General features: G+C 41.1%; 4 protein-coding genes and 1 long non-coding RNA gene across 10 annotated transcripts; 1 reads left to right on the top strand and 4 right to left on the bottom strand.

Annotated features, from left to right (window-relative positions):
• Positions 1-8,205: 8,205 nt before the first annotated feature.
• CDX2 (caudal type homeobox 2) lies at positions 8,206-11,401 on the bottom strand (the record flags this gene model as incomplete). Its single annotated transcript, XM_079315872.1, has 3 exons — positions 8,206-8,373; positions 8,584-8,729; positions 10,903-11,401. 3 exons carry the CDS (start codon positions 11,399-11,401, stop codon positions 8,206-8,208), a joined length of 813 nt encoding a protein of 270 aa, XP_079171998.1.
• Positions 11,402-20,001: 8,600 nt separating this feature from the next.
• FLT3 (fms related receptor tyrosine kinase 3) lies at positions 20,002-48,472 on the bottom strand (the record flags this gene model as incomplete). Its single annotated transcript, XM_079297993.1, has 23 exons — positions 20,002-21,031; positions 21,709-21,814; positions 23,195-23,294; positions 23,378-23,489; positions 24,142-24,264; positions 24,621-24,745; positions 25,122-25,246; positions 25,582-25,735; positions 27,627-27,737; positions 28,719-28,823; positions 28,913-29,045; positions 29,144-29,256; positions 30,508-30,686; positions 32,230-32,341; positions 33,527-33,633; positions 37,479-37,644; positions 41,038-41,191; positions 41,273-41,412; positions 41,998-42,134; positions 44,029-44,146; positions 46,348-46,463; positions 47,249-47,451; positions 48,317-48,472. 23 exons carry the CDS (start codon positions 48,470-48,472, stop codon positions 20,903-20,905), a joined length of 3,024 nt encoding a protein of 1,007 aa, XP_079154119.1. The 3' UTR covers positions 20,002-20,902.
• Positions 48,473-63,966: 15,494 nt separating this feature from the next.
• Positions 63,967-67,913, bottom strand: LOC306798521. Its single transcript, XR_013773377.1, has 2 exons — positions 67,353-67,913; positions 63,967-64,255 (listed from the first exon to the last, which is right to left on the bottom strand). It is a non-coding gene; the product is annotated as an uncharacterized lncRNA (long non-coding RNA).
• A 92-nt stretch (positions 67,914-68,005) lies between these two features.
• On the top strand, positions 68,006-147,020 carry PAN3 (poly(A) specific ribonuclease subunit PAN3). Of its 6 annotated transcripts, XR_013773324.1 has the most exons (21): positions 68,007-68,679; positions 81,134-81,255; positions 90,235-90,301; positions 92,304-92,374; positions 94,464-94,526; positions 102,801-102,962; positions 110,936-111,086; positions 118,839-119,086; positions 119,635-119,739; positions 120,403-120,460; positions 121,553-121,714; positions 121,875-121,991; positions 122,098-122,199; positions 129,887-130,052; positions 130,456-130,543; positions 136,308-136,447; positions 137,202-137,331; positions 140,257-140,321; positions 140,933-141,071; positions 142,195-142,332; positions 144,068-144,199. XR_013773324.1 is itself a non-coding variant. In XM_079298356.1 (20 exons), exons 1-20 carry the CDS (start codon positions 68,256-68,258, stop codon positions 144,206-144,208), a joined length of 2,718 nt encoding a protein of 905 aa, XP_079154482.1. In that variant the 5' UTR covers positions 68,007-68,255; the 3' UTR covers positions 144,209-147,020. The 6 variants fall into 6 exon arrangements, 5 of the variants coding, with proteins under 5 accessions (XP_079154485.1, XP_079154482.1, XP_079154484.1 ...); XM_079298356.1 differs by lacking the exon at positions 142,195-142,332 and having other exon boundaries at positions 121,556-121,714; positions 144,068-147,020; XM_079298355.1 differs by lacking the exon at positions 142,195-142,332 and having other exon boundaries at positions 68,008-68,679; positions 144,068-147,020.
• Positions 147,021-148,392: 1,372 nt separating this feature from the next.
• On the bottom strand, positions 148,393-252,697 carry FLT1 (fms related receptor tyrosine kinase 1). Its single transcript, XM_079298341.1, has 30 exons — positions 252,381-252,697; positions 238,669-238,765; positions 238,150-238,370; positions 229,086-229,210; positions 223,715-223,877; positions 223,492-223,628; positions 221,770-221,944; positions 219,746-219,863; positions 217,698-217,867; positions 217,135-217,294; positions 203,053-203,167; positions 194,371-194,479; positions 187,003-187,293; positions 182,059-182,205; positions 180,037-180,168; positions 175,059-175,165; positions 171,704-171,842; positions 166,753-166,857; positions 164,237-164,350; positions 163,369-163,457; positions 161,455-161,614; positions 160,939-161,036; positions 160,241-160,363; positions 159,600-159,711; positions 157,873-157,972; positions 156,479-156,584; positions 156,255-156,385; positions 155,765-155,849; positions 154,835-154,926; positions 148,393-150,342 (listed from the first exon to the last, which is right to left on the bottom strand). Exons 1-30 carry the CDS (start codon positions 252,436-252,438, stop codon positions 150,141-150,143), a joined length of 3,981 nt encoding a protein of 1,326 aa, XP_079154467.1. The 5' UTR covers positions 252,439-252,697; the 3' UTR covers positions 148,393-150,140.
• Positions 252,698-253,092: the final 395 nt, after the last annotated feature.

Here is a 253,092-nt window from a genome sequence, read left to right as displayed (position 1 = left end):
CCCCTTTCCTTCCTTCCTTCCTTCCTCTTCCTTTCCTTCCTTCCTTCCTTCCTTCCTTCCTTCCCCTCCTTCCTTCCCTTCCTCCTTCTTCCTCCCTTCCTCCCTCCCTCCCTCCCTCCTTTCCCTAACTCCAGATCTCCACCCAGAGGTTTCCTGAGCAAGCAGAAGCTGGCTCAAGCCAGCTCTGGACCCATCCAGACGTTTACTAACCCAGCTGATGGAGCTGCAGTGCCCAGGAATATTTCCTGGCAGTTTTCAATTTGTTAGGACAGATGTAGGAATTCAGCCCTACCTTCACTTATCAGATGGGCAGCTTGACAGCAGCAAAGAATATTTCTGCCACCCAAGCTGGTTCTGGATGACTTCAGAGATTTCCAGGAGAGTGAAGAAATGTGACCACACTGACCTTGAGTTTGTGAGACAAGTACTCCTCTCGAGGGTTTGGTACTGCAGGATGCCAGAGCAGTGAGGTCTGGGAGCCAGGCTGAGAACCTCTGAACCAGCACTGAGTGGCTGAATTTGAAGAGCACTGCTGAAGGGGTCTGAGCAGGGGCTGATATTTGGGAGAAAGCAGTCTTGTGTCCCTCATAAAACAGCATATATAGAGCATGCTGTTCACAAAGGAGAAGCAGATCGTGAGTGAGGTTAAACATTTAAGGTCAGATAAAAGCACTCTGCTGATTCCTTCAGCATGAATCATCATTTTGTGCTGACTGTGCTCCTAACACTTCACACTGGCCCTCACCTTTTCCTGGACTGTCAGGAAGAAACCAGTGAGGTGGGCAGGTTGGGCAGACAGGGAAGGGAGTGGTGAGACATGGTGAGGAACCTGCCTGGAACAGAGCAGTGGTGCTGGGCTCTCACTCTTTCTTTCCATGTTTTTTGTGGGCTCTGCAAGCTGCTCTCCCTTTGCTCTGGAACTCAAAGCACATCCCAGACCGCTGGAACCCCACGGGCACAGGCAGACTCCAGGTTGGGATGAAGGGCACTGCAGCCTGCAGTAGCTGTGCCCAGGCTCTCTCTGCAAGGAGGCAGCAGGTACCACTGAGGGCATCCCCTGCCTTCAGGAGCACTTGGCACTGCAGCCCCAACTCTTTCCCATACCATGGCAGAAGTAATCTTACTCTGAGACAGGAAAATTCCTGATTTTCTTTCTCGTGCTGCACTTCAGTTTGGCAGTCTCTTGCATAAGGTGTCAGCAGCAGGGTATTTGTGTGACAGTAGCTCCCAGCCCTAGGACCATACAGGAGCACTTTCCTACACCAAGAGGGAAGGGGGCAGGTTTTGGGTGTCCATAGCAGTATGCTCGAGTGGGGATGTCATAGGAGGAGGCTGAATCCCCCCAGACTCTGCACACCACGGACTCTGGTGGAGTGCTGGCCCCTCACCATGCTGGCCCCATCTGCCCCCTGGAGCAGCTGCTTTCCTCGGGCTGGTGTCGATGTTTTCCTGCTCCGATTCAGGAACGTGTGCCCACAGGCAAAGAGATAACAAAGGGCACGTTTTACCGGCAGACCGAGCCTCTGAGGATGGAAAACACCTTTGGAGCCACGATTGGCGAGGGAGTGACTGAGAATGAAAGAGTAGGTCCAAAGTGTTGCTCTGGCCTTGGAAGAGCAGGATGTCGTTACTGGGAACAGAAGAAGGATCATGTTTCTGGATTGAAGTCCTCGAGGAAGAAACACGCTCCTGATAAGAGAAAGTCGCTTTTTCTTCTGAGTCACTGCATTCCTGGGAATAGTTGCGCAAGATGTTTTCGGAGACCCCACTTCAGGTCTCCGTGGTTAGCTCTATCTCCAGCTCTGTAGATGCATATAAGCTTCTTGATGGGGAGGAAGGAAGATCTAAAATAATGAGAATAATTGCCAGAAAAGCAACATGCACTCATACACTTAATACGTATGAAAAATGAGTGGTGGGATTATTCGTAACATAGCACATTTTTATTTTAAACTGGAAAAGAATTATTTGGCATTATGGACAGGAAGCAATTCTCACCAATGTAAATTCCATCTCACCTGAAGTTTTACAAATAACGAAAAAACTGTAGGTCAAGTGAGGACTGAAATTTCCCTAAAATGTAATAAAAAGCTTGAGTTATCTTTAAAGAGATCTCAGTAATTAACTGTTGTACAGCTCTTTGCACAGCTCTTCCAACAATCTCCATGGGAGGAATTGGCTCATTTTCAAACAGTGGAAAAGGAACAAATGTCTTGATTACTTATGCCTCTTGTCTCTTGTTTGATTCAGGAGTTTAAATGCCTTTGGAGGCATTTGGTGTCCATGTCTTGTCCACACTTCAGTCGAGGTGCCTAAAAGCAGAATTGTGACCTTAACAATCCTGAGACCCACCTGACTGTGGAGTGCCCTGAATCATGCACTGGGTTTCTGTTTGAGTTCTGCATCAAGATGTTCTCCTTTGTTGGAGGCCCTGTTGACACCCAGGGAGGGAAGAGACCAAGCAAGTCTTGTAGCCCTAAGTGATCTTTCTGTTTGCATGGTCACACCATGGCATGGAAAAATTAGACCACAAGCAATTTCAGTTTCCAGTGCTGAAAGTTTGTCTTGAATGCCAGCAGTGTAAGGGACAGAGCAGTGAGGAGCATCCCTTTCCAAAGAATGCAGGAGATAAGGCAGCTTTTCCCTCACAAAGGTCTTTGGGTCTACACAAATTATCTGCAGGACAGGCTGTAACTCTGTGGAAGGCAGCAAGATATATCAGGGGAACAGGATCTGAGTCAAAAGCAAAACTGCACGAGCTTGCAACAGCTGCCCAAAAATACCTGGGTGACTAAGGGAAGAAGAATGCTGAAAGCAGGGAAGTTCCATGTGTTCTGTTTGGCTTGTTCTCTTCTTTTGGAATAGCACTAAAACCCGTGTTGTTCCCCCAGTTCTGCCTGTTGCAGCTGGGTGCAGGAGTGCTGAGTAGCAGATGTTATATTTGGCATCTTTCTAATTTTCTTCAGTCCAGCTCAAGTGCTAGAGATCAGCAGGTTGGAAATGAGCTGTCACAAATTTAAACTAAAGGAGGCTGGATTTAGACTAGGTATAAGGAATACATTTTTACAATAAGAGCAGTGAAACTCTGTAACATGTTTCTCAGGGAGAGCATGAAGGGCATGGATTGGCCAGAGAGGGGTGGATGCCCCTTCCCTGGAAATATTCAAGGCCAGGTTGGACTGGGCTCTGAGCAACCTGATCCATTTGAAGATGTCCCTGCTCACTGTAGGGCAGAATGACCTAGGTGAGTTTCAAGAATCCCTTCCAACCCCCACTATTACATGATTCTATGAAGCACACCTAAGAAAGGTAATGATGAACTTGCCTTAGTTTGAAAAATTGAATCAAAACACCTACCTGGACCAATAAGTTAGATATTACATTAAATAGATTATCTATTATACAGATTGCATTAGATATTACCCTAGTTAGTATTTTAATTAGAGGAAATTAGGAGCAATGAGAAAATAATTCATTTTATTTACCAGTGGTTAACTGGTCTGGAGTCTAATGGATGCCACAGATTGATATCTAGACATCTGTGTGAAGATGTAGAGAATCATCCATGGGTTTTCATCCTCTATTTTCCATTCTTTCCCCTACTTTGAAGCAGGGGAATCCAGTGGGTGTCATCCCAAAACAGATGATATCTTAATTTAGAAATACAGGGCTTGAAAGGGATTCCCAAGTCTCTAATTCCAGTCTCCTGGCAACAAACTGTTTGTTTTTGTGAATAGCTCAAATTTTTCCTGTTTCTTTGCAAGCAACTCTCTGTTGCTCTCTTTGCAGGAGGGTAAGTTTCACTTCCTGAAGTGTCAAAAACTGAGAATGGAGCTGGGGCCACTGCAGAAGCTGAGACATTAAATAGAAGAAGCTCTGTCCACCTGAGTCACAGCATGGCAGAACATGCAGGTGAGAAGGAAGCAGCCCTTCCTCATCAGCGAGGAGAGTGGGAACATCCTGCTCCATCCAAGAGCTACTCTGGAGCAAAGCCAGAAGGCTGCTAAGGCTTCTGGGAGAGTTTGTTCCCATCTGTCCCCAGAGGTTTCTGGCACTTCCCTGCCATGGCTTTCTGACAGTAACCAGAGCTGTTTTGCTAGGGAGGCTCCTAGCCTGCAGCTCCTTAGCACCTGTACTCTGCTGCATCAGGCCATGCATCCCATGGCCTCCCACTCCAAGGTGGCCTTGTTCCCTTGCTGAGCTGCTGGGGCAGCTGGACTGCCCTCGACAGACTCGTGTCCTGCTCACTTTTGTTACCATTCACAAGCTGCTTGCATCCTGGAAGGCCTCCAGTGCTGCTTCTCTGGCATCAGCTCAAGGTTTGCTTTCAGCTCTCTAGCTGCTCTAAGCTTCAGCCCACATTACTTGTGTGGGACTGAGGGAAAGTATTTGGCCATGAATTTTGGCTATGACACAGCAGAGCTGTGTCAACAGAACTGTAAGCTCTGTGACTGCCTTTTCCACCAGCTGCTGATGGAGTAGCAAGGAGGAACCCATGGCCTCACACAGCTCTAGAGCCACGATTTCAGTCAGCCACAGCAAACCCCCTCAGCTTCAGAAGGATGGGCTCTGTCCTCTGCATGATGGTTGGGGTATGTGCTTCTAGCCACTGCTTCCTCCACAGATGGAAACAGCCTGGACAGAGGCCACTCATGTGGGGAAAATACTGGATGGAGAATATGCCTTAAGTTGTTGCTTACTCCTAATGTAAGATTTTAATATTTTTTTTCTTTTTATAAAAGATTCCTGTCTTCATTCTGCAGAACCAGAGTGCTCAACCTTTAGACTGAGGACACATAAAGTACCCCTAAAAGACACTGCAGATCAGAGAAAGCAGACATTTGCTCTAGATGCCATCCAAGTCCTCTAAGGACCTCACTGCTCTTCCAATAATGTGCTATGACCTGTGCTGTCATCCCTTGCCCCAAACTCTAAGGGCTTTCTTGAGAAACAGGAATTTGCCTAAGAGTTAATCCAAGAAAAGGAATACCAATTGGTTTGTTATTGTACAGCAATAGAAGCAGGGAAATCTGACAAGGGAGGGAGAGCAGGGGACTTCCATCTTGCAACTTTGGGGCCAGTCCTTCTGATTTCCTGGATTTTTCTTTTCATGGACTCCTGCTCCAGCCCCTGTCAGGCAAGCAAGGTGCAGCAGCACTGACCTGTTGAGCCCCACCAGTCTGGGTTGGCTTGCTGCTGCAGGACTGCATGGAGTTCTGTGTGAACTGAAAACACCCATGGGGGGTCATCACAACCAGCTCACCTCTGACAAACAGAACTCCTGGTTCAATGTCATAGTTCAGCTATGGACTGGTCCAGGTGCCTGTAAATATCCACTCAAATAAACAGGATGCCCAGCTTGTTCCTTTTTACACTCCTTAATGGTGCCTGAGGAATATAAAGGAAGACTGCTTGCTTGCTTGGGGATGGGAGAGGGACATATTTAAAATTGGAGTGGGTGTGATTTGCTTGGTTACTTGCTTCTTACACTCAGAAATCTGAGTTCTGAGTTGCCTGAGTCAAGAATTTGAGGAGAGCTCAGAAAATGAATGCTTGCTAACAGAGACCAAGATGTCTGGAACGGGAATGTTTAAAATGTGTCAGGTTTGCTTATGTCTAATGAACTTTATGTAGAAAAAAACTTCCGTGGACATCAAACAGTTCACCACAATGAGGGCAACTGTCTTTCTCAAAAGTCTTACAGGCAAGAAAAATTTTTTCCACACTTTCAGCCTTAGAAAACTCAGCCCAACAAGCACACTACTGAAAGATTACAGGGACTGTCCCAAATGTTGCCATGGCTGGGTTGATGCCAGGGGCACCACTGCAGTAAGGAGTCCTGGATTCTGCCAGTCCCGTGTCACCCCAGCCCCACGGGCATGGCTAAATGCCGACAAAACTACAGCAAGCAGCACCTCTTAAACCCTCAGATCCTTTGTGACTAATTTACTTATTGATGGTTTTTCATAACTCCGTGGTCATCTTTTTTTCTCACTGCCATTAATTATTCCTGGAAGCAAATAAAAGGGCCCACCGATATCTCTCCCTCCCACTCAGCACAGCCAGCTTTTCCTTAGGGAGAAAAAACTTGTGCTCATTTGCAGTGGGACAATGCCGACTTTTGAACCTCTAACCACTAAACAAACAAACCTTGCGCTCTGCTCCACAATCCAAACAGGGTTTATTGACAGGCGTATCGCAGCAACGCGCAGCAGCTCCGGCAGCAGCCGGGCTGGGATCAATGCTGCGGGGGTGGCCCCGGGCGCCAGAGGACATCCTCGAAGGGACGGCCCCGCCCGGGGCTGCTGCCGCCCCAGAGCCCTGTGCCCGGGGACAGCGCACAGGAGGAGCGGGCCGTGGTGCCTGCAAAGCCCTGCTAGCTCTGAGAGCTCTGGTGCAGCTGCTCTGAGCTGGTTTAGGGCTGCTGCTGCAGAGCCAACACCCTCGCTTTGGGCGCTGCTCAGCTCTGGTTGTCCGCAGCGGCTCCTCCAGAATGATCCAAGGACCCTTTAGAGTCACAGAAGGATGAGTCTGGCTCCTGCCTCCCTCTGATCAGGAACAAACCATGGACGTTGGACCCAGCAGGACGTGCTCTGTGTCAACCCCATGTGCGAGGAGCATTACTGCTTTGGGGCTGCACCCGAGTTTCCTGGCCAGCCCCACTTCAGAGACCACGTATGCAGCAGAAAATCGAGCAAGTTCCTTGCACTGGAGCTGCTGCCTCCCACCACGCTCTTCTCCCAGGCATAGGAGCCCTGGATCAGGTTTGCACAGTTAAATATCTGTTCTCAGACTGCCAGCCTCATGCTGCATGCAACCAAACACGGTGCAGAGGCTTTGAGGCTGCTGCTTTCCATTTCCCCAAGTTCCCTTTGGCAAAGAGAGCTGCTTTGTCAGTAGGGTCAGTCCCTGACCAGACCATTCTCCCCAGGCAGTTCTGTAGATGCTGCGAGCATTTGCTTTGGCTTTTAGCAAAAATATAAGAAAAGCTTCAACAAGGAAAAAACCAAAGTGCCCCAAACAAGGCAAATGGAATAACTTAAATAAATTTGATGACCAAAACTGAACAGTATGGGGCTAAATCCTGGGGAAGTCAATAATCCACATAACGTGTTTGGGGCTGGACAGTGCTCCCATCATCCCTGCTGGGTCCAGGGCCACCTGAGCTGGCTCCACACCCAGCCAAGGGCACTGGCTGCAGCGTGGCTGCACCAGCCTGGCCTCGCTTCGCAGCTGGAATTCTCCATCCCCAAGTAAAAAGCATGTACGGCAAACAGCCAGGGTGATTTGGCCAAATCAGCTGGACTTTTCTTGTTTTCATCTCTGTCTAAGTCAGTCCTTTGGCCTCTCTACCCTGGTCCCCTCCATCTAGCCAGCATGTTCAAAGTAGGCTCTAATATAGTACAGGGCTGTTTCGAGGTTTGCTGCTTCTGGTAGAGCTGTGATGAAGCCTACATGAAGCTGATAAAATCAAGGGAACTTTGGAAAATCAACTGAAACAGCTCCTCCCCCTCAATAAGATAGAAATTTTAAGGATGTGAGAAACAGCACACAGTTCAACCAAAGGGGCATTGCACATGCAAGCAAGGCTCGTCACTTCAGCATGACAGGACACCTTTTTCAGAGAGACTAAATTCCTTCAATTTCTCTGCACTGCAGCTAATAAATCTGGATGGATGACTATCTGCACTGGATTTATGGGCTCTTTTACAAGTGTCTAACATTAAGCAATTCACTTCTGAACGTTTAAACAGTGCCTTATCTTGTCTGCTCTGACCCTCGGGGCAGAATGAACATTTTGCGTATTTGTAGTTGCAAGAAGAAAATAAAATAAAATATAAAATAAAAAAAAAATGTGCTTTAATTTTTTTTTTTCCTGTTAAAATTCATCATTAGCCCAACAACATTGCAAAGGTCTTTTGGACCGATCCCTGAGATATACCGGGGGTTGACTGGCAGGCAGCGCCCCCACTTTATCTAACAAATTCCAGGGTAAAAAAACCACCCGAACATAATAATAATAATATTAATAAAGCGATGGACACGCTTCCCCGGACGACGAGACACATACACTGTACACCTGTACACACGGCCGGCCCCGCGGGGCGGTGCAGTGCATCGGGGGGCCGCTCCCTCCGCGCCCCCCGGCCCGGCCCGACCCTCCGCGTCCTCCTGCAGTCCCTGTGCCGCTGTCCCCGGTCGCTGTCACTGCGGGGCGGCGGGGCCCAGCCCGCCGGCGGCCGCCCCCGCCGCGGGGCCCTGCAAGGAGGCGCTGGGGCTGAGGGGCTCCGCGCCGCCGGGCTGCGCCTGCTGCAGCTTCTTCTTGTTGATCTTCCTCTCCTTCGCCCGCCTGTTCTGGAACCAGATTTTCACCTGCCGGGAGGTGGACGGGGGAGTGAGTAGGACACTTCGCCGGGGATGTATCCCCCTCTCAGGGGCTTTCACCGAGAGCGCATCCCTACCCCGCGAGTTCCGCCCCCGCGCATCCCTGCCCCACGCATCCCTGCCCCGCGCATCCCTGCCCCACGCATCCCTGCCCCCGCGCAGCCCGGCTGCACGTGAAGCGCCACTTTTGGGACAGACCTGCCTCTCCGACAGCCCCAGGTTGGAGGCCAGCTCCGCTTTTCTCCTGATGGTGATGTAGCGGCTGTAGTGAAACTCCTTCTCCAGCTCCAGTCGCTGGTGGTCGGTGTACACGACGCGGTACTTGTCTTTCGTCCTGGTTTTAACTGCGGAGCACAAAGCCAGGGTTGAGAAAGGCAAAGGCAAAGGGCAGAGCTGAGCGCTGCCATCCTCTCTGCGGTGCGGAGAGATCAGGAGCAGTCCTATCCCCCCCCTTCCAGGGCTGGCTGCTCGCCTCCCCCTGCCCTGAGTTCTGCCGAGCGCAGCAGAGGAGAGGGGACGTTCCTCAGTTCCCTGGGGACATGGGACATCAATGCCAGGCATGCCGGCAGGCGCAGACTCTCAGCCCTGGCCCCACCGCACACCCCTGCCTCGCACGGGGACACGGACACCTTTATTGTGCACTTGTTGGCTTCTGGTATTGTTTTGCCTTCACAGCAAACTTTTTATAGAGAAAAAGGAAAAGGGAAAGAAACAAAGAAAAGGTCCATTCAGGGCACGATGATTTCGTTTCTAAACGAGAAACAGCCGTCTAAGGGCGGAGAATCGGGAGCGGCGGCGGGGAACCACTCGTGAAGCGACCCAGTTCCCACTTCTGTTACGGCATGGGGGCTAAAGAGATTTCTTGGAAAGCTTGGAAGTGTGACGTGCAACTTCAGAGCTCAAAAGAACTCACCCCAAGTCAACAAAGGAACAAACAAAAAACTCAAAACCAAGCACCGAAAACCCAACGCAATCCGAAGGCGAATGCCAGCGAGCAGCCGGCGAGAGTGCATCGCCGCAGCCGGTGACCTGCTTTTTCCCGAGGGTTTCTTGTTCAACTGGTTATGTCCCCGGCCCTCCCGTTCCCCAGGGAGCCGAGGCGGGGAGTCTCTGCCCCCAAGGTGCTTAATGGCTGGCAGGCTGACTTTGTTCAGGTAAACTCTCTGCAAACCACAACAAAAGCACCCTGTAAAGATACAAGCCTGATCAGAGAAAACTCCCTAGAGCCAGTGAATAGAGAACACAATCCCAAACAATGCAGGACAAGGAGATCTTATCAAAGAAAAACCCTTCTCAAAGCTTTAATGACAGCCACATTCTGTTTGAATTACCACTACTGAACAAATGGCGGCAGGCGCTTTCATCCCCCCAGCTCTGCACATTAACATAAACACTGGCTCCAAAGGCAGAATTTGAATGGAGACAAGGGACCGGCCACCACCGCACAAGCCCAAACTGTGGGAACACCACGGGCTGCTGTGGGAAGCGCGGTGGGCCTGTAAGAGTTCCGCCGCCACCGGCAGCCGGGACGTGGCTGTGCCAGCGGCGGGCACCGGGGCACCGGGGCTTTTCCCCGGGGTGAGGCTGCCGCAGGCGAGCCGGGATTCCCGCTCCGCTCCGACCGGGGTATCCCCGTCGGTCACGCAAGGCAGGGGATGAGAGGGGAATGCCATAAGTAATTATTTACTGCCAAAGTCGTCATCCTTGCTTTTTGTGTTTTTTTTTTTTTTTTTTTTTTTTTTTTTTTTTTTTTTTTTTTTTTTTTTTTTTTTTTTTTTTTCCCGGCCACTATATACAATCATTTTAAAAATTAAATTTTAAAAAATTGGAAAAAAAAAAAAAAAAAAGGGAAAGAGGCGTTAGTAGCCGTGGAAGGTGTATATCAAAGCGCGGGACACGCATGTCCCCTGGCAGATGCATGGTGGGAATAAAAGAGAGGGTCCGCGGGGGGATTAACATCACAAGGGAGAGCGGCGCCGGCTACGGCCTGGCCAGGGAGGGCACGCCCTCGCACGGCCCGGCACGGCACGGCCCGCAGGGATCGGGATCGGGATCGGGCTGGCAAGTGGCCGCCGCTGTCGCTCGGAAGGCCTGGCCGCACGGAGACCTTAATAAAGGGCAGGCGCCCAGTGACTCAGAAACAAATGCGGAGCGACACCGGCCGATGATTTATATGACTATAATTGGTTATAAAAATCTTCTAAGTGGCTATAAGCAGGAGAGCGGAGCGGTGGGAGGAAGAGCGAGCGTTTCCTCGGGATGCAGGCCATTCTAGCCTGCTCTGCCGGAGCGCACCCCCGGGCACCGAGCCCCGGGGCCGGCAGCGGCTGCTCCCCGGCGGACGGAGCGCGGACAGGGTGTCGGTAGAGCTCGGCAGCCCTGTTCTCCCGAGGACTGACCTTCGGAGGGTTTTTTTCGGGGAGCTCCCCCCGATAAAAAGCTTTGCCGGGCTGCCCGGCGCACCGGGGAGCCGTCGGCGGGACAGCCCCCGCCCGCCGGGCCCCGGCCCGCACTTACCCTGGCTGCTGAGCGGGGGCTGCGCCGGCTTCCTCATCCACTCGCAGAGGCCGCGGCGCTGCCCACCGGGGGAGAGCGGCTCGGGGGCGGCGCTGGCGGCGGCGCCGGCGGCGCCGAGGGGCTGCATGACCCCGGCGGAGCAGTGGGGCGCGGGGCCGGCGTGGTGGTGGGCGTGCGGGTGGTGGTGGTGGTGGTAGTCGGCGGGGCTGTAGGCCATGGGGGCGGCGGGGGAGCCCCCGTTGAGGCCGTGCACGGCGCCGGCGGCCGGCGGCGCCCCTTGGCCATAAGTGCCCCAGTCGTCGCGGAGCGGGGCGGCGTAGGGCGCGGGCCAGGCCGGCCCGGGGGACTGGGCGCCGTCGAGGTTCACATGGTAGCCGCCGTAGTCCGCGTACTGCGGGGCACCCACGAAGTTCTGCGCCGCCAGGTTGAGCCCCCCCGAGTGCCGCACCGGGCCGGGGTACATGGGCCCGTCCTTCTCCAGGAGGTAGCTCACGTACATGCTGGCGGGGCCCCGGCGGCGGCTCTCCGCATGCTGCTCGGGGCTCTCTCCGCGGCGCGCCTGCTGCTGCCTGGGGCCGGGCTGCCCGGGGCGGGGAGGGGGCAGGCGGAGGGGCCGCGGCCCCGCGCTGCGCTCCGCGCTCCTCCGCGCTCCCGGTCCGAATCCAATGGCCGGCAGTCCTTACATGATTAACGATTGTTTACAAGGCTCTATTAGTAATGGCCCAGACACACCAAAGGCAGGTGACGTGGAGAGGCGCTGGGTATATAGCTACTACCCCTAAAAGACGATTTGCATTTAAAAAGATAAGGAGAGGGCAGCGACCTGATCACAGCTAAATATTCAAGCCTTTATTGTTTAAGAGCTTCCTCCTTCCATTGCAACCTGGTGCACTTTAACCTCCAATCACAGGTTCAAAGGATGAAATCAAGAGACTTGCAAAAGACAGGGAGGGAGATCTAAGGGCGAGGGTGGGAATATGGGAGCCGTGTATCACGGCCGATCTGTAGGCAGCCCTTTAGCCAGCTCTTCTCTGCGCTTTGGGATTGGGGGGTGGGGGGGAAGGGGCGGAAGAGGAGGGAGTTTTGATTAAAAATCCACAAAGCCGTTTTGTCGTGGTTGTTTTGAGCAACAAACCCCATCGCGACGGCCTACTGCTTTTTGTAAAACGCTTCCCACCCGCTCCCGCTCGGTCATGGGCGATGAAGGCGAGGTAAGAGAAGAAATCTCCCCCCCTCCAAGGGCGCTGTCTCCTTCCTCCGCGTGTGCCTGCAGAGCTTCGATCGAGGTCGGGCGCGCCCAGCAGGTCCGGGAAAGGTCGGGGACTGCGGGTGCCTTCGTCTAAAATACCCTCTGCCCTCAGACCCACCGATGGAGTGAGGCCGAATAATCCCACCGCCTTGGGAGGCCTTGGGACGGAGGCAGGAGATGGTTCTCCTCAAGGAGAGAACCATCAACCTCCTCCCGGAGCCTGTCACCTCGTTGGGCCATTCCCTCGCCGTAGCGTGGCCGAGCCCGCGGGGAACCGACGGCTTGTCCCTCCAGGCACACTCACTTCTTCCCTCCCCAGCTCCCTGGAAACCCTCTGGAAATGCTGGCTCTGGAAGGGCGGTTCCCAGGCAAGCGGCAGCCGGCTCCCCCAGCCCAGCCAGTCCCCTTTGAAGAGGCGACCCCCGCTCAGCTTCCCCCCGCCGCTTTCATGCTTTAACTTTTCACCCTGAGCGGGGACAATGCAAGACGACGTTTGCATATTCGCATCTTTTCCCATGACACAGCGAGGAAACCTTTCACCCGCCGAGAAAAAAATGGATGGGGACGGGATCGTCCCCGCGTTTTCCCAGCACTTTTGGCCGGTGCAGCGCAGCACCGTCTCAGCCGTTCTCACCGGCTTTCCCGGTCTCTTGGGGCGGCTGCGGCTCGGTCCTACCGGGGCTCCCCAGACGGGCCCCGAGCTGTCCCGGACCCTCGTGTCCCGGGTATTACACACGGAGATCCACGTGGTCGTGTCCCAAGGGTACTTTTCCTTCCACGTGGGTGGCTGTTCTGCACACCGAGGGTGTCGCTGGGACGGGGAGTCTTGCAGCTGAGGGCGGATTTCAGCTCTGCAAAAGCAGATATCCCGAACCCAGTCACTGAAAATCTCCCTCTCCTTCCCCCCATTCTGTCGTTCCTTTGGCGCAGAGCGTGGGGCTGATGCGGAGTAATGCTTTAAAATCGGTGTGGGTAATTCAGTGACATCTTTAAAAATGTCCCAAGGGATCGGTGTCAGCGTCCCTGGGAGACCAGGACGCTCAGGTAGGAAAGGATGGAGCATGTCTCCTCGGGAAGAGGCCACAGACCTCGGAGGTCGATGTGGATGCGAGTAAGGGGGTATTCCCACCCTGCACACTGCCAGGAATGCTTGAGCCCACACCGTCACTTGTTGGCAGGCTGTCGCAGGCGGCCACGCTTGCGACCCTACGGTAACAGCAGCATAACAGCAGGGATGCAAAGATGCCTGCCAGACACTTTCTCTGGAGGGAATTTCTCTCTCTGTTGCCTATTCCCACCGCGACACCTTCCCCCCGTCCCGACGGTGGGGTAACGAGGAGAGAGGAGCGGGGCTTGGAGCGCTGTCTGAGCAGGAGGCTGAAATGTCACTCTGGAAAGGAAATGCTGTGTCCCTTCAATGTAATCGCCTCTCCCGATAAGCACCGACAGAGCCGATCTATGCTGATGTGAATTTGATGATGCCATAAACGGAGAAAGGGGACCATTAAAACGACAAAACCCTGAACATATTGCAATAAAACGCACTACAACCCCGATCAACCCCGAAAAAGCCCGATTCAGTGTCTATGGCTCCATCACTGATTCTCTGGAAGCCAGGTGGCAGCTTTTTGAAGTGAGACCCCATGCCAGCCCTAGCCGGCAGGGCTGGGGGCCGTTGGCCGCGGGATCGGATGAGAGTCTCGGGTCTCCGGTGAGGAACAGGATAAGGCTTCGAGGCAACTCCGCGACTACCTGGAATGACAGCCAGAGCTCTGCTCCCTACTTTGCCATTCTGACAGTGATCCCCCAAGTAAGGGGAGGACTTGGGAAGGCCGGGTCCCATCAGTCCTAGCCTAACGGGGGTCGGAGGCGAGACGGGCTTCCCCCGCGGATAAATGCTTCGGAGCATCCCCCGCCGCTGCGCAGCTGCTCCTCGGACGCGACCCATGGCAGCTGCTGGGGATGGGGACACGCTGCCCCGGGACACATCCCGATCCACTCGTAGATGCCTTTGCGCCCTTCGGGCTTCTTTTCATTATGACTGGCACAGGATTTGGCCCCCCTCGGGCCCTATCCAGCTATCGGGACTTCTCAAAGAGGCTGGGGAGAGAGGATGTATCTCTCGGCCGGGTTTCACCCCTTTTCTCTCCTCCGTTCTGCCCGCTCCCTCTCCATTTTAGTCTCAAGTTTTCCAGCCGGCTCCGGCCCAGTGCGGCAGGTCCAGGAGGGGAGCAGGGAACCTGGGACCAGACCCCCACACCGGAGCATGGGCGAAGGCCTGATCTCTCCCTCTTTGCTTCCACCTTTTTCTTCCTATCTCATTAGATCCTGAGTGGGGAACTGCGACCCAAAGCATCTCAAGCTGACTAGTGCCTGATGGGGGACACCGTTCGCAGAGAAATATCTTCCCCCGCCCCTCCACGTTGAACTCGGTATTTTCCCCGTAGGGCTGTTTCAACCGGGGCTGCCTCCTGGGCAGACGCTGGGCTCTCCGCCTTCCTCCTTCAGCCTCAGCCTTACTACTTGATCTGGAAAAATAATTTCCGACATTATTCCGGCACGGCTGCGGGGAGGTGCCGGGGGCAGGGCGCTGCTGCTCTCGGAGCCCGGGCAGGCGGCGCTCGGATCCCGAGCGGACCCTTGGCCCACGGGGTTGGGGCGAACTGAGGGATAATGGGTCGAGCAGCACAGCCCGAGGACGCCCGTCCCGGGTCAGAGATGTCCCGAGAAGGGCCGAGTGCAGCACCCGCGGTCCCTCCACCATAGACTGCTGCCACTCGTCGGGACGCCTATGGGGATACGGATTCACCGTCTTTATTCCTACTCGTTTTGTGGTTTAAAATAATTCCTTTTTTTTCCCCGTGATCTGGGGAAATCTCGGGGTGTGCTAGGAGGGGGGGAATCTTCCCGTGTCCCTACACCTTAACTACACGGAACCGGGAACGCTGTTTGCAAGGTAAAAAAAAAAAAAAAAAAAAAAGAAAGAAAAAAAAAAAAGGCAGCCCGCTTGAAAGCCCTTTGGCGGCCATGGAAAAAGAAGGGAAGGAGGAATCGTGTGTTAGTTAGTCCGACCTGTGGAATTTATGACTCCCCCTAAGCACAGACATGATAAGGACTTAGAAAACATCTTGGATCTTTTCAAGCCGGCAGCCCCCGAGGCTTTGATGTAGATTACCTTGCAGAATAACCCAATACTTTTATCGTGGGGTTGATACTCGTCTTGTTTAAGCACATGCCTCTAGGAGGGGGTTAGATGCTGAGCGCTCGCTCCCGAGCAGATCCGCGTTGCTGGGAAGAAAGCATTCGGGGAAGGAAGGAGGCACTTGGTGCCTGGCCGGGGCACAGCCGCCCTGCACCGGCACAGCCACGGGCCGGCCCTGCGGCCCGGCCAGCCCTGCCTCTTTGCACAGGTGCTGCCAGGCCTGAGTTCACATGGCCCTGCTCCACTTCAGGAAATGTAAACAGAGAAGAAGGAAAAAATGTCTCGTGATACCCCAGAGGCTTCTGCAGCCAAAGGCCGGCGAGGATGTCCCCAGTCTTCCAGAGCCAGTGGCTAGCACACCTGTGCTGACCAAGGAAAGAGCCTTGGCTGGATTTTATTTTATTACTTTGCTTTACTTGACTTTACCTTACTTCATTATCTTTTTAAAATGTCACAGAGGAAGAAGGCCGCAGCAGGGCGCCCCGGCTGCCTGCAGAGCGCTTGTGCCCGGTCCATGCTGCCATGCCCCGGCCCTGGTGCTGTCCCGGGAGCCGTGAGACACCCGGCGGCGCGGGCCGGGACGGAGCGGGGGCGGTCCCTCTCACGGGGGCTGTTGTGGCCCCTGCCCCGAAGGACACCCCCCGCCCACCCACGGACACTCCTGGCAGCACGCAGGGCCGCTGTTATCCTCCCCGGGCCCGGCAGCGCCCGGCACGGGATGCGGGGCGCTCCCCAGCCTCACGTCTCGCCTTTGCGGCGAGCCACGGCCGGCACGGGGACCGAGGCACAGGTTGCCTCCCGGTCCTCGCCCACAGCCACGTCGCCCTCCAGGAAACCGCAAGCCCCGGCCCAGCTGCTGGGATGGAGCCGCTAGCACGAGTTTCTTCTCCCGTGCCAAGCAAAACACCGAATGTGAGCTGTAAAATGGTTTGCACACATTTGCCACCAGTGTGCATGCCCTTGTGCTATCTCCCCCTCCCAAGGGCAATCTGAAGGCTGATGCCCTCACTGCTTTCCTCACGGGTTAGTTTTCTACATTTCCCAGCTCTGAAACCTTAGTAGAGAGGTGATGCAACCCTTTGGGTGTGTTGCCCCCATCTCCACAGCACATGCTAGTCTTGCCGATCTTTCCTAGACATTCCCTCTGCTCCAGGCCCTTCCATGGCAAGATGCTATGGGGTGGTTGCCTCATACCAGTGTCTCCCTCAGCCATATGTTCTGTGGTAAGCCCAGTCCTACAAACACCTTCAGTAAACAGAGGCATGTGTAGATGGTTTGTTGTTTTCAAGACCATAATTGTACACATCCCTGAAGGGCCATGGTGCTTTGTGGATAATATTTTGTACTAGGAAATGTAGGAGACCAAAGCAGAGAAGTGCCAAGCACTTCTTTGGCCTGACAGGGAGCAGGACAAGGCTCCCACATGGGACCTTTCCTAATGATGAGGCTGTAGGAAGGCAGAAGACTCATTTTTCTCCCCAGACAAATCTTTACCCCCAATCCAAAATCTTAGTCTTTCTGGCTCCAAGGAGAAATTGGTATCTGACTGCTCTCCACCATCTCACATTAGCTCCCAGATATTTTATTCTAGTTCCTGAGGGGAAAAAGGAGTCTCACTACATTTTACTTCTCGTCTGAAAAGAAGCCCCAAAAGGAGCTGAAGGTAGGGCCAGGTAGACCCAGAGCCAGTTCCCAGCTGTCGCCCACATTCCCCTCCCCCAAGCTCTCCTCCATGACTCAGCTCCCAGGGATCAGTCCAGCCCTGCCTCAGTTTAACTTCACAGCCCCTCCTCACCCAGGACAGCTCTACATCACAGGAGGCTTCTCCAAAGGAGAACCCAGTTACACATAGTTACTTCTCCAAGATGAATTTGTTGGAAACTAGAGCTAGGCACCTCTTTCCTTTGATGATATGAAGCTTCCAAGCCTTCTTTGAAGATGGGGCAGTCATGGCATTGGTGGGACTTGAGTGCTGTCATTGGGAGTAACTTCTGGGTTTTCTTTAGCAGGAACATGCACAGAGCATGAAGGGAGAGGAATCCTAGTGCACCTGGAAAGAGGTGCAGCCAAAACTAAGTGTCAAAGCTTAGTTGTGATACAAATGATCCTGAGTAGGTGTGGGCAAAGCCTGGCAGCAGGAGTGGGTCACTGTCAGCATCTCCTGTCTGTTTTCACCCCAGCTAAGGAACCCCAGTTTAAAGGAACTGGATCCCATGCCAGTCTTTATGCGCCTCCGTGGAAGTGACCACAGAAGCATCACCACTTGTCCACCTCTCTCCACAAGCAGGTCTTCAGAATTCCTTCTCAGCTGACATCTGAACCAGATTGTGCCCCTGGGCACCCACACTTCTTCTGGGAGTGTTACTCTATCAGTTTTCTGGCAAAGCCTTAAACACATAAATTTTAATCAGCCAGTAACCTCTAAGGCAGGATCCTTGCCCTAAGCAGCTGCAGTATTTATCTCATAACACAGCATTTCAGGAAGCATGAATCGAGCCCAGGTCTCAGACTACCTGTTTGGAAGGTCTCCTGCTGGATCATTCTATAGTGCTGGGATGCTCATCAAGGGTGAGAAGGAGCTGGGCTCAGGTTCCAGCTCTTTCTGAAGCCTTTTGAGGTTTTCTCAACTACAGATCTGGGTGGGTGGTTTTGTGACCTTTTTTTAAAGCTATTTTTCTTTGCATGGTGAAATTCATTACCCATTGATGCAGGAGGGAAGGTGGCAGAATGGGAAGCCTGAGCCCTGAGCCACTGAGCACTTGATCTAATTCTGTGTCTGGGAGAAGGGGGCTGAGATTTGGTGTATCTAGCTTCATGGATCCACTCATTTTCGGTATACTTTGATTTTTTTTTCGCCCCTGAAATAATTTCCAGCAGAAATTTGGACTCTTAAAATATAACCTGTCTGCAAATAGCTCTGGAGCAACTATGACCTTGGATTCCTTCGCTACATTTCATAGTGCCCTCCATGAACATGTGGACTGAAGGCCACTGCTAGCATGCATGACAGGGTCACTTCTGCTCTTCTCTTCTGGTTTAACATATGGTTAGTCCTGGCTTCTCTCAGAAGGACAGAGCCCATCCCAGGTACTCCAAACCCACAAGCATGAGGAGGAGAAGCAGAGGAGGGCAGAGGAGGGTCTCATCTTTTTGTTCCTTACTGCTGCGACTCAGGGCTGGTTGGGAAACGCTCGGGGTTGCGGCGGGGTGGAGTGGTTCGTGCTGGTACTGGGTTTGTCGCATGGGTGCTACGAGGTTTTGGCCGGGGAGTCCTTCTGACACCCTCATGCCCAGCCCTGCTCCGTGTGTCCTGTACTCTGTTCCACCTCCCGGCCGGCCCAAGGCGCTGTGCCAGCGCCAGCCCCGCTCCTTGTCCCCGTCCCTTGCCGCGGTCGCGGAGCTCCATCTAGCGCCGGATTAATGATTACTCGATCTTTGTCAGTCTGTGCCTAACTTAAGGCATCCACCTCAGACTAAAGGCTTCTCTGCTGGAGGTCTTCAAACAAGCTTAACTCTCTCCATTCACTACAGGGGGATTTTGTCACTTTCTCCTGACAACGTGCTTCTGGCGGCACAGATTAGGGGTCTGGATCCTAATGAGAGAAATATGGGCATTTCCTTCAAGAATCACGACACTGATCCCTAAACAGCACCGTCTGTGCTCTGCACAAGCCTCAGGAATGGACCACCACTTTGCTACGTTGTGTTGGAAGCATCCTGGAAAGAAAATATCCTAAAATAATTAATTTCTCACTCAATACCTCCTGTGGCTGTGTTCCATCCTTCTCTTCCGTGTGGACAAGCAGATGCACAACTTCCCACACGTTCAGCCCTTACAGGAGGGGTTTTCCCCTGATTGCTCTTCCTCACATAGTGCTGTGTTGCCCGAGCTGCTTTTCATGTGTGAATCGTGAGACGCTGTACTTGCTCCAAGGATCTCTATTATTTGCCTTTATATTCCCAAATCTCAACTCAGTGGTGATGATCTATGTCCAGTTCTTTTCCAGTCTTATGGATAAATGTATGATACAATTCCCTGGCATATTTTTAAGTACATGGGATTCCCACCTGCTCCACTTAGAGCCAAGTTCACATCTGTCTAGTTTTTAGGGCCAGCCAGGCTTGGAAGTGAGCAGTTCAGCATTAGGTCACTCTAAATTTGTAGGCTGCAAATTGCTGTCTGCACAAGACATTCAAGTCCCACTGTGCAGCCACTGCAGGCTGTGTGCTAACAGTGCTGAACAGTGACATCTTGCACATGAATGCTTTCAAACTTTTATGGGTATGTTAAAAATAATATACGTTTTCCAGAGAATGCAATATTGAAATTTATTTCTGTCTAAATATCTCCAAATTGTTCTTCAGCAGTCTGTATCTGATTTAAAAAATGATGATTCACCAGGAATTATGATTAACATTAACAAAAATATACAAATCATAATCATTGTGTTACAACATTGTTTTCAGACAGTGTTAGTAAAGAGCAGCTCAACTTATGTGATAGCATATTCTATTCAAATAGTTATTCTTTTATAAGACATGCCACTGAAAAATCCTAACTGTACTTAGCACCTTGTAAAAGAAAAAAAAACCCCTATTAACCCATATATTCTCATCTTGATCCAATGTGATGAAGACAAATGTACACTCCTAAATTACAGAACATAATTTCTTCAAAATTAAACATCGTTTACTTGCTATTAAAATACACAAAGCCCCATGAATGGAATTAGCTGTAACTCATCTGAAGTGAAATTTCCAACTGGAAATTGCCATCTGGATTTTCCAAACGAGGGAGGTAGAAGGTTGTCTCCAAATATTGCTCCTCCTGGTTATTTTAGATGCTTATTTTAGGTAGAAAGGGATCCTTCCTGTCAGTGCCTATCTCTCATCAGCAGTTGCAGAATGCAGCCTGGCTGAGCAGAGGCCACATGAGTAAGTAAATCTTGATGAAATGAACTCACCTGAGCTGAACACCCATCAGCTACTTCCCAGCCATCAAGATGTCCAGAATAAGACAGTTACACTCCATCAAATTAAGAGTTCCCTATGAAACAAGACTGATGGAACTGTAAATTATGGACATCTAAAACTGGTGACTCCAGTGGGTTTTTTTCCCAAGACTCACTGACATCTGCAGATGAAGGTGTGAATAGCACTTCTGGAAATCACACCATTTCTCTTCAGCTGCATAGTTGATTCTTGTAAACATTGACTAAAAAAATGTGGATTCTCTCATGTTTGCCAGCAATGTGGCAAGAACAGCATGAATTCAATATGTTGATTAGGCAACTATTTACATAACACCAGGAAAAGAGATATTCAGTTGGAGAGAGGCAGGAAAAAACCCTGTCTTGCTATAGATGTGTTTGCTGAATTCAAACAAATGAATTACACCTTCTTCTCAAAAACTCACATAAATACAGACTGGCCCACAAGAAATACAAACAGTGCAGCAGTTGGTAACAGTTTCTTTTCTTTGAGCTGACATAAAACTCTTTCCCTACACAGAGTTTATGACAATACTGAGACCAAAGTCACAACCCAGATTATTTTCCAACTTGAGGGTCTTCATGCACAACTGGGGACAACAAAGATTCCTCATCCCTGCTTATACAAGGCTTAGTTTTAATACTGGAATGGTGTGTGGCAACGTTTTTCTTCATATTATGGTAAACCTAGAATTGGGAAGAGGAAATAAAAGATATCTTCTCTTATTATTTATTGTACTTGCAAAACTGCTCTTCTCCCCATGAGGCAGGCACTGAGAAATAGTGTGTCTAGTTCAGAGTGGATACCCAAGTAGGAATTGGTAGTTTGGAAAGGAATTGTTTGTCCTCCATGAAGAGGAGATAAACATCTGGTATGAATAGAACAGGACTTCCTCAGATCATATTTATTATTTGACCTCTGAGAATGACATACAACATTGTGTCAGTGAGGACATGGCATGGTGATCCCTCATGAGACCCCCTGGCCCCTGGCCCATGCTCAGCTCCCCTCCCATGGCAGCTGTCAGCATCACCAAAGCTGACTGCACTGGCTGCTGCACGAGGGAAGCCCATTCCCTCAGCACAGCCTGAGAGACCTCAGCTTTCCAGAGTCACAGTGCAGGCAGTGGGAGGAAGAAAATCCTTATCAGGAAGGTCAGGACTCTTTCTGATGGCAGAAAAATGTGCCCCAAGCTCTTATATGGATCCATAGGCAATGTATCCATAATAGACATGTGTACTTCAATAGAAAGCAGGAGATTATTCCTCAGCTCATTGTGATCTGTGGAGCTACATAAATCCCACAAAAACCCAAACCCAAACCTAGACATGGTTCACATGTTCATCTTACTGTGTTTACTTACTGCTCCTTCTGCCTCAGCCAGCTGAGAGGCCAGAGAGGAAACCAGGTAAGAAAAAGAGGGTCTTTTCCTGGAGTCAAGAGCCCAACAGGACTGCATCATGCAATAACTGCAGAAGGAAAGACATGGCACAGACATGTTAGCTCTTGGAGCCTCTGTAGGTGACTGCATGGAGTTGAGGGACTTGAATGGGGAATCATGGGGATCAGAATGATTTTATATAAAGAATTACAGTGTTGCATCAGAGGAAAAGAAGCAAAAAGATAAGGATAGAGGGTGAAATGATCTTACAGTGACTTAATCAGAAATTAAATTTTCATTGTCGTAAAGCACATAATGCCATGATGTTTGTTTTTTAGCTTCCATAGAGAAAATATTAGGAAGACAATGGCTGACATTGGGGCTGGACCTGCTCCTTGTGGACTATGCAGTCTTAAGTACACTTTTAATAGCAAGTCTTTTAATGTAATTTGACATCACAAAAATCTTTCTGAAATTTAAACACCACCTTAGAAATACTGCAGCTTCATCAGGTATCAGTGCAGCACCTGACTGCTCAAGTCCCTTTCAAGTTACTGGGGCAATAGGATCCCTGGTATTTAAACCCCACCCCCAGCAATCTTTCATGGGTCAATCTGCCAGATTCACCCATACTTTTAATGTCATTGCATTTATATGGTGCATTTACTTATAGAGCCTTTATATGGCCAGGATAAGAACAGCTCAGTGTCATAGCAAGGCACTGTGTCCTTAGAGCTCTATGAAATGCTTGCCAGAAGAGCTCAGCCAACCCAAAGTCCTTTCCTTCCCTCCATGTTCCACAGTTCTGTGTCACCTTCTCTTCTCCTGTCCCCTGAGGCCCACCTCCAGGCAGAGTCCAAACAGGCACAGAGGCACAGGCTGAAAATAATGTGCTGAGAGTACAGAACTAGCTTCCCCCCAACTCTTCCTCAGCAGGGTTTTTATTTAAGAGGGTCCCTAGCCATGCAGAACTGAAACAAAACCGGTAAAGCTCGATTTAAAAATAAAATTTAGGAAAGAACCCACCAAAAATTTAGTCAATATGGAAAAACATAGCTTATGGGAACAAAAAAACCAAAAAAACCCCAAACAAAACAAACAAACAAACAAACAAACAAAAAAAAAAAAAAAAAAAGAAGAAAAGAAAATAAGAGAAAAAGCAAAAGAAGAAAAAAAGGGGGAAAAACATCTGTGGTCTGGGAATAAGAAGTTCCCTGAGGAAAGAAGGCACAACTAAATAAATATAATAAAATAGTCCTGTCAAATACAAATAACTTCAAGTGTTGATCACTTCTGCTTTAGAACAAAACCTGCAGGATCAGGCAGCCTTTGTCAGATTTAGAGGAAGATCTTACATTTTGCATCTAATTTTGGGTAAGATACAGTGTACAACAAATAAAAGGTCATTCAAACAGTGACCTCATAAGTATAGATTGTCATGCTGAGCATCACTTGGGAATACACTTACACGTCTTTTGTAGCATAATATGGCTGGTCCATTTTGAATCCACTTTGTATTAATTTGTAGAAATTTGTGTCAACCTGAATACCAGGGTAAGGATTTACACCTGTGGAAATTATCAGAGAATATGTGTTAATTCAGAAGCTGCCAAAACCAAGCAGGGCTCTTTAGTCCCATTGCAGAACATACCCAAAGAGAATATTTCCCACAGCAGTATTCCATACGACCAGACATCACTCTTCATGGTGTATGTCCTCTCGAACAGGCTCTCAGGAGCCATCCATTTCACTGGCAGTCGAGCCTGTGCAGACAGGGAATGAGGCCAGGTCATGCTGTGACACAGGCTGTGACACTGGCTGTGACACTGGCTTTCTGGGTGACTCACTGTGCAGCTCACTGCCAGCGTGATCGATTCATGCTTGCTGTGGGCAAAGCCCTGTCTCTGTCAGCAGACCCTGGACATTCCCATTGCAGAGAGAAACAGACACTTCTACAGAGTCAATACATCTCATCCATTTTAGATTACTATTTAAGGAAGAAATGAGCTCTGTCCTGGAAAAGCCACCTTCCTTCCTCTGACTTCAAGCGTAGAGTGTCCCAGATGGAGATGTCCACACTGTACTTCTTCATAAAGCCAGAGGATCTGGCACACCACCACACATATGCTGTTGTCCTACACTGTTATTGCCCACAACAGTAAACAGCTCCCTGTGCTTCCATCAGTGAGTGCTTTAGAAAGAGCATGGCTACCATCTCATTTACAGAATCGGCTTGATTAGTTAATTATAATCAAAGAATTTGCTTTTGCCAAGGGAAGGAAAAATGGTGATTTCTGCACTGCCTATACTGATATGCAGAAAGCCAACAAGGAATTACAAATTTAACACTTTTCTTTCTTCATTCCTTATAATTCTTACAACGGTATGAAAACCACAGAGCCCTTGTGGACTTACATTGCCCCTGATGATGTAGTTGGAGTCGTTCATGACATCTCTGGCAAGGCCAAAGTCACATATTTTCACCACCTTCCCACGGGTCACCAGTATGTTCCGGGCAGCGAGGTCTCTGTGAATGCACTTAGAAGGAGAGCAAGGATTGATGCTCTGCAGCATTTGCTGTCAGAGCTGGGCAATTCCCTGCTCTCTGAGCTGGCACCTCCTTCCACTTAAGCAGTTGGGTGAATGGCCAAGCTGGACACTCCCTGGTTGCTGGTGGCAAGGGGACAGGGCCAGAGCAGGCACAAATGTGCTGTGCAGCTGCTTCTTACCCAGGGTGCTGCCAAAAACTGCAATCCAGCCTTCACTGTTAAGCCAGGGAAGGAGGTATAATTCAAGCTTGCCACTGAGTGGCTCTGTTCTTCAACCTGTTTTTTATAAACTGACCTACTTTTAGCATCTTTTCTATCTGAAAAATTTGCTACCCTTCACCATACCGATTTGGACTCAAGAAATTCCATTCCTTTGGCAACTTGATAAGAGAAGCAAAGAAGGTCTTCAAAAGTGAGCACATTAAAATCCTCTTCTTCATCCGCCTGTGTGCTTGCAACCTTAATTTTATCTGTAAAAAGCAATCAAAAGTATGAGTTTTCCATGGGCTTCCTCACTCTCTGGTTAAATCCACTGTTGTAAGGATTTTCACATGCTCCTACTAAGAGCAACATCACAAAGAGTGTCCATCCTTTTTATCCTTCACTTAGATACAAAATGAAGGTGAGTATTTTCATATTCAAATGCTATGTGTAGCATGAGCAGAAATGTAAGCCTCTGATCTTGGGTGTTGTTGAATTCTCCTCCAGCAAAATTCCTGCCAGGACTATAGTGAAACATGATAGAAAGGGGCCTCTTTTGTCATGGAATCTAGTCTAATCATACCAATAATACAATAAATACAGTAATAACAGCATTACTGAAGATATAATCAATTGATCTCTTACCTTCCTCAGAAAACAGCTCAATCCCATTTAATCCCACATTCATGTTCTGACTTCTTTGCATGGTTTCAAATTCATCCTCTCTGCATAGAGTTGTGCTCCCACTGTACTTCAGGTGAGTCGCTGTCCTGGAGTGGGCAACACATTTTCAAAGGTTTATCACATAATCTTCTACACATAAACTATTTGCAGTGAAAAGCATCGACAGTTACTACTGCTAAAAATATGGACACAGACATGACTCTTCTCAAAACTGGAATGAGAAACAAAAGATTGTTTGTCTTCTGCAGTCTACATAAGGAAAATCCAGATCTTAGCTCTTCCCAAGGCATTGTTTATTAAAGTATATGAAGGCACATTCTCAAGAATTCAATAATTTTACCAGTGTACAGCACAGGTGAGAATGCAGCTTAAAAAGCAATAGCAGTTTTAAAAAGCATCAAACTGTTACTAAATTCTTTACCTAGAGTTTTGGTCCTGATGGATATTATGGTAAAAGCTGAAGTTTTGCTGTTTAAAAATATCTGTCAGTGTCCAGTGAAACTTTTCTCTCTTGTTCCTTAAGTAGTTCAGAAGGTCACCATAGCAACAGTATTCAAATATCAAGTAGATAGGTCCTGAAATAGTTGGAAATGTAAATCCTGCTGCTATTTATAGTACCCTCCCATTAAAACACTAATGCTGCTTCATTTTCTCACAGGATTAATCTATATTAAAACATCCCAAGCATCTTCCATCCCCAGGTAGATAAGATACACCAATGGGCACGTAATGAGAATAATGTCCCTTGGAGTCTGTGTGACTTTGTCCTTTTGGAGCATCTCTCAAACTGTATTGAAAATCCCTACACAAACACAAAAGTCCTTGTCCATCCCAATGGCAATGGGGAAGACAGTACAGGCTACAAAGATGCAACATATTTTCTAAACCATGCAGGGTTCAAGCAAAAGATTGAACCTGCTAATTTTCAGGATGGTGTGAATTTGTATCCTTTGACCTAGATCCTTCTATCTATCTGTGTAACCTTTATGCTCTGAAAATATTATTTTGGTTTTTGTTTCCCCCCAAGAAGACCACTTGAAACCCAAGAGTATTTGCTGAGGGGACCTAAACAAGGGATACCCCTTGCAAGGGGAGGTGTCTGAGTAAAGCACTGGTCAGGTTAGTTTCTCAAGAAAGATCCAATTCCTGTTCCAGAATTGAATAAAAACCATGACCAGCCAGCAGGAGCTCAGAGTGGTCGCACATCACCCTGCAGAGCATCACACTGCCATCACCACTTCTGGCCCAGAAGGACTGACCATGAATGTGTGGACATTTCTGGCAGAAGGCCACTGTCAAACAAGGTAGGGCAGGCTGGAAAAATCTGTAAAGTCTCTCAGAGGATGGATGGGAAAGTCTTGAGAACAATATGAATACTTCTGAAAATGGCACTTGGATAAGGCTGGAAGTGTTCCTGCCCTACCTTACTAAACTAAGGTCTTCCCTGAAGTTCTCCTGCCTGCACCATCAGCCTGCCCACTGTTCCTGAAGGCAGTGGCAGTCTGTATAGTTTTAAATCAGCTAAAGACGCTAAGAACAATCCATTCCTCTGCTTTCCTCTTACCCCTCACATGTCTGTGCCTGACAGAATTGCCACTGATGTAAACGGAGGAAACAAAAGTTAACTGTTCTGCTTGGTCTTTCTGACTAAATAATTCCAACTAAGTAAATCCTGAGTAGTAAATTCTGACTAAGTACATAATCACGATGGAAAATCTGTCAAGTTTTTCAGTGTCAGGTGTTACAGTTCATTGTATGGACCTACACTGGGTGAAACCCTGGCACTTTGCCAAACACTTGTTCATCATTGGACTGGCCAGAGAAGCAGTTCTTGGGACAAGAATAGCTGTGTAAATTACCTCGATGATAACATGAGTCACACAATAATTAATCAGTGATAATATCTCACTACTTTTGTCTTAGCCCATCTTTGCTTATTTTCATTCTTCAGTTTTGTTTTTACATATGGTCCTTTAAAAGGTTGTCCCTCCTTCCATTAATTACTTCTCTCATTTCTTGGTTTTGTGTCCCTCCTGCCCTGTTATTTTTCAATTTCTTTTGTTTCTTATCTTTTAGCTTATTTTAATCCATTCATTGGTGATACACATGAATAAAAATATAAAATTATAATTTCCTATGTGAACATAATCATGTTCATAATCATGTGTATACAAAATAACCATGTGTATACAAAAGTCCCTGACACCAGGTAAATTTTCCTTTTCACTTAATAAACTGACTCGTACCAGTGCCATCACCACCATAACAGGAAATCCTATTCTACAGGAGAACTGTTGTATCACTTCCTGCCAGCATAACAAGAAATGACCCTTTTCTGTACACATGCATGGCCTTAAATTTGTTTTCAGTTCATCTGCATCTTATTTTGGACCAATACAGAACAGCAAAATTAGTTCTTATTATTCTGGCAGTTTTAATTTGTACTTTTCCACAATTTCAATTTACCTGACAGAGTACAAGCTCCTAGTAGGTTCACAATATTTTCATGGCTTCCAATATGAGTCATCATTTTCAGCTCAGACATTAGAGCATCTTTTTCTGAAGCATCAGGTTTTTCTGTAAAAGTAGTAACACAGATTTGGAAATCTTCAGCAAAGAAATGAAAATTTAAATGGTTGTGATGCTTTGTCACATACAAATCTTCATTTCAAATTCATTGGACTGACAGTGCATTTGGGAACATCCTAAAAAAATCCTATGAATCCGGCTATTCAGAAAAACTTCTTCACCTTAAGGGCTGTCAAATACCAGAACAGGCTGCCCAGGGGAGTGGTTGAGTCACCACCCCTGAATGTATTTAAAAGACATGCAGATGTGTCACTGAGGGACATGGTGGACATGACAGTGATGTTTAACAGCTGGACTCAATGATCCTAGAGATCTTTTCCAGTGTAAACTACTCCAACATTCTGTGAACAGGGATGTGATTAATTGGGACACAGTGAGGCAGCTCTCCTGTGCTTGCTGCTGGGGAGGCTTGCTCCTGGACACTGCTTTTATGAGGAGTCAAGACAGCTTGGAGAGATGCCAGACCATAGCAGAAAGGAGTATTTGAGGTTTAGTAGCCCAATTCATAAGGAGGGATGAAAAGAAACTGTTCTGTGTCAACATCAAGAAAAAGGACTACAGGAAATTGTGCTGGAAGCTTTGGAGACAAGCTAGCTCAGACACAGCAGGCAAACAGCTTTGCACAGCTAGACAGCACTACAAGAAAAAGGGGCCTTACATCAAAGGTCATAGTCACCAATACTGGGATTGCATTTCTCCTCATTAGAGAATCTGTACTTCCCCACACAGACCTTCTGTAATGTGCAGGGCAAAATGCAACGTGCTGTGGGATGAAGGCACTTTAGCAAGACCTTTCATTTCCAAAATGAAACAGGGTTTTGAAAGCACTTTGAAAGGATTTTGAAGCCAAGCATTTGTGAGGTGTAACTGCTGAAAGTTTTCTATACAATAGGGATTTATAATGCCTCTTCTGCTTTGGAGATATTAGAATGCATCACTACTTGTGGATGGCACCAGAGTTTATCCTACCTTTTAGCATTTTGACTGCGACCTGGACTGAATCTCCTGCATTGTTGATTCCATAAGCAGTTGCATTCACTACTTTCCCAAAGGCCCCACAACCAAGGACCTGTCCTGCAAGACACAAAATGCCAGTATTATTCTCTGCTGGTACAGCACAGACTACTGCTCCAGTATTGAGATTTACCTTATGGATTGCTCACCAAATTCCAGATTTTCCCTGGGAAATTCCCATTTTATATCATATTCAAATTCTCTGAAGTCGATGTAGATGTATTCATTATCTGATGGCCCTATCATCTGTATCATTCGCCACTGGCTTTCATATTTGAATTGCTTTGGAAGAAAAAAACACACAATGAAATAAGTCTTAGAGAAGAAACAGCCTGGTAGGAACAAAAGAAGGATGGTCAGGTATTTATGTTTGCTTTTACCTTTTTGTATTTAAGAAAAATGAATGCAAACACAAAAGTGACCAAGAGGAGAAAAAATCCAATGGAGGCATAGAGTGCAGCATTGTCCAGGGGGGAAGAAACAGCTCCTGCAACTTTAAAAGACACATATTACTACCCACTGAAACAGAGTTTGTGTGCACAGCCAAAAATGCAAGGAGAACCCACGGTCAGAGCTGGCAGCCTGCAGCCCTCTCACACCTGAGCCTCCTCTGCATGGGGAGTGAGATGCAGCCATATGCAAAGCAAGATGGGCACTAGGCATTAAGGTCTGGGTAATTCTGACACCTGTTTTCATTTAAAAAATAAATTAAAAAAAGAGCTACGTCTGTTAATAAACCTAAGTGCACTGAGGTGTTGCTGTGATCCTTGGATGGAGCTTTGTGAGCATAAACACCAACGAAGTGTTGACTGGTAGATGAGCATGTATATGAGACCTACCCTCATATTTTGGTTGTTTCTAAAACCATAAGTGTTATGATTACTTTCTATTCTAATTTCAGCATGAATGCTCAAACTTTGACAGTGATCACAGCTTCTGTCTACTGTAGTCAAAAGCACGAAACTGCTAGTTCATCCTGACAAAGGAAATCCCAGTACTGCAAATACCTGGGTGTTTCAAAATAATTCCTGGTGCTACAGCATGTTCCCTCTGACTGTAATATTTTTCTTTATGGGATACATTACAAGCACAAAGTGCAAATAATCATACTGATTTTCTAGTTCAACAAGGAAATAATCTGTCATTCCCCTGACAAGAGGAGAGACTACTTAACCAGGACATAACCTTCCATCACCTGCCTACAGCAGGTTAAGTCTCTTCCCCAGTACTCCTGCTTTCCAGACAGGGATTGACCCTTCAGTGGGTTTGTTGGCTCAGCCATGATCTTGTTTGGATGTGCAATGACCTCCATGAGGTGAGGAGATGCCCCATGGGCATTTCTGGCAGCACCTATGGGAAAGTAGCAAGAGATGCTAGCACATGCCACCAGCTACCAAAGTGCCTTTGTTAAAGATGATTCCTTCAGATTTCATGCAAGGATGACTAAGGTAAAATAAGAAATCAGCCTCAAACATTGCCATGGCTCCATCCTGCACTTCCTATTTGTTTCTGTTTTTTTTTTTTTTTTATTTATTAATGAGGGAGGCCTCTTCTTTGGGGCTAGAGAAAAGAGAATTTTCTCCCATTCACCCGCCATTTCTGATACTGCGTACACACAGAGCTTGTGTTTTACCTGCAATGCCATTGCATGGTCAGCCATTTAGCTAGATAAAAAAAGTATTGTAGGTTCTGCCATGCCAACTTTAGCTGAGAAAACCTGTGCTAAACCACTGGCTTGTGGTACCTGACAGGTTAATGAAACTCTTTTCACAGGCTGAACCAGCGGAATTGTTTGCACAGCACTCCACTGAGAAGGTTGTTGCTGTCTCCTTTACATATAAAGTACTGCTTGAAATCCACGACCCCAGGGATCTCCTCTCTGGCAAGAAGTTCTGAATCCCCTCTGTGATTTCCTCTGTGCAGCTGGAAAAGGAAGCAGACCAGTTTTGATTTTTAGCTCACAGTGACATTTGCCAGGGGAGAAGGTGGGAAATTTCAAAACATGTCTTATGTCTGTGTTGGAAGAGAAGAAGGGAAGGAGCTTGGGTTTTGTCAGAGATAGAGTGAGACCTCTGGTCACTTACTGATGGACATGGCAGGGTTAGCAGGGACTGAGCTACCTCCCACACTGGGCTCACTCCCACTCTCACCACTGCCTTGGCAGGGAACTTGCATCCCCTGAACTCTGGAACCTCCACTGATTTCACAACTGACACAATCACCCTGTACCTCTTCTATTCCCGCTGGTTTAATATTTGTCTCAAAAATTCAAAGCACTGAGCAGCTGCAAATGAGCCACTGCTAAAACTATAAATGCAACATGAAACCTGAGTATGAGTTCCAACTCCTTTCCATGACGTTCCTCACTCATGATGGAGAGCCTCCATCCATCCAGATGGAGAGTATTAATGACTTATTTAAGGCCTGACATGTAGAAAGAGGGAACTTTACACTTGAGGGAAAGGAGGTCCACATAGATAATTTTGACTTCTAGCTTTTCTATCATTCATCAACTTACTGTCTAATTTACTCTCCACATAAATAAATGAGGAGATAAGAAATAAATTAAATTTATTCAGCTCTACTCATAGCACTAGATTCTACATTTGGAAGTTCCTCAGAAAAAGATATGTCATGTAATTTTCTTTCAAGAAAGATGATTTAAGGAGCATTTTAAACCCACTAGCTGCATCTGCTTTTTTCCTCTTCCATTTCTGCACAAACAGATGGATAAAAAGAAGCCTTTTAAGAGGTATGGATAAGAAAATTGTCTAGATTTTTTTTAATGTCTAGCTAAAACAAATACTTAAAATTTATCCATAATCTTACAAAGGAAAATTTGACTTGGTATTCTTCTGCACCATGGGATTATTAGTTTCTTGGCATATCTAAAATAAAAACTGCAGAGTTCAAAAATCAGGTCAAAGCTGTTTCAGCATTTTTTGAAATTTTAGAGCCTGACTCATTGCCCTAAATAAATAGAGGAAATGGAGGCACTCTTACTAACTTTACTGGAAATACTCTCACTAACTTTACTGGAACCACTCTCACTGACTTCAGTGGCTTTGGTAACAGGTCACCATAGCAGGTCTTTTAACCAAAGCTTAACCAATTAATCAAGCCTGTATTAAACAATGCATTCCCTTAATCCCTATAACTTTGGTAGGACAAGAGAAAAACTTATTTTGGACTTTGTTACCACCTAATTGTTGATAAAAACCCAATGGGGTCTATTTTGGTGCAGAGAGCTCTAGATACACATCTTTATAGACTTCATGTGATGGCAATAGATAAAAGGAAAACTTCCCCTAATTTTGATGATCTGGTTCCCTGGAGTGGGGCAACCAGTTGAATTCACACAGTTAAGTATGCAATTTAGATTCAGTTTGTTACAGACTGGTCCTCATTTAATCAAGGATAGCTCAGATAGTCTTAGCAATGAATAAAAGGAAAGAAAGTAATTTACTTGGATGAGTTCAGTTCAAGACAGTTCCTCCAAACCCAGGATGAGGCAGGATAACCTTCAGCAACACAGGAGATCTGCTTGAACAACAGCTGCATCCTTATCTCAGGCTTTCCTGCAATAGGACAACAGAAGGCTTAAGGACTTAGTGGTACATTTGGGAGTGCTGGGGTTAATGGTTGGATTCTATGATCTCAAAGACCTTTTTCAGCCTAATCTATTCCATGATTCTGTAAGGCAATTTCTGTCTGCACTTCAAGGGACAGAACCCTGTACACTTGCTGTATCTGCTGAGACCAAGGTCTGCTTCTGTTTTCAAAGTTAAAAACTGCATGTCACAGTGAGAGCTGGGTGTAGCTCACAGTCCTCCTCCTTCCTTGGTTTGTGGATGGCAGTGTGGCAAGGCAAGGGGAGCAGCCACTTCTCTGTATGTGCACAGCCAGACCAAAACAATGGCAGAGCCAAAATTAGAAGTCTTGAGTTCTGCTTTTCTGTCTCAGACTAAGCAGCTGGCCCTAGGACTGCCCTGGCACTGAGGTTCTGGTTGTCCAACTCCTACAAAATGTGCACAGAAAATCCATGTGTAAATTATATATCACAGATAAAGCCCCCAGACCTGGGGCAAGGGTGAGATGCTGCAGTTGTGGCAGAACTGAAATAAATGAGAACATTAGTCAAGATTGCATGTGTGTGAGCTGTGGGCAGAGGTGTACGAGGCACTGCAGCCCAAACATTCAAGTTACTCACCTGAGGATCTCCATACTAACTACATTTACTCATAAATGCCATTAGGGCATTTAGTTATACATAATTCCTAATGGGGACAAGCATTTCCTCCCATCTCTATATCTCATGTGGTTTCTGCAGCAGTCACATATGTTCCAGCTTTGTAGAGACAGAATGTAAGACTGTATTTTACTGAGTTCCTAGGCTTGTGATTTTCTTAAGAAGCTTTGATTTTCTCAGCATGCAACTGATTCCTTATATTCTGTTTATGGTAGACTAAGGGGAAGAAAAAAATTAGTAACTTTCTCCTCCTTTCTCTGTTCTCCATTCCCAGCTGATGTAAGAAATACAACCCACAAGTAGCCAGTGTCTTTCTTTGGCCCAATGCCTAGATTTCAGCAGTGTGATGCAGTGTGAAGAGAATCATGCTTTTGCCTTTTGATTCTCCATTTTTAACAATAAATCTATGTAAAGGAAATAGGGAATACCAATGAAAAAAACCATAGCAGCTCCATTTATATCAGAGACAAAATCCCAGATTTTGCCAAATCTTCAGCAATGTTTTGCTACTTACGTCTCACATACAGAGTGAATTTTTTTGTTGCAACTGTATCATCATTTTCAGCATAAAAAATATATATCCCAGACTGGTGCTGATGGTTGCAGAACTTTGATGAAATGCTGTGGAACAAAGTCAAAAAAGGGAAAATAACAAAATATTGACCTGAAAAATATTTCAAATGCAGTCAAGATTAATATATGCTTGAAATAATTCTGCATCTTCTCATGAGGTATACAAAGGAAATTGTTTTTGCTTAGAGAATATAAATCCCAGAATCTAACTGTGTTGGTGAGAAGAAATTTTTTCCCCTCCAGTATTGATTTAATTCTGCCTTTTTTCTCTCACTGTTCTTGGAGTGCATGCAGGCTGTCAAGCTGTGATTTTGTTACTAATTCATTCAGGTACATCTGCTAAGACCAGCAAAAGATCAAACTTTCTTCTCTCTGAGGAACTTTGATGGGAGTTTCTAGCTGATATGATAAGATTGTGTTAGGAAACAACAATGGCCATAAGAAACATCTCCAGATGGAAAGATCTCACATAGACTCAGGAATGAGATCACCATCATTAGCTGCAGGAGGAAGACCAGCCTTCTACTAATCCCTATGGCCTTTGAGCCAATGGATGGCAGAAAACCAAGACCCAAACCACAATGGAGATGGCCAGAGGGGCTCTAACAAGGCTCTGGGCAGAAAATAACAACAGAGATTTAAACTAACAGCAGAGATTCAAAGATTCTTGCCTGATTGTCCTGTTGAGTCACTGGTTTGTGGGACACGGGATGAGGCAGGGAAAAGGAAATATGCTGTTTTATAGTGATGGTATCATTTTTGTGTTTTCAACTAGGTTATTACTGTCAGGACAATTGCCAGCTTTGAACAGCAGATAATGCAGTTCATCAGCACTAGAAGAGCAACCCAAGAAAATCTCTCTTAGGTGTAGCTGCTGACAATTTGGGGAGAGATGTCTTTGCTAACAACTCAATGGTAATCATGTTGTAGGTCTCCAGCTCTTGTTTTAGTGATGAAGGCAGGCAGGAACATCAGCGAATTTGAAGAGAGAAGAAAAAAAACAACCCTATCAGCAATATGCAAAGTAAGAGACAGCAGTAATGAGATCAATCTAGAGAACTAAAATCGGGATATTTCTCCTTAAGCAGGATACATACAAACACACCAAGTATCACTTTGGAATTCTAAACCAGGAAAACTCCCCTTGAAGCCACTGGCAATTTTGTCTTTTTTTTTGTCAGGCCACATTTTCATGCAGTTATTGACTTTTGAATGTCTTCATCTTAACTATGTCTCCTAGCTCATGGATTTTATAAAGTCAGAACCCTTTAAAGGTGCCCCAAAAAAGATACTTAAGACAGAAAACAACAACAACAAAAAAAGATGAAACAAAAAATAATAAGTTGCTTTTGTAATTTCTGGTTGGAAGGATTATATTCTGGGGGGGGAAAAAAAAAAAAACCAGTATCTGTGATACCTGAAAATATAAGGGGATGTGAGCTAAGTATTATAAATTTAACAGAGGACATTGTGTGTATGAACAGTCACTAGCTCTTTGGGAGGAAGTGAAAATCAACAGTGTGCTGAAACAGAAAGCCCACAAAAACAAATAGAAAATAGAAATTCTGAAGGAATGTCTGAAAATACACTGTAAGTGTAGTGACATGAGAGAAGGATTGCTGGGTTTTGAAATGAAAAGCTAAAGAAAAGTACACAGTTCATGATTAAAATGTAATATTATTTTTATCTGAAGGAATAATTTTACAAGAAAATGGCAGAAATTTAAAAAAATTAAAAACAGGAAATGAAAAAGGATATGAAAGGAACAAGTAGAAGTCCTGGGAGACAGATTACACAGAAATCAACTAAAATACACAAAGTGAGACTCACGATGTATTTAGATATGTGATGACCTTTTCTGTGCTGCTTTGAGAAACTTTCTGCTTTAAAATCCCATTGAAATCTGCAAGGCTACAGCCTGCAGGTAGAACCTCCTGACCTCCCTACCCCTTGCTGCTTCTGTGTGCTTCAAACTGAATGAGATATGTACCCCTACTCTTTGTCCTCAGGTGAGATATGTCTATCCAGTGCTTGTATTCAGCCAAAACTGGATCATTGTGAGGGTTGTCTGTACAAAAGAATGTACTTGTGAGATGAAATAATCAGCACATGCAAGTGTTTTTCCCTCAATTTCATTTTTCCATAAAATAAATAGGATGCAATTAAATGCAGAGAACAACTACCCAAAATAAAGGTGCAGAATCCTGTTTGCCCACCATCATTGTCACACAGACAGCAGAGTTATCTGTTTGAAGCAGCCCCAGCAGTGCTTGGTGGCTGTGGCTGGGCCAGCCTGGACACTCAGCTCCAGGGACACGAGCTGGCCTTTCTCCCATCCTGCAGGTGGTGATCAGCACTCAGCAACTGCTGCCTCTCCTGTGGTGGCTCTGAAGTGACTCATAAATCCCAGGCCAGCAGTTGCACCCTACTGACTAATGACAGCTGCCCAAACTATTTCAAAAGTTCTCAATATTATTATTGTTGGCACAGTCTGTGGCACCTCATTCTTATCTGGCTTGAATTTACACCCACTGTCAATCATCCAAGCCAAACTGAGTCCTGTTGGTGCAGGCAGTGAGGAGAGGTGAGGAGCTGCAAAGCAAATCAACTCTGTGTTATCAGCTGGAGGGAGGTACCTATTGGACAAGGATGAGCAAATGCTCGTGGCTGTCCCCTGAGACCTCATTTCCAAAGTCAGTTTTGTCACAAAGTGCAGTTCTGCCAGGCCTGTGTCAGGCACTGCAGATTAGTCACCAACACCCACCCAGTGCTATCAAAGTTTGCTGACAGCCCTCACTTTATCAGCAGGGACAGAGTTCCTGTGGCCAGTGCCAGGAGATGACAATTTGCTAACCTGAACTGAGCTGTCTCTGAACCTCACTGAGGTCTGACTCCAATACACCCTCTGATGTTGATGAAAAGGCCAGTCTATTGCAAAGATAACTTCACAAGCTTGTGGATAAAATCAAAGGTACCAAAACACTATGGAAAGAAATCATTAAAAGTGTAATCAAGTCTTTGGCACAGCTCTATGCAGATAATGACAAAGATTTTAAGACTATGAGAAGAAATCAGATCAGTGCATTAACTCCTGCCTATGGCCTACTCACTTTTAATGTGAAAACTTGAAAGGAGCAGCATGGCTTTACTTTCATTGAGGTGAGTAAAAGCTGTTACCTGCAAAGCCATGGGACTGCTCTGAAAGAAACCCTGAAGGAAATTAGATAAAGTTATCAAGAAATTATATAGCCTAGGGAATGGAGAAAACATTAGCCTTAAACAGGATTCATGCCAGAAGTCCATTGTAGGAAATAACAGAAAAGGTAGATAACTAACAGGTTTATTCAAAACGTGTTTTGCTGCAGCAGCGGAAGAATCCATGACCTGGGTAATGAGCAGAACAGCATGTTTCTGTGTTTCTGTGACACAGGCACAGGCCAGCAGACCCAGCAGAGGCCTGGGAACCACAGCACCCTGGACTTGGTCTGAGCTGTTAGAAAGACACTGGGAACATCATCAACAACAGGATGACAAAATGAGAACATGCAGAACTTGTGATCCAGAATGAAAACTGCAACAGATCTGTGCCTCAGAAATCATGTTTGAGAGCAGAGGAATGGCAAAATGCACATAAACTAAAGGGTTGCTGGATGCATAACTTAGCAAAGGGTTTATTAAAAACAAAGAATAAAGTGATTCTGCGAATTATCTGTGTGAACTGTTGTTGAAAGCTGAAATTATATTTGAGTGCCTTTTGTTAACACAGTCTCACCATGTGGCCCATTCATGTTTTAAAAACACCAAGAGAGTACAAAACATGGACAATAAGCTGCTCAAATGAGATACAAAGATGAAACACCATAATATTAAATTAATACAAAATACTCGAGTACCTGTGTCCATCCATACTGTAACTTTGTATACATGGAAATGTTTTTCTGGAAAATAGCCACATGCATCTGACTGGAGGATATGCTGTGAAGTTAACTTCAAAGCAAAACTCTTCCTCACCAATTTCAAAATCTTCTTTAGAGTTAGTTATATTTATAAATCCTTTTTCTGGAGAAAAAAAAATGAAAGAAGAGATGTATTAGAACTTCAATGAAAACATTTTAACGTCTGCATGTTTTTCTTTTTGGTTATCACAAGCAAAAAACATATGACATCACAAAAAGTATCCTGTTGATAAAATAAGATAATGCTTCAAAATAGTATTGAAATGTTATCAGTGTGCTCAGTTGCAGAAAAATGATTTGAGCCTGATGAAGTTGCATATTTGATCAGACCAGAGCACTTCCAAAATAGTCTGATATTTCTCTTCAGTCTAACCTACAGAGTCACAGGGCCAATAATGTCATTATTTGGTTTGGGTGTGTATTCCAGGTGTTAACAGCTGCAATTCCTGGTTTTCCTTCTACAGGAACAAAACCAGGTGGCATCACCATTATAATCAGCATTCTTTCTCCCTCCCTGAAATAAGCTGAAGATTTTGCAAATGAGTCTGGTAGCTGCTCCTGTATTTCCCCATTTAAATTAATGCAAGATGACAGCAACATGGAAAAATGTTTTGAAGAGTTCCATAAGCCATGAATTGCTGGTATTTATCCTGCTGGGGTGGGATTCATTTCACCTAGTGGAGATGTCAAAAGTTCTATGATCCACCTAAGCTACTTGTTTGGACCCCTGATAAACTCAGTGGAACAAACAAGAAAAATTCAGATGTATCTAATCCTAAAGCAGAAGATATCAAAGATGTACTGGACTGCTTCTGGAAATACTGTTTCTTGGCACTGACTGATGAAGGAACCAAAGTCATTACTGGGGCTAGATGTCTCAAGGCTTGGAATGAATCCTACCCAAAGAGGCTGAACAGCAGGCATGTGTGGGGGAAGGCACTCCTAAAGACACCAGTGGTGCAAGGATCAATTCTGTAAAGAGCACAGAACCACATACATTGGAAGAGATATGTGGTCAAACTCCTGCCCAGAGCTGGTCCAGCTAGAAGAGGTTGCTCAGAGCCATGTCTGGTTAGGTTTGGGTATCCCTAAGGACTGTACAGCCTCTGGAAAACTTGTGGTGGTGTTTAATCAGCTACATGGTGAAAAACTACACCATAAATATATTGCTGGGCCTGTTTTTCCCTTTTGAATGTTTTCCTTCTGATTGTAACCCTATATTCTGCTTGGTATGTTTTTTCTGTCTTAGCCCACTTACTATCTGGAAACTCCCATAAAAACCACAAACATTTCAAAACAAGAAACTATTGCTTTCATGAGTACTCTCCTATTTTTTGATATTAAAGGCTTATTGATTTTATACATGGAGCCTTCATCTTTTGGTTCCATCCTTTCAGGCAGAACATAATCTCTGAATTTACTGTTAACAGCACAACCAGCCAAGAGTAAAGGCTATTTCCAGAGCATATATAGGGACCTTAGAGTAGTGTATGCCACTTCTTTGCAAAATACCTCAGGAAAAAAAGTAGTTTCTTTATTGGAGGAGAGAGAACATGGCACATTATTGCTTGGTCTGTAGTTAGCAATGACACAGAGGTGAGATGAAACTCTCAAGACCAAACAAGTCTTCACATTTCTCATATTTGTCCATTTGTTGCTTTTAACAAAATGTGCTGCAAATCAACTTACATATTCCTAAAGTAAGATTGTGTAGTGCAAAGAAGTCTTTATTTAACACTGCTGGAAACTGAATGTAAGACCTGCAAAAACAAAGAGCCTTGCAGCTGCAGTTGTTGGCATGATCTCTGCTGTGCTTTGAAGTGTCCTAACCACCCTGCCTGACCTGACAGTCACACAAAATGGGATAAATTGGTGAGGTATCAATTACCAAAGAGCAAATCAAAGCTGTCTGGCTGCAAGGCATTATTAGAGATTCAAAGAACACCCACCCATGTAGCTATGGTAGCCAGACTCCCCAGGCAATGGAGTGTGTGCCAACCAAATCACTTTTTTCTTGGATAAGTTACACCATGATGATTCCCAGTGAAGCTACAGATATTGCACAGTAATGGTTTAAATATGGGACTCTGATTGTCTCAGAAACTGCTACCCTTAGACCTGGGCACCTGAGTGAAATCTGTGCCTGTACCACTGCTGAAATTGAATCTGTGTTGTTAGCATAACATCACACCCACAGTGATTGTCATTAACACATTAGGCTAAATGCTGGGATGGATCAGAAGCACAGGATATTCCTGTAGAACCTTGTAGAGAGAAGCAGAGCTGTTAGCTTGGTATGACAACACCACCCACTTTAATCCACCATGTAAGTAGGCAGATAGGGTTTTTCGTCACCAAAGACAACGAACCCTTAGAAGTTTTGTTGGCTCAAGGGGTATTAAGGAGGGCACAGACAATCAATATAAGTTGGTGCATTGCAGTGAAAAAAGTGCCCTGCTCAGAAATACAGCCTTCCAGGGACAGCCACTCAAACATTCTCTCTGACTGTCACCAATGCTCACACCTGCTATGTCCAACAAGCCACTATTTCTGATCTGTGCACTGTTGCTGATAAAAAAGGGGATCTTGACCTATCTCTGCAGTACACCCTCACCTCTATGTTCCTGTTTACTAAGGAGATGTGTGTAGGAAAAACACACAGGTATCGTACTCAGTTATTGTAAATGACAAGAGCACTTCCCACTCAGTGGTAGGCAGAAGCTGAAAAGAGGATATTGCACTGCAAAGTCATTTCTGAGGAGACTGGGTTAAGTATTCTCACTTCCTACCATTCCTAGCCTAGGTATGGTAAACTCTGAGAGTAACTACATCTAAGGTCAAGCATGGTGGGTGCTTCAGAGAGCCTTGTTTTCAGGACTAGAGTCCTCAGCTCCAGGCACACCAGTCAGTAAATTACACCTTGTACCTCCTCCAGAAGTGTGGTCCTACCTACAGCTTTTGTTTCTATGCTTTATTTCCAGACCTAGGCCTATTTGTATATTATTCCCATCTGAGAAACAAAGTTTGCAGTTGAGTCTGCTCTCAACTAAATTCAATACCGCAGACTTTTAAATCAGTGTGTTGCTTAAGTGGAATGGGATTTCCTTTTTAAAATTATGGCTCTGTGGCACACTGGCTGAGAGTCACCAACATGTGAGATGAATCCCAGCCTGTGTATCTAGGAGATCCCGTTGAAACAATCACACAGGCTGCATCTCTAAACAGCACTATTTCATTTAACTTCTAAAAGCACTGTCTTTTAAAGGCAATTATTTAAAAAGCAGTATAAAGAAAAGGTTAATTGTATTCAGGTACCAGAATGACTCAGTTCAGATTAATCTGCTGGCTCTCCTGGCCTGCTTGTAAGAGCAAACAGACTTTTTCCTTTGCAAGGGAACTATAAATATACACTGCATATCTACAAGTGAAGAACAGACACATGGAAAACAAAGCAAAACAATGGAGAGACAAAATTAACACCAGGGATTGGAATTACCTAGAACTGTGACCAAAGCAGTTTGGTTTGGATGAGCAGTAGAAGAACAGGTGTAATATCCACTGTCACTTCTTGCTGCTGCTGAAGCAAACACATGCTGGATCCGAATTGCTGAGAAGTTTTCTTGATATTCTAATCCTTCAAAGTAATGATCCTGGTTTTCAACAGAGATTCACGTTTAATCAGTTGATAGTGCCCAGTACAACCTATTTTTAAATATGCCCTATCTTTTTACCTGCTCAACTTCTCTGTTTTCAAAAGATAGTTGTATTCTGAATTTATAGTTATGGTGAACAGCTCTGCATCTGATCAGCAATGGCTCTCCGACCTTAAGTAGTAGTTCTGGTAAAGGTGCTGCTTGCCTTTCATTTAAATCTAAAAAACCAAAACAGAGACACTGAAACAATCATCACTTTGCCTGGAAAATATGCAGTTAGATCAACATTTTTTCTGCTGTATAGATATGAATTCTTATATGGTAATGATAATTACTGTAATAATGAAATTAATTGCCTTCATGGATTTAGATGTCTCAAAACAATTTTTGTCGTGATTCACAAGACACCTCTAGGGCAAAATGCAGCATAGAGCTTAGCTCAGGTTAGGTTTATTAAAAAAAACCACAACAGGCAAGCAAACCTGAGTGCATATATTAATTAATAATTATATATAAATATATGTGTTTGAAAACACTTCGAAGAGCTTTTCCATGCACACAGTCCTAAAAGCATGAACAAAAAGTTCAGGTACAAATATAGCAAATGTAGAAAGGCAAGAAGCTTTTTACAGAGACCACAAAGAACTATTGGAATTAAGTTTTAAACACTTGACAGAGCAATCATATTCACTATTGGCTTTATTCCAGTGATTACAAACAAGTAGCTTAGACCAGAAATCATGCTCAGATGCTTCAGCAGCAGGATTGAGCTCACATGCAAGCAAACCTTAGAGGGAAGTTACCTATTGTATAGAGGCTGGTGCACTCTCTGCCCAGGACATTAACTGCACAGCACCATATGTAAGTTTGAAATAATTCATGTTGCACCATCTGTATGCCATCTATTTCTCCAGTTTCTTCATGACTTTTATAAGGGCAACTGCAATTACAAGCATAATTATTCATTGACTCATTTGGTTAACCTCAAGCAAATAAATCTGATAAATTTCCAAACCATGAGAATATGCAAACAATAGTGGGAAAACTGGATCTCACATATTGAATAAAAAGGAACTAGGAAAGGTGAAGATAAGAAAATAAAAATGTCACAGTCTAGGCAGAAATGTGGCTGAAATGACCTGAATATGTTCAGACTGGTTCTTAAACAGGTAATGACGTGATTAAAATCCAGAAAAGAGCAAAATCATATGGGCTGAGCTTTCACCCATATCTCTGATTTCCTGGTGGTGGGAGGTGCTGCAAATCCAGCAGCATTTAGGAGACCCAGACCCCAAGCTGCCATGCTGCAGAGAAAGGCATTATTGCCTCTGTTAATAGAATAAAAGTTATATATTAATATAAATATAATGGGGATGAGATGGCATCCAGGGGGACCTGGAAAAGCTCAGGAGGTGTGCCTATGGGAAACTCCTGAGGTCCAATAAAGCCAAGCACAAGGTGCTGCACCTGTGTCAGGGCAATCCCTGGTATCAATCCAGGCTGGGGGATAAACAGACCTTGGGCAACCCTGCTGAGAAGCACTTGGGAGAACTGGCAGATGAAAAAGTTGGAACATGGCCCAGCTATGTGCACTTGTAGCCCAAAAAACGATCATATTCTGAGCTGCATCAACAGAAGTGTGGCCAGCTGGTGAAGGGAAAGGGTTCTGCCCCCCTACTCCACTCTCATGAGATCCATCCAGAGGATTGCAGCCAGTTCTGGGGCCTTCAACATAAGAAAGCTGTGGCCATGTTACAGAGTCCAGAGGAGGCCACAAAGAGGTTCAGAGGGCTGGAGCAGCTCTCCTATGGAGACAGCTGGAATTGGTCAGGCTGGAGAAGGGAAGGCTCTGGGAAGACCTTATCTCTGCCTCCCAGCAGTTAAAGAGGGTTTATCAGTGAAATCAGGATAAGCTCTTTATCAGGGTCTGTCATAATAGGACAAGGGGTAATGGTTCTAAACCAAAAGAAGATAAATACAGATTAGACATTAGGAATACGTTGTCTTTTTTCTTAGTATTATGAGGATGGAGAAACACTGACACAGGTTGTCAGAGAGGTGGCAAATGCCCCATGCTTGGAAAAACTCCAGTCAAGGCTCTGAGGAGCCTGATCTCATTGAAGATGTGCCTGCATATTGCAGGGCACTTAAAGATGAGCTTTAAAGGTCCTTTAAAGTCCAAAGTGTTCTAGGATTTTAAGATTCAAATTTTAAAAACAATGTGAGAAACTAGAGGGAAACAAGATTCCTTTGATTTGCTCTTGTGGCATCAAAATGTGAATCTGGAATAACATTTCTAAAGGTAAGAGCTGACAACTTCCAAAAGAGCACAACAGTCAAAATTTCTAAGAAAAATGTATTGCAGCACTCCAAAAGTGCATCACATGGACATAAGTTTTCAACCTATGGCACATGGATGCTCCAACCAGCAGAGCCCACTCCCAAAACTTCTGAATCAAAAGCTCTTCCCCAGCTCACTAGACACACCAAGCAGTGTAGGATCATAAAATCATTAAGGGTTGGAGAACACCTTTAAGATTATTGAGTCCAACCATCAACCTAACTCTGTGAACGCTGTTCACCACTAAACCAGGTCTCCAAGTGCCACCTTGCAAATTTTTTGAGCACTTCCAGGGATGGGGGTTCAATTGCTTCCTTTTGGCAGCCTGTTCCAGTGCTTGCCAACCCTTTAAGTGAAGAAATGCTTCCTAATATACAATCTAAATCTCCCCTGGCACAGCTTGAGGTCATTTCTTCTCACCTTGTTCCTTTTTCTTCAGAAGATTACAAGCTTTTAGTCTAGACATTCAATATGTATTTAAACACACACATACCTCTTTTCAGGTGTTTTGCAGAATATCCATTCCAGAGAGGCCTGGGGGTAGCTCTCAGATATGCACTTGATAGAATCTGACTTTTCCCTTTTCCTGAAATGGGGTTTGGCTGGTTTTTCTGATAAAAATCATGCAAATGTTTAAGAAAGCTGAAATAATTTTGAAACGGTGTTTTTCTCATTTTGTAGGACATAAAGTTACTGAGATGTGATTTGTTTCAGGAGTTTCAACACTGATGGAACAGAAAATTATTTAGCACTAGGCATATTGTGGGCTGGTCTCACGAGCTTTTCAGCCTTGATTGCAAAATGCACAGCTTCCCTGTACCAAAGGCCTGCCTCTATATGCCAGGAGATAATCCTGAGACTGATACTGAAAGGTGTTAATTTGCTGTGGTTGCTATTCACTTCACTGGGCAGGAGCACCTGTGATTTTGAAATCACATCCTAAGCCCTTCCTTGGGTGGAGTATCTGTTGAGACTACAAATTCTGTACACAAAATGGAGTTTGCTCAGTCAGATCAGACACATGATGAAGACAGAAGGGGTGATAATGACATATGGTAACCAGCAAACTTCTCTACCCTGCATCTGTAACCCAGAGGGAAATGATTCCTAGACAATTCTCAGCACCCTGAACCTCTCAGACACAGACCTGGACTAGGAACAAAAAATTTAATGTATTAAAACTGCTAAAGGTTTGACTCAAAATTTAAAGCACCGAGTCCAGTTTTAAGTCATCTTTCAATGAAATTGCAGCTGCCACATGTAAAAGTGATATTTTCCTCAGACATACTTCCATTGTGGGCAAGGTGAAAGTAATTCTCATGGCTTTATAATTTCTTTCCTCATTTATGTCTTATAGGATAAACCTAAAAGATATTTTTTAGCTACAGAGATTCACATCCAAGTTGAAGGATTCACATCTACCCTGAGGCTTTTGTAAGAGATGTAATTATGACATTAAATTCTCAGGAGCAAAGAGAAAGCAATCCAAGCAATGGATATGGAAAAGACCTTTATCGACATTGCTTCAAACTATTCTTGCTTGCACATGTCATAACACTTTTTACCTCTGAAACCTAATTGATAAAGAGATGGCAATTCTTAATGAAACCTTGTCCCCTCAATGAAGCTTTTAAAATTATAATTGAGGCATGCAGTAAGCTTTCAAATTAAACAAGGAGAGATTAGAGGTGACTTTTCTGACACTGGAGAGGGAGAAAAAAGTTGAACGGAAGAAATACTTAAAAAAACAAATAAAGAGGGAAAAACCAATGTTGATTAGTCACAGTTTATTAAAATCAAAGCAACTAATAGCACTTGTTAAACCTGGAAGGTTTCCTAGTCTTTTAGCTGTTTGGATTGAGGTTTTGCCTTTGAAATTTCTTCTTGTAATTTTAAATTTTGTCTTTAAATTTTCCCTTTCCAGACAAAATAACATAATCTTTCTATTCTGTTAAAAAATGTCACCATGTGTGTTTATGGAGTTTTTTTTTTTTGAGATTTTGGATGTCCCTAGTTAGAAACAGAAGCTTGCACTTGGTTGCAGCTATTGCCTTTGCATCAGAGATGTCTCTTGTGTGAGCCTTGAGAAAACTCAATCAAATCCCCTCCCACTGGGAGCCTTTCAGAAAGTTGCACCTCACAGGTGCTCTCTCATGAGCATTTAACAGCAGCTAAAACCTCAGATTCTCAGGCACACTTGTGTTGAGCAGCTGCAGAACTGGTTTTGCTTTAAAAGACAATGAACAAGCCAAAGCTGGCACTGAGAAGAGGGACCTTTTATCTCCCCTTTCCTCAGTGTACCTCTTGCTACCCACAGAATGGTAAAAGGAAAAGCAGTGGGAGTAGTGAGAGACCCAGCAGCAGGCATAAGAGGAAAAGTGGCAGCAGGTCAAAATGTGACCAGAATATGAAAGGGACATCCTGAGCTGGTCCAGATTACAACCCAGCCAGCAACACCAAGAATAAACAGTTTAAAATGAAAGCAAACAAATCTAGGACATGAGCCTTGAAAGCACAAAAAAGCCACCATCAGTTTCTCTTTTTTACACAGAGGGGAATTTCTCACAGAGGAGAAGAATGCTTCTGCACATTTACACCTTTATTTGTTCATTTGCATGGTTTATTGACTAGGGAAAGCTGACTCTCACAAAGTTTGTGGGTCTGACTTCAGCCTCCAAAGAGCTCCAAGTGCTGTGCTAATCTGGGAAGAAGCTTGGAGTGCAGCACATGAAAGTTTCATTGCCTTGACTGAACTTGAGCCTCTGTCCTTGAACACGTGGATGGAATGACCCTTTCATGTAGACATACTTACTTTGGATGAGAACAGGCACAACTACTGTGTAATTGCCAGCTTCACTCATGACCAAGAGGGTGTATTTTCCAGCTTGTCTATCTTTTATTTGGGAAAGAGCCAAAGATGTAATATATCTATAAAACAGAAAGTAAAGTGGTATTTGTCACACTAGCATGAAGAAGGCAATGTGCAGCACACACAATTACATGTTAGCTCTTTAGTCCTTGCAGAAACCCTTCAAAGACATTGTTATTCATTATTTATATAGTGCCCTTCAACCTGAAATACCTCCTTCATGTGTTTTCCTACACAGGCAGCACATAGGAGCTTACAGCCACAGTACCACATGCTTAATGCTGAGCATTGGGAAGGATGGCCTTCCTGAGCTTGAGGCAGTTCAGGAGTTCCACAGCCAAATGCTTTTGCCTACAGTCTCAGTCTACAAGTTTTGCATGAGGAGGCAATTGTGCAGTCTCAGGTTTCAGACCAGGATTGGCTGTGAGAGTTAGGATGCTGTTGATGTTGTTCTTGATCTGCACTGTGATCCTAAAAGTCACATAACTCTTCATGCCTCTATTTCTTTGACTACAAAATCATAATTTTTCCTCACATGAGTATGGCAAAGCTTGAATTCATCAATGCCAGAGAGTGTCTGGAGACTCCCATGCATGATGCTATACAAACTAAAAGAACAAGCTTATTTTAAAATGTTCCTGGTTTTAAGATTCATATATGTACATTGATCTAAATGACAATTGGTAATGTGCTGCTGGGTGACAACAGTTAAGGATTAAAGCAATTGAAAAAGACAATGTATAACATGAAATCAAACACAGACAGTCACAGAAAACATTCCATTTGCATTATAAAAGAAAAGATCTCCTAAAAGATCTTTGATCTAGTACATTCCTTGACTTACCTATTCTCTGAGTCAAAAGAAAGCTTACAGGCTTTGCTCTTTTTAAAGAACCAAAAGCATGAAATGATATTAGAAATGTTCATTGTTATTCGTAATTCAATATCTTCAAATAATTTGACTTCCACATTTTTAATTGTTTGATAGATGTTCTCTTTTCCTTGAGAATTCAAGTAACACCCAAGATCTTCCAAAATATCAGAAACCTGCAATGCAGGAGGACAGACTGTTAGGTATTTATTAGCAGTTAGTTTTATTTGCTTTTTTTTTTCTTCTTTTTTTTTTTTCCCATTTAAATATTTTTAAAGGATGTTCTGTTTGCAACTTGAATGTAAAAGCAGGGTCAGAATGTTTGGTTTATTTTATCATCTCACTGCTTATCACTGCATCATCTGGTTAGATTACTCTTCAACTCCTGGGGGCTTTACTGGGTAAGGAACATTTGGGCTGGATTCTGTCACGTTTCGTTTCCTCACCCCTGTATACAGCTAAAGGAGAATTGCAAATGGAAACAGAATCTTCCACAGTCATTCTGAAAGCCACCAACGGATTAAAGAGCCTCTAAGATTAGCTGCAGCAAAAGGTGACAACTAAATCTGAAGAGGAGCCCTAAATGACTCCATTGCTTTGTTGGGTGAATTTTATCCAGTGCAAGTTTATGAAAGGACAGAGTTCATTGCATCCCCATTTTGCTTGTTTGGTTGGTTCTTCTCATGCCTCTCTCTTTTTTCCTTTCTCTTGACACCAGAAGTACCTAGAAATAGCAAACCATATTCTGCCTCATCAGAATATCCAGCAATATTCAGTTATGCTGATATAAGGCAACATCAAGATGTTAATTTAAAAGCCAGTTTTAGAGAAAACTGGTACTTAATTATACACAGTTTCAAAGTATGAATTTTCAGATATTTATATCCCTCTAACCTTCTGTAGCCATATTTAGCATAACCCTGGTGATTTTGACTGTGATGTCCTCACATTCTAAAGGATTAGGGCATTGTAAGTTCCTGGGAAAGCATTTCTGGAAAGGACAGGAACATTTTATAAGCAACTTATTTTCTATTGTACCACCTTAGGTGATGCTGATGTCTCTGCTGCTCCTGAACCTCCATCCTTCTGGCTGATAAATCCACATGTGATCTCAGATGTATTTTGAGTCATTGTTGAAGTGAAAGCAACTGCTGTCATAACAAAAACTGCAAGACAGAAATAGGAAACATGTGCCATAAAGTCTAGATCTGCTATGGGACAGTAATTTTAGTTAAAATACAACAAAATAGTAGAAAGATTACATCTTTAAAAAAAAAAAGAGGCCAAACTAAATGTGCAGATATACCATATGAATTTGCTAACTCTGAATTTGTGTATTGAGCTGAGTAGAACTCTACATGGAGAACCTTTCAGAAGCACAGACACATCACACTTCACAAGTATGACCCATAATACTGCAGAGAAAGTCTAAAGACAAAAGCCCCTATGTTATAGAGCTCTTTTAGAAACAACATTACCAAACACAGATGCTCTCTTGTACTTCACTTTTGCATCCTTGTATTGGAAAGCACCAAACCCTGCAGGGCAGGTCAGTGTTTGCCCACTGTGAGATGGAGGATGATCATGCACCCTCCTTCCCACAGAAGGTAAAGGCAAGGACTGGGAAAATGAAGAACTGCCTGCTGTAGGAGACTAGGTTTGAAAATATCTAAGGAACCTGAAGGTGAACAAGTCCATGGGACCTGGAGAGGAGGAGAAAGTGAGCAATCCCCTATCCATCATATTTGAGAAGCTCTGTCTGTCCTGTGAAATTCCCACTGATAGGAAATGAGAAAATATGAGTCCCCTTTCTAAAGGGGAAGAAAAAAGACCTGGGGAACTACACCACAGGCAGTCTTGGTGACTGTCAAGACAATGGAGCAGAGTCTCCTAGAAACAATAAGACAGCATGTGAAAAATAAGGAGGTGGCTGGTGACAGCCAATATGACTTCACTAAGGGCAAATGCACCTAGAAAATCTGGTGGCCTTCTATGATGGGGTTACAGCTTTGGTGTGTGAGGGAACAGCAACTGACATAATTCACCTGAACTTGTGCAAAGAATTGGACACTGTCCTGCATGAAACTTAGTGTTTGAACTGGAGAGACATGGATTTAACAGAGGGATCAGTCAGTGGATAAGGAGTCGGCTGGAAGGTCAATGGCTTAATGTCCAAGCAGAGAGTAGTGATGAGTGGTATTCCTGAGGGTCAGAATAGGGATCAATATGGTTTAACATCTTTATCAATGACATGGACAGTGACATCAAGTGCACCCTCAGCAAGTTTGCTGAAAACACCAAGCTGTGTGCTGCAGTCAACACACTGGAGAGAAGAGGTTCCATTTAGAGAGACCTGGGTTGGCTCGAGGGGTGAGCCTGTGGGAAACTCGTGATGTTGGACAAGGTCAAATGCAGGGTGCTGCACCTGGGTCAGAGCAATCCCAAGCACAAACACAGGCTAGTGGAACATGGATTGAGAGCAGCCCTGGGCAGAGGGACTAGGAGTGCTGGTGGATGAGAAGCTCAGTATGAACTGGCAATGTACACATCCAGCATGGAGTGCAGCTTCATCCTGGGCTGCAGCCAAAGCAGTGTGGGCAGAGTCAGGGGAGGGGATTCTGCCCCTCTGCTCTGCTCTGCTCTGCTGAGACCCCACCTGCAGTGCTGTGTTCAGCTCTGCCATACAGAAGGAGATGGAGTCACTGGAACATGTCCAGAGGAAGGCAGCAAAGATTATCAAAGGTCAGGATGACCTCTCCTATGGAGACAGGCTGGCAGATTTGGGGATGTTTGGCCTGGAGAAGAGAAGGCTCTGGGAAGGCCTTTCAGTACCTTGCAGGCACCTTAAGGGGCTGGAAGAGAGCTGGAGGGAAATGTTTCACACGGGCAAGTAGTGATAGCACAAGGGGGAATGTTTAAACTGAAAGAGGGCAGGTTTCAATCAAATATTGGGAAGAAATTCCTCACTGGGAGGGTGTAGAGGCAATGGAGGAGACTGCCCAGAGAAGTTGCAGATTCCCCATGCAGCAGAAGTCCTTTATCCTTATGCCTAAAGAGCAGAGTGGGAAAGCGTCTGACTCCCCAAAGGCATCATCCCTCCAGAATGATTCCTATAAATCCTTCTGCTGGGACTGCAGTTCAAAAAGTCAGCTTTTATCCTTAAAGGAGCTACAGTAACCATGTACCCACCACCTCACCAAACACAAGTAAGGCTGTACAACTGGCTGGGTGAAACGTGTCAGATTTCCCTTAATTCCCTAAAGCCAGTCTGCAGCACAAATAAGCAGTGAATCATAAAATAACATCTTTCTTCTGGCAACCTGAAATATTTCTGCCCTCAGGCCTTGGCTCTTTGCTTTGTTTTCTTTTCTTTCTCCCCTTCTGCTCCTGAGATGGTTGCATATAAAGCTTTATGGTGCAGAGTTAAAAGAAGGAAAAAAGGTAAATACATCACAAAGTACTTCAAGGATGAACGTGATGTGTCTCTTTCTGCAGGCAATGAAGGAGCAAAAACTGGAAGAAGGAAGAAATGAGTAAGGGTTGCTGCCATCTCCTCCTTGCCATTTGTATCTTCTAGAACTGTCTGAGTCTGAGCTGGCAACATTTTGACAAACTCTTCTCCTTGCCAAAGTGTATCAAGGCTGTCTTTCTTATTCAGGCACCCAACACACACTTCATTTTGGTACCACCTTTCCACAGCATGCACAGGCAATGGTCTGCTTCTGCAGACGTCTGAGTAAAACCCTGCGTGTCATCCCTATGAAAGATGAATCTGATTTCTTTGTGGAGACATGTATCTCCAACCATTGACTACAAAAATAATAATGGCACTTCTCAACACAGGGAGTGCCAGAGGGTAGCTGAAAGGCAGGTATGCATTAGGTATCTACCCCAGGCATGCTGAATTCCTTCCCTCAGTGCAACTCAGGTTTCTAGCTCCCTCCCTAGCCTTTCACCAAGTCCTTCTCTGCTCAGCTTTCTCCGCTTCTGTTGGTTTGTTGGCTGATTCTGCTTTTGACCTTTTAAAAGCAGAGACCATTGACCTGGCTCATGGCCAGGGATTTAGCTGATGGAAATCTACCTGTCCTCTGATTTATAAAACACACCAGCAGAAACCACCTGAAAATGTGACCTCACAAGCTCAACTCATTTGGCTTCCTGAGCATTCCTTTGCTTTAGCTTTCTGATTTGTGAATAATTTTAAGTTCTGATTGTACAAGCGAAGTCAGTGTACTCCAACATGGCATTACTCCACTTTGCTCATGCTGCCTTGTTAGAGGGAGACTTAAGGCCTCAGCAGAAAAGGGAAGGGTGTATTTAATCACCAACAGGGAGCAGATTTGCAGCAAAAGTTAGACAGCTGTAGCAACCAGACTGTGAGTGAGACATGCAAACAAAGTGTCTGATGAGCTGGAACTGCATCTGTACAGGACGTTACGTGGGACTATGCTGGAAGCACTGAGCACCCTGATACCCTCATGTGTAAGTGAAAATAGGACTCCTTTTCATGTAAACTGCAGAAACTTGCCACTGCTGTGGTGTACCTTTACCCCTGTGAAAGCTTTTAGGGTAAGGAAGGATGGCTTGAACCTGGCATGATTGATTCCAGATGCTTTACAGTGAGAAACAAATGAGTAATATGATAATAAGAAGTATTTACATGGTACTTAGTAGCCTAAATTTGTGCAGGCCTTGAGGACAAAATAGAAAACCAGGGCATGAATGAGCCTTTCAGAAAAAGTAAAATCAATAAAAGAAATATTGGGAAAATGGTAATGCTCTGATTCGTCCTCTTGATCTTCCGCTTCTACCTGGCCTGCTCAAGGACTGCTATTATAGTCTGCACATCAGTTATCCTCCAAATTAAGAACTGCAGAGACTGAAACACTGGGTAAAGAATATCAAATATGTAGCATGCATAATCATATTGTCTATTGCTGAACTAGAGTGAAGCTGAAATGAAAATAAATTGCTGCCTCTGAACAATGTTTGTTTATGCCTGCTTTCCATCTTCATTATCTTTCTATAGATTATACAAAAATAAAGGCAGTAGGAGAAATTCTGTTCTCACTGCTGTCAGACAAACATCTAGTTGCCATAGACAGAGCCAAGGTTGCATCAAGATGTGTTGGCACATACTTGGGGAAATGCCTGTAAAAGGCAAAAAGGGAGCTCATGTGTTATGGTGCTGACAAGAAAGTGCTGAATCTTCTGGAGAGATAATAAACCAAGAAGTTCTGTTTAAGCTAGTTCAGCTATCGGATGAATGCAGCTGCTTCCAAAATTTTCTTTTCAAATGGGTGGTGACAAAACTTGTGGAAAACTGGGAAAATCACTCCAAATTATGCTGAAAGTCTGAGTTAACCAGCAAGACAATAGCTTGGGAACTGGAGAACCATGAAAGATTAAAACCTTTCTCTTCATACCAAGGGATGCATCTTGTATTTGTGCTCAGCTCAGGGTGCTTAATATTTTACATGGCAGTCAGGTCTTTTCTAGACATAGAACAATTTTCCACTCTGCTTTACAGTTCAGAAGATTTACATAAAACAAACTATGATTTGGCACTTATTTGGCCTCTGACTGTGTCCTCTGGGTGTGACTCTCTGGATCAACTTTCCAAAATTTTCTTCATGATGATGGGAGGAAGACAGATCCTTTCTTCCAGGAAGACTATTGTTATGTCTGTCATGACTTGCCAGAAAAAAACTTCAAAATAGTGGCATGGATGAGCTCAATATTCATTCACTAACTCTTTAAAACCCCCACTTTTGCATGTGGTAGTTTTTTTCTTAAATCACCACCTGAGTTGTGGATCCTGAAGTGAGAATTGTACTCAATACAAATGTGCTAAAAATCAGAGGGAGGCAGGATGGGTAAAAAGAACTGATCTTGAATTAATTCCTACCATTTAACCACATCTCATTTCTCTCTCACTAAACTTAACTTTTATCCTTTCTCATCTCCTTGCACAGCTTTCTTCCTCAGCATCTTCACCCTTTCAGCTTAAATAACTTCCAGCTCAGAAAAATACGCACTTTGTGAGCTTATTCTCATATGATGATAGGGCCAAAGGTGTTGCTCCATGTTTTGGAGTAATAACCGTGTTAGAACAAAGTTTAACAAGCAAGATGGGTGACAAGATGGCTCTGCTGCAGCTCATGCTAATTATGACCAGCTGCTGTAATCCTGGCTGGGGTATGTCTGGGTCAGGAGCAGTCATTTATCTGGTCTTACCAGTTAATGACAATAAATGCCACGTGAATTTATTTAATTATTCACAGTCGTGTTCCAGGAAGATTGAGATTTGAGGTGGGAAGAAGCCTGTAGAGTGGGATGGCTCTTTGGGGAGGGATTAGAGGGAAGGGACAAGACTTCAATGACTGAGCAAGACAGTAGAGAGAAGAGTGGAGCAGAGGAGGTAGTGTGGTTTCAGAAATAGCTCAATTCGGGTCTGTGAACCGAGTCATAAACTAATAATGGGGTCCAACACCAATACTACACTACTGGAATGTTACCCTCACCTGCCAGTCTTGTTTGCCATGGCCTCCTGCCCTTCGCGAGGATTATTTTTCCACCTGCATCTGCCATCACTCCCACGCCCGCTCCCCCAGCTCCTCTCCAATTTCGGCCTCCCCGCGCAGTTTGTCCCGGGACAGTGTCCCTGCGGGCACCGCACGGGCCGCGGGCGCGCAGCAGCGGCGGGGCGGGCGGGCGGCAGGGGGCGCTGCGGCCCCGCGCATCCCGCGCATCCCGCGCATCCCGCGCATCCCGAGCATCCTGAGCATCCCGAGCATCCCGCACACCCAGAGCATCCCGCGCATCCCGCGCATCCTGAGCATCCCGCGCATCCCGAGCATCCGGCGAATCCCGCACACCCAGAGCATCCCGAGCATCCCGCGCATCCCGCACACCTAGAGCATCCCGCGCATCCCGCGCATCCCGCGCATCCCGCACACCCAGAACATCCCGAGCATCCCGAGCATCCCGAGCATCCTGCGCATCCCGCGCACCCAGAGCATCCCGCGCATCCCGCGCATCCCGAGCATCCCGCACACCCAGAGCATCCCACGCATCCCGAGCATCCCGCGCATCCAGAGCATCCTGCGCGTCCAGAGCATCCCGCGCATCTCGAGCATTCCGTGCATCCCGCACATCCCGTACATCCCTACTGCGAGATTGCGTCGGGATACAGGCACGGCACCGACCCCTAACTCGCCCAATCCTGGCTCCTGTATGATTGTACAGGAGGTGCCCTGCTTTTTTATATTCTTACAGAACGAAACGTGACACAGAATTTCCTCGTAAATTCTTTCATGCATTAGTTAAATCGCTGCTGACTGATTTTATTTGCTTTTTTTTTTTTTTTTTTTTTTTTTTTTTTCATGTAGTCTACACCAAACAATTTCTGTGGGTGGTTTTTTTTTTTGGGTTTTTTTTTTTTTGTTTTGTTTTAGTTTTTGTTTTAATTGAAAGGCAGAAAGATTAAAAATACTTCAAAAAGTTAGGGAAATGTCTGGATTGTAGGTGTGATGAGGAATGGCTGAGGGAATTTAGGCGGGAGGAAAGAAGGCTCATGGGGGACATTATCACTCTCTACAACTGCCTTAAAGAAAGTGTGGTGAGCTGGGGATTCTCCACTTCTAGGTAACAAATCAGAGGATGAGAGGAAATGGACTCAAATTACGTCAAGGGAAGTTTAGATTGGATATCAGGAAAAATTTTCTTCAAGAAAGGAGTAGTCATGCATTGGAACAGGCTGTCCAGGGAAGTGGTTGAGTCACTATCCTTGGAGTTATTTAAAAGATGTGCAGATGTGGCACTTTGGTACATGATTTAGTGGTGGACTTGGCAGTGCTGGATTAATGCTTGAACTTGATGATCTTACAGGTCCTTTCCAACTTAAGTGATTCTATGATTCTCTGATTTTGGAAAAAAAAAAAAAAAAGTAGAAACAAGTTTGGGTTTTCTTTTCCTAAGAACAACTCATACAGTAAAAACTTCTTTTTTAGAAGAACACCTTCATGTAGGTTGTGCCCCTGTTAATTACAGTGGTCTCAAAAGTATTTCTCAAGAAGAGATATTTAACTAGAACTTGTCACAGTGAGTAAACCATTCCTAGTGATGCCTAGTGATAAGCATTGTGATTTCAGCATTCATTAAGTCAGGAAGAATAAGAACCTGGTTTGACTGCTCAGGCTGGTGCTCACAGGGAGCTCCCCAGAACCATTGCTGCTTTAGTCATGTTTTTTGGGCCATTCCAGCCACTTTTGGTCCACTTTGCAAAGAATATATGGGAGTGCTGCGAACACCCATTTTGGGAAGTGGCTGAAAAGTGGCTGAAAATACAGTGAACCTCAGCTACCATGGCAACCTCTCGGAGGAAGAGCCTGTGCTGTGGCTGGTCTTCTTCTGCTTCTTGTCCACATCTCCCATCCTCTCAAGGGAGCTTCTTCTCAGCTCCCACATTACCTTTCCACCCCACTAAGTATGGTGACAGCGAGAGACATTAGGAGGTGTTTTGTCAGCAGACAGAGGTCCTTTGCCTCTACTCAGCACTGTCAAGGACATACCTGGAGTCCTGTACCAAGGTATGAATGAGTTCCTCAGTGTAAGAGAGACATGGGCATACCGGAGAAAGTGCAGTGGAGTGCCACAAAGATGATAATGGGAACATCTCTCCTATGAGGAAAGGCTGAGAGAACTGGGGCTGCTCAGCACAGGGAAGAGAAGGCTCAGAGGTACAAACACCTGAAGGGAGGGTGCAAAGAGGATGGAGACAGGCTCTCCTTGGTTGTGCCCAGTGACACAGAGGCAATGAGCACAGATGTTTTCACCATGTGGGTGACCAAACATGGACACACATTGCCCAGAGAAGTGGTGATCTCTACCCTCAGAGGTAGAAATGCTACCAGGAAAGACTCCTAAGCAGCTGGTTTAAGGTGGCTCTGCTTGAGCAGTGGGGTTGGACCAAATGACCTCCAGGGATCCCTTCCTCAACCCTGCTGTGATTGTGTGAACAACTGCACAAATTTGTGGGCAAAGAAGCACTGGTGTGATGCCACCACAGAGGCCTCCCACAAATCAGAAAGTGGCATTAGGCTGTTCTTATCCTTGACTGTTCTCTAGAGGGTGTTTGCTCATGGGAATGGTATGTTTGTGCTATTAAGAAGCTGGATAGACAACCCTGAAGAAGGTAAACAGATCCATCTCATCTAATGACATAAGTAAGTTTGCTTTAACTCTTTCCTTTTTTTTTTTTTTTTAACTGCTCTGTGTTTAAGTACTCCAGTCTCATTACCTGACACACTCTAGCACTTCTACTGACATTAGTGGAATTATTAACTTCTTGCAAGCAAAAGTTAATTTAACTTAAATATCTAAAGGTAAAGGTATGAGTCCTCACACATATTCAAGAAGGAGAAAAATATCTGCCTGAAACAGAAATGAAAACAGGAGATGGCAGATAAAGAACTGATACTCCTTGCCATCCCAGTATGGTAAAACTTCCCTTTTAAATAAAACCAGGTTTCTATAACTGAACAGATTATATTGTCCTTACTTTTCTGGAAGATGGAATGAGAAGGGAACACAGAAGGCCTGAGATGTGTATGGAGGAAGAATGGACAGACGGGGGAGAGTGTCAGAGAATAATTTTGCTGCAAGATAAGAAAAGACAAAAATAAATCTAAGGTATAAAAAAAATCATAGTTGCTATTTGGAACTAAATATGGTAAAAAAATCAAAAATTGTTCTTACTTGTCTCATTAGGAGGTTAGGGTTAAAAATAATTGCAATTCCAAAGCAGTTACACAAATGTAAAATCCAACATATTCCTTATAGAACATGTTGTAACAATAAATCACTTTTCAAACTAGCCCTTGTATCTCACACACTAGAAATCTTATCTATGGCCAAAGGAGTAAATTCTGCCTTACTTTTACAACAATAACAGAGCTAAATATACAGGCTAAATATACAGCTATCTTTTCTGTCTGTTTGCCCTGCTCATTTCTTTCAGCTGTTTTAAAGAAAGAGTTTCAGAAAATCTAAATCAACACAATGATCTAAACCAGCTTCTCAGCTGAAATGTGAGTTTCATGAAGTTTCAGGTATTTTGAGAGGTAGGCTTTCAGAAGCCTGTGAACAAGAGGTGCTCCATGCCATATAATTTTGGGGGTCATTATAGGAGGGGCTCCTGAAGTGGATACTGCAGCAGGACAGGATGTCCACAGCTCTGCTCTGCTGAGAAATCTTCCTCTGCTGAGCTGCCACAGCAGCAGCACCCACCCAGCTCTGGGCAGAGATGTGGGGCAGCCCTGGAAGTCAGGCTGCACTCTGGGCATATTCCTGCTTCTCAGTAGTTTGGAATATATGTAACCAGAGGAATTTTCTGGAGAAAAAAAGGGGAAAAGCAAATAGCTCCAAACCTCAAAAGAAACAAAACACCCTTAGTTTTAAGTTGCATTTACTTCCATTGGAAAATAACCATTTTCCTGCACAGTGCTTTCACCATCAGGAACCTTCAGAAGTGATACCTTATCTTCTGTCCATGAGATATATGGTGATGAATGACCATGAACATGTGGTCTGGTGGGCCCTCAGTTTCCCTGAGTGAGCAGACCATGGACTGGCCCTATCCAACATTCACATTCAGCTTGCACCCAAGTTTTAGCATGTTTTGGGAAAGAGACAAGATGAAACTTGATTCCCCCTGGGGTGCTCATTGATTTCACCTTACTGCCAGCAGCAGGGCTCAGTGCCTGAACTTGCTCTGGAATGTTTGTCAGCTGTTTTGTTGGAGAGAAATCAGTGTATTGCTGGGAGTTGAACAGATCCTGCAGGTGTCTGGGTCACACACTTTTCTGGGTTCTCCTCCAAAAGAAGTGTGTTGGCCCATCTCATATTTTCCAGGATCTCTGCCATAGGAATGTAATGGAAACTTGTATGTTCTGTGAGGGAATTTTCAACAGTATTGCCCTAAAATTTTTGTGCAGTTGGAAGCACCATAAGCTAACCTGGATCTTGTTGGGATCTGAGTTTGCAGCCCTTGCTCATACACAATTTCCTCTCATATGCCAGCCACAGGGAGATCCTAGGCCGCTTCTCACATCTTCATTTCTCTCAAGTGCCATGAAACTGGGTTTCATGAACATCTCTCAGTAAGAAAGGGGTGCAATTTAAAAAAAGAGAGCAGGAGTGGTTGTCAGTGGAAAACTTCCTCTGATGAGAAAGGTCACTGAAAGTTTCTTTTCACAAAATTCTCCAATTTGTAAAACACGAAATTACTACTGCCTCTGCTCCCAGGCCCCATCCATGCTCCTACCTCATCCACTAATACAAGGCTAATTTTATGCTAGATAACATTCCCTTTAGCCAGAAACTCTTGTTTGGGATGACCAGAAGATTGTAAGAAGAGAAACTGGAATAGGGCTTCTAATGTATATAGCTGTATTTACATATATATTGTATTGTATATATTGTTTTCTGAAGTTCTTGGGATTAAATTTCTTGCTGCTGGGGAGCATTTATTTCCAGCAAATAACACAGGCAAGATGCTTTTTCTTACTTGAAACCTTTGTAGTTCTGAGCCTGTAATTTTAAGACTGACCTGCTGCCTTAAATCTAAAGATATTGTGGAGATTTTCCTCCAGGTGTTATTACACTTGAGCTTTCCTTTGCTGGTTAAGTGTTGCCATTTATGACACTGGTTCATCATACCAATAGCATCTGTTGACTGTACAATTTATTACTCAGTCTTATCTCTAGACAACTGATTCTTAAAGGGAACACAGACATCTTTAAGAAAGTATAGAATTCATTAAAAGCTTAACATTATTTACATTAAAAAATTGTATTTAAGAGTGATCTGTTACAGACACATATGGAATGAGCAGTTCTCAGGATTTTTGCTGTCAGCTCTGTGTCTGGTGCTTCAGATCCTAGCTGTTTTGTATGTCCAAAAAGAAGCACTGCCTCCCTGTACACCTTGCCTTGACTGAATAATATCCTAACAGAAAGAACACCAGTCCTCCTAGAGGATAATCACATCTTGGGCTTCTCACACCTTTTGCTCTCTCTGAAGAACTGTCTCTTAGCCATGCTGACAGGGATCTTTGGGCACCATCACATCAGAGATACTAATAATTTGTATTCATTTTGTACTGCAGCCTGCAAAAGTAGCAAGGCTCAGTCAAAAAGAAAACATAGAAATCTCTCTTTGACAGGGTTTGTATCAGCAGTCATGCAAAGCATGAGATCATAAAATATTCATTTTCATTTTTACTCCACCTTCTATTCAAATAGCTCACGTAGACTTTCAGCCATGAATGAATAATATCTAACAATTGCTCTTTGAAGTATATATTATTATCTCTGTATATGGAGCTGAAAATGGACCACAGGTTGTTAAAAAACTTTCACAGGTATGCACCAGAGAGGAGGATCAATCAGGAGAAAAACATGCACTCAGTCCTGGATTTTGAATCAGCAAGATCATTTTTGATAGGAACAAGCCATTAATTTTAGAGAAAAACAGTTTCAGGCATTTGAGATGGAAGCAAATGCTATTTCCTTTTTTCTTAACAGTTAATTGCTAGGCTGATTTTCAGTAGAGGAAATCAAGCTTTAAATTCCAAAACTCTTCACTCTAACAGTAAACAAAGGTACTTTCTCTATATTAATATCATGCCTTCTTTTATTTAGATCATTCAACAACTACAACAACAAAACCTGATAAGACAGTGATGCATCATTATATTTCACTCTACTAAGGTATCTGATTAACAGATTATTTATGTGGGAACTTGCAGGTATATTATTTAAAGTGTTCAGGTCAAGCTAGCATTAACAGCAGGAAATACATTTCCACCAGAAGAAAGAGAACAAAAAGAATCAGTAATTTAAATACTTCTCGCCTTGAGCATAAAATGTGTCAGATGCAGTAAGAGCAAAAGCCAGGTTGGGCTGGGAGAGATTAGGGTGATGGGAGGAAGAAGAGCATCTCCAAAAGAGAGAAAAAAGGTGAGACAAAATAAAAGATTCAAGAGAAAAAGAAATCAAAGGAGAAAGAAAGATGTGAAGGAATGCAGAGAGAGTGGGAAATGGAGACGAAAGGGGGCGAGGAGTGTGATGAGAAAACCTCACCTGTGAGCTGAACTCCAGTGGAACAGCCATGGGGCCAGCTCGCTGTCATGGCTGGTGGTGCCCTGCAGTCCCCTGGTCCCACAAGTGAAACTGAGCCTGCAGGTGGTTGTCTTAAGGGTGCATGTCACTGCCCACAGTGAAACCACTTCTTCAAAAGAGAGGCAGGAGACCTGAGCCGCAAGGAAACGGCTGTGGGACGTGGAGAAGAGGGGCCTCTCTGGGGGTCAGGGAGCATCTTCCATCAGAGGATGCCTCCACCAAGCTAAGCAGCTGCCTCCACTTCAGCTGCTCAGTCTCGAGTCCTTTGCTTACACAAATACGTTTTCTCATGTAAATTTGGTGCAGAAGACTTTTTGCTGTCTCACTTCGACTTATTTTTGAAGCTGTTACAATTTCTGCTTTTATGTGCTGGCAGAAAGCATAATTTCTACAAGTCCTGATGAGGGGAAGAGCAGGTGTTTTGCCAAGCTAAAGAGCTCAAAAAAAATCCAAATGAAGTTTGTGTGTCACCATGGGAATACCCAGCCACATCTGTTGTGGTGGGCCAAGGGAGGTTTTCTGAGCTTGGTGAGCACTCGCTCTGCTGGTGACAGAGGACCTGCTGTGGTCACCTCTGAGATCCTGGGGGCTGCCACCTGGACAGGGAGTGGGCTTGGTGGTATGTGGCTGTGCTTATAGCAGGGAGAACAGGGAACTAGCACTGCTTGCAGGAAGGTTCAAAGCGAGCTACAGCTGCTCTGAAGTTGTTGCACAGATTACTTGTCTGGAGGATAAAAACAAAGGCTCAGATGCGAGCCTGTAGAGGCAGAGCCCCTGTGCCCCCAGCCTGCCGCTGCTTGCCACCTTCCTTAGAGCACAGTGCTTCAGGAGCTGCCTCCTCATCAGCTCCAGGCTGCTGGTGTGTAAGAGGTGGAAGTGGCCCATGTGTAGCTCTACTTGCCAGCAAGCCCGACTGATGTGAACCAGAACAGGACATTGCAGAGGGGCAGACAGATCTCCCTACCTTGCACAGCTACGCATCACAGCCACCGGGCAGAAAGAGGATCCAGTTCCAAGGACTAAGCTGGAGCATCTCCCCTATGATCCCCCAGGATAGACCAGGGGATTTGTATTATTTGCTTGGCTGTTGCATTTTATATATAAAGTTTTATTTTATTATTCATTCAGTTATTTTTACTTGCAAAAGTCTAGTTCATTCTGCAATTCATTCTGCAATTGTTCAGAACCTGGATAAAAAGAATCCCAAAGCAAATAAACTCAATGTTGGTACAGTATTCTTAGAAACATCTCAGAGATATCTAGATTATTTTATTACCCGGTATCAATAATAAAATACCTTCTGCATTAGGAAAGTCAAAATAAAAATACAAATAAATCAAAACTAGATAGACATACCATAGCTAAAAGAAGATACAGAAAACATCCTGAAGGTAACTGCAGGGACAATGGGGCACAGAGGCCAGCATTGTTCATGGATATGACTGCATGATCTCTCACAAGACTGCTTTAGACACACTGACTGACTCAATAGCATTGTACTGTGGTGCTGAACACAAGTTTATGTGTTTTGCAGTGCAAAGGAAGGAGCTGAAATTATATGAAAATTAGGGAGGTACATATTTGCAAGGATGCAAAAATGAGAAAATGAAGCATAGGATTCCATGGGCATTAAAGAAATCAATGCAAACAGGAAAATACCATGCTGGCAACAAGCTTTCTTGGCTGACAGGTTGCCCCTCTTTTTTTCAACAGCCTGCACTAGTACACAGTCCCTTGAAGATCACCTAGTCCAGTGCTATACTCAAATTATGATCAGCTAGCACAGGCTGCCCCAGAGCACATCCAGTACAGTTTTAAATACCATCAGGGATGGAGAGTCCACAGCTTTTCCCAACAATGTATTCAGCACTTAAACCACTTCACAGTATAAAGATATTTTCTGATATTCAGAGTGAACTCCCCCTGTTTCAGTTTGTGCACATTGCATCTGGTCCTGCCACTGGATGCCACAGATATGAGTTTGGCTCCCCCATAAGAAATTTATACACGTTGGTAAGGTTCTCCCCAAGCCTTCTCTTTTACAAGCTAAACATACCCAGCCATTTCACCCCCAGTGCCTTAGAAGATACCCCAATGCTTTATCATCTTTAAAAGAAAAGGAAGACCTAAGGAACTACAGACCAGTGTAGTCAGTGTAGTCAATCTTGGTGTCTGTTGAGATTATGGACCAGATCCCCCTAGAAACTATGAGAAGGCACATAGAAAATAAGGAGGTGACTGGTGGCAGCCAATATGACTTCACTAAGGGCAAATGGCACCTGGAAATCTGGTGGCCTTCTGTAATGGAGTTACAGCTTTGGTGTGTGAGGGAACAGCGACTGACATAATTTACCTGGATTCATGCAAGGAATTGTCTACTGCCCTGCACAAAACTTTGTGCCTAAACTAGAGAGATATGAACCTGACAGAGGCACGAATCAGTGAACAAGGAATTGGCTGGATGATCACACTCAAAGAATTGCCGTCAGTGGCTTGACGTCTAAGTGGAGAGCAAAGCGGCATTCCTGAGGGATTGGTTTTGGGACCAAATCAGTTCAATACCTTTACTGATTTTATGTTTTGTACTTTTCTGTACCCCTTTCAACCCTACATATACATCCAAGTTTTGACTCAGAAACCAGGGGTAGACGGTCTGTACTTCTGAAAATAAGAGACGTCTATCTCAGCCACTGAGTGCTCACTGTCAGTAGGGTGCCCTGACAAAGACCTGACTAAACACACTTACCAGGCAAGTGGATACTTGTCCTTTGATTTAAAATTGGCAAGTGACTCAAGTGCTTTGTTTTCTCTTCCACCTGATGCATTCAGCACTGCTAGCTGCTAGGATTCCATTGAAGATATTTTGCTTTTTTGTGGTTCAGACAAGGAGAAATTACTGTTTAATAATGAAAATCTGTTACTGGTGATTCAGCTGATCTGGTATCAGAAGTCTTCATGTATATGTCAGGTTTTCAGTATAAAAGTTTCTGTGAAAGATGCCATCAGCTAGGACAGTTCACATCTACTGGACTAAGGTAAAATATATTTATAAATTCTGCCATATTAATTTATTCCTAAAGATGCTGGATTGGGGTTGGAAAGGGTTCAAGGAATATATCGTATACATGTATATGACTATAAAGCATTCTTTGAGTGAGCAGGGCTTTTCTCCACCATGAGAAAGTGGTTTCTGTTATCAGGTATTTTATCCAGCTTATGTCACATCCTAGTTGGTCTTCACTGTGATGGTTAGATAAAGCCTATGCCAGAGGGAGCAGCCACATGGTAAGAAATTTTCTAGCTAAACCATATGATCAGATTACCAGCACAGTGAAACTAGACTTACATTTTAGTGCTCATTCTAATACTAATTCTAGCTTAGGGCTAGACCTTCCCCCCATACATTATTAATGGAAGTGTTAGCATACATTATTCATGTAGGTGTTAGGAAGAACACTTCAGGGTCAACTCCTGATTTGCGACTTGATTTGAATTCAAAACTTCACTAAGTTAAAATGAATTTTGTTTTCGCACATGAATGGGAGTCTGGTTGGGAGCAACACCTGGTTTCTTCCAGATACTGCTGGCAAAGACAACTGCCCAGTTAGGGATCCATGAGAATTGCCACAGAAGGTCAGTGCATGCAGTCCAATATCCTGATTACCATATTAGTGATTCTCAAATATTTCAAAGGCAGATGAAAAACTCCCTAATTTTGTGGAATAATCTCCTCAAGAGTGGCAATCTCCCTCTGACTTCTGACAACAGTTGGTGTATATCAACTGAAGTATCAGGCTTTGTTTGAAAAAAATACAAATTGTTAGCAATTATGAAAAATGCATAAATGCTAAATTCTTGTCTAATATTATAATGATAGACTTTAAAGGTAAAATCCAGATTACGTGAAAAATTTTTTTAGGAGTATTTCCTTTGATCTGTTTCAATAATACTAAGGCCAGTTTTGTAAGTAAAGATAGCATCCTCCAATAGACCCAACTGGTACTGCTGGAAAAATCTCAGTGTTCACACATTACTTTTTTCAACTACTTGGTTGGTTAAACAAGATTCCTACCTACAAAACTAGTTTTGCCTACACCTTAAAAAAAAGTCAGCTGCAGTAACTCTTTCCCTTAAGAAAGCGTTGTTATTAATTTGCATTATCTGATGCCAGCCTGCACTTAAGGATCTGTTTCCACATGATTTAATAAACATGTTAATTCTGGGTTGACACAAAGAGAAGCTGTCACTCTCAATAGCAAACATGGCTTTCTCAAGAGTGGTTCAAATGTAAGGGGGGGTGGGGGGGAAGTTGCTTGGCACTTCCAAGCTGATTTGGCTGGAAAAAAAGCTCTTGGCAGATATTTCCTTTCCAAGGATTCCCTTCCCGTCCCCCCGCTCTCCCCCCTTAATTTTTCATCTCGTAACGTTTGGTTCTGCATTTCTGGCACAGCTCATACAAACTCTGTCACTGTGTGACGGCTGTGTGCGTGCATACAGCGCTATTTCCCCCTTTCTGGGTCGAAAAGCGTACCACAGCTACCACTTAACTACAAAGTGGGACAAGACCCAGGGGTATATATCTGGTTCTCCTTCCTCTCGCTTCCTGAATTTCATGCAAAGTACAGTAACACTCTCCACAAAGGTGCCAGCTGCAATGATCAGGGGACCTAGCTTTGTGAAAAAAATAACGTCATCAATCACTCCTTTGCAGGAATGCATAGTACATCTCCACGCACTACACGGAGCAGGGGAGCAAGCTGAAGCAGAGAATGGTCTGCAGCCCTCCCCAGCACTCTGGCTCACCAGCAAGAACAGGCAATAAAAATCAGAATCTGGCGAACACGTGATTAGTGAGAAGATGTCAGGTTCCCATATGGACACTCACTTCCGCAGGTCAGTCTTCAGGCTACGTCCCTATATAAAGTGAACAAAAATGAAGAGACAGGAAAGGTGAAAGCTTGCCAGTCACAAAAAGAGGCTCATACCACCTTGAGCCTCTTGCCATTATTGGTTCTGGTCTGCTGACTAACACAATGTAGAAAAGATGAGAGCCATTTCCAAGTTGGTTTGCTGTTTAGTGGCTCAGGTACAGCACTTAGGCTGCCTTTGGTGGGGGAGAACACCAACATTCTTGGCACCATACTGCACACCTCACTGCTAGCTGGGCACTCAGGCTGGCAGGATCATGCACTACTACCCAGTCCACTACCTCAGCTCTTCCCACATCCAGTGGGAATGTTCTGAACCTGAGCTACAGCATGCAGAGAGAATAAATGTGGGTCGTGCATACACAAGCCCGTTTGTGTCCTTGCTCCTAACCTGACCGTGTACATGTAATATTAGACATATGCAGAGATCAGCAAAAGAGCTGTGGGAAATTCAGCAATGGGAGTGGCTATGCATCTCAATTCTTTGCTTGGAAGAATAAACTTCATGTTCAACCAGTTTACCCAGAAAAGGTATTACCCTGTGTGTATCATCAAATCTCATGTAAGATAATTTGATACCATTAAATCCACAATACTAAAGCACCAGACAAAAGACCCACAGATCTTGGGAAAACTCTGGGTGAAAGCTGAGATTTTTCTTCTCCCTTACTAACATTTTTGTGCCTCCCTTTCAAACCACTTCAAATGTACATACAACTTTTCTACTCAATCTGACCTCCGGGGAGGGAAGGGATGTTTTCCAAGGGACATAATTCCTGGAATATGAGGTGATAAATAGACTATTGACAATACACTTTATGCAGAGGATGATAATGGACTCCTGTCTCCCCCTCACACCTGGCATTACCTCAACACACCTTCTATGACCCATTCCCCCCTATGAACCCGTGCAACCTAAAGTCCCCATCTGCCTGAGTCCTCCACCTTCTGCTGGCATTTTTCCAGGGCACCAATCAGCAGGACAAAGGGAGAGAAAACAATGCACTCCCAGACTCTCTCTTCACTGCAGCAGCTGAGGGAAGTGTCACCTGCAGGCACCCGTGTGTAGCTGCAATGGTGCAGGAAAGCCCTTGTTTTCAGTCCTCAGAGGAATAAAACTAATGCCATGGGGCTGAGTGATACACAACCTAGCAGCACTGTGTGCACCTCACCTAAAGCAGCTGGGACCCATCTGTGCACTAAAGCAAACCCATCTTGGTTATCTCAGAAGGCACAAGTTGGACTGAAATGTCTCCCATGGCTCAGGCATTTATGAGGTCTTTCTCCCTTGTGGAATTTGCTGTGGTTGGTCTGAGCTCTGATACTGAGATTTTAATGGAGAAAGCAACAGGGCCTTTCCACTCTTTGGCCTACTTTTCAAGCTTGGAGGAAGACAGAAGCTGTGAGCTCTTTGCCATACTGTTGAAAGAGAGTAAGTTTTTCCCTGTGTTAAAGAAAATGGTTAGGGGATTCAGACTTGGGGAGAGGATGCATAATTTAGTTCGCAGCTAAAAGCTAATATTTGACGGATGCTCTTCTAAGAAACAGTTAAAAAAATTGCCCAAGTCCCAAATCTAAAGCAGAAACCTACATCTAAGGGGAAAAATTGTTGGGAAATAACAGAGAAATGAAATCCTCACGCTGTCTTTTTGGTACACAGTCTAAAACTGAAGCCTGGACTGTTGTAGTCTTGTCCTTCTCTAGTTTTCTGTCCAAAATTTTTGATCCTGAGATTTCAGCTTAAGGCATGCTTATTTCTCAAGGTCTTTGAACACCCTCTCTGAGGAAGAAAGACTTTGATTTGTTCCAATGAGACAAGCACACTCATTATTTTTAAATGTCTTTTCATACAAACTGTCAAAGCATCTTCTAGGCAGGCCCTGATTTTCTTTTCATTTTTAATAAGAGAGAAGGCTATGATAGACAACAAGTAATCTTAATTCTACAGTAAATGTTTTTCTTACCAAAACAATGTCAAGTGCACTTTAACTTATATTTTCTCAACTACATATACACATATTATTTCGGTGATTGCACCACAAGCAAACAACTTGACTGAGTAAAAGTAGAAAAAAATTAAAATCTTGAGTAGCATTGCAAGAGAGTCGGTCAAAATTCACATAACAAAGTTCTCAAGCTCCGGGGAAAAGACTTGAAGCGTTTTCTTAAGGACTGCGTCTCGTCACCTGGAGAGGGAGAAGCCTCGGGCCGCGTTCCCGTTATGCCAGCAGGCACGGCACGGCTAGCAGGCGGTTTTCCGGCAGGAAAGAGGTTCGAGACATTTGCGGGCAGAAACCGGCTGAGATCCTGGAGGGACAGCGGGTGCTTTGGCCTGGAGCCCGCGGAGCGGGAGAAGGCTCAGCCTGGCAGAGCGCTCGAGAGCGGAGCGGCGCCGGGCAGGGGCCGGGCCGTGTGCCGGGGGTCACCGGCCGCCTGCCGCCCCCCGCCGCGGCCGGTTAACGCCTCTGGCCGCTGCGCCCCGCCGGACACAGCGCCCGGCCGGCCGGTCGCGGCTCCGCGCTCCATCCCGCGCTCCATCCCGCCTTCCCTCCCCCGCCCGCAGCCCCGGCTCCCCCTCCGCCTGCCCGGCCCGGCCGCCGGCGCTACCCAGGATGCTCCGCGCCGGCGCAGGCGCGGCCGCTCAGGAAGAGGAAAATGGCATAAACAACCCCGAGCGCCGGGACCGCTGAGGAGGAGGAGGCGCCGCCGCCCCGGGCCGCGCGGCCCCTTTAAGAGGCGCGGAGTCGCCCCCTCCTCCTCCTCCTGCCCCTTCCGGAGCCGGACCCGGGGTGACGGCGGTCCCCGCGCCCCTTCCCCCTGCCCGCCCCCTTCCCCATGGTGCCGACCCCGGCGGCGGGGCGGTTGCCATGAACAGCAGCGGCCTGCCCTGCTCGTCGCCGTCGCCGGTGGTGGGGCCGCCGCCGGGGGCGGGGGTCGGCGTGGCGGGTCCGGCGGCCGGCGGGGCGGGAGCCGGCGGCGGCGGCGGGGCCGTGAAGCTGAAGTTCTGCCGCTACTACGCCAAGGACAAGACCTGCTTCTACGGCGAGGAGTGCCAGTTCCTGCATGAGGAGCCGGGCGCCGCCCCCGCCGGCCCGGGGCCCGCCGCACCCCCCCTCGGCGGGCTCCCGCTCGGCATCCCCCCAGCCGCCGCCGCCGCCGGGCCGGGCTACTCGGCGCACGGGGCCAGCGCGGGCCCGGCGGCGGCGGTGGTGGGGCCTAAGAAAGCCGAGCTGGGGGCGGGAGGCGGCGGAGGCGGCGGCGGCGGGGGGCTGGATGGCCCGCGGCTGGCGAGTGAGTGCGGCGGGGCGGCCCGGGGGTGGGCTGGGCTGGGCTGGGCTGGGGGCGCTGCCGGGAGGGGGCGGCGGGCGGCGCGTTGTTCCTCATCCCCGACACGCCGCGGTGCTGCCGGAAACAAATAGCAACAGCCGCGGTGCTGGCGGGGACCCCCGGGCCGCCCCGCCCGGCTGCGGCCGTCCCGGAGGAGACCCGGCCCGTAGCCATGGGAAAGAGCGGACAGGTGTTTGTGGAAGGGGCTCCTCCTGTGTGGCTTCAAAGGGGCTCCCGGGCAGCTGTCCATCCGTCCCTCTAGCGCCAGGCTTGGTGCAGGTTCACAGGTACTCCCTGCTCCAAGTCAGGCCGGGAGCGGGGAAGCAGCGCTTGCCGGAGCGGTACCCTCGGCCGGGCTCTCGCGAACAGCGTCTATTGAGCTCTTGGAAGTTTTAAATGCTCCAGCTAAAATACAACGTTAAAATTACCAAAAAAAAAAAAAAAAAAAAAAAGTTAAATTGCGGCTCATCTCATCGTGAGAAAGAATTTCTTTATGTTGACGGTGGCAGAGCATTGGAACAGGCTGCCCAGGGGGATTATGGAGTCTTCCTGTCTGCAGATATTCAAACCCCACCTGGACGGGTTTCTGTGTAACCTGCTGTAGGTGATCGTGCCTTGGCAGGGTGGTTAAACTAGATAGTCCCCAGATCCCTTCCAACCTTAATGTTACTATGATTCTATGATAGATGTCTGCGTTATTTACTACTGTGGACAGAAATTGTTTCAAATTTTTTTCTGAGGTTTTCCAGCCCTTATGCGCAGCCCGTTTTCAAATGGTGAGAGTTCAGGTAGCCTGTATGTCAAGCAGAGCTGCACTGCTGTTGCTGGTCAGTGCATCCTCCTGATGTGCAGGTTGATAGTTAGATGAAACTTGCAGCAAACAGATTTTAATAACAGTTTGTTTTGTTGGTGAAGCACCATTTGGGAGGCTAGGAAAACACTCTTCTTCAGAAAAGCCGTGACTCTTTACTAGAGGAGATTAAGCTTGGCTGCATTATTGATTTTTGATACAAACCTGGCATTTATTTACATTAAATGCTTTAGCTACTAAATTGTCACCACCGTATTTTTCTGAAATTAAGATGCGACCATGCTGAACATCCTGTATGTAGGTTTTCAGTGCTTGATAAATCTTTCAGAGTCCTGCAATTGTTGTTTTGCCAGGTGTGGTGAGGTTGTGCCGATGAATAATAGTTCTGTAGTTGGTAGCTTCTCAGTGTCTTACATTAACACAATGCTGTCATGTCTCCTTTCAGGAGGGGACTTTAATAAACGGCATAAGGCTTTCTATTAAAAGTCTTTCAGATTTTTGTTAAACTTAAGTTATTCAAGCTAAAGGCTCTCTTGCCTTCTTTTTTTTTTTTTTTAATTTATTTTTAATTCAGTAGAAATACATTGGAGGGATTCAGCAGCAGTAAGTCAATCGTTGTTAATTTTTCTTTTGGACAGAGTTTGGTGTGAAACACACTTTTTCCCTGCATGAAAGAAAATACTTAGGGGATTCAGACTTGGAGAGAGGATGCATAATTTAGTTCGCAGCTAAAGCTCCTATATAAAGGATGCTCTTCTAAGAAACAGTTAAAAAAATTTCCCCCAGCCCTGAATCTAAGGCAAGAATCTTCAGAATCTGTGTGTGCTTGGGGGTAGGTGCTGCTGAGCAGTTAAATTTTTTGAAATGCTTCTGTTGAGTGTGCCTGCTGCAGTAGTACCAGCAGAGGAGTGAGGGCACCACGAGTGGAAAAGCCCACTATGATGCTGTCAGTGGCTGCCTGCTGGGGAGGCCACGCTGCTTGTTGTAGGGGGCAGAAGCTTTGACTGGTAGAAGATCTTGAAGGACACTAGCTAGGAAAAAGAGCACAGAAATGAAGGAGAGGGAGATTTCATTTGAAAAGCCAGGAAATGGGCCTAGTCTCACTTCTAAACTTCCTTGCTTTGGGATGCATTTGTGAAAAAAATAATTACTCAAAATCTGAAGTTGATATGTAAAGGTACTGACGAGTTAATATGTAAATTCCTTACGTTGCTGATGACTTGTGGTGTTAACTGTGTGATTTCCAAGTGGATGGAATGAAAGTTTTATTTTTGTGGATGTAGGAAGGAAGACACATAGTCATATAGTAAGTCATATTAAACAAGTTCTGAGGTTAAGAATATGAAATTGGGAATTGCAGAAAGTCACTGGCTGTACAGTCACTGACAGTCTAATTCAGTATTTAGTAGTCTTAATGTGACTGTGGATGCCACCTTCTCTTTCTCCTTCCTCACTGGACTCCAGCCTCATTCAGTGCACAGAGCAGATAATGCTCATTGACTAATTAACTGGGTAGTCCTATTTATTGTTAAAAGTGGGTCAGTGCCTCATTCTAACATGCGTGTTACTCTAATCCTGCTTTGAGTAGAGGATTATTAATTTACTTATAGGTTTTTCTGTGGTAATCACAAGGGCTTCCCAAATACCAACTTATTTTCATCACATGGGTTGTAGGAATGTTGAGTGATGAGGAGATGGTGAACTGCAAGAAGTATTCCAGTGTGGAGGTATTTCAGTATTAGAGTATGAAGAGGAATGAGTAGCTGACATCCTCAGAGCTAACCAGGAGGAGTTTCTCAGGTGATATGTAGTTAAACTATTCTGTGCCCGTGGATGTTTTGAGTGCTAGCATCTGACAGAATTTCAGAAGTCATAAGGTAGTCTTGGAAGAAAACTCTGCTTTAGATGAAGTACAAAAAATTCCCCATCTCTGGATCAGACTCATCTCCCCCTGCATATATATGGCTGAAAGCCTGCTGGGAAATCCTCCTTTATCCTTGCCTTGTTCTTATGCTTTTTTCCATGCAGCTACTGCTGTCCACTATCAGACATGAGGTAGTGGGCTTAATGTGGCTTTGGCTTGATGGTGTGGATTTCATGTTCCTGGGGAGCAGGACTGACCATGCCCATGAGCCTCCCCACTTTCAGAAGGTAGCACTGCTGCCCACTGTCCCCAGACTATTTGGAATGGTGCACATGTTCAAAGCACCATTCCTGCTTCTTCCATCAGAGTTGAGTGCTCTGCATGGTTCACCTTCTGAGAGTAAGGTGACCAGCTGACTGCGTACATATAGGGAGTGTAGTTGATACTACCTATCTAAAACTTTTTTTTTTTTTTTTTTAATAATCATTTTTACATAGAAATTCTGTGACAAAATAAGGTGGAAAGGAAAAGAATGCATTTTCTCCAACTTTGGTAGCTGCTTAAATTAGCACATGGTGCTTTTCTAATAGATGTGTGTCCCACATGTCAGAAGGCTATAGGAGCAGAGATAGGGAAATAGCTGGTACTTGCTGTTTAGGGGAAAGTATATGATTAATTAACAGGATGTGTTCTCTGTTCTCTGTGGCACTTTGCAGCTTCAGTAAGCAGCAGACCACCAGCCTGCTTTGCTGCATGCTCCTTCTAGCTTATGCCATCATCCTTTCTCAGTGCTGAGGGAAGGTCTAAAAGGAAGTGTTGTAGTATTAAAATGTAGCATGCTTATACTTAGGTATAAGCATACTAAGTCAGACAGTTAAAGTTGCACAGACAACTGCCATTGCATTTGTTAGCTTTCAGGTAGTTGAACAGGTGTAATATTCTTTTGTGTGTAGACCTCATACTATATATTGATAGATACAAGCTAGTATGAAGTAGAAGTATGGCTCCAAATGTTTGTTCCGAATTTCTGCCCCATTTTTGCTGTGAAGTTCATAATTAATACATGGTACTCACCCTTCCTTCTGGCTTCTGATTGCTGTAAAACACTGGGGTGCTGAGCTGAGAAGTGCCAGGTCTGCCCTGGGCCCAGTGGCAGCTGCAGAGCTGCCTGTGAGGAGCTGGCCACAGCAGAGGTGCTGCTGCTGGATGAGTTTCCAGTGCCAGAGCCTAGCCCAGCCTCTCACTGTGGCATGTTTGCATCTGGTTCTCTGCTAGAATGCCTTTTGCAAAGCCCCCCTAGAAAATCTGTGGTTAGAAAACAGGCATGTGTTTCTGCAAGATGGCATTTTTCTGTGGCTGTTGAGAATGGCCCATCTGTGAATAGACTTTATAGCCAGCCTGTGAGAAGGTGGAAAGGGACATTAAGACTTGGCCTGTGTTGGGTTGGCCTAATAAAAGCATTATGTTTGTTTTGACAGCCCTAATTAAAGCATTATTTCTGTTTTCACAACCAACCACCTGCATGTTGTATCTAGTCAGGGCAGTAGTGGCCACTGCTGTAGCAGTTCCATGTGTAATTGCTCCATGGTTAGTTTAGTGAGCATTAGAGCTTAGGTTTTGTGAAATCCCTAAATATGCTAGGCTTGGAGTGGATAGATATAGACATTTATGAATTTTCTGCTTTTTAGAGGGTATTAGGTTCTTTACCAGTACATTCCTCTTTAAACAAGATAAAGCAGCTGATATAAAAAAAATGGAAAGATAGCTGTTCATCAAAACTGATACTAAAGGTAATCTGTTGTATTGCACTTCTTAATGCAGTAAAACTGGTCAGGGTTGTTCTAAGTGTGAATTTTCTAATCATCGGTAGCATTTCAATATTTAGAGTTTAAGTGTTTAGAAACAGTAATATCCAACTTTTAAGTAAAAGTATAATTGTAGTATGTCACATATTCTTCACTTGTCCTGGGGTTTGTTTCTTCCCCACTTCTCTGGAGAAAATGCGTGTTATAGTAAAGGTTGAGAATTCTTTTTCCAAACATGTTTGTACTTTCTGTGAGTGATGCTGTATTAACTGTGTACCTCAGCTGTCTTTCTTTTCTTTTAGAGGTACCTCCCTCTTTAATTTCCATTATGCTTTTTCCAGGAGTTGATGGATCAATTTTCAGTTTGTTTTGCTCGGAATCTTTTTAAGAAATGCAAAAACAATTTTTGGCATTTGGCAACTGATACAATTGAGAATTGAAAAGTAAAACCAATAACCAGTTATGGATGCATTAGAGGAGGTTAAAATTACTGAGTTCACTTAATCACTTTGTCTCATATGTCAGCTCCAGAAATCAGGCAATTAGACAGGGGTTTTCTTTTTTCTTTTATGTATTTCATGTGGAAATAACAGAATCACATAATATTGTGAGTTGGAAGGGACCCACAAGGATCATTGAGTCCAACTGCTAAGTGAATGGCCTGTAGGAGGAAAATTACTTGGGGGATCTAGGGAGAATGAGAATTTTTTCCTTTTTTTCTATCTGCAAAGTCATTTGGGACTTTAAGGGCAGTACAACTTGAAAAAATTACACTATTAATATGCTTTGATTTTATCTGCTTATATACCTCGTGGGTTTTTCTTATTGTATAGGAAATCATTCAGAGTCCAAATATTTCAAAAGAATTGTAGGTATCTGAGGAGTATTGGTTATTACTTGTTTCTGGTAGAACCCACCTTGTATTGAGTACTGAAGAATACTGTAGCACTATTACTGTTGTCATTGTTTTCCTGCTTCAAAGGCAAACATGAAAAGGACTGTGAGTGTGGGGATAGTTATGTCTAGCTCTCTGCTATATCTTAATAATTGGAAGCTTGTTTTCCAGAATTGAGGACATCCCTGTTTAATTTCTATCTAGCAGGTATTAGAAAGGGCTTTTTTTTAGGTAGAAGTGGGCCTTGAGGAATGATTTGAATGTCCAGAGAATAATAACTCTGAGGATTAGCTCAGAAAAGTTTACATATGTAAGGAACCAGCTAGAAGCAAATTTAGACTGCTGTGGGAAAAGTGGACAACTGGTAAGTGAGGCCAGGGGGGTAGACACAAGCATTTCTGTAGAACCTTCAAAGCAGAAAAAATAATCTTGCTTGTGAGGCAGCTGATGAAAAGGGGTCAGTGCAGGGATTTAGATGGTAAGCTGATGTGGCTGATGTTTTCCTGATTTGTTGCTTTCTAGTAAAGATGTAATGCTTTGTGCCACCAGAAGAATGGTGTGGTGAATCACTGTGTGTGGACATGAGTATTTGACATGAGTTGAAATTGATTATGTTCTTTTATGTGTGTGTAGGCTTCATGAGTCTTTCTGTGGTTACAAAAATTCCAATTATGTAGTTGTCTTGTTTGATCCTCAGATATTTTGTGCTTAGAACTTACTTGCATTTCTTAATTTGCTTTTTAAACAGACTTTTACTCCTGGCCTTTTTAAAATTAGAGAATAGAGATTTAGAAGCAAAGCACAGATATATAAAAGTGAGAGCAGAGGCCTGCATTATACAGGTTGTTGTCAAGTTGGTCAAACAATGTGTGATTCCAGTAGTTTATGGTAGGGTCTCTCAACTTCAGTTGGTCTACTGCTGAGGCAAATAGCAGGAATTTTCTTTTATTCCTTTATTTTATGCATTATCCCCAGCTGCTGTGGAAAAATATCCTTACGTTCTGTTTAGGTTATCTGCACATGCCTCATGGAATTATTTTTATAAAAAGTTGAGTTTTAGTTGGAAGCTATTAAAACAAAAACTTGTTTGAAAAAATTGATGCAGTTTATTATTGAATAGTTCAGTGTGATATTTTAGGAATTGTAGAAGATTTTGGAGAGTGTTAGCTCTGAAAGCTATGGTATTAAGTAATTATATCTCTTTAAGTTGCTGTTTCTGATAACAGAATAGTTCTGATTACTCTTTGGAAAAAGTATCAACTTTAATTTGTATTATCACTGTGCTTTTGGACTTGGTCCATGACAGGGAGTCCAGCTGCTCTAGACTCTGTAGCAAGACTTTTACATAGCAGAAGGATGGCACCTATGCTGCTTTTCTGTCTTCATCAGATGCTTCTATGATATGTGAGGTATATTAAAAAAAAAAAAAAAGACAGGCCAGCTCTTTAGTATAATGGTAAGGATAGCTGTTTTCCTTTGCTTGCCTAAGAATATCTCCTTGTGTAGTGGGAGTGTTTGTAAATAAGGCAGCATTTCCCAAACTGTTTTGCTTCTTGTCTGCCTTTCAGCCAACTTGGTGCATTTGTGCTGTCTGCCCTCCAACTGCACTCTGTCACAGTGTCCTAACCAGGCGTGTGCTTTTATTTTTGCCTCTCATGCCTGGAAGCATCATTCATTTTCTTTGTCTGATGCCTCTATTTCAGAGATTCCTAGTCTGTATTTCAAAAGCATTGCATTAAATGAGAGGCATAAGAACGGCAGAGAATGCTCTGTCCCTAACAAGTTCCAAGTAGAGCACTGTAGTGAAAATAACACTGAGGCGTACAAGTGAGGTTAGCACCACCAGCACAGGATTTCCTGGTGTACAGAAATGCATGTTGGTATGAAAATGAAAGCAAGTGTAAGCTCCTATGACACCTTGGTGCTTCTGGGTGACTAAAAATACACAAATCTTAAATGACTTTTTTAGATAAGCTTTGTGTAAAAGTTTTATTGTTTTTGTCTCAGTATTAGGATAGCTATCTCTATAAATTTCTCTGGAGATACAGCACTGTAGTTTTACTGCTTTATATCTGAGATAACACCTTGTCCTTAGGATGCACATGTATGCAATGAACCTATGATTCAGTTTACCAGCATGTTAAAAAGTTCACTGTTGCTGTGCTGAGAGTTTAAATCAAGATTAGAGAGAAACATTTTACCCAGCCTAAAAATAATTGTACATTTAAGAAAAAAGTACTAATAGCAAAATGAATTATTTCAATCCATGTTTTATTACTTTACCAGAAGTCTTTAAAATATTGTCTTGAAAATTGTCAGCTGAATCTGTTGTGATCTTGCTTTAGCCTATTCACTTTGGGAGTAACAGATCTCATTACTGGAAAGGATCCTTTTTTATATTAAGAACAGTGTCCGAGATCATTAGTGCTGATAGTGAGTTCATAAATGAAGTGGTCTAGGATAATACAGTGTTTGTTTGCTGGTTAGTGAAATTGTAGAATGAAAATACCAAAAAATATTTTCAGATGGTATTGGTGTTCTGATAGTGTTGGTGTTAGACAAGACAAGCATTAAACTAAAATTGACTGAAACCGAGACATTTGCTTGAAGCATTTGTGCTGAGTTCATGGCATACTACTCAGGCACTTAAGGTGTGATGAGATACTTTGTTTCTGAAAAATGTCATTGTAATGACTAAGGCAAGAGTAACTTTTTTTTTTTTAAATTCCTCTTCGCTGTCTGCATCTGGCGGGAAGCCTACTTTCTGCTAAGATCCTGTGGGAGAGGAATTATATAAGAAGATATTTATTTTTAATTGCAGTTGTCACATTAAGCTGCAGTGTTATTCACCAAGCAAGAAGTGTATTAGATAATATGTGTTATAAAAAGTAGAAAACTTTGTCTTAATTTCTCAAGATGTTCTATTTAATTTCTTTCCAGAATTGCCGGGATGTACCTTCTGTCTTGAATATTGATGGAGTTTAGGAATTTGTTCTGTTTTTGCACAGGTGCTTACATAATGTGTTAGCATTTTCCCCTCTGGATTCTGTGTTGTTTGCTCACACATCTGTCTTTACTCAGACCTGCTTGGTCAGCCTTTCTGCTTCAACAAGGAAGTTGTTGCTTCTCTCCAAGAAGAACCTGTTGAAAATATGTACAGGTTCAATGCATGTTGTGCTGTTGCACAACACAAAGGCTTATTCCTTTAACAAAAGTAGCTAATTCAAGGTTTTCCTAAAATTCCCTAAACTTACCTAAAATTGTAATGAATATCCTAAAAAAGAAAATATGAACATGAGAAGCTCATTGGTATATGGAAGTGTTTGCTTGTAATTATTCTGTAGGAAAGATTTGGATGTACAAATCAAATGCAGGGACTGATGTGAAGTAGTGAACATATAAGAATAAAATCTTTGAGCACAAAGTTGTTTTTTTTTCCCAGTTTAGGCTTCCACTTTTTTAATACCACGTTGCTCGTGTGGTAAAGTGTGCCCACTTCTGCAGACCTTTCATGCATTGCTTAGAATAAATAATTTTTCTAAACTACTGTGGTCTTCAAGAAGCAAGTGACAATTTCTGATTTGCTAAATGTTTAGCAGAAGGAGAAGGTTGTCTGCTTCTCATAGAGAAGGCCAGGTGGCAAATACAGTAAAAATGCATTGGCTGTTCAAGTATTTCCTAGGCTATCAGCATTGTAAAAGCTGGAGTACACAAATGAAGTATGAATTGAACACTTATTTTTTTCACTCTATAAGTAATGCAAGAATTACTTTTTTCATCTTTTCTACAGTCTTAATTTTCTTTCTAATTGCTACAGGGAAGTCAGGTTAAGGAAGCTAGTATTCAATTTTCTTTTGAAGGCAGTAGTTATACTTGCCACTTCTGGAGCATTCTCTTCTAAATCTAAACTACTGCCAAGAAAGCTGTCCTCTGCTCCAATAAGTATACTTTTGGTGGTTTTCTTTTGATTGTACCTGTGGAGTATGCTTTCTTGTGCTCTGGGTCCCTCTGCTAGCAGTATGTTTTGAGACCGTTTGGAAGAGGAGAGTAAAAATCCTTGCTGTTGAATGCCATTGTGAAATTGCTGTGGTACCAGTGGAACTGAGCGCTGTGGAGGTGGGTCAGCACTGGAATACAGCAATTTGTTGGAGTGGCACAAGGAGGCTAATTGGTATGGCCAAACCATAGCACTTGAGTACAGAGATGGTCTTCCTGCAGCTAGATAAAAAAAAATGTTCTCGAGCAGGTTCTGCTGTTTGAAGTGCCCAGTTAGTTATCATGCTGATAGCCTAAATTGTAGCTTTGAGCAGCTTTAAGTGTCTTGGATAGGCTTGCATAGCAAATATCAGCAGTAGAAAGGGTGCAGTGTCTAAGATCCCAGCAGCATACTCAGCCTTGCTTGGCTCTGGGGTTGCTGCCCAAAGCCTGCTGCTGCCTGCAGGTTGACCTGCCTGGCATTGAGGGTGTTTCAGCCAGAGCAGGAGCAGAGCACCTGGTGCTGTATCTGTGCCCTGGCAAGGTTACTGTGACAGGTTCAAGTGCTTTGTTTGGATATTAGGTGACTGAACTGTACCACCTGTCTGGAGTTACTCCAGGCCGGCTCTGGGCTTTCTCAGTGTGGGAAAACTTGCAAGTTTTCATTTGCTTCTTCACAGTTTGAAGGATTTTGTGCATTAACTGTATTTGTTCAAGGAAGAAGTGGAGGTACCTGGATTCTCATGGTGACTCTAGCATAGTGAGGAGCAGTGGGAGAAGCATGAAGAATAGTCTTTTTCTTAATTCTTCAACAGAACCTGAAGGATTTGGAAAGCTGATGGTGTCATCTGAAGGAGTATTCTGCTAGTTTGCTAAAAATTGGATAGACTGTAATTTCTGGCAAAAGCATAAGATGAAGTAGCAGATATGCTGCTGAAATTTTATACTATACCTTGAAATGACAGTTGTTCCTCATCTGTCAAGGTGTAGCTTAAAAACTGCTTAAAAGCAGGAGTTTTTGGTAATGGCTAGAGTATAGGCAGAGAAAGCTGTATAGGAAATATATTTTTAGAATAAATAAAAACCACAGTTAAAACATTGAATAATTTACAGGCAAACTGGACTGAAACTGCTTACAATTAGATATGGATTTGGTATCTTTTTTTGTTTTCTTGTATTAATAAGTCCTGGTATTTCTCATGGTGCCAGAAAACTGTGTAAGATGCTGACCTTTGCAGTATAGGTTAGGGACTGACTGTAGCAGGAAGGCTGAGACAATAATTGGCATTATTGCAGATGTTACTATTTTCCATAGTACAGTCGTTGAACTATAAAATACTTTTCCTAGGCTGCTGAATGTGACTTTGTCAAATGAAGGCAAAAGAGGGACAGCCATTTAAAATATGGATCCAAAAAGTTGTCTTTTTTAGCACTGTAGTAAGAGGACTTCTGAAGTTTCTATGTGGGTACTTAAAATTATGAAGGAGGAGCTAGATCATGAACAGTTAAGAGTTTTATTTTCCTATTCTCTTAGCTATCTTTTAAAATTTTTGTAAAAAGAAGTAGCAATTCATTAATAATTAGCATCTTTAGAGTTTCTTAGGTGTTTCCTTCGAACCTACAGAATATACAAATAATATTCTAGATTTGGCAGCAAAACTTCAAGAATCTTTTTCTCTTGCAAAACTGATGTTTATTGCTAATAAGATATTCCATTTATTTAATCTCTCAGATAGAGTTCTCCATTTGAACCGGTGTTGGTGTTACCCCCAGTGGGCTGATTCATGCAGCTCCAGTCTCGGGGGAGTGCAGCTGGGCAGTGTTTCCTTCTGTCTGTGGTGTGCGTGCTGCTCGTCATCCTCCTCTTCCAGCCCTTCCTGTGGTTATGTATGACTCTGCTTCTTTTGCTGTTTCCTATGCCTAACACATGGAAATGGCTCACCAGGTTATGCAGTCTGTTTTGGAGGGAAAATTCCTGTTCTGATGAAAATTGAGGGTTTATAATATGTATTCCTTTAGCTGTGCCATTAAGTTACATTTTATTTCCTTTGAGAATTAGGATCAGGAAGTTGTTTCCGGGTGTCACCACCTGGCTGCGAGTCCTCCAGAAGTTCAAGTTGGATAGTTTGGTACAGGATGTTCCTCTGAGTTGGATGTGTGCCTTCCTACCTTGAAGCTACCCATTACTCATGCCTGTTGGCTTGCAGTGGCCTGGCCATACTGATTAGTGTCTTTATAATTTACTGTGGGTGCTTTTACAGAAGGTTCATTTGGACTGCAGCTTGCATACCATTGTAAATGCTTTTTTTTCCTGTCAAAGTAATACTTGCTTGAGAATTTTGTGTTAATTATGACAGCTTCTTGTTGTTCTTTGTAGTTTTAAGTATTGAATTAATTTATTTGTGGTTAAAGTCTTGTATGTCAAGGCTCTTGTTTCGGGGCAAGATCAATTTCTTCTTGCATCCTTCGCACTTGCTTTCAATCAAAAGGATTTTTTTGGCTACATTTCAGGAAATTGTTGCCACTTCACAAAGAATGTGATGATGAAAATTGTCTTAAGCTATCAAGGAAGCATTAAAAGTGTTTGTGCTTTCTGTGAAAGGGTTTGAGATTTTAAAGTGTGCATTTTCTATGTTACTCTTTAAAAGAACCAGTGCATCCAGTTCAAAACTCTGCTTAACACATGTATTTCCAAGAAGGGTATGCAAGAATACAGGTCTTCATAAAATGAGCTTGCCTTCTAGGTTTTTTAATAGATTTATTTTCTTTTTGATGTCATTATCGTCCTCATTATTCTTGTTTCTAAAGTTCAGGCTCCTTATTGCTTCTTTCAGCATTTGTGCTGTAACTTCATGCTACAAATGCTCTCATTTAGTAACTCCATTAACTTCCATTTTCATGGTATGCACTATTATGTTTTTGGTTGTTTTGCTGAGGAGACAGTAGTACCATATTCTATTTCCCTGAAAAAAAAAAATATATATATCTATATATAATAGATACTAGTGAATAAACCTATGGTTAAAGAAACTTTTTCTGATTTTTCTTTTTTTTTCTTTTCCTCTTAGTTCCTGGAATGGATGGTGGTGGGTTAGCTGATGCTAATCTAACAGATTCATACTTTAGCACCAGCTTCATTGGCGTTAATGGATTTGGAAGCCCTGCTGAAACGAAGTATCCCATGATGCAGGTAATAGCAGTGATTTGTATAATGTTTCATTAGTTCCAGATGGTGTTACACCAAAAAGGGAAAACTGCTCTGGAGGCAGGACAAATGGAGCCTTCTGGAATGTGTTATCTTGTATGATATACCGAGTATATACTCACTTTAATCTTGCAAATGGAAATGAAACAGTATCATTCCTTTAAAATTAATCTGGTTTTATTTGCATTTACCTGAGCTGTTGTGCTGAGCTTTGCTGCATCCATTAACTCTGCATTAGGTTTCTTTTCTGAATGTGACTTTCTAGATTTCTTTTTAGGCTCATAGCTTTTGATACCCTTTAGCAAATACATAAAAATCAAGTTTTGAAACTTTTCAAAGATCAAAAGTTGCTGAAGGAAAATGTGAACTGTCCAACCTGAAATAACTAGGCAAAAATTTCAGGATTTGTCAACTCAGACTCTGGTGGTGGTATGTTGAATTAATACTTAAATCTTCTAAAATGTTTCCTTGTATTTATAGTGTTGTGTAAAGGTTGGCATAGGAACTCCCATGAGGTGGAACATATTGTGTAGGTAGTATTCTGCAAAATTTGCAACAGAAGTCTGTCGTATTTAAAACCTAAATGAGTTTCTACTGAATTAACACATGGAGGACTATAATAACTGTCTCCAAAGTGTTATGCATTTCAAAGGAAGCAGAGTCTGTCCCTGAAAGAAGATGGTCTGTCCTCTACTAAACAAAGCAACTTTGGGTAAATGAGAGAGAGCCCAAGTCAAACAGTTCACACTGAGTCCTGACAACAACTCTCTTCTTTTATATCGAGGAAACTCTCCTTATGAGGTTACTTTGATCTCAATTGTGGCTGTATTATGGATTGAAAAATAACTCAGCAAAAGGTGGGAAATAATTAGATGTGGTTTTTTCTTTTGTTTGATTGTTTGTTTGTTTTTTTTTACTGCATGTTTTCAAGAAGACTTTTCTTATTTGACAGAATTGCAGAAGTATGGAAATGTTTTCTTGACAGTTATGCATGATTTAAAAACAAAAATTTTAACCTCTGATCCTAAAGTGTACTATTGAAGCTGGCAATTACAGTTTTTGTATAACTGAGGTCCTATAATTTAACACAAAGTCATTATACTTTGTGTCCTTAAACTGTGTTCTACAGAAACACTGGTGTCTTTCTAAACACCAGTTTTTAATTATAACTCTTTCTTCTGAAAGACAGACAATAAGGCATGCATCTAACATGAATGCTGATAGCTTTTTTAAATACTAATGCCCGAGATTACAGTCAAGGCATTATTGTTTCTCTTTGAGAAGAAATCAATGTGCCTGTTGCCTATTGGAGGATAAGGAAAATTGCTTCAGAAGAAGGGTTTTATTAGTATTGAGAATGTACTTAAAGGCATCAAACTGCAGTTTGAAAAGCATTCCTGTATTGATTTCTTTCCTTTAATTATTCCTGTAATTTAAATTCTTGTTTACATAGGTACAGTTGGTAATGCTATCTGTTTTGATTGTCAGCTGCTAGATTAAGTCCATACTGACAGAGTTTAGCCACTTGGAGTGGGATTTTCTGTGTCATTCAGCCCTTTGGAGAACAAGACAAGGGAGAAGTTTTAGTGGGTTTGACTGTAAATAATACTAGTCCTTTATGGTTTGGCCTAGAGACTTTGAATCTGATAGGTTGGTTATTCTATCAGGGATGTACCTCTTGCTTGCTTTCTCTGAAAATGTGCACAGATTTTGTCATTTTATTAAACTTTCCAGTGGGTCCATATAATCCAGGTCTGCAGACTTCCTATATGTTAAGTAATTTTGCAAGAATGTAATTTGCACTGGCATGCTCTGTCTTGAGTACAGTTTTGCAGTTATAGCTCTGGCATAATCTAGGCCTTGCCTGGGCTCAGAGCAGGAGTGCTGATCAGCTTCATCTCCCTCTTTCCCTTTCTTCCACTTCAGACCAAAGCAGCATGGAAGTGGATCTATATTTAATGAAAGAGAGCCATGTCTGTGTTAATTGAAGCAGAGGGGTTGGCAAGGGAAAAGAAATTTACACTGGGGGCTTAGAGAAGCTGGGCTGAAGATAAGTAAAGAAGAAACCAGGAAAGATTGAGCAAAGAGACTGAAGCAGAGAGGAGACCATGGTGGGACACTCACAGAATGGGGACTGGAATGGTATGAACCCAATACACAAACTGAAAACAAGTTTTCATAATGTAAATGTGGAGAGAACCATTAGGGGTTCTAGGTGGAGAACAGGATGGAGAGAACAAATCCATGTTCCTATTTCTCACCAGGTTCTCAATTCAATCTAAAGATTGAAAAAATTTAGTGTACTGCCATCAATGAAACATCAGATATCTTCTCTAAAATATTTCATTAACTCTCAGTTTTGCTTTTGCAGATGGAAACATCAGTTCCATCTGAGTTATTTTGTCATCTCTGGTGAATCTGTGTAGTTCAAAAATAGATGCATCAGTGATGCAATATGAAGCAAGTTCTTCAGCTTGTTTTTTAAAACTGGGAAATTGCACAAACATGCAAATAAACACACTGATAGAAAAACAGGGGTAAGATGCAGCAAAATGTTAGGAAATGGTAAGTTTAGGTTGCCCAGTGCAGCCTTGAGGTTGCATCTAGAGTTGTATTTCTCATAATGTGGTGTAATTTTTTCAGTGGGACTTAATCAGAATACAAGATGTGTGGCACATCCATGTGTATGGAGCATCTCTTTGATAGTTGATTAAACGTTCATTATATGGTTCTGTGCTTTATTCCTGCATGCTGTTTGCATCCTTGTGAAAACTCTTAGCTGGCAGTGCTCTTTTGAGTGCTGTTACAATTATTCCATCAAAATTTGTGCAGTGTTTTCTGTATGAAACAAGAAAGTAGCCTACATTTTATAGATGCATGGGATGAAAAAGGATGGCAGTTAAACAAACAATGGTGCAACAGTGCTGGCAAACAAGAGGCCTGAGTTTTTGAAGCTAATCTTTAGAGTTGGAAGGTAGAGAATGGAATTAATAACAACCAGTAAAATACTTGGTTCAAGTTGCTTAACTGGCCTCACTCTAGCAAAGATAGTTAAAGTCGGTCTCTTCAGGGTATTGCTCACTTTTGTTACGTGAAATAATCCTTCTGCTGTCCTAGTTTTATTCACTACATACCTCTCAACATAATCATCAGGTATTCAGTTGAAGAGTCTTGACTATTCCAATCTAATCTCCAGAATGTGCTTGTCACATGCAGTACATAAAACAGAGGTTTGTTGAAAAGAGTATATGGTTGTATATGTCTGGGTTATCCTAATGGATATATAATGGACCCAGACTGCATCAAGCAAAGCTATATCAAAGTTTGCAATTACCAGATTTTTGTGTGCAGTGCCTGATCTCTAACACTCCATGTGAAGTAAGCAGCAAAATGGAGAAAAGTTGATTATGTCATTATGAATTGGGAGTGGATGTGCTGCTTTGACCATAAATAATGTAGATGAATAGTCATCAACATTTCTGTAGAATTTCTATTTCTGACTTTTGGATTTCATTTATATCTGTAGAAGAATATTTTATGAGATCTTCAACATATCTTTGGGCTTAGATTAGCAGTGAAGATGCAGTGAATGGCAATGCTCACTTTGCAATAGGGAAAACAGAGTAACAGTACTTGGTACAGTTCAGAAGAGTCAGGGTTTTTGAAGTGGCCATGGCTGTAATTCCTCCTTTTTCTTCCTCTCTTTGCCTCATCATTCCATTCCTCGTCCTTAAAAGCCATTTGCGATTGGCCAACCTTCCATTGTTGTTCCCCCCCCCAATCATCATCTTCTGTTGTTACTAACTTAGTTTCCTATTGACAATAGTCTTCTGTCCTCATTGGTTTGTGTTTTTCTGTAAGATTGTTTGTTTTCAAGTGTCTCTTCTTCCCTCAATCTGCATATGCTTTCACTATATACTATATTAATATAGTATATACTATACGGTATATGTACTATGTTAAGAGTTTTGTTTTCTGTCTTATCAAAACACTGTTTTTCTGTTTTCCCCTTCTCTGATTAATACTAACTGACTGCATAGCAGGCCAGTGTAGCACATAGCCCACAGGCTGCATGCTGTCCTTGAAGCTGTTTTTTTTCTTTTTGGTGTAGCAGCAGCTGCCAAGAGACAGTCAGAGGTGTGGTTTGAAAAGCAGCTCACTGCTTTTGGCTTTCCCATTGGAGAGACAGGAGCTGGCTGGCTGGGATGCCTCTAATGCTTGGCTGTTTGCTCAGTTGCTCTGTGTGTGCCTCTTGGTTGGCTGGTGTCACTGTTCCTCTGGCATTAGTGGTGCCCTTTGACAAACTTGTGGCTTAACCAAGATGCAGATGGTGTGGAAAGAGGCTTTAATGATATTATGTTGGGCTGTTCAAAAGGTATTGTAGCAGGATGAGGCAGAGAAGTATCTTTATATTGAAACATTTAATGTTGTATTAGAATTGAGCAGCTTGGTTGTAAGAACATAAAACAGTAGAAGGTGCCTTCATCCATGTTGTGTGACAGATCTGGATTTCCTTATTTTGATGGGATGAGATTTATAACTACATGGATTCCATTGGATTGCAAGTTGTGTAGAAAGGAAGAATCTTATTTTCTCAGTACATCACCCTGATTGAAATAATAAGGCAGTAACTGTCTTCAGCATTAAAATTGGCAAGGCCAAGCAATGGGAAGAAACAGTTTTGCTTACTTTCACCATGCAAATGTTGGTGTACTAAGCATTCTTGAATAGCCTGAGAAGTAGCAACCATGCTCACTTCAAAGCCTTGCAGCTGAATAAACACAAAGACTTTTGTTGCCATTGCTGCATCTGCCAACAGTTGAGTAATAAAACTCTCCCTATAGCACAGAAGCTTGTCTTCACTTTTTAACTGTTGGGAACCGAGTGGGGCTACAGATGTGCTGTTTTAAATATAAAATTATGTAGTTGTTTTCATAATACTTTCTGAAGAAATCCAATTGCTTTAGTTTCAGCAGTTGAGTGGGTCATTCTATAGATGGTGCCACATGTGCTGTCAAAGACAGCTTTTGGATTGTTTAAAAAGAAAAGCAAAAGGTACCACCCTGTGTAGGTCACAGAATCTGACAACTGAATGTCACAGCCAAACAAATCAATCTTAATCTCTTGCAGAATGACTGTTTGTACTCCAGTCAACATTATTCTAAAAATTATGAAGAAATATTCTGAAATATAGTCCCAGTAAAACAGTAGTAAAATGAAGAGACTAAATTGTGACATACTGCAGAATATTTTGAGGTGGTATGCTTAGCACCATGAATTGGCCATGAGGAAAATCCTTACTCTCTCAGGTTTAGGGCAGGGAATATAGAGAAAAAAGGAATAAATATAATCTCTTACATATTCTGGAGAAAGAAAATGGTGGAGAAAAAAAAGAAAAACAGTCACTTCAAGATAAATCTTATAAGCTATGTAAAACTAGATCTAATTGTCTGCATCAAAGTTTTATTTGTGCTTTTTCTTGATGAGGACTTTGTAATATACACTTGAGGAAGATGAAGGTAAAGCAAACTTGCCTTAAGTGCAGCTATAATTTTGGGGTTTGTGACTGAATACTGAAGGGTGGAGGCAAGGTGGTGTGTTCATTTTAGAAGGTGGGAATGTTTGTTATAACATTTCTCTTCTTAGTGCACTGCAGAGGATGTGGACTGCCTGAGGTAAAACATTGCTGAAAGGTCAGGGGTAGTAATCCTTCCCTTCTGTCCAGCAGTGGTGAAGTCACACCTGAGGTGCTGGGCTTCTCACTGCATTAGAGACAGGGATGTACTGAAGAGACCCCTCCAGTGAAGGGTCACAAAGAGGATGTGGGTACTGGAGCATCCCTCCTGTGAGGAGAAGATAAACAGAAACAACTTTTAGATTCCTTTAAAGGGAGAGGGGCAGATGTATGCCAGCCATCCTAATTGAATTTTGAGTACTGTGTAAAGAACCTTGGCAAATCATAGCAACCAATAAATAAGCTGGCTGAGAAAAGAAGTTTGTAGAACTGGGTGTTTTACTTTGTTATCACAAAGTTGTCTTTTTATATTAATTCCCATATGATTAATGCCCTGATGTAGTAAAACAGTCTGAAGCTCTCGTGTGTGTGCTTACCTTCCCTGTCAGGCTTAGTATTTAATTTTCTTCCCTGCTAATGGTTGCTTTTGCCTTTCTGGTGCTTTTATCCCTTGGGCTTGAGGTGCTTACAATCTTCCTGAAATTGCATTTGTATGAAAAACAGTTTGACATCATTAGAAGATGTTGAGAAGTGTTATTTAAAGTCAAAGCTGCCTTCTGGAAAACACAAATAACAATCAGCACTTGTATGTTCTTTTAATTTTTTTTAAATTTTGGGTTTTTTTACTTTAAGACCTTTTAGGTGAAAAATCAAATATAGGAGTAGCCTTCATTAAGACTAAATGCATTTGGGTGTGGTAGAAATCTTTAATATTGAAACAGTTCAAAAAGCCTTTACTGATTACATGCAGGTCTTCTGTAAATAATCTTAAGGTAAGAATCTTGTGTTTGTGTAATAAAAGTGAGCAAAGTGAAAAATTCATGGATGTGGTGGATGTTTCTAACTATTCAAGGTGCAAGTTACAAGTAGTTGATATGGCAAGAGCTGCCCAGGCTTTGTTTTTTTGGAATTCTGGTGTGTGTGAGATGTTTGCACCTTGAATGGAACATGACTTTGTAAAAGCTCAATTGATGCTCACAGATGTGGGTTGCACTGTGCTTTCAGAATCCAGAACAATATGCTCTGTCACAGTCTGCCTTGTGTGCACTGTATGTTCTCAGTGATCATGTCAGCACTGGTTTTCATCATCTCAGGCTCCTCTTGACATTGAAAGTTCTGTTGGTTGAATGTTTAACTCATGTACTTGAGGATGGTGACTCTTGATGGAATGAAAGTGCTTTGTTCCATGTTTAACCTATATGCTTAACCAGCTTTGATACCAACATAGTTCTCAATATTGTGTTTATTCCTGTTTCAACAAATCATTGTCCATGCATTACAATTATTATTAAATATGGTATTGTAAGTGGATATTAATATTATTTTTATCTACACCTGCACAAATCTTGTGCAAATCTGAAAGGTTACCTTTTAGAAATTTGTTCTTTAAACCTCTTTGTTTTATGAAGATTGGTGTGGATGTCTCAAATGCCAAAAAAAAAAAAGCATAACAGGGATGCTTCTTAGATATCTGTAACAAACTACTCAACTTCTTCCCATTGCTTAGGAAGGGAATATGGCATATGATTACTTGAGCTACTGTAATTTAGAAATTATCTTGATGTATTTTTTTCTTATTTTTGATGATTGTGAGCAATAGGATGAATGTCCTTGAATTTGGGCAAAGCTTATCAATTTAGTATGGGTCTCTCAAAGTGGTGCCTTGTTTTGTAAAAATAAGTCAGCTTTGTTTCACTAGACCCAAGCCTTTTGTGTATAGAATTGTTTATCACTTAAGCAGCTAGTGATTATTTATATTGTGTCAGGTCAGTATATTTAGGAGCAGGAGACGGGTGACATCAAAATAAGGAAAGAGCCTGTAGCAAGCAGCTTGCTTGAAGTCTTGGAAAAGCTGAAGGTTTATGCTATTTACATGCTGTAAGCATTCCACTTAAAAGCTGCTTTACATCATCTGTTCTCTTAGATAGAAATTTTAAAAGCAGCAGCTCCTGGTGAAGTTTGTGATGCTTTTAAAACAGCAAGTATTGAGAGACTTGAATTGCAGTAGATTTGCAGTTCTACCATATTGGATAGCACTCCTGATTCTACTGGTTGTCCTCTGTTCTTACCAAAATTACTCCAGAATATTGATCTTTGTGGTCACCAATTAGATGAAATGGCATTGAAGTATAACATAGTAAGACTATGTAATAATATTGAGACTGGCTGTGGAGAAAAATAATCATAAAGAGCAACTCCAGTGACCAGTTCTGAGTCAGTCTGTGTCTAGACTACTAAATGAAACATGCCTGGAAACCTTCCTTGATGCTTAGGGCCAGCTGGCACAAAATGGCCTATTTATGCTGGTGTGTGCTCACCCACTAAAGCAGAGTCTGCATGCAAACTGTTGATTTGAAGGGTTCTCAAACCTTTTCACTGCTGCATACTGCCTGGAAATTGGCTGGGAGACTGGGTTGATGTGGGCCAAAAGCATGCCAGGGAGTATTTTAACAAATTAGTGGTTGTCTCTCAGTGAGGAAGAACACTTTCTGACCTTGCCTTCCTTTTCTTCTCACACTTTTTCTTCCTGTTGGGAAACTGGTGAAGGAAAATAATAAGCAGGAGTAAGAAGAGACACTTTAAAACTTGTCTATCAAAGAAGTGTTGCTCTTAGAGCAGCACCATTTCACTTTAGTCCAGTTTATTGCTAGCTGATATTTGTAGAGGAGTGCAGGAGAAAAAGGTGGAGCCTAGGAGGAGTGTTAAAAGGGTTTCAGATGTTCTGCTGACTTGGAAGAATTGGATGTTTTGCTGCAAGGTCTCAAAAGGTTCTTTTATTTTTGAAAATTATCTATTAAATTCTTAATTTATGCGTTTTTCATTGGAGAAGTTTCATGTTGTGGTGATAATATATTAAAGGGAGGAGTTGTTTCAGGACTGCAGTGTAAAAGACTGTTTTAAGGAGATAAGTAATTGTTTTATCTACTGTTTTCACAATACAGGAAGAGAACCATGTTTTGTATACTCTCCTAATTTAGAAGAAGTTAATGAAGATAGTGTTTAATTTTAATGTACAGTAGTTTTTTGTTTGCATTTCTGTTGTGCAAAATGCTTTATTTTACTAAACATTTTGGTCAATTAAGTCTGTTTGCTTAGTGTATTTACTAAATGAGGAATGAACAAAAGTTTCATGGTTGTCCTCAGAAGTTCCTAAAGATCGTCCTCAGTGGCCTAACTTAATCTGTAAAGGCTTTATTTTACATGTACACTTTCATCTCTTATTTTTACAGAGGATGACAAATAGCAGCAGCTCCCCTAGCCTTCTAAATGACAGTGCCAAGCAGTATGCAGGCCATGGTAAGTGTGTTTAAAGTAATACATATGAAACTGTGTGTGCAAATTTGAGAGATTCGCTTTCACAAAACTGAGCCTTAAGGGAATGTTAGCTAGCTCCCTGATTTTTCAATACAGCAGAACTTTGTTTTTTGATATTAGTCTAATAAACTCATAAATTTTTAGCCTTTTCTTTGCTGTGGTGGAAAAATTTTAAAAAGTCATTATCAGTCTTGTCACTTCAAGTCAAATGTTAGTTTGGATGTCCACTGTAAAGCACTGATAGCTTAAGCATTTTGCTGCTTCACTGATAGCATTTGTGTTGCTTCACTTGTAGTATCCCTTTTTATTATGCTTCTTGGGTAAGTTATTTTGTGGGATGAGTGTACAGGTGTTTTCTGTTAAATTTAGGCTGTGTGGATTTTGTGAGATGTCACATGACTAGTGATTTTTAATAGCTATTCAGTTTTGTCGTGCAAGCAGTACTTGGCCTCTTTTATAATTTTTTCCTTGCTATTGGAAGATGTTTTATATACATGGTTTTCAGCTGAAGAAAATGACATGATAGTGAAAGCCTACTTACTCACTAAATTATTGTAGAGTGTGTTGAGCTTTGTGATGTGCTCTTCAGAATCACTGTGGATTATTTCAGCTGTAGCTGTTAAATTAAGTTCTTTAAAGAAGAGGGTACTGCTCCCTTATGGCAAGGACATACATTTAAAATTTCTGCATTGAAAATTGCTGTGTAAATTATGCTCTAGAACTCTATTTGCATGTCTGACCCTGAAGCTAGTCTACTTACCAGGATTATAATTTTTTAAGAATGGTAGTAACTACTATAAAATGAACTTGCTTGAAAGTCAAAATTTACATGTGCTTTCTTGTTTTTTCTTCCTGGTTTATTTCCAGTAGGCTTTGAGATCAGCTCTGCTTCTTTTGTCCCACTGAACAATTAGCTATTCAAGGTAGTGCAGGTCTCCAGTTTTAAATGCAGTCAGAGTTTGACTGTGACAGGCCAAATAGTAATGGTGATGCATGTCAAGGAGAGAAACCATTTTAAATGTTGTGTCTCAGATCCTTCCCCCTCTCTCTCCTTCGCCCTGCCAAGCAGTGCTTCACTTGTAGAATAGCCCTTTTAGGGAATATTTATTGTTGAACAAATATAAGATAAATTGTTATGAATTTAATGTTGAAGGAAGTGTTTCATCAAAACACCAATGTTTACAACTAGCAGTCATCTGCTAATTTGACAGTTTTAGCAGTGTAGTTCAGAGTTTTATATTGCATCTGTGAATGTTACACAGGTTTTGATACATCAGCTGTGGAAAATATGAATAGGAACCAAAAAAAAAGCAATAAAAAGTTATTAATGCAATGTGGACTTGTGCTATCCTTGGTTCTAATTTAAACTTGATATGCAGAGCAGTGACAGGAGAAGCAAAATCTACATCATTATTTGTAAGACCTGTTACACAGAAGATTGCTAGTTTCAGTAAGCTGGAGATCATAAAATCATAGAACCTTTTATAGAAGAAAAAACTTTTTAAGATAGTCCAACTGTTATCAAATGCACTGCTAAAGCTTTCCCTCAGTACTACATTTACACATTGCCCCTAGGGATGGTGACTCCTGCACTTCCCATGGGCAAGCTGTTCCAATGCTGGTCAAGCCTTTCAGAGGATCTTCTGGTGAATTGGAAACACTGTAATGTATCATCTACAGGGTTAAAAATGACATGCAAATATAAGGAGCACTTACAGCAGCTTTTCTGATCAGATAAGGCTGTGAAATGTTAGGTAGCCTTTAAATAGTGTCAACAGCAATTAAACTTGAATTCTGTTAATGAACACCATTTCAATTAAGCAGTTGCATAGTATAAGGGCTGGTGATTTTAGCAGTGTGATTGCGAAGCCTAGCTTTGTCAAAAGGATTTTTTTCTGTACAGAAATAAGTTAAAAAAAATAAAACTTCTTTTAGTAGTGTGTGTGTATATATATAACACATTGGTTTTACATTGGTTTTATAGATCCACTAACTTCACCAAATTCATCCTTGTTTAATGACTTTGCTGCCCTCAGCGTGTCTCAAAGGAGGAAGGTAGGCAACAGCTAAATCATAAGTAGCATATTTGAGTTGACAGTGAAGAAGATCTGGAATAACTTGAAATGCTACATGAAATAAGGATAATTCTAATGTTACTAGATTTATTTGAATGTGCTGCTGCTGATATAAATAAGATCATACTGCTTCAGTTTTGCTGCATCAGATCAGACTGCTGCTGCTATTAAGAAATACTCCAGACACTTGTAAACTGAAGTTTATAGAATATGAAACTTAGTACGTAGCCCACTGAATTTGAAAACAAATTTTTTTTTTCTACTAAAGGGCATGTGACCTGCAAGCCTTTAAGGCAGCAAGCTCAGAGTACATTAAGAATCATTCTCCCATTTTTTTATGTTGTGTGATGATAATTATAACAGTTCGAAATGCATTTAGGTTAAAAGCCGCTGTTATCGTTGGGAAGCAAGGGTTTGGGTATTTTCCATCCCTCTAATTTGTATTGAGAAATCTTTCTTTTGCTGAGGGCTAGACAGCATCTTCAAACACCTTTGACCTGCAGCTGTGCAAGTTATGGTGTTTTCCAGTTATACACTCAGTGGCTGGAATAAGAGACAAAAGTTTGATTATGCAAGAGTTCCTTCTCATTTTTGTGAACTGTCACTTACCAAACCAGACATTACCTTATCCCAACCAGTTATTAAGTTTTACTTTCACTGGTGACTTTCATGTTCTACTGCTTATTAGCCACATTATCCTGAGCTTTCCTGTAGTAAATGATGGAAGCAAGCTACATCAGCATGTTTGGTATTATTCCTGCAGGTGAAGATTGAGCTTAAAGATAATTGCAATAGTTGGTCCATCACACTGTTTTTTTAAATATAAATGCTGCTGTAGAACACTAATTTTCTAATGTTATGATGTATCCAAACTCCATGGAATAGCTGCATTGCTCTTTTCCTTAATGCCAGTACAATGCACTGAAAGTTGGATGTAAGGAACTATGAATGTGTTGCTTATCCACTTACCAAGGCTGGTGAAAATGAAAACTAATTGTCTTAACACAGGCTTTGAGAGCCAATATATGCACATATGTATGTATGTACCTGGCTGCAAGATTGTGCTTGTATATGAACCACATGCACCAAAGAGAATGAGCTATCAAACAGAAGTATTGCAAAAACGACCACTGCCTCTTAAAATTTCTTTGAAGTTAAGCAGGATAAGTGAAAACAAACCAATTAATGTTTGCTTGTAAAGCACAAATACCTCAAAGCTCAAATAGTAATTCAGAGTGTTTTCTGACCTGGTCCATATTTTCCTCAAGAAAAAGAAGCAAATTAAGGCGCTGGCTGCTAGAATAGTGTTAGGAGTAAGTTTTATCTGTGGAATTGATTAATTTGGATTTTTTTCTAGTCAGCATTTCAGCTATAACTGGCATTAACTGAAAGAGGTTTGTATATTTCTTTGCATATTAATAATTTATTTTTTATTTTTATATTTTACCTTTTATTTATTATGACTGCTATTTTGTAATGCATGCTTGTATTAAAGGTTGTTAAATACTAGTAATGGGGAAGTTTTCATAAAATACTGTTTCATAAAATACTGTTTGATCTGTGTAAATCTAGGCATCCAGGCTCCCTCTATAGTCAGCACAGGGAGATGAGTTATATAAAGAAACATTTAGCTCTGTCTGAGAAAAATACTTTGGAAATGACCAGATATTGGTGATTGCTTTAAGTGGACAAAAATTGATGGTTATAGGTATGAGAAATTAATAAGTTGTCTGACTTTTGCTGCCAGTCAATATATTGCAAGTAGTTATGATGTAGTTTTTAAATACTTATAGTATTTTTATTACATATCCAAATTGTCTGAAGTTATTTCCTTAAAAGCACTAAATGCTTGAGAGCTAGGTATTTAAGAACTTATGTGATTCCCTTCTAAACTGGGGTTTATTTAGAGCTTGAACAATGGGGTTTATTAGGCCAGTGCTTGGTGACTTGCTGTATGAAGGGAGCCTTGGTGACTAGTTCAATGTAGGTGTTTACAATATCTACTTTAAAAAAACTCTCCATTATCTTGCTAAGAACCCATGTCTAAAGTTTTGTTTGTTCTGAACTAGCTGGCAAAACCAGCATTTCCTTCGTTTATCACTGACTTGGAGGACAGATACAATACAGTCTTGGTAAGTGAACAAATAACAATTGCTTTCCTTTAAAAATATCACAATTCTAGTTACTTATATTTTGAAGTATTAAGTTATTTGGAGCTAAGTAAAAACTGCATGTTTGTGTTGTGTAAAACTGAATAGCTTCTGTAGAAGCATGTACTATGTAGTTCTGTTAAGCAAGTTTATTATTATCTGAATATTGCTGATCATGTTATGCTGGCAGCCCTTTAACAATGGGCAAGCCATATGGAGAAATATTTGAGCTGAATAAAATAGTAAGCAGAAGATGATGATTGTAATTCTGAATAGCTTTGCTTTTTAATTAGACTGTATTTTTGAAACTAGTTAGTATGACTGAGCTGTTTAATTTGCTTTTGATTATTTGATGTTTAGAGCCATTCTACTTTCTGTTTAAAAAGTAAACATAGTCCTTGAATTTTTATGAACATTCTCAAGGTAATTATCTCTGTTTAGAAATTATTAAACTGCATTTCAATTTTAGATTTCAGGAAAGCTAAGATTACTGTTTAAAGACATTTTTATAGGATACTTAAAATGAAATCAAAGGAGCTAAGTATTTCTGTAGATGGAGCCTTGGTGGAGGTTCTGTCAACTGTAAAACCTTCTGGATTTACTGTCTGGTTGTTGTAACTCCACATGCAGTAAGACAAGCAACCTTAAAGTGAATTTCCTATAAGAGATTTTTAGGTAAGTATTAATCTACAATGCAAATAGGATTTGTGAAGCATGGAACAAAAACTAGAGTTAGTAATAGACTAACACCTTTTCCCAAGAATAATGATGTCATGCTTATTTCATTTTTTTCTTCAAATACATGTTATGCTTGTTAAAAGTAGGGTGGCATTCTGAACTTGAACTTACTGGGTGTTTTTCCTTAATTGACTTTAGCCAATATCTAGAAAAGTGCTCTTTTCTAAATCTGAAATGATCTGTCTGGAAAAGTTCTTGCTTTCATTTTGGTGCTTCTAGTAAACAGTTAATAAAAATTTGTGTGACATAACTGATCAGAATCTGCTGTCAAGGACATGACAGTTTAATGTACTAAGATGAAAATACAGTATGAACTTCTGTTTAAATTTGTTCTGAGACTGTTGCTACCAATCCAGGCTAAAAGGTTCCTGTACTTGTCACTGGTCAGCCTTACAGGATAGTGAAAAACATTTATTTTTACATTTTAATTTGTTTTTTCATACCTTCAATCCTCATGAAAACTGAACTCTTACAAAAGGTTTCTAACACTGACTTATTTCCATTTCATTTTTTAAATTGTTCAGTCACACCTAGAGGAGGTCCATTAAGGTGAGAATAACTTCATAGGCTGCAAGGGGTGAACTAATTGCTGTATTGAGCAACTTTAAACACAATTTTAATGCTGCTTTTTATTTATTTGGAAGACATGTTTTTCTAGAATACCTTCCACTAATTTTAAGTGAGTAAAGGCAAGGACAAAAACTCTAGATTAGAAAGGAAAGTATAAGAGAGATTATCTGAATTGAAGTTCACCCAGAACAGGGTGCAGCTGTTCAGTGCCATCTGTGGAGATTTACAGCAAGTAAGACTGGACAGCAGACTTAATTAATTTACTCTGATCAGCAGAAATAAATGTGCGTAGAAAATTATTTGAAGCAAATACTACCTTTAAAACTAGTCTGCATAAATGCAAACTTTTAATGAGTATGATAAGAGTTTGACCTCTCAAGTTAAAAGAAAGCAATAAAGATAACTTCAGGTCCTGTATATATTAAATTCTTAAGACTTAAATGGTTGCTATTTTATTTTTGAGTGTCCTGCCTCCAGTCTAGTTTTGTTACCTGTTGGGAAGCTGTATTTCTCTCCAGCTTCCTGTTTCCAGCTGTGTCCTGACACCTCTGATGCCTGATTATCATCTAGTCAGTGGTGTTTCTTGAAAAGCCTTATGTGCCATGCTTGGTCTTGCTGAATTTAGTTTTAATGAAAATATGTCGAGACAGTTTTCACCTTTCAGAGCCTCCTGCATACAATCTCAGAAGCAACAATCATGTTCTGATAAGTTGAGGGGTAGTGATCAAGCATCATGCCACTGTGTTCTAAGAGACAGAATTATGGCTGTATAGACACTATAATGTACTTAGGCTAAATTTGTATTTAAAACCTTAATTTTTCCTTCTGAGATTTATACATCCGTACTACAATAACAAAACATTGTAGTTGATGATAAAAAAAGTTGTTGCAGCAATACAGAAACACTATGCTTTATGAGAAAACTAATAAATGTTTATAAGTAGTACCATGGTCTAAAATGTGTTACAAGGATATCATATAAGGTAATCTTTGTTTTTCCTTGGAATAGTTAATTATTGGAATTGTTCCTTGGTTGTGTGGTCTTGCTGTAAACAGTAATAACTATTTTTTACTTCTAAGTGTCATGAGAGAATATATTACTCACTTTTATTTTTGTGTGTGGAATAGTGATCACTATGATACATAAGTCAAATTATAAAAGCATTTCCCTTTAAAGATATGTAACACTTTTACATTTTGTTGCCTCATCCTTTTGTGTATTTGAAGTCAAATAACTTCAAATGTAACTGACATGCTAGATGCTTTTGTTTATATTTACAAAATTTGTTTGATTCTTTCTTTGCCAAGGTGTATGCAGTCTTCAAGAGTGATTTACAGTAAAATAATTAAATTTTTTTCTAAACTTATGCACACATAATTGAAGGCACTAAACAAGTATTTAAAGCAGCTAGAAAATATACCTCTTTTGAGAAATTCAATTTGCCTGTTGAAGACCAGAGTCTGCATCAGTCTTAAAGCCTCTTACCTATATATTTGGTAACTGCACATGATTTTCTCACTTTTGCTGTAAGTAATAAAAAGTTTCTGTTCTATTAAAAGAAACCTTTAAACATGAAGAAAATCTGTGGTTTGCTAATAGTGTTCATTTAGCAATGGAGTTTCTTGAAATACATCTTGGGTGATACTCTGGCAAGTGTTCACTATTAGTTAGATCTATCTGCTTTAATGGTGTTAGCAAAAAGTCTGTTTTCCCACCAGTTTACATGAATTCAACAGGTCATATGAAATTCTTAATAAAGTAGTTTGTCAGTATAAGTAAATCCATGTCAGGGTTTAAAGCTGTGGCAATTCATACCTCATCCCAATGTAGCTAGGTTGCAAAATTGATGAGAAAACGTTTGACTTAGTTATGTCAGTTTTCCTACTTCTGAACTCTTTTGTGCCTTCAGCATGTATGCTCATGAAATAAACTTTTTTGATATGTTTACCTGAAAAGTTTCACTTAGCTATGGTTTAAAATTCCTGATACAGTGCCTGATCTATTGCAGCTCTAAAATTTGTTTAAACTGAGATTTTTTTTTTTTTTTTTTTTTTTTTTTTTTTTTTTTTTTTTTTTTTTTTTTTTTTTGCAAGATCAGATGTGTTGCTCTGGAATAAGACATTTCCATGCCAAATGTCACACTGTCACACCTAAGTTTTCTTGGGGTAGAAGAATACATCTTGTGTCATTCTGTATGATACTAGTGAAATTCTGTCCCCAGCCAAACCCAGATTTTCATGAGCAATCTGGATGGAAGGGTATCTAGTCTGTTAAATGCATGTATGTGTATAGTCTAGTGAATGCATCAATATAGTATTGGAAACTTCAAAGTTATAAACATTATAAATGTTAGCATAGTCTTCTTTTTTTTCATAAGGGAAAAACCCCTCACCCAACAAGAAATACCAGCCAACCACACAATGATTTTTAATCTGATGATCAAGCTCCTGTTTAATTTTTTTTTGAGGATATCAAAAATTTAAAAATTTATTCCAGCCTTCAGAAGCTGAAAGACAAAAAAACCAGAGCTGTGAACTGCCTGTCTGTCAATGGGAGATTATAGAAAAGGAAGAGTAGAGGGCATTTTAGTTAGCCATTAACCCAATCCATGTAAAGTGGTTTTGCAGCTTTATTGGCTGCAAAGCTTGAACTGTTTAACTTCACTTAAAAGACAGCTTTTCTTTTTCATATTTCCATCTTACAAATCTGTTTAGATATTCCTGTTGACCATAACTCATGTTCAGATGTAGGACTTAGCTGTGTTCAGTAACACATAGTAACAAAGGTGCATTCACAGTTAAGCTAAGGCTTAGCTGATTGTGCCTGTGTAGGGGCTCAACATATTGAAGTTTGTTCCTATGGCTTAGTGTTTCAAATGCTGTTGTATTTCAGCTAATCAGTTATGTTTCTTGGGTGAAAATGGCAATAACAACACCAAGAACTACCATTTTGGTTTTAGTTTTAAAAGCATAATAAAACAAAAATTGCTCCTTTTTCAGTAAACCAGCAGCCTAGCTGAGTGTTTAACCTCTTTTTCTAATGGTCTACCATTAAATTTAAAAAAAAGTGAAGTCTTTCAAAAGTCAGCATTGAAAATTAAAATTGTATGTCTGCCACAATTTTGGTAGTACAGTAAGTAAATAGTACAAGGAAAGTGTGGCTTTGTATAGCTTTTCTTTTCTGTCTGATAATGTAATATTTTATTGTTTGCATGTGCAGATAGTCAGCTTGCTGCACAACAGATGAGTCCTAGCTAATGCTGCTGTGATACTTTTTAGCTGTAGTAATTTAAGGTAGTGCTGCTTCATTTAGCCTGTGATGCAGGAGGCTTAAGATGTCTTTTATTTGGTTTGATAGTAGAAGAATATAAACAGCATTACCCTAGCTAAGACTCTTCACAGTGCTTTGAAACACAGTAACCTGCTCATGTGTTTGTGTGCTAGACTTAATTGGGTATGGTGTTGGTACTAAAAAGGACTTATAAATCTAAATTCAAAACCTGCTAGAGGTAAATGCATTTTAAGGAACAAAACTGTAATTTGGGGCCTGAGTGATCCCAAAAAAAAATGGAGTTGCAGCTCTTCAGTAGAAGAAAATTCTGCAATTGTGAAGTTTGATTTGTCAGATTATCTAGACTGAAATACTACGTGAAAGTCTTTGCAGTTTGAATGTTTGTAGATAATTTTTTGCTTAAATTTATTCCTCTAGGATAGCCATGGTACATCTTGCACTTGAGGTCAGTTTAATCCTGGATTAGAAAAAGAAAGTGTGCTATTGCCCACTGTCCTTGGAACAGGAGGAACTAGGGGCAAAGACACCATTACAGCAAATAATAGAAAGAAGAAAATAGAGTTGCTATACACATTCCCAAGGTTCTTGTTGTATGAATGGGAACCAAATAATTAGACTGACTTGAGGAGTACTTTCTAGTGTGGACTAGTGAAGCCAATCACCATTAGTAGTCTTATCATGTGAAGATGCTACTTAAGGACTTGTTTTTTGGAGCGGCTTTCTTTTGTTTTCAAGTGTAATGTTTTTCAGACTTTAGGAGTTTATCTTTCCTAGTAATTGTGCCAACCAGTAGGCTCCTATCATTACTTGCTGGCAGCAGCTTGGTTCTGCAGGGCATCAAGGGTTATAATTATTAGCTATGGTTGAAAATGCTTACCCTTCTCACCCTAGGGGAAGCTAAGCTGTTGCTAGCAATTAAAGGTAGTTAGGTATTCCCTGCCTCGTGTAAACATTTGCAGCCAGTAATTACTACATCTGAACATTTTTTTACCTCACAGACTGTAGGGAAAACAAAAAACTGATTGTTTTTGTAAATGTCCAAGAGGAATTGTCCCCAAGCATTGAAATTTGGTTTATTAGTCCAGATTGTCATGCCCTATGTGTTTTAGGTAGATATATTTACATATATATATGTTCAGAAATGATCAGTGGTTGATGAGCTGATGCTCATTTTAAGATGAACTGTTTGTGTTGCTTTATTTCCAGCTCCATGTAGAGGTCAGGGATGTAACAAAGTTGGTACAATTACTTAAATTTAGCAATCTATTTGCTTTTCCTTCTGTTGAATCTCTCCTCTTGGAAGATACTGTTTTTCTGATATCCTTTAAATTCAGATTGCATTTCTAAATCAGATCCTAGTTGGCTTATTGAGAACAAGTGTTATTTAGAATGACTTTGCACATAGACTAAAATTTATTCCCAAATGTTGATATTGTGTATCCCATCTTCTAATATCTGTCTAAATAATGGAATTTTGACCTAGTAATGCCCTAATGTTTTATGATAAATAATGAAAGGGAAAAGGTTGGGTTTTTTTACTCATCTAGTGCTTAATTTCATTTTTTAATGCAAGTAAGTAAAGAACTACTGGAACATGAATTCATATTGTCACTGTATGGTCTTTCATAAAACCCAGAATACCTAGAATACAGTTTCATCCTGTTATCTGGAATCTGAATCCTGTTGTCACCAAAATAGCCTTCTTCCAGATTGGCTCATTTTCTCTTTTGTTTTGGTTCTCCTTTTTAAAATATCTGTAGACAACCAGTTATTATGGAAGATTGGAAGAACCCTTTGTGAGTAGAAGTATGTTTGGGCACCAGCTTCTAGTCTGAGGCAGGCTGTGCCCCTGCACTTGGTAGGGCATGGAGAGGAGGGAGAGAAGGAGAGATGGGAAAGCTTCCAGGGAAACTGTTACTCTTCATTATGTTATCTCCAATAGTCAGCCTAAGAAAAATTCATTCTGTATTCAAACTCTGCCCTGAAATCCAGTCTTACTTGAATGTCCAGCTTCTCAACTCTAATGGCTTTGCAGGTTAGGATTTTAGCTCTCTTTCTGATTTACTGAGTTAAACTACCCAGTAGTTGAGTTTTTCTCTGAATAAACCATGAATATTTAGATTTACCATGGTCAGGTGCTACCCATCACATATTTCTAATTGGTATGCTAAAATTAGTCTTGCTTATTGTTATTAAGTTTGATTCACTCCTCCATGGAATTTATTGCCTTTGGTAGTTCATAATCCATGTTGGTATCCTTGGAGGCTTTTTGTTGTTTCTGGGTTTTGCAGGTTTTTTGGAGGGGTTGATTTGTTTGGGTTATTTGGGTAAATGAGGTACTGTTGACTCCACTGAGTTTTAATTCTTTCCAAACCCTTCAGCCTGAAAGGTTCCAGGGAAGTAGAGGAGAGAATCTATTTAGGTTTTGTTTTTGCAGCCATTTAATGGTAGTTTTGTCCTGTGTTTTGCAAATTGTTTCTGTGTGAGGGGGACATCTTCTCCAGTTAGATTCTTGCCTTGTTTACTGAGGAATAACTTCTAAAGTGTCTATGAAGGTACATGTTGCTAAGATTTCTAAGGGGCTAGGTGAAGTAGATAGCTGAATAAAGGTAAGTTAAGCTTTGATTACTTAGAGTGATCTATATCCAGATGATAGTTGCACTGTCACATGAAAATGCCCAAACAAAAGCCCCAGAGCAAAAGAAAACCAGCCAACCCCTGCAGTTTGAAACAATTCTTGATATGATTGGCACAAAAGATCCTGGTCTAAATACACATAGATGCAAAAATATTTATTTTGATGATATTTACTATATAGGTAAATACTCATAGGTTTGAAAACACAGAAATCTGGAAAATTTCTGTACTTTACCTGTTTGAAAGTATTTAATGGATTTTCTTTTTTACAGTGTGCCTTTTGAATTGAATGTTCATATCATTCTTTGTAAAAAGTTCCATTTTTAGCGATAATTGCCAATGTAATGGAAATATTACTGTTAATGAGGTGCAAGTAATTCCTGCATGTTAACTTCCTATAATGTGTTCTATTTTCTCAATTTTATGACAGTTCTCAATGCATTTGTCATAGTAATTCTTGTATGTTTTCACTTAAGACAGTAGCTGAAGTTATTTAAGTTATTTTTTAAAATATTAACCTGAGCAGAAATGTTTTTCTTGGAGTTGTGCTGCAGTTGGCTACTCAGTTCTACCTGATTTTTAAAAGCAATTTTTCAGGAGATGAGTCATGGTAAATTTGAATTTAAAATTTGTTTGGTAGAGATTTCAAGGGAGGTGTTCATTATTATGATGTGATTGAAGGTACTTATTTTGAAAATACGGAATTTTTGAAAAACAATTTCTCATTTGGACAATTTCCAAATTTATGTGCATATTTCAGTGGCTGACTTGTGATGGATGGCTTTGCTTACAAATAATTAGTAGTCCCTGAAGTTTATTTTCCTTTAAAAATTTTTAAAGCAGTGTTTATTATAACCAAATAGTCAGGATTGAATGGAAACAGTCTCAGTTAAATTTTACTTGCAAATTGTTTCCTATTCCACCAATCCAGTATCATGTCACAGTGTAATACCTATTCTAGTGTAGCTTTAGATGAGGGTTGTTAGGAGTGGCCTGGTTTCTCTCCTTCTTTTCCATAGCCCAGGAAGTATCGACTGGGGATGCTGGATGAGAGGATAGTTCCGGTGGGATCAAAAGCAAGAAAATCAAAGAACCCTATCGGCTGTCTGGCTGACAGGTGTAAAACAGGAGTACCCATCAATATGGTTTGGTGGAACAGAGTCACAGAAAACAATTTACAGGTAAAATTATTTTTTACTAGCAATTTTTCAGTATTTTGGATGTTTTATTTTGAGTTCTGGAAAATGTTAGAGTTACTCCAAGTGTGAGTTAAGATCAAATCAAATACTTATTTCACATAATAGGCATAGTGGTCCTCTAAGAGAGTGATTGGAGATAATTAAATATCTTCACCAATTGCTGAGCTATATACTTTACTTGATTTTGGTATAATCTGAGGAGAAGGAGCAAAAGTAATAATTTAATGTATTCTAAAATCAAACAACCACAACCTTTAATTTTCATCTGAGGACGACTTCTACTGGTAAAATTAGCAATTGTTGTTAAAATGATTGACACAATGCAAATAGATGCCCTCGGTATAGAATTGGAAGACATTGCCATCATGATCAGGAAATAGAAATTCTTTATGTTGGAATAGTTTGTTTCTCAACTTGTTTGAGAAACATATGCAGTTCTTGCCATTTTATTTTATTCCTGAATCTTCTTCAGTTCTGTAAGAGGGTGGTACAGCTGGATTTGGATATGTCTTTACCAAAGTTGCAGATTGTCCTTGGGATGAAGATGAAAAATAATTTTATCCTGGGATGAATCTGCTTCTTGCCCCTTAACATGGAGTTTAGATGGAAATTATTACAGTGGTGGGAACTGCACCACTGCTGCTAATACTGTTTTCACTTGTGTAGTGCTTTTGATTCCTCAGAGATTGTTATTTTAGTCTTCCTATGAGGGTTATGTTATTTTTGGTTTTTTCTAAGTAAATGAAGTGGATAAATTGGTAACAGACTTCTAATTAGAACTTACGGCACTTCAGAATTTTCTTTCAGTTCACTGAATTTCTGCCATGTAAGGGCCAACATGCTCATACAAACCTCTTTCCACACTGATACTAGTCTTGCATTATTTGCTGTTTACTGAATTTACTGAAATAAACAGCCATGGGCATCATGATGTAGGCAGCATGGTAATGTGCTATTTAGGGGCATTTGGACCTTCAGTCTGTCTTGGCCCTTTTGCTGCTGGGGAAGGAGCATAGCCACTGATGGAGAAAAGATGAAGCTTAAAGGAAACATATGTGGGAGCACCAGGATAGCTTGAAGGACGGTGGTGAGAACCTATGAAGCAGTGCTGTTTTGAAAGGAGAGAAGACTGACATGCTGAATTTCTTGTGTGTCTAACAGTGAATATAAGCCGTAGTTAAAGACAGTTAAAGACAGTTCTTCTGGGAAGAGAGAATCAGAGAATTGGTCTTTAGTTTTCAGGTGGACATTAAAGGGTTAAAAAAGTCCTGTTTGCACTCCTGTGCTCTGTTTTCTCTTGCTGTACAGTGATGCAACCAGCTTTGTTGTTAATCTACTCCATTTAGGATAGAAGCAAAAGAACTTAATGCTTTTGGAGGATGGAGAGGCAGTAGCCTGAAACTTGAAGCTTCTCACCAGGAGCAGTTGTCTTCTCAGTACCTGTGCACTCTGAAGTAGTGTTCAAAGTGTGGGAAAGGGAAGGAAGCTCAAGGTCTCCATGCTTTCTGAGGTTGGCAGTGTTTGGGACTGACTGCAGAGCACGGAGCTTTTGAAGGGTGCAATTCCAGGCTCTTTTGTTGCACCAGAATCCTGGCTACATAATTGATTTAATGTATATGTGGCTTAAAATTTTGTATTTCATGATACAGTTGCAAAGCTTCCCATGGAGATGTGGGCTTTAACAAACCATGTGTATGCACATGTGGTGGAAATATGAACAGAAGGATGTGCCATCCATAATAAATATTTGGAGGAAAAACAGGTGGGATTGAAGAGAAACTGTGGAGTCTGACAAGACTGACGAAGAAAAGATGTTAAAACTTGCATTGTAAAATAATTTAACTGTTACTCCTGCATGGTGTTGAATTTATAATCCAGATCTATTTTATTTAAATATAGTGCTACATTTACATGATTGAAAGTGAAGTCTGCAGAGTGAATTGTACTCTGGATTGTGCATTAAAAAAGAAAAAAAAAAAAAAAAAAAACAACTCAAAGCAAAATTTGCTTTATAGGGGTATATCCTACCTTATATTAGGAAATGTCCTGAGCTACTATACTACCACATGATATATATTATAATAGCAAATGGTAATCTTCCTTAAAATAGTAGGAATAGATATATTTTAGTTATGGAGATTAGTTTTTATTCATAATCAGTAACCGATTCTTTGTTTCTTGGGCAAAAATTAATCATAGAAATAAATTTTTTCAGGTATGTTGCATTAAGAGCATAGACCTCTAAAATTTTAGATGTTTTTACAGTACTTTGAGGGATTTTTGTTAAAGAAATGTGAAACTATTCCAAATCTAATTTTCTAGTTTACTTTTCAGTGAGATCTACTTGCCAGTTGTAACAAGATTTCGCTAATAGTTTTGTCTGAGCCTGTGTTCTGATTTATATGCTCTGGTTTATAACCTTTAGCTAACAAATTTTACTCTGTTTTAATGACATTGACTCATAATTCTTCTGCAAGAGCAGTAGAGTAACATAACTAATAATGCTGGTGAATTTAAATTTACTAGAGCCTATTGTTGGAGTGATGTGATGACTTGTCACAGTAATTATAATAATATATGCACAGATTCAGTGGTGGGGTAGAAAGATTTGCTTTGAAGTCCTTGGTGATCTCCCATGTCTTCTGGGTTGCTCTGACATCACAAAATGCATCCTTTCCTGATGTGATGGCTCGGAAGGAATCCTTAGAGGAATTGCAGCAAAGCTCTGTAAAGTGAATCTCCTCATATAGAACCTCTGCCCATTAAAGAAACAACAAGGAGACCCCAAAACCCAACGATAACAAAATAACAACATGTTAAGACCAAGAAAGACTTCTGCATATTTCTGTATTCCTAAGAGACATTATAAAAGCTATACCAAAAATAGACTGGTAAAGGAGTGCTCTTAATAGCATGGGTGTGGGTTAGTGGTGGTGTTCTGTAACCATTACACGATTATGTAATTTGGGATGTCAGAACAGATCAGTGTGAATTTGGAAGTGAAGGAGAACATAAAAAGAGAACTTGTAGTGCCTTGTATCCAGTTTCTAGCATGGTAAGTACATTAGCTCATCCTTCTGAAATCAAATGAGATTGGCCTACTTTTTGAGTTAGGTAGCTGGCTTTGGTTGAATGTGGAACCAGAACCAAGCTAATGGAGTGCTATTGCAGCCTCTGAAGCTGATGTGGTCTCTCTGCTGCTGCTGTCCACCTGTGTTGAGAGATGATGAATGAGAAATGAGAGAGGGAGAGGGGTGATTTCCAGTATTCCTATGGGATACCTGTGTGACTTTCCAAAGGCTTTGTAACTTGTATGTCCCTGTATTCCAGCTCACTTCTCTACTTAAAGGCACTTGGAGGATTCATTTATTAATTAGTGCAGCAGTGGGGCCTTACAGGTTTATCACTGAGGAGCATAAAGACAAATCATGTGTTTCAAAGTTTATAGTTGATGAAACAAGCATTTTGATTTTATTTCCGGATTACAGAAGTCTGTTATGTGAAACTCCTTAAAATACAGTAATGTCACATGCTGCCATGTAGTTCCTTCCAGTGATGGTCTTCAGCTTAGATCCTTGGCTTGCTCTTTGCTTTCACCTATGCCTGCTTTTAAGGAGCCTTGAATTGTTTTGGGGTGATTTTTTGTGATACTCACAGAATATTTTGTTTCTTCCCCTCCTGCTATATTTTAATTTTTTTCCTTTTAATCCCTTTAAAAGCATAAAAGCCATACTGAGCCTGAGCTGAATGTTGACACAAATGAGTTGTTTAATGGTCCTGGCCTCTTTTTATACTTTTTTGTTTTCATCCTTAGTAATTGTATCATGGCTAAAATCAGCCTTTATTTGGACTGTATTTATATATGTTTTATAAAGTTTTTTTCATTTTCATGTACAGAAGTGTAGGAATTTTTTTTTTTTAATGGAGCTGGATGGACTCAATTTTATGGTCTGTCTTTAGAATTTTGTTTGCAAAGCTGATTGAAAAGAGACATAATCTGAAAACAGGGTATTTAGATGAAATTTCTTCATGGAATCATTGTGAGAATGCATGATAGAGGTATTTGGGTAACAGTTGGGGAAGTTGCTTCACTGCTTTAGTTTGACAGCACCTTTATTAATATACTGGAAGAAGGGGGATGAGATTTCAGTTGGCAAGGTTGAGAGGAAAAGAATAATGGCAATTTTAGCAGAGGTATCAGAAGTCACCTTAGAAATACATAACATAGCTGACAGCAGTATCTCTGTAATGCTATTTGTTGAAAACATGTTGATTAGCATTTTGAAATTTTGCATGTGCCTTTTTGTGGGACATTTGCATTTGAAACTGAAAATAAACTTATTTAACACAGTGTAGACAGTGCTAGTAGGCTTTTTAAAATTGTTTTGAGCTTAGAAGTACATTCTCTGCTTTTTAACATCACAGTATTGTATAATCATTACATGATTCTTGCATGTCCATTCTTCTGGTTACTCTTAAAAGTTAATAAGTTTTCAATACCCATTTTCTCTACATATTTTAACAATCCTGATTTATTCTGATTTAAAATTTTAACCATCATCTAGCATAAGTTACTTTATTCTGAGATGAATAATTAATTACTAATTAAGTGAAATTTGTTTAAAAGCTGTACTTGTGCAAAACTTAAACATAATGTAGAATGAAGGAAATGTTTTCACTGAGAAGATTTCAATTCTTTTCATTCTTATAAAAACTTTTTTGTTGTCTTGTGAAGTCTGGTAGCACTGTAATGGAAAAACTGTAAGAATACTCTGTCGAGTTCTAAAGCATGGTTATCATTTAAACAGGTTTTCCAGCTTACTATTGATCCAAATGTAAACCTAAAACTGGAATTTATAGTTTGCATTATGAGTTGACAGAGTGAAAGTAGGATTTTTTTTTTTTTTTTGCCAATAATATAGTATTTTGAATCATTGGCCATTAAGAATGTGGCTTTCTAATTCTGGCATATTTGCATGGCCATTGTTTCAAAATGGTTATCTACAAAGATTCAGGAGTAATTAAAATATCAAATGTTAAAGAGCTAATAGGAATATTACATTCCCTTACTTAGTTTAGTCATTTAATCTGGCCTCATTTTAATTCTTTTCATAGAAGAAAACTGTTTTCAGAAAAATTAATATTTTGCTTCACATAAAATGTTTCCAAAAGAATAAAAGTTTTTAAGAACTGCAACTTCACATAGATGTAAACTGGGGCTAAAGCTTCAAATTGTCTGACAGTATTTACTAGTTTTGACCACCAATCACTAGAATTTGCTGCATTACTTAGTTTGTTTAATCTGACTAGTGACTGTGAAACTTGAGTATTTTTCTGTATTTAGAAAACAACTTGAAGATAGAAGGGTCCTTGAAAATTTTACCAGTGGGGAAAGACTTGGATTGCAGCTTCATGTTTGTAGCATCACAGAGAAGTAAAACAGGCTTTTATAGAATAGGGTCTATCTTCATAAATCAAAGCTGTTTACTCATATGAAACAATTTTATCCAAGTTATGTTAAAAATAACTTAATCTTACCAGGCTTTGATGCTCATCCTGTATTGTGATATCAAAAAATGGAATGAAACTGAATTTCCATCAGACTTGACCCACTGCTGTTTAGAATTCCCCAGCAAAAACCAGATTAGTCCTAGCAGATAGATTCCTGGGTTTGACTCTTTCACTTGGATAAATTAAAACACCTATCAGTTAAAGTGGAGCTCTTTCTTAAAGTGAAGCTGCATTTAAAATTTTTGATGGTTATAGGTGACTTTTAATAAGGAGCATTTTAGTAAGTAAGTAACTTTTAGGCAAAAAAACTGGTCTATGAAAATTTGCAGAATGCATTTGAAAATAAGAAGCATCTCTGTGCTGTAGGAGTTGTTTGAATCAGTAGGTGAAAATAAGAGTTTAGCCAGAATGCCATAGGTGGGATTTTGGGAATTCTCTGTTGCTGCAGGAAAGTCTGAGTTACTTTCCAGAAGGTGTCCTTTTCTCTGCTTCAAACCTGATGTCCTTGTCGCCTGGTTGACACAGCATTTAGACATGATAGAGCTGTGGATGTGTCATTGCCTTTAGCAGTGGAGAGATGTGGATCTTGTAATTCTTTGGAATTATGTTCTTTTAGCAAGATGATACAAATTCTGTCCCTTGCTCTCCCAGTTGTTTTGTTTGGTGACTGTTTTGCTCTATCACTGTTGGGAAAAGTTCTATTCTACCACCTCTGTAATTGTCTCCAGTTTCAGTGCAGATTTCACTGAATAGTTGCATGCCAGTTTTTATCTAGAGGAACACCATTCTCTTAGTTATTCCTGTACCTAAATTCAGATAAGTCCAGAATAATACCTTTTGAGTATAAATGTGTCAGTTACGTGTTTTCAGTCTGTATAATTCCACTTATTGTTTGTTTTTCTGTATTAGTGTATATCTTAACATGTTTTAATTAACTGATTAAAGAGTTGTAAAACTCATGTGAACTCTTTACCCATTTAAATGTTTTACTTGACAATTTACATATTTACTTATAGCTGTTCCTTGAATATTCAGAAACATGTACATGTAAATGAGAAGGTAAAGTTGATATCAAGTGGATGGTGGTAAAAATTGACTGTGTGCTTAAAGGTGGAATATTTTTGCTATTTGCTTTTAAACCCAAGCATCTTCTTTTAATTTTACAACTTTGAGAATCTTCTTTTTCAGTGCACTGAAATACATTAATACTATGATATTTGGCAGAAATATTCAAATAAAGGTATTAAAACCCAATTAACATAAACTCTTCTCAAGTACTTTCTTCATTGTCTAAATTTGTTTGCACTTCGCTTCTAATTTGACACTAACTTTCTCTGATGCCACTTTATATTGGTAAAATCAATATTGGTAATTTAACTAACAGTTGATATATTTGGTTATTTTAAAACTGCCAGAAACCAAAGCAATACAATATATTTTTGTAAAAAACCTTTATGGATTATGGTAATAGTCTCCCTTGTCTATTGGGAGACATTGCTGTCTTCTTATTTTACCTAACTTGTTTATACAATTTGGAGGGGTAGTCTGCAGATTACTTAATGAACGAAATCCTATAATATAATAATCTTCAAGCTTTTCAGAGTGTTCATGTAATAATTGATTTTATTTCTTGGCTTAATGTAGTTTTTGTTCCACTCCTGTCATTTGTTATTGGCTGTCCAATGATAAGCTTTTTGCCTTTTGAGCTCTAACTGGGATTTTCTTTTTCTAACCCTCCCTACCCCAAATCAAAGAAAAACCTCACCTCAAAACAAACACCATGATCGCAAGCTACGAAACTGTCTGCACTGATTTTAATAGGAATTAAAAATTGCTTGTGTGTTTGTTTTATGTACTAACAAATACTGGATGTTTGACCATCATTCTGCTTCTATTTTTTTCCATGGCACCAAATTAGACTCTTTTATTAAGAGTGCTAGATAAATGAAACAGGTAATTAAAGCAGAAGTTAAGTTCACAAAGAAAGTGAACATACAGATCTATTTGAAATAGAGGCAGGGATGACTTTTCTTGTAGGAATCATTTTTACTCCTTTAATTTAAAATTGCTAGTCAGTTTGAGATTAAATTGCTGAAGTTATGGGGGAGCAGTCTGTGCAGCTGTCACAAAGCTTTCTCAGTGTCAAGTCTGTTCTCCAACTGTAATGTTTATGGAAAGCCTTTTGCAAAATTTTGTATGAATTTGTAGACCAGCTGCTCATATGGAAAGTTTGCTTATACCACTTCAGACATAAGCTAAAAGCATGTCTAAATTTGTTCATGCAGACCAGCTTTGAGTATTCTTTGTTCTCATCAGCAAGTTGTAGGTACCTTAAAATACCCCCTGTACTAGTAGGCCTTTCTATAAAGTATTTCCTACCAAATAGGCGCTCTCCATTGCTTCTCATTTAAAATAAGCATTTAATTTATTATTTTTTTAAACAGACACCAAATCCTTCTGCAAGTGAGTTTATTCCTAAAGGAGGATCAACCTCCAGGCTGAGTAATGTATCCCAGTCAAGTATGTCTGCCTTCTCTCAAGCCTTGTTCTCTCACCCCTCCATGGGAAGTCCTGCTACTGCTGGGTTAGCACCAGGTAAGTTGAGATTTCTAGTGCAGTGATTTGTTTTGTCAAATGTAACTCTGTATATATAGTTATCAGATTTATTGTGTATAAGTGTAGCTACCTCCTACTCTAGCTCTTAATTTTATGGCAATCAGTAAAAAGCAGAGGAATTTTGGATTTATATTCCAGTAGTATGGAAATCAACTGCAGTCTGTGCAATATGCTCAGCCACAGCAGCATTGAAATTAGAAACTTACTCTGCTCTTTCTGGGGTAAAGGGCTGCTGAGTTATCACACACTGTGTCCTAAGTGGTTCTTGCCAGAGCAGTACCTGAAGATGATTTAAACTACCCATAGTCTAGAAGTGCATTGTAGTCTACAATGATCTTGGTTTACTGCATACCAATGTGCGCTTTTATTTATAAAACACAAAGTAGAAGACAAGCTAATTCTATAATTCTGTACCTTGCAAAATAGTGTTAATTTTTATTGTATCTGTCATGTGTAATTTCAATTTTAAGACCAATTTATAGCAATTTCCCAGATTTAAAACTCTTACTGAAATGTGGTCCATGTAGTCATGTAATTGAGTGACAGAATTTTTTGCACATTTTAAAAGTTCAAGCCCTTCATGCATCTTTCAGTCTTCTGATCTTAAGATATTAACTCAATTCTAATAATTTTGTTTAAATAAAATTAAAATATTTTTAATATATAGCCATCAGCAAATCTGGATATTCACACTGCAGGCTCTTTAGAGTTTCTGTATTTACTTAAACCTTGAGCAGTCTCTTGTGGCTATCAAGAAGCATTAGGTAATTGCCAAAAGGCAGATGGACAAATGTTATAAATGATTTTTTTAAAACATCTATTGACAATTACCTCTTATTAAAAGGAATTTCAGTCTTTCTTGATGCCAATGTCAATGTGAAAGAAGCCAGCATTTAGCTTCCTGGTAAAAATTTACCAGGGCAGGCTAGGAAAATGATTGATACCTCTGACCAAATGAACATGTTGTGGTACTGTCTGCTTGATCCTATATTGTGCTGTACGGTCTTATTGGAAAACTGTTGTGTTTATATGCCTCTCAGCCTTGTCACCTGGATTGAAAAGTGTATAAAGGATTAAATAGAATACAGTAAAATGATCTACTTTTGGAAAGTGTCCAGTGGGGTCTCAGAGGGATCCTTCACAGTCCAATTTCTTTACTATCTGTAAGTAATACTCGAAAGGATAAGTAAAACTGATGAAAGAAGTTCACACAACAATTTCAGCTCCTAGAAATCAATATAGATATCAATGCTGCAAACTTTCTAGCCTCAAATACTATTGCTTGTTTATGAACAAGAGGGGTGGGGGAGTATTCATAAGTGCTACCTTCAGGCAGGGTTGGCTTGGTTCACTGCTCTACTTGTATAACTAAAATGAAAATATAGTTCAAAGTAGGGATGTTGGCTGGATTCTGTCAATTTTTCTAGAAGCTTTTCTTCTCTCACTTAGTGTAGAGTTCTCTGAACCTAGTGTCCTATGTAAATACTGCTCACAGATATTTATTTTTATTTAAATGTCAACATTAAAGCTGTCAACAGGATCCATCCACAGGAGTTCCTGTTACCTCAAGGTCAGCTAGGAGGTGCTCTTCCTAAAAAATTAGGCTCTTAAATGAGAAAGCATTATCTTTGTGTGGGGAAACTTCACCACTTAGATCATACTGGATAACAGAATAAAAAAATACTGAAATACATTCTGAAGTTGTCATGAAAAAATGGTTGAGATCTGTTAGCTTTCAATAAGTGAAAACAAATTCAAACGAAACCCATATAAAGAGTTTCTAAGAACTTTCCTTTGAATAAAGATATGTCTCCTTCTAGTTAAAGGGTTTATACTCTCCAGTAGAATGACTTTGGATTTAAGTATTTATGTGAGATTAAGATTGCATATTGTAATTTACAGGGTACTGGAGGAAATCAAAATTGCATGAGAAATAAGGGAATGTAGTAGGAGTATTTAAGACTTCCATAGTTTTATTCACCCATAACAAAGTATTTAAATTATGGAAGCAGTTCTTTGATTTCCTTCTTGATGATGGAAAAATGTAAGTTCTTTCACATACCTGATTTCTGAGATTTCCCTAAAGGTAGTGTAATTCAAAACTGCTTTTGACATCTAGTATTTTTTTGTCCTTGGAAAATATTTGTTCTGCCTGTCTTGTCAACAGTACTGCAGAAATACTGAAAAACATGACAGAGGAAACGTAAAATACTTTAGTGGATAACTTGTTGGATTCATGCCTGAGATATCAATTAGGATGTAGCATAGAAGAAGGTTACTCCTATATTCACATGTTTGCTTATGTAAGTGCTTTCTAGGGTGATCTCAACAGAGAATCATGTTCATCCTGGTGGCCTTTAATAGAATATGGAAATAGAGTGATATAAAATGCAACTTGCACAAGTGGTGGGAGAAAATTGTTTCACTGAAGAGTTGTAAACAGATCTCATTTGCCATTTCCAAAGTCTTTTTTCCATAAACTCACCTGAATACTACATTATTGCTCCTCCCTTTCTTTGCTAGCAAACACAGTTTGTCCTTTGTGTGGGAAATTTAGTATGTTGACAGTCTTCAAATAGCACTTTTGCTAACAAAATTATCTTATCTAGTCCTGTGTAGCTGTATTAGAGTATTGTCATTAAAATATGCAACACAGTGTATGAAGGAAATTCACACATGTCATCGAAGTGATAAGACATCATTGCTGTGTTGAACTTGAGAGAAAACAGATGTATAGCCCCCAGTAGTGAAAAATACCTAGGTTATACCTACAGAATGATGCCTTTGACACTGATGGAAGTGACAGAAAATTGCTGTTGCTTTCTTATTTAGTCCAAGTCAGGTTCTGAGCTTATGCAAAATGTCGGAGGTGCCATTTCTGCTGCCAGTCTGAACCTACAGGCGTAGGAGCCAGGAGTGCCAAGGTGTCCAGTTGACACATCTCCCTTTGTGATGAGCTGCAGGAGTGTAGTTCTCAATGCCCACAGCCTCAGCTGAAGATGGAGTACTTTCAGCTGTGGTGGTTTGTGTGGCTGAAGGGCACAAGAGCTTATTCCATCCTCCTGTATCAAATATGGTGCAGAGCAAGTTCTGCAGCCATTCCAGAATAATGTAAGAACAGAAGAAGGCAAAGAGATTCTAAAATTTTTTTTTCCCCCAATTAAAACTGAAGAGGAAGAATTGATGATTCAGATGGTTTAGGGAATGAAGCAGATTTAATTAACTCAAAAGTACACAGCTACAATGCTAATGACAGAAAGCTTAAAACAAAAATAAATAGTTAATGAATGTAAGGATGCTACTTTAAGTTCTTTAAATAATCTGATATTATAATTTACTTTGCTATGGCATTCTTTGAAATTTACACAGTAGTCTGGGGTATCTCTAAAGTACAGAACACTAAAGTGATAAAATGTTAAGTGTTTAATTTTTGACCTCTAAATGTGTTACACAAGTTAGAGGCATAGGGATATGGCTGTAAATTTGTATGCAAAACTTAAAGGTTTTTTTAAAGCTTTGATGTAGGCCAGCTAATTTGCATACACGTGAGCTTAATGAAATCCTGCATCACCAAGTTGTGAATTCACATTCAATCAAAAAGTTGTAGATACTGAGTCATTAAGAGATCATGCTTAAATGCCCTTTGATCCTGATTATCTGTGTGAATGATCAGATTCAAAATGCAATCTACCTTTTACTTCAAATACATTGCACTACAAAGCTTTATTAGAAACAATAATCTCATAAAATGTCTTTGAGGGTTGTCTCAAATGCGTGTCAAAGTCTGCCATTTCCCTTTCCTCTGTCACCATGAATCTTCAAAAATAAAGAACAAGGCAAGAAATGAAAATACAAGAACAAAGCGGGATATGTAAGTATGATCTCTCTTTACAGAAGAAGAATGGCATCAGGAAACTGCAGGTGTGTGCAGGTAACCTGCACAATCACTGTGAATGTTGGGAAAAGATCTTCTAATCCCACAACCATTTCCATGTTGTGACACTGTGACAGCTGCATATAATGTCACCTCTTTTTAGATACAAAAGTGAAAGAAGCCCTTTCCCATTGCAGTTCATCTTTTAAGGTTGTATTTGACTTCTTCATGAAGTGTGTTAAGATTATCCAAGACAAGGAATGGAGAGCTATCTTTGCTGGCAGAAAAGTCTCAGGAGGGATAATTTGAAACAGGCTTTTTGATGTCTGTCATAGTATTCCTGTTGGCATTTTAATTTTAGTATAGGGGAATCTTGCAGTCTCTCACAGGGAGAGCTTAATGTTATTTGTTAAGATCACTGATATGAGAGAGATACATATATATATGTGTATGTATATATATGCATGGATATTTAGTTATGGAAATTATAAGTAGATTTTAAAAACTCATTTTTTCTTAGGCCCTTAGGTGAATAGGTATTTATATAAACTGTACTATTAAAACCTGTCTAATTCTGTGAGGTGTGCTTCCATTGTTACTGTTGTCTATTTAGTAACATCTTTTTCCTTGAGTACGAGTCAGCTGGAATATATAATCACTTGTTAATATATCTTTTTTCTTCTAATTCTATTTGTTATTCTTAAAAATTAATATTAGTATGCTTTTACCTGATTGAAATACTAATGAAGCTGGTGATATCTGCTTGAGTTTGTGCACTCTGTTAGCTTAAGTACTTAAACATGCATAAGTTTCACTGTATTAGGAGTTTTAATTTTTTTAGTTATTGTTATACTGGGCTTTCACTAGTTTAGATTGTGCAGAATATAATGGAAATCTTTCAGAAGAATCTATCACCTTCAGTATTTGTTGTCTCAGCCTGTCTATACCCACCACAGTGCTAAGAGCAAAATTCTTGTGGCATATGTAGTATATTGCTCTAGCAGAATAAAACCAAATTCTAGTCAAGCTGAGCTCACTATGCATAGTGGCAAATGAGAAGGCCATATGTTCTGCCTGCCAGATGATTTTCACTGAACTCTCAGTGTCCTTTGGAAATGAGACCTAACTAGACTGGAAGGCCATCTGAAAGGATTTGTGTAATGCTGTGATCTTTTCTTTCAATCTTGCATTAATACCTGTGCAAAGACATGAAGGATTTGTGTGTAACTGTTCTTGGGCAGGAATAAATTTTTTAAAAAAGTAAATCTCGCAGTGGAAATTGTTTGAAATTGTAACTGTAAAAGCCACTAAAGATTTTTTTTTTTTTTTGTCTTCTGGGAAACTTGTAGTAGAAGTATAATTTTAGCAAGTTGCAAGTCTTCACTTTTCTGTAAGATATTACTTACTGTCTTGTACATACAGCATTTATTTTAGAGCAGAGTGGTCTTCAGTTAATTTTCTATCAATATATATGAAGGCTGCTCCATTTTTATTTCATGTTCCCTACAGTTGGGTGTTTTATTGAGTTATTCTTGAAGTCAGTTATTTTTGTCTGGGTTGAGATGATGTGCTTGCAAGGACTGCTGTTAATATTGCTTTGTTGGAATAGAGTGAAAAAGACATGTCAGTAATTTTCCATAGATGAAGAGAACTCCTAGATAACATACACTGTAAAGTTGGTTCAGTTTAATGGCCACTTTAGTCATCCTTTGGCTTTTAATTACTAATACATTGTTTCCTTTTAAACTAATCTTTTTCCCCAGTGGATTAAGAATGCATTTGTGTTTTACTCTTTTGTTAAAAATGTAACAAATTTTACAGTAGCTGTTGAAATATTTAAGTATCACTCAGTCACTTAAGGTAACTTTCACCTTAATGAAAACTTTTCTTTTGTACATAAACTGCTGCTATCAAAATATGTAACATTTTTCAGTCATGCAGTTAATTTCCAAAACAATTTTTAGGAGACTGCTTATGTTGCCATTTAGGAGTGCCTATTATAATTAACTTTTTAAGCTAGTATACTAATCAGCAATATTATACAGTATTGCTTATCTGCAAGGTGTGTGTTTACACATGTATGTGTATTAATATAAAGAAAAATTCTAGCCTAGAAAAGTACAGACTTTTTTCCTTTCATATTCTTATATTTTACATTTTTATAAAAATAATGACTTAAAAGACAATTAAAAATAAAAGCATATGATTTTACCACATTTACATTTAAAAGATCTTGTTCATTTTGTTGCAACTATTCACTTTTGAGGAACAAAAGAGAATTGTGCTGAGTTAATAAGCATGGTTTTTGACATGTCAAAGGAGTAAATGAGAGGAGCTAAATGAAAGGTTACAAATATTCTGTTGATATCATTAGGATTATGTAGCTTCAAAGTATTTTTTCCTATTTTGTTAATACTGAAAATCACTTGCTTTTGTCTTATGTTTTAAAAAATAAAAAAAATTAAATGTAGGAGGGATGAGATTACTTTAGGGACATGATATGAGTGTGAAATCACTCCTACGGATTACTGATGATGCATTTTGAGAACATGGCATACAGTAACTCATGATTGAAGTTAAATAAACTAGCTAACTAAAAAGTGTGTATGCAAAAAGAATCCTCTTGCTTTCATTAGTTGGATATTTGCTTAAATTACTATGGTTACTGGAACTTACAGAATTAATTTAATCAAATATCTGAGTAATAACTAACAATTCCTAACTAGAGAATAATTCTCAGCTGTCAGTAGAATGTTAAATATGAAACCTTTGTATCTTCTACCCTTTCAAGAAAACAATTTAGTATGACTAATACAATTCTGACTGTGTAGAAGAGAAAGTACATCCCAGTGTGAACTGAGCAATAACTTTAAAAGATGTTTTCCTTGATGTTAATCTGAACACCTGAATATGCCAAATCTTCTTCCAGTAAGTAACTCTGCAAGGAGTTTTTTTTAAGGGTTGTCTTTTCCTCAGCAGCACCCTAGAATGTCTATTTTACACCTAATTTTAATAAATAAGCAAATCTGAGAATTCTGCATGCAATAACTCTTGAAGTAATTAGACTGTTTGGAAACTAAAAAGTGTGTGCAAAAAAGTTGCCCTTTTTTTATCATTGATGCACTTTGTTTAGAAGCAGAGTTTTTCAGGTGTCAGTGGAGTTGCCTCTGTAATGTTGCAGGTGAGCATCAGCCAACAAAATAATTTCAAATAAATTAGAAAATCCCAACAGGATTGTTTGATAGACTTCATATCATAGATGTTACCTATTTTTACATATCAAATAGATCTTTTGAAGGATGACTTTTGAAAACAATAATTACAGGAAAACAGGTAATTACTCCCCTGAAGTTAATAATAGTAGCATATTGTGTATTATTAGCACGCTTATTTGTGTGCTCTGTTACTCATAACTGTGGAGTTCTAATAAAAGGTACATGCATAATTAGGTGAAATGAGTTACAGCTAAGCAAGCTCCATTGACTGCTCATGTAACTGTTAAGTAAACACTCACATATTTAGTCATTGATATTTTATCTTTTTGCAGTTTAATGAACTGTCTTTTAGACAGAGCATTATTTTGACTTGTCTTCCTCTTTCAGCTTTTTCATTTCAGTTCTTCATGTGTATATTGTATGTTCCCCAGCCCTATCTCTCTACACTAAGCAAAGATTTTGGGCAAAATATCTGTTCAGTCATGCTTTTACTGTTTTATCTCAAGGATTCCTGTATCTGTATGAAGAGTTAAATGTCTCACCTGATCAGAATATTGTTGGTACTGAAGGCTGCTTTTCTGAAATTGCTGATTTTTTTTGATGACAAATTTGATCGAGAATATCTTCTTGTGTTTCTTTAAGGAATGTCACTGTCAGCAGGATCTTCTCCTCTTCATTCTCCCAAAATAACTCCTCATACATCTCCTGCTCCTCGAAGAAGAAGTCATACTCCTAACCCAGCAAACTATATGGTGCCTACTAGTGCCTCTGCGTCTGTCGCTAACGCTGTCTCTCAGCCTCCATCTACTGGCCAGGTGATCCAGAAGGAAACAGTGGGTGGAACAACATACTTCTACACTGATACAACTCCAGCACCTCTCACAGGAATGGTATGTTGGCTTTCAGTACACAACTATCTGGAGTTTTTAAGTGCTGAATTGGTTGACACTACAGATATTATTTTTAACGCTATAAAGCACTTATTCTGTGTGAAGATTAGGCCTTTTATTTTATTTTAGTTATTCTCCAAAAATCACTGACATATAAAGACATGAGAAATTTTTATCTATTTTTTCATGTACAGCTATGTAGAGCTTTCTGGGGCTTTAACACAACAATAGCAAGAAAGCATTCTGTATGTCTGAGTGGACACATACATAATGAGAAAACATCAAGAAGTCAGTTTTTTTTTAAATAGGTTAAATAGCTCTTCCATTTACACTTATGGGGAAAAGGCAGTTACAAAAGTGTTAAAATAACTATGTATATACATATATAAATTGTTAGAAGTGAATACCACACAAAAAATTGTGACATGTCTGACAACGTATTTGTGACTTGTATATAAGGATTTCATAGTTCTGTAAGAGTGAGAAAACTCTTCATTTATGTTATCCTTAAGGACTTTAAAAAGCTTCTTGAAATACTTTATTTTTAGGTTTTTCCTAACTACCACATCTACCATCCAGCTGCACCTCATGTTGCTTACATGCAGCCAAAAGCAAATGCACCTTCCTTCTTCATGGCAGATGAGCTCAGACAGGTAAGATGGTAAAGTGTTTAAAGGCAAATTGCATATCTTGGCAAAAAATAGGAAATTGCTAATGGTAGAAGAGAAGTAGACACTTGGAATCTGTGCAGTCAGTTTTCCCTGTGGAAAATTTGAAAAATCAAATCTTGTAATAGGTGGTGTACAACAGAGGGTGGGGGTGAGTTACAACATGTATGACTGCAATCTAATTTGCATGCCATAATTTACTATTCAGCTCAATAATATTACTGATGTGGTTTTTTGGTGTGCATGGGTTTATTTCTGTGGCATTATTTTAAGCTGCAGTACTATTCAGTTTTAGCCTCCCACTGAAATGGAAGTGTATGCAGGTGTTAGTTGAAGAGCTCTTCTCAGGGCTCATCATCTCAAGACTGGCTGTGATTATTAATTTCAGCTTTAGGGTAGTAGGTGCCTTTGTCAGTGCCAGCTATAGCAAATGTCTTCTGAAGCACCTTTAAGAATTTAGGTATTTTATCATTCAAATTTTCAAGCTAGTGATCTTCTGACCCTCTCTGCCCTAGACACTTGCATCTATTCTCTATTTTAGTATAGGTACCTAGTACTTCAAAGATGGTGGTTTTTTGGGTTTTTTTTATTATAAAAAATAATAAGCTGAATTATAATGTTCAACACTTAACTTAATTTTTCCTTCAGGAACTCATCAACAGACACTTAATAACTATGGCCCAGATTGATCAGGCTGATATTCCTGGTAAGTGTTTCTCAAAACTCTTAACAATGATCATGTTTTTCTGCCACCGTGCATATTCATCTACATTAAAATCTTGTGGAAAATGCCACCTGTTTTTAATTTTTCATGGAGCTTTAATCACCAGTGCAGGCCACAATTAACCAAATGCAAAGTATTTCAGAAATATGAATTATTCTTTTGTCTTCTGTTGTAATTTTCTTCTATTTTGAAACTCCTAAGTTAGGAATACTTCGGATTGCTGAGAAAGGAAGTCATTGAGGCAGTAAAGCCTTGTGAAGAGTAGTTTTGTATTACTTTGTAGATATTAGGCACTTCTTTAAATGATGCATATATTGTTCAAAGGTTGTATGTAAACCAGAAGACCAGATTGTTTTGAAGTGACTTGGCTGGTGTATCAGAGAAGGCTTTGTACTATTGTCAGGCAAAAGAACCATATAATATTTATTGTGATTTGGCTTTTGGGGAATTTATGTTTTTCAGCTTGATTTAAACAGTTTTTGCTCATAGTATCTTCTCACATGTGTGCATAATGTGGTAATGATGCAGTTAAAAAAATGCAATTTAGTGTTTTAATCCAGATGAAGTGTGAAGGTAATTTCTTAATCTAACTTGTAAACCTTTAGCACTTCTCTCTTCCTATTTTCTAAGCAAGTATATTGAAACATGTAAGACTGATATTTGCTTTCTTTCCTGATGAAAATGGGGTTCCTACTGTGGTATGAAGCCTGCAAGGAAATTGGTGCTTATTACTGAATCAGTGTAGGAAAACCACCAAAGAAATATCATTTGTAAAGGTGAATTTCTAAGGTAAATGAGAAAATGGCAGACGGAACTGTGCATCTCTTCTGTTGATTTCACTTGGTATAACACCTTTCCTGAAGACAATAATTTTAGCTCTGTGGGATCACTTCTAGGAATCTACCAATATATTGCTATTCAAGCAAAAATAGTGATTTTAACTTTACATGCACCTAAAAGATGGTGGAGATAATTTATATATTAGTAAAAGTCATTTTAATTTTCTCTGCTATGCAGTAGCTTTCTCAAAGTCAGCTGAGGCCTGATGTGTTTCTGTGTAAAAACTCCTTTTAGCAGTTCCTGCAGAAGTGGACAGCTACCACAGTCTCTTTCCTTTGGAACCACTGCCACCGCCCAATCGGATACAGAAAACGAGCAACTTTGGGTACATTACATCGTGCTATAAAGCTGTAAATAGTAAAGATGACCTGCCATATTGCCTTCGGAGGATACATGGTGAGGAAAATAGAGTTTCTCAGTAGGACTAGCATTCCTAAGCATACTAATCATATTTTAATGTCTGGTTGCTTCTCAGCAGTTTCAGGTGAAATGTTCAAGTAAAAATTTCTCATTCTAAACGTTATACTTTAAACCATGGGTTTTGTTTTTTCCCTAGGTTTTCGTCTTGTTAACACAAAGTGCATGGTATTGGTTGACATGTGGAAAAAGATCCAGCACTCAAATATCGTAACTTTGCGTGAAGTGTTTACCACTAAAGCTTTTGGAGAACATTGTAAGTTTTTCTTTTTTTTCTTTCCCCCCTACTCCCCCCTGGCTGATGTGTTGATACTGTTTTCAAATGTGCTTGAATTAATAAATATACTGTCTCTATTTTTAAGCTCTAGTGTTTGCATATGATTTTCATGCTGGAGGAGAGACTATGATGAGCAAACACTTCAATGACCCTAGTGCTGATTCCTATTTTACAAAACGGAAATGGGGTAAGGAAAGTAACTACCATATCATACTTTTGTAGACTCTTTCCAATACTTCAGCAGTAAACATCTGGTCACAAATATCTATACATTATTTTTTGGCCAATCAGTTCTGACATACCATAAGCTGATTGATATAATAGAACTCTTCTTTACCTGCTATTTGTAAAAGTTTTTAAAATTATCAAGTAAGTATAAAATTGATGTCAGCATGTAAGGAAATTACAACTCTTTCAAAGAAAAATAAGTTGGAACAAAATTGGGAGCCAAGATCTCTAGTGTCCTTATTGGAGGTCTGTCACCACGTAACACCTAACATGCCATGGTGATGATTCCAAAATTCAAAAGATATGTAATGCCAATTTGATGTTTGCTGTTTAGGAGTCCTACTCTTCTATTTTTTCCTCACTATGTATTATGAGGAATAATTAGACAATATTTTATTTGATGGTTTGAAAATGAAGTACTAGTTAAGGCAAGAAATGGATTGAAAAATCCCTGTACCGTATTTTTTTCAGACACCAACTTCACGTCTTAGGTCTGAATTTTTTTTTAAAATCATGTTTATATATAGCTTCAAGGGAGTCACTAAAACTGCATCAACATTCTTAAATAAAATCCATCACAGGATGGTCTGTGGGTCAGCAAGTAGCCCAGTAGAGCTCATATACTTGTGGCTAAAGCCTCTTCCTCTCCAAAACAGTGTGCTGTCAATCATTCTTTCTGTTAGGACCAATTCATGATCCCTGCAGTCCTACAAACTGCAGTCAGGTGTTTGGAACACAACATGCTGAGAAAGAGAGGTGGTCACTGCTTAATGGAGTCACGGAAACACTTAAGGCAGAAAAATACCCAACAGAGCTTTTTTGAACCAAATTCTTGCTTGATGCAAGACTAGCCCTGAAATTAGATCCAGCACCAGAGATGACCAGAGGACTATGACATGGCCTGGGTTTTTTGGTTTTTTTTAATATTAAAGAAGATCTTCAATAAATATCTTCAGGCTGCCAGCATATGAGGAGAAGCAGAAGCTAAGGCTTTTTTCTTTCTTGTGCTTTTTGAAATTAGAGTTTTTAGCTGTGAATTCAGACTGTTTCAAAGGTTGAGATGTAGAATTTGGCTCTCTTTTACATCAGACTGTGTAGTGTTTTGCTATGTTCAAAGACTTGAAGAAAACTTATATAAATTCAAAAATTTGTGGATACCTTATATACTGCATAATTCTCACTGACTTTGTACTGAGCTGACCAGTGTAAGTGGAGATAGAACTTGATTTCCACCACTGATTTTGGTGGTAATATCTTGGATGGAGGAAACTCTAAGTTGATGTGTCATATCCTTTGGCAAATCAGAGAATGCAATTGCAGATTCAATAAACCTGATGTGAAACTAATTTGGTGAGATAAAACTGGAAGATATACTCCCAGGTTAATGACTGTTACGTGCAGGACTAGACTTCTGAGCGTTCCCTAGTCATGGTTTTCAATTTCCATGTAAATCAGTCCTTGTTATGTTTTTGTAGCTCTCTAGAGAACCATAGAAGAATTATCTCTGTTCTAGGTAAAATAATAAAAGTTACAATAAAATTCTTGGGAACACATTCTTTTGTCACACTGGAAAATAATTAAGTTATGGTCCCATAAAAGGGCAGTCATGTCTCATTAATCTATCAAAGTTCTTTAAAGGAAGATCCAGTAGATAAGACCTTGGAGTTTTCAGTCATGTCCAACAGAGTCTTTTAAAGAAGCTAAGTAGTCATATGGCAGAGAAATTCTCAGTTAGGTTAATGCCTGGTTAGAATATTGGAAACAGAAAAAGTGAACAGTGAGGTTCACTGGTGGGTATCACAAGATGATGTCCTGGGACTTATATTTCTTAACACATGCACTTGTTTGCTCTGAAGATAAATGGTCTGTCATAGTTTACTGGTGATACTCAGTTACTTGGATTGTTAAAAACAAAGGCCAATTGTGATTGATTGCAGAAGGATCTTACAAGACTGGAACTCCTACTGATAATACAGCAGGTGATGTAATGTAAACCAATGTGATCAAAGGAAAAATGTAACTAGCTGTAAACATGAAATAATGGCCTCTGTTGTGACTGTTGCTACTCAGTAATAGGTCTGGGACCACAGTTAAGCAGATTGAAGAAAATACTGTCCTCTTGCTGAATAGTTGTAAATAGGAAAGAGGTTGATATAGTTTATTAAGAAAAGAGCAGTGAAATGGTAGACATTGTATTCAACATGTGTATGCCTGATAGATTCTGTAGCTGTGGTCCTCCTCTGTATTTTGAAGAGTGTAGAAGAGCAGTAAAGGAGTTGAGAAGAGAATGACAGGGATGATCAAAGGTGTGAAACAGCTGGATGATGAACAGCCAAGTGGAATAATGCTTTTTATGCTTTTAAAGATGGCAAGGAGTATAATGGGGTTAAAAGTTACTGGAATATGGTCTGAAAGTATATGGAATAATGAAGAAATTAATAAAAACGTTTATTATTTCTTCCAACCTAAAAATGAGGACTTACCAATGAAACTAGACAGGTAGCAAATTCAAAGATATTTGTGTAAAGATAATTAAGCCATGGAACTTTGACAGATTATTATGCACATTTGCCTAGATTCAAGGGGAGAGTGGGCTTACTCATGGAGGAGAAATATTTGAGGACTGCAAAGACATATTTACTTCTGGGATGCAAATCACTGGAGGCTCATAGAATATTCTACTTGTTTATATTTACACACTTCAGTATTCATGGCAAGCTAATTCTAGTGTATGTGTCTTTGAAACAGGCTCATGGGCTAACTGTACCCTTTATTTGGCCTGCTTCAACTTCCTTTTGTAGGCAGGAATAATCTGGGAAGTTAGAAATAAGACACTAATATCTGTTCAAACTGAAGTGCTACTTAATTAAAATGAGCTGTTGCAACAAAAATTACAGGGGTATGTTGGGAAGATAACTGTCTCCTGACTATGGCACTTACCTGCTCTTTCGTTCTTCTTAGTAGATAAATTAGGGGAAAAGTCACCTGAATTTCCAAATTTTGCTGAATCTTTCTGCATATCTTTGCTTTGGCCTTTCTTTTCTTTCCTTTTTTTGGTAACTGCTGCTTTCTAATTTGGTCCTCAGTAGAAGGAGCAATTTAAGAGAGAAAAATAAGATTGCATACCTATAACTTGATTTCTCAGAATTGCCTGCCTTCACAGATCCTTTCTCCATCCCCTCACAGAGTTTCTTGGCCGTCTGCCTGCCTAGAGGAGACTCCCAAGAGAAGCAGGGGAATGGATGGAAGTTGGGTACTCTGCAGCATGAGGCCCAGATTAGTACAATTGCTTTTAAAGGTTTTAGGAGGCACAACACTGTGAACCTGATCAGTGAACTCAGAGAATTTGATTTCAGGTATGCAACCTTATTTATGTTGAACACTTCAGTTGGCAACATGAGACCTTGATAGTTAAAAGATGAGGATTATGGTTTACATGGCTGTCTTGCATGTCACTGGTGTCAGTATGGTCAGTCTTGGGTGTTTTCTTCTTGACGTGTTATTTACAGACCCTGTTACAGAACTACCTTGGTAGAGATTTGGTGTGGGGGAGAAAAATAGCAGCTTACATTTATTTTTATATTGTAAACTGTCTCTAACTTCTGAATGCAGTAGAATTTGTTGCTTCTGTTCTTTGTTCAATGATACCTCCTCTTCCTTCAGATGGTACTGTGTGGTAATCTAACATTGTTCTGTCATATTTTACTAAATTTGCACATTTTAAAATCAAGAATCTGAATTTTCAGTTAATTGCTTCTCAAAGTGCATTTATTTGAAAAGTTTCTTTTTATTATTGCTTCTTGTATTTCCTCAAAACACTGCTTCATACTCTAAACATTGTCTGTTCTGGAACTTTTTGGTTTTCTTCCACCTTTCTTAAATTTCTTAGCTTCAGATTATAGTACACATTAGTGCATTTATCTCTGTTAATGCAAATAGAACATAATTTCAGCAAATTTACCCAAAAGTGCTGAAATGTTGCTTTTAACAGACCAATAATTGAATTGTAAACCAAATTCTGGTTGTATGTGCTTTTTAAAACTTAACAGTCAGAAAATCCTGGCAAATGAACAGTAACTATTGACAGCTGCCAGAATGGTTTGTCCTGATGACTTTTTGTGGTTGGCAGAGATAAGCATGCCTTTGATATGTCCTTTGATCTGCTTTTAAACATTCTGAGTAATTAAATATTGGCGTGCATGCTGTTAGTAGGAGTTTTCAGCAGCACAGTTGCTGTTTTTCAGCAAACAAATACCTTCTGATGAAGATAAGCATGGTCCAGGAAACTTACTTTGCATTTGATGCATTAATAGTAGTATGTCATGCACAAAAATGGACTTTCACTGCTGACTTGACAGTTTTTGCAGCCCCATGTGCTGAATGTTTTTTCATAAAGCACCCCTTTCATTGAAAAAGAAATAAGTTGTGTGATGACAAGATGAATAGTGTGTGATGAGGAGTAAGAATATATGAATATTGAAAGTCAGCATGATGTTTTTGAAGACAAAATATGTGACTAATAATTATCCTAAAATACCTTTGCCAAAAGCTGCAGCTTCTTCAAAGTGAGTTCAAACTTTCAGTAGCTTTGGAATTTTTACAAAAAATTCTGCTGCACTCTAGTAGTTCAGAGCCTTTCTGTGTATTGAAAACTGGGAAATATAAAACCAAAACCCAAGTTTCCCTGAAGGAGAAATGAAGGCTGTTGCATTTGTCTTGTTTTCAGTACTTTAACTTAGATATACCAAGGAAACACTGAACTATTCACAGTTCTAAACATAAGACTGATTTACAGGCCTGAGAGACTGAGTGTAGTAAACAACTAAATCTTTCACTGTCGTGATTTTTTCTTTTTTTTTTCATAACTGTGTGAGAATTGCAGTTTCTTAGCATGCTTTCTGACAGTGTTCCTGATGGTATTAAACAGACCCTACTGCTGGTGTTCCCAGGTCTTATTTCCCACCCCAAGACTATTCCTGGATTCGTACTTGCTCTGGAGAACAGAATTTAATTTGAATGATTTTTTTTTTTATAGATGCACACCAGTTCTGTCAACAGCATCCCACAGAACTGAAAAATAAGTGTCAGCATTTTTATTTATTTATGTTTATCCCAATTGTGGCAAGGAAAAAGAATGGATAACCTGTGTTTTTTGAAATGACAGGTTTTAAATTTTTCATTTTTTCCATTAGCGTCTGTGTTCTGCATCACAGATGAAATTATTGGGAGAGGTGAATCTGCCATGCAGTAGGTGGGAAGAACAGTCTGAAGTTTTGATTGTTGTAGCCATAGATTCAGCCTGTGGTGAGAAGCGTTTGCAGATCAACAGTGGAATGTCTTAAAAAATTCCCACTTTTGCAAGTAATGCTCTGATCATTTGGGTAATGTTTGCTATTCTTGTGATGCTTTTCCGTGTGTTCAGCACTGTTTGGAAAGCTTTCCAGCTGTGTGTCTCTCCTGAAGAGCAAGCTTTTGGGTCTCATCTCCTTGGGTCCTTGCTCAAGTGCTGTCCTTGGCAGGTCTGATGAGCCTCTTGGGACCTACATTATAGTCAGCATTGCTGCCAACTAAGCTGCTTTTAATTGTGCTTATTTCTAACAGATAGATATGTGAGAGGACATTTCAAAGCTGATTATTCCCATATTTTTTAGCCTAGTGTCTAGTTTAGTGTATGTGAATGTGGGGTGCAGCCAACTGGTGTGAAAGCAGCAGCCTAGATTTGCTCAAGTTAGTTTTTCCAGTATAAAATAATGTCGCTTGAGATTTTCTGATAGATGAGAAGCTGTGTTGAACTCTGGTCTTTCAGGCTATATTGGATATTCTCTTGGTTACATTGCCTTAATTTGAAAATCAAAAGGCAGGTGCTATTAGTAGAAAAATTACTGCCTAGTTTTGGCTCTTTTCTCTCTTTGGGATATTGAAGCAACATTTCTGTTCTGGGCTTACTTTGTACAGATGTAACTGGCTTACAGTATCCATGCACATCCCTGTTAAACTTACTACTCATGTTGCTGTTCAGCAAATACAAAGTGCATTCTACAGTAAGTAGTAAAGAGTCTCAACTAATATAGAAGGTTGTATCTCCTTAGTCATTTTATATTATAATTTTTGTCATGTTGAAGAAGAGAGAATTATGAGGGAATAAGTTAGTTACATGAGACTTCTGGTGTGATGGTTTTTGTGGGAAGTAATTTGCATAATGATTCATCAGGGGGCCAGAAGAAACAAACAGTATCTCACTATATTCAGCTTTCAGTAACTGTGCCAGGCTTATTGCTTTTTGAAGGACTCATCATCTTGATCTTCATAATCTAAACCAAAGCACCTTAAACCTGAAAAGCAAACTGAAATTTCAAAAATGGACGAAAGAAAGCTCAAATGCAAGCTGGAAACATTCCCAGCCCATCACCCCAAAGTCAGTAAAATTTCCAAGTAAAAAATTATCTGTAATATGTTCCACTTTTTTCACTGTGCATATATTTTGTGTGTGTATACATGCAAGCATACATATACTTACTTTGATTAAACACAGAGATGCTGATAGCATCATGTAGGAGAAGGGGTGAAAAACCCCAACCTCAAAAACCAACAAGAACTAAAAACAAAACAACCCAAAAAACCCAAACAAAGAAGACAAACAAGAAAGATGTTTGGAGAAGAGCAGTCCATTAACAGCAAAACCAATCAGATGCTTACATGATTTTACTTAATTCTAATGATATTACTGGTCTCAAAATCAGCAAAATCAGTACTAAGGCAATTTCTTGAAGTGTCTCTTGTGGTTTCTGAAACTGAGATGTACTGTCTTACTTTGGTTATTTTTTTTATTATTTTCTTCTGCTTCGACTTTGTGACAGGCAAACAATACCAGCTTACTCGAATTACACACATCATACTTAAAATAACATTTGTTATCCATATCTTCATTTTTTTCATCTGTGGCTCAGTATTACTCAGGCTATTTGTAACGTAGGACTTGAGTGTGTGTTTGCAAAGACTGAGTTTTACTTTTGAAAGGAGAACTACAAATCCATTTAGAAGGGAAGCAGTGCATTACTTTCATATCACCCATGGAAGAGGGGTCATGCAGTAATGACTTGTCAGGGAGCTGTGTCACAGTAGAGCATCCATGGAGTTGGGTTCAATGATGTTTAGCCACCAAATCTTTGTCTGATTTGCTCATGTAATATGAAATTAGCTTGTTATTTTTTTCTTATTAGATGATAGAAGATGTTTAGTTGGGATGCCTACTTGTAATAATAAATAATAATAAATATTGCAGCTACTGGGGTACATACTGTTTGTTTCAGGATGCTGGTGTTTTTACTTCTGAAGCACCTGCATATTTTGATGTACCAAGTACTTCCAGCAATTTCCAACCAATGCTCATTCTAAACTTCAAAACATCATTTCCCTGATGAGAGTGGAAATAATAATGCCTAATCAATTGTCAACATTTAAAAAAAAAACACAAGTGAAACTAACCAGTGAAGAAAAATATATTTTCAAATTCACCTTTAAAGCAAAATAGATGTGTCTTTCAAGGACTGTTAAGAGTTAAATGAGTATGTGAGTTAATTGTATGATGCAAAATGTTGTGCTTTGCTTTTTGCACAGCAGCCTTCTATTGATGCTTTTGGTTCTAGGTCAGCATGATGGACCTCTGCCACGGCAGCATGCGGGGTTGCTTCCAGAATCCTTGATATGGGCGTATATTGTGCAGCTCAGCTCTGCATTACGGACCATTCACACAGCAGGACTGGCGTGCAGAGTTATGGACCCAACGAAGATTCTGGTAACAGGCAAAACTAGGTAAGGAAAATTCAGTCTCACTGTGCTCTGTGCTCGTGGCAACTGTGCACCTGATACATAAATAGCTGCTAAGTTCTCTCAGCTGGCATGAGGCAGTGTGCTAAAGCTTGTAACTTTGGTTTCTTAAAGGTCTTTAAAAACATATTTTGGGAAGGCTTGCACATTATCCTCAAACTACAAATCAGACCCACTGCTGTCAGTTTAGAAATTTGTTGATGTATGTGTAAACTGAATACTGTCTGTACATTTTATCAAATAGTAAAATCGGTCTTTTCTGATGCATAGTAATTTGCTAAGAACTGATGCCTTTCATCATGTCAAACAATTATGAATGCTAGAGGAAAAATTGAGTAGCCAATAAAGTTTAATGGCAATTTTTCCTTTTTTCTTCTTGTTCTTAAAGGTTACGAGTTAATTGTGTCGGAGTCTTTGATGTTTTGACATTTGACAACAGTCAAAATAATCCACTGGCATTAATGGCTCAGTTTCAGGTAAGACAACGCTGCCAGTTAGATTGGTGGCTTGGCAAAGGGATTATTGCAAACCAGTGTGATTCCTTTTGGAAGACAAGTACTTTAATTAGACTGTAGTCCAGTGTATGTATCTCTAAATGACTGTATTTTATCATTTTGATCTTGGTTCTCCCATACACTATTCAAATTTGCTTGTAATTTATAAATGTGAATTCTCACTTTGATATGTTCTGCTTCTAAAATTTCAGCAAGCTCACCAAACAAACTGTAATATTTAACAATCTTAAATCAGAAATTACTGGAAATGGAAATTTCTAATTGAAGGAGAAGAAAAATCTTACATTTAGTGTTAGAGATAAAAAATAATGATGCAATAATAGTTTTTGCTCTGTCTTTTGTGATTTTAACATAAAGAAGTGTTGTATGCCTGTTGAGAGGAGTAAGATCTTTCAGTTGACTGCATTTAGGCCCTCTCGTCGTACCTAAAAGATTCTAGTGTATCTTTATTTTGGGCTCCTAGTTTTTCCGTGCTCTCCTGGTGTTCTCTGAAGCGTGGACTCTGCATAATTCCTGAATTAAGAAGAACCCCTTTAGACTTAACAAAAACTGTTCCACAGTCATCTGGAGCATCACTGTGTACAGGAGTGCCTCTTTCCCTAACTTCCCCTCAGGGTAAAGTACATTACTTCAGCAGTCATCACATACCCTGTCTGTACTGGGAGTGAAAGACTACAGTAGGGAGTTATAATTTATTTTCATTAATTTACCTTATTCACTGTGAGAACTGCATATTCAGAGTCTTCAAGTAATAACTGAAATGTTTGAACTTTGTCCAGCAGAAGCTAGCTTGTTGGAGACCATGTCCTAGAAAATAACTTTTTTTTTTTTTTTTTTTTTTTTTTTTTTATGATAGAGTGAAGCAGTTTTCAGTGTACTTTGAGGAGTACACCAAAGGATTTCATGCTCCCACACACACACACACACACATTCTCATATCAGTGGGCTTTTGATAATAATTTAGTGAAAAACAGTTGAGAGAAGATGAAAATACATGTAAGTAAGGGATTCCATGACTAAAAGTATAATTAGAGGGTTTTTTTTAAAAATCTAAGTACTTCTCTATTTTAATTTCAGCTTTGAAAGGGATCCTCCTGAGATATTATGACATTTATGTAAAGAAAAACATTTAAAATACTTGGAGATACAAATCTAAAAATACTTGCAGGTACACAAGTCTGTCAAAAGCACTTACCACCGTAGCAGCTGATGATAATGCCTAGTTTTGTTTAGGGGGAATGGCTTTTCATGTTTTATTTGTTGTTAATATTCCAATTGTTTAGGTTGCACTGCTAAACCAGGAAAGAAGTACTCCTAAATACTTAGTTTGGAAGATATAAACTGCAGTTAGTAAATACAGTATAGCATTTTCTTTTGTCACTTTTTCTATAAGAGCTTTCACTACCCATTTTCTTCCTTCAGAGGTGCAAGACTGAGTTCCTTCCTTGAAACTTAGAAGTGATTTCTCATGCTCTACCTTTATTTTCCCTAGCCAGGTAGAATTACAAAATAACAGCTGCTGCTTATCCTTTTTTTCCTTTTGATCTGTGACCCAGTTCCTGAATTCCTCTGGGACTCCTGTGACTGTTTTAAATGTAGGTTATCTCTTGGTTTACTGCCCAGCTAATATGCATTTCCTTGTTGTTGTCTTCAGTGAGGAAAGGTATGTTTATTAGGGTTTGCCATTTTCTGGCTATTTTCCATGGTTAATATAGAGAGAGATTTTGCCCAAAACAGTGAGGGGCTATGTAAAAGGAATACAGTTGTTCTTTACAGTCTGTTTTAAACACATTCATCTCTGTGATCATTTAAGTTTTACATGAAGACAACAATAAGGGAAGCTAAAAAGAAGTAAATAATATATGAATGGCCATTGCATTAAAAACCAGGGATTAAACTTGTATAAACTGGAGCACATGACCTCCTGCCCCCCACCTTCAGTCCATAAGTCTTGTGTCAGTCAATTGCAATGTACAGATAGGAAAACTAAATGGTGGTACAGGAAACAGTAAAAATGTTTAATAAATATTTCTGTATTTGGTATAAAATATTAGTTCTCCCCTTTACAAAAATAAGAGAACATAAGTTTTACTGTTTTAACAAGGACTATAAGGTTACTTTTGCTTAAAGTAAATATTTTCAATTTAGCAAACCAAAGTAATTTTCTCATGCACCTCCCCAAATTTAAAGAAACTAATTTGAAGAGGCAAGTACTAATATTGACTCTAAACAAAACCACCAAAATGTAGGAACTTGGAGGTACTTCTAAGGACAGTTCCATAACTTATCCTTTTAAGTGAATCCATAACTGGAGTATGAATGAGCTGATACTGATTCAAGCATAGCAGTGTATCAGGATAAACAAAATAATAGAAAAAGTAATGTTGGTTTCAAAGTATTTCTGGAAAATGGATCCTGTGGAAAAAAAAAAGCTTACATGTCTGGCCAGTAAAATAAAATGTATAAAATGTTGAGGTATCTCTAGGGCATTTGGCATAGTGGCATATACCTATTTAAGATTTAAAAAAACTTAGGAAAGGGTACCTATGCAATTAACTTATTCACTTGACATGCTAGAAATTGACTTTGGTAACAGAGAGATGTTAATGAGGGGGGCTCATTAGCAAAGCTTTCAGGAGATAAAAAGTTAAGTTGGTACAGGTTACAGTTATTAATTGAATTACTAATTAAATGGGTTTTAATTGCATGCAAGGTGCATTTTTGAACAAAAGGCTGCCTATGCTTAGAAGGTCTAAAGCTTTTCCTTGAAGTTAGGAATCAACCTAATATGACTTCACAGTCACTGTTGGCAGTTACCATAGCAGAAAATTTGTGTCAGATCTGTAGCTAAAGGAACTTATGTGGTTCATAGGAGCATGCAAACACAATAGGGAGTATAAACAAGGAAATGATTGTACCTAATATTGATCTATACCTTGCACTAGCAAGGCTACTGCAGGAATGCAGCATATATTTCTGGTGTTGCTGCTGCAAGGATTTCTAGTAGTTCTTGTGTGCCTTCTTTAGCCTTTCTTTGCCTAGGAGCAGAAAGAGCTGAATCTGGTATTTTCAGAGGATAGGTAAGGACTTAATAGGCATTGCTTCCCTACAGGAAGAATGGTGTAACCCAGCTTCTGGGAAGTCATTTACCATGTCTAAATAGATATAGAGTTGGTCAGGGGATGGTAGTTTAGTTGCTTCTAAAACAGTAATCTGACTCTCAGAAATTCTCAACTTTATGGGATCTTTCCAGCTTGTAATATTCTCATTCTCCAGTCATACAGGAAAATATTGCCTTTGTGCTGTTGTAAAACATTGGGTATTGTGATAACATTTTCTTTCAGGGTTTCAGCTAACAGTGAATAGTGAAATGCCTCCAGAGAGCAGTTCAACTGACTCAAAATCTGAATTGTCTTACAGAGTTACAGCTGTACCTTAAATTGATCGGTCTCTTGGCTGAATGCTTGAAGTTCCTATAATAACTGGGATGAATCCAAACCACTTTTGTGTCTAAAATAAGCTAATCATTGGCTGCAATTTGAAAACTGTGTATTTGGAGCTGCATTGATGTGTGGTATCCTCTCTGCCAGTACTTCTGGTAGATGTAATTTGCAAAACAAACAAAAATTTAAGATTGCAAGTCAAGTGCTCAAAGCCCTACAAAGCTTGAATTTAATGTTTCCCATCTGATGTTAAATGTAAGACTTCCTCAACCATTTCAAAAATCTGATGCAATCTGTATTATGAAGGTACCTGTGCAAAGGAAGACAGCATTTTCATAGGGTCCTGCCTGAAGTAATATATTTTCAGTATCTCAGGGTTGTGCGATAGAAAATTTATGCAGGATAAATTGTTATGAAAGACTAAAATTTGAAATTTACCAAGTGTAAAGTAGAGAACTGCAGAATAAGTACGACTGTGGTTAATACAAATGCATCTTTCTTCCAAGTCTTTCTGGAGAAAATAAAATCATAATGAAAACACCATTGTCTCAGGTGACAAACATTTCTAGATACTGCACAAGCAAAAATCCTCTGTTTCAAACCATAGCAGTGTTCCCTGCTGTTGAAATTGGCTACTTGGTAGTGGAAGCAAGTTCACACCAAAAAGGGGGCTTATTGCTCTGATTAACTTCTCTTTACTAAAGGAAAAAGGAATGCTGATACTCAAATTCCCTGTTGCTTAGGAAATTGTTTAGCAAATGCCAGTCCCACCTCCTTATCAACCACTTTGTCCTTAGTTCTGTTTCATTTTCCACATCCTGTTTCTGTCTTCATTAGCTACAAGAATAATACACTTTTTAAATTCTGACATACTATGTATCCATTTTCAAATTGTGCTGCTTAATCATACTTAATATACGAACACCAGGGACATTCAGAGATCTGGAAAGGTTTAATGTTTTTCCTTGTCCCTCAGCACATGGGAGATGTGGCTTCAGGGAAGGGCTCTGCTCAGCTACTGCAGCCAGAGGCAACGAGTGTGGTTATGCCTCTGGGTGGAAGAGTTGTGAGAGGCTGTGGCATGTTCACCATCACTGCACTTTTCTAAAGCTGCCAAATTCTAACAAGAACTTTTAATGCTGCCAGATTTTTTATTTCTTACAGAAATGACAGAAGGTGTATTCCTTGTATGACTACATTATCTGCTAAATGGCTTGGCCTTGCTCTAGGCTAAGTGGCTAATTACTAAGCTAATCACTAAATAGCTTTTATCGTTTTACTTTTGCAAAAATATCTTATATTCTCAAAAAAAAAAAAACCCTGGCCCTCAGGAGAATTCTAATTTTGTATTTCTAGCTGGCTGTTAAATTCAATCTGAGGCACGTATCCAGCATGGAAAGCTGCAGGTGTTTTTAAGTTTGGCCAGGTTGTGTACAACTGAAACCCTTACCATGGAAAGAATCTGCTCAACTTTTCCTATGAATGTCATTATTAGCTACTAAATTAGGCTCTTACTTTTAGCAGTGGGCTTTAAAATCTGTTGCAGCATTTCAAAATAATTTCTCATGGCTGGCTATTAATACTGGCAGAATTTTCTGTTACAGCAAAGCAGTCTGTGTCCAGCATTCATCTTTTAAGAGCAGTGTGCTTTTAACAGAAGTGTTCAGTTTGTCAGCCATACAGGCTTGTCTAGTTATTTTGCACAGTTCAGATCTTTTCAAGCTGTCCATCAGAGGTGAAAATATTTGAGCAATTTGTTACCATGGTAATATTATGTCCTAGAACATGGTGTGGATCCCAGTATGGAATTCACAGTGGATGGCCAGATTGAAAAAATATGAATGCAGAAAATGCTGGTTTCAGTTTAACAAATAATCCTTTTATTTCTACATCTCATATTGAGAAGACTTGCCCTTTTTGTCACCAACTCCTTGACTTGTCAGGCTTGAGCAGGTGGGTGGTTCAGAGAACCTCATTACAGAGCTTCTACTCACTGCACAGTTCTTTGGTACTGTCCTTAAACTAAAAATAGGTAAATTTTAATCATTCAAAGATAAATATAGTACTTAAAAATTGCTAGGTGTCAGGATAGATTTTCCTCAGTATATTTTAACTACTCTAACTTCAATATGGTTATTCAACTATGATTTGAGTAGTACTTACTTTAGTTACTCAAATTCTTCTAAAGTTATTGAAGAACTGTCTCTCTTTAACACCATCTAGTACCATAGGTAGTATTTATTTATACTAAGAATTTTACCTGTGTGTGTTTTCCCTATTAGCAAGCAGATCTGATCTCCCTGGGGAAAGTTGTGTTGGCTTTGGCTTGCAATTCTTTATCAGGAATTCAGAGAGAGAATTTGCAGAAAGCAATGGAACTGGTGACAATCAACTATTCCTCTGATCTGAAGAATCTGATTTTGTAAGTTTGTTTAATAAATCTTTTAAAGGAAATTGCAACACTTTTTACATATACAAATGTAAACATTCAATGATATTTTTAAATGCAAGCAAGATTACAGATAAATGTTCTGTTGTTGAGTTGTCTGTGTAGTTGGTGCACTGTTAAACATTGATAAAAATTTTTTATAATGCTGGTAAAGCTCGTAGTAAGAATTAGGAATGTAGACAAAAGCATTTTAGGTTGTCTTCAATACTGGGCTTTATTGTGTGCTCTCTACAATAACAGTATGCTAGTCTTATCTTACAGTTTCAGAAGGTTCTGAGAAAAAGGCACTTTTTGTCCAAAAAGTTGAGTGCTAGTTTTTTATCTGGCTGCATATTCTTTTTGTGTCATTTCAGTATAGTCAGCCTTTTCCCCTTTGCTGCCTGAGTGGGAAAAGTAGAAGTCTTTTCTGCTTTCCTTATTTGAAAAAACAATTTTCATTACAGTTTGAATCTTCATCCTTCTCTCTTTTTGTATATGTTCTTGCTGTTTGAGTGAAGTGAGCTGTACAGTTTTGTGGAATTATACTCCTGTCTTGTTTAAATAACTGACTTGATATATACATGCAAATTAACTGTGTTTACTCTGATGTTATCTTCTTTTTAGAAACATAACAATTGCGAACTCTGGGCTCAAAATACAAAAAGTCAAATAGCTATAAAGTCATAATGGAATATAATGTCTTGCATTTGCAGAAAGTGATCTTGTGATGATTGGGTTATTTTGGCAGGTATTTGCTGACTGACCAAAACAGGCTTCGCAGTGTAAACGATATCATGCCTATGATTGGTGCACGATTCTATACTCAGTTGGATGCTGCTCAGATGCGAAATGATGTTATAGAAGAAGACCTAGCAAAGGTAAGTGATGTAGTAATTCCTGCAGAAAGACCTTTAGCCAGTATTCTTATAGCTGTACCTTCAAAGGGAATGCTTTCTACTGGTTTCTATTGGCTTTTTTCCTTAGGTTAATAAACAAACAGAAGTAATCTGCCTGAAGGCTTGACTGCTCTAAGCTCAGGCTTTAGAAAGCCCAAAGCTTCAAGAATGCCTAGTTTTAAGATGTTCTCAGCTGGGTTTTAACTGAAGTAGCATATTCATTTCCAACTGGTAATCTTGGGGAAATGATGTTCTTTCCAGCATGGTTAAAAATAGCATCCTGAGAAAAGAAGGCCATGTATGTAATGTATCATGACATACATCATGTAGATCATGTAATGTGTGCTACAGGTTATACAGCAGTGTATATACAGCCCTTTACATTTGTAGGTTTGGATTTTGGTGTCCCTTTTCTCATGTGTTTTCCTTTCTGAATGAATTCTAATTCATGGAGATACTGTGTTCAGCTTTCCTGAAGTGTGCACTCTTGCTGTGGGGGTTTGTGGTGTTCAGTCAAGATATCAAATGCTAACTATAAAGGAAATATGTAATGTATATCAAGTCAGGGTGTATTTGTTCAACAGGAAGGAGTGTCTCTTAGTCAGAAGCGATTTACAGCAGGATTTCTGTCTCAATACTGAGATATATTGCAGAATGCTTTAGTGGGCTTGAAAATGTATGGGATAGGGTATTACACAAGGATTTAATCAAGTCCTGTGATTCCATTCTGTTATAACCCTCACTGAGAGCTTTTTAAGAGACAATAGGCAAGTCTTTAGGATTCTGATGGACTCAGTTCCCTTGATTCCTCCAGTATTGACCTGTTGGAGAACAATTTCCCCTCCTTGATGAAAGATGCTGAAATCTCTCAGAAGCAAGGAGCTGTAGAAGAGCCAGGTAGTCTCTGTGTACATCTAGATGCTGTGTGCCCACTTTTCAGAATCAACTAATCCTTCTCCAGAGGTGTTCAAAATCATTTGTGCTTAAGGTGGCCTATGAGCCTGCACAAAGCTGGACAGATGGATTCTTTCCCATAGCAAAGATGGAGATTTCCCTGTGATCAGCGTTAAGATTTCTGTATTTTTGGTCAGGTTGAGCAGTTTGAACAGTTGGTTATAACTGGCAGGTGGACAGCACTAGTACAAATGCAAATTGTTGCTTAGCCCCCAGTTTGGCAGTAGCTGTTTACCTGACAATGATAAATACTGTTTCTTAATTAGCTGTCATGCTGGAACTTGTTTGTACTGACATCCCCTCTTTAATATCAGAGCTACAGAATCCCTTAAGTCTAGCCTGGTACCCTCTGTTCATTTTTGTCCCAAAGCAAATGCTTTGGAGGGACTGTTAGAAAAAGACTAGCATGTGTGATTTTTTTGTTTTTTTTTCCCCCTCCAATTTTCCGAGCATGCAGTCATCTGTAGCTTGGGGACTTCTGATGCAGGGAGTGGTTTGTATGTAGTTAATATCTTTGCAACTCTCATTTTTCACAGAGCAATAGCCCTATTATGCTGTTCCTTTCCCTCACTTTTACATTCATTATATTGATGTAATAGCACTCAAAGCCTCAGTTTGTCCAAGTGCTGTGGAGAGTATCTTCCTCCTTATAGGCTACTAAGCCTGCAGAGAGGCCACCTGGAGACTTAGTGCCTGTGTTGTTGCTCAGCTGTGTCACCATTGACTGGTAATCTGCAAGGCAGTGATGTAGTTTTTGCTTTTGAGTATTTGACCATATACCAAAAAAAAATTTGGAGGTTAGACCAAATAGTAAACCTTGGCCAGCTGGACAAGGTTGATTTTCCATGTCAGTCTCTTTAAGTGTAACTACTGCTGTGATACAAGCTGTTCCCCAGTGTGTTTTTAGATTATTAATAGAAATCTACAGCCCATAGGTTATCCAAGGTCAGGCTGTTATCACCTTGACCTACTTTATTTACCCAGCTGTGCACTGTAATCTACTTCAGACTGAATTAATGTGAAATCAATATGATCATGCATGGAATTAGATGCATCTTAGATGCATCATGAATAATGTTGTAGACCTGAGCCATTGGAGAATGTGAATAATATCAGAGAGGATCTTTTCCTGACAGTGTAAATTTTGATTTATACTGTGAATTTTTTTTTTGTTTAATATAAACTAGCGTGTTATTGTTTTTACTGCATCCTAAGTGATGTGGAAAAATATGCTAAATCAACTTTCAGTTGCATGGTTGTTAAGCATCTATAATTCTAATGCTCTGTCTTTGTGTGACCTCATGGTCATTGCTTTATTTTTATCATTTGTGGACTTAGCATTTATACTCTTTTAAAACTTAGATTCTAACTGCTTTAAAAAACTTGTTTCAAAATTATTTTTGCAAGCAATTATCATTTGAGTATTAGTCTGATTATATTGTTGCTAAATACTTACTAATAATGGCCTACAAAGCATTTCTGAAAAACAAATCTGCTAGATAGTTTCTTCTTGTCTTTACCTGAAATAAAGATGATGTACTGCATACTTCTGTGTGTCTTGGTAACTGTGTATGTGTGTATATATATATATATATATGAACATATTCTTCTTGTTTGACATAGTGTATTTTAGCATACCTGTGAGTATAGGCTTGCAAGAGATTAGGCTTACATTTCCACAAACAAATAGGTTGCCTGGTCCAGTTCCTGCTGTGACAGAGGTGTCATTAGTTGCTGAATCTCCACATTTCATTTCGAAGTGCTAAAATGAGCACTGGACTACTGATACATAATAAAATGCATTTGATCTCTCTGAAGAAATTATACTCTCTTTGAATAAATAAGTATTTGTAATTAATAGTGCTTCATTGGCATTACTACCATGTATCTTTTGCAAGTAAATGTCTTAATTTTGTTTCAGAGATTCTTAATAACCTTTTTCTTGTTTTCTAGGAGGTGCAAAATGGAAGGTTGTTTAGGCTTCTAGCAAAATTGGGAACAATCAATGAGAGGCCAGAGTAAGAAATAGTTGTTTTTGTGGTTTAGAGTATGTAAACCCCAGTTTGCAATGCACTTTCTTCCTTCATAAATTTAAGCTAAATGTTTTCCCCCACATTTGCCCCAGAAGAAATGAGTATTTAAAAAGCCTTGAGAAAAATTAGATAAGCAACTTCGACCAAAATTTTAAGTAGACAGGAGAAAGCTACAAATAGATATGCCAAAGTTGGCTTTGTTATATTTAATATGGCTTCTCTTAGCAGTCTCTTGTGAGTCTTGTTTTGGTAGTAGCTTTGAAAGAAATCCATAGCTTGCTTTAACTGAAGCAAAGGATGTAGATACTAGTTTTAAGCTAGTGAGTTTTCATCTTGTTTTTTTTTATTGACTAGCTACATCAAAGTGAAGTATTCATTGTCTGTTTTCCATCCTCTTGCATAAACTTAGTTGTGTTTATAATGCAGATTTCTGCCTGTGTTTTACACAGTAAACTTGTTGCAGATAATTTTTGCTTTCTTCCATTATTTTCCTGTGGCTATTAATCCCCTGAGATTGAAGTGTCATTTATATCTGTGGGGTTTGATTTTTCTTTAATTACTGAGCTTTAATATGAGCCTTTGTTTTACGCTACCAGGTTTCAGAAGGACCCAACGTGGTCAGAAACTGGAGACAGGTATTTACTGAAGCTCTTTCGAGATCACCTTTTCCATCAGGTGACAGAAGCGGGTACTCCTTGGATTGACCTCAGTCACATTATCTCATGTCTTAACAAGGTACACTGTATTTCAGTTAGCTTTTAAACATTTGTTTGGGTTAGCTTTCTTTAGGAGATATTCCACTGCAAAGCAAGTTGGTATTAGAAGGTTAATGCTGTTGGTTTAGCTGGCGGTTATTTTCCCCATTTTGGATTAAAATCATGTATTCACTAAGCTAATATTCCAACATCTATGGATATTTTCAATAAAATTAGTACATGAATATTTAAAAAAATGTTAATATAGCTTGAGCTACAGTATTAACTTTTCATCCTAGAGCGCATTGATTACTGTGGATAAGCAATGCTGGTCCTTTTATGCTACTCTGGTCTTTCAACACAGCATAAAGGATCCATAATACTCCTTTAACTGGGGGAGGTTTCTGCTGATAGTTATCACAAAGGATTGTCATAAGGCAAGATTCATTCCTAAACTGTGCTGACTCGAGTAGGAAACAGGAGGGAAACTGCAACAGAAATTTCAGCAAAATTCTTGCCATCTAGAACAGTGCTGGAAAATTTCTGTGACTTAACATTAAGTCCACTTCTATAATAACTTCCCTAACTTCTCCAGCCCTGTGTTTTCCAAGGTTGACTTCACAAAGCTATTTGCAGTTCTCTAAGAGCTGCACTACTAGCAGAATTTTATCTGAGCACTCTCATGATTAATAGCAGGAGATGTGTGAGAAACTGCAAGATCTTCAGTAGATTAAGAACTTGTCTTGCTCCATAAGTTAAAAAGTATGTGAGCTGATTATTTTTTTTTATTAGTAGACCAGCTTTCAACTTATTTTACATCGTTTTGCCAAACTTCAATAATTCCAGGGAGACTAAGATGCTGCAACTTGTTTTTGTTGTTTTTGTAGCTGCTTGGTAATTTCACTTGATTTATAGAGAATGGTGATGCAGACACTGACAATACAGAGTTTTAGTGCCCAGTATTTTCTTTTCTAGACTAGGACAGCCAACTTTCTGCTCCAAAAAAAGTGGAATATGTTCAGATCTTTTGATGTGTAATAACTGTACAGTTAAATCTTTTTTCTAAAATTGTCAGGGTTTCTAACCTCCTGTTAGATCACTGCTGTTCATTTTTTAACCTCCTTTTTATCTTTCTGGTTGGTGTCTGTAATCACTTTAAAAAGGACATTAAAGGGATTGAGGCTAAATCAAAAAGAAAGCATGTTGACATTCAAGTAGGCATTGAAATGCCATCATGATTTGAAAGCAGTGACTCATACAGTACTGTAGCAAGAGGGGACAGTCCAGAATTCATAGGTCAGGTAAGAGACAATGTCAAAGAATGCCTTGTTCTATAAATGTTCATGGCTTACCTTTTTAAACAGAGGCTCTTCTCTTCTGTGGTTGTGGGCTCAGCACACAAAAAAATATAAGGCTATCAGAGTTCTGCTTTGGAAATACACTCTAAAAAGCACTTCAGAAGCTATAGAAATACTAGTAGAAGTTATATGGGCTTTACTGGTACTTATCAAAAGCATTCCTTTTGAATGAAAGCTATTCTTTTGTTAAAAAAAAACACTGACAAACCTTCCTTTTCAATATGCTGTTTTGAGCATCTTTTTAGCTAAGACTACTGATTTATGCCTCCACAGGAGGAGAGAAAGAAAGCCATAAATATTGATGCTTGTAGTCAGCAGTGTGGCTTTCTCCATACAGATCTTCCATGTCTTAGATTAATTAAGGCAATTCATTGATTTGTTCTATGATGCTAATGGGAATGAACAGTGGACAGTATTTCACAAACACCCTAACAGTGTTAATATTTTGTAATGGATGTTGGAAGACACTGGGGTTTTATCCTACTTTACAAAAATTAGAAGTTAATTCTCTTGTTTTTTTCCTTCTGAAACCATTCACAAAGCAGCAGCTTTAAACTGTGGAGGTTCCAGCTTTTTAAGGTTATGCTCAAAACGTTACTTTAGAAGAGAAATACAAGAAATTTCTAACTTGCTCTGTTGCTCCAGACAGCAGCTAGTGAAACATCTCTGTGACAAATTTAATTTTTTTTTTTTCTATTCAGTGCAACAATATAATACATCTGTTTAAACCTGCTGGGGTTGTATTTCCAAAGAATGGATTGGTAGTGTCATATCTCACTTGTCTCTACCCCACCTTTTGTATTGGAATAAGAAAGACTGTGGTAGAACTATCAATGTATTGACTAAAACAAAATGACAAAAGTTCTCGATAATAAGAGAGTTAGTTCTCTATTGATGAACATTTCTTGGAAAGTGAGAAGAACTTAAGAAACAGTGATGTAATGGGCTTTGGCATGTAAAGCAGGATATTCCTCTGTTAGAAATTAGGATCTAATGGTATATAAAAATTAAATACATATTGAATTTGAGAAATCAGAACAAACCATGAGAAGAAATGTGGAATTAATGTTGATCTTCAACCCCAAATTATCCATTTGGTTATGGATTATACCAAAGTAATTTTTTCTTTTTAGGGGATGAAATGTACTGTACTGCTTAGGAACTATAGGAACCAGTTTGTTTCCAGTACTGCCAAAAATGTGAGCTTTGGGTTTCTACCAGTTTTCAGGCTACCTTATCCAGGGGCTTATCCATTATCTCATTTGAAAGTGGACAAGAAGTAAATTGCCTACCCTATGTGTAGGCTTGTGAATCATATGTGCAAATGTAATGTCAAATTCAGTTTTGTTCTTCAGGAAGTACATGAAAATTTTGTCAGTCTTTCTACACAGGGAAGTATAGCATTGCTGGATTATTAGCTTTGTGGAAAGGGAAGGAAACAATGGTAATCTAGTTCTAAGGTCTGGAATGTCTGTCAGATTAAGACCAAAATGTTTCGATTTTTTGGCAAGGACATTGTTGTGGTGAGATTCAGATCCTTGCTTTGTGTTCTGTTAGCAGATTTGAACTGCTCCATAACAATGTACTTGCCAATAAATTGATTGCTTTTATTGTTGGGGAAATGTTTTGCCATTTCTTTCACACTTCTTTTATTTTATCTTTTGCATTCTTGTTACAGTTAGATGCTGGTGTGCCAGAAAAAATAAGCCTCATTTCCAGAGATGAGAAGAGTGTACTTGTGGTAACTTACAGCGATTTAAAACGCTGCTTTGAAAATACTTTTCAAGAACTGATTGCAGCCGCAAATGGTCAGTTGTAGTATTTGCTGAAAGCATGCAGGACATTGCTGAGGAACTTAACCTATAGCAAATTGCACTACAGCTGAATTGTTGTTGTCATCTCATTTCACATTTGGGAAACAAACAGGAGATGAGCAAAGCTGCTTGCACTTCAGTCAGGTACACTGTTACTTGAAGGGAAGAATGTTTCACTTATCCTAGAGCTAAGGCTGCCATTGGAGGCTTTATCTGTGAAGAATTTATTTTAGATTAAGGAACACATCAGGTGCATGATGTTCCTACTTTTATTTTTTCCACTTGTATATGCACTAATTTTAATTTTTTTAAGACTTTTCTGATCTCTGAAGTTTTGCCACATTGTATACTTAAGGGAAACTCTTTGCAAGGACATTTCTGGGATACATTTTTGTCACTGAGGACATAGCAAAATTTATTCATTTTTTATATTATTTGCACCCAGAATAGCATAAAGGACCAGGTAAATAATTTAATAGCAATTGTGTTCTATTAATGACCGTTTAGTTCGTAACCTCTGTAAAAGTGTGTTGTATGCAAGCTCTGTATGCTACCCACTGTTAGCTCAAAGAAATGTGACAAGAAACAACTTCTTAAAACCAGTCAAGTGAAGTATTGGTGAATTGACCAAAAAGGAAAGAAAGCCCCCTGTCATTTGATTTAAAGTTTGTCTAAGCGAAGTGACGAAAACAGCAAAACGGGAAACATCTTTAATTTAAGGAGCATATCAAACGTGCTCTAAACACAACCAGCGCCTTTTAAAAACTGTTTGTACATTTTCCTGGTAGTCAGAAGCATTTACATTTATGCAATTTTTTTAATAGTTATTTTTTTTTTTTTTTAAAGAAATTGTTTAAATGCCTGAAGTTTCAGGAGTGTATTACTTTAGGTTATTTACAGTATAATTTTTGTATAAAGTTCTGTTCTTTGAACCACAGCTTTATTATGGTACGCTACACTGGATACAGATACAAAGACACTGTTAAAAGAAGATTAACTAAACACAGCAGTTGTCTGGCATCAAGAGCTTTTCAAGTTTTACGGCCTGAATCTGGAGGGATAATGATCTGCTGTGCCTTTGCAGTCACTGCTTAGCCCAAAGTAATATTACTTTTGCTAATACTCAACACATGAATATTCCTGAAGTAATTCAGTCTCAAAAGTCTGGAATTTTGCTCCTCAATTACCTTTCTAATTTTTGGACATGCAGTTGTCTCCAAACTTGGGTATTCATGGGATTTCTAGTTAAACACCTACACTTTGATACTGAAGACTGCCAAATATGTAGGAATTTCCTTTCTTAAAGCAGTAGTGAAGACTGTATCTATCCTTTCCCAGCACTGAATGTTTTAATAGCACTGGGTGCTCACCATGAAGAAAATGTGGAAACTCAAAAGGTCAGGACAGACTCTAAGCACTTGCAACTGATGTTACTGACATCAATTTTAATAATTCTCAATATTTGTAGTTTTCAGAGAAGTTTTTAATATTTCTCTGTCCACTTTTATAAGCTTTAAAATGATTCTCCGCCGTGAGACTTGCATCAAGAATAAAGCAACTCTCTTCACATCGAAAGCTTTGAAGACTAGGGACATGCTTTACACATTTTAGAAAATGTGGTTGAATCCACATTAAGTAGCATCAGTTGTTGAGTTTAAAAATCAATTATTGTTGCAATTTTAAAAGGAACATAATGTTTAATATTCAAACGATAACAGTTGCCAGAATGTTCTTTTTAATATAAAAGGAACAGGAACTTTGAAAAGTGAACATGCAGAACAGTCTTTTATCATTAGCTCATGTATTTGAGGAAGAGCAGCTGTCTTTTCTATGTTTTTTGACAAATCATATTGTAATTCTTTTGTACAAAAAAAGAAGTACTTGTATTCTAGAAGAAATATGGAATGCTTAATTTATAAGCGGGCTGAGGTTTTTTCCAGTATTGTTTTCTTTGAAAATGAAAGGGGATCATCTGTTCAGTTGTGGGGTTTGGGAACCTTTGAAAATTTAATTTGTGGACCAATATTTTGTGGAAGTGTAAGGCAGGGGTAAAATAGGGCTTGAATTCTCATCCTTTTTAGACCAGCACACCCTCTGCAAGACATGTCTAAATTGCAAACCTGTGTGTATTTGCATAATGTCAGTTTGCTTCAGCCCCTAGTAACCTCAGGACTTGGTTTAAAAAATAAAAAGATAGACAGCTAATAAGTTTTCATACATAATGTCAGCCAGAAAATATTTGGTTTCAGGTAATACATAAAATTTAAAAAAAAAAGTTGAGCTTTGTTTTCTATTTATTTTATTTGGTCTGTATTTGGGAATGATTTGAACAGTCTGAAGTTCACCTTGGGTGTTTTTTTGGGGAGAGCCCTTCTACCCCATTTTAATTCCATTTAGAAGGTTGTCCTAAAGTTGTAGTCTAATTCATTCATAGGAAGAACTGTGTATCTGTATTTAAAAGAAGAGTCACCAGGATGTGCCCTCCCAGATGGGAAATTTATTTCTGACCTTCCTATTTTTACAGCTAAAAGCACAGAAGGGACAACCTTTGAAATCATCTGATGTTGGTCATTTTAATTTTTGTACCTGTTTTAAATTCTGTTGCTGTATTTACTATATTGTAAATATTTTGTTGAGGGTACCTATGTATTTTTGATTTGCCCTTGTTTCAGTAATTCAGGTGTCAACTGCTTCCCCTAAAAAGCACCAGTATGTTAAGTTCTAATGTCATGATCCCAGTATGTGTTACTCATCTTTAATCCTGTTTTCATTGTTCATGTGTACAGCAGTATTTTTAATAAAGAATACCAGAAGTAACGTGGCCTTATTTTGACAATGTGAAGTTCTGAAGTTGGATCCAGGGCTTTTCAACTTTGGTGCTGGAATTTTATTTCGTTCTGTCTCATACTTCTTTTGTATTCATTCTGTCTGCAATGCAGAGTTTAAACTAACAGGAGTCACAAACTGTGTTTAGTGCTTGCCACTTAAGAGTATATCAGATGTCCTAAAACTGAGAGCTATTGTTCACTAGAATTGTATTAATGCATATTTCCATAACTCCCAAGTCAAATCCTGTCTGCTTAAGTTTGATCAGGTCTGCTTTACCTGCCTGATAAGCCCTACTTTTGAAAACTGCTCAATTACTCTTACTTACATGTTTTTTGAGCTTTTTTTGCTCAGTGGCAGTGTACTAATTTCTCTGAGCATTTGCAGAGTCATGATAACTTCATTTAACAGAATTCTTTTTCTGCATTTTTAACCAGCAAGGGTTAGATGATTTGCTGGTGGAATAAAATCTCCTATACCCACCCAGTGCTCATCATGCTTATGGAAGATATAATTTTGTGTAATATATTGTCAGTAGTGCCTGCACACATTTAACATGGAGTCATTATCTCTGAAATTGCAGTGTTTTAGGAATGTTATTAGATAACCTGCAATAAGTTTGATGCACATATCCAGTCTCCAGTTTTGTCCTTAGTGATGTGCAGCAACAGCTACACAACTCCTATGCGGTTGATGATCCCATTGTGTTCTGCTTTCCCAGAGGAAGTTTCATCTCCACTTCTTCCAGCACTTGGAGAGCCCCTCAGGTGATGAAATGCTGTTTAGCAAGAGAGCACTTGATTGAACATCTCTGTGGAGGCAGCATCCCCAGCTTCAGATGGATGGAATGGGGATGTGGGGGTTCTCTGAAGAAGAGAGAACTCGGGCCTAAGGTGCTGCTGCTGTCACAATAGCTTTAGAACAGGCTGTGTTGGGGACACCTTAGCTCTATTTGCTGTCCTTTTGTCTGGTGTGCATCTTGTAGCAGCTGAAGGAGCCAGCAATGGTGGGTGATTGGGTGGAAGTTTGTCTGTGTGCTGCTTTGTCTTCCCCCACCATGAAACCTTGCCTCTCTGAGGCTGTGTTGAATTTTTGTCCCTAGACAGCAGTAAGCACTTCCTAAATATGCTAAACCTAGGGGATGTCACCCACACAAGGAGCAGTGATTGGTGTCTGTCACTATAGCTTTGCTGTGTGAGAAGTGTGCCTTCTGTCTGAGTATTCCATCATCTCCTTTGCTCACAAAATCAGCCTGTGGGATGAATGTGTGCCAGATGTTTGCTCTGCCCGTGCTGATTTGTGTGATGCAGCAGTCTTTGACATTGGCAGAACTCTGTTTTTTTTTATTTTTTATTTTTTTTTCCTAAAGCAAACTTTATTATATGATTCAGCAGTCAAATACATTATATAAAGACAGAAAATGCAAGACAAAATAGGAGTTATTCACATCTGAAGACACTTGGGGTTTCATACAAAAGTAATCTTTGTAATCCAGTTTTCTTAAATATTTATGCACAAAAGCATATTTATATATTTACACTGTGCAAACACGTCCTTTGAGATGCATCATCCTATAACTATTCTTGCTCAATTCTAATAACAAAACAGTTCTGAAATTTTTGTTTTGGTCAAGGTCAAATATACTTTACCAACAAGAGACAGTGCAATAGCTACTTAAAACTGATGATCTCTTGCAGAGATACTTAGCTTAGAAGTAGTAGTACATACTTATTTTGCTTGAATATCAAAGATAGTTTTTATGTGTAAATATGCAAAAGATCATTTGCCTTAAAGTCTGTTAGAGGGTTACATTCACAGCTCTTTAGCTGCATTCTGAGAGATCAAGAGATCACATAACATGTAGCATCTGAGTTCATACATATTTTAGTGGACCACAAGAAGCTGGCATTGGGCTGTAATTGATTTGGCATATATCAGTGCTACTGTGTTAAATGTCCAACACTCATTTTAATACTGCATTCAATGGTAAAAGGAAATGGGTGCATCCTAATGCTTCTCGAGCAAAGAACACTCACAACCTTTAAGATGCTATACAGAAATCTGTTGCAAATGAATGATACATTTTTATTCCTGTACATAGTGGTAAACATGGAAATTTAGGTGTCTTCATAGAAAAGCTGCCCTACTTTTAGAGATTGTCTTGTAATTTCTAACTAATCTATTCAAACTCTCTAGTGATCAATTAAAGTATGTGCAGTCTAGTAGCCATCCTGTCTTTTCAGACAGATTCCCATAAATAAAATATAATCAGTGCAGTTTTAGAAGGTCCATGAGGTTTTGGGGACAGAGTTTGGCTTTAAACCTGTCTACCTTGTGGTTTGGTTCCAGTGTGTGCGTGTTGGCCTACTGACAAAGTGCAAAACTTCACTATTTACTTGAATTCAGCAGGATTGTCCAAACTGAATTGATATGTATTCCCTGTTGTTACAGCCATGGATCTGGTCTTAGTTCTCCTCTATCCTTGCCAATTGTGTTTAGCAGCACATTTTAAATTCTTGCCTTGCAAGGCTCCCTACTGTGTCTGCCATCTGGAGCAGTAAGATCCATGTAATGCCCTATCCCCAATTAGCTTATTCAGCTTCCCCAGAGCATCAGCCTTCCCACAAGTTTCTCAAGGTAATTGTCATTAAAAATATAGTTTGTGGTCTATTTCTAGTTTCTATCTTCTTGAAGGTTCCTTTATTTTCTAGCACAACACATACCCCAGCAACAGGATGCAAATACCTTAGTGCCTGGTGCAGATTCCCAGCCCTCTGGGGCTCCCAGCTGCCTCTCCCAGTCAGGACAGAAGTGACCCAAGTCTGAGCAGAGGCTGCAATAATGGCCTTCCAGATTTTCCTGGATGCTGAAGCACTTGGCGTTTTTAGCAAAAGCTATTGGTATGGAAAATTTGGGAAAGTCAAAGTTTAAGCAATAGTATTTTGCTGTATTTTGAATATGTGTGCTGCAGTCTCTAGAAAAGCAGATCACTGCGATTAAGCCAATGATAACTTTTTAAGTTTTATGATAATAAAGATAATTTGGGTCAGAATTTTTAAACTGACAGTGTTTCTTAAGAACCTGCATGTGTAAATGTAAAACTAGAAGTACTTAAACTGGTGGCTGAGAATAATGGACAACAGAATTGTAGTCAGGAGGAGAGCGGCTGGCGTTCATTTTCTCCAGCATCGCATACCCACAGGTGTGTCTTCGCTTGGAGTCACTGAGCTGGTCACAGCTGAAACTGCAGAAGCTTCTCGGCTTGGTTATTCCAGAAAGCACTGACTCCTTGCTCCTGCTGCCGCCTTTAACGCTGTAATAGAGCAGTGTCATTGTGAGCTTTCTTAACGTGTAAAGGCTGTTGTTTTAGTGCCTCGAGCAAAGCCGGGTCACAAGCTTGTTCTCACAGGGTGGGAAGGGCATTGATGGGCTCGCTCCATGGGAGTGCAGAAGGGAGGAGTGAAGGGGCCCTCCTGTGTTTCCCTGTGGTGAGTGCTCTTTAGAGCAGAGTGCTGAGTGAACATCTCTGTTAAGGATGTTTGTGCATTTTATCAGTCTTGCTGCTTGGGGGGAGTACTTGACTGCTCAGACTAAGCTCTAACTGCTTGTGGCTGGTGCTAGGGAACAAAACTTTATTGCAGGATGGGGTAGTGGGGAGTGTCTGGCAGCTCTGATGATCCTGAGGCAGTGTATCCCCAGATATAAATGTTTCTTCCTAAGGGAACAGGGGTTTTTGAGCAGGAATGAAGTGATGAAAGGTCTCAAGCCTTGAAGCTTGAAAACTACTGGTGTAGGTGTTCCCAAAGCCTAATGCCTGATGTTTGTGAGGAAAGTATGGCACTTTCTCACCCATATTCAGACATCACAGTGCTTAAAAGGGCTCTTTCAATAATGAAGAAAATTAGGGCAAAGAATTTTCACACTATTGAACCTGGATACCAAAGATTTATCTGTAGACAAAGGACAAGCCAGAGCATTTTTCCATCGTTGTTTACATGTGAAATCCTTAAGTAAACATGTTGGACCACAGTGTCTAAAATTAGATTTCCTCCCCTGTATTTTTATAAGTTCATGGACAATCCACTCCTCTCCATTTATAAGATTAGAAATGCTGGCAGCCCTAGTCTTGAATTCCAGAGAAGACGGTCATCTGTTGAGGCTTGCAGAGCCCAGGGTTTTACTTTCCATTTTATTTGCATTGTTAGGTCTTAAAGTCAAACTACAGAAATAGTAGCAGAGGACCATTTGTGATTGCAAGTTCCTCTTAGATGCCACAGTTTCTCAAATTCTTAACTCACAAGCTTGTGTGGTATTTTTAAGGAGCATGGTCTCTGTCTTCTTCCTGCTGTAGGAAATTGGAAGGTCTTCCTAAGAAGGCCACCACATTACATTTATTAGTAGATGGATGGAGTTCATGAGGAGGAGCCCTTGTGATGAGGATTGCAGATGCATTCCATATTTTTATGTTGCATCTGTTGGCAGATGTAGAAGTAATTGCCTTGGGATAAATTCCTTCGCTATGACAAGGTTAGTCACAGTCACAGTGGACTTTTTGTGATGGGTTTAAAGAGAAATGTCTCTGTGACTTATATTGTAATTGTGACTCTTTGAGAGCTGGCAGAAGTGGAGTGTGCATGACAAGCTATGAGCCTAAAAACTGTCATGCTTTGATCCTTTCATCATCATCAGGCTTTTGCATCCTGAGATTTTTCTTGTGAGCTAGACTTGGCTTCTGCTTTAATAAACCTTTATACTTTTAGAGCTGCATCTGCTAGTTTTATCTGGAGTGTACTGCTGTACCTGGGCATGCATTCCCACAAAAAAAACTTTGAGGGAGCTCAAGGGGTTTTGGCATCTGTTGTCAGGCTTCATTTTGAGTCTGAATTTACAGTCAGTAAAGGCTTCTCTAGCTGTGGACTATCTTCTTGCCAATCTAGGAATGTAAATTGGAAACTGTGTTTAGTTGGTCTTTAATTGGGATTGTTTGTTGGAGGAAATGCCTACTGGTTTCTTGCCATGTTCAGCACCAGAGTGAGGTTAGAGGCTGGCTGCAGCTCTTGTCACCCACAAGCTCTTGAGATGCTTGTTCCAGCTCACAGGAGGTGGAATTCTTGCTGTTTTTCTGGCTTTGCAACTTACTCAAGGGTTTGCCTCAGCCCAAGGATTTTGGCTTACTTGAGTTAGGCTTTTTTGCCTATACTGGAAAGCTACAGAAGGGTTGCAGTTGGGATCCTTTCTACCTGCAGAAGAGCACAGCTCATAAAATTGCCCCCAAAACTTTCTGATGGGGTATTTTGACCTGAGGCCTTATATGAGAAAACTTACTTCTCCTCTACTGTTCAGAATATCGGTTTTCATCTCAGTGGCATTAGCAAGTCCAAGACGCATTGCAACCATTTCTGTTTCATGCTCCTGGCCATGACCTGGAGACAGGAGCTCACCAGGCTTTGGGCTGATGTTCTTTCCTGTAGTGAAACCAAGGGTGGGCATTGGCCTTAGTGCCTTTCCCTAGGCAGGAGAAGTGGATGGCCAAGAGGAGGCTCTTTGCCAGGGTCAGTGGGGTACCCCTGCACTGTCAGACTGCTGGCTCTGCCCTGGGCCTGGCTCTTGGCTTGCTCACACTGAGCAAGTACTAGTGCATATGCTGGCTCTCCTGTAGTCACCTGATCAATTTCCTCTTAAACAAACCCTGGGTGTGCTGCTGGAGACAGGTAGGGTGCTCTGGGTTTGGCTCCTTCCACATTATGCAGTTCTTCAGCTCTCCCCAGTCTGAATCTTCCAAAGGGGTCTAACCATAGGTAAGCTGCTGCCAAAGGGAGGTGAAACTCTTCCTCAGCCTGGTGCTGGCACCAACTGCCCTGTCAGTCAGCTGCTACTGCTCATTCAGAAACTGTTCTGACAACCTGGCAGCCTGAATCAGCTCCCTGCAAGAAAAGCCAAGCTGAAATGTCAGCATAAGAATGAGCACAGGAACACAGAGCAGGATGCCTGTGAAGATGCAGGACTGTACATCTGCTTAGACATTTTTCATGTGTCAAACCCCTCCAGCTTCCACCTTGCTCAGTACAAATTTTAGGGGGTATTTATTTACTGCTCCAATTAATTTTATGTAAAAGATGCTTAGCTAAGATGCTACCACTGTTAGGAATATGTGCAGACTGAAGAGTCACTGCCTGTGTTCACGTCCATGAGTGCCTTTTGGCACAGTGCTACAGTACCACTTGTTTAGCTTGCAGGCCAGATGACCTTGTATGATCTCATTCAACTGCTCTGTTTTCCCAAGGATTTATGTTCTAGCAGCCACTGTTCAGTTCAATTTTTTTTCTTATCCAAGCATTCCTTTTCCTTCTGCATTTGGAAATGCCCCTAAAGCACTTTGTGGAGGGATGCACTCCATGCATTCTTTGCCATGCAATGAAAAAGGCATTTCATCAGTTTTGTTTGGGGAGATTGCCATGTTGTCTGTGTGGCTGACTGCAGCCTTCAGAAATACACAGAGAAAAATGAGTTACAGCACTTCTAGGGAACATTGCATCCTTTGGAACCCTGCACTATCCACACACACTCCAAGCTCTGCAGTCCCTGGCTCCTCCAAAGACAGCATGCCACGACAGAGCTGAAGTGCCGTAAAACTGCCCGGGAGCCTGTTTTCTGAAAGGTCAAGGCAGGAGAGAGGGTTTCCCAGCGTTTGTTCAGAGTGGCTTGTGTTGCCCTGGCTTTGGCACGCATGAGCAGCGCTGCCCTGCAGGCTGCTGCCAGCAGCACGCTCACCCAGGCTGTGCTCTGCAGCCCTGCGAGTGTGCACGCTCTCCCACACGTATTTCTGTGCCTTCAGCCCACGCCCTCCGAGTCACTGGGATTTTTAGTGAGCGAGTCCTCTCTGCCTTGACCGCACGTTTCAGCCAGCTCTGATTGTTCTCTGAGACAATGCTATGCCTCCCAGCCTGCCCAACTGCAAGGCACTGACAAGTTTGGCAGTGGCAGGATGGCAGGCTGGCCTTGACCTCCTGCCAGCATGAGATGAACGATGGGCTGGGTCTGGGCAGTCTCCGGGCTGGCTGAGAGCAGTGAGCTGAAACCAGGACACTGCCAGCTCTGCAGCGGCTGGGAACTGATACAGCGCCGGCACTGAGAAAATAAACACTTCCCATTTACAGAGAGTTCATGTCAGTGCAACTCATTTCTTAGAGCAGCCCTAGTTCCCTGCTTGGGCAGCTGTCAGGAATTAGGTGGAGGAAGATGGCCAATATATTCAAGTGCTTAAAGGCAGGAAGAGAAGTGAGGCCCTCACATCCATCTATTGTAAAGTTGCCACTTTAGCATCCTGAGCCCATGGGTGTTAAATGGGCCGTGCTTAGCTGAGTCATGGAAAAGAAGGGCAAAACAAGCACAGGGGGCCTTGTCCCAGCTGGGGTGCCCTTGGGACTCGCAGAAACAACTGCAAATCCTTCACAGCCACACGTTCCTCCTCCCCTATTATTAAGGGCTTGTTTCCTACAGTTACCTGCCTTCTGCCTTAGTTCAGTGCTCTCTGACACTGACATTAAATTGAGTATTAGGTGGATCGTTAAGTGCTAATAAATCATATTGCTGATGTACATTGAAGAGGTTGAAGAAGTTATTTGCGTCCTCAAGGACATAGATGTGGAAGATGATTGACTGCTGATTCAACCAAGCAGGAGACACCATAGCAAGTGTTTGCAGGGACTGGGGACACTTCAGCTTTCACAAGGCATGATTTAGCATGAGGACCTTGAATTCTCCTTCACCATCTGAAACCTGAAAAGGGAATATAAAATACAGACCCAAAGAGTGTCCATTTCTGCTTGCTGCCTGTCCATGTGAAGCGCTTCAGTTCCTCTCGAGCCAGCACCATCCCACTGTCTGCTTGATAATCCTTGGAGAAAAAAGGAAGATGCAGTTCTGTTAGGTGTTAACTGTATTTTATAAAGGACTCAATTCCTCTTTGGTCTGATTTCCAGCATCCTTCTGGGCATTGATTCTGAGACAGCAGCTCTGTGCTGCTGGAGGTGCTGCAGGGCACTGGTATTTATTGGTGCCTTTCCAAACCACCCATGCCTTGGGGTGCAGCAGACAGGTAATGTTAATGCAGATCTGGGGTGCTAGAAGAAAAGTGTTTACATGCGGTCTGAGGCACTGAGCAACCACCAGTTCAGCCCTGTGAGCACCACTGTGCCTTTCCCACCTCCTGCTGCTTAATGCATCCTACTGGGTCACTAAAAGCTTGCCCCAGCCTCTCACCCATGCCTGTCCCTACCAGGATTGGGTACATGTCCCATTGTTAGACATGGCTCCAGCCTGTCCATTTGATAACAGGACTTGTTCCTACCAGGGACCTCTGATGGAAAAGGGACTCACAGTGCTTTGTACACTAGTAGTGTTCAGATGAAAATGCAGATCCAAGGCATTTTAAATATCTCTCCCACACCGGTGGGATTCAGGTGGGACTCTGGTAGCTGTACCTGGCAGACCTACTGGAACTGACCACTTCTTATCGGGGAAGGAGTGTTTGCAGCCCATGACATGGCCAGCAAGGATCTCTGACCCCAATTTGTAGGGCAGTGGGATAACCTCTTGTTGCAAGTACAGCTAATCCTGCACCTTGTATCAGCTGAGCTGCCAAAGCAGTAACCCCCTGTCCTGATTATCCCTGCATAAATCTGTCACATAAATAAGAAATACATGGCATATAATTTGGCCCAGGAGTCACTTACATTAAATACAAGCGTTTCCTTGATGGGAAGCTCCTCAAATGTCTTTATGCGCTGAGGGGGGCTTATTTTTAAAGTGTTTATGTATCTGTTCAACAAGAGAAGCAGGACAGTTTTTGGTGAGAGTATGAAGTGCACAAGCAGAAAGTGTTGGGTATTTCTCTGTATCTTTAGGTACTTCCCAGCTATCTTCAAGTTAGGTCATACGAAGGGGACTTGTTAACCAGACCCCACCCAAATCTCACTCCCCAGTCCTGGGGTACACACAGCTGTGCCTTTCACAGTGCCTGAGCCCTGTGGCCTGCAGGTTCCCCCGGGTGGCCACTCCAAAGAGCCACAGCAGTGGGTGACTTGGCAGCTGGTGGGACACCCAGGCCACCTGTGGGCTGTCTCTGAGTGTTTTCTCCCACCCACGTCCAAAATGGGCTATGCAGCGAGCTGCAACCCCCAACAAACAAACAAACAAACACAGTCTTAATCTTGTTTATCTCACCTGACATTTTCAGTGCTTCCACAACTTGAGCTTGTAACAGGAAAAGTTTCATTGCACAAAGGGTCAGATGCAGGGGGAGACCCACTTTCTGTTGTAAATATTGTGCTGAGGGGTATGTAGTCTTTACCTTCCTAAATGCAAACAAGAAATGGAATTGTTATTCCTGGGTCCACGTGGCCAGTTGCCCCTGCCTTGGTGACAGCACATGGTTGTGACATTAATACCTGCTGGACATTTGCTTGCAGCAGGTCACCCAGCTTTTCCACCAGCTCAGAGAAGCGTGGCCTGTCGTTGGGATTGCTCTGCCAGCAGTCCAGCATGATTTGGTAACTGTGAGGACAACAGCAAAGTGAGCACATGGTGGGGTTACAGTTCTGTTTGATCCCAGGCAGCACAGTTTTGACAGCTTGTCATTGATAGACTGACAGAGATAGATAACTCCTCAACCTGCTTGGTTTTACAGATTCTCTCTAACACCATTGAGGCCTCTTCCTAAAAGTAAAGCAGTAAAATTTCCACAAAAAAAGAAAGCCTTCCTGCAACACCCCAGAAGACCACATCAAAAGGATAATTCAACCAACCAGTCATACTTCCTTTTTTTTATTCCTAATTAAGCATTAAACTTTTGTATTAAACATCTATTAACTGGCAATGTTTAGGTTAAGGTATCCTAAAGGCATCCTAAGATGACTTATATGGATGTGTCACTTCCTTGTATTGGTTGAGCCGAGCTTTCCTTCCTGCAATAAAATATGTGGAAGATAAAAAAAAAAAAAAAAAAAGCTCTTATCTACTGTCACTAGGATAATAAAATTAGTCAATGGGCAGTACTCCCAGATAGGCATGGCTGGCTTGCATCCTTTTCTTCTGCTAGAACTATTTTTTGGTAAGTGTTGCTATTTAGAGTTGTGACATAGCACTCGGGAAGGCACCGAGACACCCACGCGTACTTGGTTTTGCCTCCAGAGGTAAAATACCCTGAACATGTTCATGGTGCTCAGTAATTTGTGCCACAGGGTGAACGTTCTGTGTGCTGCATGTGCCTCCCCAGGCAAGGTGCTCTGTGCTGACCCACGCTGGTCTCCAAAGAGATGTTGGCCATGCCTGGGACTGCCCCTGAGGGCAGGGGAGCAGTGACAGCTCAGACAGCCCGGGCGGGGAGCCTGCGGGTCCCTGTCACCTTCCTCTGCCACCAGACACGCTGTACAGGAAAGGGTGGACCCTCACTGCCCGAGTGATTGCGAGGAAGCCTCAGCTGTCACTTCCTAAGGCAAGATGATGTTAATAATGTCACATTCCTCCAGCACTTATCTGGGTGCGTGTCAGTAAATATTAAACCTGGGAAGTAATGAATGACCTTCCTCCTCCTCCTCCTTGCTCAGCTCCCCTCAGAGCACAGCCCTGGTGCTGCACTGGGCTCAGGTCCTTGTTGCCCCCTACTCTCTCCTACCCTATGTGAGAGCCAGGGGCCAGGATGGGTGTGCACAAGAAGATATGGATGCAGGGTTGGGCTTTTTTTCCTTAGGCTGGCCCCAGATACTTTCAGAAGTGCCCTGGAACATCATGTGCAGGGCAGCTCAGGAGGGCAGTGGTACACAAGGCAAGCAAAGGTTCTTACATCTCCTCGGTCGCTTGCTCTGGGGCTCGCATCCTCGTGCCTTCCTTCAGCCTGCTGCAGAAATCCTCGTCTATTTGGACTCCAGGGTAAGGAGAGGCACCTGCAGGTGACATTGGGAGAACAGATACGTGCCTTGAGTACCTGTGACCTCGCTGTGCAACTGTGCATCTCCCTCAAAAGCTTGGGGTGTACATCATCAGCTAGCAGAGCTGGGGGTCAGGGGGTGCCCCCCCTGCAGGGTCTGGCCCTGCTGGCTGCCACAACCAGGGAATTATTGCTGGTCGTGCTCCAAGCCCCAGACTTTGGAGGGGATGAAAGATCAAGTGGTCTTGTCACTGTTGGTGGTGCTTTCCTGCCCTTAATAGAAAAAATGCACATGTTGGTTTGAACACTATCCCTTGAAAAACAAATTCTGATCTTTCTGTTGGTTTGGACTACTCCAGATTCTAGTGGGCACAATATTAGCAAACCCAAAATGCCCAAAAACAACTTGAAAAAATTGAAATAATAGTTTTAAATCAGATCAGAGTACATTTGCACTGTTTTTCTATTTTCCCTGTTTTTCAGATGCAGCCTGATTGTATTGTTGGTCTTTTTTTCCTTTTTTTTTTTTTTTTTTTTTTTTTTTTTTTTCTGTAGACAAAAAATCCGGAAAAGGGAAAATGAAAGGAAAAAAAAAAAGAACCTTTCATAGAGTCAGAGAGTCATCAGGTTCAAGGAGCTGGGGCTTTAAGAAAAAAATAGCAGGTGTTATGAGGCTGACCATAAAATCACAAGAGTTGGCAGGCTGACCAACAACATGTATTTAAACTAATAAATGATTGATTGTCCTGAGAATTGTATAGTATTGTTTCCTCTGCTGTTCGCCTCTTTTGTCAGCCTCTATGTTGAACTCAATTAAGATTCTTCTATTCTGACAGTCATTGTTATTCCCACTCAGTGTACATCTTGCATCCTGCCTTTTCCACATGAAAGAAAGGGGAAAAAGAAGGCTTTGCTGGGCTTTGATATGATTGCATGCTCCAGTTCGTCCTGTGGTATCAGTGCAGATGCTTTTTGCCTGCTGTGTGCAGTAGCCAGGGAGAGGGGGGTGCTGGATCCCTCCTGGGCTGGGGGAGCTTCCTGGACTCAGGCTGGGGATGGAAGTGACAGAATCTGAGACGTGCAAAATGTGGGTTTGGCTCCCTTGCTCCCACAAGAGGAATAAGAAACTCTTGAAGAGCTTCAGCTCATGGCACTCGGTGCCTTTGAGTGCTGTCTGTGGCACAGGAGGCGGTGCCTCGGTCTTGGGCAGCTGATCACCCAGAATCACAGCTCTTTGTTATCCCACAGGGCTTTACATTCAATTAAAATGCTTTAAAAATTGCCTGATTTTCCTGGCAAGTGCCATCAGTCAGACAAAGCACTGTGGCTGCTCTGGCTGTGCTGCCCTGCATCCTCTGCCAAGGCTTTCTACAGGGAAAAGTGGGAAGCTTAGGTTTTGCCCATGGCAGAAGTAGGTGGTAAAGTTCTCAGACAGCTGTGCTATCCTTTAAGGCTTTCAGCTTGGCAAATTAGCTTTCAGTAAAAACACCAGAATTTCTAGATCACAGGAGCATGATAATCCCTCTGTCTCTGATTTAGGTCTTTCTGAAACACCTGCCAAAAGATCATTGGAGGTAGTGGATGATTTCCCCAAACTGCAGTCCCCACTCCTGTCAAGCCCCTGGGGTGCAGAGTTAACATACCCAAGGAAAATATCTCCCACAGCAAGACCCCGTAGGACCACACGTCACTTTTTGTGTTGTAGATTTTATCAAATATGGATTCAGGAGCCATCCACTTGAGAGGAAGTCGAGCCTGGAGTAAAAGGGACAAATCTGACTATTATTTTCAAAGCCTGAAAGATTTTAATCAGAGATGAATCAACTATATATTGTTATGTAAATAATTACCATTCAAGCAGGAACCTGTGGGATTTCCTTACAGGCAGTCGAGATAAACCCACAGTCATTCATACACTTAACAAATTGTTGGAGTAAAGGACTGTTTTTAAAAAACATGTGGCACCAAACACCAGACATTGGAAACCTATGACCAGGTTTTTTTCTTTACAGGGATGTGGGAGTGTGTAGGAGCAGAGGTAGATTGCCAGCATCGTAGAGACAGGGCAGAAAGCCCTGCATCCAAGCACCAACAATTCTGTAATGATGCTGGAGATATTCTTAGGGAAATTTTCAGAGCTGGAATTGCAGGAGCACATCAGCAACCATTGGCATGCTTTTGAGCTCTTAAATTTGGGAAATAGAACATCTACAGAAAGTTTTGGTGGACAGTTTGAAATGACATGTTGTAAACATTTGGGTAAATAAATGGCATCTTGACTTACATCTCCTTTTCTCACATAATCAGGATTCTTATAAATATCTCTTGCGAGGCCAAAATCACAGATCTTCACAACATTGTTCTCAGATAAAAGGATGTTTCTGGCTGCCAGGTCACGATGAATGCACTATAATAAAACGGTTTCAAATCAAGCTGCATTTCCTTATTCCTGCCAACAAATTTCCTGCCTCCCATATCCTTTAAAATTATTATTATTATTATTATTATCATCATCATCATCGTTATCATTATTATCATTATCATTATTATTGTTATTATTGATAAATTTATTTTTTTGAGGGAAGTTACCTGTAGTCCACATGAAGTTACTGTAAACAGCCGTAATTATTTTTTAAAAAAATTACTAAATCCAGAGAGTGACAAATTTGTAAGCCCTTTGACATTTGCAGGGAAAGAGCTGAATCATTTTGAGCTCCCTAATATATGTTGAAATTAAGGAAAAACCTACCACACCCAGAAGATCTTGCCCAAATGAATGAGCTTGACCCACTGCTTTCAGTCATGATCCTGTGTTTCTGGACTATGGATACTCAGATAAACAAAGTTATATTTATAAATGCCAAGAGGAAAACAGTTCTTCCTTTGGGACCTCTCCCAAGGAAGGTGTCACTACAATGCAGACGTGATTTCACCTCTGAATCCTGTCCTTCTGCAGTGAAAAACCCTGAGTGCAAAGCTCACCTTTCTGGAGGAGAGGAACTCCATGCCTCTGGCCACCTGAAAGCTGTAAGAGATCAGGTCCTCCATTGTGAGGGGTAACTTGTACAGGTCATCAGCATCTGCAGAGGTGGGAAGCAGGGTTTGTTACTAAGGTAGCTCACAGGCAGTTGTTTCCCCCTTTTCTTACAGACCCCATTATTCCCATAAATCCAGTCTTCATGGAGGAGTGTTTGAAGGTCAACCCACTGTCATTGGAAACAAAAATAGTGCTTGCTTTACACCTCGTGCTTTGGACACTGCTGTGTTTTCCCCGAAGATAAGGAGCAGTCAGAAGAAACAATCACACATTTTCCTGTCAGATTCAGTAACCCTGGAAATAATCTTTTTTTAAATCTTCTACCCTCTGGACATGACCCTCTGAGCATCTCCCACGGATGTTTATTAGGGTGATAAATGAGGAAAAAAAATTTCAGGGATTCACAGTATGCTGTAAAAATATCACAGTCTGTGCAGGGACAGGAAGGAATTAATACCTACCCTCCTCGTCCTCCTCCACATCACTCAGACTTTTATCTTCCTGGAACCCAGAGCTCGCGAAGCTCTCGCTGCTGGTGACACTGGCCAGCCTTTGTTTTTGACTTTCCACTGGCTCAATATCCTTCTTCTCTTTCGTTGGCTCTCCCTGCAGAGAGGAGTCCTTCAAACAAAAAGAGAAGAAGAGCTGCTTCATCAGAGCAGTGGAGGGGGTGGGGAGGAGCCAAGTCAGGCCGCTGCTGTCTTTCTGCCTGGCTGGTGGTCCATGGTGTGGGTGGTCACATCTCTCATGGGACAGGTGTCCAGAGCCACTGGCAGGCAGGGGCTGGTGGCACAGCTGTGCTCCACCAAGGCTGGCATCCCCAGAGGGCAGAAATTTGGTGTCTTGGGAGCACCAGCTCATGATTTTGGGGTAAGCAGGGCAGTGGGCTCCCTCTGCCATGGTGAGGATTTGCAGGGTATATGGATTGAGTCTGCTGGGCTGTGGCTCTTCTCAGGTGAAATGAGACATCTGAAAGGACCCATTTCTCTCCAGCACAGAGAAGTGGGTTGGGAAGGTTGTGCCCACAATGCAGGTGTCCCAGACCTCTCAAACACCAGCTTTTGGTCCCAACCTCCTTAAGACATCTATGTCCCTGCACAGGGTTTGGTGTGGGTTTTCAAGCCCTTTTCAAGAGGAGCAAGGGCACTTGGAGTTTGAAACACAGCTGCTGTTGGAAGTGACCTCCTCTCTTCAATGCCTTTATCCAGTACTTTCTTCTTATGGCCAAACATGAGATGGTTTAAGGGACACATGAAACACTGTTTGGAAAAAGCTCTCTCACTGCTACCTGCAGAGCAGCCTGGCTGCCTGGCCATACTCTTGCCCCCTTTTACTTTTCCTCTTGTCCTGCAACCACTTCTATTCCCTGTGCACGCTGGTGCAGAGCCAAACTTCCACCTCCTTCCTGCCCAGGCAACCTTCCCAGGGGTGCTGGAGCACTGGGTGTGGGAAGGGGCTGTGGGAATGACTCTGCTCAGCAGGGACCCTTCCCAGCCATACTCCCTGCTGAGCATCCCACTCCAACATCCACATGTAGCAAGAGCCAGTTGCTGTGTCCCATGTGGAGCACAACATGGACAGCCTTGGGAACAGACTCAGCAAAAGCCTTTTAGAGGGGGGTGTTCTCTCCAGTGGGCTCTCCCACAGAGCCCTCCTAAAAAAAAAATCCCTGGGATGCTGCTGAGCTTTTGGCACAGCTGAGCAGAGATTAGACCTACTGTTCTTGTATCCAATCTCATGTCAGAGCCCTGGATCCTTTGGAGGGTTTTTATGGAACTATTTGAATTTTCTGGGACATTTGGATTTAGGTTTGTAATAAAAAACGTATCATGTATTTGATTCAAAGGGCTGTGGGAGGTGAAGGCAAGACTCTAATCTCTTCCTCTTGATAGCTCTTCTCCTCACACAATAATAAGATTACTTGTAAATCTCTGAATATTAGGGTGTCTTGGGACATGAGATTTAATTGGTGTTATCTTGTTTGTGCTCCCAGCAGTACTGAAATTAGTGGGCAAAGCCACTTCCTTTGGCTTTGCTGACCTCAAGCTCACTAGGAATGGGTTCATCAGGAGCAGGGCAGGAGCATGTGGGGACACTTTGGATAGGATTCACTTCCCCTCGCTGTCGATGGCTCCAGCCAAACTAGTCACAGCAGTCTCCTTGCACAGTCAGGGAGAAAGAGGTGAATCCTTTCTTGGCACAACAAATCCCACACCAAATATTAATATAGGTCAGGGGAACTTCACCCAAAAGTAATTTCTCTCCTTTGCTAGAAGAGAGTCTGAGGGGACCAGCTCAGAGCTGACATCCACATTGCCAACACCTTACCTCACCTCAGGTAAGGTGAACCCTACCAGGACCATCTGCCTCCTCACCTTGTTAGGGCAGAAAAGATTCCTTTTGCTCTTCAGATAGTTCGATAAATTCCCATACTTGCAGTATTCAACAATCACCATCAGAGGCCCTGGGCAATTAAATATTAAAAAAAAAAAAAAAAAAAAAAAAAGCAGCATTTTGAGCAGTGTAAAGCAATAAAAGGTGGCATCAGTTCTGAGAAAGAATCTTTCATGTCAGGAACTGCAGCTTGAGTCCAGAATAACTGGCAACATGTCCTAAGAACTAGAATACTGCTTGAAGGACACTGGACATTATCAAAAGAATACTGCTTCTGGAAATCAGGGCAGGGCCTAATTTTTGAAAGCTGGGTCTTGAGTCTGGGTCCTGAGGGACACTCTGTTTCCTCTTTGGGCAGTTCAGACTGGAGTCCCACAGCCCACACACACTTTGAGAACTAAAATAGGTGACATATCTAAAACAAACAATCTCCCATACTGGTCTTTTGATTTTCTCAGTGTAATATCATTTAGCATTTTACAACAGCTGCATTGTGATTTGTAGTTCAGGGCCAGCAGCTGATATCCCTCGTTCCCAGCCTTTCCAGATCATGTTTAACTTTAGTTTGAGCAGTGGAGTGCATGAGATAAGGGACAGCAAGTGGCATGTTCCTAAATTCACACATCACATATTAATACTCAAACAAAGTTTAAAGAGAGGAAATGTTTAATCACTTCATTAAAGGACTGAAAATCTCTTTTTCTTTTTCTTTTTTTTCACCAGCTACAGGATGAGCTCGAATGTAAAAGTTGCTAATTTGACCTCTGGATGAAAAACAACATGGGTCACTGGCTGTTATTGGGAGATAATCCAAACCCTTTTTCAGAGCAGTGCTAAAGATTTTTTTACCTCCATTTTTTGTGCAAGCTCCCAACAAATTCACAATGTTAAGATGATGACCGATGTGGATTAGGATCTTCAGCTCAGTCATCAGTGCTTTGTACTCACTTGCTGTGGCCCCTTCTGAAAATACAAAATAAAAAGTCAATGTGAAAAGGCAAAGTACTGGTCCTGCTGAGCTTTACCACTTCTCATTACTTTCCATTGAAATAATCTCCATTACTAGATGTACTTCTTGTATTGATGTTCTCCCTCTATTCCTCCCTGCTCAGCATCCTCTTGGTTGCAATTAAACCCATAAAAAGAGTCAGGCACTCAATTTCCTCCCAGTAGACTCTATTATATTTAGAACTGAGAGATTTTTTTTTACATTAATAGTTCTGATGTTTCAACCAAAAAATTGAAAGAACAAATAAAATGGGATATCAAGATTATAATTAACTCTAGAACTGGTTTCCTGACCTGACTTCAGCTATCCAAGAGTTATATTCTAGCCTAAACTTATCAAGATCTTGAGGGGTCAGTGGCAAGAGCAAAGTATTTCCAGAAGCTGATGCAAGTTTAGCCATCTGTATAAGGGTGTATGAGCTACCCCTGGGTGATGCCTGCCTGGTTCTGTTCATTATGTAGGAAGCCTGGAGATAGACCAGGGAAGTAAACATTAATTGGTTAAAGTGAAGTGACTGCATCTCACCCTTATCAGTCATTATCAATAATCATAGGCATGACATAAGAAATCCCTCAAATAAATCCAAAACATTCTATTTAGTGTTGAGTGAAACTTTCCCTCCAAGCAATTTTTTTTTTTCATGCAGAATTTAATTTTGCTTCAGAGAACAAGAAAAAAAACATATTGCTTTGTGTAGGCCCAAAAGGAGTTTTTCAGTTTAGTGACACCAAAAGCAAGAACAATCCTGTGGAAAAAAACCCTTGAGCTAGGTCTTAAGGGGCTTGGTTTCAACAACTGAATGGAAACAGTTTTTCTTGGTGTCCTGAACAAAAAATTGTCTTCTACTTGGTGATCCATTATTTTCTTGTATGGGTGGTGACACTTCCCCTTCACCACTGGGGAATTCTGTGAGGATAAAGCCTGATGAATGACTGCAGAGTTCCTGGATAATCTAGAGAGGACCCAAGGAATGAGGCAGATCTCCCCACGCTTCAGGTGAGATACTGAATATACCTCCAGAAATATGGTCACCACTGGCTCTCTTCAGCAGAGCTGAGCAAAGACTCAGCTCCCTGTGTGCAGGAATCTGCCTTAGGATGGGATGATCTGCTGTCTCTCAGCAGTGCCACTGAAGGGCATTTGAGTGACTGACTCAGATACAAGCATCTGCTCTGCACATTCACATGTGAATCCCACCAGGACTTCTTATAGCTGCTGTCTGCTCCCATCTACTCCAGGAGCACCCACTGCTCCTTGCTGGCACAAGAACCTGCTGATGTACATAAAGAAACACTGGACAGAGCAGTCCATTCCAAGAGCTGGAATTTACCTATCCTGATAAATGATAAGTAAGCATATGTGAAGCTGGGAGCCACTGGCTAGGATGGATTCATTCAAACTGTTCCTGAACAGGGTTGAGTGAGAGCATCGGGGTTCCAACTCATACTGACAGAATGGGGGATGTGTCCTGGCAGAGAAACAACACCAGAAAGGATTCAGGGATTAAGGCAGATAAGCAGTGCAGCATAAACTCCTGGGGCAAACAAAAAAAAAGCCTTCTATGATCCTTACACACATAAAGGTGGGACACCACCAGGACTCAGGGGAATTTAATCATAGCTGCTGCAGGCTGTGACTGAATATCATCCTGCTTGCTAACATCCCAAGTGCCCTCTTCAAATTAACTATGGGGTTTTGTCCTTTCTGCTCCAATGGGAAAGGTGGCAGTGAATAGCTGGGGGATAATTTTACTTCCAGATGAGCACTGGTGTATGAACAGTGCTGGTAAATCCGTTGCACAACGTGGGTGTCAGCATCCTCAGCATCGTGTGATGAGCCTGCAGCCAGTTCAGAGGAGACACACCTGCACTACACCACCAAGACTTAAACTGCCCAAAGTGTTTAGCTTAACAAAAGGGCCTTCATGAAGAAAATGTATTAGAAAATCTAATGGAGAAGGTTAGAATGAGATGCAAAAGGTATATGCGAATGAGACATAAGGCATTTGGTTTTAACACTATGATCATTCCTTAGAATGAATAACCAGGGAAAATACGATAGATTCTATCCAAGTGTCTTCACATTAAGGTGGATACCTTATACTTCAGCTAAATTTCATTTACAGCCTTTGATATAGGGTCAGTCTAGAAAAATGGTATGACTTTTTACTGAGAATGCAATTTTTGTTTCATAGTTCTACCATTTCATTTGTGGTGGACCTGAAACTTGATTCATACACATTTTGGAGGCTTCAAAAAGTTATTGTGGAAAGCTTTTGCTTTTGGCAGAACTGTATAAAAAAATGCACCACTATATAAGGCATCATTTTTTCCTATGCATCTTTGCAGTAAGATACCTTTCAGCATTTTCACAGCAACTATTCTGCATGTTGGTGATTTCCTAATTCCAAAGGCAGATGCTTGTACCACCTTTCCAAAAGCTCCATGTCCAAGAGACTTTCCTGTAAGGAAAATAAAGTGGAGAGACACATCTTGGTAAAAAAAGGAATCTTGTCAGCAAATGGTTTCATAGATCATGAATTAAAAAATGTACTTTCCAATGAGTCCCATTGATATATTTCCAACATATAGCTGGTTTAGGTTTTTAGGTTTGTTGGGGTTTTGTGGAAAGCAAGCAGTCAAATTAGAAGACAGAGTCATCAGAGGGAGCAAGTGATAGGAGTGAAAATATCACTAAATGAACACAACCCTTCAGTGGGGGTACACTGGCTTCAAACTTGAATTTTTCAGTCTAGCTCAGCCAGAGAAAGATTTTGCTGCTCTCTTCCCTGAGCACACTGCACTGTGCAGCAGCCTGTGGTGCTGCCAGTTATGTCCTTAATAACACAGACCCTCTGCCCCTTTGACAATGTGTTCACATGGACAGATCTGGCTGCCTCTGCCCTGCTACAGAGGCTGGCAAGGCTTGGTCAGGGAGATCTCAACAGCACATCAGCTAGCAATAACTTTTATTTCCAATGAGCTGTTTTCAGATTGCTTTTGTGCTTCACTTTCAGCAGAATCCAGGTACCAAAGTGGCTAACAAGAGTATGACAGCAGCATCTGCAGTGTTGAGAAGAGCAGAAAATAAGTAAGCTTTTCATATAAAAGAAAAGGATAATTTGTATATATATTTATTTCTCAGGTAGGCACATGTGACATGACCATCTCCACAGGACGATTTCTTATTCCTGTGATGAGCACCTGTTTGACTAGCTCTCACTTGGACATCTATCCTGTTGGTATCTGAGTGAGAGATGAATCCCACTCAGATCCTTGCAAGCAGAGAAAGACAACTGCTGTCTGTACTAATTTAAATCAATACTGCCTTCTATATGTGTATATTGTATCTAAGCTGTGATTCTCAGTATGTCTGTCAGTAGAAACAAGTAACATACGTTATTAAAGCAATGGAAACATGAACCAGAATATGCTAAGCCAAAAAAAGCTAAACCAGAAAATTATTTCCACCCTAGATATGAAAAAGTGTTGTCATTTTTTTACAGCAAATAAAAACCACAAAGAACTTGAGCTACATGACTGAAAAGCATCAACAGACTGACCTTGGGTTGTGAAGGGCTTAGTGCTTGATAGGGAACTACAGATGAATCAGTGTGCATTCTAAAAATATACTGTTACCTTTTACAGTTACTGCATATAGATTCTTTATTCAGCAGATGTATAAGGGAAGCACCATTAAGACTCAGATCTCAGCTTAGTGAATTGATGTTTTTAGTCCCTAATATATGACTGTTCATGGTTTCTACATGAAGAACTTGCAGTTTGGCATCCTATAAAACCCATCATGCCTTTGTTTAATCCATAGCTTTAATCTGTTTCCATCACTGTTAACTCACTTCCCACATCATGATAACCTACTTAGTCACCACTTGGAAAACACACCAGCTCATAAAGCTGCACAAAGCTGCTAACCTTTCAGAAAGGAGAATGAGCTCTGGAAACAGCATTTCCTTCTCTAAACAGCAGTGTAATTCAATGGGAAACTGTAATAACACTCTTCTTTGCTGCTCTGTTATTGTTTGTACTGTGCTGAATGGTAGCACAGGACAGAGCAGCTTTAGCTTTTCAGCATGTAGCTCACAACTCCACAGTTTAGTGTGCAATTGTGGCCATGGTTGTTCTTGCGAAAGCCCCTCCTGTTGACATAAAAAGTAACTACAAAATTATTAAACAGAGGAATATTAAGTTGCCCAACCATCTGAGCAGTCAGTTTGCCACAGCCTTTGAGCAGCTACACTGGATATATTGGGGGTAATGCTCAGGTGTGTAATGTGGCAGCATTTAGATCCAGACCAACGAACCAAAGTGCTCTAGTTAAGTTTTCCACACTTGACTTGGATCTACTGGGCAGCTCAGAACACATTATAGTGAATATACACTCAGTCAAGAAGTTTTGGATCCAGAGATTTTCTTTTCAGTCCCATTTCAACAGAGTCCAAGCATGTCAGTGCTGGACCTGGAACATCAGCAAAAAGCACTTGCATACACTGCACTCCATGTCTGTGGGAAGGCACAGGCTCCAAGGTGTGCTCTTTTCTCAGGTTCTTTGCCACTGTTTGAGTCATCTGGGTTTTCCCCACAGGTGCTTCATGTTTTCCATTATGTCCCAGAGGACAGCTGTGCAGGTGAGGGAAGGAGAGTGGGAAGTGCTGTGCTGGGTGCCAGTGCCTGGGCTGGCAGTGCCCAGGAGGGAGCAGCTGTGCCACCAGCGTGTGTGACACCGTTCTGGAGCCAGCAGCCACACTCCCTTGAGCTCTGCATCAGCACTGTGCACATCTCCAGCCTGGGAAGGTCGAGCCCAAGTGTAAGGGGGGAAGCTCATAGCAGCTCAGCCAGCACAGTGTGTTATCACCGGCCACACCGACAGTGATTTATAGCACCAGCATCTTTCTGCCTAATGGAAAGATGACATTTTGCTCTCTGCTGAATGTTAATTACCCTGACTTCAGTGATGCCCATATGAAATTTCCTGTAATGTCTGTGTCTCTTACAGATGAAGGGAGAGTCCTGTTATATAAGCATTGCATCACAGCCGTGGGCAGTGTGTATGCATGTTAGAGGAACACAGCAAAAGAGTTATAATAAATGTGTGTCCTGGAGGATAAGTAGGTGGAAAGAGAAAAACAGTCACATCAGATGCTGGAAGGGGTTGCATTTCTAAGTAAAAATATTTTTTAAAAACCATAGAAGCATATTTTGTGTTTGTGAGACACTAATCCTCAGAGACTGCCAAGGTTACTCAAAGACTGACCCAACTGCCATGTAAGCAGGACTTGCACTGAGTTAATCTAGCATACTGCACATACACAGCTTCTTCAAATCTGGTTCTCATTCACTGTCAGCATTCTTTATTTGTTTACACCAGTTCTTCCACTTTTAACTCTCTCTGGCCATCGTTCGTCACCTTTGGACTCCAAACACTAACCCTGCAAGGCATGGGCTTTTCCCTGGTGTTTACATTCCATTTCTGTTTGTTTCTTTCCCAGTGGTCACACTGTCTGCACATCAGGTTCTTGGTCCATCATTGTAAGAAAATTGTCTGAAGATTGAAGTCACTCCAGCACAAGGTTCCAGCATTCCCAGAACTATGTATGACAATTACAAATTGAGAGCAATACATCTCAGCTGTGCTTATCCACATCTGGCCACCTTGTGTCTCCTGGCAGGCAAATTAGGTGTGATCCTAATATTGCACATGTTAACCAAGCTCTGTCCCTGATACCCAGGAGAACAGGAGGAATCTGTTACAGCTCCTAACTAAAAAGCAGGGATTTTCTAGACCATGCTGTAGGACAAATGCAATGCATGCCTGAAAGAACAAACAGCTCTATAGCAACGAGGCTGAGCTTATCACTGACATTTTAATGTTGACCTTCTAGCTAAAATCTGTGTGGTTTCTGGAGGGATTCATCAACTTCAAAACAAGGTCCCTTCCCCCATTCCCTTCTCATCAGCCCCACACTAGGCTTAATAAGCAATGGTCCCAAACATGCCTTTTGCTGGGACATCTACAGGGGAGCTGGCTGTAGGTTAAAATTTTCAAGGGTATCTATTTATTTATGTGTGGACTTGCATGTCACATTCTTGCACTTTATGGTGCAATAATAGAATATTTATAAAACTACAGCACAGAGGGAAAACAAGGAGATCGTGCTGGAAAAAGAAGGAGAGGATGAAACGGGAAGAGGTGCAGGATGGATTATGAGGACCCATTTTTGCACAGGCCTTTTTCCAAGTTTCCAGGTTGAAGAAAGATAAGAAAACCATAGAATCATAGAATATCCTGAGTTGGAAGGCACCCACAAGGATCATCCTTATGGGTGATCCTGGTCCTGGACTGCACAACACCAAGCAGCACACCATGTGCCTGTGAGTGTTGTCTAGATGCTTCTTGAGCTCTGTCCGGCTGGTGCTGTGACCATTTCCCTGGGGAGCTGTTCCAGGGGCCAAACACCCTCTGGGTGAAGAAACTTTTCCTAATATCAAGTCTAAACCTCCCCTGACACAGCTTCAGACAATTCCCTCAGGTCCTGTCACTGTCACCACAGAGCAGAGCTCAGTGCCTGCCCCTCTCTGTCCCTCATGAGGAAGCTGTAGCTGCAGTGAGCTCTCCCCTCAGTCTCCTTCAGGATGAACAAGTCAAGTGACCTCATCTTCTCCTCACATAACTTCCCCTCCAGACCCTTCATCAATATTATAGAGAATCACTAAAATTACAGTAAATGCCAAAGGTCAGGCTCCTGAGTCTAGAGAGAGAAGAGAGAGAAACATCAAAGTTGGCAGTCTGATTTGGAATTCTTTGGTTGCTCTTTTTGTGTCATGTTTTAAGTAAATCAGTTTCCAAAATATAGAATGCATCATTCTTGTCTATATCCTTCTGTGGCCAGGTGGCCAACTTAATAGATGAGGGAAAGGCTGTGGATGTTGTCTACCTGGACCTTATAAAGCCTTTGCCAGTCTCACAAAGCTTTTACCTGGAGTGAACAGGTAGATTATTATTATAATTGGACTTCGTCTTAAGGGCATTTTCCAACCTAAATGATCTCGTGGTTCTATTTTCCTATGCGGGGTCCAAATATACATGTGAAAAGTCAAGTAGACATGGTCAGTCAGTCCCAAAGGCTGTAATTCATCCACAGATCAGTGTTCTCAGTGTGGAATAGATCACACCAAACCTGCCAGTACATTGTGCTGAGTGCTAGAACACATCCAGCTCCTCTTTATGCATAGTTACAGACACATGTTTTTCAATCAGCCCAAATTCCATATGAACTATTCCAATATTACCTAGTTTCAGCCTTTCTCTTGCAATTTCCCACTTGCTGGCATCATAAGGTAGACGTTCACACTGCTCATCTAAGGGCACTTCATCAGGATCCATTATGATTGACAAGTAATGGTTGGTCTTCATTTCAGAGGAACGAGGCTAGAAAACAAAGACATTGCAAAATGAAAAAGAGCAGCATGTCAGCATCTTCTTGTTTGGATCAAGGGCTCCATGTTCATTCTGTTCACAAGGCTGTGTGTTTCACACTGTGTGTGTTCACAGTAGATGGTTTCATTAAGCTCCCTTTGGCTTTTCTATATATTGAAAGAGTTTTTCTATAAAAGAAACCATTCCTCCAGCTTTCCTCCCAAGTGACATACCAGTTTCTTCAATGAAACCCATGTGGGTCTGTATTAACATATGGTGTTATGACACAGGCCCTCTGCACAGTCAGGAGAAATTCTTCCAGCAAGTGACTAAACATTGCTGATAAAAATAACTTTCCTTCATGATTGTGCAAATCAAGAAGTGGCCGCATGCAACAGATGGAGTTCTACTGCCAGTGTTTATTTGCTCCATATATCCCACAAAGATAGCTCATATGTGGTTAGAAATTGTGCAAGATAAGTCATCAGGACACTGGACATGATACACTTCACAAACTGCTGACAAATATTTAGGATTTTTTATTTCTTTGGTATCATTTCTGAAAATTTACTCAAACCATTTTAGTCCGGAGGAATTTATAAACAGCTGGACTCAAAGCATATAATTTAAAACATAAAATTTCAAATAAATTTGCCAGTTTAGTTTCTGCTGAGCAAATGGATTATCCACTTCACTTCAGACATACAAGAAAAGATGAATCTGATCTGAAAGTTTCTGGCAGCTCATCCATTTTGAAATACATGTTCCTTCAAAGAGCATCAAGATTGCCGTTCTAGTTCACTGGACTTTAATTGACACAGGAGTACTTATCTTTCTAAAGAAGAGGTCTAGTGTTTGCCATAATTTCCTGGCTATTAGTTGGAGTTTATGGGAAATCTGCAGAACTAAACCTGAATGTGTTGCTTTTCCTAAACTTGTGGAAAAAGCACATGGACAAAGACATACAGACACCACAAACATACAGATACAACCACATGTTCTGTTTCCTATTATTTGCTGTAACTGTCTCCTAATACTTTCAGCTTCTCACTTCTACAGCTTGGAAATATGTCCCTAATACTTGCATTTCCAGGCATGTTTTTTGAGAAGGATATTCCTAGCTGTGCATGCCCTGATAACAAACACAACTAGACTAAAATAAGAGCAATTAACAACTGCTGTTCTGGCTGCTTTTCATCCTCCCCAAATCCATAAATTTTGTCTCAAGAAGGATGCACTGATGCTTGTGAAAAGGCAGGAGGCTTAAAGCTTGTCTCCAAACTGTCCACTAAGCCTGGAAAGGACATGGATAAGTGGGATATGAGTAGAAACAGAAACTTGTGTGGTGCTCCAGAAAGGGAATTCTAGATAGAGGTGTGTGTACCAGAATGCTCCTACTCATCATATTAGAAGAACTTTTAAGTGTACCCAACCCAGAAAAAGAAATAGGGGAGTGGAAAATTCAGGCAGTTTCCCACACTTCTTTCTTCAGATGCACTCAATATCAAATTTTTGGCACAAATAGAGATTTGAAGTAACATTTTCAATGATGAAAAATGGTTAAGGATATAATCTGTCCTGTGTGCACCACAGAGACTTTAAGAAAATGCTCTTGGAGAGCATTTTTTTTTTCTGTTGTGGCAACATAATTTGTATATAAAATTTAATTCTGAGCTAATTCCAGACATAAATCTTTGAGAGTAAGAGTTTATAAAAGAAACACAGATAAGACCATAAACATAGACTAACACTAGCTGGAAAGGCTCATCTGGAAAGTTGCCTTAATATGTCATTTGGACAAAGTCCCTTGTTCTACAGTGATGATGATATTTTTATTATCTTTTAACAATCTAACAAGTTTTGGTCTCATAAAAAATAAACTAAAAAAGATCTTGCTACATCTAAAGCTTATTTTTTCCCAAGATTTGCAGTCATGTTATAACTTGCTTCATCATCAGTGTTGAGCATTCTGTACTGGTCCCTCTTGCCTTGTAATTTCTCTTACAGCTATGAAGTTTCTCCACAGCTTCAGCTGACCTCTGCTTTCCTTTCCCCCCAAACTCCCACACATTTCTCCTCACTAAAGCTTGCAGCAGCAGCAATGCAGGCAGAGTGGCTGCTGCCATGCTGCCCTGATTTGGAGGTCTGTTTTCCCACCAGCCTAAGATACCAGCAGGGCCTAATGCTGGTTGAGATAAAATGGTGTGTGAGGCTGCAGTGGACCTTCAGCAGCCATCCCTCAGCAGCTGGGACATGCCCAGCTGTGGTGGCTGTGACAGATCCCCGTGAGGCTGTGCTGTGACTCCCCTGGGCTGGTGGTGGGCTGGAGTCAGCGGAGGGGGCACGCAGACATTTCTCAGCTCATGTCTTGCAGTGCCCCAGGACCTTCCCTCAAATCCATCTGCACCTGCAGGTTACACTGAGATCTTCCCGCATGACCAAGGAGTTAGTTGTGTTTTCTGCTTGGGAAAACTGCTGTGGTTTAGCCTGCACACACCATACAATGCAGACAAGTGCTGTCAGGAAAAAACAGGTTTTAAACCAGCACAGGCAGCCTTGGACAAGGAGGAGGATCAGCTACTGGGGCATTTAAATTTATCACTTTGGTACAGGATCATCTGCTCTAGAAGCTGCACCACCAAAACTCCTTCAGCAGAATATCACTTTGGAAATGATGTAATTACACCAGACACTGTGTGAACCAGACCCCAGCACATTCTGTGAAGATCTGTCATTCCCACTCACTCAGATCTTCAAAGACGTTGGGATGCCAAACCCCCACAGTTTTTGTAAGGGAATGTGGATACTTTTGGTGTGAGTCAGGCACTCAAATTCTTGTGAGCCTCAGAGCCTTGTCCCCACTCGGGCTTTTCTTTCTGGCTTACTCATACTCAGCTTTGCAAGTCACAGTTCTCCATCATTCATCAGCAGCCTGATTATTGCACTAGGAACAGATTGAGCAGTATCAAAGAATCATAGAATCATAGAATATTCTGAGTTGGAAGGGACCCACAGGGATTATTGAAGTTCAATTCCTGGCCATGCACAGGACAGCCCCAAGAGTCATGCCATGTCCACTCCTTGAACTCTGGCAGACTTGGTGCTACGAAACAGAATTTTTCTTTGGTAGACTCAGCAATCCCAGCATCCTGGGAAAAAATCTCTGACATGGGCAAAGGGCTGCCAAGAAGAGGCAGGTGCCAGAGGGGGATCCCTGTCTGTTCTTACCCTCTTCAGCTTGCGAATGAAGAGGGTCAGCAGGAGCCAGAAGAGCGTCGCAGCCACGCAGGTACAGGTCAGAGTTATCAGCTCCAGGTTTGACCTCTCTGACATGCCTGGGAAAATCAAGTGGGAAACATATTAGAAAATGACCTGCAAACCAAGGCCACTTATGTTTTTTTTCTGCCATTAAAATAAAATACCAGGAAGGACCAGCTCTTTTCAATGGGGCATTAATCTCTGTTTGGACTGGCTCACAGAGCCAAAAAACAAGGTCTCCTGCAGCCTGAGGAGAGGACAAGGCTGCACAGAGGGGATGGCTCTGCTGAGCCTTTCCCAAGGTGTTACTGTGGTGTGAGAGCTGCTGCTAACATGCAGAAGCTCCTGGGAGGGCTTGTGCTGGTACACGCTCCAGGTATGACCAAGGACAAGTTGCAGTGGCCTGCTTGGGGTTTGCTGTCCAGGACCTGATGCCTTTTCTTATCCATTCCTCAGAGAGCTCTTCCCTGCTGATGGCTGAGCCCTGCAGCCTGCACCTCCATCCCAGACATGCTGTGAACCCTCCAGTCCTCACCAAAGCCATCACTAGGGGTGACCTGGGGATTCTCTTGGAGACTCATGGTACTGCCAGCAGGAGTCCATGAGCTCTTCTTCCCATGGATCTGATCTGTCACTTGGGGGCTCAGCTCATACACAGCACAGTACTGGGGTCTTGAGCCCATTCCCACTGGGCAGAGACCCAGGGCATATGCCTGGTACCCCTGCAATCCACTGCTCCCCTGGCAGGCTCTGTGCCCTCAGGTCCCCTGCCAGTCACACCAGCAGCACAAGGCCAGGCTCCCTGAGGGAACACAGAACCCCCTCCTCTCCCAGCAGCACCCCACAGAACCCAGGTGGCAGGGAGATGGAAGAGCTCTGGAAAGCAGGGGACAGATGAAGCACAGAAAGGGGAAAAAAACCCCACAACTGAAAATTAAGCAGCAAGAAAACATGAACGCTAGTATTCTGGAAAGTATTAGAGCCCACTGACAGATCTTCAAAAAAGGCAAAATACAATTCACTTCAGACTTCTATTTAGGGATTTGTAAAATAGTTTCAGAGTAGTTTGTTTTGCAAATCCTGTGACCACGTCAAAATCCCACACTTCCCACAATGTTTTCCATCTGATTGGTAGAAAATTCAAAAAGAACCATCATATCCTGCCGCTTATCCTGATATACCCTCTAGAGAGGGTAAATGAGAGGATGAGGAGGAGTAATTCTGAACGTGATTTCACAGCAGTTTTGTCAACTGCACTTGCAGTGTTTCAGAGCCTGGCAGCTTGGTGTTACTCTTGACAAATGAAAAAGGTTTTTTTGTGTCTCACTGGTGGATTTACCATGTAATCCAGAGGGATGTGCTGCCTGGTTTTAGGAATAAGGCTACAAAGCTTTGTTCAGAGAATGTGTTGCTTAATTAGCATAATGTCTTCCCTCCCTAAAAATTATAATCAGATTTATATTCATGTCCCACATCTAAGATCTTCCTGGCACATCCATTCTGGAGCTTTGAGAATAAAGCTCATTGAGGAAAAACATGACTGCTACTACGAATGGGGATACAATAGTCTCCAGAAATACCAAGATAATTATTTTTCCACAGGTATGTATTTTAAAGTACTTCATGGAGAAGTTCCTGGTGACTTCAGCATGACTCAAAAGGCACAACAATTTTTTGAGACACAAAGAAAGTTTAGGTAAGTAGGTAGGGAGATAGATAAGTAGACAGATAGATAGATAGATAGATAGATAGATAGATAGATAGATAGATAGATAGATAGATAGATAGAAAAGCTATTTAAAAGAAGTCATTTAAATAGAAGTTATTTTGAAAACTAACACCATTTTCATAGGGTCAGAATAGTTCTGGAATACTTAATGAATGAGATGTTTTCCTTTTCCTCATCAGGATTCACAGGGCACATTGCTGTGTTCTTTTGTCCATATGTCAGTGATGATGAGCTGTAAAAGGTGCCCCTTCCTTTATCAACACATCTCCTTCGAAGCAGCGGGTGCCTCTGTAACCAGCTGCATCCCTGGGGCTGCAGGGGTCCTCAGTAGGGGAAGCAGCAAATGACTTTCATGGCAACTCTGCAGGCATGTTGACCCCCCCAGAAAAAGCTGCCCATGAGTCTGTGTTCCCCACATACCCAGCAGCATTTCTCCCCAGACTTTTAGGGATACAGTCCCCTCTACATGCTGGGATGCTCTGGCAGCCATTTGTTTTTTCTATTCTGTCCTTGCTGATTTGCTGCCTCTTTGGCTCCTCAGCCAAGAGCAAGCAGAGAGATTGCCACAGATGTGGCCCTTCTCCTCCACAGACAGCCCAGCAACTCCTGCTTCCAAACCAAACACAGTCTGCAATTATTTAAATTATTTAAAACAGCCCTTTGATTCCACCATCCATTCATCCATCTCAGACACAAAAATAACACATTGTTTTATCTGTGAGTATAAGAATGTCTTTTCAGAGGAAATAAAGAGAGCAGACAGTTTCCTTCCTGACTCATTCACAAGCTACTCTTCCACTCTGCTGAACGTGGCCATCAACACGAGGCGCTGCTCTGTTCCCTTTGATCTGCAGCCCCATGTTCCGAGAGTCCCGGGACAGAGGCAAGGCTGTGGTGCTCAAAGCAGCAGGCACAGGGCCTGTGTTTCTCAGAGAAACAAGAAAGTAAAGGCAAAGCTTAGAGGAAGTCCCACATTCAAGCCCTGATCTTGTCCCTCCAGGCTCAGGGATGAGGTGGGAGGCTGCCATTTCCTGGGAGAGGGACACTCCAGAGCAGCGTAGGAATGAGTAAAAAAACCTCTAGTGACATCCCTTCATTGTAGTAGGAAAAGAGTGGAAAGACATTTTCCTTGATCATAGTAGATGAGACAAACTGTCCCTCTTTTTATCATCTAGTCTCAAAGCCATAAATTTTTAATGTGGTAGTCTTCATCTCCTACCCCTTAGAAGTCATGCAAGAAGATTTCTTGTGGTCCCTCGGGACATGTAACCACAGAAGAAGCCTTGCTGGCTCTCTTTCCTCTCCTCTGGACTAGGATATATGACTTCCTAGAAGCCATCTGACAGAATGCTTGTGGTTGTAATAAACAGCCAAGCTTCAATTATGTTAAAATCAATACAATAATGAATTACATTGTCCAGGACTATGAATTAGTAGGATGATTTGGACAGCAGGCAGCTAGCACAAGTTATTCATTTAGCTGTTACAGCAGCTGTAAAACCTCAGTTTTATCAAGGCACTTAGAGGGAGGTGGTTCTGCCACTCTACTCTACTGTACTCTACTGTATTCTACGCTACTCTACTCTACTCTACTCTACCCTACTCTGCTGTTGTGAGACCCCATCTTGAGTGCTGCATCCAGCTCTGGGGCCTCCAGCATAAGAATGATGTGGATCTTTTGGAGCAAGTCCAGAGTAGGGCTATAAAGATGATCACAGGGCTGAAGCACCTCTCCTATGAAGACAGGTTGAGACAGCTGGAATTGCTCAGCCTGGAGAGGAGAAGGTCCAGGGAGACCTTTTGGCAGCCTTCCATTAAAGGGGTCTGGTAGAGAGCTGGAGGGTCCCTTCTTCCAAGGGCGTGGAGTGACACAAGGGAGAATGGTTTCATACTGAAACAGGATAGGTTTAGGTTAGGAAGAAATCATTAGGGAGAAATATTTTACTCTGAGGGTAGTGGGGTCCTGGCACAGGTTTCCCAAGGGAGTTCTGGGTACCATATCCCTGGAAGCATTTAAGGCTGGATTGCAGGGGGCTTTCAGAAACCTGGAATGGTGTAGATGTTCCTGCCTTCTACTAGATCAGACTGGAGCTAGAGGATATTTAAGGATCCTTCCAACCCAGACCATCCTATGATTCTGTAATTATTCACAAGGGGACAGGTGTTTTACCTCCTCAATTTCACCAGTTAGGCCAGCCCACGTGTGCATTTACTTATCACTGACCTTTTAAAGCAAAAAATCATTGTACCATCACCATTAACTCAGACTTCTAATACACTCATGCAAAAAATCAATACTAGTTGTAATTGTCTTGTTCTGCAGGGTGGTACTCAAATACTAAGGAGTATTCAGATACATTTAACAATTATATGAGAACATCCACAGACATATAATCTCTGCCTAAGAGTCCTGGTGATATTCAAATCTTGTGTTCTACAAGGAGCAGATAAATGCATCTAGGACTACTTACTTAACACCAGGTCAGTAAAACAGATTATGTCAAATTTAATACATGCACAACACTGACTTACATGGAGAATATCAACCTACTTCTCCAATCTCATATTTCATGAGCCAAAAGGCTACTCAATGAAAGTGAAAGGTCGCTTAAAAAAATTTATTTTTATTCAATGTAAAATTAATTGATAGAAATCTCTGTCACAGGCATGAGTTGAGATTGTCAGAAGGCAGAACAATGCTGGACATTTAAATGAATAGCAAGGTAACTCAAGTAAGGGTTACAAAAATTGCTAAATCAAACTTCTTTGTAGTAGCACTTTTGCATATGTAGCTATTGCTAAGCTAAAATCTTCCAGTGTGATTTGGCAGTTGACTTCACATTGAAAATAAACAAATGAGAATATCCCAGGCCTCTCATTTCTATGGAATTAACCTGAAATGGTAAAATGTGTGGGTAGGAGAGTGTTACTTACTCTGTTTTTTGTTTGTTTTGCTGATACTAAATTTACATTTGTCTTCTACCCTGACCTGATCTTTGTTGGGTTGAAGCAATTCTTCTTTTTAGGTCAGTGTAAACACACTCTGAGTTAGCATTTCCTGCTGGGCTTCCTTTCCAACCTGGTACACTTCCCTTGCTAGGACTTCCTTCAAACTGTTTCAGAGATCACCAGATGAGTCCCAGGTCGCAGCCCTGCCCTCCCAGCCTGGGAACATCACTCTGGAAGGCTTTGCTGCCATTTGGCAGAGTGGTGCTTTACCTTGTACCGTGACATACGCTGCGCTCTCCGCAGACCCTTTCAGGTTGGTGGCTATGCACTGGTAGAGTCCTTCATCTTCCTCTTTCACTCTTTCAATAACCAGCATTCTGCTTCCAGGTCCTAAAATAATTCCTGTGAAATGAAATATTTTGCAATGAGAGGGAGCCAGGATATAAACAAAACCTGGCCCTTGTGTAACAATATCTGCTTCAAGTTCTTCTCAGAAGAAATCTGAGCCGTGGACTGCACGGCACAGTGTTATCTGCAGGAAAGCCAAATGCACTTGGACGCCTTGTGAGTCTCTTGGAAATCAGTGTTTACAAAGCACTTATGTGAGTCAAAAAAGCTCAGCCTAAGGGAATGACCTTGGAAGCACTTGGTACTGTTTGTGTTGATAGCACTGTGCCTATGCTTTCCTCCAGGTGAGCACTCTAGTGTGTCTGCAGCTTTTGGATAAAGGATAATCTGATTACTGCACTTACAGGTCTAGGTCTGCCCCAGAGGCAGCTCAAGCTTAGAGCTCTTCCAAAAGCCATTCAGACTGTCCCTATGGGCAGCAGACCTGCTCCAAATCTCACCTGCCCATGTGGCATGGAACAATGGGCTCCTTTGCAAAGGGGCTCCGGACAGTGAAAAGAGAGTTCCCATGAGGTGTACCCTAAAACACAGGAGTTACCTGAAGATTTAAACATCTTGTTTATTCCAGCCAGGTCAACCCAGAAGCCAGCCTGGCCAGTACTCCAAGAAGAAAGGAAGAGGCAGGGTGCAGATTTGGCCTCAGGACTGCTGCTAAGGCACCTTCTAGCCAGGAAATGTGCAGTCAAGTACACACTTGTGTTTGGCTCCGTCAGAACTACAGTCCCATCAAAATGTATTTCCAGCCTCTATTTCAGGCACCTAACTGAAGTGCTCTGACCTGCCCTCTGGAGGGCTCTTCCATCTTCCTGGCTCCTAATTGTATCTGTTGCATTACACCCAACTTAGACGCATAACATTCATTTTGGAAAATAGTGTTATTGATGCACACTACAGCATTGTGATCACTGTAAAGCTTCATGGAATCTGTCTCTAGATTAAACTTAGTGCCTGGGCTGCAAGTCTGTACAGTCTTATAATTCAGTTGGAGAAATCCTTAAGAGTTTTTTTTTTTCCAGTTATTTTCATTCATGCTATAGCAATTTCCAATAATTCAGGACACAACCATAACTACAAATTTTCTAAAATGTTCTGTAGCAGACTACACTTTAAATTCAAGTTCCCATGGACCAAACCTCCTTGAACATTTTTGCTGAGTGTTTTAACACTATTTCAGCATGTGCTTCTGAACCAAATGTGCATGAATTCCCATGAGAAAGGTTTTGCCTTTTCCTCCCTCATTCATTTCCATTTGAAATATCCAAGGAAGTCTTCCACGACTGTGATGCCAGCAGCTGGACATTTAGCCTTAGCTGATCTTTGAAGCCACATTCCAGAAGCAGCAGTAACAGCTTCCAAAGTTTTCGTGTTGTTGCAACATGCCACCTAGGAAGGTGATCCTTTCTGTTGCATGAGACCCAGATTCCTCTACTGCCAGTAGATGCATTTGGAGTTTGGACATCCCACACATGGGTTTAGTCTCCTGGATAGCTTTTGACTATGAACAGACTTTGAGTGCCTGACCTCAGACTGCCGCTGGTACTTCCATACATGTCATGAGAGCTTGGTTTTCTTTTGCCTAGTTATCTGCTGGCCAAGACACCTGACCCTTGGGCTCCCTCTATAACAAATGAAGGGAAATACATTTCTCTGTTTCATCTCAAAAGATGAAAATTTTTTAGTGATTCCATAGAGACCTAGATTGTGTCTAGATCTCCAGCCTGGCTCATGTTTTGGAGTGAGACAGAGTAACCTGGAGCACCTGGGTTGCTGCCTGACTGCTTTCCTTACATCTAGGAATGCCAATGACTCTGCAAACGGCTGCCTAAGGCAGATGGGTAAACAAAAAGCTGCTGTAAGAGGTAGGTGAGTACACAAAGCTCTCACCTGGTTCTTGCTGTATTTCCTCGTGGTTTTTAAACCAGGATATCTGGGGCTCAGGAATACCACGAACCTGGCACTCCAACATGGCAGAATTACTGGCGTTCACTGTCTGATCCACAAGCTGCCGCAGCAGGGCTGGTGCCTCTTGAGCTATAAGACAAAACAATACCTTTGTTTTACATTCTTGTAATGGTGGGGGTTTAATTAGCTCCCCTACACTCATTTTACTGATGTTAGAGACTGCTCTGACTGTTCTACCAAGTCCATTCTTCGCTGATTTATTTACTGTCCTACTTTGCTCAGGAGGGTGTGGTGTGTGCAGAGAACTCCCATTACTCAGCAATAGTATGTTATGGTGACCAATGAACTCCTAATGATGACAGTGTTCAAATGATTTTCTCAGTTCCATGACCAACCATATGTTTATATGGAAAGCAATGATTTCCCATGAAAGCTAAGTTTTTCATCATCAAAAGAACACATTGCGACACCAAAGATTTGAAGAATCATCAGGACACCCTTGTAGTAGAGTATCTCTTTGTCTCTCAGAGTATCAAAGCAGCACTTTGCAGCACCCTAGACCATCATATCCATGAATGTGACTTGGATAATTCACTTACTTTAAAGAGCACAGTTACAAATCATATCCAGTAAACTCACATAATCAAAAACCAGTAACCATGAGCAGCACAGAAGCATTGTACTGAAGTCTTCATAAATTATTCCACTTTTGCATTTCACATATTTGGCTGAACGTAACCAGGCCTGGCCAAACCACAGCACAGCATTTCAAAAATACACTACAAACATAATGTTAAAGTCATCCCTGGAAGAAACAAAACAATCCCATGATAGTTTCAACCATTTACCACTCCTTCCCTCCTTTCATACAGTGCCAAAGGCTGTTCTAACAGAGGTAAAGGTATTTACAACATTTATGCACATTATATGGCAACAATTTTCATTCACACTTGCAACTCACACATAATTATTTTTTGTATTTTTGTCCATTTAAAGCTGTGATGAAGAATTTAGGGAGCTCCTGAGCAGTGTCACAGATGGAATTGCTCTGCAGGTTCCCTCAAATTCCCCAATTATTTGCAGTCTTTCCCTTCAAGGACATTGCCAGGATTAGCAATAACTAACATGGTAAGACATACATTCCAAATGTGAAACAAAACAAAACAAAACAAAAAAAAAAAAGCAGAAACCAACTATATGCAAATATTTTCTTTTAAGCTGCAACAGATGACAATACACCAAGTTCACTACCTGCTGAATGTGTCATATTCTATGTTTGGAAGATTATTCTTTATCCTTACAGGAAAACTGGCCATCAGAAATTTACATCTTCATAATTGTTCTGTTACCAGTCATAAATAAAATCTCTCCAGAAATATTAAACCCCTATGTACCACCAGTTTATGTGGCGTGCATGAGCCTCACATCACTAACAACATCTGTAAAGTTGGCTAGCTTTGCAATTAATTGAAATTAATTCCAACATAGTCATGACTGCAGTTATGGCTTTTGGGCTTTTCTGAGCTGCATGTCAGTAATTTCCACAGGCAGTGATATTTGTTGTTTACAGCCTGGTAGACAATTTGTTCTCTCTCCTCAAACAGCATTTCTTATGAGAGACACTGTAAATTCTTCATCACATACCTACACAATGACACAGTCAACTATATTTGCCTTTCAGCCAAGAAGACTGCCCTCTTCTCCTTGATCCCTTGCCTCGATTCTTGTTCAGTTCTCATTTTTCACAGCACTATGAACAGGTACAGTCTGAGGCATGCCCACACACACGTGCTCAGAAGAACTCCATATTTATCAGCAGTCCCTGACAGACACCCCAGCCCAGACATCCAAAATGAAGGCGGACAAGATGACACAACAAAGGCGAATCACACGTTCTGTGAGTTGTGATTAATTTTAATTTGTTTATAGCCATACACTAAAGATGGGATTTCATATTAAGAAAAACTGTTTTGCTTAAAACTTCATCATTCACATACTTTCAATAATTTCTCTGCTACAATCAGCTGATTTTTAAAGCACTTGGTCAACCTGAGGATTATTCTTTTTTGCAAACCACCTGTTTTCTCCCATTCATTTTGCAGTGAAGCCAAGGGGGACGGTTTCCAATGTCCTACTCTGCTCACTCCAAAGCCAAGGGGCAAACATGGCCACCAGCACAGTGTGGGGCTCAGCACCCAGGGCAGCCCCCAGACCTGACCCCAGCCTTCAGGCTTGTCCACAAATGATGACTTGCTGGCCAAACTCTGCTCTCAGTTACTCAGAGGAACTTCATTGTAGGCAGAATTTAGCCCAGGGGGGTGACAAGGGGGTCACAGAGGGGGGAACAGGACACTGGTGTCAGAGTACTTCTCTGACCTTGGGTGGTAGGGAGGGAAAATTTGCATTTTTAGAAGCAAAAAAAGGGAAAAATTACAATTTGTTAATTTTTGGGTTTACATTTGCATTCCATCAATTTTTGCCCTTTGTTATGATTATGTTGTCTGTTCACTTATTTTTTATTAATCAGTACAAAAATATAAATACAAGCTTTATTTTAAACACTTAAAAAAAAAAAAGAAGAAATATAATTCACACCTTTCTCCCTAAATAATATATTACACAACACAAGGCAGAGAAACTGCCCAAACCCATGAGATTCTCCAGTCATCCGAGGACATCAGAAGTGACATCAGTAGTTTTTATCCTGCCACCAAGAACTGCTTTCCTCAGAGGCTTCCATTGAGCTTTCCCTGTGTCCTCCAGCACGGACAGCCACATTGGGATGTTATGACATCCTTGCCCAGCGTGGCCCTCTGAGTGCTGGTCGAGACCAGGCTGGTGGGACCTCCACTCAGCAGTGACATACATCATTGCAATGCACAGCAATTTCACAGAACAGTCTAATTGCCACATCTCCTTTTTTTTTTTTTGGTGTTTTTTTGACCCAAACTCATATTGCCTGGCAACTGGCTGCTACAAATCATCGCGCTTCGGCTCCCAAGGCCATGGAAAATTCAGAATGTCCTGTCATCACCGCCCACCTTGCCATCAAATGTCTTCCCACAAAATACCCTAGGAAAAAAGGGGATTCTGTATTGTAGCTCTTCTGAAGAATTACAAATGCTAAAGAGTATGCTTGCTCCATTTTTAAGCAGTAGCCAACGACTCCACTTGCATTTTAGGCGTGTTTTAGGGGAAAAAGAGAGCCTGATCCCTTTGCAAGAACACATTGTTTCTGGAAGCCATCATGCTAATAATGAACAAAAGAGTTACTGTATACAAGCAGGCTATAGGTGACATTTCAAGATATAAATGATTATTCTTTTCTTTACTCTGACAACTTCCAGGTTATCAATTGTTTTCTAAGCATTTTAGGCTCCATGAAACTGGCATTATGGGGAAATGCTATTGTTTACCCTTTCACACTTGACAAAAGCAATTCCCACGTGAAAGGCAAGTTTAGCCGTGGGACACGGTCTCGATACCTAAAGGAGGAAATAGTCTGGTGAGTTCCCAAGCACAAGAAACTGTCATGTTGTCACCCTCTATTTTAAAAGCACAGCCACTTTGTTCCTTTGCTGTAGCTATTTTGGTCGTTGTGGTCTGTTTTGTTATGGCTTATGTAAATGCTATATAAATGATCGATCATAAATGTAACCAAAAATAATAAAAGCTATGTATTGTAAAAAAATAAAGTTATCAGATCTATTAAAAATAGTAACTTCTTCCTTATACAGAATTTATAGCACACAGAAACATCTCATAGCAAAGTCATGACAAAGGAAAAGGGGAAATGCTCACAAGGAATTCTTAGGTCGCCCTTAATTGTCCTTCAGCAGTTTTTCTGGTTCTTAATCCCCAGAATAAATCCAATTGTCATTTGCATACCAAAAGCAATGAATACTTTTAATGGCTTCAATTTTGAATTTGTATTTTAAAAATGTATTAACTAACGGTGCTGGCTAAAACCTTGTCAGTCATGTTAGTGTAACATTCCTCATTTAATAAAATAATTACAGCATTACAAACTCCTGAATCTTCAGGCCAGAAGCAACACTCACACTTCTATCAGTAGTTTTTTACATTAGTGCAGAACTGACTTTAAAAATTGACCAACACAGCAACTGGAAGTCTACCTGGATTTATTTGGAGAAACACGGTTCACGTCTGTCAGTTGTAAAATCATCATTATTATAAATGATATGATAGGTCTGTGCATTATATCAACATTTTTATTTCTTCCCTGCATACTTCTTTTAGAAGATACTTTTTTAAGATTAATGTACTTTAGTGTAGAAAATAATTTCAAATAAATAAGTATTAGAACTTGCTCAGCAGGTAATATTTATAAGTCCATCAAGATCAGATTAAAATAAAAAATATGTAGTCCAGTCAATCTCAAACTGAATTGTGCTCATTCTGCACATTCAAGTTAGCTTATTAAATGTCCATTGTTGACTGAAAACAGCAGTTTTTAAAGTTAATCAGTTTATTCAGCTTTGACACTTTTGATGAGGCCGATATCAAAGCAGAAGAAAAGATTGATCCAAAGTTTTCCTTATTGCTCAGTAGGAGACAGCAAGAGAAAAAAAAACAACATGTAAAATGTAGCACAGGGGATCTTCCAAACCCCAGCTTCCATGTGCCTTTTCAAAGCAGAAAACACCCGTCTGAACTCAACTGGAAGCTCACGCGTTAGGATTTTGTTTGCTATTCCTCCTATTTCCAACCCATGGGGAAATGAGCACCACCTCAGGGCTTGAAAGGTAGCAACAGCAATAAAAAAAAAATCAAGATGATATGAGACATCTCTTACTGTTTAATGAGTCCTTTAATGTTTTACATTGCTTTGTGTTGTACAATCATTCCTTGTGCTTTTATATTTGAGGATCCGAGAGTAAACAGCCTTTTTGTTGCAGTGCTCACCTCTGATTGTAACGTCTTTCTTTAGAAGCACTTCTTTCCCCGTGTATATGTTCCTTGCTCGGCAGGCATAGGTGCCTGAGTGTGCCAGGGAAACATTTTTGATGGTCAGAGTGAGGGTGATGGAGTACTCCCTGTTGTGAGACTTCTTTGCTTTAGTTTGATTGTTGACTGTCCTAGGTAAAATCCAGGCAATGTCTTTGTACAGGAATTTGTTGGCCGAACAGGACAATACCAAATTCTCTCCTTCAATTGGCATTTTTTCCAAACTAATATGGAATCCGCTCGGTACATCTGTCAAAAACCAAGAACATTTTTTAGGTCACACGGAACTAAGGAGCCAAAATTAACACCACATATAATTTCCCCTTTACCAGGAAGTCTTTGAACTAATCAATGTTCTTGTCTTCCTGCTCAGGTGTGTAATCTTTCCTTTCATACACTCAGCTTCAGCTATTCTTACAATTTGTCTTGGAGCTATGATACACTTGGCCTCAGACATCAGTTGGTGTAAACTGAAGTTGCTCTTGGAAGTAATGAGTTTGTATAAATGTATGCCAAGCTAAAACAGACTGGGGCAAGGTACCAAATCAAGAATTATTTAAAGACAGAACAGTGGGACTATGAAAAAGGAGGAATACTCCGATCACAGCTCCAGCTTGTGAACTAAGAGAAAGGAATCTCAAGAGGGCAGTATAAAAATACTGCATTCCATCATGCTAGGTTACACTGTTTTCTTGTTACTTACAAGTATTCAGATAAACTATTTCTATTTCTTAAAAATTCTTCAAGCTCTGAGAAATTACAACATCTTTGATTACAGGCCTGAGATTTCCCTTCGACCAGAGGTGTTTACCCTCCCTGCATTTAAAGCCTACCAGCCACCCAAGAGGAAAGCAGAAGCAGCAGCCTCTGCCCTGAGTGGCCAGCTGTGTGTGGGCAGCACTAGGACGAAGATATTTCGTTTAGGTGGCTAGGCATTATCACAGGTAAAAGATATTTTCAACTGAGAGAAGCCAAGGATCATTGCACTCTCAATTTACTAAGGGTAGACATGGGCTAAGTTTTCACTTCATAGCAGATGGTTAAGGCAGGAATAATTTAGCTAACAACGTAGAAAGTCCTGCTTGAAAAGGTCCTGTTTGCAGTTTCTTGTAATGCCACTTGTAATGCAGAGCTGTGGTGCTGTCAGCTGCCTCCCAGCTGCCTCCACCTGGGGCTCATCCCTCCAGCGAGGCACTTACACCACTGACCTCAGTGAAAGTAAAAGTAAGTTCCTGAGAGAAAGCACTTCCAAGTTTTGCTCCTAGAATGCAACCTCTCTCAATTTATTTGTAGCCAATATTCTGATAAAGTCATTTCCTTCTTCTTGGTCAAGTGACATCAACTGTGGCCATTTTCAATTGTTCTTTCCCTACTAATTGCTACAGCACTTGGCTGTAAACTTGACTTGAAATCCTAATAATGGCTTCTTCTTTCATCAGGGAGACCTATACCTTCTTTTCTTGTTTCTTAGGTCATGAACAACTCAATGCTGACTTACATTCAGTTCATTCTTACCAGTGTTGCTTCAGGTTTAATGTCACCTCAGCAGGAATATGTAAAAATACCTCTCAGGTGAATAATATCTCACATATTCTTTCATTAACCTCTCTCATTGATTGACCAATCCATCAGAAAGCTTCTCCCTAAATCCCCACATTCCAAACTGAGCTGCCTTCCCTTCCAGGGGCACCATGAGCATAACCTGTTCACTGCTCTCTGCCTATTGGAAGCCTGGCATCAGCTGTTCCCCTCAACATCCTCTTTTCACATCTAGCCCTGAGTGTTAAACAGGGTAAATGAGCTCCTGCTAGTCCTGGATTAAAATTTCTCCTGACAGTAGATGCCTCCCAGGGACAGGCCTGATTTCTGCTGGCTGAACTCATCGTGCCCCTGCATGATGTGTGTGCCTGTCATCAGCTGAAGTTCAGGTCCAAAGATCAACCTAGTTAGTGGAGGCACTAAAATATTAGACAGGGTATTAAAGCCTGGGGTTAAATTGTTCCACTCTTTGGGATTCCATTGGGATACTACTTTTCTCTCTCTGGCTATAGAAAAGCTGTAAGAATAGCCTCAAATTTCATGAACTCATCTATGAGTGTCTACTTTCAGGATCCTGTTTGATACATAAGTATGTGTGGTACCAGATTCTAAACTCATTTAAGAACTGTTGACTGGAAGTGCTATTAAGATAAAACATCTCCCTACATGGAGTTCATCATATTTAGCCTCAGCTGCCAAAATGTAGACATCTATTTGAATATTGATGTTCTGTGCTCTGTATTTGGGCAAAAGTTTACAGTCTATGGGGTGAGAAAGGCTTCTCCAGAGGGCAGTGCAAACCATCCCTTTAAGATGGGCCAAATTCCAGAGATCCTCGTCCCTCATGCTTAATTATAAAGAGATCCTACCTGATCAGTTTAGACTTAAATACATAACTCTAAGATTTAAGTTAGACGAAGCGAATCCTATCCTTGATTTTGTTAAAACAACATTAAATTCAGACACATTTAAAACAATCAAATGGACAACATTTTGAATATGGGTAAGTACATGGAAAAAAGAAGGTGCTGCATCTTACTCATAGTACATTTCAAATCATTCTGATGTGTGCTGGGAAAGCTGGGTATTGGTTAGAAATAGTGGTAATTTTTGTTTTTTAAGATGCCAGTACTCAGTAAAAGCTAAGAAGAGCCAAGCAAAACTCTTAAGATGAAACTAAAGATCCCTGGGGACTGAGGCAAATGAACTATTTTTATCTTGAAAGAATAGCATGCCAAGAGAATAATGTAGTTGCAACTACTTTTATGTTGTCAGATCTGGAGGTCTTCCTCAATGTGCCTTCTGTGAGACAATTTTCTGAATAAATCTAGGGACTGAAGCAAAAGGCATAGGATTCCAAAAGAATCATTTGTTTAAAGGCTACTAACCTCCTAATATATGACACCTCTCACCAATTGTTACAGGCTCAGGCTAGCTAAATAATGTGACTGGGAATAATGTAAAAGGGTTTTATTTACTTTAGTGATTTGAAGCTTCCTGTGGAAATAGCTCCCAGGTTTCCTGATGGAAGATTTTGTTTATCTTTGCCAAGCACCATCAGGAATCTCAAAATAAAATGCTCTTAGTGACATTGGGAAACCAGGGAGATAAGGCAGAGCTGTTCCTGTTTCACCCTCTGTAATTGCAAACACACCCATGGGCCTGCTGTGTGCCAGCAAAACAGCCCAAAATATAGGGAAAGGGGCAGGCTGGAGGAAAGGGTGCTAATACAATTAAAATTGGCATAAAGGTGGTGTTACAGAGGCTGCTTCCACACCAGTGAGCAGGAGAGCTTTCAGAAATCACCTTTCTGCATTGCTTTTATATAATTTTCACAGCTACTTTTGAGTACTTTTGTTTCTAGAGCTAAGTCAGTGACAATACACCAAAAATGCCCTTCATCTGACAGAAGCCATAGAAAAGTTACTCTGGAGCCCATGGTCTTTGTGTCATACATCCTCAGGCACAGTGAATAAAATCATGTATATCACTCTCAAACTTCCTAGGAAAAAGATAGGCAGATTTCACTTTTAGCCCAGAAGTAATAATATTCACAGTAACTAAAGAAAATGCTTGTTCTTCCTGGATTCTCTCTGTTGGCACTAATTTCCTTATGTTTACCTTTCCCTGAAGGAGTGGAACTTGTCAACTCCAAACTAGGGTTGCTGGGACACATTCTGCCTTCCACCACCATCCTAATGTTTCTGCCTACAAGAAAGAGACCTTTCACTGCAATATGTGCATTTTCTCATCCCCAGGACAAGGGCAGAGGGAGATGCCTTCAAGGAAAGGGATCTCCCTGTTAAGAACAGGCTTTGTCTCCATCTGCTCTTTGGAGTCATTTCTGTCATGTCCCTTTTAGAGGGCAGCAACTCCTTTTCCTACAAGGAATCATCTCCTCCTGCTTAAACACTTCTCCAACTTTTAGACACTTTTGTGTGGCTCAGGCTGACTTCAAATGGCGCCAGCAGACTCAACAACATAAGATAAACTAGCCCTAAGTTGTCACACAAAACCTGAAGTATTGGTTTTGGACTCATCAGAAGGAAATAGTTTGCAGTGTCCTGTTCACATCCATCAGCATTTGTGGCTCTCAGGTTTTTACTACCTCAGAGCATTTTTCTGCACGTTCTGGACATGTTTGTTTCTTGATGTGAAACACAGGCTGTACTCAGCCACAGCAGTTTGGTCTCAGCCTGATGGAGGAGAATTATGGTGAGCATAATTGGATTTTTGTAGGGACCAAACAACAGTATTGTTTACACTGCTTTCAGTCAATGCAAGTGAGTGTCAGAGGACGATCAGGACTTTCCAGGTCACACAGCTGAAGTGCCCAGCTCCAGGAGTTCATAGGGCAAATGCATTTCAACTTCACTACCCTATAAATAATGTTTGCCACTAGTTCAAGATGTTAAGAAATTCCAAACCATTATAAAGCTGACAGTCCTCTTTCTGAACACCAGCCAATATAAGATTCTTCAAAGGAAAGTCATAATATTCTGCATGTTCTCATGAAAGCTTTAGTATCAAGGAGAAGGATTTCCTTCCATCCTTGGTTAATTTTGAGAATTCTAGGTCTAAGCAGGAAAACTAACTCTTCCATGTCACTGCACTAAAATACTTGAAACCACCAAACTTTGAAAGGGAGATTTGGATACCGTGAGTGGGGTCCATCCAAGTACAACTGAGGAGCAAGAGTTGGAGAAGGCCAAATTCAGCATCTTGCACGTTGAAAGAGCAGCACTCTCCGTGAACGATTCTCAGTGACTTCTCAAAGTTTTGTGTGATGTATCCACGCAAAGATGAAACTATCATTGGCATGTTAATTTATGGAGAACTATGTGGTGTTTAGCTCTCTGTCCAAATACACACAATGTGAAGATAGGGATGAAAGCAAAACTAAGAGTGGGGACAAAAATCATCTTCAAGGAGGCAAATATTCTTGTCACTTCCATTAATAGAACATGGAGACATTTTCCTTTTTTCTGTACTTTAACAACCAACCTGCCTGTGTGTCAGTTATCTGTTTATACTTCTCACGCTTCTTACCAATTTTCTGTATAGATAACAGGCACTTTCTAAATGTGAAAGTGTGTTATGACATGCAGCTTTAACAGCTGTAGACACCCACAAACAAAGTCTGCCAGGTGAAACTCTACGAGCAGCACGACAGTGGACACCTAAAAAAGAAATGCTGAGTGCTTGCAGTGGTGCCCATCTGCTGGCATGATAGGGAGTTATGCTGCCTTCTGGCAGCTGAGGTCTGAAATGTTGGTGAGATGCTGCCACAGCTTGTCAAGAGCCCTGACTACTACTCATTGCTGCTCTTCTGTGTGGGTAAGAGTGACACTGCAAACTGGATGGAGGCCAGATGGAATCTGGGCAGATTCAAGGAAAACTACAAAATCCTGGAGGTGCAAGAGAAAGGTATTGGTGCCTAAGCCAGAGGAAAGGATGCTCTCCTGGAAGCACAAAACCTGGACCAACAGATCTACTCAGCTGGGGACCAGCTCTGTGGAAAGGGATCTGTGGTGGACAACAAGCACAGCATGAATGAACAGGGTGTTGCTGTGGCAAAAAAAAAAAAAAAAAAAAGTTAACAGGCTGCTGGGTTGCACCAACAAGGGTATCACCACCAGAAATAAAGAAGTTATTACACTCTACTCAGAACTTGTCAGGCCACATCCAGAGTGCTGCATTCAGTTTGGGTCCCCTCTATACAGAACAGATGTGGAAAGTTTGGGAAGGGTCCAGAGAGGTGCCACAAAGATGATCAAAGGACTGGAAAGTCTGCCACATGAGGAGAGGCTGAGAGAACTGGGTTTGCTCAGCCTTGAGGAAAGACTTAGGGGAGACTTTATCAACATGCTCCAGTATTCAGAGGGTGGCTGCAAAGAAGCTGGGAACTCCTATCTTACAAGTAGACACATGGAAAATAAGAGGGGTAATGGGTACAAGTTACTGCTGGGGAGATTCTGATTGCACACAAGAAGAAATTTTTTACGATGAGGGCAATCAGTCATTGGAATAATCTCCCCAGGGAAGTGGTGGATTCCTCAACTTTGGACTCTTTTAAGATCTACCTGGACAATATGCTGTGCTTTTCCCAAGACAGGTTGGACCAGATGACCCTTGAGGCTACTTCCAACTTGGTATTCTATGATTCAGCTGGTCAGAATATTTTTAAAATATAGAGTTTGAGAGGGAGAACATCTTTTGAAGTCGCTTTTCTTTTTTTACCAAATCTAGTGAGTGTGTTTATTCTCTTTTGATATCTCTCAGAATAGAAACAGAATGAGTTTCACTAAAATCACTCATCAGCATTATAAGCAAGAGAATGACAACATAAAAACCCATGAGATTATGATTTGGGGATTAAACCATCTAAATATTATAGCTTTTTTGCTTTTTCTCATATTTTTTGATGAATAACATTTCTTTAATGAACTACTCTGAAAATTGCCAACAGCCTAAGTTTATAAAACTACTACTTTATAAACAAAGCAAAACTTTTGACAGAAAACAAACCCTTTGTAATTGCATGTGCAGAATTTATGTTGCTGAATCATGCAGTAGTTATTCCTAAAAACACACTGTGGGCTTTTTTCAAACATTAAGTCATTTGTTTGAAAACTCCAAACACATCTCGTAATGCAAAAATAACAGAAAGCATACTCATATGTGAAGATAACATGATAGGAATTCTCAGTGCCATGGCACAAATGACATTCTAGGCTGCTTTTCTCAGAAAAGGAAACAAAACTGTAGTATGTGCCCTGACACTTTTCCACCTGTAAGTTGCCATTGTCCCTGAGATCTGTGAGGGGTACCCCAGAGATCTCTAGCAGCATGCTGCCTGCAGACACTGGCACTGTTCTAGACACTGTGTTGTGAGATGTCCTGGTGGGCAACAGAGGGCTGTAGACACCCTCAATGTCACATGTGAAACTGGCTCACTGGTGGGTAAAAAATGCACTAAAATTTCATGTATGAAATAACTGTAGAGATGAACCAAAATGGGGAATTACTCATTGCTGTATTTATGAGTAAGTTCTGTCATGCCTGATACTTGAGGGAGGAATGAGTCATTTACCAATTTGGTGTCCCTTGAAATCCAGACCAGCTGCTGTGAAACCAAACAGCATCACCCAAAGCATAGCATGAGCTTACAAGTGCATACATTACAGCAATTCTGAAACTATGGTACATTAAAGAGCCACAACAGCCTAACAGCTGTAATGCCAGGATCTGGAAACATGTTTGACTCTATAGAGGAGTGGATCTTACCTGTTACAATAAAACTGACATTTCTTTCAGATTTCCCCACTTTATTGGATGCCACACAGCTGTAGATTCCTGAGGATTTGGCTTCAGCTACTACAAGAGTGCTAGCAGTCTGCAAAAGAAAAAAGAGGTTTAGTTCTCACTGGCTCCAGAGCTCAGTTAATGCTTTCCTTCTCTTTTTCCTATGTCACCACTGGCAGCCCCATGATCCACTCTTTCTATTCATTCAGTGACGGGCACCTCTGGGGCTATGTAAAGGAGATGTCACCATACACAGTTTTGCAAAAGATAGAAGAATAACAGGAAACAAGCTCCTTGGGTCACCCTTATATCATCAAAGCCATCGTGACCAAAAATCTCTGTGTCTTTCAGATTGATTTATCTCTTGCTGGTGATGTAATGGTAGCTACAAGACATGAAGCACGACACAATGTGTTTCACGCAAGGAGATAAGCAGCCTGTAGGAGAGCCAGACTGCAAAGGGAATAGGTGAGACATGCCTCAGGCATTTTGATAATCCTGGGAGGAAAAAAAAGCTCAATTTGGCAGTAAACTCATTTGATTTCTTTCATTTTCCCACATACATGTCAAGTGAGACAGAGCAGTGGCAAAGAAGATGTTTACCCATCTTGTTTTGTACTATTTTCTCTTCTTGGATTTAATATTTCTATTATTAAATAATATGTCAGTTTCATTTATGTTGTATTTTATCACCATCTTAAGAGGTCCAGCACATTAAATATTTTCTCGGAGTTACACAACTTGAAAGATAAGACCTTGAAAGGCCAGAGACCAAAAACACCTGATGTGCCCTTAGAAACTTTAAAAAAACACTGTAATAATAAGAGTTATACTTTTAGGGTGATGGAAAGCTATGGTCTAATGGCTTGGGCACTAAGCAGAAGAGGAAAGTAATGCAGAAACAAGTGACATGTCATTCTGTTATGGAGCTGAGCATGAGCCATGGATTTCATCAGTGTAATGTGCTCCCAGTTACAACTTGGTAGCTTAATTTTCTGTTCTTCTTGCCATTTTACTTGTTTTGTAAAACTTAGTTTGACTGGACTTACAGCCAGCTGGGACAGTGACAAAAGGAAATTGTGTGGCTTCAGAATTCCACTGTTTGGAATTGTTTGACTTTTCTAAAAATCTTAAAAATAAGTTCTGTGCAATTAAGACATTCCTTTAAGTCTGCCTGATTGCTGGAGTTCAGAGACAAGCACAAGAGGGTGAGGCAGTAATAAATAAGGACCAGTTATCTACATTTTTACATAAACACTGACTGAACGTTTGCACAGCTTTTGTCTCCTGCTGGGAGAATCCACAGCTATCCCCAGACTCCTGTTGAGCCCCTAAATGACATAGATCTTCTGTTTTTCCAAAATCATTCTTTAGTAGAAAGAGTCAATTACTTTTCCTACTACTTAAGTAAGCGCCATGGAGGCAAATAATTTGTTTTTGACTTATTTGTTTTAGAAAATTTCACTATGGTAAATTTACTACAAATAATGCTTACAGCACCTCTACCCTGTTAAATTGTCTCAGTGGCAAACTACCCATCTGCTAACACACTACATAATACTTCTAGCTATAATTTTTATAAATTACCATTTGGGATCTTCTGTGAAATGAAAGAGATCAGTAATATCAGATAGATAATTACAGCCCTTAGAAAAAAATCATTCTGTTTTGCTGAATTCTGTAGGTTGACTTCTACAAATATCTAATTATAAAGGGTGGGCCCAGTCTTGTCCATATTTTTTAATACTCTTTGACTTTCTTCCAGGTTCTAAACATGATTTTTTAAAGTGTGGAAACAGAGCACAGCACCAGGATTCCTACATCTGTTTTGTCAACACTAACTCAGACCAGAAGGAAGTCCCACAATATCTGCCACAGAAGGCTAATGTGGGTGGTTAAAAACTGCTTCTGCCATCCCAGACTTTCCACCAAAATACAGCCTTTTTTTTCTGCTAGTTGGTATTACCTCACAGCAATTTGCCCAGGAATCAACTGTGACCTAACATGCACAGTGAAGGAGAATGAAGCTCTTGCTCTCTGACTCCAGGACACCTGTCTTTAATCTACTATACACAGAGGCAGAGCATTTCTGAGCCTGAAAAACACATGATGATTATTCCTCCCACAACTACTCCAAAAATTTGAAAAGTTTATGGAAGTATCAGGCTGTGTTTTGTCCTTATATCATTAGGTATTAATTTTTGATGAAAAGTTGTGCATAGTATCTTGAGTTTTGCATCTTCAGCCCACTGTGATGTGATTATTACTTTTATCACACTAGGAAGAGTTACATATGTAACATGGAATTATGAGTGCAGTCACTTACAGATGATGCCTTTTCTTGTGTGTTAAATTGCTTGAGAGAACACTCATTGGCATTGAAAGCCACAGATTTAAACTGCCACATTTTCCCCCCAGCAGAGTTTTGGTTTTGACCAACTCACACTGTCCCAAACACTTCTTTAGCATGGGCCAAGGATCACTTCCAGCAGGGAGCTCCCATGCAAGCAATGGCTCTTTGGAAGGCAAGGGGAACAAATGCAGTGAACACAGGAGGCATTAGTGCCAGAGAGCACATGCTGGTGTGCTTACTCAGCTAAGACAGAGAAAGCCACAGGGTCTAGGAGGAAGCAAGACTGACCTTGCAACAGGACAGAGTATTTTCGAGACAACATGTCTCTGTATAAATCTTTTAGCTTATAAATTAGTCACAAGGATAAGATAACATCTCTTTAAATAGTTTGTGAGCCCTCCAGTGGTGCAGTCTGTGTTTTGCATTGTGGATGCCAGCCAAAACCCACCAGAGAAGCAGTGTGTACAAAACTAAGCCTGGCATGTTGTTTATGGAGAAACTAAGGCTGTTTGATATCAGTTTGTGCAGTGTGGTCTCTCTGTACAGCTATTGCTGCAAAAGAAGCAGAAGTTTTTGCAATCTTGTATCATCTGGCATCACAACAGTGACTTTGAGGCCCTGGACCTGCAGCTACATTATATACAGAAAGTCCAAATTGAGTTGGCATGATCAGCCAGAACAGCCAAATGCCTCCTGGCATGCTCAATATCTTCATCATCATCTGTCCACAAACCCCATTTACACCAAAGTTTTGGCCCTTTATGCCTTTTTTCTACTCCCATCATCTCTGCTGAAGTACCATGTTACAGGCTCATCTCGAAGCCAGGGGCTAGGGAAGTAAGTCCCATACTGGTGCTGCTCTGCTGGGCAAATAAAACAGGCAGAGGCATAAATCTCAAGAGAGAGAAGAGGCATTTACAGATTTGTTTGTGGTGGAAACTGATGAGGAAAAGACTGGGAAGACAAAGAGAATGCAAAGCAGCTGACATGATCATTGCTCTTGGAGCCACGGTGGGCTGGTCTTTCCCCTGGAGGGTCTGATCAAGTTTCTCTTTTCTCAGAGTAGCTGACATAGAGGATTCCCAGTGCTCCAGCTGATGGCAGAGAAGGAAAAGAAGTTTTCAAAAATGTGTGGCAGCCTGGCTCTTATATGACTCCCTGAAGGCGTCTGCAGACACTGACATGAACTTGCTCTCTTCAGAGACTGCTGCCCTGACTTCTTGAAAAAGATTATGTGTTTAAAAAGCAAAATACTGCCCTTTTGACACAGAACAGGTTAGTGCAAGTCTGTCAGTTATTGCCAATTCCCTTCTAGTCATGCTTTTAAGAAGAACTACTGGTTAAAAAATTAAAAGGAAATAATTGAAAATATGCTCTCTTGGATTTATCTCTGTCTAAAGGAATATAATTTAGGAAGATCCATATCTAAATATTGGTAGCACACTGCTGGATTGGTCTGTTTATACTATCTGCCTGCCTCACATGTTGGCAAGGAGCATCAGTGCAAAACATCTGGTCAACACATTTCACCTTCAGTACCACCATGGAAGAAACACCAAAATATTCATAACAGGAGGGCATGAGTATGTGCAGGAGAGCACCCACTTTCCCCCTGGGGTCAGACAGAAAAATCTCTATGAATTGCTGCTGTGTATCAAGCAGAGCCAAGTTTTCCCTCTGCATCCCATGCTGTTCCACAGTTCAGCAGCTGCAAGCCCCCAGTTCTGCTGGTTTTAATCTCACCAAGGGCTTGGCTCTGCTGGTACCTCCCAAAGATTCACTTGAAAGTGTTGACAGCAATCCTAGTAGCGCTCAGGAAGGCTCCAGGAGAAGTTACAATGTGCTGAAGAGAGGCAAGTGGTGCTCCCACTGCTATCTTTAGCCTGGGTTCTGAGAAAGATCATGCTGTCCATGTGTTCATCTGTCTGCCAGCCTGTCCATCTGTCCCCCTCCTGCTCAGTTATTTTTGAATCCATTGTCCAATTTCAACCAAAACTTATTGGCAACTCAAAGCTCATGAGATCTCACGCATTTCATGAAAACCGGCTGTTGGGTAGAGGGGAAAGATCAAAATGCTGCTACGGTGACTAAACAGCTTTCTCCTCCTCTTTGGGTTCCAGATGGCCAATCTGCACAGATGTACTGGCCAGGCAGCTGGCATGTGTCAGGACTGAGCTGACAGCACAGGCTTTTTCATCTCATCAGTAATGTGGGAACTCAAAAGAGAGGTAGAAGTTTAGGACTTGGCATAGAAGATGCAGGAGAGATGGAACCCTTCTATTTTGCATCAGTCATGTCCAGGAAGGATTGATTCTTCTGACTAGCACTCCACTTCGGAGGGTTACACTTTTTTAATACTATCACCAGTCTGGCTGACCCATCTTCGCCAGCCAAGCCAGAGATGCACAAGGGTGAGTCTAAGTTTTATCTTACAGAATCATGTTACTTCCCATTTTCAGTGAAGTCAAGTGGCTTTGCCATTCACAAGTGCTGGAACCACTAAAAACCCGTGTCAGTTAGGTATTCATGAAGTGGAAAACAAAACCACAAATACATACATACATACATGCATACATACATACATGTATATATGCTTATATGTATGTATATACTTTTCCACACACACACAGACACACACACACATATATATGCATGGTAAGCTCCAGTTTCATGCATTACTACCCTTTACACACAATACCTGGAGGCATACCCTGTGACACAGGGCCAGCTGTCATGGTACCTGCTATTGGTCAGTGGTACTCCAGCATTTGCTAGAAGCAGAGGCAGGAGGCAGTCAGGGACATTGTGTTCCGTTTCAGGTTCTCAATGTGTTAGTTCCCAAAAGCAAGAGGGTTTTGTCTCACTCTCTCCAACTTTTCCTTGTACTCAACTGCTCTCCTGTCTACTGACTCCTTCCCTTGGATTTATAATCTTTTCTTCCTGGCCCACACTTTTTTTGCTTTCCCTCATCTGAACTTGCCTTCTTAGTGGTCTTCTGCACATGCTGCATGCCTGGGATCCTTGTTGCCTTCTCCTACAGCACCCTGTCCCTTGTAGCCCTGTACAAGGAGTTTTTCCAAAGCTGTTGATAAGCCAGTGTGTGCCTGCACAGCCAGGACAGAACACACTGCTTCCAATTGTATGCACGGGCACAATGAACGCACCAGCTCTTTGTACCTTATTATTGCTAGGGTCATTCACTGACTGACATTCTCATGAACACTGACCATGCAAAGAATAGTAATCAGTGCTAGCCCTCAGTTAGTCACAGTAGTCAGCTTTAGCTGGGAGCACTGGCAAGTGATGGGTGTTGTCAGCTGAATGACAGGAGAGTGTCTGTGACCTGTTTACACGATAGGCCTAAGAATAGCACAGCTTTGTAGGAAGTCGCTGAGATGTCCAACAAAACGAGAATGAAAACACTGGGTGGGGGAACCAAATCACTTCAAGAGTTGTCTTATGATTAAGTATTATGGTTCATGTTACAGAGTTCTTCCATTGTACCTCTCGAGTTTCTCGATGTCCGCTCAGAGAGGCTTTAGCGGAAATGTTACTAAAACACTGTTGTCACGGTTTCTCTGTCACCAAAGAATAATGTAGTGCAGGCTTCCTGCACTGCTTTAGCTGCACAGGCACAGGGCTTGAGGTTTTTCTAACTTTAAAATATACTTGTGGCTACCTTGATAACCACAGACAAACTAACAACCTACCGCAGCAAAGAGCCAAACTGGAGGCACTTAGATGTTGTGCATACAGGAAACATGGAATTGGCACAATGTCTTTAGGAAAGTGAAAAAAGCTACCTTCATTGCTAAAGAAACCTGTTAAGCATTCCTTGTTCATCTCTTCCCTTTCTTACAATAATCTCATCCTGTGACCACACGCATTTCTCCTTTCATGCTAACCCAAATGTGAAACTTTCTGAGTTTCCTCATTCATTTCCTACATCTTTGTCTCCTACATCTTTGTTGTTTCCATTGAGCTCTGAGATGGTTTTTACCATGCTTGCTGTGTTGGTATGTGGAAGTGGGGTAGACACACTGTTTATTTAGCAGGGCACCACCGATGTGGAAGTGCCTCAGAGAGCTGTTCACAGCTGCCTGCAGGAATAGAACTGCTCACAGTAGCAGTCCATCAGAGACAGACACTCGTGATGACGTGCTGCATTCAGTGAGCTCAGGGCTATTAGCACTCCAACAATATCGCTGCAGATGGGCAAAGGTTCTGTCTGAGCTGCCTCTTTGAGTTTGCTCAGGGAGACAGGGTGAGTCTTGGGCTGCGAAGACTGAAAAGCCATAGACTCCCATGGATTTAAAAAGAACAATCCTGGATGCTCTAGAGCAGCTGTGTGTGCACTAATCATGCAACTCTCAGCTTGGCCAGGAGCCTGGGCTTAGAGAGCATTTTTTCACTTACAATAGCAGTCCAGCTGTGCTTGAAAAGCTATGGAAGAGCAGCAGAAATAGAGAAACTTTAGAAATGCTGTGGAAAAGCTGAGTACAGAGATTGTTTCACTAACCTTCCCCTCCCCATAGGGACCAGGAGGAATAAAGCAAAGCAAGGTAGATCTTTCTTAGTTGAACTAAACAGCAAAAAGACAAGGAATACCAGGGAGGACCAGTAAGTTTCACTGCAAATCCTTCTGTGCAAAGGCCATTCCTTGGTTCATTCCTGGGCACATTTTTTAAAAAGGGCTGCTTGCCAAAGACTTGAAGTTCTGCTGCAAGGACCCATTATTAGCATCTTCCTCCAGGGAGGAATTTATTTGCTGTTGACTGGAAGTTGCTCTGACATTTTAGCCACTCCTTTTCCACTGTCTCCAAAATGCATGGTGCACAAGGAGAATGAGATCTGGTCATTAGACAGCTCCTTCTGCACCCTGTGAACAGGTAGGACTGCACCCATAGCATGGCTATATGACTGCTGGAAAAGAATTGATTCTTATCATCTTGTTCATCATTCCTCCCATGGAATAGATTGTGTCTTCCTGTGCCTGAAATGATTTCCCTTTCCTCCTTCAAATGCCTCCTCATGTTTCATTTTTCAAGTGCTTTCCTATGATAGTGTTCCTAGGAATCTGTTTGCTCCCATCTTTGCCTTGATCTTTAGGCACGTAGGGCTGGACAGCTAAATAGAGCAAATGCCTCCCTGGGATCCAGCGTGTTCCCATGCACTGGAATGGTGCCACGAACACCTGTGGTACTTTCTAAATAATATAACAGCCGGAGAAATGCAGTCCCAGATCTGATTCTTGGCTGCACATAAAACCCTATTTATTCTGTGGTGTGTGAAAGGGCCTTGACATGAGAATAAGTACAGTTTATACCCATTTTCATATGCAGGAAACTGAAGGAAGCCATCAAGGAAAAGAGACCTATAACCCCAGTGCCCTTAGAAATACAAAAAGCATTTTGGTGTAATAAGAAAGGCCTAGAGTAAGATAAGCTTTAAAAGTTATAATCTCTTCAGCTATTTCTGCCACAAACCAAGCTAGGCTGTGAAAACAGACTCTGAGACAGTGTCATGGCACCTGAGCTGCTCTGTAGCACAAGCCACACCAAATCAGTCTCATATCTATTCCAGGGAAGTGCAATTATCGAGGGTATCCTTGATTTGAGGCTTCAGCTGATGGACAAGCCTCCATAGCCCTTGGCAAGTCAATCTCATTGGCTTTCTCTTCCACTCTAGACACCAATAGTCTAGAGGCACACTCACCCTTCAGAATTATCTTCACCTCCCCATGACCCATAAAGGGATGCTTGACTTGGACTAACACCTAAATTTAGATGGTTAACACTCTTGGGATAAATCCCATATTGCTGTCTCTCTTAAACTTCGCTTCCATAATCTGGATTCTTTTGGCTCTTCAGAATTTATTCCAAAAAAGACTTGGCCATCTAATCATCTAGGACCACATCTGTGAAGAAACTGACTAATGAGAGTAAATAGTCTAATTCTCATAGGAAAAACAACATGAAGTTGTGCAATTGCACAAAATGAAGCAAAGATGGCCTGGAACCCTGCCCTGTGCTCCTGAGGTACTCCAAGATAATTCAGACCGTGAATAAGATACAGTGAATCCCATTGATACACTCTCTTGGTGTGTCACTTGCCTTAATATGACTATCTCCAGAAAAAGATACTCTCAGCAGATAAATACAAAGTATGAAACTGATCTGTAGGCATGCAGGTCATCAAATCTAAAGAATATAAAAATGCTGGCCTCTTCTCTGTTACCTTGATAGCATCTCACAGTGCCTTTTCAACACATGCTGTCACACAGAAAGGTTATCTGCTCCTAGGAATCATACCTTATTTTTGCCCTCTATTACAGCTGTTCTCTCAGTGATGCTCTGGATCCTGTTTCCTACGTTGCTGCCAGCTTTCAGGATGTAAGATCCTTCAGTATAAAAGCAAAATCCGTGCCTAAAGACAACAAAAATTGATATGTTAATGATTTGGTGACAGAAATTCGACACATAAAACAATTGTTTTGATAACAGTGATCAGTGAGGAAAACTGCAGGTGCTGTGATGACCAGGAAAGTATAATTGCTTTTCATTAACTCTTGAGGTTTGGAGCCTGATAATTGGATTCCCTTCCACAGCCACTCCTTGAATATTAGCTCCCTGGAGTTAGTGATCACATTTAACCCACTGCAAACTGCAAAGCCAAAATTTACAGTCAGAGCCTAAATATAGGGCTGTACAAGGCCAATATCCCATTTCCAAAGCTTCTGTTTTCAGACATTGCCAAAACATGAGTTCATGCTGTTTTTAGTCTTTCACTCAAGACAAATCATATTTGTTTCATGATGCATCCCATAATGCATTGGATGCTCTTTTGCTCTGTGCAGATTCTTTTTGTTTTAACAAAAGATTATGTCAGTTTTCATTTCTGAGTATTTTTTTAGTTCAGCTTACTAAACAGCAAGAAATTGAGGTTCAATGATTGCAAGACACATAGAAAAAAATAGGCATAATCCTGTGAATGAAGAAAATAAAGTTAAACTAAACTATACCCAAATGACAAAGGGATTTAAATGATAATTTAACTGGAAGAAAATCAAATACATCTTAATGAATGGAAATTCCAGAGAAAAAATGTTTTTGCCTTATGCAACAAACTGGCTTGTAATCAGAACATTCAGGTGTGGTCATGGTAGAGCTAATTTGTTTCTTAATATCTGGTTTGGTACACATGGAAATAAACACATTGGAATGCTTCTCAAAAGCTGCCTGACCCTGTTCTTCTTTGAGAACATCTAGGTCAGTTTTTCATGCAGAATTTAGCTGTTACTTGTTCAATTCCAGTGTCATTGGCAGAGATTAACCCTTCAGCTTGAGGAAGTTCTTTAAAATACACTATGTTCCTTGGATTTGAAAGACAATGGCTGTAATATCTGTAATCAAATAGTTCTGACTTGTATAACAGTGGTTTGGAAAGATGAACTTTAAAGCCCAGTGACTGAAAAACAGAATATTATGAAATCCTGACCAAAGAATGAGGTTCATTTCCCTTCAGCCGACTTTGCAGTTTGCTTTGCACAGTAAAGTTTGAGTTGTTTAGAATACCAATGGTAGACCAACTTTATATGCTTGTTTGTAATTGTGCAGCTCTGCTTCAAACTGGCCAATGACTTAGCAGATATTACAGCTTAAAGAAATGATGACCTGGAAACTAACTTGGGCTGCCCAAATTTCACAATGGGCACTGAAAAGATAAGTGCATCAAAAAGACAAAAAAGGAAAAAAAACCAGGAGAAGGCAATGGAGATTCATGCAAGGAGAGGGGATAGGGAGCAAGAGCATGGCAGGAAAGCCCTATCTACAAAACCACTTATTTCAGACTGGTTTAAAAACCAACTTCTAATACATTACTTTTGAGGCCAGGGTGAGTGAAAGACAGGTGCATTAATAAGGACATCTGTTACAGTCAGATGGGGAAAAATGGTTAAAATTGTTATTCAGAAAGGTAGATGCCATTTACTTTAAGTCTGGTTCTGTAAGAAGAATAAAACACAGAAGGCATGATAATTTGGCTAAGTTGGTAACATTTTCATGCCATAGAAGATACCAAAACTCAATTTGTGATGCCAGGCACACAGAGGCAGTATCAAAAGCATGCGTGTGACTGGATGCAATCTGTACAGGAAAACAGAGATGCCAAAATCCCACTTGTGTATTAAAAGGTGAATCCAATTTATTTTTTTCCTATCCCCACATAATGCACTAATGTTTCTTTGTTATGGTGCTGAAATTTTGTACTCTTTACCATAGAAGTCCTTACATGTATTTTGGTAAAGGGGAGAAAGAAGGCATAATGCATATTCAGAAGATGCTTGTGCATCTCTGAAATGCACCTCCAATTTCCTTTCTTACAGCTCTGGAGTCTCCAGACCCAGTTGCTATTATTATACTCTTCCTCACAATTCCTTAAAAAGACTGTGTATATTTAGTTTGCCATGTCTTAGGGATGAGGACAGTGTTATGTCTTTGTTAGTGCTTAGCACAATGAGGTGCTGATTACTCATTAATACCAGAATGCAAACCACCATCATAACTACAATAACACCACAATAAGAAGAAAAACACATGTAAAGTGCTAGATTAGCCTTGGAGGCACATATGTGAACTCTACTGACGTCACATTCCATTCTATATCCAAACTGGCGATTACAACGTTAATGCAATTAGAGTGGAAAATCCAGTACGCTTCATAGCTGTTGTCCATGGTTTTCATAAAAAAGGAATCTCAATCAAGCTGAGAATACTACATCCAACGGCATGCAGCTGGAGCTGTGAGTACTGCTGTACACATAACATCAACTCCACTGGCTGCTGCTCCAGCAAACATTTACGGATCAGTTGCAGCACGGCTGCCAGGCAGAGTCTAGGACAAGACTCACACTTGTCCCTTTGGATGCAGAACCAGATGCTTCCTCTCATCAGCTGCCAAATCCCTTCACTTTAACCTCAAATACACTAAAATAGCTCAGGGACAACACACGAGCTGTGTTCACTATCCTGAGCTGGCTGCTCAGGTTAATGCTCCAAGTCATCCCACTTCTTACTGCTGCCACAGCCGCCATGTGAAAGATGCTGCCTAAGCCAACAGCATCAGGTAGAGATGGGGAAGGGAAAAATTAGCCAGAAGTCTTGCCTCTTAACTTATCCTCAGCTTCTAACAATGGGTATTTTGTAACAGAAAGAGAAAAGGTTCTGCTGAAGTTAGATGCAATCATCAAACCAAATATTTGTGCTAAGCACAGATGCTTGGAGAGAACGAGGGAAAATGAAAACACAAAAATCTATGCTGGCTGGAACCAAAATGGGCAATCATCTTCCTAATAACTCAATTGATGTTTCATAGCATGTCCTCACATAACATCAGCTACACATTTTTCTGATTTCAAGGAAATTACAGATTTCTTCAAACAACCCACTCAGTGAAACAACAAGGGCATTGCATTTTTAGTAAGAACTGTCTGCCTTTGCAGGGAAATCCCACTGCATTTTAGATATTTGAATCTTACTCCAGATATCTCCAGACTACATGAATTCCTGAAATGTTTTGTTGCAGGATGAGCTTTGGCACTTTGCATCTTCAGGAAATCTTACAGCAGGGTTACTGCCGGGTTAATGAATGAGCACACTGTGCACAGGGATTGAAAAAAAAAAAAAGGTGATATCTGCCAGCACATTTCTACACATTTCTTTTACCTCTGTCCCTGCAGACCCTTCCATGTTTCCACTTTGTGGGTGCAACTCTGCGTGTATAGAGATCCCACATAACAAATGCTAATGGGAGTGTGTACAAACCTAACTTTATAAAAGTTACACAACCTCAGAGTGAGGCAATCAGACTCTGCTGCCTCAGTGGAGCTCTGGTAGGAGCAGAGCACTCAAGTTAATCACACCCTAAGTAGTTTTTCCCATGTGCCTGCATGCGTGCTGGCATGCACATTTGCAGGTGTGCACCAGCACAGGCACACATTGGCCTTTGTGTTAAGAGCCTGAGAAAATGGCTATTTGTTTGTAAAAGCATGAGCCATGAATTCTCTGTAAGGTTTTCAGAGAAGCCCAGCACAGGGGAAAAGAAGGGTGAGAGTGGGTCTGCTTGTAGCAGGGTGAGTTCTGCTGTCAGACCTGCTCATCGCCCAGTTTTGGGAATTTACACAGAGAGAGGCTGGGGGTGGTTTATGCAACCAGAAGCAAGTCTAGCTTTAGAAAAGGTCTGTGATGTGCCGAGTTGGCACCCGCAGGGACCCTGGAGAAATGGCCAGGGGGAGGGGAGCCAGCCTGCTACTCAAGAATACATCAAGCCCTTGAGGAAGCAGAGTGTGCCATGTTTGAAGATGCAAAGATAATCACAGTGCTGGGAACCGTCTTGTGTAGCGGAGGAAGCCAAACAACAAGAGGAAAGCAGCATATGCTCGTGATTTCGCACAGGAAGCTAGCAGCACCTCCTGCCAAAGCGAGATAAGAAAACTCCCATGGCCTATTCTGGACAAGGCTGTGGCCATCAACCTTCGCTTCACACTGTCCTCGCTCCGCTCCACAGCCCGCTCCCTTTCCTAATGAGTTTCAGAGCCCTCGCTTCTATTAGCATGCAGCATGCCAAGCACAATAGCATGGTGTATTTATAACTATCAACAGGGAAAATTTCCAGGGTAAGAGTGTACTTCATGTCATCTTGATGTATTTCTCTGAAATCACCCTACAAACCAGCTCCAAGCTGAAGTCCTGCCGATGAAACTACTGGTCTCAGAAGAAAAGCTGCTTGATGATTTATAGCAGAGAATGGGAGCTGAGGTAAGCAATTTGTCCAATTATTCATAGGATGGATTGACACCTAGTATGACAGCCAGTTCTGACTGAAAGTCCCAGATCTGGCCCATCCAGACACATCTTCCCCATCTCAAAGACAGTACTGCAGTTTTCAGTTCAAGCACTGCAACAACAAATACTAGTGAAACAGCCTCAATCCACAGATCAGTTGGAAAATTACTCTTCTGTCTCCTTGTCCTCACAGCTTCTCCCTCCCAAGCCCTCCTGTGTGATTCCAGAGGCCATTGCAATCATTACCTTGTCTAACATCTCATTCAACTCTCTAAGCATTCCTCTTGGCAGAGTCCCTGGCAACCTCACTCAGACTCTCATTCACTGGGGTAGCATTTGTTGGGAGGGAGAGGAAACCATCCTGTCACCAACAGTGCCCATTTTTTAGAGTGATTATTGGCAGTCACCATACTTTTCTCAGCAGCTATCATTTTTTTTTAGGGCAGCAGTTCCTAGCAGCGTCAGGGAAATGTTACTACAAATTCAAATTGGGCTGACTCACATCTTTGGAAAGGCAATGGTGATGACACAAAGGTTAAGGCAGGAACTCTGGAAATTCCTGGGATTGTAAAGAATACATAGGAACTGTTTTTCATTTGCAAGTTACCAAAAGAATCTGGATGGCATGGGCCATGCCTGCTGTGCGGTGCCCTGAGATGGATAGCACAGGGCTGGTACAGCCACGTGTCCTTGGGAATATTGAGTCAATTTGAAGCAGGAAACAGAGAGGAAAAATAGTAGCAAGGAGCATGTAAAAGGTTTGTAAAACGTGCTTTATGGGAGTGGGGGATGGAGAACATGTGCTGGACCCCTGCCAGCTTTGTCTATGCGTGTGATTCTATGATTCTAAGAGGCTATGGGTGCAGGTGCTCCTGCTCTAGGTCAAAACTAACTGGTTAGAGTTTGAAATACTAGCAAAAATGCAGCTGGGAGCTCATCCCAAACACCTCCCCCATTGGTGGAGCTAGGAGGAAAACCACAGGCGGCAGGAACTGGATGTATCTTACATTATTTATGGTTCATTTGTTTATTTATATTTATTTATTTAGGATCAGGTACCTGATGTCCCAAAAGCCTCATTCTCCTGGGGGGTATTCTTTGAAAAGGGTAGGGTAGATGGCATTTACAGCTTTGTTGTGTACTTCCATGACTTTATTGAAAAAGGAAGCATTTGATATTACCTTTGAATTTGCACGTTGCCTTTCTTGTTGTTACTGATACGCAGCCAGATAAATGGATGGTGTTTCCCTTTCAGACTCATCCTTTCCAAACATTATGACTTGCCCTTAGTAACTCCAGTTTGCTGCCTGGAAAGCTGATTGATCTGATCTATCTTAAAAGAAGCAGCCAGATCAACAGTAATATTACCTACCCCAACTTTCAGTATTTCATCAGCCCACACTCAGATTTCCACAGGAAAAAAATCACTTCTATAACTGCACACCTGAGAACCCTGCAACAACAGTTACTTGCAACAAAAAATGCAGATAACTGAGGCTGAGAGTGGCCAAAAGCCCCCATTTTGCTTCCAGCTTCTTTGCCATTACTTGAAACCACTGGCCACCAGGGAACATAACAGCATTTGAAAGTAATTTTTCAGGTGTCTATGCATACTGGAGTTATCTGAAATTTTCTCACCTTGGCTTATCAGAAAATTATATTTTGCTTCTTGATCCTCAATTTTCTGCTTCACACTGCTTAGCATTCTTCATGGATACAGAAAGCCATCATATTTCAGCCAAATCTATCTTCCTTCCTCGTTATACAACTCTTTTCCTTCCTTTTCTAAACTGTGTTCACTCTCATCTCCCATGAAACCACTATAATTCAATTTCTACTTTCTCTGTGCTAAAAGCAAAAATCATGTCCTGCACAGAGAAGCAGGATGTTGGCTGAAACTATAGAATTATCACATGAGATTTCCACAAGCACCTATAAATTCTTTTAGGGGAAAAAAGCGTTTGATTTTGAGAGTCTGTAATACTGCAAGGAAGAGGGTCTTGAAATTTGGTTGAGCAGTCAGAATCCTACAGAGAAAGTCCACAAAACCTTCACATACAATGTCTACTCTTGCACTCAGTTGTTTCTTTCTTTTTATTTCCAATTTATGTTCACTATAAATAAAGACCAAGATATTGTTCAAACCCTTGTAGTGCAAGTTATTTTCCTCGCGCAACTCACTTCTAACAGCTCACTTAACTTCTAGACATAACCTTACATCTATAACATTCCCAGATCCATGCATCCACAACTCCTTCCTTCTCAGAATGCCAAAATTCCTCTTCTTTCCTGTGCTGTCCTAACTGGATCCTCTAGGTTCTAGAAAGGAGTAACCCTTTAGTGGCCTATTTGCACAGTCCTTCATACTGCCTGTGATGCTGACAAGCTGGAGCACAGCTCTCAACCTTTCCATTTTCCAGTGACTAGCAAAGGAGACAGAGGAGCTGTTGATCCATTGAAGTTGTGTTTTTCAAGACAATCTGTTTTCAACTTCTCTTCAAGTAGGGGTCTGGGAGCAACTCTGGGCTGACTTGAGCGAGGGACTGAAGGGCAGGCAGAAAACAAAGAAGGGATGAGAAAGAATGGAGGGAAACATTTTCAAGGAGAGAGGGGAGTTGATTAGAGGGAAAACAGGAAGAGAAAATACTGACAGGCATGGATGTAAGACCAAGGATCCATCTACCCCATATCCTGTCCCAACAATGACCATATGCAGATGGTTGGGGATGAGTAAGAGTGGGACTAACTTCAGATATTTCCTTCTCATACTCCTCCAGTCACCAATTATTATCAGGAACTTCCCACAATATAGACTGTTTTTACACTTCTCTTCCAAGACTGTAGAAAATTTTCAAACCCACAAAATCTTTTGACAAGAAGATTCACAGTTATGCTATCCACTGCATGAGAAGTTATATCCTTTTTCAGTTTCAAATTCTGCTCCTCCTGTCTTCATCTAATGGTCACTATCTCTTGAACTGGAGAAGATATACACAACTGATCCTCAGATGTGTGTACTTCACAAGTCTGTAAGTCTCTATCCTGTAGCTCCCAAGTCACATCTTTTTCAGTCTGCAAGTCTTGATCTCCCTCCTCCCTCATCCCTGACACATTCCTCTCATTCTCTGAAATCCCTTTGATCCATTTTGATGCTATTCCTGGTGTACCTCCCAGTTTGGCTGCATCCTTTGAAATGAAAGGGTCAGAAATGCTCATAGCATAAAAGACATGTATAATTTATGGATTTGTTGAGTTATCATGCTATTCTGTACTGTGGTATTTATTTATTTCCTCATATTTCCTAACACTTGATTTTCTTTTTGAGCTGCTCATGGTGGTGTTCACTCTCACAAACCCATCTATCACAGCACTCAGACCTCTCTTTTTTGCAGTAATGATCAGCCAACAGCTTTTTAAAGTGCATTTTACATATGAAAGAAAGGTTGGGGTTTTTTTCCTGTGTATATCATGTGCATTTATCTTCAGTGAATTTCACCTACCCCTTTTTCACTCAGATACGCAGATTCACAGAGTTCTGCATTGCAATCAGCCCCTCATCCTTACAAATCTGAATAACTTGTCATCATCAGCAAACACTATCACCTCCTTACCACCTTTCCAAGTTATTTCTGAGCATGTTGACAAGTACAGACCCCAGCACCAGCTCCTGAAAAACTTCATTAATCACCTCCCTATGCTGCGAGAACTGGTTGTTCCCTCTTAACCTCTGTTTTCTATTTTTTAGCTGAATATTTTTTTCTGAGCACGATCCCACCTCACACGCCTGTTCAAAGCCTTCTGCAAAGGCTTTTTGAAAGGCATACACACAAAAGCAAAGAGGATGCTAACTAAAGTTTGTATATTTTTGTAAAAGGTGTACTCGCTCCAGCAATAGCACTCCATTCATAATCGCTCCTGAGCACACACAGAGTTTGACCTGGTGCCTTCCTCTGGCCAGGAGCCCCTGCTAGTGCAGGAGCAGGCTCTGGCCACGGGCTGGGACACCCCACTGGCTCAGACCCCGCCAGCCTGCGGGGCCTCGCTCACGTCCCGCCTGTCACACGCTTTATTTCCTATGGGCTGGGCCACGCCGGGTAAAACACCCAGCAGAAACATCCCACCACCTACGTGACCCTCGAGTGGTTTTCCTTAAGGCTGGGTGTCAGACTGCACATGCTAAAGCCAAGAGACCACCCTGTGAAGGCAACAAGAGGAAAAAAATAGAAGCTGGGAAAAAAATAAAAGGAGGAGCAAGTGAAAAAAGCCTTGAGAATAAAAGTGTGATACTAAGCAGAGTATCCCTGACCCTCTGGATCTTGCTGTGCTTCTTAAGTTTGAAGATTGACCAGTGAAAAAATAAATAATACAATGCTTCTTGTTTTAATTTCTTTAAAAATTTTGTTTAAACTTATTTGGAAACTAGCAATATCGAAACTTGAAAGCTTAAGGTTTTGATTCAGCTAAGACCCCTAATTAAGTAATTTATACTTCCAGAATAAATTAATCTATGTGTAACCCTGTGGACAGACTGGGGCAAACTGTACTTGGTATAAAGCATGAATTTGTCAAGCTTATGTAACCATATGGATGTGCCAGATCTGATTCAAATGGCATTGTGCAAACAAAAAATTCAAAAGATATTTTAAAATTCCATAGTAGTAACTGAAAACAAGAATATAGCTCTACTCCGGGGAAAGAATATGTTCACTGGCTTTTGGCTCCCATTGAAAGTGCAGAATGAGATATTTGAGCATATTGCTTATTCAGGCTGAAGCAGATCAGATGCTGTTTCACTCCTCTCTTTCCTTTGGCTTCAAGTTCCCTGGAAGTCCATGCTGCTGCAATGTACACTCATGACAGCTCCTCTGCATTTTTAAAGGTTGTGTAAAAAACCACAGGGTTTGACTTCATTTGCACTAGTCTACTTCCCCAACCACACCAAAATAAGGGAATAGCTAGTATGACTTTTTGTGTACCTGTAGGTACCTTTACATTATTAGATTGCTGTAAAATTATTTTCTTTTAGCACAGGGTGAAGGGCACAAAGGCCACCAGCCAGATCCTCAGCCAGTGTGGATGTAGAGCTGAGGATCCAGTCACACATCAAATTAAACAAAGGCATTTTAGAACTACCTGTTTGTTGATGGCATCTGACCTACTTATACCAGCTCCAAAGACTCAGACCTTCCCTTCCTGAAAATACAAGGTGGCAGGGGAAACAAAACCAGTCACTGTGGACAAGCTAACGGACATCAATGCTTGCGGACATCCAACAGCTAAATTTGGTGGTTTAGTACATTCCTAATTAAGTACAATTTACATTTGTTCTTTACTTGTTCATTCTACATACCTTGCTGAATTTCCAAATCTGGTTTCCCCTCGTCATCTACTCAAGCATATCCTAATGTTTCTGCCTTTCAATCCCTCATTAATACCCTGACGTAAACAATGCAGAAATGCAGTTAAACTGATATGTACACATGGCCTGCCTCTTTTTCAGTGAAGCTGCTGGGAGTCTGGCCATGCACTGCCATTATGATAGTTTCAGTCTTTCTGTATCTCTGCAGAAGTTTCAAGGAACTTCTCTAGTTTTTTTCCTTCCAGACACCTCATGTATTCATTCCTCCATCTCCAATCCCACCCTTGGCTGGTTTTACCACCAAGGAGAGTTCATACCTTGCCACTCTAGTCAGGAGAGCAGAGAATCATGTACCAATTATCCCAATTACTTGTTTTTGTAAGCAACTACTTAATATCACATATGCTACATTTCTCTTTCTCCCTCAACCAAACACATGCAGAGAAAAAAATAAACAAAGCCAAAAAACATAGATTGGTGTCATGGAAGGGTTGTAAAATAATAATATAACATTCAGTTTGATGCTAAACAAAGCTGATAGCTCAGGAGGAGGGAGGCAGTAAGATGATGGGAGACTTGAAACACCCGTGGTTAAATCTGAGTGTTGTTACTGTCTGCAGTTTCTGAATGGTCAGTCAGTCAAACCCTGGGCAGAGGTTGAAGATCTGTCTTGAACTGCCCTCACAGAAATGTCCAGAGAGAGAAACTGGCCCCAAAGAACACTGCACAGCTGCTGAGCAAGCCAGTGCTTCCAGTGGCAATAGCAGTATCCCACTTGCCTTTCTTGGTGATTCCTGCCAGATCAGTGGAAAAGAAACAAAATCTACTGAAGAGACTCGGGTCAAGAACCACTAACATCAAGCACGTTCCTGGCATGCAGATGTTTGTTCTGCAGCCTCAGAACTGATCTGTTTTAGGTGCATCCCAGCCTGCCTGGAGACCCTCAGCAAGCCCTGCTGCTGCCTGCCCCATACACCTCTGAGACAACCCCGTTGAGACAAATTCAGGATGGAGAGGATGGCCACAGAACACCTGGAAATGTGTCAGTACAGAGCAGCAGCATACACTGCAGCAAGATAGCCCTGGAAAAGCAGTTTCTCAACCATTTAAGAAAGATTATTATTTTTTAAAAATTACTTTTATTTTGGATTGTATTTTCTACTGTCTTTTGGCTGGTATCTCTAAATTTTACAGCTATGCATAAGCTTAAAAAAACCCCAGGACATTGTTTTTTTTGCCCAGACATATTTCCTTGAATCTTCTATGTTTCCTTGTTTGCGTGAACATCAGAAGAGAATCTTTCCACCTACACATCTAGTTATCTAGCTAGCTACCAAAAGGTTGACTAATAGCAAGAGTTGATTTAAGCAAAGTAGTTGTAACAGAAAACAAACAACAGGGCATTTTTAATGATGTTGGTCTTTCCACATTTCAAAAATTCACATTTGTTGAGCAATTTTACCAATTTGCTACAAGGAAACGATGGAAATTATTTTATTAGGCCAGTCTCATGTTACTGGCCTGAGTAAAGTAGAGTGAAGAGTTATGCAAATTGATTGTATCAATCAGAAAGCATTAAATTGTATCTGCATTTAAAAGCAATGGAATTCTTTGAGGTATTTTTATATTTTTGTAACTGAAATACTGCTTGGAAAATAAAGTGAAAGAAGTGTCCACACAACCTAATGATTACTATTAAAGGCAATTAAAGTCCTTCAGAAATAAAAGCATCTCACTTAGGCAGCCAATCCCCAGTTTGCAGTGCTCCAGTGGTGTGAAGTTAAGCACACATTCAAATATTGGAGCAAACAGGTCTTGGAGCCAACAGTGCACTGCAAGGTCTTTTTATTCAGAGTGCACACTCTGTCCTATGGATGGGACTCAGGAATCTCTTGAGAATCTCTACTACCTTACACTGAAGGGCAACCTGTGGGGATTTATTGACTTGAAGTACAAGGTAGATCTATGTACTGAAACAAGCAATACCTGAGCACAAATAGAGCAACAATTCAGTATGGGAAACATAATGTTGGGCAGATAAATACAAAAAAATAATGTCATGGCAGAACAAGATATGTTTCTTATCTACTGCACTAGGTACATGCACATTAAATCTGTTATTTAGGCAAGCCACTCATCACACAGAGAGGGAAGAAAAATGGATTAGGTGGGATTAAAGGGTTTTCTAGTTCTTCAGGGGGAGCACCTGAACCTGCACAGGCATCAGCCTGAGGAAGGTGTGCCAGCTGCTGAGGTACTCCACTCTGCTCCCTCTCTGGAGCAAGAGAGAAAATGTAATTACTCAGGTATTTCCACCTCTCTGCAATAGTTAATTGTCATATTATTCAGAAGGAGCCATCCCACTCATTTTAGGCAAAGCATTAAACATGGTGTTCTCCAGACTTCTTCAATGAGTATTTAAAGGAGAAGGAAAGGGAGAGGGTTAAAGGGAATTGTCACAGAACAATTATGCAGGCAATTTGGAAGCCAGTCTGGAAACAACATTGTAACAGAGCCAATAGCTGATTCAAATTGTTACATTTCTCCTTTGATCACCTGCTCAAGCACACGGCTAATTAGCATTTAATGGAGTCTACAGTTCAGCACATTACTGAACACCTGTGTGCAGATGTTAATTCCTCTTTCTGATGACAGGCTCTCCTGTGCTGGAGTGCAGACCTGAGCTTACTAACAGAAGGAAATATCTGACAAAAGATGAGCACCAGCTCAACTCTCAAGGAAGAACCAACTGTTTCTTCAGTGCTGCACTGGATTTCAATCCAGAGTATTCATAGTTTTATAAACTCTTGAAAGCAACTAAAAGAATGAAAATTTTCAGATATGCCTTTCTCAAGGTTTGTCTAGTTAAAAGTTGTTGCGATTTCTCTTCTCTTACATCTATGAGCAAAAAAAAATTTTGCAACTTGCCCTTGTAAGGTTACATATCAGACAAAGGAAATGCAGCTCTCACCTGTCCTTGAAATGGAGAATTTCAGGTAATACCTATTCCAGCAAGAGGAGAGATTGCTAGTGCCACCTCTTGGTGAGAAGGGCACAGAAAGACAGCCATTAGCATAATCCCAAAGACATAGAAGGAAAAATAACATGTGCTTCTAGGATGTGCTGATCACCCTCTCACTGATATCAAAGCACTTACAAGAATCCTTAGTTTGAAATACTTAGTATTGAGACCCTTATTATTAAATGCATATTTAGTACTGAGATGTCATATTTAGTTGAAGGAAGTGTCCTGTACCCTTGCAATTAAGCATGTACTTAAATATTTGCCTGGTGCTAAATTCTATTTCTATGAAAGTGTTAAAAAAGTGAAATCCTGTGGAATGTGATTATTCTTCTGCTGAAACTGAGAAAATGTTGTGTCTCAAACTTGTTAGGTTTTAAAATATCTTCATTGGGTGTGATCCAAATACCTTGCCTGTTTGAACCCTCCAATAGCATCTTAATGATAATGCTGTTGTGGAGGTTGAGTGTTAATCATTAAGTTTGTGCCAGATTTCATGAAGCAGGAAGAGCTGTGGATAAGTGAGCCAACACAAACTCCTAATCATATGAAACAAAGTTCAAAAGAAAACTAAAATGTAAAAAGAGGATTAGTTGAGCACCACATCAGCGTCAAGGATGCTTGCATGGTGCCATTTATTCTTTACCCTGTTTAAATATCATCTGGAGAATGATTGGCACATTTAGCTTGCTGAACTGAATCTGTGACTAAACATATCACAGGACAGATCTGACCTTCATAATGGAAGAAGTTTCTACAATGTTTTCTGTTGATTTTGAGAGAAGCTACACGTAGGATTCACTGTGAATGGAAAAAAGCATGGAGGAAAACTTCTCCATGTGAAAGCGTGTGAACTTGGCAAGACATTGTCTCCTCTCATAAAAATGCAAAAGCAGTTATCCCTTCTGGACCAATATTGCATGCATGAATAGTAGTGAACTGTAAATAAACCCAAATAGCAATACCAAATAACCACTCTGCCCTCCATTTTCAAATATGATAGTGAACAGCTTCCATTGTGGCAACATGTTCACTGAAAAATTTGTTGATAAAAAGTAGGTAATTTCTATTAACTAGGTAATGTTTACAGCAAGTTTTATGCTTGTAAAAAATATTTAAGCGCAATAGTAAAAGAAGACATACTAAATAAAAGCAAAAGATGTTGTCCTACCTTGTTTTGGAATGGTTTTGTTTACAGGGATACCACATCCAAGTAATTTTAGGTGGTGGAATACCATACACAGTGCATGTCAGAACTTGTTTGCTGCCTAGTAAATGCAGATTGGGATCAGGGAATGATGACACGGCCTTTTCGTAGATCTGTGGTTTCACTGGAAAGGGTAAAAATTGGAAAGGAATTAAAGCCCACTAATTTCCAATGTATTTCACTATTATAAATATGCTGCATTCTTGCAGTGTGAGTAACAAGAAAAATACCCAGGAGAACAAAGAAAAACAGCAGTCCTAAGTCAAGTCAGAGGAGTGTTTAGTAACACATTTAAGTCATCAGGAGCAAGTATGTGACTGTGGAGGACAGAAATACTTCTAATGAAAACCAGTGACCATCTTCTGGTTCAAAGATGGTCTTTCACCCTACATATGAGGCTTGGGTTTGGGTCCATGAAATCAGTAAGAAAACCTGCAATGCCCTGATGCGTGCAAGATTGGTGACAATCCAGCTGAAAGAAAACTGAATATGTGCAGGAGAAGCATGGGAACATGTTGCAAACTTACCATTTACAGTAAGAGTGACTGTAAGATTCTTTGACAAGTTCCACTGTCGAATGCTCAATATTATGGTGTAGTTTCCAGCATCCTCCTCAGCAACATCCTTGATGACTAAGGAATAGTCTTTAACCACATACCGGGCACATTTTTCAGCAGCAGGTAGACCATCTTTTAACCTGTTTCATGGAATTCCAGAAATCAAAATTCTGAAAAATATTTCTGCTTAAACCACCCATGTCACATCATATTCCTCAGTCTTTGGGAAGGGATTGGATTTCCAGTTTGAGATTCTGTTTACCAGAGGCTTGTCTTTTCCTTTCAAATAAGATTGATGATATTTGTAAACCACTTTAGAGAGCACTATTCAGTATATTAAAATTGGTAAGAGTCTGATGGGGCTCTGTGGTATTTGAGATTTGCTGAAAATTGCAACTCTGTCTCTGAAGATCCCAGTTGTCCATGTCTATGACCGCCATTTAGTCTAAAAGAACCATTTTAGCTTAGAGTTGGTCTCAGAAATAAAGGTTGCATCATCTTGCACTGGCCATTTCTCTATGACCTCAGAATACATCCTGGGACAAAGTATTACAGTACTCTAAGCACAGCTGTGATTTGAGGAAGAGGAAGAGTAAGTAGATTAGATAAGCACTTCAGAATCAGATATCCTGCTATCAAGGGAATGTTTCTAAAGATAACAGAAAATCAACATAGAAAGTACTAACTGTTGTTCATACACTGATTCCTGAAGCTAAAGATTTTTCTTCAAAGTCTAAGATACAGTGTAAAGTGCATTTTAACAAGCTGCAAGGAGGCTAACATGGTGTTAGTAATACTCATTAAGATGATGGATTTGATCTAAATGATTCACAGCTTTTAGTAAGTTTTTCCAGAAAACTCTCACTGTTATTAGAGAAGCACTAAAATTTGGTCAAAGGACATACGGATTTAGGCATTTCACTGTATGTGTATTTTACAGAAACACAGAATAGCTGCAGTTGAAAAGGCCTTTAGAAGTCATTTAGTCTAATGTCCTACACAAAGCAAAGTCAGAAGGTTGCCCAAGACCATTTTCAGTATGGTTTTGTGCATCTCCAAGAATAGACTCCACCACCACCCCATCTATTCCAATGTTTGACCAATCTCAATTTTAAATTGAAAAAACAAAAAAAATTAGTTAAAATGTTTGGAGATGTTTTTAGTTCAGAAGCTTTGTATGTGTATAGTTTAGTCAATAAACCCAAACACTGGAGAAACAGAAAATGATGTGTAAATGGCTGGTATCAGTGTCACACTCACCCCTTAGTTTTCCACATGAAGCCATAAGTGTAGAGGTTTTGCAAAATAAGATAACATTTTGGAGCAAAATTAATTCCTGGCTGTAACATTAACTCCCACTGTTCATGTATGTATGGTTTGTTTTCTTAATCAGTCTTGTATTGGACCCTTTGTTAAAGTGCAATTAATTGAGCCAGAGCTCTTGGTGTTTAAAATTATTTTAACAAGAAAACCCTTGAGATCATGAATAGATAACATTGTTGAATATGAAAGTGGTCTGGGTCAATAAAAAAAACCAAACCTGTTCCAAAAATACATGAGACAAAATGAATGATCCAGTGAATGCTTTGCTGAAGTAGATCTATGACCTGCAGATCACTGCATAATAGAACCAACTTCCTTTTTTTTTGCAGTAGTGCATGTCTGTATGACTCAATCACTTATTTTAATGAAAACCTTTTTTTCTTTCTCTTACTTTGAAAAACAAGTTCAGATTTCATATCTAGGTCTGAGTGAAGCTGGATGCAACACTTCAGTCAAGGCTGGTAGAGATATTTAGCTGTAGAGCATCCATTAATTTCAAGAGGAAACATATCCAACCAATTTGAGGATCTCAGCTATAAACTTTCCGTATCTCCTTTCTCGCACTTGTGAAATGGAGGCAATGTTCTCATAAATTGTTAGAACCCCAGGCAGCTCTGAAACTTTAAAAAAATCCTCCCCAACTCTATCATAAAAAGAGGTCCAGCATGCACATGTAGAAGTAACTGTTGTCCTACCATATAACCTCTGGAGAGGGAAATGCCTTCACTTTCATAGACAAACGATAGGATTTTCTTCCAGCTACAGCCTCCAGTGCAGTTTTCCTTCGATGTTTCAAGTTAATGAACATTTTATCTTAAACAAAATAAAGAAGTGTTTTGTGTTACTGATTTTCATCCTGCAAAAAGAGTAGCTCTACTCAAGCAAATATGACTCCAAATAAAAATTATCTTTAGTAAGTTTGATGGTCCCACATGTTAACAGCAAGAATAGAGCCTAATCTCCTAGAGATCTATAAAACAGAAAAGAATAGCACAAATATACAAGAAAATGAGATGCAGTTCCCAGGACATGAATCTACTTGGAGAAGATACACTCTAGCCAAATTCACATTGTGCTCCAGCCAGAAAACAAGGCACAAATGATAAAGTGGTCTGTAGTACGTGGGAGTCTGAACTGAGGATGATCAGATGACCTTTCCATTCCTACAGGCCAAGAATCAATCAATGTTCCAAAAGAAAATATTTTGCCAGAGAGGATTTAAGGGACCTTCAGAGACTTAGCAGAAGGCAGAAACTTTCTGTATCATTGGTAAACAGCTGTTTCATCAAACAAACAGATCTCTGTCACTTCACTGGAATAATATCAACCTGCTGGAATTTGTTCCAGTTGCTCTGCCCCATATCTCCAACTCTCTGCCAAGTTGAGGCAACAACAGATAAAATTCATACAATACATCGGAAAATATCTCTTTCTCCCCTGCCAACTTGTACAAAATAAAACATTCAAAGTATAAAAAATATTTGAGTGTCCTTTTGATGGTATGTATGGTGAAATATTTATTTACATTGTGAACTGCATAAGGATGATGAATATATATTAAACAAGTTCAACATTTAATCACATTCACCACATACATTGAAAAGAATATGCACAGGACGAATAAGTAGTTTAATTTCACAAGTCAAGTTACAAAAATGCAGCCTTGATTCTGCAAACCTTTATTCACAAAGGTTTATGGATATCCTGTAGATGGGGCTGCTTATGTGAATGCAGGCTGACTTCAACAGCCCCAGCTTCTCTGTCTCTAATTTTAATCTCCAACTTCTCTAATTTTAATTTTAATCTAAACCTCAGTTTCTGATAGATACAGTTTATCTGTCAGAAGACACAGTAAGTGGTTATTATGATTCATGCTATGCTCCAAGTGTCTTATTCCAAAGCGTAAATAGAGAAAATGGGCTGAAATTCTCTCTAAGAATACCTACACAGGGTGCTTAGTCCACACTTCCAGATAGGAGAGAAAAGATACACCATACACCACTGAAAATATGTAACAAATCCATATTCTGACCATGAGCCATCTTTTGTGGAGGACACCCACAAGCCACTTGGTGCTCCAAACATCAATGGTACTCTGAAGATCCTGAATAGATTCAATTGTAACAGGAGGTCCCAAAGTAAATCACTTTCCAAAGAGTCTCAATGCAAAAGAGTCCTTATTCATAGACATTTGAAGTAATTTGAGAAATTTCCAGATTTCACAGGAGGCCCAGACAAACCATGGTCAAGGGTCATGCTGTAAAACCAAATTATTTGCATCTTTTGAACGGTCTACCAGCTCCATGTAGAGTTAGGATATTTATTTCTTCTTTATTTTTTCATAGAAAGAAATGCATAAGTACCATAGAAGAGGAAGTGGCATTCTTCTATTTAAATTATGTGTGTACCTTTTTTTTCCCCCAAAACTAGAGTTTCCTGATTGAATCTGCTAGAACTGAGGACAGCGCCATCACAATATTTAGCAGACAAAAGCAATGAAATTGAACTCAAACATGTCTATTGCCAACAGTACAAAACAGCCATGGAAGAAGTGACATGTTTTCCTGCCTGGAGCACCTCTCTCCCTTGTTTACCATTTTCTGCCCCTGATGAATGTGCTACAAATTCGCTTCCACCTCATGTCACGATGTAAAGCTACCACATGACTGAGCTTGGTGCATGAGCAGTGAGTGTTCTACAAGCATGCCCCACCTCTTACCATAAACAATGACAGTTGTGTTGACAGCCTTGATGGACGGCCCGCTCTTCACGTGGCAGGTGTACTGGCCTTTGTCCATATCCCGCACTCTGTCCACAACCAGGATGCTGTAGAAAACGTTGGCCTCTGAGTTCTTCTGGTCGATACGCTGCGTTACAGAACCTCTTCTCCTCGTCTATAAAAGCCAAAGAAATGAACAAGAAAGAGCTTAATCAAACCAATATTCATCGTTATGAGGATTTTTATTTTTCTGTCCTGCCAACATAACTTAACTTAAAAAAAAAAATAAATCCCAGATGGCTTTGTACAGCACAGATGAGCAAAAGATGCTTAACATTTCTGGAGGGCCAACAGTAAAACATATAAGCAACCTTATAGGGCAATTCGGCCCTGCCTTCACCCAAGTTGTCATGTCATCCAAGCTAGTACTTTCCAGAGGAAGATCCCCTCTTTTTGTATAGCCTGCCATATCAACATGCCCAGCTCCCCACTGCCATTGTCCAGCACTGCTCCTAAAAATCTCTGAAGCCATGATATGAGGAGCAGCACATAGTTTGGTGGCTGGATTCAGTGCCATAGGAAGCAGACACAAGAAGAAAAGGACATTAACACAAGGAGGGGAGAATCCTGGAAGCGCTACAGACGGAAAAGGGACTAGATTTGGCAAGGGAATAGCAGGGTGGAACTGAAGATAATGTGACTCTGAGGAGTTATTTCCTGCAACTCCCCCTCAGCATTTGGCCTCAAAGTTTATTTAACCCAGGACATTGTTGATGTCGTATAAACACTGAGCACCCTTCAGTTACCAACTAAATAAAAACAAAGCACAATTTCACAACTGTGGTGCCCAGATAGGGCTTGGTAGGGCAGCAACAAGCAATATAATATATTTGGAGCATTTCTTGTTGCTAAGTTGTTTATTTCTGAGATGAAAAAATGCCAGGGAAAATGGCTACAGTAAGCAATAAATAATTGCATTAATCTTCCCTATATAATGCAATCATAATTTCAGCCTGTGATTAGATACAATGAGTGACATAATAAATGATCTTGACTTGAATCACCAGCATAAATCAAACTGACATGAAAGGAATGGGAGTTGTAAACCTTAAGCTAATGTCAAATTTCTTATCAGTTTTACACGGACTCCCTGGCAGTTATTCTGTAAGTGACAAATATTTATGAGGATGCTCCCAATGTGGGAGGCAGAGAAGCACATTCAAGATCATTCCTGTAGTTGTCAAAACAAGAGGATTGTTCGTGTGACACTTAACAAATGAGATTTTGGCTAGCTAAATCAAAATATCTTTTCTAAACATGCTTGAATTGGGTGCCTGACTGTCTGCCAGTCTTTGAAATGAATGTGTTGAGAAGACAGCCTCGCTGAAAACTTTTTTGTCACAAGAGAGAGCCGCTGCCTGGGACAGGGTGATAAATTTCTCTTGTTTCATCAGGTCGAAAAGAAGCTCACAAAAATGAAACAATTCTAGCATTTGCTCGTGATTATGCAATATATCCAGAGCACACTGTGTAAACATGTTTACTTATGAAATTAAGCATCAGAAGGAAAAAAAAGAAACCTTAAGAGACAAGTCAGCAAGGGTCAAAAAGATGGAATGCAAACAACGGCAAGCATTCTGAAGCAGAATTCCTCCCGGGATGCTAGATGCAGCATGATCTGTGGGAAACCTCTGGTTTCTTCTTTCCAGCCACAGCACTCACCTCTCCAGGGTAAGTCCATGTCATCTGCACTCTGGTGTTCCAGGCTGCAGTGACAGTGCAGTTAATCGCCAGGCTGTCTCCCTTCAGCAGCTTGACAAGACGTGGGGTGCTTAGCTGGACATCAAAAATTGTGTTGGCTGCGTGTGACAAAGAGGGAGAACAATTAGCAATGCCAGCAGGGCAGGGTTTTTTTTGACATGTGGGGAGTGGGAATGCCACCTACTCTCTCTGTGTGTTAGGTACTTGGTGCTGTATGTGTGCCCACCAACAGTCGTCTCACAGCTCAGGAGCCCGATGAATTTGTAAGTTGCCTTAGGTATTCTGAAGCCTTGCATGCTGTCCCAGATTATTGTTTTGCCATCAGGAATTAGGGTTTCTCGTGGAATCTGGAAGTGCCAGACATACATCATAAAGACAGCTCATCCACATGTCTATTCTCTAATCAAAGCAGCCTGGTAAAAAAGGAATGGGGAAAAAAGCACCCAAAAAAAATGCCAATCAACATGAAAAGGATGGCATTTAATGATGTGGGTTTTTCAAGTCACATTTTCATCACAAAATAGAGGAAAAACCTTTGTGAAGAATGAGAGTGTTGCATTCATTTCTAGGATTTCATTATTTACAGCAGGATGTAATTTATGACACAATAGATTGACACTACCATTAGCTTCAGCACTTGGGCTGCTATTCTGTTGACTTCTGGTTGGCAGCTAAAGTGCTCATCTCCAGGAACCTTTGCAATTAAGTATCCTGATTTCACCACAGAGAAACAAATACACACTTTTCAATGGAGATTGCAAATAAACTTCATTTACTGTCATTTTGCAGCTTTAAGAAATTCCTGCCAGGATTCAATTCTATGCATTTATTTTGCCCAAAAAATTTAAAAAACAAAAAAAAAAAAATTATTGCCATTTGGGATCAAACATTCACTTTGTCAGCAATAGAAGTTGTCTTTCACATTATGATCCTTTGCACTTTAAGCCCCATTTTAATAAAGTGGCAGAAAACCCTGTAAAAGTAAATCTTAACACAGCCATTGAAAATCAGACAAAACCTCTTGTTTTCAGATCATGCTATTTTGTAAACCTTATTGATGGATTAAATGTCATAATTTGGATAGCACAGAGATCAGCCATGAGTACAAAGCCTGGATATGACTCTACTTTGATAACATCCGTTTTAATGGTAAAAATAAGATACTTTTAAACATGGTGCAGAGCAGAGTTTAAATGAATTAGGGTCATAAAGAAAGACCCCTGGATCAACTAAGCACCTTGCAGCCCATCACTTCCTACTGTGCACCAGTCTCACTGTGTCCCTTCATCTCTTTCTTCCCCTTTATTTGAGCAGAGGACTCATGTGTTGGACAGCTCTTTCCTTCCTACAAGCAAAGCCAGCATGGGTGGCTGTCAGGGGCTGGGGGAAGCATGACTGTCTGTCTCTTTCCCATGTGGTACAGCTTCTCTCTACAACGTGGCACCCTCGAGATCACACTCACCCTCGAGATCACATTCACTCATCTCGTGCCATTTCCTCCTAAATAACTAAGTACACGATGAATCAAATGAGCAATAAATACAGAGCACAAAATGACGTGGTAGAATTCCTTATCTTTACAGCAGTTGATAAGATGCTATAATAAGCATGCAAATCACAGGGAAGTGTGTGTACCACACACACAAGTAAAGCCCATTACATTACAGCCTGCTGGCTACTATTCAACAATATCTTGCTCTCTACAAGCCTTGTCCCCATTCCTGCTCTAAAAAAAAAAAACCAAAAAAAACCAAAACCAAAACAAACAAAAAAAAAATTCTACTTTGGTTTAACTAATTCATAGTTATGTTTTCAAGAGCTTCAATTGGATTTATTCTCTTGCTGCTTTGGTGGAAACCAAACTATTTCTGAACATATTTCTGTATAGGTTTTCATGAAGAAAATGAAGCCAGAGAATCAGAGCCTTCCCAGACTGGTATTTCGCAGGGAATGCAGTCACTGCACATTACTTAATTGGTGTATGACTGACTTATTAGCCTTAGTTCAGGAATACAAAAGTAACCAAAACACTCAAAGACTCCTATTTTGCAACTTGCAATTTTGTGAGTTGTGTGGGCATCCACTAAGCTTACTTATCCTGGAGACAAATCTTTGCTCATCTGACACCTCTCAAAACCACTTTTTCATATAACTTTTTTGCAGCTCTGAGACTAAGTTGTTCTGCTCTGTCACCTGTGAAAGCATAACACAATACTAAGTTACTCGAAGGAAAACTTCAGAAAACTGAGGTCTCTGACTAACAAAAGACCACTGTGACACAGTTGCTCTCTGACCAGATCTCAAGGTGAAAAACACAAGATGCTGCAACAAGTCCCTTTTGGAGGGTGGAAATACCAGGGCTTTGTCTCAGATGAGAAGATGGATGGAGGCTGGGTGCTGGCCTTGTTAAAAATCTTGGCCACTTGGTCATCACAGACAGAAGTAGAAAACCTATGAAGAAACCCTGTGCTCTTCGCTGTGACACTGAGACTCCCACTGAAGCAGAGGATAAATTCAGTCACAATAATAGCTTTCAGATGAGAACCAGCAGTGAGTCAGAGGCATTCAAAGAATCAGCTTGTTGCGACGGCTGCAGTAAACATGGAATTTATTGTCTACATACTAATCTGTGTGAACCGTATCACTGTGGTTCCCAGTGCATTCTTGGCCTTTTACCTTCTTTGTACTCTGTTTCAAGTACAGCTATTTTTGGTATAGGCTCTGCCTCCTTCTTTGCTCAATCTATGTTTTTGGTACCTGGTGGCATTAGCACAGTACAGTCACATACTGTGCATGTGCATGATCAAGAGTTATAGTCAAGCTGTGGTTCCCCACACCTCCAAAGGCAGTTTGTATTGGAAAGAGACAACTCAAAGTTTAATAAAAATGTACATTAGAATCTTGAATGCTTGTCTTTTCTTTCATGTTTCCCCTTCCACCCATTTGGGAAGGATGAGGTGGCATTATTAAGAATTTGGATTGTCCGGGTATGTCATTCAAAACATCCCTTGGGGTTTTTCCACTTTTTCTTCCTTGTACTGAAGCTTGTTTACTTCTATTCCTATGAATACCATTGTTCTTATGATAGAGAATCCAAAAGGGTTCTCAATAAACAGATGGATTAAATAATTGTATCAAAAGGTGATACTTTCTCAATTTATCAAGATAAGAACAGATGAAGAGGTAAGAGAAGTGCACAGCTTATTTGCAACAAGGTTTATCTTATTTTATTGATCCTCAGTGTGGCTGCCGGAATCATGTTGATAGGAATGATGGTTTCAGAGGCTCAGAATATCTAACTATTAAGCATTAGGTCAAAACTATTCTTCATATGATAAGGAAAAGGCCATCAGCTGCTGCAAATAAAGGTTATACTGGGACCTGAAGGCTGAATTTGAAATAAGAGTTAAAAGCTTTATTCCCATTTCCCAGCCCATGTTTTATCAGCTACTTGATTTTTTAAGACCCCCCCTTCTATGTTGTATGCGATTGCCATGCTATAAAATACAACTTGCACAGATGTTCAGCCTGAAAATGAAAGCAAACTAGTATCTAAAAAGGTTCAACTAAGGTAAAAGATGAAATTTGAGTAAAAAAAAAATTTGTAGTGTTGAAGATGGATAATAAACCTTACTCACATTGGTCCACTAAAGCTAAGAACTAGCACTGCAAACAAGCAAATGCTGGAGGCAGTGCTAGTGCAGCTGTAGGGAGTCCTTCCAGAAGAGAGAGATTATTAAAAATATTTTGTGTTTGTAGTTCCTGGCAATATAGAAGGCAGAACCTAATGACACTAAAGCTGGGATTTTCTTTTCAGTTCCAGAGGACTGCATTATGGGGATTATTCCTTCATCACTGATGGAAAGCACAAAATAGCTCTTGCCATTTCTCCAGCAGTAGTATGCCTGCAGCTGTGGAATGCATTTAACACATCTCTTAATTATTGTGAGTAAAACCTTGCTGGAATCTTCATATAAGGGTGTCATAGAAGATAAATAAAGTAAGATATGATGTAATGCATTGTAGCTTACATGCTTCAGGAAATTCTAGGATTAATTAGGGAACACATTTATTTTTCCTGGAATGCAAAACATGTAAGCAACCAATCCTTTTTTTCAAGACTTGGCCCCACCTCCTCCTTCTCCTTCTGAGAATATTACATCTGGTTTTGATGGTGCAAAGTGCCTTACATTACAAGCCCAAACTAAAGGCAAGTTGGTATGAAAAAAAGAGGGTAGCTATGTTTCAATCTTCTCCAAATAAGGAAAATTTTTAAAATATTGTTTAATGAGAGAAACTTGACAGGAATTTTCTCAGCTAGAAATCTAATACACTTAGATTTCAGATGCAACACTACCCAAATAAATTCCCACTTTACAACACCCCTTCTATAGAATGTTAAGTGTCACTTGCTTTTGACTCTACTGTCACACAACTGTGTATGTGTTTGTGTGTGTTTGTGTGTGTGTGTGTACTTACACACATAGGGTAATGCCCTGGGTCAGATAACTTTATTTTCATTGCATTTTGTTCTCTTTCAAGGGATTTGACAGGTGAAAACCAAGCAGCAAAATCAATATTCATATAGGCAAAGCAGAACTTGAAAGAACTGATAAAATGTGTTGTTGGTATAAAACTCTGCAGTCAAAGAGTAATCAAAGACTTGTGTTATACTAGATAAGCATCTTACAGTGGTATTGTTTGGGAATTGCATTTTAGTCTATAAAGAGACAAACCTCTTTTTCTTTTAACAGTGATGAGCTTTCATTGCCACTATGTACAAGACTCTATTTAGAAATAAAGCTTGTTTGCCACCTCCACCTAATTTTTAATTTAAAAAAATAAAGGTAACATTAAAAAATGCCCCATTCTCTGTCTTCATACCAGGTACTTTACTACATACACATGGTTCAGTTAGCTGTCCACATAACTCTTAAGGCACCTAGGAGACTAATGTTTCCCCAAAATATGGAAATATCTTTCCTCTCCCCCGGCTAAAACTAGTCCCACGACATCAAACTTTGCAGTCTCCCTGCAAAGATTCCCCACAAAGAAAAGCCATCCCTTGTCTAAGTGAGCTCATATGTAAAAGGAAGCAGCAACGTTTCTGGTGGGAGTGAGGTAGGGCAAAGGCTTGCAAAGATCCTTGTACAGGCACAGCAAGTCTCCAGGGACTCACCGGCTATTCCAGAGGACAGAAGAGGAAAAGGGAGGAAGGGCAGGGGAAGAGGTGGGAGGAAATCTCTTCTCCTAACAAGAAATTCCTTCCTGGGCTTAAGAAACCTTTGCCAGAGAGGATTTAATAAAGTAGCATGAAAAGTTGAAGTTTCTTCAGAAAATTCCCATCCTTTATAGGAGATTTGATGAAGCCCTTCTGTGTGACACAAAATTAATCCTCCGGGGTTGAAATATTTCTGATCACACTGACACCCAGAAACGTTGCAAAAGAAATATTAATTTGTTAACATATTTCAAAAGCATTACAATAGCTGTAAATAAGCAAACAAAAACTTCATCCACAGTAACACTTTCACAGCATGCATGGATAGAGGTACCTTTTTTAAAGTAACAGCAATGTCTGGTGCTGTGACTCTGCATGGAATGATCATTTCTCTTCCTACAGCCATGTTTATTACTTTAGGTATATCACTGTGCATCTCTACAAATGGATTGCTTGTATCTGCAAAAAAAGAGAAATAAAGGTTAATGTGTGACATCTTAAGGCAGTGTATGGGAATTGTAATGTTGCATACAGACTCAAAAAACAGATTAGCCCTGTCCATAATGAAAGTTAAACAAAGTCCTGAAATCAATCTTCCATTTGCTTTTGTCTAAACATGTTCATCAAATTGTTATTAAGTATTTGAAGATACATTTATCATTTAGTATCTGTATCAGTACTTGGAAATCTTTAAATTTCAGGACAGTTGAAATACATTTTTTCCTTTACAGCAACACCTCTACTGCTGAGATAGAATCTACTGTGTTTATCCAGCTGTATTTTCATCTCTGAGAATGTGGACCAGAGAGAGTTAATTCTTCTCCCCCTTCCCACTATCACAATACCTATGTGTCTCTTTTTTTATGTGACAAGGTAAATGAAAATGCCAGGAAAACATTAATTCCTCTTGACTCAAAACTAAAGCTTGGCAGAGTAATTGACCGTCCCTTGAACAATCCCTTTAACAAAGGGCTTTGTCATAAATAGCTTGCGCTGGGAACAGGGAACATTGCTGCCGCTATTGTTCGGACCACTTAACAAAGAGGGGCTCAGGCCACAGGCTCTGGCTCCAAATCTTCTTTGCAGGTGTTCAGATCTGAAGTTTCGGCTTGACTCACATCAGAGATAGACTACCTCCAAATTCACATAAGGTTTGGTTTTTAACTCCTAAAAAAACCAGAACATTAAGATCTTAATTCTGTGCTTATCTACAGCTCTAATGTTTTTTCAGGCAAATCCCATTATTTCCACTCAGTCAAAAATCTTAGAAATAACAATGGAAATCTTTCTTGGATAAGAAATTAGTAAAGTTAGCAAGAACCAATTCCTTATAAAACCTCTAACTGCAACACTTGATTCAAGTGTTCTGGCCCCAAACTTCTGTGTGTTGACCTATGATCACTCAAGTAGTTCTTCAAGTAAGTTACTTTTGCTTGTCTTTCAAAAGTATGATATGCACTTCCCAGGGTCATCAAACTGCTCTGCCCCTAGAATCCTCTTTTCTTACTATATGCAATAATATTTTTGTTTGAGACATCAAAAAGGAAGAGAAACAGATTCTGCTCTACTTAATATTGGTGAGAATCCTAAGGCAGAGGATCTCAAATGTACTCCAGGATACAGAAAAAGTTTTACTGAAGTGGTTTAATGAAACTGTTATACAAACTTTCTGAAATGAAAGCCACAAAGTATTATTTAATAATAGGTATTAAATGTCCACTGAGACAGTGAAAGGAACTTATGAGTAATAGAGGATGCGTATGTAATAAAAAATGCCCTGAGGACTTGTTAGGCTGACGTTTCCTCTGCAGTAGATTCAAGGAAAGACCAAGAATGAACCTGTTTGTAGCACAGGGAAAAGAACCTTTTTTGTTTCAGGGACTGCAGCCACAGAAGAGGTCACCTGCCCCTCAACATCACCAGACAAACCAATTTACTACTCCCCAAAGACTCATTTGTCTTTGTCACAAAATCAAGAGCTTCTGCCCAAAACCAGCAAGCTTTGCAAAGTGGTTTCCTGTACCATAATCTCCAGATCATTGTCAGTGTGAGGAAGAGCTGCTCTGGGGCTGTCTGCAGACAGAGTATCACCACTGACTGATGCCAATATCGGGGCAGTGGGGGCTGTGCAGCCCAGACCTCGCAGGATTCCTGCCTGTCCAAAGGCAGGGACAGGAAACCAGCATCAAACACCATGTTTGGCTTTTCTTTCTTCCTCTTCGGTGGAAACGCACGTCCCCGCCTGGAGAACGGCGCTGTCCAGAAGTGTCCTGGTGGCTCTGGCTGCCCTTGGTGGGCTCCCAGGCTCAGTCACAGCCTCTCTGGTAGCACAGCCCCGTGCCTGTGCGCCAGGGCGCCGCCGTGCCCCCGCTATTCGCGTGCAGAGCTCCCATTGACATCACCGGGGACTTCCGCCGTGGGCCAGAGGGCAATCGATGGCCCCGAGTGCTCCAAATGTCTTCCTGCTTTTGATTAAAAGAAATACGCATCGTGCTTCCTAGCACAGTTTTGTTTTCATAATGAGCATGGAGGCTTTTCCTGACTCCCTTTGATTTTATTCTGCTTCCATCTTAAAGGTCATAACGGGATGGATACTCTTGGTGACTCAAGATCGGATCCTGGCGCGGGCTTTACCAGCCTGGATCAGGCAAAGCTGAACACACAGCAGCGCCAGGGCAGGTCATGCCACCCTGGAAGGGCTTGCCAACAACATGGAATTCTTCTGTCCCCCCACCAATAGCTTTCCTTGCCTTTTTTTCTTTTCCTATTTCCTTCCCATCACAACCCCAGATACTGCCATTAGCTCCCACTACATTTCCTCTCAATTTCTTCCTGAGGGGAGGTAAATGAACCTTCCCCACATAGCTGGTTCACAGCTCTGAACATGACCAAATTTCCCACCAGTGGTCTTTTGGGCCAGCTCCATTCAATTCTATGCTCAGAAAGCTCTCGATGTAAAAGGAACATCACAGACTGACCTATCTTCAAAACCACATCCAGGTTACATATCCAGCTTCTTTGGGATTTGGAATGGAAAATCTAAGGGAGTGGACATTGTTTTTATGAATTATTGATTTGGGTTGTTGGTTTATTTTGGTTTTTTCTTTCTTCCTCAGAAATGCCTGTGAGGTTAGCAAAATGAAAGCTGGACAGCCAGAATATTTATGTATGTTAAAGGCTACTTTAAAAATCAGTTAATGTATTTTTAAATTATACCTAGAATGAATTACTGTGTGCTGGGTTGACTGTGTTCCTTAAGATATCTCTCAGTTACAATCAACATGAAACCACAAAGAGCACTCATGAAATCACAAAATCCATGAAGGTCATTTGCTATATTGTTAAAGAGCATAAATAGCAGCTTTTTTGCTAAGCTGGTTGGCAGCCAGATAAAAACTCGATAAGAGACTTAGCACAAGCAATATTATGTCTGGTATCAGTAACCTGTCTAGGCTATTTATGGGGTTTGCACAAACAATTAAATTAGCCAACACTGAAATGCCAAATTCAGAAAAGATGGAGAGGGCTTTTCTTTCCACAAGCTCCAGCTACTGTTCTTGGGTTTGTTTTGTTTTTAATAATCTGAGCTATGTAAGTTAGAGGACTTACACATACATTTGCAAGAAGAATAGTCTCTGCAGGAAAATCTAAGCTCCCTGAAATCTCTAAAAGCTAACTCTCTGAAGTTTCTCCAAAATGCCTACTTACACTTGACTCATCCTTAAGATTCTTTTCAGGCTAAAAGAGGTGAAATATTTTCATCACATTCACATAATTTTCCCTCATGCATGTGAAAAGCACCACAGCCTCTAGTAAAGAACAGACACACAGACTTCATTGAAGTTTATGGGCCAATTGCCACATTCCCTTTCTATTGAAAGGATTAAACCTCCTCAACTTAATTTATCCCAGATAAATTACTGGGGCTGTTCAGAAGTCATTCCAAAAGAATCTTGCACACCAAGAGTCATTCCAGCCTCACTTGCACATCCAGAATACAGACATTTCTCACCAAGCTAGGAGCCAAACTCTTAGTGTTGTGCCTGGTGAGAAAAGGGGAATTTTGCAAAGGGATTCATCTGAACTGTTTTAGACATCTGCTTTACCATGAAATTAATCATGCCCTAGGAAATGTGTCTGTTGAACTGGCTAATTTCCTTAAAGAAGAACAATCCCATTTTGTATGTCTTATTCCAGAAGAAAGGTTGTTCCACTCTTGAGTCATCTTACCTGTAAAATAACACTCTTTAAATACAGAGTATGTCTAAACCTTGAAAGAAAACCTGTGACATAAATAATTCCCAGTCTTTTTTGGTTTTTTTTTTTCTTTTACCTGGACTTAGATGATTATTAATTTATATCTAGAGCACATCCAGACACAAAGAATTTCTAATACAATTGTACAATGATTTTCAGGCAAGATTGGTTTGCTTTCCTTTGAGACTAGTTCTACTATGCTACCATCAACACAGGACCATGACACAAATAAAACACAGTTAAAAAATCTTCAGGAAAAGTAGTCACATTATCCAGGAAATCCACAATGGAGCTATTACCACATTCAGCAAGCAATCCCTAGAAAGGCTAACGGGTATTAGAAGTGCTCTTTCAGACGTATTCCTGCAGGATGGCTCATCCTGGAAAGTTTCAGCAGGGGCTATGAGCCTTGGGGAGGGAGAAGGACCGTGGAGAGGTGAGGGCAGAGAGTGCCAAAGTGTCTGCCCCTGCTCTGCTCGGTGTCCTCGATACGGAGCCCATGCGCGCGCAATGACAAAAGCACGGCAATTATCGGCCATTGACGTCAGCAAGTCCTAGAGGTCTCTGTTTTGTAACAGGAACCTCATTAGAAACTAAAAATGTGTCCGCATACTTGATACAGCTGCAACATAGTTTAATTCCAACGAGTTTCCTCTTCATAACAGAAGCGCTATCATAGTATTGACTCCGACGGTGTAAGCCAAAACCGCACTGCTCATGTGTTAAAACTGTGCCAAAAGCAAAGACAAAAAAGGGAGAGGAAGAGTTTCCCAGGCCTTAGCAGGTTCCTTTATCAGGGTGTTATTTGTAAATAAGAAGAAAAAGGAAAAAGAAGAAAAATCTCCCTTTCTGTTAGGTCTCAGGGTGTTTTGTCTTACTGCTTTTTTTTTAACCTGCTGCATTATTTTGATTTTGTTACTTGTGATCTAGAGTTTTGCAGAAGTCTTTAGACACCCTCCATGTTCTCCAACAATAGTATCTTTAGGATTACAGGAGTCAATCCATTCAAGACAAATCTTAAATTCATGTCAGCTCTGGGTCTGGATCCAGCTATCTGTCAGCAGCAGGACCTCCCAGGCAGATGCCCAGGAAGTTCTAAAACACTGCAGAACTTGCCGCATACAACTTTAGAGCTCAGAACCCCAGATATTTTGGGATTTCAAAGGGTTACATTTTGAACAATTCCCTAATGATAAAGCCCTTCATTTGGGAGTGCTGAGCCCAAGACACACATCAAACCAAAGACATACAACTAGTGGACATGTTTGATATTCTATGCACTGGTGAGCACAAGTACTCTCAGGACTTGTGCCTTTAATTACACAGCTCTGATTTGCTTCACCTGGCTTAAATCACCTCAAATCAAGAAATTTATTCTAAGCTGGTTCTCCAGATCTCTTGAAAAGTCAGTGATAAAATCTACATACCAGAAGCTCCTTTTGCTCTCTGCAAGTTTAGAAAGAGAACAGACAACTAACCCAGCCTAGAGATCTGATTTTAAAATGCCTCATTCTGCAAGGAAAAGTGACTGCAGGACTATGAGAAAAGACAAGGAGAGGGAGAACACTAAGAAATTGGCTACTGCCCTAGAGTCAAATACAGTTATACTTTGAGTTCTGTTTTCTGTTGCAGCAGATTTAAGATTTTACTCATGTATATTACTAGCCAAAAGCGGTCTTGAAATCACAGAAAATAGCAACACTTCCATTTGAATCACAGTTTGCTTAAATTAGTGCAAAAGCCTAACTTTGATATATCAATGTAATTGAACTTACAAGATTTTCCTCTGTCATACCATGGGAGCAATTGTTCAAAGGCAAGAAATTATGAGTAGAGAATTAAGAGTACTGCACATTTTTGAAGACAGTGAATGAGCTCCAGCAATTGAAAAGTGCCTTGGAGATATTGGGACAAAGCAGACAGAAAGAAAAGCCCTTAGTACTATCCCCAGGGAAATTTACATAGGATTCAGAACAGCCTGCTGATAATTTGGTCTTTCTTGAATGTCTTTATTCCATCATTATCTCTTCTCAAGCAGAAAATTCCCCATGCCTCACTGCAATGTATGCAGTGAGCGTTCATTGCAAATCTTTCCTTTTTACTGTTGGGTTGCACTTCCCTTACAAAACAAAGCTCTGAGCAGTTTTGGGTCTGAGACAGTGCAGAAATTGGCAAAGAAGCTTTGCTTCATTTCACATTTTTCCCATGGCTAGTGGGGGAAGTCAGGCCATCAGTTTTCTTGAGGCAAAGTTGAAGACTCTTAAGAGAATTAATTTCCCTCGTTTAATGTCTCAATTCCTGAGCTGTGTGGGGTCAAGAGTTGCCGAGACACTCTGTGCACTCACTCCCCTCTGCAACTCAGTAGTGACCTCTCCAGCTGAAAGCAGGGTGGTGTCAGCACTAGCTCCTCCAAGACAAGTCACCAGCCTGCCTCTCCTTGACCCCCAAAAGCAGGGCTTCAGAAATGCTTCAAGTCATCCTGGGGCCTGTGGGACTTGCAGTCTCCTCTCATTGCCTTGTTTTGGTCTATACCAGATCATCCTCTGCTGTAGCATACATTCATCACTGAACCAAAGGACTTACTGGGTTTATTGTGGTCTGGTCTTTGAGCTTTTTTTTTTTTTTTTTTTTTTTAATCCAGTTCTTAGTCAGTATCACTCCAATTACGGAAATGAAGAACATTTTTAAAACAATAAGTGATGACTTCCTGTACAAACAATATCAACTTTCCTGATTCGGACTCTGTGTTTGTAAATAGCAACTATTTGTTCTCATCTGCAGCATGCTAAGACATGGGAAACAGGCACCTTGGTGATCCACATGGAGCTAATATGGGAAATGGACTGACACAACGTCCTGTCACAGGAAACAATACAAAACTAGGAGGGACCCAAATTTCACAAATGTTTATTTCCTAAACACCCACAAATTAATGCAAAGTAAAACTAAACTCAGGAAAGAGAGTCTTTGCAGAGGATTTTGTTACCCCCATCTCAACCCATCTTGAGCTATAAAACTGAATTTCATGCATGTTCACAGAAGCAGTGACTGACATTAAGAGACAGGTAGAAAAGAGATAATGAGATATCATAGAGAAAGAAAATACTTTTAGTAATGCTACACTTCCCAGAAAGGGTGAGTTTTGGTACTCAATGTCTTGTTTCTTTCTAACTTATTTAACAATTCTTCCTGAAACTGTAGAGTTTTGGAAGACTAATAGACCTTTTTCCACCTTAGGGCAGAGTGACACTTTCAATAGGCATCAAATGAACAGTTGGCTTGCAGCCTCTCTCATTATCCACAGTTTTCCCTAACTTCCCTGGGACACAATTAATACTTCAATGTTAAGAAATTGGTTTTCAATCAAAATAATTGTCAAATTCAGAAAATTAACATGCCAGAGAGGTCTAAGGTTGCTACAGGTTTGTTCCTTAAACATTTTACTACTTTTTTGGCAATTAAGGTAGGAGGAGTTATAAAATCTAGCTGTCTCTTCAGCAGTGACATCATGATTTATGACTGAATGTCCTTGAAAAACCAACAAAACCAAGACACTTCAGCAGCCCTCTTTAAATTATTAGAGTGGATGGAGGAATAGGGGTTGGTGTAGGATTGTCCTAAAACAAATTCTGCAATCAAACATTTCTCTTCCACCACCATGTGAATTCTGCAGGTAACCTTGGTTGACAATCATCTAATTGAAGGTCCCTTTTAGATGCAAGAAAGCCACATGTAAGCTGGGAAGCAGTGAAGATTTGGAAGACTGGTTGTGGCTCTCATTTGTAAAAATTTAGGATCCAGAAGAATTAATTCTTCAATCAGGTAAGAAACCAAGGGAATGCAAAGGCATCCCTTGTATTGTAAAGTCAGTTTGGCAGGGAGGTCCTTCTCCTGAGGGATGGAGAGGATTGTGGGTGGGTCTCAGACAGGGATGACATCCAAGGTGGGATGTCCAAGAAGGTCCTGTGATGGGAAACTTGCAAAAGGCATCCAAGGAAATTGTGCATTTCCCTAGGCTGTGGTCTGTTGGTCACTAAAATAATATCCTATTTTGGCTATTCTTCCATGGACACATCTGTTGTTGGATTTACAGAGAATTATATGAAAAGGGTTGGGTGACAAAAATATTCTGCAGCACATTTCAAATGAAGGAAAGTATGATGAACAGCATGAAATAGCCAATAATGCTCAATAAAGAAACACACACTAATGGGGAGAGCCATCTTGTTTTCTATCAGTCTAGTGAGAGGTCCACTTCATTCTGCTTTTTCACAGCCCCAGTCTCACTCTTCATATCACAAACTGAAAACAAAGGCTAATTCACTCTGATGTGAACTCATTAGATGCAGCAGACCCAGAATTTGGAAAACTTCCAGTAGCACATTCTCTGTAATATGGGCTTTCATAATCTTTGAGTCCTGAAATATTGCAGCAATCTGTAAATTTTACTCTAAAATAAAAATAAGAAAAAACTAAAGTATTAATTAAATCCCTAAAGTGTCTATAATTTTTTCTTTTATTGTTGTGCCTATTGAATTCAATTCTTCTTAGAACTGTCTGATTAATACCCTGGAAGGAAACAGAATCAGAAAGAAATTTCTTTTATAGTCTAACTGACCTAATTCCAGCACTTCCCATACATTACACAATACTTGTTTGCTGAACACAACTCTGTGCTTAATTTCATTCCATTTATTCTAGATTCTTTCAATCTGTGTGAGATGGACTACAGAGGACATTTTTTAATACAACTTCCAATGCAAATAGTAATTTTCTGCAGCATGAGGCAAATAAGTGATCTGGACAGAGAGCTTTAGCATCCTTCAGCTGCCTAGAAATCACATCACTTTCAATGGGTTTCTGATACCCATATCACATATTCACCTGTAGTCCACTTCCATCTGGACTCCCATTTGTTCCAGGCAAATGGATGGATTGGGTTGTTCTCATGCTTAATTTTTTCCCTTGCATTTGTATTTGCAAGTTCTGAGAATGAAGATTCTACATATTAATTGGCAAATTAACACCATGCAAGGCTGAAAATGCCATTCAAAACTCAGCCACAGCTGAACTGCCTTACTTTTCCACTTCGCTGTATCGAAGAGCAAGTACCAAAAAGTGTTAAAAAATCTTAATCTTACCGTTAATAAACACATAGACTGTAGATTCCTTCTTCTTTTTTGCTGGACTTGTTGGGTATTTGCAGCTATAATTTCCAGTGTCACTTGCTTGAGTTCTGCTCAAGGTCAGACTGCTGCAGGACTGCTTCCCATTCCTTCCACAGGCATATTTAATTACTTTCAGCCTTTTGCTATCCTTGCTAAGAGTTTCAGGCAAAGACCATGAATGAACCATTTCCCCCCTGCAAACACAGATAAGGAAGCAGAAACAATTATGTTGGGCTGCAATTATATAGCTCCAGTTCCCAAGCTTTCTTTTTTATTATATCAGGCTATTTATGGGGCTCTCTTTTATCTTGTTTTCCAAAAACAACAACAGAAACAACAAAGAACTATTAAACAATTGCCATTGAAGTTCACTCCCCACCTTTCCCCACAGCATAAGGTTTAATTTTTTTTCTAATTTCAGTTACAAAAAAAAGAAAGTGTCAGGTGTATGAAGTCCCTGCCAAAGTATCATAATCCAGCTCAGCTGGTTACCTGCAGGTGAGATTTAAAGTCTGGCCGGCTTGAACAACGTGCTGTATGCCATTTATACTCAGCTCAGGGACTTTTAGTTTTGATCCTGAACTAGATCCTAGAAAAACAAAGAAAAAAACCAAAACATTAACAAAGACAAATAATTCCACTTGCAGTCCACTCACATTTATGTTGTTATACTGAGAAGGAAAAGAAAACTGTGCCTCTCTCACCACACATACTCTCTCTCTGCCTTTGAGCAAAGTCCTGTTGCCCTGACTCAGGACACAAACTACCTTCCAGCAGCATTACTCAGGAAAGAAAAAAAGAATTGAAAGCTATCCGTCAATGACTTTGCTTTCAAATTTTTCACTGAACATACCATGAAGAAACTTGAGGACCTTGTGGCTCCACATCTAACCAAGGAAGTGTGCCCCCAAGCACCACTGGCTGCATTTCCTCAGGAAACACATCCATGGCAGCCCTTTCAATGGGAAGGGTAAAAGTCAGCCACTCCCATGGCAAGAACCATGCACTAATTTCTAAGATACTGAAATTCCCCTCAAACAACTTGCTGCAAAGCTGGAACTGATGTGGAAGGAGTGAGAGGGCGTTAAGGATCTTCCCTTCCTGACTGAAGGTCACAGCACTGTCACCTATGGTTCCTCACCAGCTGCTGGCATTGTCAGTGAAGCAGTGTCAAAAGGTAGAGCTTTACAGTAAATTTTGAGAGCAAGATTAAGACGCCTTCCAGACCAGATTTGCTGTTTATTTGAGACAGAAAGCATGTTGTCATGGCCAGACCATTCTGGCACAGGTGAAATCTTTGGTGTCAGTAAAACATGAAGCTTCAGACCCTTGAAAACATCCAGGTGGGCTTTGTGAAGGCTACATGGAGGCATTCCTAGGATGAAAATGGCCCATGGTCAGAAAACCAGTAGAACATGGGATCTTCCCTCTCATGAAGTTGGGAGGTGCTGGCTAGAAAGACATCATGATTTATCTTTGTCCTGTAATAGGCTATGGCCACAAAAGCTTTCATGGCAAGCTGACAGAAGAACATGCCTTAAGGAAGAAACAGTGCTGGATCCAACCCATTGCCCTTGCACTGACAGCAAAATGTCCCAGAAGTTGGGAACACAATGTAAAAATATTTCAAAACAGTTAAAAGTTGAAAACCAGTTGTAGTCTAATTGGGACTCAAGTGTAACTTGTAAAGATTTCAGCGTTGATAGAGAGCAACAGCAACTATCCCAAACCACTTTACCCCAAGAGAAAGTATTTGTCAACATATGGGAGAAGCAGCATCTCATTGTCAAGAGTAATGCAGATTTTTCTTCTAGAATTCAGTCAAATACAGATTTAGTTTAGCTATTTTAAGTCCTTCCAAAAGGTCCCTGCCACAGCCAAGTATGAACAGCTGTGTGCACCAAACAGAGTAGAAATACATGAACCTTACTTGGGGCTACGTATCACTCATCAGAATCTTCTCCTCTTTTGTTGACTAGAGAAGGAACTTCCTGCTGAGATTGGTGACTAAAATTTGGATATATAAGTATGTCAAAGTCAATGGCTGCTCCATATTCAGGAGCTTTCTTTTTAGCCCTGTATATTTTATTTAAGATGTGGCTCCAGTAGTTTTGTGATATATTCTGTCATCTGTGCTGATTCAAAACAAGATTTAAAGGGTACATTTAAACATAGATATAAACAAAATTATAGCTCACTTTCACAAGCCACAAGCAAGGGCATAACTTTTCAGAATAAAGAGGTCTTCTGGACTGCACCACAAATAACACCATAGATTTAAGTGGTGAGACTGTGCATACATAGAAACTTCCTTTGAGATTTGTCTAGACAATCATATTTCTAACTAAAAATTAATATATTCTGACAGCTGGTAAGAGGGCAGAAAAAAGGTGCAGGAAATCTTTGAACAAATAATTGTTATGTGATATGCATTGCAAACACATTTTTCACACCTGCCCTTCAGAGATCTCAGCTCTGAAGAGCTGGTTCCCCCAAAGTGCACTCAGTGCTTTCATGGGATAGTTTCCCATAGATGCTTACAGTCTATTAGTCTTCTCATTCACCATTCTGAAAGAATGCCTCTGAGGCTAATCACTGAGAAATTGAGATAAGATGTTACAACAGCCTAGCAGCTTCTTGGAGAGCAACCCAGGCACTCTGGTTGAGAGGGTTTGTCAACATCTTCCAGCTAAACAATCTGATAGTTTTGTGAAACTCCCACATTCCCTCATTTCATTTGCATTCCTCTTGTCATCCCAGAATTGAAGGGTCAGATGCTCTCCCAAGAAGGCAGAGTTTATATCCAGCTTTATGAATCTCGGTTTTTACTTCGGGGAAAAGTTGACCTTGAGCTTCCCTGAACTGCTCCATATTTGAGGCTCTGGAAAAGCTGAAAGACATGCACCAGTGTTTACAAGCAGTTCAATACGTATGAAAAAAACATCAATGATGATCTGCCAGAGGAAACCATTGGGACCAAAGCCCAGCTGCTGGGTCTGCAACTCTCAGCCTAGTTGCTAGAGAGCACCATGTTGTTTCCTGTATAACACTGGTGGGAAATTGGAAAAAACCATGTGAATAACAGGTGTTAAGAGAAAGAGAGGAGAGCGAGTCTGTGGTGCCTGGTCATGCCTGCAGTGCTGAGTACTTGGCTTTGCTGTTGGCACTGCTTTCTGAGTCTGCCAAAGGTGATGAGCCAGAAACAATCATAAATGCTACAAGGCTTTCTCTTCATAACTTTACAGCAATATAAACAAAGATGCAAAAACCTTAAGATGTATCTTAAATTATGCATACAAAAGAAGGCACCCTGGAAGCCTGTATGCCAGATCTGCCTCAGAGTTATTAAAATAGAAGAAAAAACATAACAAAACCACCTACTTTTTCACGCTATCTTGTAGGCACAAAAGAAACCCAAATATACTGGATATATACTCAAGCTTTTGCCCTTTTACACATTTTACATGTATCTAAAAGACAGCACAATATTTATAAATATTATGTGTGGTATTTAAGGAGTGCTTAGTGTTTGTCTAACTCTGCTCCCATTGACAAAAGCCAGCATTTCATCATTTAATTCAAGCATATTTTAAACACTTAACTCCAGTAGTTAATCATAGTAACATTTAAGACTTAATGTCAGTGTATTCGGCAATAGATACAACCCTGGTTATATGTTCATTTATTTAGTTTTTCACTGATGAATAGCTGAGGTCTTATTTCGAGCCAATATTGTTGCTTTTACAAGTATGGGAGACAATGCTTTTACCAGCAAGATGCTATGCCTTGAAGAAAAATAGCTTTATTTGACATCCTATGTATTCATGGGTCATTAGCTTCCTTACGTTTTTAAATGCTTCAAAACTGATGCAGAGTACAAATGCAATAGAGTTTGACGTGTTTACCAGGAAAGAAAAAGGAAGGAGAATAGCAGGGAAATTCCTACTGTCAATATTTAGAAGCAGATTATGCCTTCTATGTACCTTCTGTGGGCATTTTACTTGACACTGTCTTTTCTGAAGGGTCATGGCTCAACAGGACACATTCACTTATCATTGTGCCTGTCACTAAGCGACCATCAGCAGCCTACCCTCACACTGACCTACATTGAGGGGTGCAACTCCTTTTCATCTGACAACAAGAGAACTAATTAATCCTGATAACTGAGGAATCTCCTCCCACGGGGAAAGGGGTGATTTTTTTCGGACACATTTTATTTGTTATGGAAGGTTTATTAGATACATGTGAAAGTCAGTCAACGAGGTTGCTTAATTAATGAGCAAATGTTAATTTAGATTGCAAAAGTTAGTCATTCTAAGTAAAGCAAGGGTAGGACAAATATTTATTTCATGAAAGCAGAGAGAAATCTGTGATTTGCAAGGGGGAAAAAGGAAAGCTTTCTTCAATTAATTTCTGCCCCACAAAAAGAGCTGATCTTCTTCCGAATTAAGTAAATAAAATTTTTAATTACCTGATAACCAAAAATCTCTCTGATCACAAATAGTGAAAAAGATAAAATAAATAAACCTGCATATATTTTTCCAATATGATGTGTCCATTTCTACAGACAAATGAGTAACCATGCACACATGATGAAACTTCCACTGATTTCTGCTAAACTTGGTTTCTCTTAAAGATTATAGATTTGCTGAACTCAAACTTGGGACCATGATCTGGGTTATTATTCCCATGCCAATTTTCCCAGTTTCTACCTTCAAATGTCTTTTCAGACACAGAGAGTTTCTGTGACCTTTGACTAAAGAAAGGAAATCCAAAAGCTAGCTGTAAGACTTAGTTTAAAAAACTGCAAAATTAGCAGGTTTGATGACTTTCTAACATCATTTCCATAATTTCAGGATGACTGTCTTCCAGCCACTCCTGTGATCTTCAACATCTTGACTAATCTTTTTTTCACCTGCACAATGAAAGGTTAAGGAGAATGATCAGCTTATCCTTGCAACTTCAGTGTGTACAAAGAATCTGACCTTCTGGGTTTAAAGTGCCATCTGTGGGCAATAAAGTTATCCATCATGAAGTAATTGTTTCAGTCACTGCTGGATTTGCACACGTTTTACCCCTTGTGAAACATAACTGAGCCTTTGAGGGTTTTACGATTGAATATCATTTCCTCCTGATTCAAACGTTCAACAAAAATGTATTTTGTAGAGGACACTCCTGCATTGGAAGGAGAGGACAGGTTATTTCTTAACAGGGTCTCCACCTCTCTGTGCTGCTTAAAACATTGGACATTCAGTCCAGATGTAGTCCAGGACTTTGACCTGGCTTATGAGCACTTCCCTATGAGTCATTCCACTGAAGGGAATGGGAATACCCATATGTGTACAACAACGAGTTATTGCAGAATCCAGACAAAATGTAAAGGAGCATGACAGTACCCAGTGGGTTGAGCTTCAGAGCATCTCCAGTGAAAATGTGCTGACTGATCTGCAGCAGCACCTTAACCAGAACACGGCCACTAACCTCAAATGGAGTATATGGCTTTACTCCATTTTGTAAGGAAATCCGGGATATCAAGAGTTTTCTTTATTTCAGAGATATTTTTGACATGCTACTCTTAACATCTCTTTAAAAGGTTCTTCAATCCATTCTGTAAATAAATATAACTATTTCTTTTGGTCAAACACTTGTACCTATTTGTAATAATTGCAATTACATCATTACATCAAGTCACTCTATTAAAGAGGAAAAGGTATATCTAGAGAAAAAAACCTCATGGTCAACTCTTAAGAGCCACTTAAAGTTTCAATACACATCTGACCATATGAAGAAATCTTAACCAACAGGTTCTCCTAGTTTTATCAACATTGAGATTCTCTTCAGTATCAATACTTGCATTTATAAAGACAGAACTTTTAGGAAGAGCTGTCTTAAAATTTGCATGGTGAATGGAAAAGGAAGTTTTGTTTTCCTGTTTGATGGGTAACTGTCCAGTCTGATCCTGCCACAACACTAGAGGGAGAAGGGGGCACCCTGGATAATGAAGGTTTCTCCTTCTGTGAGTGCTGGTGGCTAAGAAGAGCTGCTGGAAGGAGACACTCTTCTACCCCCATGGCATCAAGAGCCCCCATCTCATTGTTAACCTGCTTTCTGATGCTCGAGTAGAGGCAAAGAAAGGAGCACAGACTGGTTCCTGCTCCCAGGGGTAAAAGCACCCTCTCCATTGCCTGTACTTAGAAACTGTCTCCAGGAAAGACCTGCAGTGCCAAACCATGAGCCTCAATGTGGTATCTCCAGATCTTTCAGATGTCATCTAAGTCCTCATTCTAAAGGAAACCTCACAGTCATCTAATTTCACGGCACTTTTCTGAAATAAATCCAAACTTCAAACCTGAAACCTGCAGAAGAGAAACTAGGGCACTTAACTGTGAGAGAGCAAGAAGGTGTGACTTTGCCCTAAAATGACATTGAGCACAGTCCAGATGAGCAAACTCATGATCTGAAGCAGCAAAATGTAACCTCTATTTCTTCTGAAGCAGAACTTTGCAGGTCGATTAAGAGCCATGGGGATTTACAAGTGTTAACAGATACAGGTCCCTGGTCTCAGAGGTATTTTGAACTTGTTTCTTGTTGGTTTCCTCCTGTGCAGAGAGAGGCATCACATGTGCTGGTACACAGCTGGCAGACCGAAACACCCTAAGGGTGACAGCAAGAGCTCAAGCTATATCACACCTTAACAGAGACATCACTTGCAAGTATCTCTGTGGTGAAACTGAAACTTTCTTCTGAAACTTATTTCTGCAACTTTCTTCTAACTTTCCTCTCTTTTGCATTCAAGACCAAGAAAACTTATTGGATTCTATTTAATTACTAAGTATACATAGAGGCACAAAAATTATGAATTCATTGGTTCATCCCTTACAGATCCAGAAGAGACATTCCATTCATCCAGTCTGATGTTTTGCAACACATGCCATGCAATACATGATTTCTGGATCAAATGCTTAAGCTTGATCAATCTCAATCATAATTTATGAACTTAAAGTACCATTAGGACATAACAGCCAGCTAAAAAAAAAAAAAAAAAAAAAAAAAAAAAGATGGGTTTGTGGATAGCAAACCTGGGCTGCTCTGTGATTCACACCACAGTAGAGTCTGAACAGTTTAAGGCTGATAACAGTAAATTAAATGAGGTCTGGACAGACTAAAAGCCCTGACCATGGCTCCATGCTGTGGAACTAAAATCAGTCAATAGGGAAAATGGACATGCAGCTCCCCAAAACAGGCCTTCATAGTCATAGAAAGGTATTTGAACAAATGTGTTCCTTCCTTTTTGGTTCCAGGTCTCAGTATTCATTTGTTATTCCTAGATGAGCATACACACTGATGTAAGATTAAATGTTATAGAGCCAAAGCAAAACACCCAGTTGCTAAAAATAATGCAGTAGTTCTGATGATACTTTGTTAACACTTGTGAGCAGTACACACTATCATGCCAATATGGCAAATAGCTGCAATTGAAAACTAATACCTATTTCCCCAGTAATTGCCAAACATTTTGCCAGTGTTTGCCCTAGCTAGGTCAGGTTGGTTTTATAGAAGCTTGTGGTAAAGCCTTTCTAATAAAGAACAGGGAGGGTTTGTTCATTTAAAAGTTTAGATGAAAGAAATTCAACAAACTGAGGCTTCAGCCAGTTATTTGACATAAAGTTCATTCCAGGTACGACCAATGAAATTATTGACATTATCCCATCATACCTGGGCAACCAAGGCCATGCAGTTGCATGTTCTGTGCCCCACAAGATCCACTTGAAGGAACTTTCTTCACTATATTGTCAGAAATTTGTGCCTTGTTTGCCCTAAACTCACCAGGTAACTTCCATGCATGAGCATAATCACTTTATATAATTCCAATGAAAAATAAATGTCAATATTTAACAGCCAGAGATCTGAGAAAAAAATAATCTTGGTTTCCTGTTGTATCCATCAAGTTTTAATATCTCTAGAAATACAGGATCTGAAAGGAGCATCTTGGCCAAAATCCAGCCAGATGAAGGTGCTCATTTCATTAGCTGTATAAGGAGAGCATATTTACAGAGAAGAAATAAAACCAACCATAACCACAAACTTTTTCTTTCCCATTAAGCACATGGAATTGAAAATAGATATTCAAATGCACGGTCTGACACCTCCATCATGAGCCCTTGTGGGGCCACTTCAGTAAACCACACCCCAAAGGCAAAATACACACATATATGTGATGTGTGTTGGGAAAAGAAGAGAAATACCACAGTTGTGTCTACCTTAGTCTGGTCTTCACTCCACATGAGTAAATGACCAGCTTAAAAATAAAACAACAAATTTTTTTACCAGTTTGATACTTCAAATTTCTAGCAGATTACCTGGGAGGACAAATGAAGCAATATAATAGGACTAAATTGGAAAACTTTCACAAAGACAGACAAATTGGCAGCCAGCAACACAGGCCTGCCAAACTCATTTGGGGCTGTAGCAATCACTAAGCTGTAAGCACAGAAACAAATTAGGAACTATGTAAAAGAAAAGGTAAAGCAAAGTTTAAGAAGCTGCACTTTGCTGAAGGCTGCTGGTTATTTCCAAAGCTCCATTGTTACAGTGTACTGTCCTGTAGTGCTCCAAGACAAAAAGAAAAGTCAGGAACTGACTTTCCATCCAGCCCACCTTAAACCTATAAAGCAGAGCTATAAAACAAGAGCAAGTAAATAATGCAGCACAACAATTTAAAATAGAGAGGTGAGAAGAACTGGAACAGTCTGCACAGAAGAGTCCCTTGCATGGCTTAGGAGCAAAATCCACTTTGCTGTTAAATGGCATCTAAAGGACCAAGTCTAAGGAGGTAGATGCAAGTGCAGAAATCTTCTGCCAAGATTGCCTATGGCTCAGTTACATTAGGAAATGATAATCATTAATACCTGTAGATTAGGATGATTGTCAATTGCAGCACTGCATTAGTCAAAGAAAGGGGCTTTAAACACTTTCAGCACAACAGAACAAGAAAGTTCTCTGTATTATGCATTTTTAATGTGATTTATTTCCACTATGTAATATCCACTTGCATAAACATAGACAACAACTAAATTTTAGTTTCCTTGACCCTCAATACCATGGCTTCTCATGAAATAATTGGATTTTAGATCACACTACAAAGAAATAAAAGAATTCCCCTCTTGAGAGTTTTATCACATAACTGCTTCCTGCAAGGCTTCTTGAACCTTTCCTGAAGATGAGATGCTGGGGACCACTGAAGACATGACATGAAGCTAAAACAGCTCTTGTCTGATCCAGGATGGCAACTCTCACGCTTCTGTTAACATTAGTCTATGGTGATCCTGATGAGAGGTTTTTCCATAGAGGAATGACAATGGGAACAAAAGGGGTGAATTCCTTCACTCTGTGTCAAGGAAGAATCCCACAGGAAGGACGCTTAAGTGAGCTATGTGAAATTGTGAAATTCCTCTCATGAAATGCCCTCATATTCATCCCTTTTCGCTCCCCACGCACTAAGCAGGGGGTCTGTTCCCAGAGCACAGGCTTCCTGAGAGAACATCTGAGGAGCACACACATCTGCTCACAGGTCCCTGGTTCTCAAGGGCCGCTGCACCCTGCCTGCTTCACCCCCTTCCAGGTATGGGATGGAAATAATGGCCCTGCACTGCCACAGCATCTTCAACCCACTGAAATCCCAGAAGCAGCTGCCTTCCAGCCCCTTGCCCATCTTTCAGCTGCTCCAACAGCAAAGAAAACCTTATTTCAAGGCCATAGCTCTGAAAGATGGAATACAACTTAAAAAGAAGTTGTACAGCGCAAGTGCTTAGTGCCACATATCAGTGACTGCTGGAAAAGCAGCCCCACCACCCAGAACAGCCATGCCAAGAGAAATCAGTGTCAACAACATCACACTGAATTATGTTCCAGATATGTTACAGGGGTGACTTAACATTGTGGATATGGATTTTGTGATTTGACGGGAAAACAACAGAGAGTGTAAAATCAGCTCACCATGAACAAGAGCCTTTTGCTTCAACATGAACACAAGACAAACCTAAGTCCAAGAAAGATGATTAATTAATCTATTCACTATTGCACAAACATCTATAATGGTATTGAACACACTGATGCACCACGAGCTAAATCATCCTCCTCTTCATCTTTAGTCTGGCACATCTCCATGCACTGTGCCACACAAAAAATACCCCAATTGCAAACATGACTTAATGTAGAAGAAAAAGTCATCCGCATTCCCTGCCCAAATTTCTCCATGCATCCCAATGGCTTAAGACTCATGTTTCAGACAAAAGTACCTCTGAAATTTATAGTTTCAAATCTCTTTGCCCTCAGTGTTGGTTTATCAGTCTGTTAGCACTTTGCTTAGTTCCATTATGAGTTCATTCTGCTGGTCACAAAGGCATGATATTATGCCATGCCTGGCTTTGGAGAGAGCACTAATGACTGCATTTTCACTTTTCCACCTCCTGCTTGCAGCATAGTCCTGTCTTTTAAACATCAGGTTTATGCAGTAGTGATCTCCAACCAGAGGGGAACGAAACCAAACTTCTGTATCTCAGTAAAAGAAAGCTGTGCAGGCACCTTCCTGTCCTGCAAATCTGGACAATTTCCTTTTGTCCTATATACTCATACAGTGTGAAGGGCTACTGATTTCAGTTTTTGAAGCTTCTGGCAAAAAATAGACAGCTTTTTTGTTATGGTTTGGATGTAAAAAAAAATAAAAACAACCCCAACACCACCAAAAAAAATCTCAAATCTCCTCAAAGGCTTATTTTTAGGGTTCTAAATATATTGGGAGCTTCTGGATATGAAGATCTTTAGTATAGCACAGACAAATTCCTGATTTTGTTCAGCACAAACAGTAAATCTAGAAGATGCTAGCCCAGCCCAAAGGAGTTTCTTTGGATTTAACCAGCTGTAAGAGAACGAGTTCTAGCTTTGTGTGGAATACATGGGATAAACACCTGTCTGGTAAAGTATCAGTTTTCAGTGTAAGTGATTTTCTTCAGCTATGTCAGAAAGTATGATGCTTTAACCCCATATACACATTTTTTTAAAATCTCTGCTATATAGCAGTACCTAAATGTTCTCCTTTATGTGAATACAGTTTGGAATTTTTTAGGGACCACCATTTCTATGAAGGTCTGGAAGAAGTGGGAAAGCCTGTTTTTCTCAAATTTGTAAATAAATCCAGCGTAATCCCAAACTGGGCGGTTCTGTCTGTGTCATTGCTTCAGCAAGTACTCAAATCAAATTGAAACCTAAACATATGAATGGCACTTTCAGAGAAAAGAGGTTACTTATTGCAAGAAATTAACCTCAACACTGATTAGATTTGACCTGGAATTTCTTCCTTCATTTTTTTCCAGCTGGCCGTGAAATTGAAAAATCCACTGGGGATTTTGATTCTAGCTCCAGTTCCAACTGAAATGACTGAGATCATACAGTGCTGCTCACAGATAAGACTGTAATAGAGTCTATTTACCTTCTAGCTGTAAATTGTGAGGTGCCACTTCTGTGTGGAACGCCAGAAACCCAGCTGGAAATACAACTAAACCACCAGTTTATGTTTCTGGAAATATGGCACATTAGCTGCAGAGTCTGATGTTTTCAGGGTTTAAACACAGTCCTTCACAATCCCAAATGCTAGTGGTTAAAATTATAGTAATACCAAGTTGAGGACTGTGAGATTGAACTTAACAAAGCAACCACATATTCATGTTGACCATTACATGTGCAGTCACTAGCAACCATATGCAATATGTTTGTGGAACAAATAATTATAAGATAAAAAGAAAACATACAAGAGTACTATGCAAAACACAGAAAAAAAATTGTTCTTTCCCAAGTTTATCAAAATATGCGTGTGCCAAACACACACGTCAAATGAATTTAATTTCCTTAATTTCATTTTTCAAAGGTGAATCTCAAAGCTTGTAGGCTTCATGTTGCTTTGGAGAATTTTAAATTATTAAGTGTGAGCTGAAAGACTTCCTTCTGTCTCCTCCTTGTGGAGGTTCTTTCTTAGCCACTATTTCTGAGAATCTCCCCTAGAGCCTGTCCGTAAATGGAAGCTCAGCAGGCACCTGCAGAGACTGAATTACAACAGGGGACCAGTGATGAATTGGATTTCATGAAGAGCACTGGAAATGGGAAGTGCTGGACAGCCTGACCAAGAAATGTAGGCAATGAACAAGCAGTGAAGGAGGGTGACGTGGGAGGGACAGCACAGAAAGATGTATGGTACCAAACATCCCACCACCTCAAGAGTAAAGTTAAAATTCTCCATGAGAACGCGACTTTGGAGAGGTCTGCTAGTGGCCCAGAAGAAGCATGATGAACCTATTTGAGATGTTCAAACAAAGCTAGGCAAGAATGCTTTTCTGGAAAACAAACAAAAAATGGCAAGAAAGCCAATGAGTCTGAAAATATTGAAATTCTGATTTGAACACAATCTCTTTTACAGGGGGAGGATATGAATTTCCAGCAAAATGGTTGTGAGAGCACTCAGCCAAACTAGAGAAGGAACTTTGCAATGCCTAGAGCACCTGAGCTGACCACTGGGATGCTTATCCCCAACACCCAGAGTCCCAAGATGTCCCCTAAGCAAGTTAAGCTTTTCCCACTGGGATTGGTCTAGGGTGCACATGAACAGGAAGGTGAACCAGGGTCTTTCTCACAGCCCCTGACTCACAGAGTCCACCCTCTCCCTGGGCAGTGGGCTTGCCACGATCTGCACAATGGAAAACCTTTCCGACAGGAAAGAGGAAGCCGGTCCCCTAGCGGAGCTGGTCACCGCAGGAGCCCGTGGAGGGGCAGGACGCCGAAGTTCAAACTCAAGCTGTGAAGGAAGCCTGGCAAGGATCTGAATCCACATTTCCTGTATCCAGGGTGGGTGTCCCATGCCTGTGCCTATTTCATCCTAGGCATAAGAACCTCCAAGGCAGAGATAAATAATGTGGGGAAATTAGCACTTTCCTGGGGAAAAGAAAGAGAGGGGGGAAAAAAAAAAAAAAAAAAGGCAGAAGAATATCTATATATCTGTATCAAAGCTGATGAATCAGCACTTCCCGAGCAGGAAAAGGTCTCGTAGGAGCGGCCCCGCCAGCTCTCCTGCCGGGCAGCCCCTGGCAGCGGGACCGAGCTCCCGGTCACCCTCGAGGGGCAGCGCGGCCGGGCGGGCTCGCCGCTGGCAGCAGGAGCGCTGTCCTCGACGGCTGTCCCGCGGGGAGCTCGGCTTTTCGCTTCCCCACCCGCGGCTTGCTCCCGCTCCTCGCCAGCCCCTTTCTCCCCGCGGGAGCGGCCCCGGCCGTGGGCGCTGCCCGGGGCACGGCGAGCCCTGCGCGGAGGGCAGGCTGCGGGACCGCCGGTCCGCCCTTCCCGAGGGCATCCCCGCCCGTCAGTGGCCCTGCCGAGCCATGAGCCCACGCGGGACCCGCCTTTGCCCGGCCACCGCGCACCCCTGCTCCAGGTGACGGCCACGCCACGCTGGGACACACTGCCCGCCACGGCGCTCCAGCCCACGGAACTCGCTCTTGGCTCAGAGTAAAATAAAACTCGGTTAGGAACATGAAGTCTGCAAAGATCCATCCACATCGTTGTGGGATGCGACACCGGAGAGCAGCTCCATCCCACTCTCCAGTGAGACCCGGCAGCCAGCCCCGCAGGGAGCTGCTCCATCGACCTGCTCGGGCGGGATTTTTGCGAGGAAAACGTACACCTTTCCTGCTTAGCTGACAGTGCTGGGACACTTGAAAACAAAGTGCGGAGGAAAGAAGCGTGCCCTGCTGCCAAGACATCTCTTTCCGTGATGCACCGGTTCGGACAACTCCCGATGATGTACGGCGGTCCCCTGTGGCCGGGGGAGGCTCGCCTCCACGCCACCACTGCCTTGCCTGGAGGAGGACAGGCACCACGGCTCCGCACCGCCGGACCCTCCGGAGAGCTGCTCCCGGGGCACTCCGATGGGGATGGGGACCGCTCGGGGATGCGGCGTTTCTCCGCTCCCTGGAAAACGGGAATCACTCCCCCGTCCCTGCCCAGGGCCAAGGGGAGGCAGGTGCCCGCCGGCTCCAGCCAACAAGCGGTGGGGGGCACGGGAGGCGCAGCCGATGAGGCACATCAGTGTGAGCCCGTGGCGGAGAGCTCGGCGCAGAACGGGCTCTGACCGGGGCAGCGCGTACCAGCGGTCCCTTCCTTACCTGCGAGCAGGAGAGCGGCTCCCAGCAGCACGGTCCCTGAGAGCAGCTGGCGGGGCATGGTCCTGCCTGCGGGAGCGCAGGGCTTTTTCCCTGCCGGCGGCGGCGAGGCAGGGGCAGAGGCGCCGGCTGGGCTCCGACGGGCTCTCCTCGGTGCCGGGCGCTTCCCGCGGTGGTGGAGATAGCGGCAAAGCGAGGCGCAGAATCCGCATCCAGCAGCCCCCGAGCGCGACCCGCCCTCCCCGGCCCGGCCCGACCTGCGGAAAAGGAGTATCCGCTGCGGGCCGCCCTGCCAGCTTCACCTCCCACGGGCATCAGATACCCGCCAGCCCCAGCCTCGCTGATTTATAACTTCTCCACCCCTCGCAGCGCACCCCTCCACCCCCCCCGCCCACATCCTCCGCCGGGAGCACGCCCTCCCCGGGACGAGTCCCCCGCCCGTCCGCCCGTCTGTCCGCCGGTCGGCGGGCACGGTGTCGCTGCTCCGCGGGTCTCCCGGTCCCGCCGCCCCAGCCCCGGGGAGCCCGGCCGTGTGTCGCTCCGGAGCCCGGCTCTGCGCTGCCTGCAGCCCCGCAGCGCTGCCGGGACGGGCTGCGGGACTCGCCGCTCGCACGTCGCCGGGCTCCCCTGCCGGGGGCGCGCAGCGGATTTGCGATTCCTGGACCAAAGGCTGAGCGGTGGGGTCCCGGTCCTGCCGAGCCCCTCTCCGGCTTCC

This window comes from Erithacus rubecula (assembly GCF_903797595.1).
Source record: "Erithacus rubecula genome assembly, chromosome: 1".
Taxonomy (NCBI): domain Eukaryota; kingdom Metazoa; phylum Chordata; class Aves; order Passeriformes; family Muscicapidae; genus Erithacus; species Erithacus rubecula.
This window is presented reverse-complemented; position numbering and strand designations above follow the sequence as displayed.

Excerpts from the sequence above, each read along its gene's own strand:
- FLT1 (XM_079298341.1), bottom strand. The coding sequence starts at position 252,438 with ATGCCCCGCCAGCTGCTCTCAGGGACCGTGCTGCTGGGAGCCGCTCTC. Across the intron at positions 229,211-238,149 it reads AGTCTATGTGTTTATTAACG|ATACAAGCAATCCATTTGTA; the intron begins GTAAGATTAAGA and ends CTTTTTTTGCAG. Across the intron at positions 159,712-160,240 it reads ATTATGTGAGAAAAGGAGAT|GCTCGACTTCCTCTCAAGTG; the intron begins GTAAGTCAAGAT and ends CTTTTACTCCAG.
- PAN3 (XM_079298355.1), top strand. The coding sequence starts at position 68,256 with ATGAACAGCAGCGGCCTGCCCTGCTCGTCGCCGTCGCCGGTGGTGGGG. Across the intron at positions 119,087-119,634 it reads CAGCACCTCTCACAGGAATG|GTTTTTCCTAACTACCACAT; the intron begins GTATGTTGGCTT and ends CTTTATTTTTAG. Across the intron at positions 130,544-136,307 it reads CATTAATGGCTCAGTTTCAG|CAAGCAGATCTGATCTCCCT; the intron begins GTAAGACAACGC and ends TTTCCCTATTAG.